At 47.2% G+C, this 280,743-nt stretch overlaps 8 protein-coding genes and 1 pseudogene across 33 annotated transcripts; 4 read left to right on the top strand and 5 right to left on the bottom strand.

Moving 5' to 3' along the window:
* Positions 1–15,785: 15,785 nt before the first annotated feature.
* Positions 15,786–26,612, bottom strand: SLC4A1 (solute carrier family 4 member 1 (Diego blood group)). The gene is made up of 18 exons (XM_080680032.1): positions 26,549–26,612; positions 25,950–26,014; positions 24,992–25,172; positions 24,758–24,893; positions 24,199–24,322; positions 24,005–24,089; positions 23,671–23,855; positions 22,953–23,163; positions 22,496–22,708; positions 22,148–22,296; positions 21,844–22,038; positions 20,624–20,797; positions 20,206–20,295; positions 19,563–19,729; positions 18,784–19,037; positions 17,305–17,474; positions 17,038–17,214; positions 15,786–16,376 (listed from the first exon to the last, which is right to left on the bottom strand). Exons 3-18 carry the CDS (start codon positions 25,143–25,145, stop codon positions 16,296–16,298), a joined length of 2,565 nt encoding a protein of 854 aa, XP_080536158.1. The 5' UTR covers positions 25,146–25,172; positions 25,950–26,014; positions 26,549–26,612; the 3' UTR covers positions 15,786–16,295.
* A 27,786-nt stretch (positions 26,613–54,398) lies between these two features.
* RUNDC3A (RUN domain containing 3A) lies at positions 54,399–63,580 on the top strand. Of its 7 annotated transcripts, none has more exons than XM_080679042.1 (12): positions 54,403–54,777; positions 58,400–58,515; positions 58,859–58,992; positions 59,166–59,251; positions 60,028–60,117; positions 60,234–60,314; positions 60,465–60,630; positions 60,737–60,894; positions 61,663–61,800; positions 61,912–62,018; positions 62,978–63,075; positions 63,267–63,580. In XM_080679042.1, exons 1-12 carry the CDS (start codon positions 54,671–54,673, stop codon positions 63,540–63,542), a joined length of 1,557 nt encoding a protein of 518 aa, XP_080535168.1. In that variant the 5' UTR covers positions 54,403–54,670; the 3' UTR covers positions 63,543–63,580. The 7 variants fall into 7 exon arrangements, with proteins under 7 accessions (XP_080535174.1, XP_080535168.1, XP_080535171.1 ...); XM_080679043.1 differs by having other exon boundaries at positions 54,405–54,777; positions 58,844–58,992; XM_080679048.1 differs by lacking the exons at positions 62,978–63,075; positions 63,267–63,580 and adding an exon at positions 62,431–62,777 and having other exon boundaries at positions 54,399–54,777.
* A 650-nt stretch (positions 63,581–64,230) lies between these two features.
* SLC25A39 (solute carrier family 25 member 39) lies at positions 64,231–69,446 on the bottom strand. 5 transcript variants are annotated; one of them, XM_080677290.1, is made up of 12 exons: positions 68,687–69,446; positions 67,694–67,793; positions 67,513–67,572; positions 67,349–67,393; positions 66,748–66,878; positions 66,321–66,388; positions 66,062–66,186; positions 65,710–65,883; positions 65,261–65,370; positions 64,991–65,072; positions 64,830–64,910; positions 64,231–64,746 (listed from the first exon to the last, which is right to left on the bottom strand). In XM_080677290.1, exons 2-12 carry the CDS (start codon positions 67,776–67,778, stop codon positions 64,631–64,633), a joined length of 1,077 nt encoding a protein of 358 aa, XP_080533416.1. In that variant the 5' UTR covers positions 67,779–67,793; positions 68,687–69,446; the 3' UTR covers positions 64,231–64,630. The 5 variants fall into 5 exon arrangements, with proteins under 5 accessions (XP_080533416.1, XP_080533419.1, XP_080533417.1 ...); XM_080677293.1 differs by having other exon boundaries at positions 66,748–66,857; positions 68,949–69,446; XM_080677291.1 differs by having other exon boundaries at positions 68,949–69,436.
* A 17,814-nt stretch (positions 69,447–87,260) lies between these two features.
* Positions 87,261–93,892, top strand: GRN (granulin precursor). 2 transcript variants are annotated; one of them, XM_080680819.1, is made up of 13 exons: positions 87,261–87,359; positions 89,670–89,811; positions 89,932–90,057; positions 90,172–90,256; positions 90,929–91,041; positions 91,136–91,271; positions 91,391–91,485; positions 91,720–91,843; positions 92,126–92,223; positions 92,314–92,559; positions 92,803–93,036; positions 93,122–93,340; positions 93,424–93,892. In XM_080680819.1, exons 2-13 carry the CDS (start codon positions 89,677–89,679, stop codon positions 93,559–93,561), a joined length of 1,749 nt encoding a protein of 582 aa, XP_080536945.1. In that variant the 5' UTR covers positions 87,261–87,359; positions 89,670–89,676; the 3' UTR covers positions 93,562–93,892. The 2 variants fall into 2 exon arrangements, with proteins under 2 accessions (XP_080536945.1, XP_080536946.1); XM_080680820.1 differs by having other exon boundaries at positions 87,284–87,359; positions 89,670–89,830.
* A 414-nt stretch (positions 93,893–94,306) lies between these two features.
* Positions 94,307–105,194, bottom strand: FAM171A2 (family with sequence similarity 171 member A2). Of its 2 annotated transcripts, none has more exons than XM_080678758.1 (8): positions 104,949–105,194; positions 101,407–101,634; positions 101,087–101,179; positions 97,257–97,415; positions 96,998–97,177; positions 96,788–96,904; positions 96,541–96,667; positions 94,307–95,997 (listed from the first exon to the last, which is right to left on the bottom strand). In XM_080678758.1, the coding sequence occupies exons 1-8, from the start codon at positions 105,064–105,066 to the stop codon at positions 94,527–94,529; spliced, it is 2,493 nt and encodes an 830-aa protein (XP_080534884.1). In that variant the 5' UTR covers positions 105,067–105,194; the 3' UTR covers positions 94,307–94,526. The 2 variants fall into 2 exon arrangements, with proteins under 2 accessions (XP_080534884.1, XP_080534885.1); XM_080678759.1 differs by having other exon boundaries at positions 96,541–96,646.
* Positions 105,195–107,594: 2,400 nt separating this feature from the next.
* On the bottom strand, positions 107,595–123,977 carry ITGA2B (integrin subunit alpha 2b). Its single transcript, XM_080680031.1, has 30 exons — positions 123,761–123,977; positions 121,439–121,560; positions 121,264–121,361; positions 120,985–121,150; positions 120,338–120,387; positions 120,211–120,256; positions 119,968–120,096; positions 119,680–119,727; positions 119,482–119,525; positions 119,274–119,327; positions 119,087–119,139; positions 118,662–118,873; positions 115,777–115,959; positions 115,482–115,527; positions 115,300–115,404; positions 115,162–115,217; positions 114,924–115,069; positions 114,655–114,780; positions 114,235–114,302; positions 113,934–114,081; positions 112,440–112,532; positions 112,117–112,196; positions 111,740–111,820; positions 111,523–111,619; positions 111,288–111,440; positions 111,043–111,168; positions 110,430–110,543; positions 109,813–109,914; positions 109,483–109,599; positions 107,595–108,478 (listed from the first exon to the last, which is right to left on the bottom strand). Exons 1-30 carry the CDS (start codon positions 123,946–123,948, stop codon positions 108,419–108,421), a joined length of 3,111 nt encoding a protein of 1,036 aa, XP_080536157.1. The 5' UTR covers positions 123,949–123,977; the 3' UTR covers positions 107,595–108,418.
* Positions 123,978–130,295: 6,318 nt separating this feature from the next.
* On the bottom strand, positions 130,296–207,271 carry GPATCH8 (G-patch domain containing 8). 13 transcript variants are annotated; one of them, XM_080682068.1, is made up of 11 exons: positions 206,984–207,069; positions 181,164–181,238; positions 180,138–180,172; positions 172,270–172,342; positions 162,082–162,147; positions 160,840–160,884; positions 158,770–158,837; positions 158,046–158,132; positions 155,517–155,660; positions 138,635–138,765; positions 130,296–134,548 (listed from the first exon to the last, which is right to left on the bottom strand). In XM_080682068.1, the coding sequence occupies exons 7-11, from the start codon at positions 158,794–158,796 to the stop codon at positions 130,657–130,659; spliced, it is 4,281 nt and encodes a 1,426-aa protein (XP_080538194.1). In that variant the 5' UTR covers positions 158,797–158,837; positions 160,840–160,884; positions 162,082–162,147; positions 172,270–172,342; positions 180,138–180,172; positions 181,164–181,238; positions 206,984–207,069; the 3' UTR covers positions 130,296–130,656. The 13 variants fall into 13 exon arrangements, with proteins under 13 accessions (XP_080538194.1, XP_080538192.1, XP_080538195.1 ...); XM_080682066.1 differs by lacking the exon at positions 162,082–162,147 and adding an exon at positions 174,995–175,012 and having other exon boundaries at positions 206,984–207,042; XM_080682069.1 differs by lacking the exons at positions 160,840–160,884; positions 162,082–162,147 and adding an exon at positions 174,995–175,012 and having other exon boundaries at positions 206,984–207,271.
* LOC308255121 (deoxyuridine 5'-triphosphate nucleotidohydrolase-like) lies at positions 137,164–137,881 on the top strand (annotated as a pseudogene). The gene has a single exon. The product of its transcript is annotated as a deoxyuridine 5'-triphosphate nucleotidohydrolase-like (transcript).
* Positions 207,272–240,603: 33,332 nt separating the features above from the next.
* On the top strand, positions 240,604–242,408 carry FZD2 (frizzled class receptor 2; the record flags this gene model as incomplete). Its single annotated transcript, XM_080679602.1, has 1 exon — positions 240,604–242,408. The coding sequence occupies one exon, from the start codon at positions 240,604–240,606 to the stop codon at positions 242,299–242,301; it is 1,698 nt and encodes a 565-aa protein (XP_080535728.1). The 3' UTR covers positions 242,302–242,408.
* Between the last annotated feature and the right edge of the window lie 38,335 nt (positions 242,409–280,743).

Below are 280,743 nucleotides of genomic sequence, written 5' to 3'. Positions count from 1 at the left end.
TTTAGATCGAGCCTCTCGTCGTTCTCAATACCCCTCACCTCCGCCGGGTTTAGGATCCGAGGAGTCCGAGCAAAAAGTTCTCCCCCTCAGCCATATCAAGGGGTGTCTGGTTGGGAGTTGTGGGGATTTCTCAAGAAGCGGTAGCCATTCCTTGCACCCAGGCTTCGTTAGCTGGGCCGGGGTGGGGGTGGAGAGCAAAATCCCGGTGGGTTTTCGGAAGGGCTTCCCTTCCCGGGCGAAGTCGGAGCCAGGAGACCAGGCTTCGCACATCTCCCCTTCGGTCTCTGCCTCCAGTCCCCTGCCAGCTCCCCCTTTAATTTTTTTTCTCTCCTTTAATCTAATTTCTTCCAACTCCACCTTTGTTGTTAATCGGCGTCACGCCGGGACCAGCCAATCCTCGCCACGCAATCAGCTTGTCAAAAAGACTGGGCCAGCCCTGGGAAAGCAGGCCACGGGCGCTGCCCCCACTCCCGTCCTCTCCCTCTACCCCACCGTCAGCCAGGAGCCCAGAGGGGAGCCTGGCACCCCGGCCTCTCCGCCCGAGCCGCAGCGGGGCAGCCTTCGCGTAGGCCTCCCGCACTCCAGCATCCTGCGGCCTGGAGATCGAAAAGCCTGGGCGGAGGCCACGATCTACCCTCCCACTGCAGTCGGCTGTGGTTGTCTGTCTCAGCCTTGCCTCCTCAGAGGAAGGTTTATTAGGACGCAGGGAGCCAGAAGATGGAAGAACGCCTGATTGTAACAGGCGTGCCTACGGTTTGGGCCATAGCTTTGGAGGCAGCCATTGCTCCTGCTCCCAGGCCGCCAGTCTCCCACACCAACACTGCTCCAGCCCACATCTCCGCCAGCTGGGTCACCAGCCCCTCTGGACGCTCCCCTGGCACACAGCCTTCTCCATCCTCACAAAAAGGCCTCGCTGCTGTTGTAATTCCTCTTGTCTCCTGGGAGAAATGAGATTCCTTTCCCAGGACTTCACAGCCCTCATCTGCCACGTTTCACAAACAGGGAGGAAACCCCTGTCAAGATCTGGTGTGTCCAGATTTTTTAGTGGACAGGGCCTGTAAGAGAGGCGCATCTACCTTAATGCTAACGCAGCTGAAGTCTCAGGGCCCCTCGTTTGTAGGATTGTCTAAGACACTGTGCTTAATTTTGACTCATCATTCGATATTTTTGTTAATGAGTTACCCCCCTCACCCCCTTCCAGAAAAAAAATTATTTTTAAACAAGTTTCAGCCCCAGAAATCCAGTTCTGCCCTTGGAACATACACAGGACATTTTGTGTAGGATCAAGCCATCTCACAGGAACTGACTTTCTTGTTTTGACTGGGAAACAGCAAAGGATTTGGAAAGAGAGGTCCCAGCTTCCCAGCATCTCAGCTTCCCCACCATGTTAATAGTGTGAGTTTGACCCAGTCACCTGATCCCATTTTCCTTATCTATAAAATTAGAATAACAATCCTATGTTCTCTGCTTTCCTCACCAGGGTTGGAGGGTTAAGCGAAAGGATATATGTAAAATTCTTCACAATGTTACTTGCCACAATTACAGTGGGAGAAACTTAAACCCCAAGGAATTTCCTAGTCTTCCATGCACAGATCTGGAGCCCAGGTGTCCTGCCTCCTGGCCCTGAACATATTGGCCGGGCGAAAGGACCTTTCGGTAAAGTGTTTTGGAATAAAACAGGATGAACATGAATCATAGAATGATTATTATTGACTTTTCATTCCTTGGGCAGCAAAAATCATGGCTGGCACCCTTCCCACTTGGAAACCGATTGGCTTGTTTTACATCTATTGCGTCCCTGGTGAGGTCAGAAGTCTAGGACTTGGGCTCTGGGCCAGAGCATGAGGGAATCTGCCCTTGGTCCTTTTTCTTTGCCTCCTCTCCCAATTTATCCATCCCTCCCATCCAGTTTTCTGCCCTGTGACTTGGAGTGGAGCCTCAGCATTCCACAACCCCAGCCCAGGCTGGTGACAAGGCATAATCATAACTACAAGCTCTCTACTTGGCCCCAGCCTTTTCCCAGCTTGCCAGTATTTCAGCAGCAGCTCCTATAAAACCCCTAGTGTGCCTGGAATGCTTAACCAAAACGTGGTACTTGAACTCCTAGTGTTTGTGGAGTAATTTCAGACAGTGTATAGATGAACATATTATTTTCAAAGTTATATATTTTAATGTGTTTTGAAAATGTCCTGTTTTTTAAAAAAATATATTTTTTTGTTGATTTCAGAGAGGATGGAAGAGGGAAAGAGAGAAACATCAAGATGAGAATCATTGATCAGCTGCCTTCTGCATGCCCCCTACTGGGAATTGAGACCACAACTCAGGCATGTACCCTTGACTGGAATCGAACCCAGGACCCTTCTGGCTGCAGGCTGATGCTTTATCCGCTGAGCCAAACCAGCTAGGGCGAAATGTTCTGTTTTTAGATTTTTATTTAAGACTAGAGGCCCAGTGTACAAAATTCATGTGTGTGTGTGTGTGGGGGGGGGGGTGTCCCTCAGCCTGGCCTGCACCCTCTCCAATTCGGGACTCCTTGAGGGATGTCCGACTGCCTCTAGCAATCCGGGACCGCTGGCTCCTAACCACTCACCTGCCTGCCTGATCCCCCCTAACCACCTCTGCCTGCCTGCCTGATGGCCCCTAATTGCTCCCCTGCTGGCCGCAGCTGCAGGTGCTCGGAACAATGGGGCGGGCGGCTTGTCCCTCTCCTGGGCCACAGGTGCAGATGCAGCAGCTGGCGCCTGGGACCTCAGGGCGGGAAGCTTGTCCCTCTCCCAGGCCGCAGCCTGGCTGGTCCCCATTCCTCTCTCATGAGCTCATTGGTGCCTGGCTGGTCCCCATTCCTCTCTCCCCAGTGTTGAGTGTCTGAGGCGTGACAATTTGCATATTAGCTCTTTATTGTATAGGACTAGAGGCCCGGTGCATGAAATTTGTGCACAGGGGGCGGGTGTCCCTCAGCCCAGCCTGCACCCTCTCCAATCTGGGACCCCTCAAGGGTTGTCCAACTGCCCGTTTAGGCCTGATCCAGGTAGGATCGGGCCTAAACGGGCCGTCGGACATCCCTCTCACAATCCAGGACTGCTGGCTCCCAACTGCTAGCCTGCTTGCCTTCCTGATTGCCCCTAACTGCTTCTGCCTGCCAGCCTGATCACCCCCTAACCACTCCCCTGACAGCCTGATTGATGCCTAACTGCTCCCCTGCCAGCCTGATTGCCCCAACTGTCCTCCCCTACAGGCCTGGTCACCCCTAACTGCCCTCCCCTGCAGGCCTGGGTCCCAACAACTGCCCTTCCCTGCAGGCCTGGTCGCCCCCAACTTCCCTCCTCTGCCGGCCTGGTCACCCCTAACTGCCTTCACCTGCAGGCTTGGTCCCTCCCAACTGCCCTCCCCTGCTGGCCATCTTGTGGCGGCCATCTTTGACCACATGGGGGCAGCCATCTTGTATGTTGAAGTGATGGTCTATTTGCATATTATTATTTTATTAGATAAATATAGAGGCCTGGTGCACGGGTGGGGGCCAGCTGGTTTGCCCTGAAGGGTGTCCCAGATCAGGGTGGGGGTTCCCTTGGGGTGTGGGGCAGCCTGGGCTAGGGGCCTGTGGTGGCTTGTAGGCCGGCCACGCCCCCCAGCGGCCCAAGTGGAGGCCCTGGTATATGGGGTTTATTTATCTTCTAAAATTGAAACTTTGTAGCCTTGAGTAGAGCCAAGCCTCCTGTTCACTCTGTGGGCGCAGCCATTTTTGTTGGGATTTATTTATCTTTTATAATTGAAACTTTGTAGTGGAGGCCAAGGCAGGCCAGGGCTGCGGGAGCTTGGCTTCCTCCATCGCCGGGGGCAACTCAAGCCTCCTGCTCTTTCCAGCTCCGTGGCTGCCGCCATTTTTGTTGGGATTTATTTATCTTCTATAATTGAAACTTTGTAGCCTTAAGTGTAGGCCTGGGCTGGCCAGGTCGGCAGGGAAGCTTGGCTTCCTTCATCTCTGGGGAAACCCAAGCCTCCTGCTTGCTGCAGCTCCGTGGCCACAGCGATTTTGGTTGGGTTAATTTGCATACTCACTCCTGATTGGATGGTGGGCGTGGCTTGTTTGTGTGGTGGAGGTGTGGTCAATTTGCATATTACTCTTTTATTAGATAGGATAGTGACATAAAGACTTCTCCTTGTCTCTTTCTTTTTGCGGGGGCGGGGGGCTACTGTCCCTTATTTATTTTTATTGTTTCAAATTGAGGTAGAACTTACAGATCAATAAGTATACACATCTTAAGTGTACAGCTTGATGAATTAGTATACATGTCATATGTTTGTGTGTGTGTGTGTATGTGTTTGTGTAATGTAACCACCACCCAGATCAAGATATTGAATATTTCTAGCATCTAGCAAGCTCACTCAAAGTCCACATTCATCTCCAAATGTCACCAGTATTCTGAACTCTATTGCCATAAAGAAGTTTAGCCAGTTTTTGGAGTTCATGTACATAGAATCATACAGTGTGTGCTCTTTTACATCTGACCTCTCATTCAACATTATGTCTGAGACTATATATGTAGTTTGTTCCTTTTCATTGCTATATAGTATTCCATTGCATAAATATACCACAATTCTTTCTATTTCTAATGGTCATTTCAGTTGTTTCCAGTTTTTTTATTGTTATAAATAAAGCTGCTCCAAACATTCTTGTGCATTCCTTTCAGTAGACATATGGCATTCATTCCTCTTAGGTATATTTCCAGGGGAGGAATTTCTGGATTAGGATATAAATATATGAACATTAATTGCCAAATGGTGTTGCCAGTGTTTTTGGATTTTTGGACATGTGAATGTGTGTAGTGATATCTCATTGCTTTAATTTGCAATTCCTTAATGGCATATGATGTTGAATATCTTTTCACATGCTTAGTTGCCATCTGTTTCTGCTTTCTGGTGAGATGTCTGTTCAGATCTTTGTCCCATTTGTCAATCAAGTTGTTTGTTTTCTTGTTGTTGAGTTTTAAGAGCTCTTTGTATGTTTTAGGTGATAGTCCTTTACCAGACATGTCTTTTGCAAATATCTTCTCCCAGTCTGCAGCTTGTCGTCTCATTCTCTTGATATTATCTTTTGCAAAGCAGAAGTTTTTTTATTTTAAAATTGAACTGTGACCTCCTGGTTCATGGGTCTATGCTCAACCACTGAGCCACACCAGCCGGCGTAAGATTTTGTTGTTGTTCATTTGCTTATTTGTTTGGAGTTCTCTGAGTTTCTTGGATCTGTGATTTGGTATCTGACATTAATTTGGGAAATTCTCAGTCATTATTGCTTCAAATACTGCTTCTGTTTTTCTTTCTTCTCCCTCTGGCATTTCCATTATGTGTCTGCTATATCTTTTGTAGTTGTTCCACAGTCCTTGGATGCTCTGTCTGCTTTGTTTTGTGTTTTTTTCCTCTCTCTTTCAGTCATTATTCTCTTTGCTTTTCAGGTTTGGAAATTTTTATTGTCATAACCTCAAGCTCACAGATTTTTTCTCAGCCATGTTGTCTGTTAATGAGCCCATCAAAGGCATTCTTTATTTGTTACAGTGTTGTTGTTGTTTTTTATCTCTAGCACTTCTTTTTTATTCTTTTCTAGAATTTCCATATTTCTGCTTAGATTATCTATCTGATCTTTCATGTCACCTACTTTTTTCTATTGCTTGGCATATTAATTATAACTTTAAAAACTCCTAGTTTATTAATTCCAACATTCGCGATCATATCTGACTTAGTTCTGATGTTTATTCTGCCTTTCCAAACGGTGTTTTTGCCTTTTAGTATGCCTTATAATTATTTGCTGAAAGGCAGATATGAGGTACTGGGTGAGGCAGCATTCTCTAGTCCTATGATTAGGTCTCATCTTTTGGTGAGCCTTTCTCCTAGACTGTGAACTTCACCAGCACTTCTGTCCCCTATCCCCATCACCTCCCTGTTAGGTGGGACAAGATGGGTACAAGCAAGGGCCTGGAACTGGGTATTTCCTTTTCCATTTCAGTTAGGATCTGATAAAACCCCAGCAGGTTAGGCTCTGATAAAATAGTTTCTCCTGAGGGCAAGCCTTCTTAAGAACAGAATTCTCTGCCATATTTCAAAAATAGTTCCTCTTCCCTTGTGCTTGCCAGAAGCATGAAGGGAATTTTTCTTTGATATTCACAGTGAGGACCTGGTAGAGCTCCTGGAGAGAAAACTTACAAATGACTGTGTCCTCCTGGAGTTTTTAAGTCTTTAGACATAAGCCTCCAGCAATTTGTCAATTACAGTTCAGGTTTTTCTACCCCAGCATTGGTTCTAGTGGAGGTTTCTGCTCAGGGAAGTTGTGATACTCTGTATCTGGCTGTTTCTCCAGTTTAAGGGGCAGCAGGTTGTCCTGTGACCTCACTTTTCTGGTAGATCTAAGAAGAGTAGATTTTTCCATTTGTTCAGCTTTTTGTTAAAAAATTTAAAAAATTGATTTCAGAGAGGAAGAGAGAAAGAAACATTAATGATGAGAGAGAATCATTGATCAGCTGCCTCCTACACGCCCCACACCGGGGATGGAGCCTGCAACTGAGTCATGTGCTGTGACCAGGATTGAACCAGGACCTCCTGGTTCATACGTCCACACTCAACTACAGAGCAACATCAGCTGGGCACATCTCACAAATTTTGATGTTTTCATCTTCATTCAGTTCAAAATATTTTCTAATTTCCCTTATGACTTCATCTTTGATCTATGTGTTATTTAGAAGTCCTTTGCTTAGTTTCCAATAGGGGTTTTCCAAATGTCTTTCTGTTATTGATTTCTAATTTAATTCTCTGTGAACATAGATTATACTTAATATTATTTCGTGTTTTTTACAATTGCTAAGGTTTGTTTTATGGCCCACAGTATGGTCAATTTTGGTGAGTGATCCATGTGCAATTGAAGAGGATGGGTATTTTGCTATTTATTGTTGGTTGAAATGTTCTATGAATATAAATTAGACCAAGTAGGTTGATAATTCTCTTCAGGTGTTCTATAGCCTTAATAATTTTCTGTCTACTTGTTCTGTGGATTATTGAGAGTGGTTGTAGTTTCCTACTATGATTGTGGATTTATCTGTAATTCCTTTCAGTTCCATCAGTTTTTGCTTTATATACTTGAAACTCTGTTAAAAATTATATATGTCCTATTAAAAATATATGTAGCCTGGCTGGTGTGGCTCAGTGGTTAAGTGTTGACCTGTGAATCAGGAGGTCACGGTTCAATTCCCAGTTAAAGCACATGCCTGGGTTGTGGGCTCGATCCCCAGTGTGAGGCTTGCAGGAGGCAGCCAATCAATGATTCTCTCTCATCACTAATGTTTCTATTTCTCTCTCTCTCTCTCTCTCTTTTTTTAAATATATATTTTATTGATTTGTTACAGAGAGGAAGGGAGAGGGATAGAGAGCCAGAAACATCGATGAGAGAGAAACATCGATCAGCTGCCTCCTGCACACCCCCTACTGGGGATGTGCCCGCAACCAAGGTACATGCCCTTGACCGGAATCGAACCTGGGACCCTTCAGTCCGCAGGCCAACGCTCTATCCACTGAGCCAAACCAGTTAGGGCATGATGTTTCTATTTCTCTCTCCCTCTCCCTTCCTCTCTGAAATCAGTAAAAATATTTTTTAAAATATGTAAATTAGTGTTACATAGAAATAAATCTGGAGAAATATACTCTAAATTATTAACAGTGCTTACTGGGGATGGTTATTGGAGGCTTTTATTCTCGGTGTTAAATAGTTCCATAATCCTGTTTTATAATATACATACATCCTTTTTGAAAGTTGAACATATAAAGATATGTTTAAGAAGAGAGATAGGAGAGACCAAGATGGCGGCATAGGTAAACACCTGAACTTGCTGCCGCACACAACCACTTCAAAACTACAACTAAAAGACAAAACGGACATCATCCAGAACCACAGGAAGGCTGGCTGAGTGGAAATTCTACAACTAGAAGGGAAGAGAAAAGCACACTGAGACTCAGAGGAGCTGCGGAAGTAAAGTGCAGAGGTACGGAGGCGCGCTCATGCGGAGAGGGCTGGCAACTGAGTACGCGGCTGGCTTTTTCAATCCACAGGGAGACACAAGCTCCTGACTGCTCTGAACTCCAGTTCCGGGTGAGACTCTGGGGACCCAGACTCATACGGGGAGAAACTGGACTGTCTGGCAGCGGGCAGAACTCGAGGGCAGCTTTCTCTCAGAGGTGCTTGCAGCGACTTCCAAGGGACACTGAGACCCAGGGGCCTCTTAGGGCAGGGCTGACAGGAAGCCATTGCTGTTTGCTCTGCCCTGAGACTCCACCCCATCCAAGCTCTGTGCAGAGGCTTTTGCATATGAATGGCCTGGTCCTTTGAAATCTAAACTTACCTAACAAACTGCAGCTGAGTCAGAAAGACCCAGAACATCCAAAAGAAGGCCCAAGGCCCCACAGCAGCTTCCATTGCTTTACAGCTGGGCCTCATCTGGGCACCTCCAAAACCCAAACAAAGAAGAGGAATCTGCAGATCTCTCTGTAGCTCCTGCTGGGTGGCCTCAGGCAGAGGCTAAATTAGCACCTCCTTGGAGATCCAAGAGCCAGTGTACCCAGGGGTCAGAGTAGGACCATCCAGATTACAACTCCTCAAATCCATAAGGAACACACTCAGGACAGACTCAGTGAGCACCAAAGCCCCACTGAAGCAAGTCTTGCCCCATAAGGGTGTCTCCAGCACAGAACTTCTCCCATCATAGACACAGCTGATCCCCACAACCAATTGGCCTGGAGGTCAATTCCTCCCAGTGATACCAACAACAATCAAGGCTTAACTACAACAAGACTGTGCACACAGCCCACAAAGGTAACTGGGGAGGCTGAGCCACTGGGCCCTATAGGACACCTAGCACACAAAGCCACTCTATCAACTCAGAGAAGCAGCCAAAATGCAGAGACAAAGAAACAGATCACAAATGAAAGAAATGGAGGAAAGCAAACGACTGGATATAGAGTTCAAAACCACGGTTATAAGGTTTTTCAATAATTTTCTAGAAAAGGCCGATAAATTTATGAGACCCTCAAGGATATAAAAAAGAACCAACTAGAAATTAAGCATACACTGACTGAAATTAAAAATAATATACAGAGATCCAACAGCAGACTAGAGGATCGCAAGAATCAAGTCAAAGATTTGAAATACAAAGAAGCAAAAAACACCCAACCAGAAAAGCAAAAAGCAAAAAGAATCCAAAAATATGAAGATAGTGTAAGGAGCCTCTGGGACAACTTCAAGCGTGCCAACATCTGAATTATGGGGGTGCCAGAAGAAGAGAGAGAGCAAGATAATGAAAACCTATTGGAAGAAATAATGACCAAAAACTTCCCCCACCTGGTGAAAGAAATAGACTTACAAGTCCAGGAAGCACAGAGAACCCCAAACAAAAGGAATCCAAAGAGGACCACACCAAGACACATCATAATTAAAATGCCAAGAGCAAAAGACAAAGTATTAAAAGCAGCAAGAGAAAAACAGTTAGTTACCTACAAGGGAGCACCCATACAATTGTCAGCTGATTTCTCAACAGAAACTATGCGGGCCAGAGAGAGTGGCAAGAAATATTCAAAGTGATGAAAAGCAAGAACCTAGAACCAAGATTACTCTACCCAGCAAAGCTATCATTCAGAATTGAAGGTCAGATAAAGAGCTTCACAGATAAGAAAAAGCTAAAGGAGTTCATCACTGCCAAACCAGTATTATATGAGATGCTGAAACGTATTCTTTAAGAAGAGGAAGAAGAAAAAGTTAAAGATAAAAATTATGAACAACAAATACATATCTATCAACAAGTGAATCTAAAAATCAAGTGAATAAAAAATCCGATGAACAGAATAAACTGGTGAATATAATAGAATCAGGGGCATAAAAAGGGAGTGGACTGATAATTCTCGGGGGGAAAGGGGTGTGGGGGTGCGGGAAGAGACTGGACAAAAATCATACACCTATGGATGAGGACAATGCGGGGAGGGAAGGGCATGGGGTGGGTGGGGTGGGAACCGGGTGGAGGGGAGCTATGGGGGGGAAAAAGAGGAACAATTGTAATAATCTGAACAATAAAGATTATATATATATATATAGATCAGAAATAAAATAGTGAATAGTAAAAAAAAAAAAGAAGAGAGATAGCTGCATGCCTATGAAAGGTGTCCTCTCAGCCTGCAAAGCATTCTTTTGTTCATCTTGGAAAAAGGTCAGCTGGACGCTTTCTGTCTGTCCTGTTCTTGCCAAGCTCCCAGACCGTGGTCCACACCTCCTGCTTCTGCTTCCTTACCAGCCCTTCCTTCCTCACCGCCTGTCATCTGGCTTTGGGCCAGATGGGAAAGAAACAACTCTCTGAGGTCACCATGTGGCCTGTCAACCCCATAAGGCTTTCCACCATGCCATTTGACTTTGCTGAGCAATTTCACCCACTTTGCCTTTAGTATATTTCTTGGATGTTTTCCATTTTCTAAACCAAACCATTATTCCCTCAAGACATTCCCCCTCTCTCATCACTGGGCCAGCCCTTACTTTACCTCAGCAGTCAAAGCTAATGCCTCTGTCTCCAGGAACTCTTGCCTAACCCTGGCCCCCTTCTGTTCTCACTACTCCCTGCAGAATACGCATCACCGTTGTTGAATACCTGGCTCCCATGTGACTGGAGGTCCTATGAGGATAGGGGCTCTCTCCACCTGCCTGCTATTGACCCACATGCAGATTCCCAGTTTGCCTCCTTGCAGCCAATCCCTCCTGTAGATAGCTCCCAAGTGAATCACTTCATATTGCTCCCCAATTCAAGAACCTGCACTGACTTCCTCGTGCCTGCTGAATCAAGCCGAAACTCTCAAGGGCTGGTAAGTGGGTGAAATTACTGAGCAAAATCCAAGAATTTGGACCAACAGAGCAAAGCCTACAACACAGTGCATATAATATATAGACACACACACACACACACACACACACACACATACACACACCCCACAAACCAACTGCAAAGAGACATTCTGAGAAATAGGATTATATTTAATTACACCAAAAGGAAAGGTTTCTGTTCAGTGAGGTGGACAATGTTTTAAGAGCAAGATGACAAGATGAGAGAATATTTTTACAAGGTCTAAAATAAACAAAGGGTAGAATCTTCCAGAATCTTTTGCAAATCAACATCCAAAATATTCCATTACAATATGACCAAGTGATATGAAAAGACAATTTTTAAAAATATATATTTTATTGATTTTTTTTACAGAGAGGAAGGGAGAGAGATATAGAGTTAGAAATATCGATGAGAGAGAAACATCAATCAGCTGCCTCCTGCACATCCCCTACTGGGGATGTGCCCGCAACCAAGGTACATGCCCTTGACCGGAATCGAACCTAGGACCCTTGAGTCCGCAGGCCGACGCTCTATCCACTGAGCCAAACCGGTTAGGGCTGAAAAGACAATTTATAGAAGAGGAAATCTTAAAGAATAATCAGCAATGCAGAGATGCTCAAACTCTTCAGAGATCAGAGAAATGCAAGTATAAAAATAATAAGATTGATACTCCAGGCAGATTAGCAAAAATCAGACGGCTGGACAATGTCAATCACCTGGGAATATAGAAACCTCCTGCAATGCCTGTGGTAGCATGAACTGATGCAGACCTTTTAGAGAAAAATATGGCTGTATCTAGTCAAATTGAGACAAATATATTTATACCCTATGACCTAGTAAATCTGCTCCTGGCTCCTACATATATAACCCAAAGAAATTCTCCATAAGATCCCTAAGAGGATAAGGCTGAGCATCCTTTGTGAGGGCAGTTGGGTGCAGTGGGGTGTCCCTCCCTGGAGGAGTGGAGAGGCTAAAGGTGGGGGATGCCCACGGAGCACCATGCAGCAGTTAAAGCAACTCCATGTTCACTGAGCAACCTGGCTGGTTAAAAGGATAGAGCTGGGTGCAAAGAGGACCAAGGCCTACAACACAATGCTGATAAGATATAGAAATTCACACACACACACCCCACACAAACCAAGTACAAAGAGACATTTTGAGAAATTTGATTATAAATTGGATATTAGGTATTACAGCTAATTTTGTTGGGTGTGCAGTCAGGTAAGAAAATGTTCAGTGTTGGAGGGGATGCACAGCTAAAAAATATAGGGGTGAAATGGCATGATGTCCGGGATGAACTTTAAAGTGTTTAGTTTAGTGAAGGGGAAAATGAGAAAGATGAAACAAAGATTTAAGCAAAACTTCAAGGCAAAATCTTGATAATTATTTGAGTTTAGGAGACAAGTATATGGGAATTTGTTGTACTATTGTTTATATTTGGTATATGTATTACAACTTTTACTAGTATAATAAAGTAAAAAATATCGATGATACATATTTTCAAGACTATGTTCACACAAAAAGATACACATTAAACATGTTTGAGTCATTGTCTATGGAGGGGAAAGAAAATAGGAGTAGGAAGTGAGGACAAAAGGGAAGGAAGGAAGGAAGGAAGGAAGGAAGGAAGGAAGGAAGGAAGGGGAGGAAGAAAACATTAATGTTCAATGATACTTTGCCATGAACTGGGGAGGATGATTAACTTAACCCTCTGCACCTAAAGTCCAAAAGAAGAGGAGGAAATGATATCCTCTATAATTCTCCCACCATGGCGCTTTAATTTTTTCTGTCTAGCCGCCTAACCTTCATTCTTCATTCATGTGCCTACTACACTTTCCTGCACAGCTGTCACCAGGGCAGTTAAATCACTTCGTGCCTTGCTTAACAGGAATGACTTTTTGTTCACCAAACGCCAGTCCTGGGCTGGGACCTCTAGGTCTGTGCTCTCATTATCTCCATCTTACAGATGAGGAAAACTGAGCTCAGAGAGGAGGTTCTGTGTCCAGCTCCTAAGTCACAACGCTGGGACTCCAATCCCCTTGGCCTCAGACACCCAGGATTATGTGATTGCACCAAGCTGATCCAACAGCTTCTTCGTTATTATTTGGAAGGCCTGCCTGTGGTGCCTTTATATTGATGTAGGGTAATTTACTAACTGCTCTCCTATTTCCGAGAATTGGGGTTCTTTCTAGTGTTTTGCTTTCATAGACAGTCCTGCAAAGAATATCTTCAGGTTTAGGGCTTTTGGCTTCTGTTGATCCATTTCCTTACCAGGAGTGGGGTTACTTTGTGTTCACCTAAAAGGGTGGATCTCACTGTGGCCATTAATTCACTTTGAGGGAATTTCCATGAAAGGAAATGCAAGGGGTGGGGGTGCACAGGGCATCTGTGCAGGGGCAGGAAATGCAGGGGGAATGAGGCCTCAGGCCAGGCAGGAAGTCAGATCCTGATTGATTTCTGTGGTCTTCACATTTTCCTACTGTCTTCCTGGCTCAAGGTGGTGAATGGGGTTCTGGCAAGCTCAGGGCAGGGCCAAGGCAGTGGGACATGACGCTGCTGTGTGTGGGAGGTGGGTGGCTGGGTTGCCTCGGGCTCCTGTAGCTCCCTAGTCCTTTGGCTGCTGCGCTGGCCAGCCTGGGAGGGGTCAGCTGGGGATAGGCAGCAAGTAAATATAGATCCAGGGAAGGAAGCCAGGCGGACCAACCCGCACTGACCTCTGGCTGGAAGGCTGGGGAGGGTGGAGGGGGAGTAGGTGCTGGCATCTTCCTTTCCATCTTGGGTGACACCCTGACCCAGCAGCTCCCTAGAATTGCTGAAAGCGGCTGGGGGCAGGGTGGGGGTTGGGGAGACAGAGTCTCCAGGGAGATCAGAGTGGGGGTTAGTGGGAAGCTGGTCAAGAGATGCTGTTCCTCTGAGACTGACAGCCAACTGCATTTCCTCTCTGCTGATCCCTCTCAGAGACGTGGCCCAGCTTGAAGAGGCCAGGCTAAGGGACTGACTGTTTCAAAGGGATGTGGGGTCCACGGTCCTAGAGGCAGGGCCAGGCCCCTTTACAGCCCCCCTCACCACCCCATGGCTCTTGCTTATTCTGGAGAGGAATGATGTCCTACGTGTAAACTTGCTTCCCTTGCTCTCTGCCCCTCACAGTGTGCGGTCCTCTCAGCCCCTAAAGCTTGGGGGCGGGGCGGGGGGGCACCAGCCTTGCCCCGCCCCAGCCTGGCTCTCCTTGTACTCAGAGCTGCAGCCCTGCACCAGCTCCACACCACACACACCATGTCTGCCTGGCCCAGCCAAGACCCCTGGGACCCCTGACTCTGGGAGGGGCATTCCAGCAAGGCAGTCACTCCACCACACATACATTTATTGGCAAAACCTATTCCCAGGCACTGAGGGGAAGGGCACTAGCAGAACGGTGGCCTTCTTTCCAGTGTTCGAGGAGCAGAGGGAAGGAGGGGCAGGGACATCTCAGCCACGAGAACAAAACCAGCAGCTAACATTTATTGAGCTCTTCCTCGGAGGCCTGTGTTGAGCAAGCCTGTACATGCACTGTCTCACTCAGTCCTTATAACAAGCCTAGAGATTGATACCATTATCGTTCCCGTTTTACAGAAAGTGAAGTGGTGGGCCCTAGCCAGTTTGGCTCAGTGGATAGACTGTCGGCCTGCGGACTGAAGGGTCCCAGGTTCGATTCTGACCAAGGGTACATGCCTGGGTTGTGGGCTCTATCCCCAGTAGGAGGCGTGCAGGAGACAGCCGATCAACAATACTCTCTCATCATTGATGTTTCTATCTCTCTCTCCGTCTTCCTTCCTCTCTGAAATCAATAAAGAAATATATTTTTTAAAAAAGAAAAAGAAAGTGAAGTGGTGGGAGGCAGCTGTCAGCCTTCAGGGGTGGACCCAAGGGCCTTCCAGCAGGAGTCCAACGCCCCCTTTCCTTTCTGTCACACCATGATTCTCAGTTTCAACCATCTCTTACCATTTCTAGTTCTTTTGACTCTTTTTATATTTTTGTTTTTTAAAAAAAATAGATTTGCCCTAACCGGTTTGGCTCAGTGGATAGAGCGTCGGCCTGCGGACCGAAGGGTCCCAGGTTCGATTCCGGTCAAGGGCATGTACCTTGGTTGCGGGCACATCCCCAGTAGGGGGTGTGCAGGAGGCAGCTGATGGATGTTTCTCTCTCATCGATGTTTCTAACTCTCTATCCCTCTCCCTTCCTCTCTGTAAAAATCAATAAAATATATTTAAAAAAAATAGATTTGCCCATATTCTGCAGAACCCACTGTCTCCTACTTCAACTGGTCAAATCTGGGTTCTCCCCAAGATTCAGCTTGGGTGGGGTTGGGGGCAGTGGGTCTCTAATGGGAGTCTGGGCATGGGTGAGGCCAAAGTACAGTGACAGCTCTGAGAAAATACACAACCAATAAATTACAAACTTCCCTCGCCTCCCCATTCCCTCCCTCCCCACCCATCCAAATCTAGAACAGTCCGTGAGTTCCCCATCACGCCCCATCCCTCTGTATCCACAGGGCCCAGGGGCTCAGTAAATGCTTGTGGGATGAATGAATGAGTGAATGAACGAGAGCATGGGGGAAGGGAACAAGCACTTAGGAGTCCTGAGTCCCAGCCCTGATTGCCTCCTTACCCACACCTTGCCCTCACCAAGACACCTCTCTCTGCTCCAGCAAAAAGGGTCCCCAAGTAGGGGGTTGGAGTAGAGAATGGAGGGAGGCATCAGCAGGGGCATCGCTAAGCATGGGAAGGTGAATGGCTGAAGTAGAGCACAGGGCTCTGGCCTCAGAATCAGGAGACCGGGTCCAAATCCCAGCTGTATGGTTCAGGAGCTGTGTGACCTTGGGGAGGCTTGAAGAAGAATGACTACAGCATAATAGTCCTTTCAGAGTTTACAAAGCCCTTTGTTCACATTTATCTTTGGTCCTCAGTAACCATCCTGTAACGGGTGGGTATTATTATCCATATACCCATTTTACAGAAGAAAAAGCAGACGCTGGAGAGGTTAAGGACTTGCTCAAGGTCACATAGCAAGCTGAAACTTGAACCCACCCTCCCCACTCCCTCCCTCACTATTGCCCCAGTCTGTGCCCGATCTAAGTCTCCCAGCAGGGTATCCCCATGCGGCAGTGCGGCAGCAGGAGGAGCTGCACAGTGGATGCCCTAATGTGGGCTCCACTGGCCATTTCCAGCCAAAAAAAAAAAAAAGTCAGTCTGGCCATTGTGGAAGGTTTTCTAGACACCCCTTCCTTCCCCCACCCACAGCCTCGGGGCCTCCGCTGCTGCCCCAGGAGGGACCTGGGAGTCCATAAGGTGCCCTTGAACTTCTGCTTTTCCTGAGAAAGTAGAGCAGTGGAATGGGGGAGAGGTCTGGGGCCTGGGCCTCCTCTCACACAGGCATGGGCACCTCGTCATATTCATCCCGACCTTCCTCCTCATCAAAGCTTGGCTTGGCATCATCAGCATCCAGCTGGAGGGTGGGGTAGGAAGGAGAGAGGGTGAGTGGCCCAGGGGCCAGATGAGCCCTCCCCCAGCACCAAGAGGCACCCCTGGAGTTAGAAGAGGGCCTGGCTCTCTGAACCTTGGACGAGTCCTGCCCCCAGGGTTGGTCCACATGAAAAATTCCCAAAGGGTAGGGAGCCCCTGGGCGTCTGATGCCCTTTGCAGGAGGCAGACCTCTAGAGGGCAGGCAGGGGACTCCTGCACCAGGGCACCCCACGGTGACCTGTGTCACACCTTAGAAAAATTCTGCTGGAGGAGCAGGCGCTTCCAAGATGATCTAGAAGACCGCAGGACCGGCCGCCCAATGGTCAGGACAGCTCACGTGGATCACATCCTGTGTGCCTCTTAACCCTCTCACCCACCCTGCCAGCGCTCCTCCTTTCACAGGCGCGCAAACCCAAGGCACAGAACAATGAGGCCACTTGGATGTGCAGTGTCAGGATTTGAATGCAGGCCGCAGATCCAGACCTTCGCCACACCGCTCTCTGCCTTCCGTAATTCTGTGACCCACCCTCTCTCCCGAGCCCTCCCGGAGCCAGCTCTGGGATCCTGCCCTCCAGCTCCTGCTCTCTCCCACCCTCCCTCCTGCCCCAGGCCTTGAGAGGTGGGGCTGGGGAGCTGCCACTCACACACTGGAGCTCCAGGTTCCTGAAGATAAGGGGCAGCAAGAGGCGCCGCAGGGGCACTGTGAGGATCAGGATGAAGGGCAGGGCCAGCGAGGTGGCCTGGAAGGATTTCACTGCCCACAGCCCTGCCAGGCAGATGATCTGGATGCCGGTGAACAGGTGCATGCGCCAGGTCTTTACCTGCGGGCAGAGCCTGGGGTCATCGCCTGCCCCGCCCAGCACCAAGCACTCCCACCCCACCCTGGGCTGGGCAGCCGGAGGGCCCTGTACCCGCTTGACGTAGGGCACATCTGGGTGGTACTTGGGCGGCTTGAAGAGAAGCAAGATGCGGTCAAAGAGCTGGATGCCGCTGAGGGATGTCACCCCCATGTAGAGGAAGATGCCAAACAGCACAGCCAGGGGGATGTGGGACAGGATGGGCCCCATGAGGATGGACAGGCCTGCAGGGGGAACCACAAACTTTCAGCCTCACATGCCCTGGAGGACCGGCACCAGGTCGGGGAATTTATCCTCATCCGAGGATATGTTTTTTCATTAGTTCTAGAGAGGAAGGGAGAGGGCGGGGAGAAGAGAAAGAGAAAGAGAGAGAGAGATGAATGTGAGAGAGGAACATGATCTGTTGCCTCCCGTACACGCCCAGACCGGGATTGAACCCGTGACCCTTTGGGCATTGGGATGATGCTCTAGCCACTGAGCCACCTAGGCCAGGGCTCTGTGGATCCTTTTAATAGGTATTACCCGCCTTTTAGAGATGAGGAAACACACTGAGAGAGGTAAAGCAACTTGCCTAAGGCCACACAGCTAGCAACTGGCAGAGCAGGGAGGCAAGTTCCGTCCTGCCTGACTTCAAAACCTACTCTTTTAACCTAGGGAGGTCACAGAGTCAGAAAAGCCCGCCTTTTTCCTCACCCCAGCCCAGAATGCCTCCATCACCCTCCACCTATCCAAATCCTAACCCTCCTCTAGCTAACACCAACTTCACCTTCTTTTTTTTTTTTTTTTTAAATATATTTTATAGATATTTTTACAGAGAGGAAGGGAGAGGGATAGAGAGCTAGAAACATCGATGAGAGAGAAACATCGATCAGCTGCCTCCTGCACACCTCCCACTGGGGATGTGCCCGCAACCAAGGTACATGCCCTTGACCGGATTCGAACCCGGGACCCTTCAGTCCGCAAGCCGACGCTCTATCCACTGAGCCAAACCGGTTTCGGCAACTTCACCTTCTTTAAGAAACTTCCCTGGCCTCGCCATCAGCGATCACAGTGAGGCCCACACCAAGTCCAGCTGGACTCACAGCTACTCCAGACTCAGATCAACCGCAGTGACCCTCTGTCTTCTCCTCCCCCTCCCCCTCCCCCTCCCCCCTAGATTATGCCCTGGAGCACTACCCTTTGTGTCAGTCATAGAGCAGCTGAGCTAGAGAGACCTCAGGGGCATCTAAGAAACCCTGTAATGGTGCAAAAAGGGAAACTGAGGCCCATCGGGCAGGGCTGGAACTCACAGTTAGTGAACTTCTGTCTAGAGAAGGCTTTAGTAATGGAGGCCCTCCTTCCTCCCCTGCTCAGATGCCCATCTCAACGCCTTGGTAATTTCCTCCAGAATTCCATCATGTGAATAACACACTGGGGAGATGTGGGCAGCAGGTGTGTGGGGAGGGCTGGAGGGGGCTGGATCCTAAGGGGCAGGGGCTGGAGGCCAGGGGCAGGGCCAGAGGGTGGTAGAGAGTGTGGCCAGCCCTCACTCACCCACAAGCACAGAGACCAGGAGCCCGCTGATCCGCTGCTCCTTGACTTCCTGGATCTGGGCTGCAGCCCCTGGGGCACTGGCCTTGCCCATGACGGTGAGGGCATTGGCATGGGTGACAGAACGCACGGTGGTGGCACTGAGCCAGGGCATCCCGAAGAGAGTGGCCAACCCGCCCATGCCAATGACCAGCAGCAGGTCCAGGTGGAAGCCGGAGCCCTTGACCAACTTGCGCTCTGGTTTGCTGATAATCAGCCTGGAGGGTGGGAGGTTGGGGATAAGCAGGGCTCTCCCTCCCGCACCCGCTCGGCCCCTCCTTCCTTCCCCATACTTGAGTTCCTATGTGCCTCCGTTTACCCTTCTGTGCCCATCCCCCTTGGAGTTCTTTGCCCCCCTCCCTCCCACCCCATCTTGAGAATCCAGACTCTAAGAGCAGAAATGTCTTCAGACATCACCTAGACGTCCACAGGCAGGTTTACTCTGAAGCTAATGAAGCGTAGGCTCCAGCGAGCGTCACTGGCACAGGTCCTTTCCAAGACCTGGCACCTTGTTTTGTAGTTCTCATTTTGTGTTCTTTTTCTTACAAAGTGCTCCCTAAATTACACCTTGCTGGGTCCTACACAACCTGGCCCTGCCCCTGCCCCTGCCTATCCCTGTGAGGAGGGAGGGCCACCCATTCCATTGAGTCTAACTAGATCAGTGCTGGGTGTCTGGCCCACCTGCAACCTGTCCCTTTCTCTGCCTCCAACTCTCCCAGGCCCAGCCCCACCCTGGCTCTTACGTGGTGATCTGGGACTCAAGGAAGATGAGGATGAAGACCAGCAGGGCAGGCAGAGCGGAGGCAAACATCATCCAGATGGGGAAACGAGAATACAAGCCCAGTGGATGGATGATCCAGCCCCGGGCTGAGGAGTTGGAGACTTTGAGGCCTGAAGGCACGCTGAGTTTCTGTGGGAGGGGATGCAGTTGAGAACACTGGGGCAGGGGATGGGGAGGGGTGGAGACAGGGGCAGATCGGGTCCTGGACACTTGGGAGCTCACTTTTATTGCACATCTACTGTGTACCCAGTCCCTACATGGATGTACGACTTTTACATACATCTCATCCCAAACTTTACAGATAAGGAGACAGGGTCAGAGAGGTTATAGAGCTTGCCTTACGTCACACAACTATTTGGGGGCAGATCTGCCTGGCTCCAAAGCAGATTCTTTCCTGCTGCCCTGGGTTAAAGAGTAAAGGGAACAACCTGACCCAGGCCCTTGCTTCAGCCACAGGGGTTCTGTAAGGCTGTGGGAGGGACGTGGGGCTCCCCCGGAGCCAGGGATGAGGTAGGTGTAGTTCTAGCTGACTCCAGGTTTGGGAAAGTCATTCTGGGGAGAGAGCAAGCTGGGGAAATGAAATGAGGGTAGAAGGAAAGGATCACCTGGGTGTAGGTATCCTGGATGAGAGAATCCACCATGACCATGATCAGGATGGAGATGGGAACCCCAAAGTCCCCGATGACCCGTCGCAGCTGAGGGCAGGTGGGAGAACCAGCGGTTAGTGCCCAGTTGGTCCCCTTCTGCCCCCTCGTCACCCAGGGGCCCTGCTCTTCCCAGTTCACCACCCGCTTCCACACCCTGTCCCTGCCTCCCCACTGGGTTCTCAGCCTGGGCATGCTGAGAAAGGGGATGGGCTTCCCTGAAGAGTGGGATCTTGATGAAGAGGGGCCCAGGGAGGCTTGGGATTGGGAATGAGAATCTAAGGAAAGAAGGGGAGCTAATGGCACTGGGGAAGCTAGGCGGGTGCTTTGGACTGGGATAGGGCAGGGTAGGCAAGGGCAGGTGGAGACGAATGCTGACCTTGCCAGGGAAGTAGGAGCTGTTCTTGAACTTGCGCAGCGTCATGGCTAAGAAGAAGGTGCCGGCCATGAGCACAAGGGAGAGGAGGGCTGTGTTGGGCAGGGGGTCCTGAGGTTTAGGGTCTATCGTCACATTGTGTTTATAATGCTTCTGCAATGGGTGGCTCTGGAAGATCTGCAGCAGAAAACCAAGGCATCCTGTTCCCTCCCATCCATCCATCAATCCATCCATCCATCCATCCTCTGTCCATCATCCATCTATCCATCCATCATCCGTCCACCTATCTTCTTCCACAGCTGATATGGTAACAGAGGGGCAATGAAATTCTACAGCTTGGTTTTCAGGAGTGCGGACCAGGCTAGGCTTGGGTGAGGTAGGCCATGAAGGCAATACGTGTGTGTGTGGTGTGGTGTGATCTGTGATCACCCAGGGCCTGGGAGACATGAGGAGACTGGGAGACTGGAGTGCAGGGCTTTAAAGACTTGGAAAGACCCACCAACCTACAGAATCAGGGACAGACATATGGTGTTCACCCTTCCTATAAAATGCAGACACAGCCCTAGCTGGTTTGGCTCCGTGGATAGACACAGCCCTAGCTGGTCTGGCTTCAGGACTGCAGACTGAAGGGTCCTGGGCTCGATTCTGGTCAAGGGCACATGCCTGGGTTGTGGGCTCGATCCTCAGTGGGGGGGCGTGCAGGAGGCAGCTGATCAATGATTCTCTCTCATCATTGATGTTTCTCTCTCTTTCTCTCCCTTGCTCTCTGAAATCAATAAAAATATATATTTTAAAAACACAGACACAGAGGCAGGCATAGTTTGAGGTGACAGAGCTGAGGGGTCAAGGTGCTCCATCCACAGGACCTGTGGTTCTTGAGGGCAAGTGCAGGAGAGGGAGGGGGGACATCAGAGCCTCAACACCCCTCCACCCTCACTGTCCCCACCACGCATGCAATTCCCATTTCAGTCTCACACACATGCCCACCCATTAGTCATCTGTGTGGTTATAAACATGGACATGTGCACATAGAGGTGCCCTCTCCTTGTCACAGTCATGGCAAGAATACCAGCAGCAGGTGTCAACATGTATGTGGTCACAGTCACACACCATGAAAACACAGCCCCACAAGTGCCAGACAGACATGCGTGCAGTGACACGGAGTCACCTAGTTTATGCTCAGTCTCACACACGCATGCCTCCAGGCTCGTTCACCCTCCCACCTTGATCAGTTTGGTGAACGTCTCATAGATGAAGATGAGGGAGATGAGGAAGGAGAAGATCTCCTGGGTGTAGCGGGAGATGAAGCGGACCAGGAAGCTGCCCTCGAAGGCCACCACCAGCACCACCAGCAGGATGAGCCAGAAGCCGATCCACACACGACCCACGATGTACTCCAGGCCATTCCTGTCGCAGAACTGCAGGGTGGTCAGAGGGAACTGGGGTCAGACAGGCCGGCCCAGCGCTGTGCGTCAGGCGGGGCGCCAGAGGCCAGGCACAGGGTCACAGGGGGCAGAACAGAGCTACCGAGAAGAAGGCTTCCTCGAACACGAGCAGGGGCCCTGAGAAGCCAACCACAAGCAAGGGCTGAGCCGCCAGCAGGGCGAAGAGAATGCCCTGCGCTGCAGTGGAGATGAGCAGCTCCGACACCCCCATCTGGTTCTGGGTCTTCTCTCCTGTGGGCAGAAGTGACAGTGGGGTCAAGGTCAGGAGACCATTTCCAGGGACCAGTGGAGCATTTCATCGGCAGGCTGATGCAGGCAGGGGTCCAGAGTGTCAGATTGGGGCAGAAGTCAGAGCCCACAGTGGCCAGAGGATGAGAAGAAAGGGCTGTGGGGGGGGCGGGGGAGGGCGGGGGCACACAGAGGAACTGACCCAGGAGGCCGCCAAAGGTGATGGCAGGTGACAGGGCGGCAAAGTAAATGAAGATGACGGCAGCCAGGACCTGGGGGCTGAATGCATCTGTGATGTCACTCAAGTAGCGAGGGTAGCGGCGCTTTAAGTCACGCACCAGGCCCCCGAAGAGCATGCCTGTTCGTTGCAGAGGGTCATCCGGGCCACCAGGGACCCCTGGACCTCCATTTAAATCTGTAGTGAAGAATAGGACCATGGTCATAGGGGGCAGCAGGGGGAGGTGTGGGGAGAGGGGAGGGGAGGGGGGTATTGTCTGATGGGAATGGGGTAGCCAAAGGAGGCTGGGTGGCAAGAGAATAGGGAGAAGGGACACCAGGGTGTTTGATGGGAAGAGGGGAGGTAGGGGCTCACAGGGCTGTGCTGGGGTGTCTGAGGGTCTGTGGGGCCCAGAAAGCCTTGGGCTGGGCAGGGCAGGTACCTAGGCCTTTGTAGAATCTGGGGTCTGGCTTGGCAGGGCTGGGCAGGTAGCGTCTTCGCAGCAGCTCTCTCTGCACGGGCACCAGACTGAGCAGGGCCTGCTCTGAGGGGGCGTCTGAGGGAGGCAGCACCAGGCTGCAGTCCAGGAAGCCCTCCAGGGAGTGCACCAGCTCTTGCCGACTCTGGGCCAGGTACGCATCCATTCGGAACACCTGGGGGCCAGAGAGAGGGTCAGGGCTGCCTGGCCCTGCTGGTTGAAAGGGCCCAGGAGTCCACAGCCAGGGCCCCCAAGAACAGAACCCTCTCGTCCAGCTCCTCCTTGCTAGGAACTGCTTTCCCTGCCCACCTCCTTTACCAGCCCCCCTGCACCCCCTCCTCCCACACACACACTATGAAAGGGTTGGGGGGAAGCAGACCTGGTCCTAAATGAAGAAAAGAGAGAGAACTAAGCAAACCAGAGGAAGCCAGAGCAGACTAGGCCATTCCAGGCCAGACGTGACCAGGGAGAAGCAGGTCAGAGTGGGCCAGATCAGGTCATGCCAGGCCAATCAGGCAGGGCCGGGCCAGATTACTCTGGCCAGACACGTCAGAAACAGCTGGATTAGACTGAATGGGCCAAACCAGTGACGCTAACGTGACCCAGGCCAGTCCAGTGGGGAATGGGCCTCAACCGCCACCCAGCTGCCCGGCTCCCCCAGCCCTCGCCGGCCCCTCCTTACTCTCTCGGACATGAGGATGGCAGCAGCCCGGCCAAGCTGGGTGTAGTCGATGTGAGAGGCCTCGGGTCCCAGCACCACAAGGAGGAAGCGCACGGGCACGCGCAGCTCCACCGCGTCCTCCAGCTCGGTGGCCTCCTGCAGCCGCACGAAGCCCAGCACTGGCCGCTCCAGGAAGGAGGCTCGGCCTGTGGGACGGGGTGGGGGACATGAGGTGGCCTGGCCAAGCTGAGGGGGCACAGCTGGGGTCCAGGCTTAGGGAGAGGCAGGCTGGGCCAGGACAGAAGGTGGAAGCAGGGGTGTAGAGGGGCGAGTAGGTAGGAGCACCAGTGCTTACCCACTAGCACCAGGGTGGCCTCCGAATCCGGGGGGATCTTTTCCAAAATTCCAGATGGTGAGTGGCCCTCTGTGCGCCCCTCTCTCTGTTGGAAGGAAGGGGGTAAGGAAAGCATCCGGCCGCCTCCTCCCCTCGCTACTCTCATTTCTAACCACGCTGCCGGCTCTCCCCATGCACCCCTGGTACAGCCTCACCTGTTCACAGAATAGCTGAGTCTCCAGCGAGGGGTGTTGGGGGAGCAGAGGCTGTGAGGGCTCCCCGGAACGTGTCAGGACCGTGGGCTTCACGCCCCCCAGGCCCTCTAGGTCTCCAGCATGGCTGCGGGACACAAAGGGGGCATGGGCTGAGTAAGCTGCTCAGGTTGGGCTATCTGCAGAGCACTGGTGGTGGGAGGGGTCAACTAGGACTCCCAGTGGCCAGACTAGAGAGACCCCGGCGCAGAAGGAGAACCGGCCTCTTCTGAAGGGTGTCGGCTGTAAGCAGGTGGCCTCTTTCTGGAATGACTAGGTAGAGCCAGAAGAACGAATGGAGGGAAGGGCCTTGAGAGTCTGCCCTCCTGGGGACCAGTGGTCCCCAAATCTGAGCATGGAGAAATGGCCACCTGTCAAGAGCTGTCAGAGGCAGAAGCCATTCTGGAAGAAAAATGTGTGTGTGTGGGCGGGGGGCCTTTGGATTTCAGGGAGCGCCCGGGGCAGATGGACGGGGGAGGCAGCTCTTTGGGAGTGGGGTCCAGGTGTGGGCAGGCAGGGGCACCTGTGTTTGAGTAGCAGGACCCGGAGCAGCTCGTCTCGGTCCTGAGGCCGGATCTGCTCCTCGTAGATAAACTGGTCCAGCAGCTGGTTGGCCACTCCAGCCAGGGAGGTCTCTGGCAGATTCAGGAGGACAGTCCCTGCAGGGAATGGAGGGTGAGCTAGACAGCTGAACCGTGGCCCTCCTTCCCACCAAGCCTCGCACGCAGGGATCATGGAGGGGTCCGTCAGGGCTCACCCTTGGCGAAGGCTCTCTGCAGCTCCAGGAGGCTCCAGAAGGTGAGGTAAGACAGGTGTGGGCGGCCCCAGGCCCCGTCCTCCCCCAGGTTCTCCTCCAGCCGCACCCAGCGCGCTGCCTCCATCCATTGCAGCTCCTGGTTCTTCCCATCCATCACGAGTTCGTGCAGCTCCACGTAGACCTGCGGCCCCACAGACCTGAATTAGCCCATCAGGCTCAGGGCGGGTCGTGGGGAGATGGCAGCCCAGGGCATGCGGACACTGGACACTAGGCAGGCTCTGAGAGATGGTAGGAGGCCCAGAGCCCTGGAGCATTTGGGGGCAGATCCTGAGCTCAGAGGGACGGCCAGCGGGGAACTCCAGCCTGGAGTGTGAGTGAGATGGGAAGTGTGGGGGGATGCTTGAGGGTCCCGCAGATACGGCCCACACTCTGGCTCTATTCCTCAGCTTCCTGACCGGCCCCAGACTTCATTTCAAAGGCATTTGAAGAACCTCAGGACCAAAAGGGGTGCTAGAGTGGGTACTTAGAAGGGAAAGGAGGGGGAGTCCTGGGGTCATTGGGTCATCTCCTGCCTCAGAGGCTGTTGAGTGGGTGTGTTGCTTGGCTTGTCCCTGGGTGTCTTTGGGGCCAGGTGGCCACTCTTGAGGGTCTAGCTGAGAACAGAACCAATTTATTAGCCAGCTAGACAGTCTGGGGACCTACAGGGATGTAGGGGGCCCGGCAGAGGAGAGCGTTATTTCTTCTCGCCTCCCCAGGGAGCACCTGGCAGCGCAGCCAGGGCCGCAGGGCGAAAGGGGAGCTGTCCTCTTTCCTTCCACCAGTTTCCCAGGATCCGTCCCCCAGCCTGTCTGTGGCCTGTTTGAAGCTGTGCCTGTCCCTCCGCTCCTCCCTTCCCCTGATATGATGGTGGGCCCAGGGCAGGACAGGAAAAAGAGTTGGGGGAGGCTGGGGTCCTTACCTCGTGGGTGCCTGGTTGTGATGTGGTTTGGTGGTAGTCTGTGGCTGTTGGCTCGGTGAGGTGAGCTGAAAACCGGGAGGCTGGTTAGCGCTACCACCAGACAATCCTGCGCCACCGCCATCAGCCCCAGACACCAGTGCAGGAGGATGTCCCGCTGTGCCCCACCCCTCCCCTGGGCTCCCCATGCCTGGTTCTTGGCCCAGCCTGGCTCTGCCACGCCACGTCTGAGCACTGTGGAGGCCCCTGGGACTCATCCTCAGTGATGAGCAGGAGGGTCATCTCCCAGGCCAGTGGTCGGCAAACTGCGACTCTCGAGCCACATGCGGCTCTTTGGCCCCTTGAGTGTGGCTCTCCCACAAAATACCACGTGCGGGCCGCACGTACAGTGCGATTGAAACTTCGAGGCCCACGCGCCGAAGTCGGTTTTCGGCTCTCAAAAGAAATTTCAATCGTTGTACTGTTGATATGTGGCTCTGTTGACTAATGAGTTTGCCGACCACTGTCCCAGGCTATTGGAGACACCTGAACGTCAATGTTCAGGATTTTAGGATCTCCTCGCCCTCATGCCACCTCCTGGGACCAATTCCCTTCCTTCTCACCTGCCTCAAGAATCCTGCCAGTCCATAGCTTCTCCCTGCTTCCAAGCTGAGCTCTGGGCACCTTTATATTGCCCCCTCAGCCCCCCCACCCCAGCCCTCAATTCCCAGGGGGGCCTCTTATCATCAATGCTAATTGCCTGCACTTAAGTCCTGTTGACAGTAAATAAGCACCTGCCTGGGGCTCCCCACTAAGACCTTGGGCGACCAAGGAAGGGTTCCTGTTGTCCCTCTGCCTTGGGGGTGCCCAAGGCCCCAATTTTTCAGGACCCCTGGACCCCCAAAGGGAACAATGTTTCCAGAACAGCGCCAGTGCCTGGCCTAGAGGCCAGTGTTGGATGGGCATGGGTGGCATGTGGCTCCTGCCATTGTCCCAGACAGGCCTGGCTGCCCTCTCACACATCTAAGGGACACGGTGATGGTGACGGGTGACTGGTCCTGCCCACCCCCCAGTCCCCTCCTGTGATCATTTCAAACAAAACTCTGTTTATCCTTCAATCAGCCAGGATTGTGGGAGAACTGGCCCTGGGGCTGGGACTGGGCGGGCGGAGGGGGTGGGCGGGGAGGGAGTTCAGAGAAGAGGGGAGGACAAGTCCCCCAAATGTCCCTGTCTGGGGCTAGCAGCTCACCCCAGCAGAGAAAGGGAGATGGGCTTACCTTCTGGCTCCTCCACCTGGGGTACAGGGACACCTGGATCTTCATACTCCTCCTGCTCTAGAATCTCTTCCAGCCCCTCTTCATACTCCTCCTATAGGAAGTGGCCATTAGGACTGGGCTGTGAGGGGCTTCTTGAGTCCCCATGAAGGTAGGAATGCAGGGCCAGGTTCCCAGAGGCCCCAGGTAGGAGCCGAAAGACTCACCTGAAAATCCCCCATGGCGCTGTCCTGATTGTCCGATTATCCGCAGGGATCTGAGCCCCCAGCATAACCCGCACTGCGGGTCCCTGCAGGGGAGAGGCACAGGCTGAGTGAGGCACAGGGGATCCTGTGGTCTCCTTGCCCTGCCCCAGAGCGGGCTGCATTTGAGTGGACAGTGTTGGGAGACGGTGGTGTCAGAGGAAGAAGGGGTGGGTGGAGGCTTGGAGGAAGGAGCTGGATTTACAGATGTGAGGGCCAACGTGCGGGGCCAGGAGAGGTGGGGCCGTGCAGGGAAGGGGAAGCCTGGCTGGTAAGGGTGTTTGGGGAGGATAGGTGTATCCTGCAAAACTGACTCCTTTCTCCACTTGCCAGTCCTCACCTGGCTTATTTTCTTGCCCATCCCTGAGACACAGCCAAGCCCAGGGCAACATGACCTCTCCCCGACTTAGCTCCTCCGAGAGTCTCCACCACACTCTCACCCATGCTTTGCGCTGGGCATGGGGCTGCAGCATCCTTGGGAGTGGCCCACAGGTCCTGGATGAGGTGGCCCTGCTTCTCTCTCCCACCTCACCTAGAACTCTGCCTCTTTTTATCTCTCCCCACTTATCCCCTGGGCCTCCTTACCAACCCTTATCTGCCCCATGTGCAGTTGCCCACATCCTGGATCCCCTCCCCCCACACCTCAGCCCTTCTCACATCTCAGCTCAAATGTCACCGCTTCAGATTCCTTCCCTGACCACCCTAAGACGCACTAACTAAATTTGTCATTTTCTGGTTTCTGGACTCATTTGTGCACATATTGTCGGATGATCCCTCTAGAAGGGAAGGCACAGGAGGGCAAAGACCCTGCATGTCTCAGTCCCTATTGAATTCCCCCCTCCTAGCAGAATGGTTACACGTAGTAACCATTCGTAAATACATGTAGAACGCATGTAAGAATGTGTCCCCCTTGCAGGCATGGGGCTCTGGGCCTGGGGAATTAGTCTGACTAGGACCCAGCCAGGAGACCACTGAGTCCTGCGCCTCCATTTCCCAGCTGTGTCTCTAGCAGAGAGGAAGGCATGTCCACCCCAGGAATGTGAGGACAAGTCCAAGGGGTGGGGGGTGGCGGAGGTTCCCTAGGGTGGCCCCAGGCTGGGTATGGAGAGACGTCCTTTGCCCCCTCGCCCACTGCAGCACAGGGCATTGTGGAGAGAGGTTGGGCCAGGCTGGCAAATGTGCCCACTCCGTGCCTGCGGGTGCTGAGCAGTGGGATGCTGAGATGAACAAGACACTGCCCCTACTCTCAAGAGGCTCCCGCCCTGACTGGGGAGACAAGCCCTGAATACGTGACAGGCTCAGTGGCTCAGGAGATAACAGGTCCCGCAGACAAACGAGCTATGAGCGGAATGTGCTGGGTGCCAAGGATCTGTGCGGCAGGGTTCGTTGGTGGGGCTGGGATGGAATGTCTCTGGAGGAGGAGACGCTGGTGCTCGGCCTGGAAGCACCGGGAGGGTTTGGAAGGCTGGGAGGTGGAGAGGGAAGGCCCAGGTGTGAGCAATGGTATGCAAAGGGCCGAGCTAGGACCATGCAAGGCAGGAGTGTGCACAGAAAAGACTGCACAAAGAACTTTCTCTCTGAGGAGTGGGTGGCTCTGCAGTCCTTAGAGACAGGGAGAGGGGCATGACCCACCAAACTGAGAAAGGGGGTGGTCCCTGGCTTGGGGTGGTGATGGGGCAAGTGATGGCCATGGGAGTGTCCCAGAGCCTGAGATGGGACCGTCCGTACTGCACAGCACCTGTCCCTTGATGATCCTGATCACATATCTTTTCTCTCCCTCCCTGTCCCTCCCTGTCCCCTTCTCCCCACGTTTCTCTACCTGCCTCTTGTCTCATTTCGATTCTCTTTCTTATCCCTTCTCTGGCCTTGCCTCTGCCTCAGCCTCAGATCCCAGGAATTCTCACCCATGGCACAGGGGCTCTGGCCTGTGTCCCACCTGAGAGGTGGAGTGGTCGGAGGGGCCCTCCAGGATCAGAGAACCCAGAAACGCAGGCTGCCTCTCTGCCACTGACCGGCCGCACGGCCTTGGGCAGCTCCCAGCTTCTCTCTAGGTGTTGGTCATTCTGTCTCTATAATAGGGGGCCTTCCCGCCGGGGTTCGGACACATCCGTGAGAGAGAAGAGGGGAGAAGAGGTGCTCCCCAGGGCCTGAGAGGGTGCACCCATAACCCAGATTGCTGCCACCGCCAGGCCCAGCCACCTGCCAGCTGCAGCCTTGCTCTGCCTGACACTGATAAGAACCGGGCCCTGATCACTGCCCTGCATCTGGAAGCATACCAAACACCTGGCCGGCCGGCCGCCGCCCGGGGAAGGCCAGATAAGGAGAGTGGGGCGTCTGGAGCCCAGGAGGGGGAGCACACACAGCTGGAAGAGGCGTGGGGGGCAGGCTGTGACCAGATGACAGGGAGGGCTCCCTGGTGGCGTAGCACCACCTTTGCGTAATCGCCCCAGCATTGCGCCAAGCCGTACTGCCTTGTTTCTCATAATCCCAAACCCCTCTGAGAAGTGGGTAATGTCACTAGCGGTCTTACAGATGAGAGAGCTGAGGTTCAGAGAGGTTTACCTGCTTTGGTCCCCTGGTGGGCATCACAGACAGGATTAAACCCTGCCTACCTGACTAGCTACATCTCGAACCATCAGACTGAGTTGCCCCCCAGGAGAGAAAACAGCTATTAGCCGGTTTAGTGATAGTGATTTAGAGCATGGACTCTGCCGTCAGACTGCCCGGGTTCAAATCCCAGCCCCGCCATTTGCTAACTGTGTGACTTGTGTGACCTAAGGCAAGTGACTCAACCTCTCTGTGCTTCCGTTTTCGCGTCTGTAAAATGGGGTAATAATAATAATATCTACCTCAGTGGCTCAGTGGTTGAGTGGTATATATTTTTAAAACTTTGAAAAAAAATATATCTACCTCATAGACTTGTTATAGCCCTAAGTTCATGTGTATAAAGCATTTTTAAAAGTGCCTGGCGCATAAGGAGCTCTAGGTGAACGTTTGCCATCATTATCATTGCGACTGGGTTCACTATCCTCATCCCCCTCTAATTCCCCAGTTCCCGTAGAATTAGCCTAAGTGCTTTGAGGTGCTCAGGTGGTAGGGGACTCCCCCTTCCCCTCCAAACAGTCCCTAGAGCGGGGACAGTGCCAGGCCCCCCTCACAGACCCCCTGAAATATCCCAAATGGGAAGAGCTGACAACTTTTCTCCTAAGAGGAGAGTGAGGTGGCCTAGGGACCCCGCTACATGGGAGAAAGAAGGGGCTGGAGTGGGACCTGAGTCTGTGGGATCTGAGGGGCCTGCCAGGGACCCACACACACATTTACACACCAGCCACACACACCTCTGTTGCCACGTGCGAGCCTCTTTTTCCTAACACCGGCCGGTTTTCTTAACATTGGCTGCCCCGCTCACCCCAGCTGCAGGTGCCAATGGGCTTGTGCCCTGAGGGGTAACAACACACATTGCAATGTTCTCACCCCACCCACCAGCACCCCACTGGAAGGTTAGGGCACCTGTGCCCACTTAGGCAAAGATTTAGGATGGGCACCTGCAGAAATCCTCACCACAGGTACCCCAAGACCAACCCTAACCCCTCCTGGCCCTGCTCACCTGCTCACGAGTCTTGGGGTCCCTCCAGGAACTCCTGCAGTCACCGGTGCCCTCTGCGAACCAGCTGAGCTCACACCCGCTCTAACAGCGCCAGGTTCTCGCTCCTTCGCCCCAGGGGCAGCTTGCAAACCCCTGACTCATGCCCCCGCCTCCTAATCTGCCCGCCCATGGGCCACAGGAGCCCCTTCTCACCCCTCCGCCCCACTTACACTGGGTGCCCAGTAAACAGAGTTATCTCTCACACACATCTGGACAGCTGTGAGTCTGGCCCACCCCGCCCGGCCGGCCGGCCCCCAACACCTCCCTCCTGGCCCCTAGGGTTCTCCTGGTCTTCCTTTGTGGGCTACGGTTTGATGGCTGGGTTCTCAGAGCTCCCAGCCTCCTGGCAGGGCTGGCCCAGCCTGTGGACGCCCCTGTCCTGACTCGATCCATCCTCACGCGGGCCAGGCCCCTCTGCTCTGGCCCAAGATGCACAGGCGCCTTCTCCTCTCTCCTCTCTCCTCTCTCAGTGTCCTCCCTCAGGACTTCCTCTTCCTCTGCAGCCTTGCTGGTGGGAACCTGCTCAGTGCTCACAGGGCCCAGGCAGCCCCCTCCCCCTCTTGCTCCAGGTGAGGGGGCCCTGGCTGTCATCTCCCCAAGACCCTGCTTTGGCTCCAAGAGCTCGCCCCTGGGTGCTAAGATGCTGCCACTCAGTCAACCTGAAACAATGTCAGGTCAACAAAACAACCTTCCCCACACAGGAGCTCAGCGCTCACAAAGCCCCAATGTCTGGGCACACTGGCTCCTCTGTCGGCAGCCTGGCCCAGAGCAGCCGGCATTCTCGGCCCACGCTGGGCCCCTCCCCACACTCCCCCAGTGGGGCAGTCTCTGCTCCTGGGGGTACTGGGGTTGGCCTCCTAATCCTGGGCTCTGCTTGCTAAAAAGGCAGAGACTGAAAGATGAGTTTAGATCGACAAGAAAGAAGAGAGGTTTGAAAGCAGACAGCAAGAGGTTTTTGTGGCCACTGCTCCGGGCAGTGGAGACAGGAAAACATCCCAGCCCAGCTCTGCCACTGACTGGCTGTGGAACCGGGCAAGTGCCTGCCCTCTCTGTTCTTTTTTTTTTAATTTTTTTATTTTTATTGATTTCAGAGAGGAAGGGAGAGGGAGAGAGAGAGAGCTAGAAACATCAATGATGATAGGGAATCATTGATTGGCTGCCTCTTGCACGTCCCCCACTGGGGATTGAGCCCGCAACCTGGGCATGTGCCCTTGACCGGAATCGAACCCGGGACCCTTCAGTCCACAGGCCAATGCTCTATCCACTGAGCCAAACCAGCTAGGGCCCCTCTCTGTTCTTTATTTATTTATTTATTTATTTATTTATTTAAATATATTTTATTGATTTTTTACAGAGAGGAAGGGAGGGGGTTAGAGAGTTAGAAACATCGATGAGAGAGAAACATCGATCAGCTGCCTCCTGCACACTCCCTACTGGGGATGTGCCCGCAACCAGAGTACATGCCCTTGACCGGAATCGAACCCGGGACCCTTCAGTCCGCAGGCCGACGCTCTATCCACTGAGCCAAACCGGTTAAGGCCCTCTCTGTTCTTTAGTACCCTCATCCATAAAGTGAAAGTGCCGGTTCTATGACTGCCAGCTTGGGAGATTCTTCGTTTTATTTTTTTGTTAATCTTCATCCGAGGATATTTCCCCATTGGTTTTTAGAGAGAGTGGAAGGGACGGGGAGAGACAGAGAAAGAGAAAAACATGGACATGAGAGAGACACTTTGATTGGTTGCCTCCTGCATGTGCCCTGACCGGGGCCTGGGATGGACATGCCTGCAACTGAGGCATGTGCCCTTGACTGGAATCGAACCCGGGACCCTTCAGTCTGTGGGCTGACATTCTATCCACTGAGCCAAACCAGCTAGGGCAGGATTCTCTGTTTTAGATCCCAAGCATAGAAACAGGGACAGGGACGATGAGATGGGTATATCCAGCAACTCTACAATCATTTCCTGGGTCTCCAGCACCAGCCTGCACTGCCGAGCCCCGGCAGAGAGGACAGGGCAGGGGCTGATGGAGCTGGAACCCTCCTGTTTATGGGGCTTCCGTGCCAGGCACTGTGCTGGGGGCTTCACTTGGTGGTCACACTTAATCCTTCTAGCACCCCCATTTTACAGAGGAAACTAACACAGCAGAGAGGTGAAGGGGCTTCCCGGTGAAAAAAGTGACTGGTGAACTGGTACTAGCTCGGAGTTCTCCAAGCGTCTCCGAGACAGGCGCTGTTTATTGTCATTTCCCTCTCACAGGCGAGGACACACAGCGCGGAGGGGGAGGCGACTCGCCCCAGGCCCCTGGGCTGGCGCAGCCTGAGCTGGAACTCGGAACTCGGGGCTTCGTTCTGCCTCATGCAAAGCACTGTGCTCCCTGCAGTCACGCCGTGGCCAAAGGGGCTCAGGATGCTCCTCCTCCTCCTCCTCCTCCTCCTCCTCCTCCAGGTTGGTGCTCACTGTCCCGGCTGGTGGAATCTGTCCCAAGCCCTGGCTCAGACGGGGCTGGGCTGCTTCCTGTGGCCTTTGGCAGTGAATGCCAAGGGACAGCCCTGCCTTCCCACCAGAGCCCAGAAGGCCCAGGCACATGGCCCCCCTGCCTGGCCCAGGAGCCAAGGGATAGCTGAGCGCAGGAGGCAGAATGAGCACCTCTTCCAGGTCCCAGAAAGGACGGGCAGCTGCCCTTCGGGGGTGGGGGATGGCAAATGGGAAGATCTGGATTAGAGCAGAATCTGCCCTGCTGTTCTGCAGGCACCACTCCTGCAGCCCAGAGCCGGCTGGCACCTGGTCCTTTCTACTCACACCGTGTGTTCTAGATCATTCTTGTGGCCCTGACTGGATGAGGATGTTTCCCCCAATCTGCCCAACATCACATTTACCGTGTTTGTGCTTCTCCAGGAAGAAGCCATGGCTCCTGTCCCTCATTTTATTCCACTTTGGAGTTGGGTCAGTTCATTTCAGCTGAAGGCCCCGGGTGCCTGGCACAGGGCTGGGCACTGGAGAAACAAGATGAGAGAGGCTTGCCCCCACCTTAGCCATGGCCCTGGGTAGGATGGAGATGGTCAGAAACCCTGACATGCCGGGGAATTCAGCAGGGACCCAGGACACCTTGAGAGTGTATCCTGATTGGCTCCCCAGGGCCTCATGCTCTATCATCCTCTTCCCTGACAGGCCCTCTTGCCACCCCTACCCTGCCATTGCCTAAAGCTCTAAGGGAGGAGCCTACCAGGACCCCTCCTCAAGGTCCATGGGTGTGTTGGTCCAAGTCTGTGCTCACAGAAGTTGGGGAACCAAGGCCAAAGGGGATGAGGTAAGCCCAGGGTGGACCCCCAGACTGGGCTGGCAGAAACCCACCCCGAACAGTGATTTGGTTGCAGCCCCATAGACCACACAGGGAGACACTGTGGGCAGGGAGCGACTAGGGAGTGAAGTTCTCCTGAAGGGACGAGACTCTCTCACCTTCCATCATCCTGGAATGCAGGGGGTCCTCGGGGAGAAGTGAAGACTTGGCGGTGGGCGGGCGTTGGAAGGGGAGGCTGCTTTCTCTCCCTTGCAATGGGCTTGGCAATGAGGTGTTAGGAGAAGCAATGTGGGCCTGTGACCGCTGGCTTCATTTGGACCCCCTAGGGCAGTGGTTCTCAACCTTTCTAATGCCGCGACCCTTTAATACAGTTCCTCATGTTGTGGTGACCCCCAACCATAAAATTATTTTCGTTGCTACTTCATAACTGTAATTTTGCTACTGTTATGAATCGTAATGTAAATATCTGTGTTTTCTGATGGTCTTAGGCGACCCTGCTAGCGGTTCTCAACCTGTGGGAACCTAAGACCATGTAGAGCCTAAGACCATCGGAAAACACAGATATGTACATTACAATTCATAACAGTAGCAAAATTACAGTTATGAAGTAGCAACGAAAATAATTTTATGGTTGGGGGTCACCACAACATGAGGAACTGTATTAAAGGGTCGCGGCATTAGAAAGGTTGAGAACCACTGCCCTAGAGGAAGGGAGAGGGAGAGAGAGAAACATCAATGATGAGAGAGAATTATTGGTCGACTGCCTCCTGCACGCCCCACACTGGAGATCAAGCCCACCACCCAGGCATGTGCCTGCCCTGGAATCGAACCATGACCTTCTGGTTCATAGGTCGATGCTCAACCACTGAGCCACGCCAGCCGGGCTCAGAGTGATCTTTTAGAAACAGAAATCAGGAGACATCACTGCCCTGTATAAAATCCTTCATGACTCCCCCCACATGTGGAGTAACGCCCATTCCCTATTCTGGGTTACTCCTGCCCTCTGCTCACCTCCCGCCTTCTGTTCCACCAAGGCACCAGTGCCATTCCTGCTTGTCTCTCCCTAGGGGCTCCTCCCCAATTTCGCCCAGCTGGGTCATTCTCACTGTGCAGTCTCAGATAAAATGCTACCCCAGGAAAACACACGCTTTCTTTGACTATCCATTTAGAGATAACCCCAGCCACTCTATCACTGGAAAATCAGGGAGGAATGTGTGTGAGAGAAAACCCAAAGGCTTAGTGGCTTAAGTAAGACCGAAGTTTATTTCTCTTCGATGTAGAAGTCTGGAGATAGGAGGTCCCAGGCTGGCAGTGGGACTCTGCGGTGTCAGGGACCGTACCCAAGTACCTTCTGTCTTGTGGCTTCTTTAGCAGGTGGCTTTCTCTTCGTGGTCCCATATGGCTGCCTGAGCTTCAGCCATCACCTCTGCATTCCAGTCAGCAGGAAGGAGAAACGGTTAAAGAAAGCTGTGCCCTCTCTCTTTAAGAATACTTCTCGAAGGCAGCGAGGGGAGGGGGCGAAGAGATCAACCAAAGGACTTGTATGCATGCACAGACATTAGGGGGGTGAGGGCATGTGCTGGGGGGTAGGAGTGGCCAGGGAGAGGTCAATGGGAGAAAAAGGAGACACATGTAATGCTATATGTAATACTTTAAACAATAAAGATTTAAAAATATGTATTTCTCAAAGGTTGCCTCTGTGTATATCCTACTAGTCAGAACCTAGTCACATGGCTACACTTAGCTTCAAGGGAGCCTGGGAAATGTAGTCTTTATTCTGGGAAGTCATGTGTCCAGAGTTCTAGTACATAGGAAGAAGAGGAGAATGGAAATGAGAGGACACCCAGTCATCTCAGCCAGAATCATATCACCAATTCTCTTCTTCTTCCTACCAGAGATAGTTTCCTGTTTGTTTGTTTATTTATTTATTTATTATGATCTTTCTCCACTAAATGGAAACTTTACAAGGGCAAGCTCTTTGCTAGCCTTGTCCATCACTGTATCTCCAGAGCCTTCCGCAGTGCCTGGCATAAGGTAGGTTTTTTAACTTTTACTAAATGAATGATCGAATGATCCCCCATAATAATTACTTGAGGGATGCATTCTCATTCCCATGTTACAGACTGGGGAAATGAGGCTCAGGTCTCACCTGAGGTCACCCAGTAGGCAGTAGGGCTGATATTTGATCCTTACTCTTTGTGGCACCAATGCTCTTTCAACTCTTTCCGCCTCCCATGCTGGCTCTTCCGATCTCTCAGCTCCTCCACAGATCAAGTTAGAAGCCAGGAAACTATCACCTGGGGTTTATTCCTGCCATTTCCCTGGGAAACTCACCTCAAGTTTTCACTTACGTTAGCCTTTAGCTTCTAATGGGATCAACATAAGAAATGGTTGTTTTGGACAAGTTTCTGTAACCTTTCGGCAAGCCACGAGGTAAAGACGTTACATAGAATCCATGAAGTAAATTCCTCCTGGAATTAAGCACTAGGATAAAGTCTGGAACTTCAGATGAACTGATAGGTTCTTTGTTTCAGACGAGGGAGGACTACCCACCGCATCAGGTTTTCCTTTTTACCTTCGCTGCCAGGAAGCTTGGAGTTGGAATTTAAGTGCCCAGAGGCAGCCCCACCCAAGCTCTGGAGAAGCATTCTAGTGGACAGACTGTGTGTGATTTGGAACCAGGTAGCCTGACCTTGAGTTTCAGCCAATGCTCTGTGAGCAAGACATACAAACTTCCCTGAACCTTAGAACCGTGGTAGGAAACTCAAAGCTGTTAGAAGGATTAAAAGAGCTAATACATGGAAAAACTCTCTAGTAGTGACTAGATGATGAAGAGATGGTCGGGGAACACTCAGCTAGCCAAGGCTAAGCTGCAGCTTCTCAGGCCCCAGGAATTCTCCCATAAGAGAATGAAGTAGTCAGGGAAGGCTTCAAGGAGGAGGTGTCTTGAAAGATAGATGGAATCCTCGGGTGTAGAGCATTCGACTGTATTATCCCGGTTGCCTGCAGTGATAACCCCTGAGGTCACTTTCAGTTTTCAGCCGAGCCCTGCCTCCATCTTTCCACCCTTTTTGGTACTATCTCATCCATCACTAATCCCACTGTCTACCTGCTGTCTCCAGGGATAAAATACAGCGCACAGGTGGAGAGAGCAGTTCACAAGTCTCCAGGGAGAGCAAGGTTTCAAAGTGAGGAAGAGTTTAGTCTTGGAAGGAGCCCCAGCCCAGGGCAGGAGGCTGAAATCTAGGCCTCATCTCTTGCCCATTAACTAGCCACCTCTGACCCTCTGCTTCCTCATCCATACAAAAAGGCTTAATCAACATATACAAAGACCACCCGCAATGAGGTAAACTGTCTTCACTTACAGACTGCTCTTGGTTAATCCTCACAATACTGGAAGAAAGGGGGACACAATACATGATGTGACCTCCCAGAGGTCACGCAACTCATAAGCAAGGGAGCTGGAACGGGATTCCCATGCTAGTAGCCAGGGTACAAAGCTTGGGATGGGGCAGGGAGGGAAAACTTTCCAGGAAATGACTCTTCCCGGGTCAGTGACAATTGGAGGTCAAATTGGTCTGAGCGAGCCAGGCACACGTGGGACTCTCAGCTGGGGCTCAAGAGGCCTGCAGCAGACCGGAAAACCACAGCCCGCTAGAACGCCAGAGGCCTGGGGCCTGGGATGGACAGGCTGGGACAGCCCCCATGTTCCCCACCACTCACTGCCCGATGCAGCTCAGGTCTGCCCACCTAGACCCAGGTGCCCTGGACACAGGTCAGCACGAGAGAGCTCTTCACCTGAAAGGACCTGTGGGGAGGGCAGAGAACCTTTGGGGGTGGAGAGATGAACCCTGGAGGGTGGGACTTCAGGACAAGGACCCACACCTGGGGGCCTCTGTGGGGGGGGGGGGGGAGGGGGCGGGGGGGACCTGTGGTGAGAGTCCCATGTCCCACTGTCGGTAGGAACCCACTGATTCTGCACTCCCTACCCCACCCCCAGCTGCTCCTGGCTGCCTCTAGGTAAAGTCCAAATTCCTCCTTCTGACCTAGTTTCTGCCATCCCCTCGTCCTGGCCTCCTGGCTGTGAACTTGATCCCAGGCCCTGACCTACTGGTCCTGATGTCCATGCTCTCCCTTCACCTGGTTAAATGTTTGAAATTGAGCCCAGTCCCTTCTCTAGTCCAGCCACCTCCCTTCCTGTTGACTTGCCACCCAACACAGAGAGAAATGCTCCTCTCCTCCCCTCTCCCCTCCCCTCCCCTCTCCCCTCCCCTCCCCTCCCCCCTCCCCTCCCCTCCCCTCCTCTCCCCTCCCTCCCCTTCCCTCCTCTCCTTGTCCTCCTCCTTTCCAGGTCCTCCTCCACCACATATTCCTCCCTTCCTGAGGCCCCATCTGTGACCCCGGCACCCTCTGCTTTCAGGGTGAGCCTGCACCCAGTAGGAGCTAGAACGAGGCATAGCAGGGGCTGACCTTGGATTCTCCAAGCTGTCAGCCACCCCCTGGAAGCTGGCTCTATGTCCCTTCTCTCCCTTCCATGCTTGACCCTTTGAACCCTGGAGCGATCTCCTTTGCTGGGGGCTGAGTGGGGGTCAGCCCCAGGCAGGATCCGTCTGGGCTCGGAGGGCTCATGATGCCAGGAGCCATGGTGGTGGTGTAGGTTGTGTCTAGAAGGGTGCACTCTGAACCTCCTGGCAACAGGCACTGTGTGAGGGGAGCCCCAGCTTAAGGAGGGATCTCCCCTAGCCACCCTCTCCTGTGCACTTTATTTAAAGCCACTAAGTGCTGATAAAATATGTACCACTGCAACTGTGACTCCACATCACACCTTAACAGTAATACAATGGACCTTTGGAAAATGTGTGGGGGGGGGCAGGTTAGGGGCTCTGAGCCCCCACACAGTCAGAAATCCTTGTGTGACTTTTGGTTCCCCAAAACTTAACTATGGTTGTCCCTCAGCATCAACAGGGATTAGTTCCAGGACCCTCTCAGATACCAAAATTTGTGGATGCTCAAGTCCCTTATCCTCCTATATAATAAAGAGCTAATATGCAAATGGTCATCATGCCCTCACTGCAGGAACCGCTCAGACACTCAGCACTGGGGAGAGAGGGATGGGGACCAGCCAAGCACAAATGAGCTCGCGAAAGAGGAATGGGGACCAGCCAGGTTGCTGCCTGGGAGAGGGATAAGCCGCCTGCCCTGAGGTCCCAGGCTCCTGCGGCTGTGGCCCAGGCAAAGCCACCCACCACGATCCCCTGCTGCTGTGGCCGGCCTGGGCGAAGCCGGCCTGGGTTCTGGGTGCCTGCGGCTGGCCAGAGGGAGAAGAGCCCGGGTCCTGGGTGCCTGCAACCGGCCAGAGGAGAGAATCCTGGGTCCCGGTGCAGGGTGAGGCAGAGGCAGTTTGGGGCGATCAGGCCAGCAAGGGAGCAGTTAGGGGCAATTAGGCAGGCAGGCAGAGGTGGTTAGGGGCAATCAGGCAGGCAGAGGTGGTTAGGGGCAATCAGGCAGGCAGGCAGAGGGGTTAGGAGTGGTCAGGCAGGCAGGCAGGTGAGCAGTTAGGAGCCAGCGGTCCAGGATTGTGAGAGGCAGTTGGACATCCCCCGAGGGGTCCCAGATTGGAGAGGGTGCAGGCTGGGCTGAGGGGCCCTCTCCCCCCCAACCACGTGCATGAATTTTGTGCACTGGGCCTCTAGTATAAAATAACACAGAGCAATGCATTCAGTCGGCCCTCCGCATTCACAGATTCCCAGTTGGGGATCCAAAATACAGTTTTCCCCAGTGAATTGAATTAGCAGATGCAAAACCCAAGGATACAGGTGGCTGGATGGCCAAATACATATTTATTAGAAAAAATCCATGTATAAGTGGGTCCATGTAGCTCAAACCTGTGTTGTTGGAGAGTTAACTACAATTGACTGGAGCACCAACTCCCTGGGCTGGGCCTGGGCGGTGATTAAAGGAGAAGGAGGAGGGGAGGGGTAAAGGGAATTGGAGCCTGATGTGTCTGTGTGGCCAGACAGCTGTTGGTGTGCCCCAGGGAGAGGAAGGATGGGATGATCTGCTTCCCTGGTCCCTCCGTCTTGCCCCTGGCTTGCCTCTCTCATGCACCCCCTGAGACTTCTCTCTGACCTCTACTCAGGGACAGTGAGTCTCCCTGTTAGTCTGGGCCTCCCCTCACAGCCCACGAAGGCCCCTTCTCTCTCCATCCCTCCTGAATGAGGGTACAAATGGTTCCCCCAGGAAAGGGCCAGGCCTCAAGTCTGGGGACAGCTCCATCCCTCCTATCTGCTGAGCCAGATGTTTGGGGCCTCTGCCTGACAGCTGATGTCAGGATCTGTCTCAGGGCCTGGGCCTATGGGTGTGTTCCCCGCTGTGCACTGTGAGTGTGTGTGTGTGTGTGTGTGTGTGTGTGTGTGTGTGTGTGTGAAGGAGAGTTGTGGTTAAGCCAATGGCTTTGGAATCAAACCAATTGGGTCTGGCCTCTTACTGGCTGTGTGACCTTGAGTAAGTTTCCTGATGTCTTTAAAGTTGCAGATTCTTCATCATAAGATCCAGCCTCCGAGAGGTACTGCCTGTGGAATGAGATATTGTACAGGAAGTCCTTAGCACAGCTCCAGGCACACAGTAAAGTTTGGTAAATAGTAGCCATTGCCACAGTTAGGAGAAAACCCCAATCAGCATGCGGTCTCTTGAGGGGGTACTCCATATGCTGGACCCTGAGATTCTGATGCTCCCAACACGTGGGGGTAGAGACCCAAAGGCCTGGCTGATGGGAAAGAGAAGGAGCAAGGCCTCTGGGGCCCCAAACCCCTGAGCTTTCCCTCCTTTGTGGACTATCCCAATTGGGGACCTTGAGCTGTTCACACCCAATCCCAGCAGGAAAGTTGAGGTCTGAGGAGACCTCTATCCCTCCCATGTGCCTCTGCTCCCTGAGGGGGAGGCCAACCAGACTCCAGCTGACTCAGCTCAGTAACTCCTCTGCCTCTCTAAGAGCCTGGGGGAGGGAAGGGAGTCCCCAAGCCCAGGCTCCCCTCTCTACCACTCCGTGTTTCCTTTTGAATAGACCTGGTGCAGCCAATCAGGACCCCGGAGCCTCAGCTCTGCCCCAGGACTGGTTCGTTTCAACTAGTGCCTGGCCAGTGGTGCCGAAGGGGCCCTTGGGTGGGGTGGGGTGGGAAGTAGGGAGTGGTTTCTGCAGGGCCCAGGCCCCTATCTCAGGTTCCAGTGCTGTCAGCTGGGAGACATGGGAGGAGACAACATTAACCCATCTCACTTTGCAGAAAAAAAACACTGGGTCTGATATCTTTTGGGTAACTGGAGGAAATGGGGTTTCCCAAGGCTCAGCTTTTAGAAGATGGGGGCGTTAGTTCATTTATTCATTCAAGCATGTCCACAGCATTTCTTTTGCACCTGCTAAGGTGTCAGGCAGGCGCTGTGCTCGGTGGTTGGGGAGACAGAAGCCTGAAACCCAGGCTGAGGGGCCTGGAGCCTCCCAGTCCGGGAGAGTAAACACCGGAGCTCTGGGACTGCAGGGAAAGGCAGCAGCCCATGCCCCACGGGGGCCTCCCGTGCACCAAGTCACAATCATTTTGGCCAGTGAGCCCCAGCGTGAGCAGGGATTCTCTCCCGTGATTTAGCCCAAAGGTGAACGGACGCACTCAGAGTGCTGTAGCAGGTGTGTCCGTGAAGGATGGAGCCGGCAACTTGGTGGATCCTGCCATCCCTCCTCCATCTTGGATGGAAAGGCCTGGAGGGTGGATGCCAAGAAGGATTGCCAGGACCTATCATACATAGGCACCCTCATCCTTCGGCCTCATCGGCGCAGCAAACCCCCAAACCTTGCATGCCCTCACCATGAGCGTGTCCTCTCACACCCGGGACTCTCCAGCTGGATCAAATGTGGCACTTTGGGAAATAAGTGCACTTATTCCAAAGAGAAACAACTCCACTCCAAGGAATTCAGATTCCCAGGATCGTAGCGGCTTCCGTGTCCTGGGGTAGCAAAACCTTTCAAAGAGCCAAAACCGGTTTGGCTCAGTGGATAGAGTGTCAGCCTGCGGACTGAAAGGTCCCAGGTTCGATTCCGGTCAAGGGCATGTACCTTGGTTGCGGGCACATCCCCAGTAGGAGGTGTGCAGGAGGCAGCTGATCGATGTTTCTCTCTCATCGATGTTTCTAACTCTCTATCCCTCTCCCTTCCTCTCTGTAAAATATCAATAAAATATATATTTTTTTTAAAAAAAAACCTTTCAAAGATGTCAGGGGCAGGGCTCCTGGCTTCCTGTCTGAGCATCAGGAAGAGAAGGATAATTAGGCAAACCTGCGATTAGACAGGTGTAAAAAGCAGCAGGAGACACAGCAGGATGTCCAGGGTCACAGATGCTTCTGACCATGGGCAGGCCTCTGCATGAGAACCTAGACATCCTTGCTCTGGCCGGTTTGGCTCAGTGGATAGAGTGTCAGCCTCTGGACTGAAGGGTCCCAGGTTCAATTCCGGTCAAGGGCACATGTCCGGGTTGCGGGCTCAGTCTCCAGTGTGGGGCGTGCAGGAGGCAGCCACTCAATGATTCTCTCTCATCATTGATGTTTCTCTGTCTCCCTCTCCCTTCCTCTCTGAAGTCAATAAGAATATATATTTTTAAAAAAAAGTGAGGACACGAGAGATACTTCTACATGGTGGCTTTAAGTTCGCTCTCCTCATTGTAAAGAAGCTCCAGTTTGCCTAATAACCAGACATAATATATTCGGAAATACTTTTACTTGTGTGTGTTTTGCCAGTTGCTTGAGGGGTTTTAAGTGTTCAGAAAAATCAGCCCTGTTTTCATCACAGTGTATCTCTGTGGTAGTCTTCATGGCCCAGGTGACTGAGTGACCCAGGTGACCTTGGGCAAGGCGCTTCCCCCCTCTGGGCCTCAGTCTCCTCGGGTGTAATATGGGAACCAGGTAATAATAACAGTAGCTTCCGCCCAACTGGTGTGGCTCAGTGGTTGAGTGTCGACCTATGAACCAGGAGGTCGAGGTTCGATTCCCGGTCCGGGTTGTGGGATCATCACTGATGTTTCTGTCTCTCTCTCCCTCTCCTTTTTTCTCTCTGAAAATCAATAAAAACATATTTTTTAAAAAAAACCACAATAGTAGCTTCCTCTTGGGGCTGTTGTGAGGGTAAGTGAAGTAATGCTTGTAAGGCACATCAAACAGTGCTCGGCGCAGAGTAAATCACTACTGAGTGTTACCGATTGCCATCGTTTTGGTAACTCAGGTTTAAAGAGTTTGGAGGAATTTAATTTGCCGATTTCCAAAGTGTTCACTTTTACTTGGGTGAATATTAGAGAGATGTTGATTGTGTAAAGTAATAGAACTTATTCAATAGATTCAGAAGCTTAATAAACTGAACATGAAACCAACTTCAGGTAGGAGAGGATTTTTCTCTATCAGTAAAGGCCCTTGGACTGAAAATTTTAATAAATAACCTCTCCTCCCCCAACTCCTGTAAAGTTGTCTGTAGTGACACCACCCGTCCTCCAGGGGGCCCAGGCTGTTCAGTGTGACTCCTACCTCTCTTCAACACCCTGCCCCCACCATCACCATACACCACTTCCGGTCTTCCTCCTTCAGTCTTCCCAAAACTCTCTCCCTCTTCTTGCTCTTTCCCTACTGCTCTGATGAGCACAAGCCTACCCCATTAAAATAACCAATCTTCCCTAAACCTTATAGCAATTGCTCTGCTCTCCTCACAGCTCAACTCCTCAACGAATAGTACGCTCTCCTCTTTCTCGCTTCTCATTCCCTCCTCTACTGAAGGCAGCCTAGCTTTCCCCCTACCTCCCCTTTCCACTAATAGCGTATTAGTTGCCAAATCTATTGGACACTCCCCAGCTCCTCAGCTGGAGTTCACACATGCAGCCTCTCTCTTCTTGGAAATGTCTGCTCTCAGTTCCCCTCCTAACTCTCTGATGGTTTCTTCTCTATCTTCTTGGCTAGCTCATCTTTCTCCTATCGCTTCTGGCCATGTTGGTGCTCCCCTAAGTTTGTCTTTTCTGAGCTATCTTCTCTCTCCACTCTGCAGACTCTTGTAACTTGGCCCTCTTCCAAGGTGCTCTATCTCAGCCAATGACACCCCGGTCCACCCATTGCTCAAGTCATAAACCCGAGGGTGACTGAAAAACTTCCACCTTATCTGGCCAGTCACCAAGGAGCCGTCCATTCACTTCCCTGTAATTGACAACTTTTTTAAACCCCAAATCAGAACCTGTCACTCCTTGCTTATATTCAAATGCTAATGTTCCAATCCCATAGCTCTAATTTTGAGTTTCATTCGTTCTCTTTATTCCCTCCATTTATAGACTAACCTAGTAGCCTATTAAATATGCATATACATGCAGTTCTTATATGATTTGCACAGGACATGGCACCTAGTAGGTGCTCAATAAATGTTTGCTGACTGTGCATACTAAGAGGTAAAGTAAGAAGATGAGGAAATATATTACATGCAGTTCCCAATGGCCAAAGCAAAGTGGAATACCAGGTAGAAAAAGAGCTCCAGAAATATGTATCAGAGTATCCTGGAGACTTGTTTTATACTAAGCCATGTGTGTGAAGGTGAAGCTCAACACATCTGAGTCAGTGGTGTTCTGTAAACTAACCAATTCCCAGAGCTTACAGAAGGCTAGTACACAGTCAAGCTTTGACCACACAGAATGGACAATCTTTGTTAAGAGCGTTGGTTAGAGCGTTGCCTGCACACCAAAGGGTTTTGGTTTCGATTCCTGGTCAGAGGCACGTGCCTGGGTTGTAGGTTTGACCCCGGACTCTGGTTGGGGCACAGGTGGGAGGCAACCAATCGATGGGTTACATTGATGTTTCTCTCTTTCCTCTCACTCTCTTTCCCTCTCCCCTCCCTTCTCCCTTCCACTTTCTCTAAATATCAATGGAAAATTGTCCTCAGGTGAGGATTAACAACAAAAATACCCAGGGCACTCAGTAGAGACAAGTAACATGTTAGTAGTAGGGCTATTTTAGCCTTAGAGTAAATGCAAATTTAGACCTTCCTTGACACCTAAAAAAAAATAAACCTCAAATGAATTGTTTATTACGAATAAGCTGACTAATTGCCTGTTAGAACAAAGTCCAGCATTTTGGAAAACAACAAAATCCAGTACCTTGATCCTTATGGCAAGTCACAGTTTATTTTTTTATTTTATTTTTAATATATTTTTATTGATTTTTTTTTTTACAGAGAGGAAGGGAGAGGGAGAGGGATAGAGAGTTAGAAATATCGATGAGAGAGAAACATCGATCAGCTGCCTCCTGCACACTCCCCATTGGGGATGTGCCTGCAACCAAGGTACATGCCCTTGACCGGAATCAAACCTGGGACCCCTCAGTCCGCAGATCAACGCTCTATCCACTGGGCCAAACCAGTCAGGGCGCAAGTCACAGTTTAGAAGAAAAAGTTTGCAATGCACACAATCCAAAAAATGTTTTATTCTGCTATCTATACTAATAAAAGGGTAATATGCTAATTAGACCGGGTGACCGGACATCTTCCAGACATTCAACTTCCTTCTGGACAGTTAGGGGGTGACCAGGCCGGCAGGGGGGCAGTTGAGGGGCGACCAGGCCAGCAGGGGAGCAGTTAGGGGGCAATTAGGCAGGCAGGCAGTCAGGCAAGTGGTTAGGAGCCAGCTGTCCCGGATTGCGAGAGAGATGTCTGACTGCTGGTTTAGGCCCGATCCCACCACAGGGATCGGGCCGAAACCGGCAGTTGGACATCCCCTGAGGGGTTCCTGATTGGAGAGGGTGCGGGCTGGGCTGAGGAACCCCCTCCCCTACACGAATTTCATGCACCAGGCCTCTAGTATTTAATAAAAGACCTGTATCTAGAATATATAAAGAACTCGTGCAACTAAATGATGAAAAAGACAATCAACTCAATAAAAAATTTGCCAAAAGACATGAACACCACTTTACAGAAGAAAATATACAAGTGGTTAATAAGCTCAGGAAAAAGGTCAACATTATTAGTCCACAGTGAGATTTCATCACATACTTATCAAATGGCTAAAATGCAAAAAGAGTGAAAACTCCAAGTGTTGGAAAGGAGATGAGCACTGGAAATCTGACACATTTGTACATTGAACAAATGGTACAAGCACTTTGGAAAACAGGGAGTTTCTTAAAAAGTTAAGCATATACTTACACTATGATTCCTTTGTTCATTCTTAGATATTTACCCAAGGGAAAATTAAATATATGTCCACAAAAACATTGAATGAAAATGTTTATGGGAAATTTTAAAAATTGATTGATTGATTGAGAGAGAGAGAAAAACATCTATGTGAGAATGCAACATCGATTGGCTGCCTCCTGCCAATCTCACTCATGAACATAAATTTTAAAATCCTAAATAAACAAAACATTAGCAAACTGAAACCAGTAACATATAAAAAGGGTAATACATCATTGCCCAATTGAGTTATTCCAGAAATGAAGGTTGATAACATTAGAAAAATCAATTCATGTAATCATCCACGTGAATATGAGTAAAAAATAAAAACCATATATTGATCTCAAAAACAGAAAAAGCATCTGATAAAATTTACCATCATTAATAATTAATACTTTGAACAAACTAAGAATAGAAGAGAACTTCTATAACCTGATAAGGGATATCTATAAAAAACCTCTAGCAAACATCATACTTAATATTGAGGTTTTTCCTTCTGAGATCAGAAACAGGACAAGGATGCTTGATTTGGTGAGGAAGAAACAAACCTGTTATTTGCAAATGAACTAATTTTGTAGCAAGAAAATTCAAAAAGAGCTACAGATAAATTATTTCAATTTATAGAAATGTTTAACACATTAGCCAAATCAACTTAAAAGTTAATTGCACAAAGACAAACAATCCAATTGAAAAATGGTCAAAGGATTTGAATAGACATTGCTCCAAAGAAGATATACAAATGGCCAATAAATACATGAAAAATGCTCATCATTAGTCATTAGGAAATTGCAAATCAAAACCACAAAGAGAAACCCCTTTGCATGTAGTAGCATGGCTATTATAAAACAACGGAAAATAGCAAGTGTCAAAGAGGCTGTGGAGAAACTGGAACACTTGTACATTACTGATGAGAATGCAAAGTGGTTCAGCCACTGTAGAAACAGTTTTACATTCCCTAAAATGTGAAGCAAAGAATTCCCATGTGACACAACAATTCAAAAGAATTGAAAACATAGATTTAAGCAGATATTTGTACACAAATGTTCATAACAGTATGATGAAGGGTGATGAAAATGTTTTGGAAATGAACAGTGGTGATGGCTGTACAACACTGTGAATGTAATTAATGCCACTGAATTGTACACTTAAAAATGGTTAAAATGGCAAATTTCATGTTATATAAATTTTAACACACTAAGCAATCAATTGCTTATCTGTATCAGCAATGGTTAGAAAATAAATTTTTAACAAGGTACCTTTAAAATAGCACAAAACATATAAATAACCTAGGATAAATCTAACAAAATATGAATAAGATTTCTTTGGAGAAACTGATATAATTCTGATAAATTTTAAAGACAAGGTAAATGAAAAGAGAGGTATATGTACTGTTCTGATAGATTGGAAGACTCAGGATTATAAAGATGTCAATTCCATCCTAATTGAACTCTAAATTCAATGCAATCATAATTCCAATATAAATCCTAATAAGGTTAATTTGGTTTTGTTGCACTTGTAAAGTTAATTTTAACATTATTATAGAAATGCAGGGGGCCAAGAAAAAAACAAGACACTCTTGAAGAATATAAGATGGGAAGACTTGCCTTACCAGTCACCAAGACATAAAGGTTTTTTTTCATATATTTTATTGATTTTTTACAGAGAGGAAGGGAGAGGGAGAGGGAGTTAGAAACATCAATGAGAGAGAAACATCAATCAGCTACTTTCTGCACACCCTTTACTGGGGATGTGCCCGCAACCAAGGTACATGCCCTTGACCGGAATCGAACCTGGGACCCTTGAGTCCGCAAGTTGATGCTCTATCCACTGAGCCCAACGGGTTAGGGCTAGAACAGATTTCTTAAAAGGAGACAAAAACATCTATCATAAAAAAATGATACATTTCATTACATTAAAATTAAGAATTTTTGTTCATGAAAAGATACAATAAACAGAACCAAATGGCAAGTCACAGAATGTGAGGAGATATTTGTAGTACATATACGTGACAAAAGATACAAAGCAGTTAAAAACAGTCCAAGAGAAAATGAGCAAAATGCTTTGAATAGGAACTTCATACTAGAGAAAACCCAAATGACTAATAAGCATGTGAGAAAAATACTCATTCATTAACAAACATGGAAATGCCAACTAAAATACAATGTACACATAACAACAGTATTCAGTCAGAGAGCGAGGAAATGGAAGTGTACTTTTGTAAGATCCTTTTTTCTTCACCAAATGAATAGCCACATAGCAAATGTCAGGGGTAAAATTGTCGATCTGTTTTAGGAAAACTGTCACATCATCTGGCGCAGCAGTTAAATTGGGGCTACCTGGGGCTACCACTTTGTTATGTCCACCATTATCTGGTTGTTGTCAAGGGCCAGATTGATGAGTTAAATGGAGACGTAACAGGGACCAGCACTCCTGCATCCTTTGTGGTCTATAATCACTATCATTCTACCTGGTGTGGGGCATTCCTTCTGAGGTACTATCCAGGCAAGGGTAGGGGCTGTTTCCGCTGAACTTCTGCTAGCTGTTAAGTACTATACTCTATTCCAGTTATGGATTTGGGGACCAGGGAAGTAATCACCAGGTGAATAAGTGGAGCTATTACACCCACTGTGGCATGAACTTGCCCAGGTCTCCTTTCATCGCCTGGCCTGTGTATGTCCTATTCTAATACAGTATGTGTTCTTTTTCAAAATTGTAAAAAATTGATTTGAGAGGTAGGTAGATAGAAATGTCGATTTGTTGTTCCACTTATTTATGCATTCATTGGTTGGTTCTTGTAGGCGCCCTGACTGAGGATCAAACCTGCTTCCTTGGTGCATTGGGATGACATAATCAATTGAGCTACCTGTCCAGGGCTCTACTATGTGTTCTTTTTTTTTTTTTTTTAATATATTTTATTGATTTTTCACAGAGAGGAAGAGAGAGGGATAGAGAGCTAGAAACATCGACGAGAGAGAGACATCGATCAGCTGCCTCCTGCACACCCCCCACTGGGGATGTGCCCGCAACCAAGGTACATGCCCTTGACCAGAATCGAACCCGGGACCCCTCAGTCCCCAGGCCGACGCTCTAGCCACTGAGCCAAACCGGTCAGGGCTCTACTATGTGTTCTTAATAGCACTTTGGTCCCCTAGTATCAGAGTCAGCTCAGACCCTGTATCCAAAGTCTTGAAAGATCTGAGTATTCCCCTTTCCTCAGGGTACAGTTGCTCTGAAAAATGGCTGTGAGCACCTTTGGGAGAAGAGTGAGATAATTATTATGATATAAGCTTCTGTGGCATTGCAAGATTTTTCCTGAAGAAAACTGGCCTCCCCTTCGATCAATGGGCTCTGCAGCCAAAAATGCTTTGGGTCTGGAAACTGGGGAGGGATCATGATTTTCCTTTGCATTGGTTGACATCAGCCTTCTGCTAACTCATTCGTGCTCATTTTTGGCTATGTAAGTCATGAAATACCATTATTGGATGTCCACCTGCCTAGAAAGACCATGGTCTATCGGCCATCACACTACATCCCAGCTTGCCATTTGGCCCTTCTGCCCATTACAGTAATTATGTCCACCTTGACTCTGATGACTAAGTTCTGTAACCTGGCCTCATTCTGAGCCCCTGTCATACCCACTGACTCTAGGAAGCCCAGTTCCATAGCAGCTTTTGCTACCATCAACAAAGAAGGAAGTTACCGTCTGAGGTGGCTGATCTCAAATACGAAGGACAAACTGGGTGCTACACCATGAAGTTAGGGAGCACTATGTCTGGGACCCATGGAATTCCCCAATGTGCCTCTTCCTGCTTCCATGTCCAGTAGTAAAAGTTAAAGAAAAATGGTAGCGACTCAATTCTGAGGATCTAGATTCTTCAAGAATGAAGGTTTGGCCCTGGCTGGTGTGGGTCAGTGGTTGGAGCATTGGCCCACGCACTGAAGGGTCACGGGTTTGGTTCCTGATCAAGGACACATGCCTGGGTGGCAGGTTCAATCCCCAGCTCTGGTTGGGGTGCATGCAGGAGGCAACCAATTTATGTGTCTCTCTCCCATCGATGTTTCTCTCTCCCTCCCTTCCTCTTTCCCTCCCTTCCTCCCTCCCTTCTTCCTTTCTAGTCTCTCTCTCTCTCTCTCTAAAAAAAAATAAATAAAAAAGAATGAAGGTTTGGTCACCTGGCCTGGTTAAAAAACAAACTGAAGTGCCCTTTTAGGGAAAAGTGAAAATAAAATGAGTAATGGAAGAGGAAAGTTATAAATATCAACTTCTGACAAGTTTCAGAAATAATTATTGTAGAAGCTATGTGTATTTTCTTTCTTGCTTGTTTTGTACCATAAACTCTATATATTAATTTCCCCATCCTTTCTTTCCCTTATTATTTTATATAAGGATTTTTGTTGGTAGTGAACTTTATAATTTAGTCTTTATGTTTACAGAATCCTCTAGAGGAAATGTGGCTGAACTACTAGATGTACCGGTTAATAATGCGGATTTTTTTCACTAGATGGAGTTACACATATGTTGATATATATGCAATTTGATATGTATGCTATTTTGTTGTATTGACAACAAGCTTCAAAACTTCATATGTCAAATTTTCTGAAGGTGTTAACATCATAGATATTTTTAAGCTTAAAAATGTTGAATTTTGTGCCAAAAAAAGAGCATTTGCAAGAAGTTTTAATTATTAACCAGTAAAGGGTCAATCCGCATTTTTAATGGGTATTCGCATTTTTAACCGGTAAACTGACAATCCACATTTTTAACCAGTACCGATTAATAATGAGGATACAGGTTAAAAATTCGGCTTTTGTAATCAAAGAAAACACATTAATTTCAAGAGAAACATCAAAAGTGCTTTATTCAAAGTAATGTCCATCGCTAGCTACACATTTCCCCATCTTTCAGGTAATTTGTGGATACCGTCCCAATAGAACTTTCCCTGTTTTGAGGCAGACGATTCAGAGACCCAATTCTCCACTTCTTCGTATGTTTTGAAGTGCTGCTCAGAAAGTGCGTGCGCCATCGATTGGAACAAGTGGTAATCTGAAGGAGCAAGGTCTGGTGAATACAGCCAGTGGGTTAATACTTCCCAAGCAAGATCTTTTAACATGTCTTTAACTGGTTTTGAATTACTTTGCCCTGTCTTCTGGCCCATTCTAGTGGTTTTACGATCAAAGCGTGGTTCAAATTGATTATTTGTTGTTGGTAGCGATCAGTATTAATGATTTCACCTGGTTTTAGAAGCTCATAATACACCACACCTGATCCCACCAAATGCAGAGCATTGTCTTCTTTCCGAAGCAATTTGGCCTTGCAGTCGATGTTGATGGTTGACCTGGATCAACCCACGATTTTGTGCATTTGGGATTCTCAAAATAAATCCATTTTTCATCGCCAGTCACAATTCGATGCAAAAAAGATTTTCTTTGTGCCGTTGAAGCAGCATTTTACTGATGACTTTTCAGTTTTCCATTTGTCTTTCATTCAGTTGATGTGGCACCCGTTTTCCTTCCTTTAAAATCTTTCCCATTGCTTATAAATGATCAGAAATTGCTGAGCAACGTTTAATCTTTCTGCAAGTTGTTTTTGAGTTTGACACACATCTTCATCCAATAATGCTTGTAATTGTTGGTCTTCAAACGTTTTCGGTTGACCTGGACATTCTTTGTCTTTCACATCGAAATCATCACCTTTAAAGTGTTTAAACCAGTGTTCACAAGTATCTTGAGATGGAGCATATTCACCATAAGCTTCCCGAAGTATATGATAACTTTCAGCAGCACTTTTCTTCAAAATAAAGTAATGAATTAAAACCTCCCGCAAATGCTCTTTTTTTTGGCACAAAATTCAACATTTTTAAGCGTAAAAATATCTATGATGTTAACACCTTCAGAAAATTTGACATATGAAGTTTTGAAGCTTGTTGTCAACACAACAAAATAGCATACATATCAAATTGCATATATGTCAACATATGCGTAACTCCATCTATTGAAAAAAATCCGCATTATTAACTGGTACACCTAGTAGGAGAGGTATTAACATCACCCAGAGATGACTGACTACTGTTACTGGAGAGACAGCATCTCCATTTTATTTTATTTTATTAATATTTTTATTGATTTCAGAGAGAAAGGGAGAGAGAGAGAGAGACATCAATGATGAGAGAAAATCATTGACTGACTGCCTCCTGCACACCCCACACTGGGGACTGAGCCCACAACCTGGGCACGTGCCTTGACCGGGATTCAAACCATGACCTCCTGGTTCATAGACCTACGCACAACCGCTGAGCCACAACGGGTAGGGCTGTCAATATTCCTTAAACTGCACATTAGTGATTTGTATGCTCTTTTGTGCATAACATTTATCTTGAATTGAAAAACAAAAGAACATCAATATTGCCAATGGCTATGAGTCTGAAGGCAGGAGGAGGCTGGAAAGAGTTTCTAGAGATGAGGCAAGAGGGAAAAGGGAAAAGAGGAACAGAAAAGACCAAGCCTGAGGTCCCAGAAGCCAAGAATTGAGGCTGAGGCTGAGACTGAGTGAACGTCAGCTCTGAGTCAGCAGGCAGGACCTTCTCCCCAGCTCCAAGGAAGCCAGACCTGCATTGGGAACGTCTCCTCTCCTCCTGTTGCGCTAACAGAGGACACCTGCTTGCTGGTCATATTCAGATATGGGTGCACGTCTGAATCAATGTGGAGATGTTGATCATCTATTAGCAGAGTAGAATAAATCCAGTAATTAGGTAGAGTTGGTGAATACATATGAACTGAACCCTGGGACAGACATTCCTGAGGCCAGATGGAGAAGTTGAGTGGAACGCCTTTAATCAGCATAGAAAGGCTTTCTGTGGAGCTGGAGATTCAGTGGGTGAAAAAGAACAGGTTGAGCTGGGGAATGAAGCAGGTGGGAGGAGGGATGTAAGAGAACAACTGAGAGGTAAAGGGCAGCGGGGAAGCCAGACTGTGCCTCCATTTCCCCCACCTTCCTGTAAAAGATGCAACCAGCTTTGCGGGGACCTCCTCAGCTTTGCAGAGAGGGTTGATGGCACCATGCAACAATGTTGGCAGCCAAGAGGTTAACCCGAAGCCAGATGCCCCTAGGGTGGTGTGAGGGGCTAAGACTTCGAGGGGAAGCGGTGCCTTGAGACCACTGTGGGCACCAGCTCTGCTGCTGGGAATCCCCACAAAACCCAGGCCCCTAGCTGTCAGTCTACTCTCCACTCAGTCCTGAAAGGTTCCAGGCTCTGGGCTCCTGCGGCTGATGGTGAATTCCCATCCCCCACCCCAGGAGCAGTAGACTCCGCGGGCCGGCGCGGCCAAGGGGAGCCTGGACTCAGACAGATACGTAGTCTCTCTAACTGCTCCTTGGCCTCCTGAGTCAGCAGTGTAGGGCCACCTGCGCTCTCTGGACACAGACCTGGCCCTGGTCTTGTTAAGATACTGAAGGGAAGGGAGGTGCTGGGGTGAGGAGGGTACAGGAGGTGAGGACCTCCATTACCCAGAGGGAAATCTGAGGTAGACACCACTGACCACAGGTCAGAAAGTGGAGAGTAGAGGAGTTGGAGCTCAGAGACGTAAGACTAGGGGTCCCCGGGCTCTGGATAGGGGGTGGAGGACAGGCCAGATACCCCTTCTTACTCCCTCCAATCGCTGCCTCTTCCAGGGACGCCCTCCGCCCTCCCGGAGGTCCTGGTCCTCTCCCCTCCCCCACGAAATCCTGCATCCTCTGCGGATTGGTCCCTGGCCTGCCGGGGGGCGGAGTCCAAGGGCCGTGACGTCACTGGCCGAGGTGGGGGGGCAGACGGCTAGAGGAGGGGGTGACGGGCCCCGGCTCAGCACCTCGGAGAGCTCCCTCCCCGGCCTTGTTTTGCTCCCGAATCGCCGCCTGGGGAGGGAGCCTAGGGGCCGGGCACCCGCGCAGTAGCAGGGGGATGGCCATAGAGGGGTCGAGGGGCCCCGATGGGCAGAAGGCCCAGCCGTGATCCGGCGGGGAGGCCGGGGTGCCGGGCGGGGTAAGAGGCGGCTGGCAGCGGCAGCAGGGGCTGCACATCTGGATGGAAGCGAGCTTTGTCCTGACCACCATGGCTCTGGGGCTGTCCTCCAAGAAAGCGTCTTCCCGCAACGTGGCCGTGGAGCGTAGGAACCTGATTACCGTGTGCAGGTGGGCTCTGCTGGCGGGCGGGGTGGTGTGGTCCGGGAGAAGGGTCGGGACGGCTTTGGAAGCCGGGATGAGCCTGCCTGCGGGAGGATGCACAGCAGCCGCGGAGAAAAGGAAGGTGGCACAGGGTTAAGAGGAGCGAGTCCACTGTCCTCTGAGGCCCAGACCGGGGACGGGGTTTGGAAGTCTGGTTCCTACCCTTCTAGGCCAAGCCAGGCCTATGCCCAGCCCGAGGCCTGGAGGGTGGGGGGTGTTTAATTGGTACTGCAGCTTCCTGTGAGAACCAGGAAGTGACACTGTGCGTGAGGGGGAGGGGTGGTGATGGTTGGCTCCCTTGCTGAGGACAGGGAGGCTGCCCTCCATGCATACCCTCCTTCCTGCCAATAGCCTCGCCTCTCTGGAGTGGGGCTTTTCTGGGAGATTTTCCAGTGTTCAAATCCTGAAGCAGAAATGGTGCCCTCCTTCTCTGGGCAGCTTCAACCTGTGGCAGAGTCAACAGGGCCTGGGGGCAAAGACCCTGAATTCATCCAGTGAAGGATGAGGGGTGCTGCCCTTGCCATGGGAAGGACTGAGGGCCCCCGCAGAAACCTGGGTCTCCTTGGTTCAAGGGGAGGAGATTGGAAGGGCAGGCCCACTGGTCCCTGAGGGTGGGGCTGTTGCAGTGTTGAGAAGATTCCCCTGCTTTCTTGGGGCCCACGAAGTGAACCTTCCCACTTCAGCCCTGCAGAGACTCACCCTCCCTGGCCTGCCCTGAAGCCAGGAATGCCATTAGCTCAGCCTCTCTACCTCAGCCCTCACCTATACTCATCTCTCCTTCTAGGATCCCCATGTCAGCTGCCTTCACCTGCAATCTCCCTGCTCCCCCCAGCCCCGTGCCACCTCTGAAGGCAGGGAGCTTCCAGCGCACATCTCAGCTGGTTTCCCTTGCCGGCTCCACCTGCCCGTACACAGGAATCATGCCCACCTGATGCCCTGGCTACTGTGTCCTCTAGCTCCTCCCAGGTTCCTGGGCACACACCCAACCACACTGCGCCTGTCTCACACCACTAGATCCCTAGTGCCTCGCACAGTGCCCAGCACATCAGGCCTCTGACAAGATGTCTGAAATGTTATAGAAGGGATGAGTACAAAGTGTAGACCTCTGCCTCCACCCTCACACCTCAACTTCTGCCAGTGTGGTGTAAACTAGATTTCTGCCTTTGGGGCCAAATGGTCCTACGTTCAAGCTCTTGCTCCATCAGTTATTAGCTGTGCAACTTTGGTGAAGTCTTCTACTCATTCCGGGTCTTGGGTGCCTCATCACCCCTATTATAGGTGTAACAGCCATGCCAAGGAATGGTAACGACATAATCCATGTAGGAGTCTAGCCCAATGCCTGGCACACAACAGCCCTGTCCTGATGACACCCTTCCTGTCCCTCTCCTCCCTCGTGACTTCCTAGGTTCCTCTTCTTTCTCTTGCCAGCCAGCACAGCTGGGTCTCTTGAGTGTGTGGGGAAGGGGGACCTCTCCTTGGCCTAGGCTGCAGAAGCAGAGGTTCTGGTGGATTGAAAGTGGGCTGAGAGCTGCAGTGTGAGAGATAGAGTTTGGGGAGAATCAGGGGCATGACAAAGGCTAAGAAAGCCCTCGGGCCTCTGCTGCCTCATCACTGTCACATGGTTTGCCTCCAGCTCCCAGAACAGGTCCCTTTAGCAAGCTGAGGTCTCCCCTGGGCCCTGGCCTCCCTGTCTCCATGGCAACCTGCAGCAGCCACGGCACCTCCTAACAGGGAGCACACCATGGAGCTCCCGGGGGTGGTGGCCATCCCTGCAGTACCCCTGCGGACACATGCTGCAGTGCTGAAACCAGCCCCGGGCCCCCACTGTGGTCTGACCCAGATGATCAAAATCGTCAGGGTGTGGGGGCTGCATAGTGAAGCCCAGATAACACCCTAAACACGGGCTCCTTCTGCAGGCCCAACCTTCCCATTAATGGCCCAGCCTCTCACCACCTCAGGATTACACACACTCACCTTCTAGTCCTGTCTGGGATCTGAACCAAAATTTAATGCGTCAGGTAATACTGTTCCTGTTTGCACCTGAGACTATGGGCCTCTGAGAGAGGAAATGACTTGTCCAAAGCCACATGGGTATCACAAGGAAACAGGACTTGAGTCCACCAGGCTGCCTCCCCCTAGTGCAACCCCAACACAGTCCTGGCTCTGATCTCATGCCAGACCAACTCTAAGTGCAAAGGGAAGGAAGGAAGGCCCGTGGACTCAGCTGGGCCATTGGCCTGAGAGCCAAGGAGGCCAGTGCCCCAGGGCTGGAGCACAGAGCGGAGGACAGAGGGCAGAGGAGGCAGGAGCTGCTTAGGTCCTTGGGAATTTGACAGCCACCAGGGGACCAAGATATAGCAGAAAGAGCAAGGGCTTTGGAATCAGACATACTTACTTGAATCCTCAGAAGCTGGGTGATGTGACTCTGAATAGATCAGTCGACACTTGGACCCTCAGTTACCTTATATGTGAACTGGGGATGATGTTGATGATAAGAGGAACTATTTCCCAGGACTGTTATAGTGATGGATGAGATGCCACTGCAAAGTATAGTGCTTGGCCAATTACAGGCCTTGATAAGCTTAGGGGGGAAAGGACAGTTTCAAGCAACCCCTGTATCTGCTCTGCCACCCACAACAGGGCAATAAGGGGATGTTGGGACCCGTGCCCTCAGCCCTGCCCCACACATGGCAGCATGGCGGGTGGAGATTGCAGGGGTTAGGAGTAGGGATTGCAGAGGGAGCTGGGGCTTCAAGCAGGACTGCAGGGAGGGATGGGGGCTGCTGGGCTCCAGTCCCTCAGCTCCACTGGCTTCCCCTGACTCCCTTCTCTGAGAAGCCAGGTGTCAGGGCCCCCAAGGCCCCTTCCACAGATCTGCAGCCAATGCTCCCTCCCACCCAGCCTGTCTGCCAGGCCCACACTCTGCACCTCCCCCAGCCCAGCTCTGCACCTCCTGGTTCTGGGCAGCTGGCGTGTGGGCGGCTAAGCTGGGAAGGAAAGGGGGACAGGGGGGCCTTGGTGTGCTGAGAACCCACCTGGTCACCATGCATACCCACACCCCATGTTTTCAGTGTCAACTCACAAGCCCTGGCACAGGTGACCCCCCCACTCCAGAAGGTACTAAAGGTAAAAAGCAGAAGACAGCACAGTGCAGGGGTACAAACCAGCTTCTAACTCCTAGCTGACCCCAACACACATACATAGAGAATGCCACTCCAAAGGGTGGGCAAGGAGGGGCTCCGGGACAGCCTCCGGCTCTAGGTGCCTGGACTTGCTACCTATTGTTTCATCCCCTCTCATACCTTGTTCCCAAAGCTCCCTTTCTCTGGCTGTCACCCTTCCTGTCACCCACTATGTCAATCAGCCTCCCACCTGCTGCCCTAGCACTCCCATGTCACAGCACCTCTATGGTCACTCTATTCTCACCTGTCTCCCACCCTCTTTCCCTCTGCCACCCGCTACATCCATGCTCTTCACGACCTCTTCTCTGCCCTTTGTCCCTCTCTTTTGCCTGATGCCCTTTCCCCGCCACCATCATTCTGTCTTCTCACCCGACACCCCCTGCCCCTTCTCCCTACCCTCCACCCAGGTTCTCTGTGAAAACACTGCTGGAGAAGTACACAGCAGAGCCCATCGATGACTCATCCGAGGAGTTTGTGAATTTTGCAGCCATCTTAGAGCAGATCCTCAGCCACCGTTTCAAAGGTGGGCCCAGGTTCCTGTTCCTCATTGCCCAGCCCTCCCAACCTCCACTCAGATCTACTCTGTGGCTTTCTGAACCCCATCACTGACCCTGGTCCCGATTCTGGTCTATGTACAGCAACTCATGCACAGAGTTAGGAAGAGGGGAAGGGGTCTTCTGGACATGCAGTTATATGGATGTGCCCTTTGTGTACATGCATGTGTGTGCACATATGTTTGGGGCAGGCACTATGTATGTGCGTGACTTGCACTTATGCATGTATGTGACCCATTACATGGGCCCTCTCTAAACTCCCTTGTCTCGCTGAGCCCCCTCCCTGCCCTGGCTCAGCCTGTGCCCCAGCAGGTCCAGTGAGCTGGTTCAGCTCAGATGGGCAGCGGGGCTTCTGGGACTATATCCGGCTGGCCTGCAGCAAAGTGCCCAACAACTGTGTGAGCAGCATCGAGAACATGGAGAACATCAGCACAGCCCGAGCCAAGGTGAGCGGCTTGCAATGGGCAGGACCAGAGCAGCTTCTCCAAGCTCTGGATATTGGGGAACTGCCTGCTCCTTGGTCCTCACCCTGCCATGGATAATGGGGAGAACAGCCACAGAAGGTCCAGGCCCAATGGTGCACACGAGTCCCTTCAGTAAAGGTGAGCATGCTTTCCAGGGCCGGGCATGGATCCGAGTAGCACTGATGGAGAAGCGCATGTCGGAATACATCACCACAGCCCTGCGGGACACCCGGACCACCAGGTCAGACCCTCTCAGTCAGCCAGACCACAGGTCCCAGTGTGTATGTCCATTACCTAAACACACTTTATCCTTAACTTCCTGCAGCAACCTTTCATATCTGGACTACAACTCCCGGCATGCACCTAGTTTCCCTCTCTCCCCGTCTGTCCACAGGTCAGCCTAGCCTGCAGTTAGGATACACACCTTTGGCGCCATCATCACCTCTTCCAAATAAAATTCATTATCTCCCATCACTTCCCAGCACCAGACTCACACATCTCTACCTTTAGACACACATCTGGACAAGTCTCAACTATGTGTCATTTTACTTGGCCTTGTTCCATGTCCTACAACACAGCCCTACCTATTGGGACTGCAGAGTCCCAGCATGCGGAGCTTCATTCTCTGCACTGTCACCCTTCCTGTCACCCACTATGTCAATCAGTCACCCAAGGCAGGGGCAGGATCACAGGCAGGTTGTGCCAGTGGGGAATGGTGTGTTTCCTCCTTTTAAGGATCTGGTGACTCAGTACTTGGTGGGAAACGGGTAGCTCAGGAGATTGAGGAGAGTCTATTCTCAGGGGACACACATTCTAATAGGTGGGAGACAGGTGATATTCCCAGTGGGCCCCAATCTGAGGGAGACACAAGACCCACACCTGAGGGATGAGCAGGAAGCAGATACCTCCTTCCTCTAAGAAAGGTTTGTAGCAAACCAACAAAAGAGATCCTGAGAGATGTGGGCTCCAGGGAGGGTGCTGCACCATAAGTCCCTCCACCACCACCACTCTCCACAGACGGTTCTATGACTCAGGAGCCATCATGCTGAGGGAGGAAGCCACGGTCCTCACTGGGATGCTGATAGGACTGAGCGCCATAGACTTCAGGTGGGGCCTAGGTGTCGGTGCCAGTGTGGTGGTGGTTGTGGTGGGGTGTCCCCACTCACGAATGTACACCCCCTCACCCCCTTATACCCCCTTCCCTGTGGGTTCTCTGTTCTCAGCTTCTGCCTAAAGGGTGAAGTGCTGGATGGGAAGACCCCCGTGGTCATCGACTACACGCCCTACCTAAAGTTCACCCAGAGGTGAGAAGCTGGATTGCTGCGGTGGGTACGGGCAGATCCCGGCCCGGAGGGACGGGGATGGGGCAGGGGGCAGGCACCGCGGCCCCCAGTCCAAGGGGCAGTGAGGGATGCACGGGCGAGCCTGCGGTGCCCACTGCTCCCTCCCGCAAGTTACGACTACCTGACGGATGAGGAGGAGCGGCACAGCGCCGAGAGCAGCACCAGCGAGGACAACTCTCCCGAGCACCCGTACCTGCCGCTCGTCACGGACGAGGACAGCTGGTACAGCAAGTGGCACAAGATGGAACAGAAGTTTCGCATCGTCTACGCGCAGAAGGTGTGCGCTGCGCTGCGCGGTGACAGGCAGCTGGGAGGGAGTGGGGTGGGCCGGGCGGTGCTGGGACCCTCCTCTCCGCCCGCCCGGGCTCACCGGCGCTCCGCAGGGCTACCTGGAGGAGCTGGTGCGTCTGCGCGAGTCGCAGCTGAAGGACCTGGAGGCGGAGAACCGGCGGCTACAGCTGCAGCTGGAGGAGGCGGCAGCGCAGAACCAACGCGAAAAGCGGGAGCTGGAAGGCGTGATCCTGGAGCTGCAGGAGCAGCTGTGAGCGTCGCCGCCCTGACCCCTGACCCGGCCCCCCCAACACATCACCCCAGGGAACCCCCCACATCGCCCCTACTGACTCCAGCCTCACCTTTCCTGATACCTGCATCCAACTCAACCAATCACCAGCATCAAACCACTGACCCCATCACTCTACCTGAAATCTCCCCAGGAACCTTTTACGTTATCCTTAACTAAGATCCTGGGACCCTTCCAAAAACCCGTCCCCACTTCATTTCAATTACCCGACATCAGCTAGAATGGCCATCCATCCAACATTATTCCAGGGGCCCCAACATTACTCACAAGGACCTGTTACTCAGCGACCTTCAACATCATTGAATTATTCTCTCTGATGTGCTACATACACCCACTGACTGTCATCACCCATGGTGACCCCTGACCTCCTACCCATCCCTGATATTTACCCATTAAACCTTCCATCATCTTATGACCTCCCAGCATGATTCCCAAGCTCGCGCCCCGCCCCCAACCACTAATTACATTTCAGGATTCCTACACCATTCTCCTGACTCCCACGACACCCTTTTCTCCCTCCAGCCCCCAACCTGAGGGCACTAATCCTTGTCACTTCTCTGACCCCCAGTACTCTCCACTGGCTTCTAGAATCTGCCCCGCTGATCCTCAACATTCGGTCCCCATTTCTGCTACCCAGGTTTCAACCCTAACCCCTCCCCCTTGCTGAGACTCCCTTCCCTACTTCTGTTCCCTCTCCCAGCCAGCCTGACCCCCACCTCCCCATCCCAGGACAGGTCTCATCCCTGGCGACCACGCTCCCCTAGTCCAGGGTTCCAAGGAGCTCACCACGTCCCTGGTCAACCAATGGCCATCACTGGGAACGCTCAATGGGGCTGAGGGTGTCAGCAACCCCAGGCTGTACCGGAGGTAAGCACAGCTAGGCTCAGCTTGGGCCTGAGTGCCGGTGCCTCCGAGGGAAGAGGGGCATGGGGGGGCGGTAAGCCTCTGCCCATACACCAGCTCTCTACTCTGTCACAGACACAGTTTCATGAGCACGGAGCGGCTGTCAGCTGAAGCCAGTCTGAGCTCGGACTCCCAGCGCCTGGGAGAGGGCAAGCAGGATGAGGAGCCCTGGGGCCCCATCGGTGAGCCCCTCCATGCAGACCCAGCATGCCTCCAGGAAGGGCTCAGGCCAGGCCTTGGGGCTTGTAGTCAGGCCCTGGTCAATTCCCTTGAACTCAGCCCTTCCAGAGAGGTTAGCACAGCGATTAAGAGCTTGGTTTGGGGTGTAGGGCAGCCCCTAGTGCAAACCCCAGCTGCGCCTCCTCTGGTGGTGGAGCTTGGTCAGTTATTCACATTGCTGAGCCTTCTCATCTGTAAAGTGGGGATGCTGATCAGTGATCACGTTTGGCATGTGGTGAGGGCTTAATGGCTTTTTGTTAAGACATCCTCAAGGGGTTCAAATGCTCGGGAGGTCTTTGCCTAATTAGCTCATATCTCATGCACTCTGTGAACCACGTGCCTGACCCTTGTCTCCCCCTTTTCTTTGGCTGCCAGGAAGCTCTGAGCCAAATTAGTGGCTCCCTTCAAGCGAATGCCCAGGACTTCAACGCATGCATTTTGTGTTGCCCTCCCCATGGCTTCATCTTGGTTTCCCACCCTAGTTTTCCTGGTGCCTGGATGTCATGTCTTTTCTAAAAACCACTGTACTGGATGACCCTAGATCTCGAGACGAGGCAGGCTATGAACATGTGACCCTGCCACACTGTTTGATTGTCCATGTGTCTGTCTCCCCACCAGACTGTGAGCTCCTTGAGGGCAGGGACTGTGTCCAGTCTGTTCTCTGTATCCCCAGTGCTTGGAACAGAACTGTGTGTTTAATAAATGGACAGAGAGCGGATGAACCTCGGGGAGACAGAAACATAAACTGACGATTACCATAGTGTTCCTTGTGCTGCGTATGGCACAGGCAGGTGCTTAACAAGGTTCATGGAAATGGCAGATGCTGCAGAAATGAGGCGTCTCCTGGTGGGGGGTGGTCTGATCCCAAGGCCCTGACCCATGCAGACTGGTTGGCCTGGCCTCACCCACCCTCTCTCCCCAGGGAAGGACCCCACGCCCTCCATGCTGGGCCTCTGCGGCTCCCTGGCTTCCATCCCCAGCTGCAAGTCCCTGGCGAGCTTCAAATCCAACGAGTGCCTGGTGAGCGACAGTCCTGAGGGCAGCCCAGCACTGAGCCCCAGCTGAACAGTGTGGGTTGTGCCAGCCCCACTTGCCAGGGCATAGACACCCACCGCCTTTCCCGAGTCCCCCAATCCAGGCCACCTGCCAGAGAACGCTGCCCACCCAGCCAGAGGTCTCTTGGGATCGAAACCCTTTGCTTCTGGTTTTAGCTTCCTGCCCAAGGAAGCAGGGTGACCAAGAGAAGCCGGTTGGGTAGGAAGGTGGGATCGCCAAGGCCACAGCAAGTCCTTGGGGAAGCTTGTTCCATTCTTCTGGTGACCGATGCCTGGCTGCTCCCTCCTGGGACTCTTCTTCACCATCTTCCCCACCCTCCTCAGGAGCTGGTGGCCCAGCCTCAGCACCTTCATCTCCCGCACCTCTCCTGTCTGTCCTGTATTCATTCCCTGGAGTCACTTCTTCCTCGGCCCCCAGCGCAGGGGCTCTGAGGGAGGGAATCAGGCAAATAAAAACCAGAGGACTGAGGGAAGCCTTGTCTGTGGGGGCTGGGACAGGACCCTGTCCTGAGGTCGGCAGGATATGGCAGAGCCAGTGCTGGGCCCACATGATGCTGCACCACAGAATCAGTGTGCGCCCCGAGGGAGCAGGCGGGTCTGAATAGTTCAGGAGTGGGTGACTTGTGTATGAAGCACCTGAGTATTAGTCCACCCAGAGCAGGACCAAGACACATAAATACCCCTTCAACCTGACACTCTAAGAATTTGCTCAACTCCAGGCAGAGAAGAGAATGAACGTCGTGGGGGGTGGGCAGGATGGAGGCAAGGCCAGGGAGGAAGGACCCTTCTCCATCATCCTGCACAATTCAGCTTTGGCCCAAAGGTGCAGACCCTCCCATTAGGCCAAAGCCTGGCAGTGAAGCAACCCTCCCTCCTGTCATATATAAGTGTGCCCTTGGGGATGCCTCACCATCCTCTACCCTGGCCCTAACACTATCAAGGTTGCTTTTTGACCCCAACTCTGGGTCCTCACTAAACTGGGGGGTCCTTTACATGAGCACCACCCAGGCAGCCAAAGCCTATACCCACCAAGATCCCTTCCAGGCCTCCTCCATGCAAATCACTCACCAAGTCCTGCTTCCCCCAACCCCAATGCCCCCTGCCCCTGCAGTCACAGACACTGGAGAAAAATTCATCATCTTTACACTCAATGAATTAACAGCAGTAGGTTCAGACTGGCCAGGTCCAGGGTTCTGTGGGCCTTGGGGGCAGGCCCAGCTACAACAAACACAGGAAAATGGGCGAGAGGGCAGAGGGAGGAAAGTGTGAACAGATTTGGTCTTGAACTTGGGGGGTGGGGTGGAAAAGTGATTATCCTTGGGGCTTGGGATGAGGACCAGCAGGAAGAAAGCTGTCTGACAGGGGCCTGGGCAGGCCCAACGGATGGGCTGGTACCCTTGGGGCTGAGCTGAGAGGAAAAAAATGAGGCCCCTTCCCCTGAGGACAAGGCACTTGGCTCAGACTCCTCCTGCCCCACACCATCCAAGGAAGAGATGGGGCCCTCATTCCCCTCGTTCCTCTCACTGGCTCAGAGGCTGTTCCAGGTTGAGCCTCTGAAAGAAGCTTTTGCCCAACTCATATGTGCTGATCATGATGGCACAGGAGGGGGCGGCCTTGATGATCCTTGGGAGGAAGCCTGCAGTGAGAGGGCAAGGCTGGGGTCAGAGGCTGGGTCCCAGAGGGCCCCAACCTCACCAGGGCCTGGACACAGACACTCACCTGCAAAGAGTCCCCTGGTGCCAGACTCGGCCCGGATCCTCCGCAGCAGCAGCCAGGTGGAGTCGGCGTGCACAGGTGACACTGCAGGCACAAGGCATAACCCAGTAAAACCCCACTTGGACCCCCACCTGCCCCCACACCATGCCAGCCAAACCCCTCACCTCTCACAGCCTCCACGGCTCCCAGCGCAACCTGGCGTTGCGTCTTCACCACATCGAAGGGTAGAGTCAGGATGGCAGCCACCTGGGGGCGGGGGTCGGGGGTGGGGGTGGGGAGGCTTCATCTCCATTCCCAGGACCCCCATCCCTTGCACCCAGCCAGAGTCTGCCAGCCTTAGCACCAGGGAGGGTGAGCTTGCTTCTCAACAGGCAGCTCCTGCACTGCCATCAAGGACACCTCTGCCAGCCTCACCCCCAGCCCAGTCAACTCACCGTTCCTGAGATGCCACCAGCCACAAAGCTGATGCCCACTGATGTCTGGTCCTTTGGCCTGCACCCACTCAGCCAGCTCTTTACCAGCTCATAGTTGAACCAATACAGGGCTTGGGGGCACAAGATACACTCATTAGATGTGGGGAAGGCAGAAGGGTGGGCCCCATACCACCCTCTTCCACTGACCTATCCCATGACAACCACTCCCTCCCAGTTAAGAGGCCTGTTTGCTACACTACAGTTTCTGTAACAGGTTCTCTGCAGGAATTATCTCGTGAAAACCTGGGCAAATACCCTGTACATTGAGCCCATTTCACAGATGAGATAGGGCTCAGAAAAGTTATGTGACTTCAAGGTCAGTAGTATCAAAGGTGGAACTTGGCTGTAGACCTCCCGTGCATCATCCAAGGGTCCCCTTACCCCATATCCCCTGCGCCCCTGGTGCCTACCTGAAAAGGGCACATCCCGAAGAGCAGTGGGGCCCCAGCCCAGCCACAGCGAGCGCCAGCCGCCCTGAGCTACGGAGGTTCGAACACAGGCACCCAACTCCCGGTATGACACATGCTGAGCCTGCAGCTTTGTCCGTACCAGTTCAAGGGGGCTTATCACAGTCACGGTGCCCACTGTGGGGAACAATGGGGAGGGATCAGCTCACAGGTCCTAATGGCAGTGTGCCCCAGGGTCTGGGAGCCCAAGACATCTCCCCACCCCTAAGTGGGCAGAGAGTGAAGCTGGGAGCTAGGACTGAGCTCAGGCAGAGCTGGGGCCAAAGGGAGATCAAGGGCCCAGGGCTGTGCTCACAGCGGGCCAATGCACCAGCCACCATGGGTGCATAGAAGTCAGAGGTCAGAGCTCGACCACACAGGAAGGCCTTGAGTTGGTCATAGGCCGTGAAGTAGATGGCGGTTGCTGGCACAGTCATCACCCTGGGGGTGTGAAGAGACATTAGCTGGGACTTCCAACCCCCCCAGGCCTTCCCTGCCCCAGCCAGCCAGCCAATAGGGGAGCAAGAGATCAGCAGGGCATAAGGGAAGACAGCATGCAGGCCTGGGGGACTCACAGGGTGGCTGGGAGGCCACTCCACAGGGTCCTGGTGCCCTCGTGTCTCACAATCTTCACAAAGGCATCCTGGCCAAGAGGACATCAGCCCGAGCAGGAGGGATGAACATGAAAGAGGCCTGTGAAGGGGCTGGCCCCGGCTGGGCCCTAACCCGATGCCCTCGCCTCTGCCCACAGCCCTGGGTCCTGCTGGGAGGCAGCAGCCCCTCAGGTCTTCACACATGCCAGTCCCCATTTGGCTCCAGGTGGACTCCTGTTCACCCTTCAAAACCACACGGAGGGCACTACCTCCTCAGGGGAGCCTTTCCCAAACCGAACTGGCTGCCCCAACATGCTTTGTTATAGTCCTTCTTTCCTGGGCCTGCTGCCCAGCCATCTATCCCTCAGGAATTCTGACAGACCCAGCTGAGGGCACAGCTGCTCCTCACCATAGTGCCAGTGAAGCGAGTGGGGTCCTGAAACCAGGTGGCACAGCGGGCACCATTCGGGCACAGGTACAGGGGTTCCAGAACACCATTGCAGTAGAGGAGGCACTTCCCTGTGGGTCGGAGAGAGGGCACTGGGGAAGGGGAGGGGACAATGAAGGCCATGGCCCTGGAACCCTGCAGGGAGGTGGTGAGCCCCGTCCCGGGAGGGCCAGCAGAGGCTGGGGTCCTCAGGTGGGTATTCATGTGCAGGACAGAGGGCTGGCTGGGAGGACCTGGGAGCATGTGCTAGTCCCGTGGTCAGCAAACTGCGGCTCGCGAGCCACATGTGGCTCTTTGGCCCCTTGAGTGTGGCTCTTCCACAAAATACCACGGCCTGGGCGAGTCTATTTTGAAGAAGTGGCGTTAGAAGAAGTTTAAGTTTAAAAAATTTGGCTCTCAAAAGAAATTTCAATCGTTGTACTGTTGATATTTGGCTCTGTTGACTAATGAGTTTGCTGACCACTGTGCTAGTCCATAGCTGCCAAGGCTCACAGGTGCCCTGGGGAGACTGGGGCACTCCCTCCCCTGACCCTCACGGCTCCCTGTGGCTAGGGGCACTCACATTTGGTGTAAGAGAGACTCCAGAGTCTGGAGGGAGGCATCAGTTCTAAAATACAAGGTAGCCCCTCAAGTCAGGAGAGCGCCCCCCTCCCCCAGGGATCCCATCTCTAGGAGATCCTTTTGCGCAGACACCACCCCCTACTGGTTCCAGGGCTGGACACTCACCGCTGGTCACTGAGGGACGCTGAGACTGCAGGCGGACCTTCACCACGTCCAGGGGGGTCACTAGGGGAGAGGGCAGGGCTGAAGACTCCTTTCAAGGCCCCACTCCTGACACCTCCTCCAGGACCAAGACACTTTCAGTCTCTGGCCTGCCCCCCCGCTCCCCCACCTCCCCAGGTCTTACTGAAGATGGAGGTGACCACAGCCCCGGCACCCGAGGCCACCATCTGTTGGAGGGGGCTGATGCCCCCAGGGTCCTGATCAGCCATCTTGTAGCTTCAATTCTGAAAAACAAAGCTCCAGGAGTTCCAGCTCACAAAACAGAAATCAGTGGCTGAGAAAACGGAGGCAGGGCGCTTCCGGACTTTACTCTCACCGCTCACCCCATTCCGGCCTGGGATGGGGTGCGGGGAAGGGCCGTGAGTATGAGTTCCAGGGATCATCACAAGAGCCTTTTAAAGCCCTTACTGCCATCTCCACTTTGCCTATGGGGAGACTGAGGCTCCGGGAGGTGAGGCGACCTGCTCAAGGTCACTCTGGGAGTAATTAGGAAACCGGGATAGTCACCGGTTAGTTAATGGGCAACAGTGGCCCGCTGCCAAGTCCTCACTCGCCCTCACCACGCAGGCTTACTGGGCACCTCCTCAGCCAGGGTGCTGGTTTGGCCCCAGCGTCCCCAAGATCAAAACGCCGTAGCCAACACCCCCGCCTCCCCGCGCCCCTCTATTACAGCCCTCAGCCCCGAGGCCGGCACATGCAAGCCACGGGTCACCGAGCGTGGAGAGGTGGGACCCGGCAGTGCAGGGCATGTGTAAGCAAATCTGCTCTCTTCCGACTGCAGGCTGGGCGCCCGGCCCTTCCCCGCACCCCATCCCAGGCCGGAAAGGCTCGGCTTGGGGCGAGGTTGAGGACAATCTCTCTGCTCTCTCTCCCCAAAATTACAGGCCGGGAGACTCGACCGAGAGAGCGAGAAGCAGGAAGGGGGAGACAGGATCTGTTCCCGCCCCTCGGCGACACTCCCGGACCCCACTCCCGGTGAAGCCAACTTGGTTGACGCAACGGACCGCGACTCCGCGCCCCCAGCCCAGCCCCGGTTCAGGCTCCTGGGGACCCCGAGAGACCCCACTCCGGCCTCCATCCCTAGCCGGGCCCTCAGTCCCGGTCCTGCCCCGCCCACCTGGCTTTAGGATGGTACTCGCGCGGCGCGGAGCCCGGGGTCGGGCGGGCCCATGGCGGGTCCGCGACCGGTGCGGGGTCCGCGCGCGTTCACCTCGCTCCAAGGCCGACGAGGAAGGCCGCCGAGCCCGCCCCGCCCCCGTACCACGCCGCGAGGCCCCGCCTCCACGGGCCGACCGGTTGCACACCCGGAGTGACGCCGGCCCCGCCCACTCGAGGCCTCCTGGGAACCAGCGGAGCCCTTTTCCCCAAGCAGCTAGTACCCTGCCGGGTCCGCGAGCCAAGGTCGCGGGTCTCCACGTCGCGCGCGACCTATCGGCAGCACCGCATTGACAGCGTATTCTCACAACCCGCACGCCCCACAGCTAGTCCTCCGGCCGCCGCTGCACGTGGAACCCCACACCCTCAATAACTCGCCGGACAGCGTGAATGCACTCTCCCCCTCCTCCTCAGTGGCTTAGTCTGCGTGGCGGGGGGAGGGGGGGCGGTGTTGAATCCGTTCCAAAGCCGCGGACAATCGGAGAGTGATGGCAAGCATTTGCCCGCAGGGCTGGGTTTTTACAACTTCACGGGGACCGCTTCAGACGGGAATCAGCTGGCATCATCCCATTTGACAGACTGAGACTCAGCTCCAAAACCGCTTGACAAAGTGGAGGGTTCCGTGCGCTTGTGCGCAGTGAGGTTAGACGAGCTGGCAGGCTGGACAGAGAGAAAAGGCTGGTCCGGAAGCGGGGAGTCCCTGCTTCAACCTGGGCTCTGTCCCACCTCCGCGTGACCTTGGGCATTTCAACCCCCAGCCGCTCTGGGCCTCGGACAAGAGAGGATGAGTAAGGTAGAAGAGGACCGACATTGGTTACTCGCACACCGTTGTTGTTGTTTTTTTAATATATTTTTATTGATTTCAGAGAGGAAACGAGAGGGAGAGAGAGAGAGAAACATCAATGATGAGAGAGAATCATTGATCTGCTGCCTCCTGCACGCCCCCCTCTGGGAATCGAGCCGGCAACCCAGGCATGTGCCCTTGACTGGAATCGAACCTGGGACCCTTCCAGTCCGCAGGCCAACGCTCTACCCACTGAGCCAAACCAGCCTGGGCTCACACCGTTTTATCTTCTACGTCTCAAATCTTTTAGAGGTCGGTTATTATTCACCCCATTTTACAGCTGGTGAAACTGAGGCTCCAAGTTAAGAGCTCGGGATTGGAATCGGCCAGGTTACCCTGCCTCGCGGGGTGGCAGATGGGCTTAAATCTTACGCCTACGTCTCAGATCCCACTTCTCAGGGAGACACATTTCTCTCCCCGGCCAACTCCACCACCTGCCTCGTCTTTAAAACTTTTGTGCAGCCTGATAGTTTGTTCTAACAAAAAAACAAACCCCAAAAAAAAAAAAAAAACTACACACTGGGTGAGAGACTGTACCTTTAAGAAGGGTTGGCCGTGACTTTAACGTAAATTGCCTCCCAGAAAGGGTCGGGTCAAGACCTAGAAGCTGCGCAGCCAGCCGGCGCACGCGAGGTTAGCACGTGGATCCCAAAGGGCCAACCATGAGCTTTCCCTGAGAAAAGGCTTTGCGCTTTCCCACTGCTGGGAAGCCCGAATCTGTGGGCGTGGAGAATGCAATCTGTGACTGGTGAAGTGGGCGCTCGTCTAAAGGGCCGGAGGGGGAAAATATATATAAATAAACAAAATATAAAATAAATAAAGTAAAATAAAATAAAATAAAATAAAGGACCGTAGGGAGGGGAGGGCACCCTTTCCGTTTCCTTCCCAAACCAAGCTGAGGTCTGAAATAATACAAAATCATTTTATAAACTGTTGGTTCAGGTGAAAACCCAGCTTTTACTAAGGTCCTTTACAGCCTCAAAGTTACGGTTTACCCCTACAGTTAGTTACACAACCATCAGCCCAGAGATTACTCTCCCCATTTTACAGAGGAGGAAACTGAGGTTCTTTCGTGTAATGAATCTAGTGTGAAGCAGAACCCAGGTTTCTCTCATGCAATTTCTCATTTTACAAATGAAAAACCCCAGAGACCCCAGAGGTCAAATCGCACCAAAGCCACTCAAGTGAAAGAGCCAGAATTCAAACCGCCACCTACCTGAGTCCAGAGCAGCTTGCACCCCACCTCATTCTCAACCCAGTGACCTGTTCATCTGTTTCATCTACTTAGGCCTCAGGCCCCAAGAACGCCAAGAAATACCAGGTGAACTGGTTAATAATGCGGCTTTTGTAATCAAAGAAAACACGATAATTTCAAGAGAAACATCAAAAGTGCTTTATTCAAAGTAATGTCCATCGCTAGCTATACATTTCCCCATCTTTCAGGTAGTTTGTGGATACCGTCCCAATAGAACTTTTCTTGTTTTGAGGCAGACCATTCAGAGACCCAATTCTCCACCTCTTCGTACGTTTTGAAGTGCTGCTCTGAAAGTGCGTGTGCCATCGACCGGAACAAGTAGTAATCTGAAGGAACAAGGTCTGGTGAATACAGCGGGTGGGTTAGTACTTCCCAGGCAAGATATTTTAACGTGTCTTTAACTGGTTTTGAAGTGGGTGATGGTGTGTCATCATGAAACAAAATTACTTTGCTGTGTCTTCTGGCCCATTCTGGTCATTTTATAGTCAAAGCATGGTTCAAATTGACCTGGACGTTCTTTGTCTTTCAGATCAAAATCATCACCTTTAAAGCATTTAAACCAGCGTTCACAAGTATCTTGAGATGGAGCATGTTCACCATAAGCTTCCCGAAGTATACGATAACTTTCAGCAGCACTTTTCTTCAAAATAAAGTAATGAATTAAAACTTCCCGCAAATGCTCCTTTTTTGGCACGAAATTCAAAATTTTTATTTATTTACTTATTTATTATTTTTTATTGATTTTTTTACAGAGAGGAAGGGAGAGGGAGAGAGAGAGTTAGAAACATCGATGAGAGAGAAACATCGATCAGCTGCCTCCTGCACACTCCCTACTGGGGATGTGCCCACAACCAAGGTACAAGCCTTCGACTGGAATCGAACCAGGGGACCCTTCAGTCCACAGGCTGCTGCTCTATCCATTGATCCAAACCGGTTAGGGCAAAATTCAAAAATTTTAACCGTAAAAATACCTACTGGTATGATGTTAACACCTTCAGAAAATTTGACATATGAAGTTTTGAAGCTTGTTGTCAATACAACAAAATAGCATACATATCAAATCACATATACGGTATATCAACATATGTGTAACTCCATCCATTGAAAAAAATCCTCATTATTCACCGGTACACCTGGTCCAGCGTGTGTCTGGCAGCACCACTTGTCTGCTTCAAGATCAGAGCACCGGGGAGGCAAGAACCTGGCTCCAATTTCCTCCTGCAGCAGCTGGGTGACCTCTGGCAAGTACCTTAACGCCTCTAAGCCTCACTTTCCCCATTTACAAAACGAGCTGGTGGGGATAATAATGCACCTACCTCACAGCAATTATGTGAGGATTTAACGGATTAATAGCTGTAAAATGTAAGAGCATTGTCTCGCAGGTGGCAAGCACTCAATGACTATTATTTTTATTATTATTGATTGCTTCCCAGAACCTGTGGCACAGAAAGTTCAGGAAAGGGTCTTTAGAGCAACCAGGTTCTGTTTCTGGTCCTACTTCTACCTCCAAATGCAGGTACAGACAGTTATCACTCCTTATACCCCTTCCTTCCCAGATTCAAGTTCACACAGCTATGAAGTAGCAGAGCCAGGAATCAAACCTAGTGACCTCTGAGCCTGCCTCCCCCAGAGTAGAATGAGGGACTTGCACTTCATTTCTGCGTTTCTTCTTGCAATAGCATGCCTTTGAGATTTTGTTGCTACATCTCAGTTTCCTCATCTGAAAATAGAAATGATGTCCCCGGTCCTGCCTAACTTACACAGTCTTGGCTAAAGTCATGTCTGTAAAAGCCATGTGAAGACTCAACAAACAGTTCTGTGGCCCCTGTCAGGGGCCCAGAGCTGAGCAGATCACGTCCCTGCCTTCCCCCACAGGTAAATGCTTTGGGGCTGAGAAACCTTGGGAAGTCATTGGTGTGACGAAAGCACAGTGCGGTGACAGTAGTCTGGGCAGACGGGAGAGGTTACTGAGCCCAAGAGGAAAAATCCAAACCCGTGCTCACAGCTAAAGGCCAAGTGGCACCTTCGATTGAGCCCTGAGTTCAGGGAGGGGGAGGAGTTACAGGAGACATCACCAGCCAGTGGAGGCATTTCCCAGGGATGATCATGGTGGCTGCAGGGTGCAGCTGGAGCCTTGAGACGCCCGTGAACCTCAGCCTTGGCTAGACTTGCCGCCCACAGGAGCAAGCCTGGAGCCCCGAGGAGGAGGCAGCCAGTGTCCTGGCTGACTTGGCTGCAGGTCACACCCAGTGGTCCTTCCAGAGTTATCATGTGACCTCACGTGGCCATCACTGGCTTCCTCATCAGATGGAAAAACAGAAACTCCTTTCAACTGCCAAAAGGGAGAAAATGGTAGCAGCCCCAGGGGTTCTAGTGGGGACGGATGGACAGTCCTTGCCTAGCACTGGGAGAGCAACATAAACAGAAAGTAGTTTATTGTGAGGCTGAATTCTTCCAGGGCAGCCCTGGGGCAGGGGCAATATCCCCCCGCTCCCCCCGCCCCCCGCCTCCCCAGGTTGCATCTTCAAGGCCTAGGAAAATGTTTATAGGGCTGAAGTAAGGCTCAGGTCCCTCCTAGGGATCCCACCAACACCTCTGAGCTCAGGGCCAGCACTGTCTCCCCCTACTGCTGCCTTCCTGGGGACAGGGCCAAGGGTTTGGGGACCACTGAGCCCAAGAGGAGAAATCCAAACCCAGGCTCACAGCTAAATGCCACCTCAGGTCTTTGATTGAACCCTGAGGTCAGGGAGGAGGAGGAGTTATAGAAGACTTTATTGGGACAACTAGAGAAAACTGAATGAGGCCTGTACAGTAGTCATTGCTTTATCAATGTTTTATTTCTTATCACCATGCTGTGGTTTTGTAGAACATCCTTGTTCTTAGGAAGTGCACACTGAAATGTTTCGGGCTGAGTGTCAGCAACTTAGTCCCAAATGGTTCAGAAAAAAGCACACGAGATAACGCCAATGTAGCAACATGTGAACTGGGAGTCAGGGTGAAGGGGTACATAGACGCTTACTGTGCCATTCTTGCACACTTTTTCTGAAGTTGTTAAGGTTTTCAAAATAAAAAGTTGGTGGGAAGAAGGATTTCCTCCACTGAAATACATACATACAGGGTGTGGCAAAAGTAGGTTTAAAAGTCGTTCATATGGCCCTAGCTAGCTTGGCTCAGTGGATGGAGTGTCAGCCTGTGGACTGAAGGGTCACGAGTTCAATTCCGGTGAAGAGCACATGCCTGGGTTGTGGGTGTGCAAGAGGCAGCTGATCAATGATTCTCTCTCAGCATTGATGTTTCTATCTCTCTCTCCCTCTCCCTTCCCCTCTGAAATCAATAAAAAATATATTAAAAAATAAGAATAAACTGTTTCTTGTACTCATTACTGTAAGCTTACTTTTGCCCCACCCTGTATAGCTTACAGAATCAGAAGAGCAAGGACCTGTCTTTTTTTGAAGGTGAAAGAAAAGAAATAATATAATAGCCAGGATCAGCCTGTCTAGGGGAAGGCCCTCCTCCTTCCCCTTCGCCCGTGGTCTGAGAAGGTGAGTTAGGGAGTTTCTGGACACCCAAGGCTTTACTAGGGGGACCCTGGTTGTGGTCTGAGGAAGTGACCCTCAGAGGGGAAGGATTCCTGGCTAAGATTTTCTGGAATTGACATCCCACCCCCATTCCAGGCTGACTCCCAGAGCTCTGGACCAGCTCTCTCACTACCTACCTCCGTGGGAGGCAGTTTCTGGTCACAACTATCAAAACTCGCACTGCCCAAATGCTATGGCCCAGCCAGGCCACTTCTCAGAATTCCTCCACCCCTCGGCTTCCGCATGTGCGAAATGACCTTTATGGTGTAGCCTGGTTTGTAACAGCAGAATGCTATGGAATTCCACGCAGTCTGAAAAGGGATGCAGATCTCCACATCATGATGTAAAACAATCTCAAAGGTAGAGTTAAGTTAAAAAGCAGAGCGCCAGAGAAGGTGCCAGGCAGCTGTTCTCGACCGGGGCGCTACCGCCCCCTAGGGGACATTTTGAACATTGATGAGGTTGTTTGTAGTGGTCAAGAGATTGGGGCTCCCGAATTTTGACAGATGGCAGGATAGGTGTGCTAAATACCCTATAACGGGTAGGACAGTCTGACACATCAAGGAATTGTCCCGCACACCTCTCAACTTTCCCCTGTCTTTCTGGACAATTACACAGGTGAGAAACCTGTTCATTACCTGACCTGGAAGCTAGGTCTATTTCACCCACATCTTTTTTTTGGGTTTTCGTATGTTCTTATTGATTTTAAAGACAGGGTTAGGGAGAGGGAGAGAGAGATAGAAACATCAATGATGAGAGAGAATCATTAATTGGCTGTCTTCCTCAGGGGATCGAACCAGGAATCAAATTGTGACGCCCTGGTTCAGGGGTTAATGCTCAACCACTGAGCCACATTGGCCAGGCCACCCACATCTTTTTATTTTTTTTTATTTTTATTGATTTTTTTACAGAGAGGAAGGGAGAAGGATATAGAGTTAGAGACATCGATGAGAGAGAAACATCGACCAGCCGCCTCCTGCACACCCCCTACTGGGAATGTGCCCGCAACCAAGGTACATGCCCTTGACCGGAATCGAACCTGGGACCCTTGAGTCCGCAGGCCGACACTATCCACTGAGCCAAACCGGTTAGGGCTACCCACATCTTTTTTGAATGTTTTTAAAGTACACTGAATTTTCCAGGAATAAAACTACCATGCAACCCTAGGGAAGATCTGACTTTGTGTCCATTAAAACTTTATCAAGGCTCATTCACAATTTTAGAAAATGGTGTCCCTGGGACCACCTGGCCCTGCACCAGCTGAGTTGCTAACATGACACTCCAGCACGAGTCTCCATTTATGGCTCTGGTTTTCCAACACCAGTGATCCGTGTGCATTCGCAAGCTTCTGTTCTCTCACTGAGCGGAGCCTGAACTTTCACATACAGAAATACATCTTATTTTAGTCTAAATTACTTTCTAGCCAAAACCGGTTTGGCTCAGTGGATAGAGCGTCGGCCTGCGGACTGAAAGGTCCCGGGTTCGATTCCGGTCAAGAGCATGTACCTTGGTTGCGGGCACATCCCCAGTGGGAGGTGTGCAGGAGGCAGCTGATCGATGTTTCTCTCTCATCGATGTTTCTAGCTCTCTATCCCTCTCCCTTCCTCTCTGTGAAATATCAATAAAATATATTTTAAAAAAATAAATTACTTTCTATTTTCCTCTATATTACTTTATACAGTATATTATGTGAAAAATACTTTATACAGTATTTTATATGTATACATATTACACACTATCTGAAGTTTATAAGATGTCTAGAGCATTGTCCATATGAAAAATATATTCTTTGAATTTAATTTCTGAAAATGTATCGAAGGAGAGCATATAAGATCCTCAAAAAGGACTGTGAGCTCACACAGCACTCCCAGGGGTCCTCAAACTTTTTAAACAGGGGGCCAGTTCACTGTCCCTCAGACCGTTGGAGGGCCGGACTATAGTTTAAAAAAAAACTATGAACAAATTCCTGTGCGCACTGCGGGCCTGGGACGAGTCAGCTGCTAAGCAGGACAGGCAGCGGCACCCGGCGGGCCGGATGAATGTCCTGGGCGGACCGTGGCCCGCGGGCCGTAGTTTGAGGACCCCTGCGTCCCATGTCATGTCCTTGCCTCTGGGGGATGCAGTTTCTGCTTGTTAGTTTGACCAAGGCTGCCTGGAGTATGCTGGCCACAGTGTGACCATGCCAAAGCTGAGCCCCGGTCACCGTGATCCCAACGGAGCAGGAGCTATCCCAGCTGGGCCTGGACCAAAGGCTTGGCCATCCCTCTCTCTGCCCTGCGCGCTCCCTTTTGATTTATTGAGCATTTCTCTCTCTCTCTCTTCTCTTTTTAATTTTCAAGTGTTTGATGGTGTGCCAGATACTGTTGTAGAAACTTGGCGACAGCAGAGAAGAAGCCACACAGGTCCCTGCTCACACTTTCTAGTGCAGGAGACACCAGCAAATGAGTAAATAAGGCCATCGTAGACGGCAGTGACACCTGTGAGGGCAGCAGGACAGGTCAGTGATAGAGAAGGCCTGAGATGGCCTAAAACAAGGGAGACCTAGGGGTCAGGGGACACTGCTGGAGATTAACCCAAGGTGAAGGCCAAGGGAGGGGGAGCAGACTGGGAGGAAAGGAAGTGCTCAGCTGAGGGGCCGGATGTCACAGTAATTTACGTGGAAAAAATATTGTGGTGGTTGCAAACACAGAGCTGGATTCTGTTCCTGGCTTCATGTCTTTTTAACCACATGACCTCAGTGAAGTTGCTTAACTTCTCTGAATCTGAGTTCTTTGACTGTAAGACAGGGATAATAACTGCACTTACCTGGCAAGGTTGGTTAGAGATTACAGGAGAACTTAGTACAGAACCTGGCACAGTGTGAATCTTAGACATTAGCAGGACCCGCTTTTTAAAAACACAGATATCAAGTAAACCAGCAAGTAGCTCATCCTAAGATAAGAGACTGAGTTAAAGTCTCCTGAAGTGCATGTGAGTGCAGATTTCCCTGCTGACTCATTGGAGGAACTGGTCTCCTTTCTGGGCCTTGGTTTCATCATCTTTAAAATAAAAAATAATAGCCGAAACCAGTTTGGCTCAGTGGATAGAGCGTCGGCCTGTGGACTCAGGGGTCCCAGGTTCGATTCCGGTCAAGGGCATGTACCTTGGTTGCAGGCACATCCCCAGTGGGGAGTGTGCAGGAGGCAGCTGATCGATGTTTCTCTCTCATCGATGTTTCTAACTCTCCATCCCTCTCCCTTCCTCTCTGTATAAAAATCAATAAAATATATTAAAAAATAAATAAATAAAAATAAAAAATAATAATATTTCTGGTCCTACTTCCCTCCCAGGACTGCTGAGAGCTTTAGGTTTAGACCAGGAGTGGGGAACCTTTTTTCTGCCAAGGGCCATTTGGATATTTATTTATTTATTTATAATATATTTTATTGATTTTTTACAGAGAGGAAGGGAGAGGGATAGAGAGTTAGAAACATCGATGAGAGAGAAACATCGATCAGCTGCCTCCTGCAACACTCCCTGCTGGGTAGGTGCCCGCAACTAAGGTACATGCCCTTGACCGGAATCGAACCTGGGACCTTTGAGTCCGCAGGCCGATGCACTGAGCCAAACCGGTTAGGGCCCATTTGGATATTTATATTATCCAACATCATTCGGGGGGCCATACAAAATTATCAACTTAAAAATTAGCCTGCTATGTGTCAAACATTTAATTAACTCACCCCTAATGCCTTGGCAGGGCCAGACCAAATGATTTCACAGGCCACACCCTATGGAGGGCCTCACACGGCCCAAGAGCCGGACATTCCCCGCCCCTGGTTTAGACAGATGAGATGTGTGAAGGGAAAGGGCGCTCCAGTGGGTGGTTCCCTCCTCTCCACCCTCCTTGCAGCTGCTTCTCCTCCGGCCCCAGGAGGTGACTCTGACTTGACCTCTCAGAGCTGGGTGGGGAGAGCTGCCTCCTCACCTCAGCCCTGGTCCAGTGCTCCAGAGACAAATTATCAGATTAGCAAGAGAAACCCCTTTAATGTCCTAAAAAAAACTCCTCCCTTTTTTCTTTCTTTTTTGTTAATCCTCACCCGAGGATATTTTCCCATTGATTTTTAGAGGGAGTGGAAGGGAGGGGGAGAGACAGAGAAACATCTTTTGGTTGCCTCCCGCACACACCCAGACCGGGGCTGAGGATGAGCCTGCAACCGAGGTATGTGCCCTTGACCGGAATCGAACTCGGGACCCGTCAGTCCTCAGGCTAACACTATCCCCTAAGCCAAACCGGCTAGGGCTCCTCCCTTTTTTAATGTGTCAGCTCACACGGTCTCTTCACTTTCATCATCCCATTTGAATCTCACATGACCATGTAGAGGGCATGTGGGAGTTACTTTGTACCCATTTTACCGATGAGGAAACTGAATCTTGGAGCAGATTTCTCCTGACCTGTGCGGAGCCTGCATGGAGAAGGGCCAGGAAAGCTCAAGGTGGGCTGGGAGGGAGGCTCGAACTGAGCTGTTGTCAGTATTCAGTGGGGGCTGGTGTTGTGGGCAAAAGCTCTGGGGTCTGACCCACTTGGGCTCAGTTACCAACACTACTGCTTAGTAGCTGGGAGAGAAGACCCTCAGTGTCTCCTACATCTGTGAAATGGAGGTAACATTGAGCAGTATTTTGTCCACTGGTATTCAGAAGAGAGAGGGAAAGGCAGAGAGAAATGTCAATGTGAGAGAAATACATCGATTGGTTGCCTTTTGCATAGGCCTGACCAGGGGCTGGGCCAGGAAGGAGCCTACAACCGAAGTACAAGCCCTTGACTGGAATCGAACCCGGGACCCTTTGGTCTGTAGACCAAAGCTCTATCCACTGAGCCAAACCGGCTAGGCCTGCGGTGTTGTTCTAAGAACTCAGTGATGTGACAGAGCAGGCGTGCAAAACATCGTCCTGATTCAGCTCATTCAAGTCCGAGCTCCAAGGATCAACTAGTAGTGCCCACAACCCAAGCTGTCCTTCCCCTTCTAAGGCCCACCCGCTCGGCTGCTGCCCTTGACAAGAGCTGGGCTCCAACTTCTGGAGCTGACCAGCAATGTAGTACCATTCAGGGGCATAGCTGCCCTCAGGGGATTCTCAAATTCAGAAAAGGACACAGGGTGGGTACTCCCTGTACCCACCAGGAGGCATGACACTGGCTGGACCATCCACAGCCACCCCCCACTCCCCCAAGCCTTCCAGGACCAGAGGCCACCCCTTCCAGGGGAGGGACACGGGAGGGCCCAGGGCCTGCACCCTGGAGGAGCTGGGAAGTGTTTGTCAGACCTGAGCCCCTGTGATGGGCTTGGCTGAATTTTCTTTTTTTCACTCTAGTGGGGTCTGATTTTAGATCATTGATTTTGTCAATTTTAATAGAAAAATGAGTTCCTTAGCTCTGAGTAAATGCAATTTGGTTGCCAAAATTCCTTCAAATATAGGAGTGATGGAGAAGGAAATGACAGTTTGTTGAGGGATGACGGTGTGCCTGACATTTTACATAGATGTGTTAGCACAGTCCATGCTCCTGAACACCCTGGTAGGTCACTACGGTTAGTTCATTTCACAGAGGAAGGCATTTAGGGTCAAAGAATAAGCCAACGTCACCCAGCTGGTAAGAGGCAGCGCTGGAATTTGAGACCAGCAGGCAATGATGCGGGCCTGCTGCTCAGCTCCCAGCCCATTGTCCAGGTTTCCAGGAAAGAGCTGACTCTCATCCCCCGCCATCTGCTGCCACCTGCCACCTGCCTGTCCTGGAGGCCACTCTGGCTTCCTGGAGACTCCCTGGGATCAGTCTTTGCCCACACTGGGAAGTTCTTCAGATCACCCACTGCTCTCAGAATATAAGAAACTGAAACTTTAACCAGGCAAAATGCTGTCTCTCTCCTGTGGGAGGCAGCTGCTCCCACATCTGGATGGGAGAAGAGAAGTCCGCCAGACCCATCCCACCCTGTGTCTCCCCCCACCTGACCCCATCGCTAAGGGACTGAGTCTCCTTCTGCCACCTCTGCCCTTGTCTGGCTAAGGGAGCCTGAGGGTCCAGTGTGAGGGGTACCTGCATAGGAGTCTGAAATGGACTGGGTGCAAATAGCCCCAGGCGACATCAGGTCAGCAGAATGGAAAGGGCCACATGCGGGACCCAGGTGGGTTTCTAGGAGGAGGGACATGTATGGCAGGGCTAGGGAGGAGAGGGCAAAGTGGGCCCAGGGACAGGTGGCAGGTGGGCAATCTACCAGGTGTGTGTGGGGGGAAGGGAGGAAAAGGGGTTTCTGGGAGGGCCCAAGGGGAGGAATCACCGCAATGATGGCAGCTTCATTACTGAGTGCTGTAGGAGAGCTCAGAGATGCAATATGTCTCCAGCAGCAAAGGCATCTGAGAAATATTGGACTCTGTTTAACCTGTGACTGTTTATCTTTTTAACATATTTTATTAATTTCAGAGAGGAAGGGAGAGGGAGAGGGAGATAGAAACATCAATGAGGAGGAGGAGGAAGCTGGTCTTGCAAGGCGTGTCAGGCCATAAAAACTGTGAACAATGCACTGCCCTGGGGGCGGGAGGGTCGTTATCACTGGCCCCAGGACAGATCATCGGATATGGCCTCGGGACCCCCAACACCTGGGGGCCTTCCTATAAGCCCATGAAAGGGCAAAGACCCCAGAAGGTTATAAAAAGTGAAGCCCTCTGTATGTTTCTTCACTCTGATTTGAAAATTATTCCCGGAGTCCACTAGTGTTAATAAACGGGGTCCCTCCCTTTCTCCAGGAAGCGTGCTTGGTATTTCTTTGGTCTTCTGCAACAATGAGAGAGAACCATTGATCGGCTGCCTCAGCCCCCTACTGGGGATCAAGCCCACAACCTGGGCATGTGCCTTGACCGGAATCGAACCTGAGACCCTTCAGTCCACAGGCTGACGCTCTATCCATGAAGCCAAACCAGCTAGGGCTTAGCCTTAGCCTGTGACTGTTTAACTCTCTGGAGCCTCAGGTTTGGCTGACAACCCAGAAGGCTGCACAAAGATAAATGTCAGGCCCAAGGGGTTAATGAATGCATATAGTGTGTGGAAAACTGCCTGGTATTATCTGTTAATTCAGAAATGCATTGTTCCTACTGGTGGTCTCTGTGACTACCCACCGTGTGCTTTTAACCCCCTATGAAAAAGAGACCCTGTCCTGGGAGGGGGTGGATTTATGCACAGCCTGCCACCACTGGCAGCAAGCAGCGGTTTTGCCCCTGTGTGTAAGTTCCTCCTATTAAAGCTCTTATGAATTTGAATAAAACTACACGTCAGTTCTTTGAAATCAATCCTGCATTTAGACTTTTGGGACTTTCCCCTCCACAAACATGTACTTGTCACCGATCCTGTGCTAGGGCCGTGGAGGGGAGGGCCTCACGGTCAGGGCCCTCAATGTACAGATGGGGAAATGAGGCAGAGACTCAAGTCAAATCACATCGCTGTAAGAGGAAGAGGGGCCAAGAGGAGTTTCCTCACTAGCACCAGGCTCCCGTTGCAAAGCGGGGGTCGTTCAGCTAGAGGAGGGGCCCGAAGACCTGCACACCAGATCCTCTGCGGCTACAAATGCTCCCCAGTGCTTCCAGTGAGCATCTGGGGCGGAGAACCCTGGGCCAGAGGATCCCTGAAGGCCCTCCAGCCAGGCCTGGGTAGAGCCAAGTAAACTACTCCCCTCCCAGGCTTCTCCCACCTGCCTTCCCCTTCCTCACCCACCCCTCCCCTTTCCCTCCACCCCCACCCTGCATTCCATACCCCACAACTGGAGTTAAAGATAACCATCCAGTATCACTCTTCAAGCAGAGAGATATGGGCCTACCCCCAGGGCTGGGTGGAGTGGCTGCAGCTTGCGGTAGACTCTGAATCTCCCAGCTGGCACAGAGCGGTAGCTAACACTCACTCACTGCCCAGAGGAACACACCGAGGCCAGAGGCCCGTCAAGAATTCTCACCCGCACACTGATTTACAGATGCAAGGGAAACTCACAGAAGAAAACTGTTAAAAAGTTGGAAAGTGGGTGTCTAGAGCAGGAAATGAAAGAGGACCAGAGTGCTACTTCGTGTTATAATTGGACTAAAATCTTATTTGCATGTCAGACTTTGGTAAAAATAATACTTGATGAAAAAACAGCAACAAGGAAGGAGGCCTGCCCAATGGCACTGGAAAAGCTCACCGTCTGTTCTGGGGCAGGAACCCAGGTCTCCTGACTTTATCCAGGACCGCTGTTGCCAAATACCCCTCCACAGCCTCTAGCCAGGACACTGGCCTGTTTCAGACTCCCCTCCTCCACACCCACCAGACAGACAGGAGGGCCGAGCCCAGCCCCACAGGCAGCAGTCAGGCGCCTGAGCCTCAGGAACTGGGGCAACAGTTGCTCATCCCCAGGTGACTCAGGCAGGAAGGGGAAGGAGTAGGAATATGGAAGGGAGAGGCTGTTTCCGTGCCCCCACTCCAACCTTAGTCTTCAGGGCTGTCGGATTTAGCAAATAAAAATTCAAGCTGTCCAGTTAAATTTGAATTTGAGACACACAATGAGTAATTTTTAAGTGTAAGTATGTTTCCAATATTGCATGAGACATTCTTATACTAAAAAAAAAGAGTTTCTAATCTGAAAGTCAAATTTAACTGGGCATCCTATGTTTTATCTGACAACCCAAGATCTCAGGGGGAAAGGCCCCTGCTCTGGGACAGCTGTGACTCTGGGGGCAGAACAGTAGTAACTGAATGAAGAAAACCCTGAAGGGGTGATTGGAAGACACAGGGAGAGGCTGAGAGAAGTGGAACAAGGAAGTGAGAGGGGAGCTGCCCAACCCTTTATCCAGACCACTACCCTAGAGGAACCGCTTAGCCAGAGGGACACATCCAGGGGCTCCTGAGTGGGACCTCCTGTCACTGGTGGTGCCTCAATCAGGCCAGGGCTGGCATCTGAGGTCCAGTTCAGCTGGGGCTACAGCAGGAACAGAAATAGACCAGGAAGCACATATCTGTAAATTCTTAAGTGGGGGGTGGATGAGGGAGTGGGAGGATGGGGGGGAAGCAGAAGTCACAAAGGAAAAGATTGATTGCTAGATTTCAGATGACATAACAAAGTTATCATAAACAAAGATAAAAGACAAATGACATCTGTAACATATATAATATCCAGAGTGTATAAAGAACTTCCACAGTTCAATAAGAAAAAAGACAAACTGTAGAAAAATGAACAAAGGATAATGAGATCGTTTTATCTGTTAACTTTCAGGGGTTTTTTTTGGATGAGATGAATATTTAAATAGATAAATTTTGTCCGAAGCAAATTGCCCACCATAATGTGGGCCATCTCCAATTAGTTGAAGGCCTGAATAGAACAAAAAAACTGGCTTCTCTAAGCAAGGGGAAATTTTTCAGAGACTGCCTTTGGACTTCATCTGCACCATCTGCTCCCCTGAGTCTCTAGCCTGCTGGTTTACCCCGAAGATTTTGGACCTGCTAGCTTCCATAATCATGTGAGTCAATTCCTTTTAATAATTCTCTTTCTACGTACAAGCAATTAGTTCTGTTTCTCTGGAGAACCCTGACTAATGCAGATAAGAACAGGCAATTCACAGAAGACACACATAAACCAAATAAGTATATGCACAAATACTCAGCTTCCCTAGAGATCAAGGAGATGCAAATAAAACAACCAGGAAATATCTTCGACAGATTGGCTCAAAAATAATTAATTAATTAATTAATTAATTAATTAAACTGGCATATCCGATGTTGGTGAGTAAATGGGAGATAAGTGCCCCCAAACACCATGACTGGGTGTGTAAATTGGAAAAATTTTAAGTCAATTTGTCATAAACATTTCAAATATGCAGACCCTTTACCCAGCATATGTTACATTTAGGAATTTAACACCACCATGTGCACTCAGACACATGTTCACAAATATTCATTGCATAATTATTGGTAACTTTAAAAAAGTAACCTATGAACCAGGAGGTCACAGTTCAATTCCCAGTCAGGGCACATGTCCAGGTTGCAGGTTCAATCCCCCAGTGTGGGATGTGTAGTAGGCAGTTGATCAATGATTCTCTCTCATCATTGATGTTTCTATCTCTCCCTCTCCCTTCCTCTCTGAAATCAATAAAAATATATTTAAGAAAAAATAAAAACTTTAAAAAAATTAGAAACACATAAAAGCTCATTACATGATACTGATTAAGTAAACTATATAATATTTATAGCATGAAATACTTCACAACTGTCAAAAAGAAACTAATAAATAAATGGAAAGACATCCCATATTCATGGATAGGGAGACTTAATATTGTTAAGATGGCAATACACCCCAAATTGACCTATAGATTCAGTACATTCCCTATTAAAATCTCAACTGTCTTCTTTGCAGGAACTGATCCTAAAATTCACATAGAATTTCGAGGGACTCAGAATTATTAACAAAAAAATATTGAAAAAAAAGAAGTTGGAGGACTCCCACTTCTCCCAATTTCAAAACTTGCTACAAAGCTATGGTAATCAAGACAGTGTAGTACTGACATAAGGACAGACACCTGGTTCAGTGGAATAGAACTGAGAGTCAGAAATAAGCCCTCACGTTTATAGTCAATTGATTTTGTCAACATTAAAAATCACAAGACCTGGTCAAAGGGGGCTGGGAGGGCTCAGCGAATAGGGCAAATCTTTGTGTGACTTTGGAAGTTTGCTTTTTTTGGTTCTGTTTTGTTTTTGTTTTTCTTCCCTGATCACAAAATGATTCTCCCTCCTTAAAAGCAAAAAGAAGAGAGATTCCTGCCCTAACTGGTTTGGCTCAGTGGATAGAGCATCAGCCTGCGGACTGGGGGGTCTCAGGTTCGATTCCGGTCGGGGGCATGTACCTTGGTTGCGGGCACATCCCCAGTGGGGGGTGTGCAGGAGGCAGCTGATCGGTGTTTCTCTCTCATCGATGTTTCTAACTCTCTGTCCCTCTCCTTTCCTCTCTGTGAAGAATCAATAAAATATATTAAAAAAAAAAAAAAAGAAGAGAGATTCCTGAATTAGAGGGCTTAAGGATACTGTAGTGTTTCTTTTTAAAAAATATATTTTATTGATTTTAGAGAGGAAGGGAGAGGGAGAGATAGCAACATCAATGATGAGAGAGAATCATTGACTGGCTGCCTCCTGCACGACCCCTAATGGGGATCGAGCATGCAACCCACCCAGCATGTGCCCTTGGCCACGAACCTGGGACCCTTCAGTCCGCAGGCCGACGCCCTATCCATTGAGCCAAACCAGCCAGGGCTGTAGTGTTTCTTGAGGAATAGGGGGAGGTCCTGCAGTCTTCAGGGGCCCTATACACTCTCCAAGGAAGTGGAGGTTCACTGCATCCATATATATATATATATATATATATATATATATATATATATATATATATTGATTTCAGAGAGGAAGGGAGAAGGAGAGAGATAGAAACATCGATGATGAGCAATGCTGGCTGAGCAGATAAGAGGCAGTTCTTGAATGAGAATGGACCGCATTCCAAGGTTGACTCAGGTCCAAGGTTGACACCTGAGTCCCAGGGGCGTACAACTTCCAGCCAGGTTAGAATGTCCTTTCTTTTATCAGAACAAGGCAATCACGGTTAACAGAAGAGCATGATTAATATTTCTTATACTTATAGCTAGTCACCAATATTCTATTTTTGCCCCTAATGTCACCAGTGTGCAGAATAGTCCCAGTTCTCAGCAGGAGCTTTATCCACTGTCTGGTCCCTCACTAGCCACTGCCACACAATTCCTCAACCCTGCCACTCCTTCCCTACCCAGACTTGGATTTGTCCCCTACCCCAGTCTCACCCTCAGCTCCAGCTCTTCGCTTAGCCTACAGCACTCTTCATTCCTTCCTCCAAGGCTCAGCACCAGGCTTCCTCTGGGCCTCTCCTCTCTCCTGGTGTGTCTCCCCATCACCAGCCTGTCTGGGCTAGGTCCTTTGGCACTGAACAGTCTGGGTCCTACTGTTGGCTAACCTGTTCTGTGTAGTACATTTTTCTCTCCTCACCAGCCATGCCAATTCCTGGAAGGCAGCGCTACCTGAAACTACAAAGCCACGCCCACTCTGCATCCATCCCCTGGCTGGCCTTGTACCAGGCACCCAGCAACTCTTCAAGCCCCACTACATTGAACTTGGCATTCAATCCTTGCCCAAGGCTGCCCTTTCCATCTCGTTTCTTAATGCTCTTTCCAACAACCCCAGTCCAACCACTTCTCCAACTTCTCCCATCTGCGTTAAAACCTTCTCAGACTCAGCTCAAAAAGGTGCCCCGGAGATGGAATTAAATCTCTTCTTCCCGCTTACTAGTAGAGCTAACCTACTACTGTTTCCCTACACACATCGTGCACTTGGCACACGACCACGTGCCTTAAATTAGATAGAATCTGAGTCTGTCTCCCTCCGACACCCATGCCCTCTGTGAGCACCTTGAGGAAAGGGCCCGAGTGCTGTTTATCCTTGCCCTCACAGCTCTTTCAGCCCGAAGTTCAATCTGAGCTTGTTGAATAGACTAGAAACAGGATGGACAAGTGTCCCAAATCCAGAAGCGAACATCCCGCAAACGCCCTTAAACGCACACTCTAAGGGGCAGCTCCTTTGTCTGTCAATGTCTACAGACGGGCGCTGCCCCACCTCGGGCAAACTACCCGGCGCCCGCACAAGGCAAAGAGCAAGCCAGGGCATCCATCACATGATTCTCCAATCACATGATCCCTAGAAAAGGGGGCGGGGAGTGAATTGAGTAGAAAAGAAGCACGGCATTCTAGGATGGCCCCGCCTCTACGTCGACGAGTAGCCAACGGGAGCTCGACAGCCCGGACACCTGGCCAATGGAAACTGAGGTGGGCGGGCCATCGCGCTGCAAGGCCCAGGTCGGTGAGCAGCGGGGTTGCTGCTGCCCAGCGAGCGCGGAGCCGGACGCAGGTAAGGAGATGGGCAGCGCAGACCTCTCGCTCACTCTTTCCCAAGGCCTGGGCCACAGGGACGTGGGGGCTTGAGTTTATTTCGGGAGGCAAGAGAAGACGCTTAGAGTATCGTCTTTGGGGGGGGGGTGGTTGCGGTGCACTGGAGGGAGTTTTTTGAAAGGTGGCAATCTAAGCAGAATGGCAGTGACCCCCATTAGAAGGGACGCTCTTTACCTTCTAGCATTCCCGCAAGCCGCAGCCCCTTCCCCCAAAGCAGGGAACACTCTGTTTTTGAGCCGGCTCCGCCTCCCCCGTCTGGTTGCGGTGGTGGTAGATAGGTAGGTAGATAGTCTCCTACGGCTGGGAACGGGAGAGGCGCCCTCCCTAGTCCCGGAGCGCAGAGGACTGGAAGTGAGTCTTGAGACCCTGGCCTTCTCCAAGGACTTGGGAGTGCTTACGTCTGGCTCTCTCTTACTTCCTTTCTTGTGGGGTGGGACAAGCTAACTTCCGCCTCTCTCAGCCACTTTTTTCCTTGCTCACGCGCCTCGCTGTTGGGTTGGTTCACATGTTGGGAATCTCGTACTTCTGACACTCAGAGTTGGTGGGTGCCACCTAGTGGAAGATGACAGAGATGGGGGCTTGAAGAGGCTCCGGTTTTCCCTCTCTGTTTTGGCAGTGTGGATGGGGTGGGGTGAGAGAGGCCGCCACTCAAAACCGACCTTCGAGGAATTGGGCTCCCACCTCCCCCATCTCTGGTCCTAAGTGTGTGTGCTTGCATGTGTATTCAGTAGACACATACACTATAATTCCTAACCTCAGGATACCCAGGAAGGAAAAGAAATCATTAGGGACCTGAATACTCTGACATCTGTACAGGCACGCCTAAGCCAAGAAGTGGGTGGGGCGAGCTGTAGATCCCTTGCCTCAGAGCTATGGGTGTGGAGGAGAGACTGCAAGGGGCTGAGGTCTAGGACCAGTCGTCTTCATCCTTACCTGGCCAGGAGCTGTGGAGGGGGCAACTTTGGAGGCTCTCATAATCAGTGGTGGCAATTCTAGGACTAGGACCAGTGCTATATCCTGGCAGCTTCTGCTCTCCCTGTTTCTGCCCTGCCTGCTCAGATGCTTCTGTCCCCTTCCTCTGCTTGGACCCTAGGCCTCTACCCTCCTGGGGTTTGTGATTCATTCCCAGGCACTGTGCATGGTGCCACGAGAAATGAACCCAGGTCCCATATGCTCTGGAGCCATCAAAGCCTGTCACCTCTATATGACATGGGCACGTTACTTAGCATCTCTGAGTCTCGGGTTTCCTCCTTTGAAAGTAAAGGCGATAATTACTACTTTGGATGGTGGTTACAAAGAAGAAAGAAAATGTAGATTGCTTAAACTGGCTCCCAAGAGGCTCAACAAAACATTGTTTTTGCCCCTCGAGGCAGGGCCCACCCTTGAACTAGTGGGGCTGGCTGAGCTTGGAGGAAAGTTGTTTAGGAAATGAGAGGCCGTGCCCCATCCCTGGACTGAAGCTGGTTCCTTCTGCCGACTCCAGAGTGGGCTCTCGTGGGCTCTCTTCATGTGCAGCTGAGTTTTGGCTCCAGGATATTGGCAAGGGTGGGGAGCGTATGTTTGGAGAGTCTGAAAGTCCTGGTGGTGTTGAGGGCCGTTTGAACACAGTGTCTCAAAGGCTGACGCAGCCTGTGTATCCCTTTCCCTTGGTGAGGAGGGGATGGTCAGTGAGCAGGCCGTGACTGGCCTCTGGGGAGGGCAGCCCAGATTCCACTTCCCTTTTCTCGTTTCTCAACCCCGTGGTTTCCCACGTTGTCATGTGATATCCCCTCTGCCACCAACAGGCCTTGGCAGGGTGCAGGTGTGAACACAGTATCAGGCAAGGAGACATTCAGAGGGGCTAGCTGGGGAAGTGAAACCTGGCTTTTCTTCAGAGGGAACGCAGTCCTTGCACCAGTGCCTCCCCTACACCCCAGAGGCAGTCCAGTCCCACAGGTCAGACCCACAAAACCCACAAATCTTCCTGACTCTTACATGACCACATTTCTACACATTCACCCGTGATAGGCCACATGTTGCGGACACAGATTCACACATACTCATGTCAGCATTTATGTTCATGGGTGTACACGCACTCCGGCATGTGTGATACACACACACAGGACACATGTAGGAAGTGGAATCTCAGGCCCCACATCTTCCTCCCCGAATAAGGAGTTGTGGAGGAGGCTCGGTAGTCCCAGGCCTGGGCCTAGGGGGAGACTGGCTCCAGAATCAAGGGTGGCGTGGCCTTAAGCTAGTTGCCAAATGCCTCTTGGTATTTTTGCAGGTGGATCATGTGGATCCTGGTGAGCTTGGTGGCCTTAGTGACAGGGCTGGTGGCTGGAACGCAGTGTCCAGATGGTCAACTCTGCCCTGTGGCCTGCTGCTTGGACCCAGGAGGAGCCAGCTACAGCTGCTGCAATCCCCTGGTGGGTGTCCTCAGCCCAGGCAAGAGCTGGCAGCTGGGATTTTCCAAAAGGTCATGTTGGGTGGGCCAGAGGAAGGGGCCAAACTCTGGTCCCTTGGTTTATCCTCTCCTCTCTTCCCAGGACAAGTGGCCCACAGCGCTTAGCAGGCGTCTGGGCAGACCTTGCCAGATTGATGCCCATTGCTCTCCTGGCTACTCCTGCCTCCTCACTGTCTTGGGGACCTCCAGCTGCTGCCCCTTCCCAGAGGTGAGGGTACCACCAGCTCGATGGAGGGGCTCAGTTCTGTGTTTACATGTTCCCTACACTCTTCCACCCTGGGTAGAAGGGCCTCGTCAATGCAGGCGTCTCTGTGTCCCACAGGCCGTGTCATGCGGGGATGGCCGTCACTGCTGCCCAAGGGGCTTCCACTGCAGTGCTGATGGGCAGTCCTGCTCCCGAAGATCAGGTGCAGTAGGGGTGGAGGTGGAGGGCAGGCAGATGGGCAGCATGTAGAGCTGGAGCACCCAGGAGCCCCGCTGGCTGGGTGACCCTGATTTCTGCTCTCATGTCCTCTTTCATGTGGCATCGGTACTAAGCACGCTCCGTGCTCTGGATAGAGGGGCAGCACTGGGGCTAAGAGGGGAAGGAGGGAACTCGAGACCACAGGCCTAGAGCCAGGCATTGCAGGGGTGGGGAGAGGCCAAACTGGGCTGGTTTAATGCCAACCCAGTCAATGGATGCCCCTGTCCTGTGCCATATTTCTGAAGCAAGGCCTGGCTTGTGTGAGAGTGGTTTAAGTGCCTGGGATCCTGGCCGGGTGGCTCAGTTGGTTGGATCATCGTCCCGTAGTACACCCATATTGCAGGTTTGATTCCCAGTCAGGGCACATACCTAAGTTGTTGGTTCGACCCCCGTGTATGGGAGGTAACTGATTGATGTTTCTCTCTCACCGTTCTCTCTAAAATCAGTAAAAACATATCTGGGTGAGGATTTTAAAAAAAGTGCCTGAGCCCTAGTGCCAGTCCCCCGAACCCCTGTAGTTGGGAGTGTAGGCCCTGCCGCCTGAAGCTCCTACAGTGATGGAGGCAATGATCTTCACTGACTGGGTTGGTGGAATCCTGGGTCATCCTATCCACAGATACCAACCCCTTGGGTGCTGTCCAGTGCCCCGGTAGCCAGTTCGAGTGCCCCAACTCCTCCACGTGCTGCATTATGCTTGACGGCTCCTGGGGATGCTGCCCCATACCCGAGGTACAGGTTTGGGAAGATAAGGATGGGGGTGGGGGCAGGAGCAAAGCGAGGGGCTGGAGGGGGCAAAGACAGAGTCAGCACCATCTCTTCTCAGGCTTCTTGCTGCGAAGACAAGGTGCACTGCTGCCCCCGTGGCACCACCTGTGACCTGGTTCATACGCGCTGCCTCACCGCCACGGGCACCCTCCCCCTGGCACGGAAGATCCCAGCACAAAGGACTAATAGAGCAGGTGAAGAGATGGGTGAACTTCGGGTTGGGGGTTGGGAGTGAGGAGAGGCCCTGCCTGGCTTCTAGCTGAGGAAGTTCCCCTCTACCCTGGCTGCCCCTCACACCTTTCTCCCCTTCCAGGGATCATGTGCCCAGATGGACAGTCCCAGTGCCCTGACGGCTCTACCTGCTGTGAGCTGCCTAATGGGAAGTATGGCTGCTGCCCAATCCCTAATGTGAGTGAGGGGCTATCACCAGTTGGGCTATGTGCCCACAGCCACTTGGCCTGGACACCTACCTTGCAGGGATCCCAGGGGTCTGAGGTTGGCTGACAGGTTGCTGGGAGCCTGGCTGCTCAGGACATATGCTACCCCCTAGTGGGGGGTTGGGGCAGTGCCAGCTGTCAGCCTGACTTCCTTGTGCTCAAGTAAGACTGGAAGCCACAAAGACCCTCCCTTGCCTTCACCCAGGCCATCTGCTGCTCCGACCACCTGCACTGCTGCCCCCAGGACACTGTGTGTGACCTGGTCCAGAGTAAGTGTCTCTCCAAGGAGAACACTATGGACCTCCTCACCAAGCTGCCAGCGCACACAGGTACCAGAAGCAGGCCACAGACTCTTCCACCTGCACCAGGAGGAGGAGAGTTGCACCAGGCTATTCCAGGAACAGATATGGGGGCGGGCACTGGTGGCTGCATGGAGGGGCCCAGGCAGGTACAGCCCCCCCTTTCTCCGCATTGGGCTTCGCCTTAGGATCCCTGCCAGGGGTGGCCTTCCATCCTCAACATCTGGTTCCAGCTGTGGAGCCCACAAAGGGTATGACCTCCAGACGGTCCCCAGTGCCACTGCTGACTTATCCTCCTTGCCCAACTCACAGTGCAGGAGGTGAAGTGTGACACGAAGGTGAGCTGCCCTCTTGACTACACCTGCTGCCTCCTACCGACAGGAGCCTGGGGCTGCTGCCCATTTGTCCAGGTACCCAGGAGTGGTGGGTGGGCTGGGCTGAGCAGAGGGGGGCAGCAAGCTAGGCCCCTGTGCCTACTGCCCCTTCTCTATCCATCCTAGGCTGTGTGCTGTGAAGACCACTTGCATTGCTGCCCAACCGGCTTTAAGTGTGACTTAGAGAAGGGTACCTGTGAAGGGGAAGGCCACCAGCTGCCCTGGATGGAGCAGGCCCCAGCCCACCTCAGCCTGCCAGACCCCCAAGCCATGGAGAGTGATGTCCCCTGTGATAATGTCACCAGCTGCCCTTCCTCCACTACCTGCTGCCGACTCGCGTCTGGAGAGTGGGGCTGCTGTCCTGCCCCAGAGGTGCATGGGTACTGGGGTAGCATTGGGGGGGGCCATTGTCTTGACCTGGGCAGGTGGCCAGATTCCTGTTACCTTGCTCTTCTGCTCTCTGCCTGGCTCACAGAGGCGGACCAGCTCTTAGATTTCATTCCCAGCTGGAAGAACCGAGCAGAAGAGGCAGAATGGGGTAGGGGCTCAGTGTTTCATCCCACATAGTATATAGCTTCCTAGATCACTCTTTCTGCCCCTTTCTCCCCTCGCCAGGCTGTCTGCTGCTCGGACCACCAGCACTGTTGCCCTCAGGGCTACACGTGCTTGGCTGGGGGTCAGTGTCAGAGGGGGAACCAGATTGGGGCAGGACTGGAGAAGGTGCCTGCCTACCGGGCTTCCTTGTCCCAACCCAAAGACATGGACTGTGACCAGCACACCAGCTGCCCAGTGGGGCAGACCTGCTGCCCAAGCCTGAGTAAGAGCTGGGCCTGCTGCCAGCTGCCCCACGTGAGTGTCCACCTGCCTGCCCCTGGAGAGGGGAGCCGAGTCCTGGGGGTGAAGGAGACAGCATAATGCCACTCTGTCCCCCCAGGCTGTGTGCTGTGAGGATCACCAGCATTGCTGCCCCAATGGGTACACCTGCAATGTGAAGGCCCGAACCTGTGAGAAGGAGGTGGATGCTGCCCACCTGCCCCTTGGCCTTCATGTGGGTGTGGGGAATGTGGAGTGTGGAGAGGGGCACTTCTGCCATGATAACCAGACCTGCTGCCGAGATAGCCGCGGGAGCTGGGCCTGCTGTCCCTATCGCCAGGTCAGTGTCACTCCCTCCCCTGGGTCTGGTATGGACCTGGCCAGGTCCTGCTCTAACCCTCGTACCCTCCTCTGATCATCCAGGGCATCTGTTGTGCCGATCAGCGTCACTGCTGTCCTGCTGGCTTCCGCTGTGGGGCCAAGGGCACCAAGTGTCTACGCAGGGAGACACTGCGCTGGGACACTCATTTGAGGGATCCAGTCCCAAGACAGCTGCTGTGAGGAGAGACTGGGCACCAAAGACACTCCATAGCCCCCGGGACCCTGTTCAGAGGGTGCCCTCTGCTCAGGCCTCCTTATCACCTCTCCCCCACCAAATTCTCCTGGACTCTCCATTCTGAGTCCCCCATCATTGAGGTGGGGGTCTCCATCTAAGGCTTTCCCTGTCACATGGGGAGCTGTGGCAAAAGCCACGTTACAAGCTGCCATCCCCTCTCCCAGTTTCTACGGACCCTGTGGCCAGGTGCTCTTCCCTATCCACAGGTGTGTGTATATGTGTGTGTGTGTGTGTGTGTATGTGCTCCAATAAAGTTTGTACACTTTCTTAATAGTGTTTGATTTGGCCACCCTGCCTGCTCTCCCCAGAAATCCCCAAGGGTCCCCATCCAGCACCCACATTTCCCCAACCCCACAGACACACACAGAGTTAATCTCACCAGTTTTATATTTGCTGCTGCCCACAGCGGTCCTATCACATTATCCCGTTCCCCAGAGCCTCCCAGCCTCTAAGCCTCTAGCCCTGTGACTTGGTGGCCCAGAGGCGGGCTCCTCAGCAAGCAGCACCCCCCCCCCCTTCCCAGGGGTCCACAGAGAATTCCCCCTCCCTTCCCAGCCCTCATACTAGCAGCTAAGGCCTGGCTGCCCCTCCTGCTTTCTCACAATAGAACTTTCTATGTACAGCCACGTTTATACAGGCACTGCTTGCCCCCCACCCCACCCTCCTCCCCAGCACCTCCCAATGGGGGTCTGGACCCCTCCCACCGCCTTCGTGGAGACAGACATGGGGTCCCTCCCAAGCCATTACCCAGCACATACCACTGAACAGCTCTGCAGGCCTCTGGGCACCTTTCAAAGCCCAGCGCTAACAGCGAGTGCCCCTCAACTCCCTGGAGTGCGCACCCTGGCGACAGGCCCAGGCGGCCAGGGCGGAGCCAAACCCGCAGGCGGTGCCAGATCCGGAGGAGGCGCTATTTGACGTTGAACACCATCAGCGGCCGCTCCTCCCGCCGCTGCCAAGGGCTCTTCTTGTCGCCCGCCTCGTCGCCCACCTCCGCCCCCAGCTCGTCCTCCGGGCTGGTGAGCGAGTCGCGCCGTAGCTCGCTGGCGCTGCTGCGGGAACTGTCCCCGCGGCTGCGGCCCCGACCCCGGGGTACCGTGGCCGCTCGGCCCTCGGGAGCCGCCACCTCGTCCAGCAGCGGTGTCAGCGAGTTGTCCTCCGGAGAGCAGAGGCCCGTGCGGCTCTCGCTGCTGCTGGGCTCCGTGTCCTCGCTGAGCGCCAGGCGCGGGGGTGCGGGCGGGGGCGGTGGCGGCGGCGGTGGGGCGGCAGTCGGGGCGCGCTCCCGCTCCTCGCGCAGGGGCCGCCGGCGCGCAGGCCGCGCCTCGTGCACGTCGACGCCCGAGTCCAGGCTGGCATCCGTGCTCCGGCCGCCGCCCGCCTGCAGGTCGATGTAGGAGTGACGCACCTGCGAATTGGAGCGCCCGTCGAGGGACACAAACCAGGCGCGTGGGTGCGGCTTCACGCCCAGTTCGAGCAGCTTCTTCTCGGTCAGCGCCTGCAGCTCCCCGTTGAGCTGTGCCATGGTTGACTCGTTGAACAGCACCGGGATGGTGACCGAGCCGCTGACCGGCGCCGAGCGCCCGCCTCCCCAGCCCTCGCCGCCGCCACCCCCGCTGCCCTCGCCTCCCGCGCCCGAGTGACCCTGCATCAGCGGGCGCTGGGAGTCGGGCTGGGGAAAAGGGCGTGCTGGGCCGGGGGCCGTGCCCTCGGGTGGGATGGGCTCGTCGCCCGCCCCCGCGACTCCCGCCTCGCCGCCCAGGCGCACGTAATGCGCGGGGATCACCAGGGTGGGCATGACGTTGCGGTAGACACTGTCCTTGAGGTGGTCGATGGAGCCGCAGAAGATGAGCTGCCCCGCCTGGCTGAGCGACGGCGGCCGCGCCAGCTGGTCCACTGACTGCGACAGCAGGAAGTCGGGGGCCTTGCTCTCGGCCGCCCCCTTGTGGCCCAGGTAGTGCTCGAAGGGCGGCGGCGGTGAGGGCGGCTCTGGCAGGAAGGCCGTGGCCCCGGAGGGCCCCCGCCGGTACTCCTCTAGGCCTGGCTCCAGCCCTCCAGGACCCTCGACAGAGCGGGCGCCCTTCTGCCCAGCGCCCTCACCCCCGCGGGCACCTGCAGGCTCGGCGGCCGGACGACAGACTGAGCGTGGCTTGGCGCGGAAGAAGTCGTCCCGGGAGCTGGCCAAGTCGCGGGAGCTGGAGAAGGCAGAGTGGAGGGGGCCTGGAGGAGGCGCCTCGGGGTCCCCCGACGGGGTGGGCTCCAGGGGCCCCCCACAGATGAGATGGAGCTGGGACATCGAGGTGGCTTGGTCTCGTTTGTTGCTCTCAGAGGGCCCAGAGAGCTGCAGCTTGCGGTGCTGTTGCCTGGGCTTTAGGCAGCGCCTCCTGGAGAGAAGAAGGCAGACGGGTCCCCAGGAAAGGGTCATGCCAGAGCAGCTCCCTAACCCACAGCTGCAAGATTGAGGGATTGAAATAGTTGGGAGGATCGGGACAATGCCTGGGACTAAAACATCCAAACAAACAAAAACTCCTGGGGGAAGTTTGTGGAAAGAGCTTGTATGCCTGTGGGAAGTCCAGCTAGCAGCCGTGCCCATTTGGGTCCCTTTCGGGTAAATTGCATGCCTGCGCAGTAGGAGATGCATGAGAACCTGGGAGGATGTCCGAGCCCGGGGTCCCATGGAGGTGAGAGCGGGGCAGGGTGTCTCTGGTGGGGCCTGCCCTGCAGGTCCTGCCTCCTCTCCCACTTCTCTCAAGCCACCAGCTTTTCAGTCTTTGCATGTGCATATGCCCTGCTTTCCAGTCAGTGCCTGGAAGATCAGGCTGTGCTTTTATGCATTTTGGAGGCCTGAGCACCCAACACAAGGCCAGGCATAGGTAGGCCTCCGTCTGCATGGGAGGAGAGAAGGTGGGGGTCTGGGTATCACTCACCGGCAATAGTAGATGAGCAGACACAGCAGAATGAGCACCAGCAGGGCCAGGGCTGCCAGGATGGTGAGCAGGAAGATGGTATGGTAGGTGCCGATGTCCTGGATGCCTGTTGTGATGGTGACCAGCCCTGTGCCAGGCAAGGGCTTAGCGTTCCAGGTGTGGATGCCCTTCCTGCCTTTCAGAAGGAATCCACTCGCCCAGCCTCCCCTTCCCCCACTGTCCCCTGCCCCCCCTACCACACTCTCACCAGTCATGGGGGAGGCCATGGCAGCCGCCCAGTACCCCAGCTGGGGGGAGACAAAGGTCCAGTAGAGCTGCCGGCCTTCCTTCCGGATCACGCCAGTGCCATTACGTACCCACAGCCCTGGGAGAGGCAGGGGTTGCATCAGATTCAATGTCCTCCCATCTAAGTCTCTATCCCCAAACTCCAGCCTCGGCAACTCCCTGAGGCACTCACCACTCTTGGGGTCAAACCTCCAGGCTGGAATGCTGGTGCCCACAGCAAGGGCACGAGGCTCTGAGGGCACAGGCAGAGACAGGTGAATGGGGCCTGAGAGTGGTACTTCTGTTCCATTGCCTGTCAGCAGGTGCACGCTCACGGCAGCCAGGGGCATCAGCTCTAGCCAGGAGCCATTGCCTAAGGGAAGGGGACACGGAGCTGAGGGATAAACCCTCAAAGTGGGGGACATCCCCTCCATGCCTGGCACCCAGCATACCTGAGCTGGAGGCCTCGGTGCCCAGGAAGGCAGGGAAAGCCCGCATTTCCTGCTGGGTGCTGGCAGGTGTGAGTGAGGCCCAGAGCTGGCTGTAGGTGGAGCTGATAGGCAGGCGGGCAGCCCGCCTTTGGAACTGCACCCAGGGCTGGGAGCGGGCACCTGATGGAGAGAGGAGGGGCTGCAGTGGCCTGGCCAGGGACAAGGTTGCCCAGAGACCAGAGCAGAAAGCAAGTATCTAAGGAGAGGGGGAGCCAGCAGGTCAGGCCACTTGGGAGGCCATGGAGGGTGGTGACTTGGGAGAAAACTGGGCAGTCCTAGAACGTTAATTTGGAAGGGATGTGGACCAGAATCCTAGTCCTGGCTGTATGACCTGGAGCAAGTTACTTGCTCTCTGAACCAGTTTCCTTATCCTATCTAATAAAGAGGGAATATGCTAATTGAACATCACGCCCTCACAAAGATGGTGGCACCCACAGCCAATAAGGAGGGAATATGCTAATTGACTGCCATGCCCTCAAAGATGGCAGCACCCACAGCCACAAGATGGCGGCGCCCAGTCCCTTCAGCCCTGCCGGGACGGCAGGTGCGCGGCATGGTTGGGCTCGCCTCCAGGTGGGTCTGGCGGCTCCGTGCACCTGCCTCCGGAGTCCTCCAGTCACCTCAGCCCCCCAGCTGCCCAGAGCCGGCCCAAGGCACAGGCAAGCCTCGGATGGTGGCTGCCCAACCACCCAGGGCCACCCAAGGCTCAGGTAACCAGGGCCAGCTGAGGCTTGCGCAGCCGGCAGTGGCAGCAACAGAGGTGTGATGGGGGCGTCACCTTCCCCTGATCGCCAGGTCCCCTCCCACCCCTGAGGGCTCCCGGACTGTGAGAGGGGTTAGGCCGGGCTGAGGGATCCCCCCCTCCAGTGCATGAATTTTCAGGCACTGGGCCTCTATAATAATAAAAGCACAATATGCTAATTAGACCAGACAGCCAAACGACCTTCTGGACGTCCTTCCGAACGAAGCTGGGGCTGCGAGGGCCAAGCCCCTTGCACGAATTTTGTGCATCAGGCCTCTAGTTAACCTATAAAGTGATGAGGTTCAGGTCCTCAAACAATTACTGTCTACAGTGTGGCAGGCACTGTGTTAAGTGCCGGGGATACAAAAAATGAATAAGATACAAGTAAAAATTCCCAGCCTTCAAGTTCACAGTCCAGTGTGGTGTGGTCTGTTAGGGTGCTCATTTCTGCTGTGGTAGATGGAAATGTTCCACATCTGTGGTGCCCATTACAGCGCCCACAGACACACATGGCTACTAAGCACTTGAAATATGGCCAGTGTAGTGTGACTCAGGAACTGGATTTTTCACTTTTAAAAATTTAATGAACTTTTAATTCATTTAAATTTAAATAGCTACGTGTGGCTAGTAGCTACTGCATTAGACAGCTTAGGCTCTGCCTGTTGTCCACCTGCCTTGGGGTGGAGAGGACGTGAAACAGAATTCTGATACAATAAGGTAATAGTAACTTTTATTAAGCTTTGATATGCTGGGTACTGTTCTAAGCAGGTTAATATCTATATTAAAACCCCTGTAATTAGCACAACAGGCCCTGACGTAGGTACCTTTATCATCGGCCCTATTTTACAGGGCAGAAATGGAGACGGGAGGTCAGTAACTTGCTCAGGTCACAATCCTGGAGCCTGACGGAAGCCCACGGAGCCTGGTGCCAGGACACATTGTCACCACTGTTCTATCCTGCCTCACTATTACAATAACGGGGTGCGGGGTGCAAGCGGAGTTCGGCCCGCCCAGCTCCGAAGGCCCTGTGGCACCTGGCAGGATAAGACAGCCAGGGATGAAAGTGGAAAGGAACCCCCAGGACTGCCAGGAGAAAGGCCCCCTGGCTCCAAGCAGCATGTTGGTCAGGGGCCTCCAGGTGACTGGAGTGGGGGGTGGGGGGAGGCAGTGGCAGGTCAGGTTCCAGTGGGCATGGTCAGGATGTGAAAGAGTCTAGGCGTTATACTGAAGCAGTGGGATCTGTGGGAGGCTTTAAGCTAGGAAGCAATAAAGGGTTCCTTTGGCATTTTATTTTGATTTTTTAAACGTTTTTATTGATTTTTAGAGAGAGGAAGAGAGAGGGATAGAAACATCAATGAGAAACTTCCATGAGAAATAACAACATTGATCAGCTGTCTCCTGCACGCCCCCTACTGGGGATTGAGCCCAAAACTAGGGCATGTGCCCTGACCAGGAATCGAACCATCACCTCTTGATTCCTGGGTAGACACTCAACCACTGAGCCACACCGGCTGGGCTCCTTTGGCATTTTAGAAACTTCCCGCCCGGCCAGTGTGGCTCAGTGGTTGAATGTTGACCCTATGAACCAGGAAGTCAGGGTTTGATTCCCAGTCAGGGCATTATGCCCTGGTTGTGGGCTTGATCCCCAGTGTGGGGCGTGTAGGAGGTAGCCGATCAAAGATTCTTTCTCATCATTGATGTTTCTATCTCTCTTTCCCCTCTTCCTTCCTCTTTGAAGTCAATAAAAGAAATACATTTTTAAAAAGAAACCTCCAAAGAAATTTTAGAAGCCTCTGATTCAGGATCAGAGAAATGATGATGAACAAATGAGTAATTTGGGGGATAAGGATATAAATTGAGGAGGGGCTTCTCTCACTCCAAAACCCAGAGTGGCTCCCTAGTACTAGCTAGACGGAGTCTCCCCTCTGCCAGGCTTCATCAACCAGCCTGCACTAGGTGCCCCTTCTGCATAGCCAGACCAGAGCATACCCTTCTTTTTTTAAAGAGGAAGAGAGAGAAACATCAATGATGAGAGAGAATCATTGACGGCTGCCTCCTGCACGCTCCACACCAGGGATCCAGCCGGCAACCCGGGCATATGCCCTGACCGGGAATCCAACCATGACCTCCTGGTTCCTAGGTCAATGCTCAACCACTATCCCTCTCCCTTCTCCTGGTTCCTAGGTCAATGCTCAACCACTATCCCTCTCCCTTCTGCTGGGCCAGAGCATTCCCTTCTGCCCCTGCATCTGGAAGATTCCCCCAGGCCTTCCTCTCTAGTGAAGGTGCCTTTGCTCCGTCTTCAACTCCCAAGTCCATTCAGTCCCACAGCTCCCTTCACTAAATGCTCTCATCCTGCAACACTCACAGGCTAGGGTGTTCTCAATATTGAATGCAGCTACCCTCTACTCCACTGTCCTGCCTGCTCTGTCACTATTTCAGGGATAACCTGTTTGTGTGTTTTCCTACTTGTCTGTGAACTCCACGAGGCAGGGAATGGGTTTGTTCTTCTTTACCATTGATCCCCAGCACCAGACACAGGGCCTGGCACAGCCTAGGTGCTGCAGTCAGTCTTAGCTGAATGAGACTGAAAGCTTGTAGGTACACCAGGGCCACTGCAGGATTGCTCCAGGCCTTGCACTCCATCAGTGTTCAATGCCCTGGAATGACCCTCTCATGGTCTTCTAACATGGCCATGCACCCAGTAGGTGCACAACAAGGACGCGGTGACCCGCTGAAGATATGGCAGGGAATGGGCATTCTATTGGTAGGAGTAGAGGGAGAATAGAAGCCACGAGAAGCCCCAAGAACAATAAACATTTATTGGCCACCTTCTGTGCTGTTTTTTGCATGCTTGATAATATTCAGTCCTTACCTCAATTTGAAGATGCATATACTATCAATATCCACATCTCAGAGAGGAACAAACTGAGGTTCAGAGGTCAAGGGACTTGCCCAGGGGCACCCAGCTAGAATGGAAGAGCAGAGCTCTCTGTACTCGGGTCAGGGGGCAGGAAGAGGAGCTGGGGGTGGTCGGAGGGAGCCTTACCAGGAGAACCCAAGAGGATGTGCACCAGGTCCTCATAGAGGATGAGAGTGGCCGGCCGCTCGGGGAGCAGGTAGAGGCTGACTGACGCATACACTGCGGGAGGGGTGGCCTGTGAGCTCCAGAGAAAGCCCCTGCCCACACCCAGGCAGGGAACTCCCTCCATCCGAATCCCAGTGACTTCATCCCCCCTCAGCCCCTCTGCATCCCCCAGGCCAGGCAGCAGCTGCTGGAAAGCCTACCCCCTCCGCCCCCAAGGACTATTTTGGGAAGGGGTTGATGGGGTCAGCTGCTGCCCCCCCTCCACCTGCCCCTGCACTCACAGGGCAGCTTGTCAACGCGCCAGGGCACGGAGTTGGTGAGGAAGCCAGGGCGGGCAGCAGTGACTAGCACCCAGGTGCCCAGGCGGTAACTGAGGGGCAGTGTGGCCACACCCTCTGAGTCCGTGGTGCCAGCAGCCAGCAGCATCCGATTCCCAAACACATCCACTGAGGCCTGGGCCAAAGGCACCAGCTCCCCGCTCACATACACCTGAACCTTGATCAGAATCTCTGTGGACAAGATGAGGTGAGGAGAGTAAGGAGGAGGAAGGGAGGAAGAGAGAACTGGGGGAGCCTCAAGATCAGAGGAGGGGGCTGTGGGTGGGGAGCAGCTTTGGGGCCAAGGCTACATAAGACATTATAAAAGCTAGCATTTACAGAGCCCTCAAACTTCACATCAGCCTGTGAGGCAGTTGGCACTATTTCATCAAGTCTAGTCTAACACATGCACTTATCCACATTTTAACATTTCTGAATTCAGACTATGCCTATGGTTGATTTTGTCATAATTATAATTGGCAGCATTTTTTCCCCTTTCTTACTGGCACATGAAATAATGGTGCATCTCCCAGTCAATGATGTATTAGACTCAATAAGACATGCTCTTAGCCCATTTTGCAGATAAAGAAACTGAGGCTCAAAGAATTTATATATTTGTACTACAGTTCAGTGGGAGGTCCAAACCTGGGTATTGACTCCTAGACCTAAATTCTTAACCGCCCAGACCCTATGGGGCTGGTGTCAGGGAGAGGAGAGGAAAGGGAGGGCTGAGAAAGAATGGTTAAGTAGAGAACCAGAGGCTACAAGTGGAGAGGAGAGAGGTCAGGACTCAGCCATTTGGGAGAGGATGGGGTGCTAGGTCAGAGTCTGGGTTCTTAGGAAGAAACTGAGAAGGGGACTCTAGGGAATTGGTCATTCCCATCATTCATCCACCTCCTAGAACCCTTTGCACAAACCTGTTTCTCTTCAGATTTAGGGACTCACTCCAACCGAAACCCAGACAAGTACCTCCTGACCCCTCCTCCTCAGCGTACTGCTGGCCCCCTCCCAGCTGGTCAGCTACAGTCAGTCACCACGGTAACTCCTTCATTCCTCCCAGAAGATGGGCAGGGAGCTGGGGCCCTGGCAAGGGAAAGAGACTGGGGGGAGGGGAGAAGAGACCCAGGCCCAAGGGAAACTGGTATGGAGGGGGCCGGGAAGAGAAGTCCAAGTCCTTTGCTTTCCAGCCAACTCTGCCCCTAGCCCATGGATGGTCTAGCTGGCATGGCCCTGTAGGTGTCCTGCTCTCAGATGGGGTGATGGCGGGGGGCGGGGGAGAACCAGGCCTAGATTTGCTCTCCGGATTGTCCAGGCAGCCTCTCTGATCCAGAGCACCATCGACCCTTTCTCACTCAGTGCAGCCCCTTCTTCAAGAGCATGCCTCACCCCTACCTTGCTGCTAATAATGAGAGGAGGTGTCATGCTTGGAAAAGTACAGAGACGCAAGTATGAGCCCCAGGAGGCAGGTGGGAGTGGGTTGGGTTCTGGACACAAAGCTAGGGGAGTCCAGGTCCAAAGGGAAGAGCTGCTAGGAGATGTGGAGGCTGAGGGCCACAGGGCACGGAAGGTCAGGGGGCCTCATGGGTGGAGCTTAATACTCAACAGTGACAGGTGTCTTATCTCAGGCTTCCCACCCCAGGGCCAGTGCCGTGCCTGCCCCTGGCATCCCATCCAGCTGTTCTGAACCCACCACCCTGTCCTCTCCCGGGCCAAAGCCCAGTTCTGCAGGGTGGGTGCACACGCTCGACCCTTTCCTTTCTGGTTCCCCTGGGAACTGGCAGCCTCCCCTCCACCTCCGAGTAGGAATTCTGAGAAGCTAGAGGGCCTGGCTATTCCCTACCCCCACCCCAGCCTAGGAGCAGCTGGATGGAGCAGCTGGGAAAAGGGAACCCAGGATTAGGGACTATGGTCATTTGACGGAATGCCTTGGGTTCAAGAAAAGGGGAGAGAGCCCAGGGAACAAAACAGGGGTGGGTAGGTAAGGTCTGAAGAAGGCATCAGCGCCAAACTGGGGGGTGAGGGGGTAGATGCCTAGTAGATTTCCTCCCCCCTACCCCTCAACTGGGCTTCCAGACAGCATTCTGGGAGAGCCCTGATCCTGGCTCTATTCCAGACAATTCCCTGGGCCCCTCCCCTGGGGTGCAGGGCTTGAGAAAAGCTTTCTGAGAAACTAGGGCCCATTCCTAGCCTTCAAAGCTCTTCTTGTCTCCCAGGAAGACTGAGGCCAGAGGCGAACCTTCCCCATTCCTCAATGCCTGACATTCCATACAGTATCCGTTTCTCCTGGCTTCAGCCCTGCCTCATTCCAGGAGGAAATCCGACCCCCTCCCTTCATCCGGACCCCACTTCCCTCATGGAGACTCCCCCACCCTGCTTTTCCTGCCAGCTCCTTGGTGGGGAAGTGAGGAGTGGAGAGCACCAGTTCAGGTTCAGACAGGGATGGGGCCCAGAGGCAGGAGAGGGGAGAGCAGTAGCTGGGTGGTGGGGCAGGAGGCTAGGTGGGGGTGCAGGGCTGGAGTGGGTGGAGTACCCTGAGAGCCCAAGCTAGGGAGGAAGTAATCGGCTAGCTCTCCCACCCTTTCCCGCTGCAGAAGCCGACCCCACCCCCACCTCACACACCCACCTGGGCCCGGAGAGGCGCTGGGGGGGTCTCCTCCACTGCGATGGAGAGGTGAGATGAAGAGGGGGTGAGATGAGGAGGGGGTGATCTGGGAGCGGACTGGGGACAGGAGTGGCCGGAGGCCTGCTGGACGGGACCCAGGCACCTGCCCTCCCAGCCGGCACTGCCCACAGTCAGCTAGCCAGCTCAGCAGGCTCCGCCACCACAGCCCTGCCATGCGCTTTGAGCTAGGAATCACAATGTACCCTTTTTCAGAGCCCCCCAACTTCAGCCCCTTCTCTTTCATGGGCTAAGCAGCATTTCTTTGGTGCACCCCAAAATCTAAACCTGGGGGGCTGACTGGGGCTGTCAGGCTCCAAGGCGAAGAACCCTATTCGAACAGTCAATCCACCAGCAGCCTCACCCCTTTTTCCCCTCCCCTCACCCCCGTCAAACTGGCTCTAGACGCCCAGCCCCCGTCTAGGCCCAGGGTGGCAGCCGAAGCCTGAGCCCCCACCCAGCCGGGGTCTGGAGCGAGGAACCCGCAGGGGGCTGCGGAGCAGGCGCCCGCCCCAGCCCGCCCCTGGGCGGGTGTCTTCGGTAGACAATGGCTCAGGCAGCAGCGCCTCGCGGACCAGGAGGGAGAAAAACAAGGCAGGAGGTGGGCGGTGGCGCAGAGCCTGGGGACCCCCGCCCTCCCCATTGTGTCTCCCCGAGACCCCCTCCCTGGAGGTCCTCCTCTCCCCCGTAAGCTCCGAACCCAGGTTGCCTATCTACCCCACCCAAATCCAGGGAACAGAATAGCCCCCCAATTCACGAGCGCCGCCAAGAAGGGGCTGGCGGGCGGGGCCCAATGGGGGTGGGGGGCGCAGGCTGGCGATCGCTGCCCTTCCTGGCCGAGACTCACCCTGCGGGCTGGGGGGCTCCGGCGGCGACTTGCCGGGAGCCCGGGAGGCGCCGCCGAGCAGCAGCCCCAGCAGCGGTAGTAGCCGCGTGAGGACGCTGGGGCCACTCGGCGGCGGCATCGCGGGGCTCGGCCCGGCCCTAGCGGCCCATGGCTCCTGCCCGGCCCCGCTCGGCCGGCCCCGCTCAGCCCCAGCTCTGCGCGGCTCGGGCTCCCGCTCTGGCTGCAGCGGCCGCTCAGCGCGATTGTCTCCGCCCGGAGCCACCGCCAGCGCCCCCTGCAGGCGGCGCCCCACCCGATGGTCCTCCCGGCACCACCCCCTCGCGCCCTGCTCCGCCCGCCTCCTGCCTGAGCTCAGCCCACCCGGCAGCTACCATCCTGTGCTCCAGACCCAGAGCTGCAAGGGAGTGTATCGAATGGGGTCCAATCGCCAGGGTGCTTGAAGTTCCAGAGTTCCTGATATTTGGTGCATATTTTGGGAGGGGGGAAATGGCTACTGCTTGCAACACACTCAAATAGGTGGGTACCATGGTCATGAGCGTCTCCAAAAAGTGTAAGAACTGCCCTGTTTTACTGCTCCCCCTCTCCGCACAAACATTCCCTCAGCGCAGGGGAGATAGGGCGCAGCCCCCTGGGAATCCGTCCCGGTTCTGGTCTGGCTCTTGCCTCTTAAGCCGTTAGCAAGTTACTTAGCCTTCCTTTAAAGTGAGAATGGTAATCTCTACCTCGCGGGGTTGCTGTAAAGATTAAATGAGATGATGTAAAGGGTCTAGCACATGTCTGACCGACCAGGTGCTACTGTTGGCCCCGGTAATAAGATCTATCCATGGGCTGTCTTGACGGTTAGGAAGTGCTAGAGGTGGAGACAGCCTGCCTGTGCCACTGAGAATCACCAGTTGGTCTCACTGGTTGTGCTTCATGAATGACAATCTGAGTCTTTTCCTTCTTCCTCAGCCATTGAACCCCACCTTTGAAGAGAGCTATTGGCCGGCCCTCTTGCCCCAGCCAAGCTCTCTTTCCTTCCAGTTTCTGATGGTCATCATCACTCAGTTTCTGGATGGCCAAATCCTCATCTAATCTGGCATCCCTCTCCCGGTTCTCTCTGGCTTGTTACCTTTTCTTTCTCAAAATATATTGCCCTGCAAGGGATTGGAGACCTAGAGCAAGGACCGCAGGAACATGGGCTTCGCTTCTGGTGCTTCTCTCCTGGTTGGGCCTTCTGAAATAAGGGGACCTTGTTTTGAGACTGTGGACAAAAACAACCAACTTTCCTTTTCTTCCCTTCCTTCCTTTCTTCCATCTTGTCTTTCTTCCCTTCCCTTCCCTTCCTTTCCCTTCCCTTCCCTTCCCCCCTCTCATAAATTTCCATCTAACCAGATTTCCCAGTTCCCATTCTTATGTAACCAAATTGTTGGAACCTTAGCACAGGATTTAGCACTCCTCCCTAGTGAATTTCATCTTGTTGGTTACAACCCAACTTTACAATCTGTCAGGGCTGCCTGAATCTGCTTCAGTCACCCATTGTATTGGAGCTCCCTCTCAGCCAGCAGCCATCTGCAGGGTGAAGGGCCTCGTGACAGTACCAAGCAGCCCAGGGCTAGGATGGAGCTTTGGGACACCCCTATAGAGACACCCTTCAGCTTTATCAAAATTGTTCAGTTTTCAATCCAAGTCTCTATCGTCCAGCTCACATTTCTGTCTTGTATATTTAAAGACAAATGCCAAATGCTTTGCTGGATCAAGATAAATTGTCTGGGGCCATCCAATTGCAATGGCAGAGGGACTGGAACTTGGCTGGTGTTCAAGGACCTTGGCTTAATCTTTTCCTAAATATTCAGTCACCCAACTAGAAACCTGTTCTGGAACTTGCCATGCATGGATGTCAAATTGCTCTGTTCTGTTCAGAATCTACCTTTTCCCCGTTGGGAGCAGCTCTTGTGAGGTAAGCCTGTCCGTTAATGGCTTCCCCCGACACTTAGCATCAAGTCCAAAGTTCTTTCCTTAGTCACAGGTGCTTCCTGCCTGCCCCCACCACTGACCTCATCCCCTGGATTCCTCACCTGCCTCCAGCCCGTGGGCCTCCTTGTTTTTACTTGAACACATCAAGCCTGCTCCAATTTCCGGGCCTTTTCACTGGCTGCTCTTTCTGTCCAGAGCCCTTCATTTCCCTGCAGCCGCTTGGCTCATTCATTCATTTCTCTGCTCACCTCATGAGAGGGGCCTTTCCTGACGCTCTGCCTAAAAAGTCAGCCTGCTCCCAGCACCCACATAATTCTATCACTAGCTCCCTCTCTTTGTTTTTATTCCTATCACTAACCACCACTGACTATACATTTATTTATTTATTTATTTATTTATTTATTTATTTATTTATTTATTTACTAGAGGCCCAGTGCATAAAATTCCTGCAGGGGGAGGGTCCCTAGCAGCTGCCGGCTGCCGGCCCAGGGGGAGGGGCCACAGGCAGTTGGCTGGCCAGCCCTGCCCCCTGGTGGAACTTCCCGGTCACGGGGACAATTTGCATATTAGGCTTTTATTATATAGGATTTCTTTCTCTTTGCCCCTGATTGGATGTAAGTTCCATGAGGGCAGGGACTTTTTTTGTTGTTCCCTGTTCCATCCCAGCACTAGAATGGTGCCAGGCACATAGTAGGTGCTCAGTAAATATTTATTGAACACATGAACCCACAAGTCTCTCAGGACTCCAAGTGGATCCCCCACCACTATTTCCTGACTCCAATCTCAGAGTCTTCCACTCCTAGCCCTCCTGGGTCTTCCTGCCTGGTGCCCTATTTCCTAACTTAAGACCCTTCTCCTTGGTGGGGAAGAAGGAATAGTCACACCTCCGACACTGCCTTCCTCAGGATGAGGGCTTAGTCAGCCTTCCTCTCTGCCCCTTCTCACTCTGAACACAGCTTTAAAGGCCAATTTAAAAAATGGGAGTAGGGGAGAACATGTTCTTTTCTTGATGTTTATCTCTTCAAAATCATAAAAAAAAAAATGTTTAAAGCTGTCCACCAGGGACCCTGCCTGCTGACTTTGCCATCCTCCCAGCCATCCTCAAACACCTCCATCCCCTCCAGTCTCACCTGGAGGCTCTGCCACCCTTTCTCCCTTGTTCCACCCCCACTTTCTACTCCCTGACACTCCTCAAACACAGTAATTTGCAACCTTTCCCCTGACAGATGCTGTCTGCTCACATTTCTAGCAGCCCCAGATCCCCACTCCAAATATCACCTCCCTCTCCTCCCCTAACTCCAAGAGGAAGCAGCACACTGGGGTTGGGGCTCAGCCTCTTTATCTGGCAGCAAGAAAGGAGATGACCCAGCTCTGATGGGAGGGGGAAGACATCAGGAGCCTCCATGGAACAGCTCCAACCTGTGGGTGAGCAGAGCTGGGGGGCACTCGGAGAAGAAGGGGCAGAGCAGGTTTCGCATCCAGCCTTCCTGCAGGGCAGAGCCTGGGCTGCACCATCACTCCTCCTCTTCATCGTCTTCCTCCAGGGGAGGCCGATTCCGCTTGAAGAAGCCAACCTGGGTGTGCACAGGGCCAGGGCCAGGTTATAGAGATGATCCTTAGGCCCCAAGCAGCACTGGAAGAAGCAATTATGCTAGCAACCAGCCAGCCATGAGGTCCTCTCCGGGACCAGCACAAAATATGGACCCCACTGTTCGCACAAATGAAGGCCTTTCCCCATTTAGGGATAATAGATGTAACAATTTAAAAATAGGTTTTGCTTTTTCTTCCCTGAATTTTTCTTAAATACTGATGATGGTGTCTCTATATGACTCAAGTGCATGAAGATATATATTTAATTTATTGTAAGTCTAAAGTGTGGTTTTCCCAAAAGCACCATGTTTCCCAGGGCTTGGCACCTGAGTGAGCTTGATACCAGCCCACTTGTTCTCCAGGCCCAGAGGAGAGAGGGACCCGCCAGGGCCTCATAAGGTGTGAGGAGCAGGGAGCAGGGAGCAGGGTCTGGATCAGACCTGACAAAAGGCAGGGAGGAGGCGAACCCTGTCCTCCACAGCAGCCAGGGAGTTCCTGGAGGCAGGACTCATTCCCCGTGACTTCCTTGCAGGGGTGATGGGTCTAAAGGACTTAGAACCCCAGGTGCCACCTCCTCCAGGAGTCTGTCCCGGGAAGAGGTCCTCTGGAGAATGACAGTCTAATAATGGAGATGCAGCCCTAGCCAGTTTGGCTCAGTGGATAGAGCGTTGGCCTGTGGACTGAAGGGTCCTGGATTTGATTCCCGACAAGGACACATGCCCGGGTTGTGGGCTTAGTCCCTAGTAGGGGGCGTGCAGGAGGCAGCTGATCAATGATGATCTCTCATCATTGATGTTTCTATCTCCCTCTCCCCTCTCCCTTCCTCTCTGAAATCAATAAAAATATATTTAAAAATAATAATGGAGATGTACATCAGTTGGGCTCTGGGGTCACCCACTTGGACCACTGCCTCTCTCTGCCTCCCTGTGAGGGTGGGCAGGGCCAAGTCTGTGCCCACTAGGGACCCTCCCCTCCCTTTATGCCTCACCTTCCACATGGCCAGGACCAGGAGTGTGAGCAACAGCAGGCCACTCAGCACGCCTACCAGCACCCACCAAAGGGGAATGTCCCGCTCCTCCAAGGCCCGAAGCAACTGCGTCTGGACCTGAGGACAAACCGGCGCGTGTCCTCTGTCACCTGGACACCTGGCTTTTCCAAAAACTCAAACCCGTGGGGTGGAGACACCTAGCCCAGCCATCTACCAGTCTCACCCTTCAGACCCAGGGAGGCCCCGCCCTCATCCTGCGGGACAGGACACAGGGGATGACCAATGGGTCCTGCAGGACTCACCTCCTTGACAACATTCTTCCATACTTACCAGAGCTTCTCCTCTGGGCAGGCCGAGGGCGGGCACGGTGTAGGGAAGGGAGGAGACATTGAACCAAGCCTGCGACTGCAGCACAAATTGCTCCAGTGGCCTCTGGATGGGGTGGGGAAGCCATTCACACAGGCCTATTGGTTGCAGGAGTCCCAGCTCCTGACCTCCCCCCCCCCCCCCGCCACCCCGGGGGAGCCTGCCCCTGTCCTAATCTCATCCCCTTCAAAGTAAACTGCCCCCCCCGCCCCAATGAACAATTAATTTTTTTAAAATATATTTTATTGATATTTCACAGAGAGGAAGGGAGAGGGATAGAGAGCTAGAAACATCGATGAGAGAGAAACATCGATCAGCTGCCTCCTGCACACCTCCTACTGGGGATGTGCCCGCAACCAAGGTACATGCCCTTGACCGGAATCAAACCCGGGACCTTTCAGTCCGCAGGCCGACGCTCTATCCACTGAGCCAAACCGGTTTCGGCAACAATTAATTTTTTTACAAAAGAAAACAAAGTAAACCTGGTCTTTACTCTCTTCCCGCTCCCCAAAGCCCCGCCTCTCCCCCCAAATCACTCAGTCCCCGCCTCCAGAAGGCCCCGCCCACAACGTCATGCCCACCTGGCGGAGGATGGGCAGCCACAGGAAGGCGTGCACCGTGACCATGGCCCGCTGCCCGCGCTCCATCTCCTGCAGCTCACACTGCACCACAGTACAGGGCGCCGAGTCGCAGCTCTGCGGGGATGGGTAATTAATTAGTCCCCAGCCCCTCCTGACCTGGCACCCCTCATCCCAAGAACCCAACATAGAGGGGGTGAGGGAAGCGGAGTGTGTGTGTGTGTGAGGGGCAGTCCGGGAGCTTGGGCCTCCCCTCAGGAAGGGCCTCAGATCAGAACTTCAGACGTTGTCTCTAGATGGAGTTGTTCACACAGTCCCCGAGATCCAGGGAGAGGGCGGGAAGAGGTGGGCCATCAGACAGTGTTCAATACCCAGGATTTTTGAACCTGCTTTTGCAGGTATTCATTCGTTTGAATGTACTGGGAATCTTAAAAAAATGCTAGTGTCCCCCACCCCTGCCCCGCCCTGGACAGAGACAAGCACAAACGGACTGTAGCAGCCAACCAGAGGCCCACATCACTCTCAGGCCCCTCTGTCTCCCCCCCCCCCCCCCCCCCCCCCCCCCCCGGGCTCCAGGGAGAAGAGGCCCCATTTGCAGACCACAGAGCCTGCTCACCACAAGAACTGGATCCTGAAGCCTGGATGGCTGCTTGGATCCTGACAGGAATGCCTGCCTGCGATCCCGCTTGTGGTGGCCCCGGTAAGTGGGGGAAGGAATTGGGGTGGGCACCCCTGAGTCCAGCTGAGGAGGCAAAGAAGCTGTCAGGTCCCACACTTTGCCCGTCTCCCGGCGCTCCCAGAAGAACCCTGGTTGATGGGCTGGGACTCCCCCACAGCTCCTTCTTCCACCCAGGCTCTCACCTTGAGGGGGTTGGGAGAGGGCTGTGGGGAGCACTGAAGCCCCCCCTGAAGCTGTATATCCAGGATGTAGAGCAGGTCAGAGGACTGGGACTGGCCAGGGAGATGGATGCTGAGGTGGAGGCCGCTGACAGTACTAGGGCCATTGTTGTGGAGCTGGTGAGGGTGGTAGAATATTAGGTGGCTCAGTGCCCTGGGACCCTCCCACCCCAGCCTGGGGCCCAGGGCTCCTCCCTACCTCATAGGTGTGCTCCACTTTGGGGCCCCAGCTGTCTGAGATGTTCTCCCTGTTGCCTTCTTCTGCCGCCACCACCAGGAAGGCTGGAAAGGAGCTCCTGCAGGGGCCCAAGCTCCCAGTGTAAGCTTGATCCCCGACTTGCTGTGGGAGTCCCCCCAGGACCCCTCGAACCTTAGGACTCTGCCTGCCTCTCCCTTATCCTTCCCAGGCCTCTCACCCTCGAAGCTCCACATGGGCCTCCGCACGGACTGGCACATCCAGCAGCACAATCTCACTGTTTGGATTCTGGCTGTTCTTGCTGGAGGGGAGGGGACGAGGAGAAGCAGGTCAGGGACACCAGCCCAGTGAACAGAACTCTCTGGGGGCGGGGCCCGAATTTCAGAGGGCTCAGGAAGACCTAACTCTCTCTTTTTTTTTTTTTTGCCACACAAAGGTTTGACCTGGGAAAGAACTTCTTTTTGGGCTCCAAGACTCAGAAACAAGTCTCGGAGGAAGAAAGGGAATAGGAAAGTCTGAAGAGCCGGCAACCCAGAAGACCCTTCTGCACGGAGGTCACCTGAGTGTCACCGCATCAGGCGCTCCCCAGTCCAGTACCTCCTCATCTGCAGCCAGAAGGACACATGCTCCCCAGCCTCTTCCAGGTTCTCCACACTCACCAACATGGTGATTCCTATCTGAGAGACCGGAAGGGCCAAAGTCACTGCCCAAACGCCCCCTCTGAACATGGAACGTGGCCTCCAGTCCTCATCCTCCAAGGTCACCATTATTATCTCGGTTTTACTTAGAAGCCCACTCATCCAAGATCGCACAGCCAGGGAGTGTGAGGACCAGGATCCCGGCCCAGGGCTGACTCCAAACCCAGCTGTCTTGGAGGCCCTGGTGGAGGAGACCCAGCGCCCAAGACTCAGCGGCCTCACCCGGACATTCCTCTTCATGGGGTTGCCCAGCTCACACAGCACCACCTTGGTCTCGTTCTCCTTCTTCTGGTTACAGACCAGCCTCTCAAAGCCCTGTCAGTGGGTAGTTTCAAGAAGGAGGTTGGCTACAGAGCAGCCCATACATACTGAAACTCCTGGAAAGACTGGGAAAGGCTTCTGTGCCAGGGTGGGAGGAGGGCTTCTAGGGGTGGGGACACGAGGGACTGTTACATTCTACTTTATGTCTTACTCTAGCACTTTACCATTTTTTATGATTTTTTTGGTAGTAAAAACCACAAAACACTACATAGACTATCATCCCATTGTTATAAACTACCTCAACAAAATAAAAGAAATATGTGGCTCTGGCCAGGTAGCTCAGTTGGTTAGAGCGTCCTCATGATACACCAAGGTTTTGGGTGTGATCCCTGGTCAGGTCACATACAAGAATCAACCAATGGCCCTAGCCGGTTTTGCTCAGGGGACGGAGGGTCAGCCTGCAGACTAAAGGGTCCCGGGTTGACTTCAGGTCAAAGGCACATGCCCGGGTTGGAGGCTCTATCCCCAGTAGGGGGTGTGCAGAAGGCAGCCAATCAATGATTCTCATCACTGATGTTTCTATCTCTCTCTTCCTCTTATTATTATTACTAAATAATAATAATAAAGCCCTAACCGGTTTGGCTCAGTGGATAGAGCGTCGGCCTGTGGACTGAAGGGTCCCGGGTTCGATTCCGGTCAAGGGCACGTGCCTTGGTTGCGGGCACGTCCCCAGTGTGGGGTGTGCAGGAGGCAGCTGATCGATGTTTCTCTCTCATTGACGTTTCTAGCTCTCTGTCCCTCTCCCTTCCTCTCTGTAAAAATCAATAAAATATTTAAAAAAAAATAATAATAATAATAAAGATATTTCTTGTTTTTTTAAAGAATCTACCAATGAATGCATAAAAAAGTAGAACAATAAATTGATGTGTCTCTCTCCCTCTCTAAAACAAACAAATAAATGTATGTCTGTCAATGTTGAGAAAAAAGACTAGAAGAAAGAGGTTCCTGTTAACATTTAGTTCCTGAGCCTTTTTTTTGTTGTTTCTTAATCCTCACTGGAGGACACACATAATTGATTTTAGAGACAGGGGAAGAGAGAGAAAGAGAGACAGAAACATCGATGGGTCGCCTTCCATACATGCCCCAACTGGGGGTCAAACCTGCAACCTAGCTATGTGCCCTGACGGGGAATCGAGCCCACAACCTTTTGGTGTACAGGGCGACGCTCCAACCAACTGAGCCTCACTGGCCAGGGCTTCCGGAACCATTTTGACTTGGGTTTTATAATCAAGTCCTTGAATTTTGGACTATTAGCAAGTAATCCTCTTCCAAGTAAAAAAATAAAATTAAAAGATCACAGCTCTTACAGCAAAGCATGAGACGTGGGAGCTCTCAGGGTGGGGAAGGCCTATACCTCTCAGGTCCCAGTAATCCCCCGGGGGGGGGGGGGCCCACCTGGACGTTGCTGACAGCCCGCATGTAGTGGGCGCCTTGGGGCAGGTGCACAGCCAGCTCAGCCTCATAGGCCCCTTCCCCCTCGTTGGCTGCATCCATCTTTAGCTCCAACACATTATCGGCTCCAATTAGGAGCGGGGCGCCCTCCCTGGGGGGAGAAAGGAGTAAGAGGCTGTGTCCAGGCCCAGGGTCTGGGAGGAGGAGGGGGTGAGGACAGCGTATTGGTGTATGACACCCCAGGTGGGGAGGAGGTGTCATCGGCAGGCGGGCCAGGGGAGGGTAGAGTGGGAGGTCTCCTCACACGCTGGCGGCGAGCTGAAGCTGGGGCACACACAGGTCATCTTCCCCACAGTCCAGGATGATGCGGGTCTACAGGGGGCAAATCAGGGAATGTGGGTAAGTTGGGGGCAGGTGAAGTTAGGGGATTAGAAGATCTGAGAATGAAGGAGTGTTGAGATGACATCAGGGCTTTGGGGTTTGGGACAATGTCAGGGTTTAGGTGGCAACATGAGGGTTTATATCAGAGTTTTGAGGTGACATCAACCCTTGGGGTATAGGAGACATTGAAGTTTTGGGGTTTTCATTAGGGTTTAGAACGATAGTAGAGATTAGAGGTGACATCAAGGTTTTGGGTTCATATTACAACTTGGACACTAACCCTAACCCTGACTGTCTGGCAGGGGTCCTTCACCTCCCTGGCCTGTCCCTGCCCCCCGCTCACCTGCTCCTGGACATGGGTGTCTCCATGCAGCACAAGGGCAGGCGCTAGTCCATCCTTCTCGGGCTGCAGGGATACATTGACGCTGAGCACAATGGGGCTCAGCTTGTCCCGGAAGTCGGCCTCGTCCTAGGGAGGGGACAAGAATCAGGCCATCTTGCTACCGTGTTCCCTACCATTACCACCCCTGGACCCACAGCGCCCAGCCCATACCCCAGGGCTGGATGAACAAGCTTGCACACCCAGCCCTGCCCATCCCCCGCCCAGCGTACCCGGAGGAAGGCCGTGGTGGTGACGCAGGTGTGCTTCCCCCCCAGGTCTAGCTGCAGGGTGGTGCCCGCCTGTTGAGAGTTCAGCAGTAGCACCCTCCGGCCCTGGCGGGGCTTCTGCCGGTCCAGCTGCAGCTCGGCATTTAGGCCTGACAGGGCCAGCAGGGAGGGTCAAGGTCTCCCTGGCCAGCCTCCAGGGGAGCCCAGGCCACCTCCCTCCTGTGCCCACCCTGCCACTCACGCAGCTTCTGAGGAACATTGTGTCCAGTGGCTCCTACACACACCTGGATGTTAAAGCTGCAAAGATGTGAGTGGGGCTCAGGGGTTATGGCCCCTGAGGTCCCAGATCCTGCCTGGCCCATGCCCTCCGTCGCCTCACCAGCTCACTGGTGTCGTGGTCTGGGGCAGGACACAGTCCTTCACAGCAGGATTCAGCGAACCTTGTACCAGCAGCTGGACAGTGGCCATCACCACCGGCTGAGCTCTGGTGGGATGGGGTAGGCTTGCTATTGTGGCCCTTCCTGACTTCCTCCCCACTCCATCCCTGGAGTCAGTGCTCACCTGTACACAGCCACCTTGTCAGCCCCGTATGCTCCCACCAATAGGTCTGTAGATATTGGAAGGAGGTCAGAATTGGTCATTGGAGAGGGCATGAAGTCCCCATCTTCCCAGAGGTTCCCAAACCACTTCCCCCATTGGAGATTTGACCTGGCCCTCCCTGGCATCTCAGCCCCACAGACGGGCCAGAGGTCTCAGTGGGGCACCGGGTCAGGCACAGGCCCCTGGCTGTGTCTCCTAGCATCTCCAGCTAATGCTCAAGGGCCCTTTTTGTTTAGCTGGAGGCAGTCCCGGGCACCTGGGTATCCATTGTCATCGATGTCTGTGGCACCTCGCAGGGAGAAGCCGAAGCCAGAGCCCGTGGAAAAGGGGCTGTCCAGGACCTGGGAGGGGCGTGAGCTAAGCCCCTCACTCTGACCCAGGAACACCTGCACTTGGCCCCGACCACTGGGACCCCCGTAGGGGGCGGCAATGGCAACATCTGGAAGGAACGACAGAAAGAGAGTGGCTGTTTGTTTTCCAATCTCGCCATATGGCCCTGTACACTTTCAGGAGCTCTTACTCTGGGCAGACCCCAGGGGACCAGGAGAGAGATACAAAGATCTGGGTCAAGAAGGCAGCTGCCCTGCCTTCCAGGAGTTTATAATTGGGTCAGAGAGAGACCCATCAAATAGAATTATTATAAAAACAGTAACAGCTCTCACTATCTATTCAGAAAAACATATTGCCATGATTTCATTTGATACTGAAAATGAGGCATTGTTACTCCTCTTTCAGGTGACAAAACTGAGTCCCAGAAGATTCAGTAACCAAACCTATTAAATTCTCCTCCCTTCTTCCCTAGGGACCTCTACCCCATTCCACTTATGCCCTTAGACCATGTATGCCCAGAGTCACACCGTGGGCTTGTCATTACTAATAACTTAAAAACAATTTTTTTTTTGCCCTGTCCAGTGTGGCTCAGTTGGTTGAATGTTGTCCTGTGTACCAGAAAGTTGCTGGTTCTATTTCTGGTCAGGGCACATACCCAGGATTCAGGCTCCATCCCCCATCAGGCTGTGCGTGGGAAGCAAACATTTAATGTTTCTTTTTTACGTCGATGTCTCTCTCTCTCAAAAATCAATAAAACATATATATATATATTTTAAATATATTTTATTGATATTTTACAGAGAGGAAGGGAGAGGGATAGAGAGTTAGAAACATCGATGAGAGAGAAACATCGATCAGCTGCCTCCTGCACACCTCCCACTGGGGATGTGCCCGCAACCAAGGTACATGCCCTTGACCGGAATCGAACCTGGGACCTTTCAGTCCGCAGGCTGACGCTCTATCCACTGAGCCAAACCGGTTTTGGCAATAAAACATATTTTTAAAAATATTTTTTATTGATTTTAGAGAGGGAAGAAGAGGGGATGGGGGGAGAGTGCACGCGAAACATTGATGTGAAAGAGAAACATCCTTGGGTTGCCTCCCATATTCAGCCTGACGGGGGGTCAAACTCAAAACCTAGGTGTGTGCTCTGATCGGAATTGAACCCACAACCTTCGGGTGCACCAGTTGATGCTCCAACCAACTGAGCCCACTGACCAGGGCATCACTAATAACTTTGAAGACCACTCTTGGAAATGTATTTGTTATTCAGCATAATCTTATTAATTTGTGTTTTTTTTGCATGTGATAGGACTCAAAATCTTTGATCCATATGTTGTAGCTGTCTTTGCTTTATCTTCTGTGCAGTTTTTTTTTCTTTTAAAAACCTTTATTGATTTTTCTGATCAAGTTACCCAGACTTTACCTAAATCAACCACTCTGACCACAGTTGAGTCCCCAGGCCCTGGGCCTCCACGCTCTCCTGATCTTTGGCTTCCTCATCTCTTCACTTATTTCCTGACCATATCCTCTGCCATCTTGCCCCATTGCCAGTTTGGGGCAAGCCTGGCCAGACCCCCACCAAAGCAGAGCACAGGAATTGAATTCCTGACTTGCGGTCTTCACTAGGGACTGCCCAGCAGTCAGCCAAGGTGGGGGTGGGGGTCTGCTCAGCTTTTTCTCCCAGTTTGCTCAGCACCTATTTCAAACATGCTCTATTCTGTCAAGCTCCCAGCCCCCTACTTCCTTCATAAAGAGAAGCAGCCCAACTGTTATGTTATAACTCCACACGCACTTCTCCCCCGCCCCCGCCACCCTTTCCCATCTGACCTTGGACTAGTTGTCCCTCCTTTACCCTGCTGCTGGGCTTAGCATCCCACCCTGCATCCCCAGGCGTTAAAGGGACCCTCCTCCAGCTCACTCTTCCATCCCTCCATTTCCCCACAGATCATTTTCCTTTACATTCAACTTACTCCATATTCTTTGAAATTAAAATAGCCTTCCCTTGACCCTCCTCTTCTTTCAGTAATTGTTTTTTTCTCTTTCACAAACTGGTTGAAAGAACTGTTTGCACTGGCTGCCTCCAATTCTTCATTTCCATTCATATGTTGCCTCATGGCATTTTGGTTTCTGTCCCTACCCAGCCCTGAATCAGTTCTTGTCGCTGCCGTCAATGACCTTCTTGTTAAAGACCGTGGATACTTCTCCAGCCCCATCTAATTGCACCTTTTAGAAACATCTGGAACCTTTGACCTCCTTCCTTCTGCTTAGAGGACTCTCTTCCTTTGCGTTTTGGGCCATCAGATCTCATTTTCTCTCCTACCCCTCTGGACAGTCCTCTGTCTTCTTTCCAGACTCACTTCCGTTGGGAGTCCCCTAAATGCTCTTGCTTCCCAGGGCTCTGTCCTGGGCCTCTCCTCACTTCTCAGGCTCCCAGGACCTCCCCACTCCCTACCGCCCCTATTTCCCACTCAGACCTCTCTGGTGGAAGTGGGGGAAGCTACACTCACCTGTTCCTGGATATGTTTGCCTAATGTGGGCAAGTCCTTCAGGATCAAACAGGTCCAGATTGAACTGCTGACACCCTCCCATATCACCTCCCCAGATTTGCTGCCTAGCTGAGTTCCAGGCAGTGAAGGATCCCCCCACAGCCCGCCCCCCCAACTCCTTTGCCTGGACTATTGCGAACAAATCCGAATTGGTTTGCTTAAAGCTCTCCCTGGCTCCTGCGGCCTTCAGGTCAAATCCATGGTCTAAATTTACTGTGGCTGTTAACCCCTGGGCACCAGTGGGGCCCCTCTCCTCTCTCACCATTGTAGCCATCCCGGTTGAGGTCGCCCAGAGGCGCGATGGCTGAGCCAAATCGCCCATAGAGCTGGGTGCCAGTCAGAAGGAGGCTGGGGGTGCCCAGCGCGTGGGAGCCCCGAGGCTGCAGGAACAAATACACACGCCCCACCTCGGCCAGCTTGCGGTCAGCGCGTCTGTCCATGTACAGTGGCGCGCCCACCAGCAGGTCGTGCCTCCTGCGGGACAGGTGCGCGGTTACGTGGGCGTGGGGGTGGGGTGGGGGTGGCTAGGGGATGCTCAGGGCCAGAGCCACATGTCGTCCACCCGCGCCCTCCCGCTCCCCTCTGCGGTCGCCAGGAGTGAGGGCTAGTAGAGGAGGAGACCTAGGGCAGTTCACGACTCTGGTAACTGGGGACTCAACTGGGTAGGGTTGGGGTGCCCCTCCTCACCCGTCCCCGTTGACGTCAGTGACGGCCACCGAGTGCCCGAAATACGAAGCCACCTGCAGGAAAACAAGGCGCACCTTAATTCCCGCCCACAGACCCACTCCAACCCCCTCCCTTAGTCATCGCCCCCACACCCCGCGGAATATTCTACGCCCCTGCTTCGGGCACCCCATCAGGAAGCGGCCCTCACCTGCTCTCCATGCACTCGGTGCAGCGTCCGGTAGTTCCCGCGCAAAATTTCCACCTGCGCAGACCACGCACATGAGGGCGCCATTCTCCCCCAAGGCAGCCTCCCGCTCCGGGTGAAAAAGGGCAGAGGTTGCGGGGGGTGGGGGTGGGGATCTAGGAGCAGGGTCAGGGGCTTCGGGATGCCGAATGGCGGGGTAGGTGGCACTCACGGCTCCCAGCGTCCAGCTCCAGGTGGGGGCGCCAAAGACATATTCTGGGGAGAGCCGGGCCCAGCGAATGAGGTTTCGGACCCTACCTGCCTCCCGCCCATCATTTCATCATTTCATCATTTCCCACCCGGCGGAGATTTCGGTGCGGGGTTGGAGGTGCCCCTCCCTGGGCTGGGCTCCCCTAAATGGATTTCTTGCCTGTTGTGTTGAGATCCCCGTCGAACTCGCCGACAGCCACCGAATACCCTGAAGACACAATGCGAATTAGCTTTTCTGCGAGGGCAAAGCGGGGCGGGGGCGGGGGAGGAGGACGGAGGAGACTCAGACATCACCAGTTTAAACCCGCTTTATGGATACGGCAACACGAAGGCCATGGAGAGGCCAAGACCTGCGGGGAAGGCCGGGGGCGCGTGTGGGAGTTGGGCGGTCTGCGGGGCGGGGAGACACTGAGTGCTGGGAAGCCTCTAAGGGAGGTGCCAGGGTTACCCCGGTAGCCGTCGAAGTACTCTGGATTGCTGGAGTCGAAGGTGAGGCTTTGGGTGCTCACGTGCCACAAGAGGGTGCCCGGGCGGTAACTCCGGAAGATATCTGCTATTGGAACCCGCGCCAGGAGACCTGGGGTGCGAGAGGTAGGGGATGTGAACTTCTGGGGTCTCCCTAGGCCGAGAGAGAGAGAGAGAGAGAGAGAGAGAGAGAGAGAGAGAGAGAGAGAGAGAGAGAGACATGTACCTAAGAAAAAAAAGCCGCCAGGGGCCCCAAGCACCAGCTCTCCGGCCTGAAAAGGAAGCCGTGGAGGTGAGAGGGGCCCTGTTTGGGAGCCGCCCCTCACGACCCTCACGAGAGGCTCGCTACTTGCCTGAGTGACAACGGCGCTGAAGCCCGCTTCGCAGTAGCGCTTGTCTTCCCCTGGAGGGGCAAGGAGGAGGGTCAGCCAGGGGCGGGGGCGGGCCAGCCGGGGGCGGGGGAGGGCCAGCCAGGGGCGGGGGAGGGCCAGCCAGGGGCCGGGGCGGGTCAGCCAGGGGCGGGGGAGGGCCAGCCAGGGGCGGGGGCGGGTCAGCCAGGGGCGGGGGCGGGTCAGCCAGGGGCGGCTGATGAAGCTGTACTGGCCCTAGCGGGGTAGCTTAGTTGGTTAGAGCATCCTCCCCATTCGCCAAGATTTCCGGTTGGATCCCCGTCAGGGCACATACAAGAATCAACCAATGAATGCATAACTAAGTGGAACAGCACACCATGATTGTCTCCCTTTCTTTAAAATCAATCAATAAAAAAACAAAAAGTAAAAGCGTGCACTGAACCTGGGGCAGGGCGGGGCCACGGGGTAATACAGGGGCGTGGCCGTGAATCTGCAGGTAGCGGGGTGGGGGTGGAAGGCGTTGCTCGGAGCTGGGCAGTACGGCGGGCCGCGGAAAGCAAGGCCAGCGGGTGCTGGGAGAAGGTTGGGGAATAAGGGCTGGGCTAAGTGGCCGGGAGTTGCGCGGAGCCCAAATGGAGAGCGGAGCTCACAAAATTTTTGTTGCGCGTGAACCCGGCTCATGGTGTTGTCCCGACAAGGCGAGAACTCCGCGCGGCCGGCGTTCTGGAGCTGAGCCACGAAGCAGCCACCTACGGGCGTCTTCTCAGCCTCCTCCGTCTTTTCTACGACGTTCCAGTGCTGCCAGGGGGCGCAGGCCTGGGGCAGGGCCACAGGAGAGTGGGAAAGAGGCGGGACTCCGGCTTCCACGCCCCTCCCCCAACATGTCCCTGCCCCCGACTACTCTGGGTGTCCCGTCCCGCGTTGCCCACCACAATGTTGTCGTTCCAGCTGACAACCGATGCCCCTAGTCCTTGCCGGGCCTTGAAGGTTTGGAAAGTTTGGGAGCCTACTTTTCGGGTCTCATCATCTGGAGGGCACAAGAAGGGATGGGGTGTTGAAGCCCGGCTGCCCACGCTCCCTCTTCCCCTCCTTGCCTGGACTCACTAAGGTCGAAGGGCAGAGAAGAGCACTGGCCGCCCTCGGCCCGCCAGGGGCACAGGAACACGCCGCCAGTCTCCTCTTGACTGCGGCCCTGGATCCGCGGGGCGCCCACCACGATGGCCACGCTGTGTAGGAAAGCTGCTTGAGCACGGAGCGCATTCGGGGGTACCCCTTGTCCCACTGCCCGCGCAGGAAGCACTACCCTGAAGGGGGGTGTCCCTTGGGGGACACTGGATCACATTTCCTTAAAGAGATTTCACAGACCATAGAGGCCACTCTTTTCATTTTACGGTCCATGAAATCGACTCCCAGAGGGTAAATGACATGCCCCCTCCTCCCAAACCCAGAGAATTAAGGGGAAAGCTGAACTATAACCGTTTGATTTGGTATGAATACAAGGGGTTTGATATCCTTGCTGAAAAAGATATCCTAAGCTCTGTATCCTCCAAATCTCCCCCCCCCCCCCCCCCCGCCAAAAGCCAGGGGGTTTACATGAGTCTTAGAACCTTAAACTGTTACCAGATGCCTTTTTGAGAGCTAGGGTTTTTGTTTTGTTTTGTTTTGTTTTGTGTTTGTTTGTTAATCTTCACCTGAGGATATTTTTCCATTGATTTTTATTTTTATTTTTTTTAATTTTTAATATATTTTTTATTGATATTTTACAGAGAGGAAGGGAGAGGGATAGAGAGTTAGAAACATCGATGAGAGAGAAACATCGATCAGCTGCCTCCTGCACACCTCCCACTGGGGATGTGCCCGCAACCAAGGTACATGCCCTTGACCGGAATCGAACCCGGGACCCTTCAGTCTGCAGGCCGATGCTCTATCCACTGAGCCAAACCGGTTTCGGCTTCATTGATTTTTAGAGAGAGTGGAAGGGAGGGGGAGAAAGAAACATTGATGTGAGAGATACACTTCAACTGGTTGCCTTCCAACAGGGCCTGGGATGGAGCCTGCAACCCAAGGTACCTGCTCTTGACCTGAATTGAAGGTCAAGGGAAGCTAGTGGGCATCTCTAAAGGGGGCGGGGGGTAGGGTGCTGATATTGCTGAGGACCCTAGTAGATCTAGGTTCAAAGCACAGCTCTGCCATATGAAAATTGGGGACAATACCAACCAATCAATGCTGCCAGGAGAAGTAAATGAAGTAAATGTATGAGGGACATTCAGCATGGTACCAGCCAAATAACTCATAACTACTGCTCAAAAAATATGCTGAATAATGAGGGATGTTTGTTAAGTAGTGCCCATGAGACCACTATCTGTGGATAGAAGGGGAAAAGAGGAATGAGTTAGGTTGAGATTCAAGCCCAATGACAGCCAAGGGCCACACAAATACCCTGGGAGTTCTGGTACTGGAAGGACCCTTCAGAACTCTTCCCAGTTGAGGTGAAAGGGTTGGACCCTTACACCTCTCACCTCCCTCCATATTCCTCATTGATCAGTCATTAGTTGCAGGTCACATTGGGAAGGGGACTTCGCGGGAGGTAGCTCTCTTCAGCAGAGGAAATTCACCAAGGGGCTGACACTTGAATGCTGTCTGCCATTGCCACTCCCCAAAGCTGGGTCGCACAGTGTCCACCACAATAAGGAACTAGCTCAGGGTAGTTATTATAAAGAGGAGGAACCAGGACTCTAATCTTGGCGATCTGATTAATCCCAAGCATAATATTCTATTGCTTCTTTTCACAGATCTATAATTTTTATGGGATGAGGAAAATGGAGTAGAAAAGCAAGGTGAGCCCTAACCGGTTTGGCTCAGTGGATAGAGCGTCGGCCTGCGGACTGAAGGGTCCCGGGTTCGATTCCGGTCAAGGGCATGTACCTTGGTTGCGGGCACATCCCCAGTGGGAGGTGTGCAGGAGGCAGCTGATAGATGTTTCTCATCGATGATTCTGACTCTCTCTCTCTCCCTTCCTCTCTGTAAGAAATCAAGAAAATATATTAAAAAAAAAAAAAAAAAGAAAAGCAAGGTGAGTAGATCATTTTACAGTTTTGTGAGTCCATTTAAGACATGCACACTCCTCTCTGTATTTTGAGGGGATGACAGTGGAGTGGGTCATACAACTGACACCTGGAGGAAAAAATAAGGTATCAACCTTTGTTTCGCCTTTGTTTTTGCTGTAGTTTCAGTGTCTAACTCCTCTTTGGTGCCCTCACCTGAGCAGGTTCCTCCCCGCTATTCCTAACAAGAACTCTGACCAAATAGACCCTAGAAGTCACTTTGCCCAACCTCTATCACAAATGGGGGACTTGAGGTCCACAGAGCAGTAATGGTGGGAGAATCTCTCTCTCTCCCAACACCCAAACTTCCCCCACGGCTTACCTCCCAAGGTTGTCCTTGTAGAAGTCCAGTGAAAACCCAAAGTGGCTGCCATTGGGGCCTGTGTAGAAGGTGAGCCGCACTGGGTCCAGGTTCAAGGCCCAGGCTGGAGGGGCAGCCCCGGGTCCCAAGAGTATCTGCACCCACTCCAGAAGCCAGAGGGTATGAAGTGGACACAAAGCTCTGGCCATCTTCCTTCTCCCACAACCTTCTTGGAAGGAATGGACTAACTCCTTCCTCTTCCTTTCAGTTTCCACCACAAGAAATCTTATCAAACTTACTGAACAGGGCTGTTGGCCCTGGACCTATTTGGTTTCTAGGATTGCCAGGAAGGGAAGTGGGTGAGGCTGGGGGTGGATGCTGATGGCTGAAAGCCATGACTCCTCCCTTTTCCTGAGAGTAGTTTATCACCAAGTCTTGTTGGTTCTGCCTCTCAACTATGTCTCTTGAATCTTCATGCCATTTCTACTACCACCATGCAAGTCTAAGCCATCATGGCTTTCTGCTTGGGATAGTAAAACCATGAACGAGCAGCTGGTCTGTACACCTCCACTCTAGCCCAGTTCTATGGCCCCTCTTCCTCCCACACAGCTGCCTGCACTACTGTGGCACATAATGACTTGGTTAGCGGTGCGGGTAAGAGTAAGGAAGCTGCTGGCTCCTGATAAGACCTGGGCTGCTGTATCCTCTTGGATAAGGCACCTATCCACTTCCTTTTAGGGCCTTGGGCAGCTTCCATCAGTCATATTGGTGCAGCAGCTTCCTCACTCTTCCTCCATTTCAGGTCAAGTCTTAATGTGGTCAAGCAGTGCAGCCAGGGCTGGGGAAGGGATGGGTGAATGGATCTTGGTCGAAGGGGTAAGGGAGACGGGGATAAAGTGGAGTCAGATCAGGGTATTCTGGCTCATAGGTTTTGTTATTCACCAGTTGTTCAGTTGAAAGCAGGCTCCTTCACTCTTTCTGGTGACAGAGCTCTTGTCCAATCATCAAGAACTGATTCTAGTGGGGTCATTGCCAATGGGAAGCCTCCTCCACTCTTCAGGCTGGCACCTGGTATTAACCCACAGTTTATCAGGGCCTATTCACTGTGTTGTGTCCATGAATCCCTGGAGAGCAAGGTTCTTTACTGCAGCCTGGGGCCTAGCCGAGCGCCCAACTTGTAATAGGTATTGCTGAAAGAGACTGGATGGAAGCGTGCACTGAGCATGGAAGATGCAAACGTGTAAAGAGAAGGAATAGTTTTGAGTAGAAAGGCAAGGCCATTTTCTGTGGATGTGAGCAAGAGGAGTGCCAAGTCTTATTGACACTACATGTCTCCCCCAAAAACAGGTTCTCAGGAAGGAAATTCAAGATCTGCCAGGGCACAGGAACATGGCCACATTCTCCTTTTGCTCTATATTTTCTGATCAAATGCAATAATCTTATCTTGCAATCTCCTAATTCACCACCTCAGCACACAGCTCAAAATCCTGCCCCTTACTGGAAGTTCCTTAAACTTCAGTCCAGGCCTTCTTCACTGCCGATTTCTGTCCCAGGACCATAGTAGGCATGTAATGCATCTATTAGAATGAATACTTAACTCAGTTTTATACTTACCTACCACCTTCCCACTGTCCTCAATTGAGCGGTACTGTAATTACTGGTGTATACTGTGTAGCCCCAAATTAAGTCACATTTCACTAATGTTTTTTAATAAGTATTTATTCTGTTCAAGGCACTGAGTAGCAAGGGATACGAAGGTCCCTTACCAAGGATCTTTAAAGAGGGATTTAAGACATGAACACACAACTGCAGCAGAGGAAGAGTAAAGCATGCCTTGAAAAGGGTGACTATGTCCAGCTGAAATCATTGTATCATATGCTCCTCATAACAACTCCTATGAAATAGGTACTATTATGCCAATTTCATAAATGCCAAAACTGTGGCATAGAGTTTTAGGCAAATTGCCCAAGTTTACACGGCCAATGTGTGGATTCAAACACGTTTGTGCTTAAATTCATGTTTGTTTCTAAAGGATTTTATTTATTTCTTGGTCAATCCTCACCCGAGGATATTTTTCCGATTGATTTTCAGAGTTGGAAGGGAGGGGGCGAGACAGAGAGAAATATTGATGTGAGACATATTGATTGGTTGCTTCCCGAAAGTGCCCTGGAGATCAAGCCTGCAACCGAGGTATGTGCCCTTGCCCGGAATTGAAACCAGGACTCTTCAGTCTGACGTTCTATCCACTGAACCAAACAGGCCAGGGCTAAAATCATGTTTTTTAAAAAAATATTTTATTGATTTCAAAGAGGGAGAGGGAGAGAGAAACATCTATGAGAATCATTGACCAGCTGCCTACTGCATGCCCTCTACTGGGGATCTAGCCTGCAACCCAGGCATGTGCCCTTGACCGGAATCAAACTGGAAAGCCTCAGTCCTCAGGCTGACATATCCACTGAGCCAAACCGGCTAGGGCTAAAATCATGTTCTTATTCATTACACGCTTGTCAGAGAATGGAGTTTTAGAAACTCTCTTTAAGAGTGGCAGGACATAAAGGTCAATTATAGGGAAGGGCAAGTAGTTGACTTAGGGTGGACTGGGGCATGAGGACAGAGTGGGCATTAGGGTGGAATGGAAGGCTGGGGTCAAATAACTCAAGGTCCTTGAATGCCTTATAAAGGAATTTGAATTTTAATCTGGAGAAGATGGAGAATCATAAAGATTTTTCAAGTCTGACAGTAAGAGATATACTAATTGTGCTCTGATTTGGACGATTACACTGACTGGATAGAAGGAACTGGAAAAGGCAGAACTTACTGGGAAGATCAGATGGAGAGCAACTTGCAATCCTCTTGGTTAAAGGTGATGGATGAGGCTTAAACCCAGGTACAGATGGCAGGAACGAGACAGCAGAGATTACACAATCAGTAACAGGATGTGGTGGGGAAGTGTCAAGTAACTCGAAGCTTTGGTGCCTTGTTGGCTGGTAGGACAATGGTACCAGTAACTAAAATTGGAAACAGGTGGAGCATCAGATTTGGGAAGGGAGAGGAGTGTGGTATTCTATAAGAATTCTGTTCCTCTGGGTTCAGAGCTGGGTTAATCTCCTTTCTGAGATAGTAGGCAGGAGTGCTGCTGACACACTGCTCCACACTTTTCCATCCCATCAGCCACCAGAGAGCTAGAATCCCTCAATGAACTCAAAATTCCGTTAAGACTTCATTTAGTCCACAATTATTGAACTTCTACTTTGTGCCTGGCACTGAGCTATGTGATGTGGACATAAAGAAAAACATTTTGTTATCTTTGGTTTCCTTTCTAAACCCTGATGCATAATCCTCAGTTAGTAGTATTTTACTTTGCTCAAATCTTCCTTGGACATATAATCAAAATGTTTACTATGTGCTCAACTCTGTAAAACACTCTAAGGAATTAAGAAAAAAAAGGAAGTATAAGAATCAAGCCCCGTCCTCCCAGAACTTACAATTGTATTGCGAAGCAGTGAACACAAAATGAACTGCACTCAGATTCCGAAAAGCCAGTAAGCTTATGTGGGACAGGGAATTATATCCTGAGTCAGGGAGGTCAGCCAGGAAATGTGGCAAACATTCAGATATGAGCTGATAAAGGGGAAGTGAAGGTGTCTCTGGTAAATAAGAATGGAAATGGCTGACAGGCCTGGATTTGTCACTGAGGGTAGAGAAGAGGCATGTCCATGTTGCAAGCCCAGGTGGCTGAGGCAGGCAGCTGCACATAGCACTCTGTCTACAAGCCAGTCTGCTTCTTTCACTGACACCTTGCCTGCTCACATTACTTTTCATTTTTTAGCATCCTTTCTTTCTGGGCAGGAATTTTGCTATTTTAGGAAAATAGGCAGATCTGAGCATCCAACGCAAGGTTCATGTTGAATAGCTTCTCCTCAGTCAAGGGGAGAACACAGCTGTTATGAGAGTAGGAAAGAAATAGACACTGTACTCCTCCTTCCTGGAAGACTGAGGAAACTAATTTATCCCTGCAAATCTATGGTTAGCTTTGATGCTAAACTTTCCCTTTTGTGATTTTTAGATACAGCAGAGGCTTTTATCAGCTCAGTAACAAGGCCTATTTCCTTTCACCAGGTAGCTCTCAAATACTGTACTGGCATTAAAGGGTTGAGGAGAATAATTCAAGACTGGTTCTGGTATACAGAACTACATCTGGAGGGCAAAGGCCAGGCAGATGACTCTTGTAATTCCATTGCCCTGAAGTTTATCCAAAATCCTAAAAATCAAACTCAGAAATTCCAAAACCACTTACTTAGTGAGCACCTACATGCCATACATTGTATTACACACAGATTACATACCTAAGAGGAGGTAAGGCAGAAATAAAAGATTCTTGTGGGAAAGAGTGGAAAAGAGGTGCACATTCCAAAGCACCTACCTAAGACTGAGAAACTTCACTATACGCCCTCCCACATCACCATTTTCTCTCTCTACTTGGGCAGCCTGAGCTTGGAGAAGCACAATTCCAAACATCATAAAAAATGGGTTCTCAAGAGTCTATCCCTTGATCACTTCAAACAAGATGTTATTTGTAACCCTTAACTCCATCCCTTCCCAACTTGAATGGATGGGGCAACAATCACAACAGACTCTGCTAAGTTTCCACAAATCATTGGTTTATTAGAAAGTTCCTTTCCCTAATTTTACAGCATATATATCTCTATCATATGCGATAAAGTTAAATACAATCTGTTATGCTTGTAAGGAAGGACAGGCTATTTTGTTTTTCTTTACTTTTTTTTTAAAGTTTTAAAATCACTATTCTGAAAGTTAAAGAAAACTGCCCCCAGGAAGGTAGAGGCAGCCAGAGTATGGCTCAATCTACAAGCTAATGGGAAGGGAAATAGCACAAAAATGTTAATACTGTATTATTTAAATTATTTACATGGGCTGAAAGCAAAGAAAAATGAGTCCCTTCACATCAAAGACATTTCATTTTTCCAGTGCTAGTTATCAAAAAAGTGATGCTTCTGAACCATGTGAGGAGCACTGAACAGGTAGGGGGCTCAGTCAAGAGCCTTGTTTGCCCAGCACTTGCTTCTCATAAACTCAAAACCTTATTCATTTGGGAATCCGAGAAGAAAGGCAGAACACAGAGCCTTGGCCCAGGTAAGTAGGGTTTGTTTTTCCTGTCAGATGACCACCCAACCAATTCTAGCCACAGGAATAGGCAGGGAAATGTCAAACAGGGATCTGCTAATTACACAAAAGAAGGTGAGAACTGCAATATAAATACTTTTGGGTCAGTGTGTTAATTAGGGCTCAAAACCTAGGTGAAAAGCAAGACAACGAAGAGGAACTGAGGTGATATTTCCTCTGGTAGGTACCATGGTGTCACAGAAGAGAAAAGGAATCTTTACTGCTTAAGCTAAACTGGGCTGAAGGTATGGAAACTATGAAGCAAAAGAATTTGCAGTATCTATAAATGTGCTCATGTCCCAACAAGAGGAGGAAGAAAACGGAACTCTACCATCCCCCAGTCTACTTCTACTTGTTTCTAGCTAACCAAAAAGGCACATTAAAAAAAAAAAAAGATTATCAGAGGAGGCTAAGTACTAGGAAGGCAAATGGACTGCCTAGAACAAGGCATCAGAAACCCCCAATCACTCTGAATCTCACTGCTTTCAAATAAAGCTCTTGAAGGTTTTCCTCCTCTGTGGGCCCACCTGTTTCTCTGTAAAAAACAACAACAAAACAAAGCATATGAAGGAGACTGCCATAAATGAGTATTCCTCTGAACCCCCCCGCTGAGTGATGCCCATTACTTCAAAAATCCCAGTGCTGGGGCACCACTTAATGCAAATTACTGAATATTTTGTCCCAGCAAAAATGTTAAACAATGTTCCTTTTTTGCTCTAACATTTTTATAGTTCATAACTTCAAAAAATACATGAGTTTGATAAAATATACATGCTTAGTCATTTTTGCATCTAGCAGAAAACAAATACTTTATTTTTTGCTTTCATCTTATAACCTTTAGTTTCTTAATTCAACTAGGCAAACATATTTACACAAAGCCACCAGAACAAGGATCACTTAAAGAGCTAGATGTAAAAAATATTATTGCAGTATACTACAAATATGGAACCTTTTTTATGAGCTACAAAAAGCAGCATTTGCGTTTATAGAGTTCAGTGCAATTTTTTTACGTTAAAAAAATCCTATAAATTAAGAAGGAAACATCAACATGACAGAAGAAAATACACCCTTCAGACATACAAGCTCCTCTCTGGGGAAGCACATGAGAAACTCTGTGTTCCGCATAGCTTGTAATCATGATGGGATCTTCTTTTCTGGGATAGTCCGATGTCTCTTCTGGGATGAGGGACACGAGGACATCAGTGCCAAACGTGTGGCTCTTTATGTGGGAAGTGGATCCCAAAACAGAGTAGCATCTGATTCCAGGTCTGACTCCCTTTCCACCTCACCCAGGATAACACAAGGTCACCAAGATATGGACAGACACTGAGAAGGCAGGATCAGATGGACAACCCGCCGGCCAGAGAGGAGGAAAATGTTTTAAAATTTATAGAAGGGAAGAGCAGAGGTTAAACAGTAGAGGGAGAAGGGGTGTACATAAACGTGACCATCTGGAAATGTTGCTGCAGAGGGGTGGGTAGCACTTACTGGTGTTTCCTAGCCTAGAAATACAGGAGGGGGGGGATATAAGGAAAGGGGGGGGGGAAATCCCTGATAGTGAACCCAAAGCAAACCTCAAATCTAAAACCACCCCTGCAAGCCAAAACTCAATTCTTTGGCTATCAGACACTGCCCATCCCAGCTTCTACTTGCTGGTATTAATGGCTCAACACCCCCAAGGGAAGACTTATGGGTCACCTTCCCTGGTCCTACCTGGGCTCTCCTCCCCCAACTCATGTGCCATGGCCAGGGGGGTGCTGCAGGTCCTGACCTGAGAAGATGGGGTGAAGAAGTGGGTGAAGGTGGAGGGCAGTGGCAGCTGCTGCAGCAGGCCGTGGGGCAAGTAGGGTAGGATAGAGGGCAGCATGTGGGACAGGGTGGAAGGTGAAGGGTCCAGGATGGATGGCTGAGGCAGGAATGATGTGAATGGGATGGCTAGCAAGAAAGGTGGCAGGGTGGCCAGGGATGATTGAGTGAGTGAGGTGGGACAAGGAAATGGGTGTCAGGTGGGGCTGGGGAATATGATGTACTTGGGCAAGTGGCTGGGGATGAGGGTGGGGGTGAATGCCAATGGCAGCAGCAGCTGCTGCGGCATGATGCTGTAGGATGGCATGCTGAACAGTTGTGATGGAGGTGGCAGAGGCTGTGGCCGGCTGCTGAATATGGATGGGCTGCAGGGCTGGAGTGGCTGGGGCCAGGGCAGCAGAGGCTGGAAAGGCTTTTACTTGCTTGGCTAGAAGCTGCTGCTGGATGTGCTGCTGTGCAGCCTGCTGGAGTTTGCTGTACTTCTCCATCTCCTCGGGGGTGAAGGTGATGGGCTGGCTTTCCAGGGGGGCCAGGGAAGCATCCTCTGCCCCATCGGCTGACTCAATACTAGGCTCCCCACTGGGAGGTGCATAACTGGAGAAGTGCTCAAGTTCTGGCACTATTGGCAGCAAGCTAGATTCCACAGGGCCTGGTTGACTGCCACTATCCAAGGATTCTAGGGTGTCCCCATCGCTGGGGTCAGGGAGGTAGTTATGGGAGATGGTTGGGTCCCCAGGATAGCAATCAGAGTGCACTGGGGTGCCTAGTGGAGCCACAGGGTGATTAGCAGTAGTAGCTTCTTCAGATTTTGGCTCTTCTGGAGGTGGGTCTGATAAGGAGCCAGCTGTTTCCGCTGAGGGGTACTGATGTCCAAATGGGGCATCACTATTCCCTGGAGGCCCTTCTTCTGTCTCTGACTGTTCTTGCTCTTCCCCTCTTTCTAAGCCAGACTCTTCACATTTCTTGGTGTTGGGCTTTCGGGTAGCTGGGAGTTTCCCTATCAGTGGAAGGACAGGCTTATTGCCAAGAGAGGGGGGGAGCTTGGGCCCAAAGTAACCTTGTGGCGGGTCCTTGAGCTTGAGCCCAGCTTTATTTGGGGTGGCCAGCACCTCCTCACTTACACTGGGTTTCCTCTCCACTTTCCTTGACTGGATCTTCTCCAGAAGAAGTTTGGCAGTGAGAGAGTTCTTATCTTCAGGGCTGCAGTCACTCTCTGATCCCCTTCCTGTGCCAACATTGCTGTTCTGAGAGGGTAGGCCTGTCCCTTTACTATCATCTCCTCTGCCATCTTCCTTTTTCTCATGGCCTTCTCCCCGACCTGATCGGAAATAATGAGGAGACTGGGAGCGGTAGATTTTAGAGCGAATGAAGTCTCGACGACCAGAACGCCTCTCCTCAGGGCTCTCGTGACCCCATGATCCTTTCCTAGAACCTGATCTCTGGGAAGGGCTTCTGGTGCTGCGGCTGCGGTCCCGGCTATAGCTCCGGCTTCGCTGCCAACTATGGGCTGTGGTACTACGGCTTCTCCGTTTGCTCCGGCTGCGGCTGCAACTACTGCTGCGGCTGCGGCCCCGGGATCTTGAGCGGTCTCTGGTATGACTCCGAGACCGGCTTCGGGACTGGCTGCAACTGAGGCTATAGTCATCAGAAGATGAGTATTTGTGCCGTTTGGACCGGTGCTTGGAGCTGGTGTAGTCTGAGTCATCAGAGTCATGGGAGCGCTTTGAGTGCCTTCGTGACCGGTCACTATAGTCACTGTAGCTGTCATCAGAATAACTGTGCTGCCTACTATAGCAGCTCTGGTCTGAAGAAGCCTCTGAGCTACTTGAGTAAGAACGCTGGGAGGAACGGTGTGAGGAATGGCGCCGGCCAGACCGTGAGCGGCTATGGGAATGCTCACTGCCTGAGTCTTCCTCCTCCTCCTCCTCCTCCTCCTCACTGTACTGGGATGGAGACTTCTGGTGCAGCCGGCGTGATGAAACATCATCACTATCCTCATCTCCACTGCTGGGTCGACTCCGATGGCTGGACCGGCTGCTCCGTTTGGTGCTAGCTCTTCGCTGGCAGGATGAAGTTGGAGGTTCACCTTTATGTTTCCTCCCACCATGATCCTGAGAGCTGCCACCACCTCCACCTTCATCCTTCTTGCCACTGCTCCCTTCTTCACCTGGGAGGGATCTCCGCTGGGAATCATCTTGGGCTCGCCGCCGTCTTCTTGGTGGTGCAGGGCTACCACTCCCAGGGGGTTCTGGTTTGGGTCCCCGTTCAGAATCTGCCGGGGCTGACTTATTCTTCTTTCGTTTCCGTTTCTTGCGCTTCTTAGACTTCTCCCCAGATTCCACCTTAGAGCTTTTGTCTTCTGGGTCAGCCTTGTGTTTCCGTTTGTGTTTGCTGGATTTTTTGTGTTTCTTTTTCTTTTTGTGTCGGTGGGACTTCCCAGGTCGTTCTTTCTTGCTAGGAAGGCTTCTCCCTGTGTCTTCTGTTTCTGATCCATGGTTGCCACCAGGCTCCTGCTTATTCAGGCCACGACAGGAAGATCCTGAAGCAGGTGTATCCATTCTATCTCCTGAGGAATGTTCTGCTTTCTCTCCTCCTTCCTTCCTTTTATTTGGCTCACCAGGATCAAGGCTGTGGAGATGGTCCTTTGAGGAGCCTCCTATGTCCTTTGGTTTTTCTGTCCCTTTAGCTCTGGCATCTTTGTTCCTTGAAAGTTTAAAGTCAAAGTATAAAGGGTTACAACTGTATGAAATGGAGGGTTCTGCCTTGGTGAAAATTAATAGTTCTGATGGCCACTGTAGGGCAGTGCTTTCGTCTTTGCTCAAAACTGGGAAGAAGGGACCAGTAGGATGTTTGGGTCCCTCACGGCTTTCTTTCCCTGGTGGGGTGGTCTGAGAGGTTTCTTTAGAAGGGTTAGACTCACAAATCTGGATACCTGAAGACTTCTGACTCTGATTCTCTAAACTCTGCTCACTTATGTCCCCTCCTGAAGCCTTCTTTGTTTCAGCTTTGCTTCCAGGTTCTGAGGGCTCAGCCACACTGGTTTCCGCCTGCTGCTCCGAGATTTCACTAACAGTCTTTTCTGCTCCTTGGCTTGCTGCCACCTTGCTGAAGCGTTTAGGCTTGGGAGAATTGCTTTTTTTGCTCTCTAGGGCATTCTTTGTGTGTGTATTATTATCACCTTCCATTTGTTCACTAGCTCTCATAAAGAGGAGGAAGGGAAAATTAGGTTTTACTTTGCAGTGTGCTGGGGGGATGTAGTGGTAATACTCTGGCTCTGTTGCCCCAGCTCCTTCTTCTCGCTTCATTCTTTTTAACTTAGATAATGTTGAGGCAAGGGACCCTCCATCCTGAGGGTCTTCGTCCTCTTTTTTGCCATCAAGATTACTACTAGCATCAGAGTCTCCCACCTTCTGCAGTCCTTGGTCAGAACCCTTCTCATCAGCTTTTGTTCCATCTTCAGAGGTCCCTTCCTCTGCGTGGTCCTTAAAAACTGATGCTATTGATTCGAGTTTGACAGGAGCTTTCTTGGCAAAAGAAAATGACACTCCCAATTTTTGCAGTGGGGTACCCAGATTATTCTTAATGCCAAAGCTGACACCTTGGGAGACTAACCCAGGAGCCTGTGCCAGTCCAGTGGTATTAGTGATTTGTACTGCAGTGAAAGGGCCTCCTTTATCTGTGGAGAATTCAGATCCTAGTCCACAAGTGGCAGAGACACTTATGCCACTATTTGTAGCTGATTCATCTTTATCATCATCTCCACCTTCTTCATCTACAGCCACTGTGGTTGGTCTGAACATAGGACCACTTCCAGGTGCACTACATATTGGTTTAAAAAAATAAAAAACAAACGAACAACAATAAAAAAAAACACAGGTTGAGGAGTACATTTCATACGTCTTCTAAAATACTTACCTCATGGTCTATCATTCTTCACAGGTGGGTCTAAAAGACACTGAGTGGTGATCATTCCCTAGCCTTATGCTAATGAAGAGAACTCTCTCAGTGAGGTTAGGCAAAGTCTCATACTGTTAATCTATCAAGCTACATTTCTAAAACTAGACAGTTACTACTATTTCTTCCTAAGGTATCTAAAATTAAAATATTTTATCATTATCTTCTGATAAAATCTACCCATCCTGTATCCATGCTCATTTCTTATTGTATCATCCTACCCATCAGTATGTTACCAAATGTATGGCTGAACCTTTATCCATAAGGTTTTATTCAGCTAAAAAAACAACACCCTAATTTTCTTTGCTTTCAAATTTCATTTTTTAAAATGTGCATGTTCTCTGAGTTAAATATAATCAGAAACCTCCAAAGTGCTACTACTCTATCATAGTCTGTGGCTAGTATGTCTGTTTTAGAAACTAAGGGTCTGTGCCTATTTCCTGGGCCCCACATCTAAGCATACTTATAAAAAAAAATATTTTTTTAAAAATTGATTTCAGAGGAAGGGAGAGGGAGAGAGAGCTAGAAACATCAATGATAGGAATCATTGATCAGCTGCCTACTGCACGCCCCCCATTGCGGACTGACCCCACAATCTGGGCATGTGCCTTGACTGGGAACTGAACCATAACCTCCTGGTTCATAGGTATATGCTCAACCACTGAGCTACACCGGCCAGCTGCTTTGGTTTTGATTCTTTCTGGCCATTACATACAATGATCACGATACTACTAAGGACTTCCTTAGGTTTGAAAACAGGAACACTGAGCCGCCTCAAAGCCACCATTTTAAACCCCTGTATGCCTGAAATTTTTATAGTATGTGAACTATAAAGGCATCTCTCAAGCTAAATTGAAGAATGAAGAGCATTAGATATCTATTTGAAGTCCGCGTTATCTGAACTCTACCTACTAGCTGTCTTAAACTCAGGAATCAAATATATTTGGATAATGTGGTATCCCTTGCTATCGGAAGATAGGAACCCAACAGATTTGGATAGCAATAGATACTTACACTGTGTTACAAAACCTACCACACAGCAAAGAAAACCTCAAACTGAATAAAAAGGGGACTTATTTTGATATTTGCTTAGTCTTTGCCACGTTACTTCAGTAATGCTTACTATGGGATCATGCATTACTCCTAGGATAATTAAATACCTGATGAGGGTTCAAAACTTTGTTTTATTCTCCGAGATTACTCAGTCATCTTTTAGCTGTTTGTTTGTAAAACAGAACTAAAAGCCACCTTTGAGGAAGAACATGTATTAAAAAATGTCCTGAACTAGAAAGTGGTCTGTTACATACTTTTTTTTTTTTTTTTAAATATATATTTTATTGATTTTTTACAGAGTGGAAGGGAGAGGGATAGAGAGTTAGAAACATCGATGAGAGAGAAACATCGATCAGCTGCCTCCTGCACACCTCCTACTGGGGACGTGCCGCAACCAAGGTACATGCCCTTGACCGGAATCGAACCCGGGACCTTTCAGTCCGCAGGCCGACGCTCAAACCGGTTTTGGCTGTTACATACTTTTTAAGGAGGTACCCTTGCAACATGTCCAAGAGGAATGTGTTTTACTACATAAAGAGCTGCCAAAGAAGCAATCTATAGACAGTTTAACTCAACATTAGGTTAATTCTGTTTCAAAACTTACACTAATGTGTGTTTTCTCCCTTCCTTCTGCCTCCAAAACATAAGAGAAGCAAATAAGTAAAAAAGGATCCAGACACAAAAATAAACCTAGTAAGTCAAGGAACTAGGCTGTAAACTTTTAATAGGAACAACCAGTTTATCTTTTAACTGTAACCAGTTCCTTCCTTTGGTCCTGGTCAGCCATTAAAAATAAACATGGGGCCCTAGTTGGTTTGGCTCAGTGGACAGAGTGTCGGTCTGCAGACTGAAGGGTCCTGGGTTCAATTCCGGTGAAGGGCACACATGCCCGGGTTGTGGGCTCAATCCCTAGTGGCAGGAGGCAGCCAATCAATGATTCAATGATTCTCTCCATCACTGATGTTTTTATCTTTCTCTCTCTCCCTCCCTCTCTGAAATCAATAAAAATATATTTAAAAAAACAAACAAATATGGGGCCCAGCCAGTGTGGCTCAGTGGTTGAGTGTTGATCCATGAACCAGGAGGACACAGTTTTAGTTTTCTATCTCTCTCTCCCTCTCCCTTCCTCTTTCTGAAATCAATTAAAAATAAATAAATAAAACCAAAACAAGCACGGATGAGAGGGGGGTAGAAGAGGTTATATGGGGGACAAATGGTGATGAAAAAAAATAACAAAATAAAGGGAGAAAACATCAACTTAACCCAAACCAAACAAACAAACAAACATGGGGGGCCTAGACCTTCTAACTGAGCATATACCTTATGAATCCTCAGATGCTTAAAGACTGGGTCCCCAAAGTCTAATTGCTTAGAAATTCAGCCTTAAGTGGAAAAAATTTCACCCAAGGCAAAATACCAACCCCAAACTGTTAAGCAGGAACCTTAGAGCATTCCCTAGGTTTCACAGTGTTTAGTATTAACTTATAGTACTTAAAAGGCAGTTAGGCTGCCTCCGCCCGCGGTCTGCCTTGCCATGCCGTGCTCTGAAGACACACTGGCTGTCTCCCCCAGCAAGCAGCCCCGGCCCGCGGAGGAGGGCGGCTTGCGGCTCCGCTTCGTGCGGCTCTCGGAGCACGCCACCGCCCCGACCAAGGGGTCCGCGCTTGTGCTGTGGGCTACGACCTGTACAGTGCCTATGATTACACAATTCCACCCATGGAGAAAACCCTTGTGAAAGCCGACATTCAGATAGCTCTTCCTTCTGGGTGCTATGGAAGTGTAGCTCCATGTTCCGGCTTAGCTGCAAAACACTTTACAGACATAGGAGCTGGTGTTATAGATGAAGATTATAGAGGAAATCTTGGTGTTGTACTGTTTAATTTGGGCAAAGAAAAATTTGAAGTAAAAAAGGGTGACCGAATTGCACAGCTCATTTGTGAATGCATTTTTTATCCAGAAATAGAGGAAGTTCAAGTTTTGGGTGATACTGAAAGGGGCTCAGGAGGTTTTGGTTCTACTGGAAAAAATTAAAATTTATGCCAAGAATAGAAAATGAGAAATAAAGAGTTTTTGTTTGGTGTTTTGCACTTCTGTAAACTTAACAGCTTTAGATTCTAAAAATATTTGGTTCTCTCATGATCAAGGAAAAAGGTATTCTGTTGGGATCACATTGAACTTCTTTGTGTTTTTCTACATTTGTTGTTGTATAAATACTCATGGTAACTTAATAGTTTTGTTTTCAATCAAATGTACAGCAATTATAGATCCCCAGAACTGTATTATTTAATTCACTAAATGCTACCCATTCAACAACTTATTCTTCGGTTTGCTTTATAAATCATAAGCAAAGCCTTTTATTCAATAAATTTGAATTCTTTCACAGATACAAATTATGTAAAATGAACTAAAAGATAATAAAAAAAGTTATTCCTTGTTCTCTTAAAAAAAAAGGCAGTTACTACACTTGAATCTGTGCTGCAGTACTTTTTAGTTATAAAATAATAATGTAACAAATGTGTTTTTCATAAGAATGAATGTTGGAGATAGGAACAATAATAGTTGCATAATTTACTGAGCATAATTTATATGTACTAAACACTCTTATAAGCACTTTTAATGTAGTAACTTAATCACTCTTCACAACTATAGAGATTAGACTGTTGTTACCATCTCCATCTTATAGATAAGGAAACTGAGGCATAGAGGTTAGATAATTTAAGGTCACAAAGATTGTAGAATATGGCCTCAGGTGAGCATCTTCTTAGTCAGTATATCATACTCTAAGTATAGATATGCTTTTAGGTTGAAAGAGGGATCTATTAAAAACTTAAGCATTTTAATTCTTAAATCTTAAGGATTATAATTATCCATAGACCCTCTGAGGGAAAATGTCCTCACCATTCAGCTTGTTTTCTTTGCTCTGCCAACTCATGGAGACGCCGAAGGGCTTTTTCCTGTTTCTTCTCATCCTTGCGGGATCTTGAAGAAACATTTCGAGCAAACTCTCTCTGCTTGAGATCTTTCAATCTCTGGGTTAACAAAAGAAGGGAACAGAGGGAGGGTGATTTAGAGTAACTTGGGATCCTGAAAGCAAGGCCTTTAAAATTTACCCTCAATCAACGGTTATAGTGCTAGTGTAGAATACACTGTTATACTCTCTTCTGGTAATAGAAAACACAATGGCTGATTATTTTGGGTAACACACTTGTAGTATCTGCATTTCTAATTACAACAGCATACCATTTGCTTTATTGGGAAAACTTAAATGATGTCAGAAGCAATGAGCAAATTTTAGAACACTAGGAAGAAAGAAAAGGGACTATTTAATCACCTGCTCTTCCAGGATGCAAAACCAGACAAATAGAACATGAGATAAATTGTAATAACACAAGCCAAAGAAAACAGAAAGGGGTTAAACTAGTACAGAAAGTTACCCAGGTGTAAGATCTTAAAAAAAGCAATGTACAGCTTACATGGGGAGGTTATTTGAATCAGAACTAACAAAGAGAAAGCATACGTTTATTTCACCATAAAAAGGTGCTATTATTTCCTTTTAGCATGAACAGTTTTCCTGTGACTTTCAAACAAACCATTTTCCAATGCTACTAGCATGTTCGGAGCTCACCAGTTCGACCCTGTTTCATCCGGTCAGGCTGGTGAAATTAGACAGTAATATGTATAGCTTTTCATTGCTTCATGGCCCTGAGAGGAACATCCAGGGGATGAGAAGGGAGAATAGAGATAAATCAAATAATTTATTACTTAAAATCCTAATAAAAGAATGGATCTTTTATTCTCAGAAGCTATTATATATTTTTCCTTAAAACAAAAGAACAAGAACCAAAAAAGAACAGTGCTATGACACACTGGTAACAGAGTCCAGACATATCTATCTGCAATGAAGACAGAATTAAAATTATTTTTAACACACTAGATAATATTAAAACCAAAAGAAACCAAAACACATACAATAGCCTATGTTTTTACAACAGCATTGGGAAAAAGAATTTGACCCAATATAAAGTGGACATTGCTTTGTGGAAAGTCATGATGTTCAACAGACAGAGGAATTTTCTTAGCTAGTATTTATGAAATGTGTTTTGAATATTTTTGAATTGGGAAGGGAAAAGGGTGGAAAGACACACACAAAGAAAGATATACAGCTAAAGACACTAGTAGAAAAACTCACTCTTGTGATCTGGGCTCCCAAATTAGAAGGATTTGCTTTCAATACATCAGCTGAAAATGTCACATCACAAAGAAAAAAAAAGTAAAATAAAACAAGAGTGGAAGAGAAAAAAAAATAAAGCAAGCATTACTACACAAGCTCTCTTAGTGAATCTGCAAACTATTATACTGAACAATCAGGGACAAAGCCATCAACTCTAAAAGGGGTGGGAAGAAAGGAAGCACCTGTACAACACATATATGTGTACATTTACACAGACTTGACATAGTAACAATCCCTCTTACATAAATGGAAGCACTGTATTTTTTTCAGGAAAAAATAGTTATAGAACTCAAGGAAAGGCCACTGATGTCTAAAAGCAGTTAGTATTATTTTCATTTACCTTTATTTTGAGGACGCTCAAGTAACCAACAGCTGGCAAAATTGTTTTACTGAGGCTAGTTGCCCAGAATTATGATTTTTATAAAAAACCACTTTAAGACGGATGATCACCTATTTTAAATAAACATGGATTCCAATTTCCTCTTTCTGAAGAAAATGAAGCATAGAGAAAGAGCCTGTCAGAACTATTATATGATTACTAGAGCCTGTCAGATCTAGTTGTTTTTTTTCCTTCCCCAAACACTTAACAGGCTCTTAAGATTTAAAAAGAATGTATGCTTTTTTCATATCTGCTATTTTCTCTCAGCCACCCAATAAGCCTGGAAAATCTACGGGTGTCTATTCATTTCCTTTTCTCTTACAAACATTTCATCACTTTTTAGGAGTTATTTCAAACTATAGGACACTGTCTAAAAGAATGAGCATTTTGCCCTGGCCAGGTAGCTCAGTTGGTTAGAGCGTTGTCCCAATACGCCAAGATTGAGGGTTTGATCCCCGGTCAGGGCACATACAAGAATCAACCAATAAATGCATAAATAAGTGGAAAAACAAATCGATGTTTCTCTCTAAAGTAAAAATAAATAAAAGAATGAGCATTTTTATCCAAGCCTGGAGTCTCCAGGATAAGTCAGATAGTACATGGAGCCAAGTGTTTAGGAAGCCACTTCACGTGACTTTGAAGCTGATGGGGACAGGACTATGTCCACATCATCCTGACGATATTCTACCTCAAATTCCTACCACGACGTAATTGGAGGTAGGAAGGGAAGAAAATGAGATGCTGTCAATAAAACAAATCCAAATTGCATAACCTTTTATGCAAAGCTATCCTGGTACTATATAGGGTGCTGCAAATACTCCTATCACCTTTACTAACTTTATAGTCAAGTCTGGGGTCTCAAAAGTAGAATTGGGAACCCTAGGATTCTAACCCAAACCTTAGAGACAGGGCTTAGAAACTGCTTCAAACCCAAAATATATTTGAGGTCTCTTTCAGATAAGGGCATTCTGATAATAAAAATGAATTCCTAACCCAGTTTTTCCTTTCTATTCAAGGTCTAACTAAATGATCCCTCCCAAAGTCTCTACTGATCGCTCATAAGACTGGATTTTTCTTCTTTCTGAACTGTCTTATTAGCACTTTGTGCTAACACTCATCTAGCAACCAACATACCTTGCTCTGACTATACTTATGCCTACCTTTCAGAAAGGTGGTATGTAAGTTTCAGAGTCGAAAAGTTAGGTTCAAATCCATTAATTACTAGCCAAGTGGTTTCACCTTTTTTGAACTCTAGTTCCCTCATTAGAAAAAGAGGGCTATCTAGCAGATTTATGAGATTGTCGAAGTAAGTGTAAAGCACAATATTGACTCTCCCCCTCATCTTTATTTGGGCAAGGACTAGGGTTATCTTTATAATCAACCTTGAAGTACACAGAACAATACTAAGTCTACAAAAGGTGTAAGTAGTTGGCGAATAATTTGGCTTAAACATTGGATCCTTGTCTTTTCCCCATATAATTTTTTACCATATGTAGGAAATTTTTATTATGAAATGTTTTCATATCTCTAGTAGGGACATGATTCAGGTTATATATAAGGTTTTCCTAGTTATTACTCTCATATCATAAGGAGTTTCATTCTTTAGAGAATCAAAAAGTCTAAAATTTTAAGTCCTTTTCCTTCTGAACAGAACTGGGCCAAATGCCAAAAAAGATCCTAACCAGAAACTTCTCAATTTCCTAAGTAAAAAGTATTTTTTATAAAAAGATACAAAACCTATTTTATTCAGTTTCTTCTTAAGGTGAAGAAAACTCTTTGTAAATGCCCTAAAGAAATATAGTCACTTTCTGTTCCTCCTTTGCAAGTAGAAAGGGTGGATTGTTCCACTATTGACAAAAGAGAGAGAGAGAGAGAGAAAGAGAGAGAGAGAGAGAGAGAGAGAGAGAGAGAGAGAGAGAGAGAGAGAGACCCTAATTTAGAGTCAGGTTTTTCAAAGATGCCTGTTTTATTCCAAAAGGCTACCAAGCCTGGCTTACTTGCCACTGAATTTCCATATGAAATTCTCTCTGTGATTGTACTTTTACTTTCCTCTTAAGTTTTAAAGAGAATTACAACTTCATATAACTTCTTCAAGGTGTGACTAGAAAAGCAACTCATCTATTAAAGAGAAAGAGCTCATGTAAAGAGAACAAAACTATAGATGTACCATCAATCCAAAACTCTTTTCAAAGGCTGAACAAATTCTATATCTTAAACAAAAGTTCAAGTTAGACTCCAAACTGGGATACAGTCTAATCTGAATGGTATAATTAATCATTTAAGCATATTACAAAGCCAATATATGCCCTTATCTCTAAAATTATAAAGTATACTTCCTGAAGAACTGCTGATAAATTTGCTTATTTCTTTAACTATTAATGATTATTTATAACAAGTTAAGCCAAATAACATATTTTTAGCTGGAAAATATTTGATTCAAGAAAAGGAGACTGGACCCCATTCAAATGAAAAGTTTTGAAGATCCTGTTTTCCTGAAAAAACAAACAAACAAAACAAAAAAACAATAGCATGTTTCTAAGTATACCTTTGTGGCATAGAGGACAAAGGGAAGAAACATTTCTCATGGATTCTCAATCACATGGTAGCAGGGGTTTCCACTAAATTTCTCAAAAGACCAGTAGAGGGAAGACCTTAACAACCAACCAGTGCTTGGAATACCCATCTACCTAATAATTATGGTTATTTGGGCTAAAGACCACTTCAAATGTAAATAACATTTCTGTTCTTTAAACACAGCTAAATAGCACTGTGTTGGCAGAAAAAAAAAAGTCTATTTCAGAAACAAACTCCTGCTCCACTACCCAAGTATAAACAAATTAAAAGGGGAAATTCGAATCTGGTAAATCGTATCAGGTTTTTAATGTGGGTGATAAATTTGCCCACATCATCAATAATGTAGAATGTCAATAGCAAGGAATGGCACTGTGTTTAAGTGGGGAATGAATGAGATAAAGATACTTCTATACAGCTTTCCCTAACAAAATATAAAGGTCTGAGTCTAATAAAATATTTTTTGTTATCTTTTGATGCTACTCTTCTTTCCTCTATCAAAACAAAATTTGATGCTACAAGTTTATTGAGTATACTTTACTAGGAATAAATCTTTCACAAGTATTTTACACCTGTTATCTCAATTTAAAAAATAAAAACAATTGTTTCCATCTGAAAAAAATTGCAGGCATCAAAAAATAGGTAGAGAGTATTTCCTATTGCCACTTAAATTCCTATGTTCTAATATTTACTCAACTTTAAAGAGAAAACCTGATTTTGTCTCTTAAGGGTCAAAGGATTATCTTTCTCTTACTAGAAAGCAACCCTACTGTCCCAGAACAGGGACTTCCTTTTTTACTAACTCTGCAATACACACACCATTGTCTATGGCACAAGAAATGCTCAATAAACATTTATCAAATGTTCAGTTTTAAAATGAGTTGGGAGAGGAAACATATACATATACTTTTATGTATTATTTTTTGGTTATAAACAGAAATGGGAAACAGTGAGTAAAGAAGGGGTGGTTGTATGAAGCACCTCAATCTTTTTCTGGCTAAGCATAATCTGGCCTTTTCTGAACCTCAACCACTTCCTTTCCTTTACGTTAACAATCCTGCATATCCCAAATCCATGTCCTCATCTCCCCACTGTTTCCTGCTTCACTCTCATAACATAATATTAATGTGATTTCCTCTCCCAAACTGGAGTAATCATACTGTAGTTGTTACTTGGCCAGGTTATTCTGATTCAAGTCTGTGTTTGATGCCTCTGGATGAGACCATCCAGAACATCACTATGTGGCGAGAGAGGGAAAACACCAGGAGAGAACACAAAGTTTCAGCATTCAAGTATTCAGAGAAGGAAGAATATATATAGTTCAATGATCAAGAAGTCCAAATTACTAGATAGATGTAAATTCTTTCTTTTAGCCCATGCATATCAGTAAGTGGTGAAAATGAATTTTATTCAGTAACACAGAAAACGGAATGTTTGGTAACAAAAAAAAAACACGAAACACTAATGTTGATTACAGATACTGAAAAAAATCAGAGGGAAAAAGTATACATTCTTTTAAGAGTAGTACTAATTAGTCATTTAGGGCAATACTTACATTTTATGTCCAGTTATTTTGTAACACTATGACTCTTAATATTATTTGGTGAATATCAAATTGTCACAAAAATCACTGTGTAATGCTTGCTTTGTTACGCTCAGGAGTTCAGCAAAAGGCCTTAAATGTATGGCATATTCTTTAATACCAGGTGTGCCTGCTTTATTTTACACACACACATTTAAGCTGGAAAAATGAGGTTTTAAAGATAATTTTATTGGAATATAATCCACATACCATAAAATTCACCCATTTAAAGTGTAAAATTTGGTGGGAATAGTACATAGTTGTGCAATCACCACCACTATCTAATTTTAGAACATTCCCATTACCTCAAAAGAAACCCCATACTCATTAGCAGTCATTCCCCGTTGTCTCTTTCCACCCAGGCCCTGGAAACCTAACCTACATTCCATATAGATTTGCTTATTCTAGACATTTCATACAGATTAAATAATACAATATGAGCATCTTTATGACTGGCTTCTTTTACTTAGCATAATATTTTCAAGGTTTGTGCATCATGGACTTATCAGTAAGTCATTCTTTTTAAGTGCTGAATAATATTCCATTGCAGGGGAATATCACTTTGTTTATCCATTCATCAGTTGATGGATGGATTGTTTCCACTTTTTGGCTATTATGAATAAAGCAGCTATGGACAATCTTGTTACAAGTTTTTGTGTGGAAATATATTTTCATTTCTACTGGGTATATACTGGCCATATGGTAACTTTATATTTAACATTTTGAGGAATTGCCAAACTATTTTCCAACCCCATTAACAATGTAGGAGAGTTCCAATTTTCCCATATCCTCTCCAACACTTAGACATCCTAGTACATGTGAAATGGTATGCCATTGTGTTTTTGTGGATAACAAGGTTTTTATTTAAGATATATTTTTATTGATTTCAGAGAGGAAGGGAGAGGGAGAGATAGAAATTTCAATGATGAGAGAGAATCATTGATCAGCCACCTCCTGCATGCCTCCTACTGGGAATCAAGCCACAACCTGGGCATGTGCCCTTGCAGGAATCAAACCTGGGACCCTTCACTCCACAGGCTGACTCTCTATCCACTGAGCCAAACAAGCCAGGGCTGTGGATAATGAGTTTTAAGTATATCTACATAGCCCTCTAGGTCCTATCTGGAGGCAAATATTTGCCCTCTATGTAAAATTTGAAGGATTATAATTCATAAGAGCTGCTTGAGCTCAAAGCAAATGGGGCAGCAGCATGCCAGTTCAAAGCTCTTTTCAGCATTGTCATTCATAAACTTCTCATTATTCCTTAAGTTGATTTAACTTTTCTGACAATACAACATACAGCCTTAGCCTAGAATCTCCACCACTGTGCAACACTGATAAATATAAGCAGGTCCTTGAATATTGTAGTTTCATTATAAAGTTAATGAGAGGGGGGAAAAAAAGAAAAGAAAAATTAATTCCCAGCATGGGCTACTGTCTGTAGTTTGCACATTCTCCCCATGTCTACATGTTTTGTTTTGTTTTTCTTTCTGGATACTCGTTTCCTCCCACACTAGAAGATGAATTTGTGTGTCTATACAGTCCCTATCTGAGTGAGTGTGAGGGTGTTGTATGGGTGCACGCTACAATGGAAGGATATCCTGGCCTTGGGAGAGACTCTGATTACCTTCAAACCAGGGTGAAAAACAATTATCTCACTTGTTTTTATTAATCTTTCTTAAATGTATGTATAACTCTTACATTTATTTCCATGTTTAAGTTTGGTGATGTTTTTGTGACAAGAAATATGCTATAGAAACTTAGCTTGTTTATATTATAGCCTCTGGTAAAATTGGTTTAATGTTGTTTTGCTTAAGGACTCGATTTCCAAGAACCTAAATAAGGTAAAATCATTTTTACTCAAATCTGGATTGTGTGCCAAGATGGACAGAGTGAGACATACATAGTGAGAGAATACAGGATTTTACCAGCAACCTTAGCTCTTAAGAAGGTCTGTTTTAGGGTTATTTCGGCTCACAAAAGCAGAGAGCTTCCCTAAACAGATGCAGAGTTTTCCAAGGCTGTGATAACTGGGTGTAAGACGTGTATTCCCAACAAAAGCAGAGGTGGTAAGATTGAACAGGTGAAAAGCCTAAATATGCTCAATTTTTAGAAGACAGGCCAAAGGACGTAAATTCTTTTATTAAGCAAAACATTCCCAAAGAAATGGCATCCAGAGTGGTACAAAGTATCACCGAACGTAAAACTTTAATCTCTCCGCTATAGGTTATTAAAACTAAAACATGCTTACCCACCCAGCGTGGCTCAGCAGTTGAGCACCAACCTATTAACCAGGAGGTAACGGTTTGATTCTCAGTCAGGGCACATGCCTGGGTTGCAGGCTCGATCCCCAGTGTGGGGTATGCAGGAGGCAGCCGATTAATGATTCTCTCTCATCATTGATGTCTCTCTCTCCCTCTCCCTCCCCCTCTGAAATAAAAACATATTAAAAACAACAACACAACTTACAAGATGCTGAAGTTTTAAGATGTATACTTCTCTTCACAATTGCTTTGCTTTTCAAAGTATAATCTCGAGAGGTAAATTGTGCTGTTTAAGTCAACTTTTATGAAGCTTTGGGATTCATAAATACTATACAATTTTCTTAACCTATTTCACATCTTTATAGTAATTTATGGTTTTCTAAGGATAAACTTTCTATAAAGACCCAAAATATAGAGTATCTATGGAATATCTTCATTGGCATATGATCTTAGTGGTTTGGCTACTTTCTATTTCAGCTTTAAAATTTTCTCTTGCCTTGGTGTTTTGTGTTGTTCCCTTCCACCCCCAATTGAATATCAAAGTACCACTGAAAGAGGAACACAGTCCGTGTATTTATTTAGAGCTGCAGTGGCTTGCCAGAGGTAAAACTGGTTTTGATGTGCTTTTGTTCCTGATGCCATATGTGCCAAGCACACAGAGGACTGAATGCAGTAAAATACCTTGCAAGGCAAAAATCCAACTAGTAAACAATGAGACTTCAAGTGGAAAGTGACCCCTCCAAAACTGAATGAAATCCATGTGATCATTCCTTTCTTGATCACCATGAAATTTCTCCGAAAATATTTAAAGTCAGAACTTATTTCATTTTTGAGTAATGAGAAAAACTCTAAAATTTCTGTTCCTTGATAATACACATTACTGGGTAGTGAAGTAGTCAACTAAAAGTATGCAATGTTTTAAAACTGTTATTGTAACAGTTTCGACAAAGTTAACTAAATCATACAGTTGTATGTTCATCCTATACAATTTGGAATCGAGAAGTTACTGATGATTGCTATAGGCTTAATTTGTTTTAGTTCAGCTATTTAAAGCTCAGAAAACCACTGCTTTCCAGGGGTCCTCAAACTTTTTAAACAGGGGGCCAGTTCACTATCCCTCAGACCGTTGGAGGGCCGGACTATAGTTTTAAAAAAAACTATGAACAAATTCCTATGCGCACTGCAGGCCCGGGATGAGTTGGCTGCTAAGCAGGACAGGCAGCGGCACCCGGCGGGCCAGATAAATGTCCTCGGCGGGCCGCATGTGGCCCGTGGGCCGTAGTTTGAGGACCCCTGGAACAGACCTTGGTATTAAATAAAATTTCAGTCTTTTCAAAAAAGTGTAAAAAATTATCAGGGTTTTCACAATGAAGTTATTTAGCTGAAATCACTCTTTCCTCTGACCGAGATATTGATTCTACAAGTTAAAGGAATATTCTCAAAGCTGCTTTATAATACCAGATTTTGATAACTGGATGAGACTACCCTAGATGGTTATGAAAATGCAAGAAAGTTAGAGCCAACGCTAAGGCAGCTTTTCAGTGTGCTACTTTCCCAGTGTCAATTAGAAACTGTGGGAGCCTGTGTGTTGACCAGGAGGGAAAGATGTACGGTTGGGTCACAAACTCAAATGTTTAGAGTAGTTTGGCAAGTAATATAATGAGTCACACAGGATGACATAAGAGGAAAGATGAAGTGGAAACCAGAGTTAATTGGAGAGTTTGTGCATATGCATGCCTTTTTGACGATAGCAGCTACTAGTTTTAGCCAACTGTTATATTGAAATGTATAACGAATGTTCTCAGATATCTTAATTTTTCAAAATAAGCCAAAGCCTGAATTATATAAAGTCTCATTTGTTATTTATTTTTACTTTTAAAATATGTTTCTTATTGATTTCAGAGAGGAAGGGAGAGGGAGAGAGAGTTAGAAACATCAATGATGAGAGAGAATCATTGATTGGCCACCTCCTGCATGAACCCCTCAAGGAATTGAGCCCGCAACCCGGGCATGTGCCCTGACCAGGAATCAATCTGTGACCTCCTGGAACATAGGTCGACGCTCAACCATTGAGCCACACTGGCTGGGCTATAAAATCTCACTTTTAAAAATTGAGAACCAACTGAAATTAAAGGGGAAAAAACTACCACTACAAAGGCCACACAAATACATCTGTGGGATAATTTATGGTCTCTGGTTTATCTACTGCTAGTGAGGAAATCCTTAGTGGCACAAATAGAGAGTAAGATTGGAAAAATCCCGAGTAGGTAACAAGGCACCAAGAAAGAAAAGCAAAACAACAACAAAAATAAGGCACTGACTGTTGCTGTGCTGCTGTAAATTTACCTCTGGGGGAAAAAAATGTTCTTTGGAGTTTGAAATTTAAGCCCTTTGAAAACTAAAGAAAATGGTTTCCATTGTCATATCAACTAGCATACGTTTGTTTATTTATTTATTAAGTCTTTTTTTAAAAAATATTTTTTATTGATTTCAGAGAGGAAGGTAGAGGGAGAGAGAGATAGAAACATCAATGATGAGAGAGAATCATTCATTGGCTGCCTCCTGCATGCTTCCTACTGGAGATCAAGCCCACAACCCAGGCATGTGCCCTTGACTGGAATTGAACCTGGGACCCTCCAGTCCGCAGGCGGATGCTCTATCCACTGAGCAAAATGGGCTAGGGCCAGACGTGATTTTTAAAAAAGATATGCAAAATAATTAAAGGGGCAGGGAGATAGAGATGGAAAAATGTTTAGTTTCAAAGTCAACTTTAACATAACTCAATCAACAAAGGTAGAAGATATCTTCTAATGCTTACTGAGCACTCAGGCGTATCAGAATGAACTTACAATATAAAAAGAAATCACTGGGTTATCTCTTGAAGAATGGAAAGGCATATCATTTAAGACCTCAAAATGTATTGAAATGATTACTTTAAAATAAGGGTTAAACTGCTGAAAAGAGCCAAAATATCCAATTAGCTTTTTCACCTTTGAAGATCAAGCTGGTTCTTGTTATTTGTGTATTAATGACTTCCTTCACAAAATGCCTTAGAAAATTTGATGAAAAACTAGTGAATAGTGAGAGGCAAAACAAAACAAAAACCCCACAAATGAGGGTGACTCCGTAGCCCCCTTTTGAGAGATTATTTGTGCTTAATGAAGATATGGGCACATTCAGAATCCTGCCCATCCTAAAAATATTTAATGGTGAAAATTTGATGGAAGATGCAAACTAGGGATTACTAGCATAGGGTTGAATGTACTTACCTGTTATCTCAGATTCATAATAATCCTGTGTGCCTTCCTGGAAGACAAGACAGGGTGTCTTTATGATTTTAAAGCATAAGTTTGGAAAATGGTAGGTCCATTTTTATGGTAGGGTCATGTCCATCAAAGAGGAATAATAAATAGGACCTACCTCCCATAGGGGTTATTTAACTGTGTTGTATCACAGTCAATTAAAGGCTCCTTAGAAATTTTATATTATATACTAGAGGCCCGGTGCACGAAATTTGTGCATGGGGGGGGGGTGTCCCTCAGCCCAGCCTGCACCCTCTCCATTCTGGGACCCCTTGAGGGATGTCCGACTGCCCATTTAGGCCCGATCCGGTCGGGCCTAAACAGGCAGTCGGACATCCCTCTTACAATCCAGGACTGCTGGCTCCCAACTGCTCGCCTGCCTTACTTCCTGATTGCCCCTGACCGCTTCTGCCTGCCAGCCTGATCACCCCCTAACCACTCCCCTGCCAGCCTGATTGATGCCTAACTGCTCCCCTGCCAGCCTGATTGCCCCTAACTGCCCTCACCTGCAGGCCTGGTCCCCCCCAACTGCCCTTCCCTGCAGGCCTGGTCCTCCCCAACTTCCCTCCTCTGCCAGTCTGGTCACCCCTAACTGCCCTCCCCTGAAGGCTTGATCGCCCCCAACTGCCCTCCCTTGCAGGCCTGATCACCCACAACTGCCCTCCCCTGCCGGCCTGATCCCTCCCAACTCCCCTCCCCTGCTGGCCATCTTGTGACGGCCATCTTGTGTCCACATGGGGGCATCCATCTTTGATCACATGGGTGCAGCCATCTTGTGTTGGAGCAATGGTCAATTTGCATATTACTCTTTTATTAGATAGGATAGAGAGGCCTGCTGCACTGGTGGGGGCCAGCTGGTTTGCCCTGAAGGGTGTCCTGGATCAGGGTGGGGGTTCCCTTGGGGCGTGGGGCGGCCTGGGCAAGGGGCCTGTGGTGGTTTGCAGGCCGGCCACACCCCCCAGCGACCCAAGCGGAGGCCCTGGTATCTGGGATTTATTTATTTTCTATAATTGAAACTTTGTAGCCTTGAGTGGAGGCCTGGGCCGGCCAGGGTGTGCAGGAAGCTTGGCTTCCTCCATTGCCAGGGAAACCCAAGCCACCTGTTTGCTCTGTGGCCGCAGCCATCTTGGTTGGGTTAATTTGCATGCTCGCTCCTGACTGGCTGGTGGGCGTGGCTTGTGGGTGTAGCAGAGGCACAGTCAATTTGCATATTGCTCTTTTATTAGATAGGATTTTATTGATTTCAGAGAGGAAGGGAGAGGGAGAAATAGGAGAGACAGAAACATCAATGTTTAAAGAGAGAGAATCATTGATTGGCTGCCTCCTGCACAGCCCCTACTGGGGATCGAGCCCACAACCCAGTTCAGTGTCCTTGAACTGAATTGAATCCAGGACCCTTCAGTCCACAGGCCTACACTCTATGCACAGAGCCAAACCAGCTAGGGCTCCTTTGAAATTTTAAGTGCAGGGAAGAGTGTAACTATATAAAAATTTAGTGCCATGTGTTTTTCTGTTTACATATTTACTAGAGGACCAGCACATGAAATCGTGCACATGTAGGGTCCCCAGGCCTAGCTTGTGATCAGAGCCATGTCCGCTGCTCTGTGATACTGCTCACCGCCACCCTGGGACACTCCGTGATGCTGCTGCTGCCCCACAACCCTCCGCGACACTACTCACCACCACCCCGCGATGCCTCGTGACACTGCTTGACTCCACGTTCCACGAAGCTGCTCACCGCCGCCCCACGACCCTCCGCTATGCTGCTGCTGCCCCACGAGTCCAGTCCCCAGTCCCACTCCACTGCCACCCAACCTGGTTCCTGTGGTTCCCTGTTGGCCATCCAGCAATGGGAGCCTGTGGGCTGGGGGGAGGAACTGAGAGGTGGTCAATGCACCTCATAGCAACTGGTCGATTGGTTGTTCTGGTCATGACGCCTGGCCTTTTGTTATTATAGGTAGTATTCTGTTTCAAGATTCTACCACTTCCAATAAGACAGCAGTATAAAGAAAGATGAAAAAGCCTATATTTCAACCAAATTAAAGAATATGCCATCAAGCCCTGACCGGTTTGGCTCAGTGGATAGAGCATCGGCCTGCGGACTCAAGGGTCCCAGGTTCGATTCCGATCAAAGGCATGTACCTTGGTAGTGGGCACATCCCCAGTAGGGGGTGTGCAGGAGGCAGCTGATTGATGTTTCTCTCTCATCAATGTTTCTAACTCTCTCTCCCTCTCGCTTCCTCTCTGTAAAAAATCAATAAAATATATTTAAAAAAATGAATATGCCATCAAAAATAAACAAAATTAACAAAATCATACTACATCTTTTTTTTTTTTAAACTTTTCTTTTTTTAAAATATATTTTTATTGATTTCAGAGAGGAAGGGAGAAGGAGAGAGAGAGAAACATCATTGATGAGAGAGAATCATGGATCGGCTGCCTTCTGCACGTCCCGAGTGGGGATCAAGCCTGCGACCCAGGCATGTGCCCCCGACCGGAATTGAACCCGGGACCCCTCAGTCCGCAGGCTGACACTCTATCCACCGAGCCAAACCAGCCAGGGCTCTAGGTACCCTACCCGTGCACAAATTTCATGTACTGGGCCTCTAGTACTCTATATTAATGGATAAGGTAGTCCATAAATTCTCTATAAGAAATCCTTAATTTTGTATTTTCATTTTGATGGTAAAAAAAAAAAAAAAAAAAAAAAGAGAGAGAGAGAAATAAATGAATATTTGAGATAATCTAAATGAGCACTTTATAAATGTTGACAACTGGGAAGTTAAAATGATAGTGATTTGTTTGTACCAAGCAAAGGTCAAATGATATCACAAAACCATATATATTTGAAAGTTTTCAGTTGTCCTAATAGAACGGGTTTCTCAACCATTTTGGGCCAGGTAATTCTTGGTTGCAAGGAACTTTTTTGTGCATTGCAGGATGTTTAACAGCACCCTTGGTCTCCACCACCAGATGCCAGTAACCCTGTACCCCTAGTTGTGATAATAAAGAATGTCTCCAGACATTGCCAAGTATATCTGAGGGACAAAATCTTCCCCTGTGGAGAACTAATGCAATAGGAAAAGTGGTGAGAGAATTGAGTCAAACCAAAGTGCACAGGAGAATAAACAGGTCAAATTCAAATGAACCAGAGCTGTAGCAATCTCTACTTCTCTCAAGTTGAAAGAAATATCACTAAAACATTATCATCCATCATATTAATGTTGTCAATGTGAATTTTATTAGTACTACATTTAATTGTAAAACCGTTTGTTTTGCTTTTGCTTTGATGGATTTCCCCCTTAAAAGGCATTATACACATTATTCAAATTTGAATTACATTTTTTCTGGTTTATTCTCTTATAATTAAAACTTTACTCAAGAGACTTCTCATCAATTAAAATGTAACTTTTCTAAATGTCCACTTGGTCCCTAAAGGTTCTTCTGGAATGTTTTTAACTAATCACAGAGACTACTTAATTGAAGAAATTCTCAAGAGCCCAAAAAGGTAAATATGTACTTAGGTATAAAATGTCTTTCTTAAAATACATAAAAAATAACCCCAAAGTTTGAATTATATATATACTAAAAAGCTGCAAAAAATTACTGAATAAGTATTATTCACTGTTGCATTATTCTTTCTTGGAAGATCATTCTTTAAAGGAGTAAGGTAACTGCCAATATATCTTGTCCATATACAGGTTGGGGCAAAAGTAGGTTTACAGTTGTTCATATGGGAAATAATGATAAATAACACAAGAATAAATTCTGGCCCTAGCTGGTTTGGTTCAATGGATGGAGCATCGGCCTGCAGATTGAAGGGTCCCAGGTTCAATTCCGGCCAAGGGCACATGCCTGTGTTGTGGGCTCAATCCCCAGTGGGGGGCCTGCAAGAGGCAGCCAATCAATGATTCTCATCACTGATGTTTCTCTCTCTCTCTCCCTCTCCCTTCCTCTCTGAAATCAATAAAATATATTAAAAAAAAGAATAAATTCTGTGTTTTGTACACACACAACTATAAACCCACTTTTGCCACATCCTGTCTAAGCTCTCTCAATTTCTCTTCTTCAAATCAGGCAGAGCTAACAATATATTAAAATAATGTCCAAAGGTGTATAAAATGTTGAAAATCTGTCTTAAATAAAACTCTATCAGTAAAATAATCTTCTATTGGTTAGGTGTGGTTAAATGTGGAAGAGATTGTTGCATAAAGTATAATACTTCAACCAGCTTGAAAAGTACCCCTGTGGTAGTAAAAGTAAAGCTTAGTCAAAGCCTGCCTTTTACCTGTGCTCTGAAATCTTTGGTTGGTTGAAAAATAAAGCAAAAGTTTAAAATAATGTTGGTTTAATAGGTTCAGCTTAAGAGAGCATTCCAGAAAAGCCCATAAATCTTACAAACTTAACAAATACAACTATGTATCCCCAAAAAACTGAACAAGTTATGCTAAAGTCACCTAAGATCAAATAGCTCAAAATTCTTTAATAAGCCAGAACTGTGCTGTAGATATAAAGATTCATTTCCTCCTTCTAAAACCCCTCGGGAGTACTGCTGCCTTCTTTATGCCAGTAATTCATTAGGTACTAGTTTGGTTTTTTTCCCCTAAATAAATTTTTAAAAAAAGAATGCAAAGAAAGTGTAATTTATTTTTCAGCAAGCTTTTCAACATGTAGTATCAGTTTTTTTGTTTTGTTTTTTGGTTAATCCTCACCCGAGGATATTTTCCCATTGATTTTTAGAGAGTTTGGAAAGAAGTGGGAGAGACAGAGAGAGAGAGAAAAACATCAACTGAGAGAGACACATCGATTGGTTGCCTCCTGCAGAGGCCCGGACCGGGGCTGGGGACTGAGCCCGCAACCGAGGTACATGTGGCCCTTGACCGGAATCAAACCTATGATCTTTCAGTCCGAGGGCCGACGCTCTAGCCACTGAGCCAAACCGCCTAGGAGCAGCATCAGTTTTTTGTTGAAGTTAAGATAGCATCTAATTTTATTTTCCTTCTCAAGATTTACCTACCTTCCAAGAGTATAACAAAATGACTTACTGATAGGAAAGAGTAGCTAATATAGCAAGAACTCTTCTATACAGAAGATGAAACAACCAGCCTGGGATAACTGTTCAAAGTTTCACAAGTTCATAAAGAGGGAGAAAGAAAAACAAAGCTCTCAGCGATCCTTACTTGAATTACCAAATCAAATACAAATTTAGGAACCACTCAAACAAAATATTTTATCCAAGATTTATGAAGTTCACAATTCTTCACTCTACGTAAGCTGGAAGGGGGAGGTCTATGTCAGAACTTCTGTCATGGAAATAAAAAGTCAAATGACTTCATATTAAGACTGGCAGATATAAGAAACCATAGTCTCCAAGTTTTTTGGGTCCACTCAAAATTCAATAGTTATAACAAAAAATATATTTTTCTTTGTAAGCAAATAACTATTCCTCACCTGTTTGTGTGCATGATCATAGGAATTGATATGGTTGTCAAACTCCTGATGTTTCTGATATTGCTTATCACAGAGTTCACAGTAAAAGTTGGCTCTGAGGTCTTCCAATGCTTTAGCAATTGCCTTCTCTTTGTCAACATAATCCTGTAAGAACCACAAAATACAAACAAAAAATGAACTTGGTAGAATTTTAAAGTGAATGTTGTAAAGAAGTAGTCTTACCTGAAGAGAAAAAAAAGGGCTTTTCATAAATTTAGTGGTACAAGTAAAAGCTGAATGAAACATAAGGGGTAAGTTGGTGGGGCAATTTGTGAGTGGTTGTACTAACAGTTGTCTTCAAATAAGCAAATGTTCAAATGAGTTTACTGTGGCATCCCCTATTCTTACCCCTGGCTTAAAAAAACCAACCAATCGCTCTAGCCAGTTTGGCTCAGTGGATAGAGCGTCGGCCTGAGGACAGAAGGGTCCCAGGTTTGATTCCGGTCAAGGGCACATGCCCAGGCTGTGGGCTCGATCCCCAGTAGAAGGCAGCCAATCAACAACAACTCTCTTGCATCATTGATGTTTCTCTCTCTCTCTCTCTGAAATAAAAATATATTTAAAAAACAAAAACTAAAAAAACAACCAATCAGATATAACAAACAATTTTTATTGCATTGAAGGGAACATAGAGAAGTAAATCCCCGAGAAAGGCAATGGAAGAAGAAAAACAACAAAACAAAACAAAAAAATCAACTATGACCTAAAGCTGAAATCAGAGCTGTGATAGCCAAGGGCTCTCCATAGGACATATGGGTGACAGTGGTGCTTGGGGTCTAAGAGTAACGTGGGGGAGCTAAACCTGAGAAGCCTCATGTAATAAGCAAAAGAACCTACAAGAGGGCTGGAGAGGTCCCAGGATCTGAGTCTTGGCAGAGAGAATCAAAAATACTCTCAAAGCCCTGGCCAGTGTAGCTCAGTTGGTTGCAGTGTCAGTTTGTACACCAAAAGGTCATGGGTTCAATTCCTGGTTGGGGCACATACCCAGGTTTTGGGTTCGATCCCAGGTTGGGGTGTGTATGGAAGGCAACTGTCTCTTTCTCCCTCCCTCTCTCCCTAAAATCAATAAAAACATATCCTTGGGTGAGATATATATATACATACACATACACATACACATATACATATATATATATCCTCCTATATAATAAAGAGCTAATATGCAAATGGTGTCACGCCCTCGCCAGGGAACCTGAGGCCGTGCCCCTTGCCCTGCGGGGCTTGATGGAGGTGGGGCAGGTAGGGTCTGGGTCTCGTGTGATTTCAAGGCTCATGCGGGTAAGGCAGGGACTTGACTCTGGGTCCTGCGGTGTGCCCCAGACTCTGACAGGAGGGAGATTTTCATATACATTTTACTAATTTTCTTTCATCTCTGATACTTGTATTATAGAAAAAGGGCAAATAGCAATATTAAAATATTTCCTCTAATTAATTCCCTTTTAATGTGCATAAACTTTGTACACCGGGCCACTAGTATATCTATATATTCCTCACACGAGGATATTTTCCATTTTTTTTTTTAATATACCTTTATTGATTTCAGAAAAGGGAGAGATAGAAACATCAGTGATGAGAGAGAACCACTGACTGTCTGCCTTCTGGCATGCCCCCTACTGGGGATGCAGCCCACAACCCAGGCATGTGCCCCTGACCTTAATTGAACCTGGGACCCTTCAGTCTGCAGGCCGACGTTCTATCCACTGCACCAAACCAGCTAGGGCTCCATTTTGTGTGTATGTGTGTGTGTTTTAAAGAGAGTGGAAGGGAGGGGGAGAGACAGAGAGACAAACATTGATGAGAGACAATCACTGATTGGCTGCCTTCTGCATGCCCCTTACTGGGGACCTAGCCCACAACCCAGGCAAGTATCCTGACTGGGAATCAAACCATGGTCTCCTGGTTCATAGGTCAATCCTCAACCTAGCTGGGCACCAAACCAGTTTTTATATGATAACCTTAGCTAAACCTGCTTATTTACAAATTTACCTATTTTGTGGTAGAGACTGGGCATACTAGAACATCTTGAAAAATATGTTTCCTGGTCAGTCTTTTTGAAAGCTAAATTATAACATGTTCTAAGATGCAGTTTTCTTATAATTTAGTCCCTTAAAAAGAAAAATACTGAAGTTCTCAAACTGTTTGTTACTCTTGAAACACCTCATCCATTAAAAAAGGCTCAAAAAAAAGAAAACAAGTATCAAGCTCTCAAAGGACTCATCCCTCTCCAAAGACTCTTAATAATTTTTACTGCTATTACGGAGCACTGTGTTTTCAAACACAAATGAAATCAATCTTCCCAACAAACACAGGAAGTGGGTATTATTAACTCTGTAGTTTTTACAAAGGCAATAAATAGGAAAATTTAGAAACTTGAGATCTACTACTAATCACCACCAAATGTCAAACAAATGCTGTCAACAGAGATCCTTTTCACTGAAAATATCTTTCAGTGTGAACACCCCACATGCAAGAAAAGCTTCATTTAAGTACCTTGTACTTCTGTCTTAATTCTTCCGTGTCTTCTTTTTCCACTTCTAGGACACGGCGCCGTTCGGTAGCATCTTCGGCATAATCGAGCTTAACAAAATAAGATATAATTAGTCTTAATTCCTAAAGTATCCCCAATTAGCAATTTAAAAAGTCATCTGCACAAACTACAGTACTGGATGAAAATAAAAAACTCTGTATTTTGCTCAGTAACCTCTTGCTTTATTGTCACCCACAGAGAAAATAGCTTGCAGAAAATTTCATTAATCCTTTCATGCTGTTGGTTCCCAACAGGCACATTTTTTTTTTAAACAATAACAGACTTTATGTCAAAGAATTAGGAGTAAATGGAGAAAATATTTTAGCCAATGAAGATACCATAGATGACAGCTGTACACATCTCTAAGGGACAAATCTTCTACCATAGCAAATATTTTAAGAGTTAAGCAACACTGCCTATTGAAATGAGTACCAGGGTCTGTGGCATAATCCTGGGCAAACCACTGAATTTATTTATGCCTCAATTAAAACAGAGTTATTACTTGCCACCTACCTACCTCAATGGCAGCACTAAGTAAAAATGTAAAATATAATTTTAAATTTCCGAAGAAAAATATTAAAATCACATTCTATCTAATAAATGTATTCTTGCACTGGCATCTGAATTTGGAATTAATATCAATTTTAAATATTCCATAAAACAAGTGAGCTGATGAGATCAGTTTACCTCCATTTCCATGCGACCCATGCCCATGACATCATACTTGAAAACAATCGGGATGGGATCTGTTCTCCCTGTAACAGGAACACATAATCAAGGTAAGATGCAAAGCTAAGCCAAGCCAAAAGCTCACTTTACACATTGGGTTTGGGTGGTTAGAGATCTTGCCTTGGAGTGCAGAGACCAGAAAGCTACAGTGAACCAAACACAAGCCATTCTCACAGCTTACAACCAAACCTACCTCTCCCAGTTCAAGCCCAATTAACCACCTTGATTGTCCTTCCAGTGAGAATAATTCCAGATTACTATGACAAAATTAAGTAATTCAAAGCACTTCTAAGCAATGGCCCCAGGAGGTTTAAAATAAGTTTTCATCAAGAATCACTTCACTCTTACTGTTCACTGACATCCTCCCATACACACTTTTAAAACTGGAATAAATATTTCAACTGACATGCTTAAATCAAAAAAGCACAGTTTCAAACATGATACAGGAAAACTCTGTCATTACAACTCAGTATGTTTAATATTTTTTGTTTTGTTTTCCAAAGATGCTTTACAGTTCAGTGGGGCTATGAAAAATTTAAATAAGCAACAACAGTTAGTTGCCCTTAGAAACAAGAACAGTGTTTCTTTTGAACTGGTGCGTTGAGGTCCCATTTTCCAAAGTGGACTTAACACTGCCTGTGGTAATCGGTAAGCTGTGAAAAGGACTAGTTGCGAAGAAAATTGACTTTAATCTAGTCGATCTATGCTGAAGATTTTTAAAAATGTATATTTAATCCACTCATAACCAGCCAAACAAAGCAAAATGGGGCAGACAAGCACTTTACTACCACAGCTGTTTTACATCACAACTTGCGCTGTTTATTGTGATGTAAGCCCACTGATAAGAGGACTTACCTTATCCGTTGTACACCTTTAGTGAAAAAACACAATGTTTACTTCCCTCATCATTTCACTCAGCCTGGTGTAAACAATTGTCTTTTTTTTTTAATTTTTTTGTTTTTGTTATACACACATGTATATTATACCTTTGGGCTAAAAGTTAAGTTTTGTCAGGCTAAATTTGAGCTATTACCAAAATCAAATTAAAAAATAATAACAGATGCCATGATCATGACTAGGTTTGGTCCTGGACAAAAAAGAAGAAACTGTTTTCAAAGGGACCAGCAACTGCTTGCACCTAGTTGCTCTATAACTGTGGAATTAGTTTTTATTAAAAATAGTAATAAAAACAAATTCAGAAGTTTACTTATCACTAATATCCCATTACGTTTTAAACAATAAGGAGATAATTAGGAATAATTATTATAGTGAAAAAAAAGTTTAAGTAAATAAAGAGCCTCTAATGCCAGGAAAAAAGTTCTAAAATACAGCCTTCTTTTAGATACTTTCAAAGACTGCCAGTTAAACAAAATGAAAATGCGTTATTACCTTATGCCCAATGGTATAATAAATAAGCAGTGACTGCAATCTTTAGCAAAAGGACCAAATTAAGACAGGTTATAAAAATGACTTCCTAGGTGCAATATCACTTTCATAACGTCTCAATCAGGGATTTACTGGTAAAAACAAATGGTCCAATGAAAGAATTGAAAACAACAACAACAAAGGAATTTACTTTTTTTGTTGTTTTGGTATCTTTTTTGGTCTGTCAGAATTTGTTATGCAAGAATCAAGAAAGTTTTGGTATAAATTCATTACCTCTGTAAACCCCTGTTTATAAGCTCTGCATTAGTACTTTTGCCTTCTAAGGCAGTCAAAGTTTGTTTTAATTTATTTATAAATTGCAGTAGCAAGTGCTAGTGCCCATTACATTGTGGGGAAATCAAGTTTTTGACAATATTAAAATTTAATGTTTTAACTGATTTTTTTTTCACTTCTAACACAAACAGATACATCCCTTCTTAACATTACCCTTTAATGAACGAGGATCAGACAAGTTGCATAAGGAAAGGAAAGGAAAATGAAAAAGACCAAGCAGAAGGATGAAGGCTACAACAGAGAAAGTAAGCCTAACATATTGGTGCACTGATGACAAAAGGAGTATTCAGTCTGAAAATAAAAAATTACCACTGCTAAGTTTACCATCACCACAACAAGTCCAGGATCATAATGCTGTAAAAAAGAAACACCATTTGTTAGGCAGAAACCAATTAGGGTAGGAAACAGGCCTTCTAGCAGGCAGATGGGATGGGGTAAAGTAACAATTGGGCTTTGTCCCTCCCCCAATTTCAGCTGGGGACAGAGGAAGGGCACTTTGTGCTACAGCAGTTATTTTCATACTGGACCAGGGTGTGAGATTTTTGTGCTGCTACGTGAGAACATAAACAACCTCCTCTTTAATTATGCAGGGGGTGCAAGAAGGTGTTCGTTCAAAGTGAGAGAACTAGCTCTAGCTTCCAATTTCTCATTTAACTACTCATTTTGCTAAATCAGTATTCAGGGCCCAAGGCGGGTCTTTTCTTTAAAGAAATAATATCAAAGAGATCAGCTGGACAGTGATGAAGTCATCTGCTTCACTAAAAGAACGCTAAGAGGATTTGAGGGGTAGGAGGGGAGTCATCAAGACCTTCCTAAAAATATATATATCTATATCTAGATATCTAGATACCTAGATATCTAGATATAGATATGAGTAAAGGTCTGGAAAATAACCTTAGATCTTCAGTGCCTGGAAAACTATGTGCATTTTGAGTTCTGCTATGAATGAGTAAAACTCCTGAATTAGTTTTCCTTAGAATTTTTTGTCTTTTAATTAAGTCTTCTTCCCAGGCCTGCCAACATCTTTCTGCATAAAACAAAGTCAAGCTTTGAATGAGACAAGGAACTCCAGAGAAAGTGGCATCAAAAGGGCTCTCAAATTTCAGTTAGTCCACTCAGAGGTGACTCAAAGAAAAGAAAAAGGTTGGCTTTAAAAACAATCTGAAAGTGACATTACTGCCCAGGCCAAGTAGTAATGTCTTTCCATTAAGAGGTTCCAGACATACAGGAAGAAGTTATAGCATTAAAAAAAAAAAATCCCCTCAATTTATTCAATTTGTGATCAATGATAAATCCTATCTTAAAGAACACCATGGTGGAACACATGAATAACAACTTAGTGATGAATTTCAAAAAGTAGGTAGCAACAGAATGTTTGCTAATATGATATTCTCTAGAAAATTCAACTTCTTTTTAAAATAAATTGAACTCTCTATCCAGGTTCCCTATTTCTTGGTTTCTTTTGAAGGGGGCAAATATTTCTTAAAATCTTTAAGAACATTTTGCTTATTTCACTCCAAAGAAGGGAACTTCAATCAAAATACTAAATACTTTCCTACAAAGAAATTGTCTTCCTCAGCCAAAGATCTATAGATGCTATGACTTTGATCTGGCCAACTAGAGAAGGGAAAGAAAAAAAGAAAGCATATCAAATCTAGAATGTGCCAATACTGAATTCATGTGATGAGGGAAAAACTGATACTCATATTTTTAAAAACTTTAAATATATATACACATATCAAATTATATTGTACACCTAAGAACTAATATAATATTGTATCTCAATAAAAAATTTTTGAAGAGAAAAAACTGTAAATGATGTTTTATTGACCAACTAGAATTGTACTTTCTATATTTTAAAAGGCAGTTTTACTTCTACAATGACAAAAATGCTAAATGTTCATATACACATCTCTTGCTAAAATATCAAGGCATTATGATTTATAACTACAGAGTAAAGCCAAAAATAAAAATCCATTGATTGCCTCTCTGTTTCGGAGAACAATTCCCTCATGAATTAGTTTTGATTTTAAAAGTTAAAGATATACCGATCTTCAAAATTGGCCCCAAAGACCTGGGATGTAGAGAAATACTATTTTTTTTTCTTTTGAGAAACATGACTCTTAAATAAATCCAGGAGTAGAACAATTGGGAAAAACATATTAAAGGACAACCAAAATCTGGTAATTATCTATACTGAAGGCACATGGCTTCTTATAGAAATAAATTAGAAATGAAGAAGCTTCCAAAGTGATTAAAAACTGGTTGGATAGTCAACAGATTTAAGAATGTAATTTATCTCTACTGCCTTTCCACTTAGTAAGATTCATTCAACAACAAATATTTATTAGATATTTAATCTTACCACTTTAAACTTCTGGCATGAGGGGTGGGGGCGAGACACAGAACATTTGTGGAGCCAATGCATATACGATTCGAAGGCTTAAAAATGTCTGAAATTGTCCTTTAAAGATGTCTAAAATTGTTTTTAAAGACTAATCCTAATAAAGCATTAAATTGATAAACCTGAGCTAACATCTTTAAATCTATTTTTTTCTTACTTTAAGCGACTTAAATACATATGTGAAAATCAAGAATAATACAAAACTAGGATGATGACTATTCTCTGCAATACTTGCAAAACTATCCAAAATAGGTCTCTATAGTAAGCTATATGTTAGTGCATTTAAATATAATTTCATTTATTAAAATAGTAATTACATACAATTTTGAGAAACACTGAGTAAAAAATGGTACATCTATTTCCAAAACAAAGCTTCATTCACTTTTGCAAACTTCTCCTGAAACCGATAGTCTTCATAGCATAAAAACAATGATTACTTTTAGCATCACTGAGATATTTTTCTTAGCAACTGTAACATAATATATGCTACCTCTCAATAAACATTAACTGAAAACACCAGGCATATTAATTATTCCCTACTTTTTAAAAAAAAGGAAGAAAAAGAGACAGAAAAAATAAAGACTTCTTACTCAAAACAGAATTCAAATTTTCCAGTACTAAAAAACTAATTATATTCTTGCCATATCCTGTTTGGTGATCTATACAACAACCAGATTAATTTGATTTTCAAATATAGATGTTTTCTTTTTTTTTTCTTTTTTATTGATTTCAGAGAGAGGAAGGGAAAGGGAGATAGAGATAGAAATATCAATGATGAGAATCATCGATCGGCTGCCTCTTGCATGCTCCCTACTGGGGATTGAGCCCAAAATCCAGGCATGTGTCCTGTCCGAGAATCAAACCCTGAGCTCCTGGTTCATGGGTTGATGCTCAACCACTGAGCCACGCTTGCTGGGCAAATATAGATGCTTTCTAAGGGCACACAGTTTAACTATGACCTAAAGGAATCTCCATCCTTTCATCTTTCCAAAGTATCAGAGCTGCTTACTAGGATAAGGTAACTCAATTTTAATCATATAATCTAATATGTCAATGAACAGGGACAGAGAAGGGGCAAAAAGACTTTAGTAAAGTATTATGGAATCAGAATGTTAATTAAGCCAGGAAAGATATCTCCATCCAGTGGTGACAAAAGATAATCAAACCTTGGGAGAGGTAATAAAGGGAATTCAGGAGCACTTTCAATTAAAAAAATAAAAACCACCTAAAGGAAATATACTTTTACTCCAGGTAAGACTGTTTTGGCGAAAAATTATATCAACTCACTGAAGGATGTCTCATGCTAACCATTATGCTAAGATCAATTTCTTTCTTAAATGGAAAAATCAATTTAATAAATAGACTTTCCGAGTAAATAATCCAAAACATGACTTAGGGGAGAGGGAAAAACAATGTTAGGTCCTTAGTTTAAAAAAAAAAAAAAAAAAAAGTTGGGAAACACTTTTGTGCCCTCCGTTTTACTTATGTTTGTATCCTAAATGACACAGTATCTAGGACAGAGGAGCATTTAATTAAAAAATATTTGTTGACTCAAGAGAATGAACATGTTCATAATGGGTCTCAAACTCATTCAGGTATAAATACATGGTGGGGCAAAAGTAGCTTTACAGTTGTTAGTATGGAAAATAATACAATAATTAATAAATAATAATACAAGGATAAACTTTCACAACTGTTCAGTGATCTATACATGGTCTCTAGACTCAAGAAATCTTCAAAGGTGTACAGTAATTAAAAACAAGACTTGGGCCCTAACTGGTTTGGCTCAGTGGATAGAGCGTCGGCCTCTGGACTGAAAGGTCCCAGGTTCGATTCCGGTCAAGGGTATGTACCTTGGTTGCGGGCATATCCCCAGTGGGAGGCAGCTGATGGATGTTTCTCTCTCATCGATGTTTCTAGCTCTCTATCCCTCTCCCTTCCTCTCTGTAAAAAAGCAATGAAATATATTTAAAATAAATAAATAAATAAAAACAAGACTTGGCCCCGGCCTGTGTGGCTCCACAGTTATAGTATCGGCCCGAGCACTGCAGGGTCTTGGGTTTGATTCCTGGTCAAGGGCACATACCTGGTGGGTTGCAGGTTCAATACCAGCCCGGGGCAGGTGAGTACAGGAGGCAACCAATGGATGTCTCTCTCTCACACTGATGTTTCTCTCTCTCTCTTCTCTGCTCTCTCTCTACCTCTTCCTCCCACTCTCTCTAAATATCAATGGAAAAAAATATCCTCAGGTGAGGATTAACAACAAGAAAAATCACAAGACTTGCCCTGGCCAGGTAGCTCAGTTGGTTAGCGTGTTGTCCTGATATGCCAAGGTTGAGGGTTTAATAAAAATCACCTAAAGGAAATATACTTTTCCTCCAGACAGGGCACATATAAGAATCAACTAATGAATGCATTAATAGGTGGAACAACAAACAGATGTCTTTCTGTCTGTGTCTCTCCCCCTTTCTCTAAAATTAAAGGAATAAAAATAAAAAGCAAAGTAACCCTGAGGGCAAGAATGATGTCTGACCTACTCTATCCATGGCTTATGATAGTAATAGCTGATATAGCTAAAATATATTATTAGCTCAATAAATATTTGTTGGTTGTCTTATTGATTGAACCTTGTAAACAGGATGCGATATAAAATAATACCAGACCCCATTCTTACTTTTTTAACTTTTGAAATATTTTAATAAACAAAAAGGAAGAACAAAAGCTGAATAATAAGGGAAATTCAAGTAAAAAAATAAACCCACTTTATAAAATACAATTTTCTATCTTGCCACAGGTAATTACATTCCTGAGTCAGCATGCTCTATTCCCCAATCTATCTAGTGACAAGATATCTGCACTGTAGTCCCAAGAACTGACACTCTTTGCCAAAACCCTGCCTGGGTCAAAATAATTTTAAACATTACCAAAATATCCTGAAGATATCAAGTTTAAATGTTAAAGATGTTAGAGCCCTAAAATCAAATAAAAAGAACTGAAAGTTAACAGTAAACTAGTAAACACAAAGAACTTAAAAAGTCACGAGTCTAGAAATTCTATGCATTGACTAGTCTGTGCAAAACTAAGGTGGCATTATCATTTTCACTAGGACAACAAGATTTTCTTCAGTGGTTATAGCAAAGGATTTGTTCAATGAAAAAAAATCTGTAATGAGTTATCTCAATATGCCATAAATGTGGCTATATTCTAGGTCAAATCATGTGGTTATTACAGAAAGAATTATGTAAGAGAAACCAGCACAATGTCTGTACACTGTAGAATATGACACTAAAAAAAATAAAGAGCCATTTATAAGACAATTAAAATCAGCCCTTATTGTTGCAACAGAATAAGGGTACCATTCATCTTGAAGGGTGAAGACACTGTACTAGCCATTCAAAACAGATGGGCTTTGCACAACAATGTGAATTTAAAAATGGTTAAGATGGCCCTAGCTGGTTTGGCTCAGTGGATAGAGCATCAGCCTGTGGACTGAAGGGTCCCAGGTTCGATTCCGGTCAAGGGCACATGCCCGGGGTTGCCAGCTCGATCCCCAGGAGGGGATGTGCAGGAGGCAGCCCATCAGTGATTCTCTTTCATCATTGATGTATCTCTCTCTCCCTCTCCCTTCCTCTCTAAAATCAATAAAAATATATTTTTAAAAAATGGTTAAGATGGCCCTGGCCCATGTGGCTCAGTTAGTTGGACATCATCCATGCACCAGGAGGTTGCCGATTCCATTCCTAGGTCAAGGGTACATGACTGGGTTGTGGGCTCGATCCCTGATTCCCCCTGGTGGGGAATGTGCAGAAGGTAGCCAATTGATGTTCTCTCTCTCCCTCTCCCTTCCTCCCTCTCTAAAAATCAATAAACTAGTCTTTAAAAAAATAAAAACATATGGTTAAGATGGTAATTTTACTTTTTTTTTAACCACAACTAAAAAGAAAAATTCTGTTGTATTTTATAATTATTACTTTTTATTGATTTTAGAGGAGGGAGGGGTGGCGGCAGTGGAGGGAAGGGTGGGGAAGGAAAGAGAGAGAGAGACACTGATGTGAGAAACATCTATTGGTTGCCTCCTGTACTCGCCCTGACTGGAAATTGAACCCATGACCTTTCTGTGTACAGGACCATGCTCCAACCAACCGAGCCACACAGGTCAGGGCTCTCTTGTATTTAAATGAATAATGGATTTATGAGTTATTGCGTGTTTATTCTATACCTGTTACCATGGAGATGGAGGTAAATGATGAATAAAACCTAATTCCTCTTTTCAAAGAGCTCAACGTTTAAAGAGAACCAAAATTCTAAAGTATTCTTAAAATATTAATAATAACTTTCTATCACTTCTGTCTTTCTCCAGGTTCTAGCTGTACTTTAAAGTCTTTGGTGCTTACAATGAAAAATTCTGGGATTCAAACAGATTAGCTAGCCCCTAAGAAATGCCTCCAAATTTTAATTCCTGTGTGCCTGAACTAACAGAGTAACATCAACAATGCTCCCAGGCATCTCTGTATGGGAAAAAGATGTTTCAAATAGCAGAGAAAGATCAAATCCAGTCTTCAGACTTTCTTATGAGCAATCATCTCCATTCAATTCAACCCAACACTTAAAACTATGCAAACCAAAGGAGCAAATTCTATCAAGAAGTTATTTCTATTTCTATCCCCCCCAAAATAGGCTAATGCTTACTAATAAATATTAATTTGAAATATACACATTAAACATCTCATTTGTGTCACTACTGTATAGAATTTGTATAATTCAAAAAGCAGCCCTGACTAGTTTGGCTCAGTGGATAGAGCGTCGGCCTGTGGACTGAAGGGTCCCGGGTTCGATTCCGATCAAGGGCATGTACCTGGGTTGCAGGCACATCCCCAGTGGGAGGTGTGCAGGAGGCAGCTGATCGATGTTTCTCTCTCATCGATGTTTCTAACTATCTATCCTCTCCCTTTCCTCTCTGTAAGAAATCAATAAAATATACATTAAAAAAAAAAAAAAAAAAAAAAGGCAAAGGTTTTGTAGAATGAAATGTCCTGCTTCACGCCCTGTCTTCTTTTCTAAATATATAACTTGTTTTTCGTATTTTGGTAGCCATTCTAATGAAAATACTTTGTCTTTTTCTTTAATAAATTTCTTATAAAACACACTTTTTACTTTGAATTCTTTTGATGTTTACATTTGATCCTACTTTAAAACATCAGTGCTTCTATATGGAAGAATGAGGAGATTCCATGTATCTACTAACAAAGTTGTGATGTAGTTGCTTGCTTCCTTGTTCTCACATTCTGAGATTTTTTCACTTGTTAAATCATTCAAGAAATAAATTGAAATTTCACATGTTCAATCTGCTCTGCAGCCCCCACTATACCTTTAACTTCACAATTATACTGCATTCCATTTATTTGATACATTTGTCTCCCTATTAGACATGAGCCTCTGGAGGGCAGAGGCTATATATTAATCCTTGAACTCTAAGAATTAGTACGGATCTGGAACATTCTAAGGATTCGAGAAGTGTATGCAGAATAAAAAACATGAAAAGCAACAACAGATACATGTAAATGCGTAACAATTATTAGCACTTAGGAGTTTATAGTCTAGTGAAGGTTAAGAGATACATAAAACATAAATTATACAAGGTAGAGCATAAAAATGCCACAAGAAAGAAATATCCTATATAATAAAAGCCTAATATGCAAATCGACCAACCGACGGAACAACCGGTCACTATGTTGTGCACTGGCCACCAGGGGGCAGACACTCAACACAGGAGCTGCCCCCAGCCCTCAGGCCCCAGGACAGCCAAGGTGGGTGCAAGCGGGGGTCCCCCGATTGCCCTGCCAGTCGCCCTACAGATCAGCCCTGATGGCTGGCCAGCCCTAGGGACCTTAACCATGCACAAATTTTGCGCACCGAGCCTCTAGTAAAGTATAAGAAAAAAGTAAGCGATGAAATGAAAGTATTTTCTTTTTCCCTAGAGACCAATTACCAACTATCCCTAAAAATGAGGCAAGGTTCTTACTGCTCAATCTAGCCTCAAGTTTCTAATGAATATATACAAATTTATATTAATCATGAAGAATATAAATGACTGCTTCAAGTGCCCTAAGGTAAAAATATCATATTCAAAGCTATCTCCAATGTTTTGGGCCAGAATTAACTACTGTATATTTCAGTTCTGTAGTACCTGCATTTCTCACCACCATCACATCTTTCTAGGAGACAGAATTTATATCCATTAGAGCATGTTAATTATAGTATAGAGCAGGGGTGGGCAAACTTTTTGACTCGAGGGCCACAATGGGTTCTTAAACTGGACCGGAGGGCCGGAACAAAAGCATGGATGGAGTGTTTGTGTGAACTAATATAAATTCAAAGTAAAGGAGCGGAGGGGAGAGCAAGAGAACCCTCCGCTCTTTCGGCTCCGCGGGCCGGATAGAACAGCCGAACGGGCCGAATCCGGCCCGCGGGCCGTAGTTTGCCCATGGCTGGGATAGAGTGTCAGCCTGCAGACTGAAAGGTCCCAGGTTCAATTCCGGTCAAGGGCATGTACCTTGGTTGCGGGCACATCCCCAGTAGGAGGTGTGCAGGAGGCAGCTGATTGATGTTTCTTTCTCATCGATGTTTCTAACTCTCTATTCCTCTCCCTTCCTCTCTGTAAAAAAATCAATAAGATATATTAAAAAAATATATATATATATTTTTAAAAAATTGCCCTTGGTTTACAAAATAAAGCTCCAAATTGTAGAGGCCTTAAAGGCTTCCACATTCAGTGTACTAGTTAACAGTGTGGGTTATGGAGTCAGAAAGACCAAAATTTGAATTCTGATACTGTCATTTACTGATTGCTTATTCCTTTTTTTAAATTTAATTTTTTTATTTCTTTATTGATTAAGGTGTTATATATGTGTCCTTATCACCCCATTATTCCCCCACCCCACCCCCACTCATGCCATCATCCCCATGTTGTCTGTGTCCATTGGTTAGGCTTATATGCATGTATACAAGTCCTTTGGTTGATCTCTCCCCCTTAACCCCCTTCCCTTCCCCCTAAGGCAGTGGTTCTCAACCTTTCTAATGCCGAGACCCTTTAATACAGTTCCTCATGTTGTGGTGACCCCAACCATAAAATTGTTTTCGTTGCTACTTCATAACTGTAATTTTGCTACTGTTATGAATCGTAATGTAAACATCTGTGTTTTCTGATGGTCTTAGGCAACCCTGCTAGCGGTTCTCAACCTATGGGTTGCGACCCACAGGTTGAGAACCGCTGCTGTAGAACCTAAGACCATCGGAAAACACAGATATTTACATTATGATTCATAACAGTAGCAAAATTACAGTTATGAAGCAGCAACGAAAATAATTTTATGGTTGGGGGTCACCACAACATGAGGAACTGTATTAAAGGGTCTCGGCATTAGAAAGGTTGAGAACCACTGCTCTAAGGTTTGACGGTCTGATCAATACTTCTCTGTCTCTGGATCTGTTTTTGTTCATCAGTTTATGTTGTTCATTATATTCCATAAATGAGTGAGATCATGTGATATTTATCTTTCTCTGACTGGCTTATTTCACTTAGCATAACGCTCTCCAGTTCCATCCATGCTGTTGCAAATGGTAAGAACTCCTTTTTTTATTGCAGCGTAGTATTCCATTGTGTAGATGTACCACAGTTTTTTAATCCACTCATCTGCTTATGGGCACTTAGGCTGTTTCCAAATTTTAGCTATGGTGAATTGTGCTGCTATGACCATAGGAATGCATATGTCCTTTCTAATTGGTGTTTCTAGTTTCTTAGGATATATTCCTAGAAGTAGGGTCACTGGGTCAAATGATTGCTTATTCTTTGGCAACTTACTAAACTTCTCTAAACCTGTTTCTTGTTCTGCAAAATGGGAACAACAGTAATTATCTCACAGACTTGTTGTAAGAATTAAATGAGATATCTGTTAAGTGCTTAGCACATAGTAAACACTCAACAAGTACTAGATTTGTGCCTATTCGAACAAATTTCCCATTACTGTCCTCTAGTTATGGTTTCCAAACTAGTCCTGGCAACCTAGATCTTTACTTCAACCAAAACAACTGTAGTTTCTCCTCCTCCTCCCCTTTATATATTAAGGTTCAACATTTAAAAAAATTTTGGAGATTCTTATGCTAAAAAAATAAAGTATAAAATCCACTGTCCCATGGGCATTCTCTGATCCCGCCAGCCATATCTACTCTTTGCCAAATATAATCATCTTATATTTGGTAATAGCTATTATCCTCCCTCCTTAAGACTTCACTATGAAGTCTTCTTCCCTAGTCATCATTCCTCTGAGTCCTTTACACACACACACACACACACACACACACACACACACACACACACACACACACACGAGTTGATTAAGACTTCCCATTCAAATTACGGAAATCCATTTCCAAAATGCAAATAATTTGTCAACAGTAGCACACCTCTCCCCAAATATCCCTTTCTACAATGAGATCCTTCATGACCAGATGTAGAAGTACGATTCCCCATCATTTCTGAAGTAGTGTTCACATGTGCAAAGAATAAACAATAAAACAAAAACAAAGAATAAGCAATAACTCTTGAATGTCAGAGAGCAAAAAAAGATGAATGAAGTTGGCTGGTTTCCAACTAGCAAAAACTCGGAAGTAGAAACATTAAGTATTTCGTTTTTATCCAAATGATTAGTATAGTTAAAATAAAAAATAAATGCAATGGAAACTTTAAGCCATACATTTTCTACAGTCTGATTGGAACCTGAGAAATGGCCTCTCTGCTCAGAGAACCATAAGAAACCTCTATTTCCATTTATGTTTCATATAAAATGGGTTAATTTTCTCTCTACTATACACAGAGTATGACTGCAGAGAAAAAAGAGCCAAGGCAATAACCAGCTACGGGGAGAAGGGGGGAGGGGCAGGGTAGCGCAAAAATTAAAACCTGCTATTGAATGGTTCTCTTTAAAATATTGAAGCCACAATACAACATCACTAAACGACACAAATACCCTGCTGCTATGTATTCCTTTTATTCCATTCACTGACTACTTCCACCAAAAAAAAACCTTAAAAACAGGTGGAGCCATACACAATATTTTTGACAAGAAAGTATTCACGACATAGCAGCTTACTCTTATAAATTATTAGCTTAATAGTGACTTAAAATACAGTTATAGGAAAAAAAGACTATTCTAGGGGGGGGAGTAGGGAGATGGGGGAGAAACAAAGTTTTTTAAAAAGGACAACAAATATATTCAGGCACAAGATCTGCATCAGAAGCACTGTTTTCTTTCTTTTTGTATATTTAAAAAACTTACCCTGAAGAGATTTTCCCAATCCCTGGCCCAGCTTCCACCCATGTTTCTGGAGTAAGCGATGTCCAATATTATCCTGACAGACAGAACAGAAAGACAAACCAAAAATATTCCAATAATATATTCTTCCCTTCCTAGTGACATTTAAACAGGTGATGAGCAAGAGATAAGTCTACATATATGCATGCAAAAAGGTGCTAATAATAGGGGGTAAATGTGCCCAATAAAGGGACATTAATGTAAAAAGAAATGCTGGCTGGTATTTCATATGAAAATAATATAGGGGGTAAGGTCCTTTCTGATGGTGTGCTGGGCAACTTTTGTACATAACGTTTTAAAAAGGAGAAAAACGGGAAGGGGTAAAGAGGGAAGAATACATTTATGAAGTTTAAAACTAACATTAAAAAAGCATAAAATCAAGGTACTTATACAATCATATCCACCACCTAGACAGCACCACTTTAAGATTTTTTTTAAAGAAAATCTATGTTGTGTTTAGTTATTTTGTTTGTGTGTCAGGCTTTCATGGTACAAAGTAAGTTGTAAGTGTAAGACTGCCCCACCACTAGAAATGAAAACACAATCAGAGCAAAATCCAGGCTAGACTTGATTGGTTTTTATATTTATATATAAAATGTAAATATTTAACTAGCATGCAGCCAATATTAAACCGAAAAAACAGTGAGGTTAGTAAAACAAGAAATTAAATTGATTAAACAGAAAAATAAAATGAGCTCAAGCACAGACTGAGTGATGCATTTCAACATGTAATCTAACAAAAATGCTAAAATGTTAGAATGAAACAGGCCTAGCAATAAGTTAACAGTAAAGAACCATTAGTGCATGTAGGGGGGAGAAAAACCAATATACATAATGTCTCATCTTCCTAAAAGCACACCAGAAAAGGTATTTCAATATAAATTGTATGAAAAGACACCAGAAACAACAATTAAATGTCAGCTTTTGTGTAAGGAGTCAAGATCTTAGAAACCTCTGCATACCTTTGTCCAATTCTTTGCTTTTTACAAATACTGTCCAGTATAGAGACAAAGCTAAAATAACCATTAACTGTGTCAGATAAAATGATGCTGCTTATCCAGAGGAAGACACTTAAAAGTTATTTTAAATGTGTTCTATATCTACTAAAATTAATTTATAGTACTAATCTGGTATCACCATTTAAAAATAATCTCATTATTTCCTGACATCAATTTATAAAGCTAACAAAACCATAAATCTCTATATACAAATCAAACATCTCATATGAAACTGCTTTTTATCTTTAGCTCCATATCAATGATAAAATGCTCTTTGGAGTTATAGAGGAAAGAAAAAATTATTGTATGGTTACCTTCTCTGACAGAAAGTTAGAAGAGGAAGGTTAAGGCTCCCCAATGTTTGTTTTTTTTAAAGGACAATTTCCTTCTACAAGTTTATGACAGCATACTAACTGGAAACTGGGCTGAGCAGCTGATTACTTCACTGATGGGGGAAAAGAGATCAGGAGAGCCCTGGCCTGTGCAGCTCAGTTGGTTGGACATCATCCCATGCACTGAAAGTTGCTGGTTCCAGTCCCAAGTCAGGGCACATACCGGGCTCAATCCCCAGTAGGAGGCAGCTGATTGATGTTTTGCTATCATATCGATGTTTCTCTCTCTCTAAAAAATCAATTAAAAAATCTAAAAAAGAGAGAGAGAGAGAGAGAGAGAGAGATCAGGAGACTTTTATAAAAACAAAAATGAAGCAAAAGATAATGAGCCTGGCTGGCATGGCTCAGTGGTTTAGCATCGACCTATGAACAAGGAAGTCATGGTTCTATTCCCAGTTGGGGCACATGCCCAAGTTGTGGGCTCAATCCCCAGAGTGGGGCATACAGGAGGCAGCTGATCAATGAATCTCTCTCATCGTTGATGTTTCTTTCTCTCCCTCTCACTTCCTCTCTGAAATCAATAAAAATATATATATTTTAAAAAGCAATGAAAAACTTGTTTCTAAAACAAAGGATACTACTGCTTTAAAACACACACACACATTCACACTCAATTATTATGGTACACAAAAGGTCACTAGAAATTTTTTTGCTAGGAACTGAAAGAATTAGAAAATGCTATTGTTATGTGTTATCCAAGGTGATAACTTCCATGTTATTAAACATCACAAACATTTAATCTAACACTGCTGCCTCTTCTTCCCTTCTCTCCTCACAAATGAAATGTCAGGAAAAGCATCCACTTAACAAGTACTGAGTGCTTAAGTATTTATAAATAATCTCATTGTAAAGAAAATAAGTAACAATTAAAAGTCTTAGTACAAGCAGTGTTAGCAAAACATGAAAAGTTAGAGACCTTTATTACACGATTATGAAAATAAACTTACCTGTACATAAAATCTTTATTTTATATCCTAACTCCTACAACTAAATAACTACAGAAAGGACAAAGAAAGCAGAATGACTCTAAGATTAAGTAGTTGATTAAATTATTGTTTAATCTTTTAACAGGCTAAAGTTAGAATTGTACTTGGCACAGAGATTTAGGGTATTAAACCATGCTGACAAAAATTGCTGCCCCCTTTTTTTTATTTAAAAAAACTCAATCTTTGGCTAAGTGGAGATGAGACATTATGCTGACTGTGTTATATTATGAATGCACTAAAATAAACAGACAGATGAAGCAGTATGCTATTTCCAAAAGCAGTGCAAGTGGAGTGAAAGCATTTCCATACGAACCTGGCTTTAAAAACTGGGCTGTCAAAAGAACAGTTAAATGTAACACAAAGTAAGAAACTGTCCATTCACTAATGGTCGTTTTTTTTTTTTTTGTCTTGTTTTCAATTCACTGCTTGCAATTAATGTATATACTAAAGAGTGAAAGCATAAGTAAATTCACGAGTCAAGACCAGCTGAGAGGTTCAAGAGCAGCGTGTTGTGACTGACAACAGTGAAAGGAAAAGCAAATGTTAAAGGGAGAAAAAAGAAAAATTTAGGGTTATACACATTAGCACCACTTTTACAAAACCACTCAAGATGGCTGTCACCTTCTCAAAAAAGCTACTGATACAAAATGGTAGTGGCCATTCTCTTCTAAAACTTTAAGTGAAAACTTTTCTTTAATTAAATCTACTTTCCTAAGTATGACTAGGGAATGAAATGTCAGGAACTATATTAAAATTATTAATATGCTATTTTATGTCCTTGTGATTATAACAAAGGCAACAGAAACAACAGACATATATCCAAGAACCTCTTAGGTCCACCAACCTCCTAAATTTAGTGAATGACTAATAGTGAAAATCTGGACCCTTCCTATCATTTCAGACTACCTGCTTTTGGAGGAAAATAGGAAGCTCTATGACTGCAGAAAGGGCCAGTATTCAGTATGGTCTCTTTTTCTACCAAAAAAAGAAAAAAGAAAAAGAAAAAAAGTTTTATAAACACTTTGGTCAAAAAATCAATAGGTTTAGGATGATGGGTAACACAGGAAGGCACACCAAGAAGCCTTATACAAAGTAGAACAAAGCAGACTTATCTACATCTGAAATGATAAAAATGTTCATGGAACTTTCACTGTAGAAGAACAAGGGATTCAATCACCAGCCTGTGAAAATAATTAATCTACTTTCTCTGTTTAAGGCTGTGATTTTGCCAATTATTCTCATGGATGTTATTTATAGCCCAAACAGGTAATCTAGACATAACAAAAGCAATGAGCACTAAATTTAACTTCTAAAATAGTAACAATTACTATTTCAGTCACTAACAGTGACTAAGTATCTTTCAGTTTTTTATTTTTAAATAAAATATATAATGTGGCCCTGGCTGACGTGGCTCAGTTTGGTTGGTTGTCACCTTAGGCACCAAAAGTTTGCTGGTTCCATTCCCAGTCAGGGCACATGTCAGGATTGCAGGCTCAATCCCCAGTAGGGGGAATGCAGAGGTAGCCAGTCGATATTTTGCTCTCATATACCATGTTTCCCTCTCTCTCTACCTCACCCTTTCTTTCGCTCTAAAAATAAATTTTAAAAATCTTAAAAATATATTTTTTAAAGAATATATAATTGGGAATTTAATTATAATCTCATAGAACGAAAAATAAATGGAAATTTTTTCATTTTTTAACACAGCTGGCTTATGACTAACAAGGGGGCATGACAGCCTAATTTCAATGCACATGGAAGAACTACAGGGAAATACTAATTTAAAAATAATTAATAAAGCAACTGAATTTTGTTCAAGGGTGGTAGACAAAAAGCTGGTTTTCCATAACCTATTAGTTACTCTGTATGCACAAGACTCCCAAATGGTGGCAGGGTGGCATTTTCTTTGATTAGGCATGAACAGTTCTTCTTAATTCTAGTTAAAAGGTCTGAAGCTGAGCTGAAAACCCAAACTATTTTTACCTTAGTTAGCTTTTATAACTTTTTTTTCTAGTTCAAAACTTAAATGTATATAATTGCCCAACCTGTGTGGCTCAGTGGTTGAATGTCAACCTATGAACCAGTAGGTCACAGTTCGATTCCCAGTCAGGGCACATGCCCAGGTTGTGGGCTTGATCCCCAGTGGGGGGCGTGCAGGACGCAGCCAATCAATAATTCTCTCACATCACTGATGTTTCTATCTCTCTCTCTCCCTCTCTGAGACCATATAAAAAAAGGGGGGGAGGGGGAAGGAGGGACACACAAACGTAAATGTATAATTAAAACGCTACATTTTCATCCTTTGTTCCCCTCCAATATATGTGTGAGGATATAATTTTTAAATAAGATCTTTGAAAGAAAAATGTATTATAAACAACTACCAATATGCTGAAAATACAACAAATAAACAAACAAAACACCCATTATTAATTGTTTCAGTCATTCCTCAACATTTCTGTTTATTAACTATCAGGTAGAAAATTTTCCCAGGAAACTGCTCTGCTTCATAAAGCTATATACCACTCAAAGTAACAATAATTATTTTGGCAATAGTGACCACCAATCTGTATAATAGGAGTTTGCCAAAACACATAAAAATTTACTTTTTTGTATGGGGCTCATTCAAAATTTTTATAGCAAGAAATAGAATATTAAATCATGTTTCAAGAGAAATTATATAATTATGCCAATGACTGGATGAATATTAATTTCACATTGAATTTTCTTTTAGTTGACAGCCACATTCAATTTATAACATTTAGTCTATATTAAACAGTGACAAAAATGGTTAAGTTTCTTGAGTGGATTGTAAGCTTTGCTGATTGTGTATTAAAGACTCTATAAGCAAAAACCAAATGCTACTAGGTGAACCCATGCAAACAAGTTGTAAAAATTCCCAAAACAAAAAATCTATAGCTCACTACAGATGACACAATGAAGACTGGAGAGAAAAGCCATATAGTAATGCTACACCATTCAGCTCCAAGAAGCACATTATTTATAGTGCAGTCCACATATGGTCACTGCTAAATGTCAAATCAGCAGTCTTACAGAGTTACAGTTTGGAACTAGTGGAGTCCACAGATCTAAACAGATATTTAACAGGACAAAACCAATTATACATAGACTTCTAAAACCCTAGTGAGCAAAATGAACATCAGCAACTGAAGTTTAAAAACTTACATTAATTTTTAAATCTTGCTTGGTCAACCTGACAACTATAAAGATAGGATTTTAATCAGTCAGGTAGAAAAAAAACCAACTAACGGTTGATGGGTAGTTTTACTTCCAACTGCAACAATGACAACGTATCTTAAGTCTATGATGCAGGCATTTTGCCTTATGAATAGCTTATTATCAGTCTCCCTTCTGATCTGTCATCGTCTTTCTATGGTAAAGGTCATAAAGGACCATATATCCTAAATCACACCGATAAATTCTTGGAACTATGGTAAAATCCTAGACTGGGCTATCTATGGTTTTAGATTAAGTTTTATTTGTTTTCTAAATATTTTATCTTTAAGTATGTGACGGTCATTATTATTATGGCTGGGACCTAAAACTTTCATTAAGCAATAACTTAAAATTCAAGCTTTAAGAAGTTTTTGTAATAAGGGTAAAATGTTAATACTTTCCACCTTCTCTCTAATTCATACTAGTATAATCAAGTTGTCTAGTGGTTCTTTCATAATTTTCTTAGAACGGTATTTTATTCTTGACTAGAAATTTTATTCAAAAATATTTAGTTGGTTGAAATATAACTTTATAATAAAGATTATGAAATACTTTACCAATGTTAGATTTTAAAGTGTTTTCAACATTTCCTGATTGAAATGAAAATTCCTGTATCATTTCATTGACAAATCTAAGCTTCACAAGTTTACTGAAAGCATAATGCATTATTGCATCTTTGTGTTTCATTTCCCATCTTGCTGGTTTGCAACAAATTTACCCTATTACAAAACAAAAAAAGCTTTAATCCTATACTCACAATAACCCTTCAAACAGGCATATTCTTGGCACAAACCTGTGCAGACTTCCATGGTTACCAGCTGCTGCAGATTACCTTTGTTAAATAAAAAAAAATGACTAGACCTTTAGCTCCTGCAATGATCTGTAGACTCCCAAAGCTGCATATTTCCAGCCACTTTTGAGTTGCATGCTGTAGCAAAACAGTCAGCACCTCTCAATAGATATTGCTGCAGAGAAAGATTTTAATTCAGCAGATAGATACTCTTTCTGTGTGTTAAAAGCAACCATTTCCCCCCTAAGAATAAGACAACTCAATATACTCAGCCAGTCATAAAACTAATATATACGTACTTGGTGGGGATTCCTTAGGTTAGAGGGCACTTCTTTGTTGGGGAGTGAGGGGAGACACACCACACTTAATGCCAATCATTTTGAGTGTCTTTAAGAACTTAAAATTTATCTCCAAATGATTTGAGAGCAGAAATAAAATTCCCCTATCTTATGTGTCCCGCCTTTATCTAGCATAATGTAGGCTATGAAGCGCCTCTTCCTCCTATCTAAATACCACGGCACAAATAATGCATATATTTATATATTTATGTATTTTGGGAGTAAATTTATATTAGAAGTATAATTTATTAATATATATCTCTGATCATACACCTATTTATTAAAAAATTAAATATCCAGTCTGAGTGCTATATCATTTACTATTTTAAGTGGAGAAGACACTATTATTTAATAAATAAGGCATATATTAATTCCACTGCTACTCACTGACATTACTCAACAATGATTATTCAGTCAGACTGTCTTCTGATAGTGTTATCCCTATGACATGTGCTAGAAAAAATCCTGGACAGTGTGAGAGGAAAAAGATCATTAGTCTCACATGCCAAAGGAATGAATGTCCCAAAACCCTTAAAATTAGCCCTAAAAGAAGGCTTTACAAATGTCATATATCATTTAATTTATTGCTTTTAAAAAATCTTTGTTGAGTAAAGTGATAATAAATACTAGGCTGCAAATTTAGTCTAAATGTCCTGCTACTATTAAGTCAGAGTACCCACAGAATTATATTAATCAACCATGTAGAATATGGTACTTGGGCCTGCTTCTGACAGTTCTCTGTTCTTAAACTTTGACCCAAAGAAACATTTAAATTAAAATAGAAAACTGATACAGAACAAGGCAAAAACTTCAGGGATTATTTAAACTGAGCAAAATGGGCTTGGCATTTTATCCTAAGTCAAAACACAAGACTGGGCTTTTAGTACAACATCAGATGTGAATTCTCCCTCTGCAGCATTATCACATGCGTCATCATTTACTGCCATGCCTAAGTCTAGCATCATGCCAGCACGTTAAGACAGAAGGTACTATATGCAGTGTTCACTGGACCAGAAGAACAGAAATAAGGGGAAGTGGGGGAGAAAGAAACCCTAGAGAAGAAATTAAAAAAAGGCAGACCGTGCAATACAAACCAGATCATGGCTGCTTAGCTAATATGGGCCAACTGCTGTGGAAGAAAAATGTCGAACACCCCAAGTTGTGTAAATTTCTGTAAACATCTAAACACACACAAACACACAACACCAACCTAATTTAGGAACATAAATATATGTTGATCCTTTACTATGTTATAGTAGTGAAAATAAAAGCTAAAGTTACAATATCTGCGCTCTCTAAATTGCCTCCTTTTCCTGAAGGAGGTGAAAAAGCTAGTGTTTTTTAAAGGGAGAGAGGGGATGTCTTGACTGTTGTTATTAAGATTCCCTCTTTGATTATTTTTCATTCAAGCTGAACTCACCGAACCCTTATTAAATATGTATACTTAAGCAGAAATATTAAATAATGACAAGTTTAGACATTTTAACAATGGACTGTGTATTTTGAAAATAAAGGGCTTCTCAAAATGGAAATAATGTTCAAAAATCAAGGTTTTAAAAAATTTAAGAGTCAAAAAGAGAAATCTCCTTGTTGTATTGCTTTGTTACCAATCTCCAAAACTAAACTGTGTAAAGAGATAGGAATAATCAACTTTTGACAAAAACCAGACATCTCTTAAGCTACAGAAACCAAATTTACAATGTTTTACAAGAGTCTGTCTGGTAAATAAATGTGTTAAGTCTTTAACTATTCCTAACAGAACATTATATGATTGCGTTGCCCAGGAAAGGTGAAGTTTTTAAAGGATCAAAATACATTTTACTCCTTTATTCAATTTATCAAAACACTAAACTTTTAACTTGCTATCTTTAACAGAATATCAGTATGGGCCAAATGATATTTTTTCATCAAAATTATAAATTACTTATAGATTTCAGACTGATAACCCAACATATTAAATTATATCCCAAATTCTCTTTGATTACTGTCAGACATGCAAGAAAACAACTCTAGACTGTACTATAAATTATTAATAAGTTTAACTTCATTCACATCAAGTGTCACACGAACACTACCTAACTAACTAGCTTTGACCCAAAATTAAGCACTGATCATCTTACCGATTCAATAGGCTTGTCAAGTGATGCTTGTTCAATTTCCAAATGTCCTTCTTCATACTGATCAAAGTGATTACCCTGAAAAGAAAAAAAAAGGACTAGTTATTTTTCCAAAAGCAATCAAATGAGGGGTTATTTTTAACTTTTCATTCTTTTGTAGTAGACAATCAAAACTGTGGCACAAATTCAGACTTTTAAAACATTTAACAATTTATTAGGAGTATAGTAATATGAACTCTTCTTCCAATGGTAAGCATTGAAATTGTTAACTAAAACACTACTAACCAACCCCTGGGATATCGGCTTTCTTAGACTGACCATATTAGGAAGATTACAGAATCTTAAAAACAAAGGGCCATATTATGTTTTACTTTTCATAAACAATCTTGTACTAAAGAAAATATATCATAGTAATAGAATGCAAATAAAACCGATATTATAATACTGCTTAATGTTGATAACATTGCTTTTTACTGAAACTGTTAAAACATTCCATTTTCAACCACCAAACTAAACTCCCAAGATTCAAGGGATTAAAAAACACAATCTCTTGATAAAGTATCTCAAATGCAGCTATTCCTCAAATGATTTGCCAAGAGATAAACAAGCCTGTATAATGCCGTATTTGACCATAATCAGGCAAGTTATCATTGCAACTAGAATAAACCAAAACAGCTGAATTGAAGATGAAGATAGGTTCAGACAGCTTGAGGTTCTCTCTCATCAGAAAGGAAGAACTAGTAATTTGGCTTTAAATCAGAATATCAATTTTCTGGTTCCCTTCTTGTTACAAAGTAAAGGGCATTAGGATCTGTGAGTCCTGAATTGACCAAAGTCAAAAGACTACACTTCAGTCTAGCCTAAATTAATTCAGTGTGGAATGGTATGACAATATGAATATTAACCTAACAAAAAGATACTTTGCTTTTTCAAGGCTAACTTTTAGTTGAATAAATACTTTAACCTGTAAAATAATTTGCCACATTGTATCATAAATATATGCTTACGTATTTCTCTCATCAGACTGTGAAGTCTTTTAGGACAAGAACTGAGTCTTGTTTACCTTTTCCAACCTCCAAAATTCAACATAATGGCTAAACGTTAGAGAATAATTAGGTGCTAAAATGTATGGTAGTGAAGAAAAAGTTCTGGAACTAAAACATTTTTTCAAAATCTTTTTTTTTAAATTTCTTTATTGATTAAGGTGTTCCCCCATTATCTTATATATCAAACATAACAGGCCACAAACTAAGCTCACTTTTTGCCAGTCTTCTCAATAAATGACACTAGAGTCACTCTTTTGGCACTGAAAAGTTAGCTATACATATATATTTAAAAGGCAGCTACCAATCATTCACAATGTAACTTCAACTGTAATAAATTTTAACTTAAAAAAACTGATCAATTCTGATGGGAAAAATAATAAAGACAATGAACCATCTGGATTCAAAAATTTTAATCAAATGATCATTTCAATCAAACCAACACCTTTTACAAATTAAAAAGTAAAAATACCCTCCTGGTATTTTCACTAATTCAGTCTACAACAGAGATTTGTTTAGAAAAGAAGTTAAGAGAGAAACTCAACTTTAACAATTTATTCCTATGATCTTGCTGAACAGTACATTTGTAAAGCTATCTTTTGAGTACCTGTTAATAGGTATCATCAGGCACTGTGTCCTTCACAGGCTTCATCTCAATTAATGCCCACAATGACCAAACAAGGTAGGTAGATCATTCATTATTTCCATTTTCAGATGTAGAATTCAGAGGGTGTAAGAAATTTGCTCAGTTACTTAAATAGTAAATAAAGAAGCCCAAATTCCAAATTCAAATTGCTATAACTTCATACTTCATGCTCTTTCTTTCTCTTATGCTACTTTGTGACTTTTTTTTTCCAGGGGGAAAAATGGCCAGGGGAAGGAACACTGGGAGACAAATGTCACATTTTACACAGCGATTACAAATTTAGAATGCAGACGAGATTCACCACAGCATTTCTCTAACATATAAAAGAAATAGGAACAAATGTCCAATAGGGGGAGAGTTTAATACTATTCTATTTGTGCCACAATTAGGGAGCCATAAAAGTTTTTAAGCTATATAAAAATGTTAATTTTAAGTTAAATACAAAGGGGGGAAAATAAAAAATATAACAAAGTAATCCTGTTATTTGCAGATTTTTAATATTTCCTACAACTTTTGTGATATTATACTATGTTAGTACAGTTTTGGTAATCCTATATAATAAAAGGCTAATATACAAATAGACCGAACGGCAGAACAATCAAACAACTGATCACTATGACGTGTGCTGACCACGAGGGGGTGCGCGCGGAATGTGACAGGTGTCAGCCATGGCGGGATGGTGGAGCAGGTGTGTGGGGCGAGACCAAGGTGGGACGCGGGTCGCTGTCATCGGGGCGAGCCTCTGGTGGTTACTGAAAATTCTTTGCTCCCGCACGTTGCAGTCCCACCCGGTGCTTGCACCTGCTGCCGGTGCCAGCCCCTCACACCCGCTGCCAGCACTGGAGCCGCTGCTCACACCCGCTGCCAGCACCGGAGCCACTGCTTGCACCCGCTGCCGGCGCCATCCCAGCTTGCACCCACAGCCGGCGCCAGAGCTGCCGTTCGTACTCACTGCCAGCACCCGGTGCCAGTCCCAATCGCTCAGTGCTGTCAGTGGGTGCAAGCGGCAGCTGCTGGCCCCGATGGCCCCTGAGGGCTTCTCCACCTCTCCCTGCTTCTGAGGGGTGATCGGGGCAGCAGCCACCACTTGCTCCCACTGGTGGCGCCAGCCCCAATCACTCTGCGCCATCAGCGGGCACAAGTGGGACCGGCGCCGTCAATGCATGGGAGCGGCGTCAACGCATGGGAGCAGCGGCGGCAGGAGCGGGGCTGCTGGCAGACAGGACCAGGGCCATGGTGGGAGGGGCTGGGTGGGGGTGCGGAGGATGGGCCAAGACCTGTCCCTGTGCCCACTGCAGCCACAAGGCCCACAGTTCCTTTTCAAGGTGCACGAATTTGTGCACTGGGCCTCTAGTATTATTATATTTAAAATCTTTTATTGAAATATTAACGTTTACTGCATGTAACATTATATTTAAAATTGTTTTCTTGAAATATTGTTTGTTCCATGTAAAAAAACAAAAAACTTTGCAACACCATTAAAAATAAAATTGGAGAAAAGATCTAAACTGACACCTCACCAAAGAAGATATACAGATGGCAAATCAGTATATGCAAAGATGATCACATCATATATTATTAAGGAATTGCAAATTAAAACGAAATACCACTACATATTAGGATGGCTAAAATCCATAACACTAACAACATCAAATGCTGACAAGGATGTGGGAGCAATATTAATTCTCATTCCTTGCTTGTGAGAAGGCAAAATAGTATAGCGACTTTGGAAGACAGTTTGAGAGTTTCTTACAAAACTAAACATACTCTTACCACATGATCCAGCAACTGCATTTCTTGTATTTACCCAAATAGTTAAAAACTTATGTCTACACAAATGTTCACAGCAGCTTTATTCATAATTGCTAAAATTTGGAAGCAACCAAGATATGTTTCGGGCCCTAACCCGTTTGGCTCAGTGGATAGAGCGTCGGCCTGTGGACTCAAGGGTCCCGGGTTCAATTCCGGTCAAGGGCATGTACCTTGGTTGCGGGCACATCCCCAGTAGGGGGTGTGCAGGAGGCAGCTGGTTGATGTTTCTCTCTCATCAATGTTTCTAACTCTCTCTCCCTCTCCCTTCCTCTCTGTAAAAAATCAATAAAATATATATATATATTTTTTTAAAAAAGATATGTTTCGGTAAAGAGATGAATTAACTGTGGTACATCCAAACAATGGAATATTATTCAGTGCTAAAAAGAAATGAGCTATCAAGCCACAAAAAGACATGGAGGAAACCTGATTACTTACTAAGGTGTAAGAAAGAAACCAATCTGAAATGGTTATATACTGTATGATTCCAAATATAGGGATGGACAAGTAGGTTTACAGTTGCAATACAAATAAATAATGATACAAGAATAACTCTATTTTGAGTACTCACAACTGTAAACCTACTTTGCCCACCCCTGAATATAACATTTGGAAAAATATAAAACTGGAGTGGGGTGGGGGCAGTGAAACTATTCTGTACTAGAGGCCTGATGCACAAAATTTGTGCAAGGGGCTTGGCCCCTGCTGCTGCGGCTTTGTCCGGAAGGTTGTCCAGAAGGACATCCGGTCTAATTAGCACATTATGCTTTTATTATTATAGATGATACTATAATGGTGGATACGTGTAATTATACTGCATTTGTAAAAACTCACAGATCCACAATCAAGAGTGAACCTTAATGTAAACTAGAACCTTGGTTGATAACAAACGCACCCATCTGGTGCAAAAATGTTAATGGTGGGGGGAGGCTATGTATATGAAGAGGAAAATGGATATATGGAAACTATACTTTCAGCTTAACTTTGCTGTGTATCTAAAACTATTTTAAAAAATAAAGTCTATTTTTAAAAAGTAAACAACAAAAAGATAAAGTTAATAATTTGTACAAACCCATAGTCAATATTTCTAAAGTATTTCTTCCAAAGAATATGTCCATTTTAAAACTTTATTACAAAATTGTAAAACTGATAACAGTGATTATCTCTAAGAAATAAAATAGAAAAAATAGGGCTTTAACTTTTGACTTTGTTATGATATCTCCTGAACTTTTAACAATATCCACTTTTATATTTGGTTCTTTGTTTTTATTGATTTTTTTTTTAGAAAGAAGGGGAGAAGGATAGAGATAAAAACATGGATGAGAAACATTATCGAAAGGCTGCCTTCTGCAAGCCCCCTACTGGGGATCGAGCCTGAAACCCTGGCATGTGCCCTGACCAGAATTGAACTATGACCTCTTTCTTGGTGACTGGGTCAACACTCAACCACTGAACCACACTGGCTGGGCTATATTTGTTTTTAATAATACATTTTAATAAAGGAAGGCACAATGTTCTAAAAAATTAAAGACATTGCCAGCACAAAGTTTCCTCTCCTGTAATAACAGGCAATTGAACTAGATAACATATCTAGGTATAAGATTAAAGTTCTACTTACAAGTTCAGTCTAACAAAATATCTGGAGAAAAGTATTTTACAAAAACACCCTTAATGGGCATAATTTATGAACAGTGCAAATAACCTTTAAAAAGAATGAAAAAAAATAAGGGGCAAGAGCAAGGCTGTGGAAGTACTGAGTTTTTACAGTGGTTAACTTAATAAAAAGATCATCTTATATGAACCAGTCTCTTCTTTTTTTATTTATATAAAAGAACATGTTAGTCTAACCTAGTGGTCGGCAAACTCATTAGTCAACAGAGCCAAATATCAACAGTACAACGATTGAAATTTCTTTTGAGAGCCGAAAACCGACTTCTGCGCATGGGCCACGAAGTTTCAATCGCACTGTACGTGCATGCCCGCACGTGGTATTTTGTGGAAGAGCCACACTCAAGGGGCCAAAGAGCCGCATGTGGCTCGCGAGCCGCAGTTTGCCGACCACTGGTCTAACTCAACACATAATATTCACTAATTTTCTGCCATCTACTAGGAACTGTTCTGGCATAGGACATATAGATGAAGAAAGAGTGCTTGTAAGGGACCCTATAAGACTTGCAACCAGGGGAGAAATGGTCCTTTTGTTTCCCTGTCATAAGTATGTTTTTGCTGCAGTCAATAAATTGTTTGCTTTTCTAAAAAAAAAAAAGATTCAAGGAATATGCCTCGTGGAGGAGACACGTTAAACAGTAATCATAACAATAAAAGGCCAAGAGGTGTCACGACAAAAACGACCGGTCACCATGAGGTGCATGGAGCACCTCTCGGGCCCTCCCCTGCAGCCCACAGGCTCCGAGCGCAGCAAGGCTGATGGCCGGCGAGCGAGCAGTTGGGTGCAGTGAGGCTGGCACTGCTGCGAGTGCGGCGGGTGGGTGGACAGGGCACGAGCAAGGCAGGGCGGCAGGTGGGTAGCGCGCCGGGGTGTGTAGGTGGGCAGGGCCACATGATTTCTTGCGCTGGGCCTCTAGTTACAATATAAGAGCCATGACAGAGGTGTAAATAAAAAGCTAGGGGAGCATAGACCAGAAGTGTCAGGCAAGACTTTAAAGTGGACGTGAGCTGGATCTTAGCCAGGGAGGAGTGTGGGTGGAAGGGTACAAGGCTGGTTTTATAAGGCACAGGATTTACTCTCTGATTTATCATATACTCTGCAGCTAGTAGAGTGGTGTTAAGATTTGTTTTAAAAAACTGTTTATTAGGATTTTTGAAAACGTAGGGGTTACTGAATTATACAGAAAACAAAGGGAAAATTCATGGAGAAGATAAAAGATAATGGAAATTCGGAGGGAATTGCCTTAAAGATTAGATAGCTTCTTTCTCAAAGAAAGGTTAAATTAAGAAAGACTATATTTGTTGGCCATTAAGGTGGTCAAAAAAATTCTGTCTCTTTAACCATAAGAATTAAGCATCTTGCCCTAGTTGGTTTGGCTCAGTGGATAGAGTGTCAGCCTGAGGACTGAAGGGTCTAGGGTTCTATTCCAGTCAAGGGCACATGCCTGGGTTGTGGGCTCGATCCCCAGTTGGGGGCGTGCAGGAGGCAGACAATCAATGATTCTCTCTCATCATTGATGTTTCCATCTCTCTCTCTCTCCCTCTACCTTCCTCTTTGAAATAAATAAAAATATATTAAGGAAAATAAAAGAATTAAGAATCTTTGGTTTTCCCTGAACCAGATCATTTAAAGCAAATCTTTTTTTCCTATAGGAACAATGTTAAATTTTAGATCCATGCTCCGAATTAAGGCTTTTATATAAAAAAAAAAATAAGTGTACCTAACAAACACAAAGTGTTTGCTTTAAAAGATTAAATATACAATAAAAACTATAAACAGAGTTCTACTGTGCTATAGAGTATATACAGGCGCTTATGGTAAATAAACTTTAGAAGTTTTAGAAACTGTCAGAGCTAAGAAGAGTCTAAAGAGACCTAACAACTAAATTTAATGTAGTATCCTGTATGAAATCCTGGAATAGAAAAAGAACATTCAGGGAATACTAAGACTATCTGAATAAAGGCATCTATATAATAAAAGCCCAGCAACCATTATGGTGGACCAACCAGAACGACTGGTCACTATGATGCACACTGACCACCAGGGGGCAGACGTTCAACGCAGGAGCTGCCCCTTGGTGGTCAGTGCACTCCCACAACTGGAATGCCGCTCAGCCAGAAGCCGGGCTCACGGCTGGCGAGCGCAGGGTGGTGGCGGGAGCCTCTTCCGCCTCTGCGGCAGCACTAAGAAGCGAGCAGTCCGGATTGTGAGAGGGCACAGGCTGGGCTGAGGGACTCTCTCCCCCCCACCATGAATTTCATGCATTGGGCCTCTAGTGGAAGAATAATAATACTGGTATATTAGTATGGTAACAAATGTGCCATACTAATTCAAGATGTTAGTAACAGGGAAAACTGGATACAGAGTATATGAGGTATATGTATACAGAAACTCTGTACTATTTTAGCAATCTTTCTGTAAATCTAAAACTATCCTAAAATAAAAGGTTTATTAAAAAAATAAAAAGTTTCAGGAAGGGTAAATACCACTCCATATACATGTACAGCTTCGTTTAGCTTTATAAAATACTTTCAGAAACCTTATCCCAACAAGCTTGCGAGATAACTCAATACATCAGGTCCTCAAAAAATATCATTTTGTTCAAAGTCATTTCATTATAACATAGATGAGATGCCATAAGAACTTAACTCTTGTTCATATCAATTAGCCTATGGCAGCGATTTCAACCCTTTTCCTCTCAAGGCACACACAAATTACTAAAATGCCATGGCACACCAAAAAATATACTATTATGTTTTTTTGCTTATCTGACAAAATCTATAATAATGAAAGTGTAATATGCTAATTGGACTCGCCATCCTTCCGGGCAAAGCCAGGGCTGCAAGGGAAGCCCAGGTCCCAGGTGCCTCCCAGCGGCTGGAGGGAAGCCTGGGTCCCGGGTGTCAGAGGGAAGCCGGTGCCGGCAGCTGGGGCAAGGAAGGCCTACTCTTGCATGAATTTCATGCATCGGGCCTCTAGTAAATAAATAAAAAAGTATAATTTTGATTCATTCATACCAGATGGCCACGGTTGTGCTGGCTGTTGTCATTTTTTAATTTGACAATCTAAGGGAAAAGAGATCAGTGCCCCTAACTAAATAGTCAGGTACTGCATGTTTTAAATTTTTTTTGTGGCACATCAATGTGCCTCGTGGCACACCAGCATGCCTCAGCACACTGGTTGAATATCACTGTGGTTTCTTCATAGGTTATTTTGCTTAACATCCCAGAACCTGTAGATGGCGTTCAGCGAGGACTCACTGTACAGAGTTTAGGGACTCTTTTTATCATTGCTATTTTACAAATAAGCAACACAGAGATTGTCACTAATTCACAAAAGCTTTTGATTCTTAGCAAAACCCAAAGATTAAAAAAAAAAAATAGTAACCTTCTATACAAAACCCAAAGATTAAAAAAAAAAAAATAGTAACCTTGCTTCCATGATTCTGAAACAATATTCTCTATAGAAAGCAGAGTTAGTAAAAACCTAGTTATCACAAAAGACTTGGACAGCCTGGCCGGCATGGCTCATTCAGTGTTTGAGGTTGACCTGTGAACATGGAGGTCACCGTTTGATTCCTTGTCATGCTCGGGTAGCGGGCTCTATCCCCAGTGGGGGACGTGCAGGAGGCATAGGATCTTAGAACACAAAAGGGGCATTAGAGGAAAAAGTGGTAAAATTAAAAATAAGATCTATGGTTTAGTTCAGCCGTGGGCAAACTACGGCCCGCGGGCCGGATCCGGCTCGTTCAACTGTTCTATCTGGCCCGCGGAGCCGAAAGAGCGGAGGGTTCTCTTGCTCTCCCCTCCGCTCCTTCACCAGCAGCAGTGTTAACATGGCAACATCGGGAAACACGGCCGTAGCTCCTTCTTCTGAGTGGGCGGATTTATATCCGCCCATTCAGTAGAAGGAACAACCTCTCAATCTTCCAGAGGCTCCTTGTAATGCCCGCGGACGCGTCCCCCGACATCACCCTGGGAATGCGGAGACACGTTATCGTGGTGATGTAGGGAGACACGCCCCTGGAGAGCACAGTATCAGAGCCTTTCTGAGGTAAGATTAAGAGCTCTACTCAGCGGCTGCATTTTTTTGCTGATACGGATGCGGTATCAGTAACGCTACCGTGGCCACTAACCGCATGTGTTAGCGGCAAAACAAATGCATTTTGCGCTGCGTTTGCTTCTCCCCCTTGCGCCTTGTGTTAACATGCACCACTGCACATTAGCATCAACGCTGGTGTTAAAATGTTTGAAATGAATAAAACTATTGAAATAAAAAAAAAAGACCGTACCCTTTTATGTAATGATGTTTACTTTGAATTTATATTAGTTGACACAAACACTCCATCCATGCTTTTGTTCCGGCCCTCTTAAGAACCCATTGTGGCCCTCGAGTCAAAAAGTTTGCCCACCCCTGGTTTAGTTAATATTATTGTACCAAACTCAATTTCTTTGTTTTGATAATTATATTATGATTATTGTATAGATACTGCTGTAGGGGAAGTTGGGTGAGTGGTAAACCAAAACTCTATACTATTTTTGCAACTATGCTATAAATCTACAATGAGTTTAAAATAAAAACAAAAGACTTTTTGTTATGGGATAATCTCCACTCATATTATTCAGAGAAAAATCAAAGTGCTGAAAAAAACGTTTGCATATATCTCTGAAAAAACAAACATGTAATTAGAAACAGTGGTTGTTTTTTAGAAGGTTAAGTAGTTTACTTTTCGCTCTGAATCCTTTTATTCATCTGTCCCTTTTAAATGCTGTACTGGAAAAGCAAAACATAAAATTTGAAAGAGAGGATAAAAAATAAATATAAAATGTGATTTCAATCCCAAGCGCACAAGTATAGAAGTAGTGGTGGTAGTGATAAATACTTCGTTTTTTGCCTTTCTCCTTTCCTCACAAATTTTTTTCAAGTCATTCTAATCAACTAAAGCTTATTAAGATCATTCCTTCCAAAAATAGTCAGTACTGCATCTGATCTAAAGGCCTCAACAGGGATTTGATTTTTTTTTATTTTTATTTTTTGCTTTACCCTGCTTTCAAAACCTCATTTAGATCTCTCAACTTCCATTTAGAGCTAGGATGATCATATAGATAATGTATCGGACAAACCAGGGCACTTTGAGAGTAAAAGGGAGTGTTAGTAGTAATTATACCAGGACAAAAGGCATAAATTGGAACATTCTAGTGAAAATTCACAGATCCTATGTTAGAGCACTCATAAAATTTAGTTTTAATGATGATTCCTTGGAACACTTTTTCCATTTCTAAATGAACTCTTCCTTTCTAAACACTACCTGCTTTCAGAATTGAAATAGCTTTTCATTGCCCTGACCCGTTTGGCTCAGTGGATAGAGCGTCGGCCTGCGGACTGAAGGGTCCCGGGTTCGATTCCGGTCAAGGGCATGTACCTGGGTTGCAGGCACATCCCCAGTGGGAGGTGTGCAGGAGGCAGCTGATCGATATTTCTCTCATCGATGTTTCTAACTATCTATCCTCTCCCTTTCCTCTCTGTAAGAAATCAATAAAATATATTTTTTAAAAAAAGAAATAGCTTTTCATTTATGCTGATCAGAAATTTAAAGGGGTCAAACAAGAAGTAAATTCACTTTTCTAAAAAAAATGCATTAAAGATTTAAAATGCACACACTTATACATACAGCCAGCTGAATTCCCTTCAACTGCCTCGTCTTAAAAAGGAAAAAAAAAAAAAAAAAAAAAAAGCTTCAATTCCTAGCAGGCCAAATTACAAATGAATAGAACCTAGCTGACATGCACATCATTAAAATACACTGTAGCTCTAGTTTCTTACAGGTCAAGGATTCTGCTTCCAAGTACAGGACAAATGTGGAAACTTCTGTACTACAAATTTAGCTTAGTGATGATTTAAATATAGAGACAAAAGAGTCAGAGACTGCCCTAAATTTATCCATGTATGTGCTGATTTGGGAATCCATATAAGCTGGACCTTTTCTATCGATTAACTACATGGTAACTAGCAGGGAAAATTAAAGCTAGAGAAGAGGAAATTATCGGCACAATTCTTTAAAAATCACAATCAACAGCCCACTACCTCAAATAGCAAAACACAATTATTTAAGACCATAAAAGAGGTGATAATCTCTTCCATCTTCCTATGGCCATTAAAATTGAATACAATTTCTTTTAAAATTTTAATGAAAAATATTACTCATAGTCAAAATCAGTGGATCCAAAGTTTCTGATGAATAAATCAATTATTAACACAAGGCTTATACAGACTAAGGTTTTAAATCCTGTCTGATTTTTTCCATTAGACTAGGTATCAGCGATGCTTAAAGTAGTTGTATTTTTGGCAGTACACACACACACACACACACTTTAATTGATTTTAGAAAGAGAGAGAGAAACAATGATTTGTTGTTCCACTTGTTTATGCACTTGTTGCTTCTTGTATGTGCCCTGAACAGGGATCGAACCTGAAACTTTGGTGTATTGGAACAATGCTCTAACCAACTAGGTTCTTTGGCAGTATATTTTACTACTCATTCTAACCCTATTTTTTCGCACCTGGCTCTATTAAACTGCATCTTATAGACGTTCCTGTCTCTCTCTGCTCCAAATCTCTCCACCAACATTTACCAGTTGTACTGTATTTACCATTATTCCTTTAGACACGGTCTAATGTCACTAAGTGGATCTATTTTTTAAAATATGTTTTTACTGCCCTGACCGGTTTGGCTCAGTGGATAGAGCGTCGGCCTGCGGACTGAAGGGTCCCAGGTTCGATTCTGGTCAAGGGCATGTACCTTGGTTGCAGGCACATCCCCAATAGGAGGTGTACAAGAGGCAGCTGATCGATGTTTCTCTCTCATCGATGTTTTTAACTCTCTCTCCCTCTCCCTTCCTCTCTGTAAAAAATCAATAAAATATATGAAAAAAATTTTCTTTAAAATATGTTTTTACTGAATTTAATGAGAGGGAAAAGGAGAGGGATCGAAAGATAGAAACATCGATTGGCTGCCTCCTGCACGCCCCCTACTAGGGATAGAGCACACAACATGGGCATATGTCCTGACCAGGAATTGAACTGGTGACCTCTTGGTTCTTGGGTCGATGCTCAACCACTGAGCCATCCTGGATGGGCACAAGGTGGATCTATTAATCATAGCCCTACCTCACAATTCAAGTAACATACTTGCTTATAATCTGGACTTTCTAAATTCCAAATATATGATGTTGATCTCATCTGGCATGGACACACAAAAAAAGGTGTATTTTGCAGATAGAGCTAAAATGGATAGCTTCCATCTATGAACAAAACCAATCCTCCCCTGACATCAAATAAATGAGAGACTCCATCTCTGTCCCCCTCTCCCTTACTCATTCCAAATAAACTAATTATTCTATTATCCTAAACAATTCAGAAAAATGTCTCTGGAGGAAAAACCTATCCAAAAAGAAATGGTCATTCTAGTGGATTATTGGTATTTTATTTGTATAGTTAAAATTTATTTCAATTTAGAAAGTGGACAGAACACCACTGTGGTCAATTCCTCAAAAACCCCAATTCTTCACTACTGTTTTCATAACCAAATAGTCTGATTTACAACAACTTCCAGTATATTATTATAGAAACTGAAGATCTCTGAAGCTAAAGACACAAGAAATCATAATTACTGTCATCTGTATAACCTTGGGCAAATTACCAAACCTCTCTCTAGGTCTAGGCGGGTCCACAGCCACTCGGCTGACCCGGATGAGCGGTGCTCCCACAGCAGGGCCAATCCCCACTGGCCATGCCCCCCACCAGTGCACAAATCCCATGCACCAGGCCTCTAGTTATATATAAAACATAATACAGTGAGATTGTAACTACTGATAACACAACCTCCATACCTGAAATATCCCTCAATTGGTTTTATAGGATATCACAGAAATAATCCGCAGCACAGCAGGAAGCTGCTTCCCCTGCTGTAAAATCCAGATAATTACACTACAGTTTTACTGCATAGGCCGTGAGGTTTAAAGGGGTACAAAGTAATGAATTATTATTTCATCTTACTTTTGAATTATTTATTTTAAAACACTATTGAGACCAGTCAATAACCCGGAATAAATTCAGTCATGAAATTTAATTATAATTGGTAGGAAAAATAATTGGCTAGCAATCTCAGCAAATAACTTTAGAACTTGAAAACATATTACATTGGAACCCTGGCCTGGTAGCTCAGTTGGTTAGAGCAGTGGTCGGCAAACTGCGGCTCACGAGCCACATGCGGCTCTTTGGCCCCTTGAGTGTGGCTCTTCCACAAAATACCACGTGCGGGCGCGCACGTACAGTGCGATTGAAACTTTGTGGCCCATGCGCAAAAGTCGGTTTTCGGCTCTCAAAAGAAATTTCAATCGTTGTACTGTTGATATTTGGCTCTGTTGACTAATGAGTTTGCTGACCACTGGGTTAGAGCATTGTCCTGTTAAGCCAAGGTTGCGGGTCTAATGCCCCACCAGGGTATATACAAGAAGCAACCAATGAATGCATAAATAAGTGGAATAACAAATTGATGTTTCTCTCCTCCCCCCCCATCCTCTCTAAAACAAACAAACAAACAAGCCAGCCAGCCAGCCCTGGCCAATGTGGCTCAGTTGGTTGGGCATCACCCCATATATCGAAAAGTTGCGCCCTGACTGGTTTGGCTCAGTGGATAGAGAGTCGGCCTGCGGACTCAAGGGTCCCAGGTTCGATTCTGGTCAAGGGCATATACCTTGGTTGCAGGCACATACCCAGTGGGGAGTGTGCAGGAGGCAGCTGATTGGTGTTTCTCTCTCATCAATGTTTCTGAGTCTCTATCCCTCTCCCTTCCTCTCTGTAAAACATCAATAAAATATATTTAAAAAAAGAAAAAAGAAAAAAAAAGAAAAGTTGCTGATTCATCAGGGCACATGCCCAGGTTGCAGACTCCATCCCTGGTAGAGGGCGTGCAGGAGGTTTCATCAATGTATCTCTCTCTCTCTAAAAATCAATAAACTAGTCTTTAAAAAAAGAAAAAGAAAACATATTACATTGGATCATGGGTATGAGCATATCACACATTTCTATTAAAATATATATACATCTATTTGACATGGATAATTTGACTAGAAGAAAGAACTGGTTTCCAAAAGAGCACTAGATTTCTTTTAAAAAAATATATTTTATTGATTTTTGCAGAGAGGAAGGGTGAGGGATAGAGAGTTAGAAACATCGATGAGAGAGAGACATTGATCAGCTGCCTCCTGCACGCCCCCTACTGGGGATGTGCCCGCAACCAAGTTACATGCCCTTGACCGGGATCGAACCCGGGACCCTTCAGTCCACAGGCCAATGCTCTATCCACTGAGCCACACCAGTTAGGGCACTAGATTTAAAAATTAGTAATTTTTAAAAACACCAAAGGAGAAATCAACCTTTTTCAGAAATGCATGCAAGATAGAGCAAACAATTCCTGAGGCATTAAAAAAGGTAGGGAGACAACAGTCAGGAATTCCTCTGGGACCCATAGTAATGCATATTATTTCTTTTACCACTGGCTGAGATGATAGATCTCTATGCAGAGGTTTAACAAACTTTTCACAGAAAAGCAAATGTATATACAATGTAACACACAGAAATAATATCACAGAAATAATCCACAACACAGCAGGAAGCTGAGTCTCCAATCTGGACATTGTTCTCAGCCTCTACTAAGCCTACATATATACTTGCCTTTACTTAACCATTAATATTCAAATGTCCGAGCAACTTCTAGGCGCCAGACCCCAACCCAATGCTGGAAAAAATGAAACAAACAAACAAAAAAACAAAAAAACAAGAAAGCTTCTCATTCGAGAAGTTTTAAGTTCAGTGAGATGAGATAAATTATAAGAAAGTATATAGTAGAAAAGTTAAAACATCACAGTGGTTAAAGGCTGAGACCAGTCCAAACTACCTGAAAGCTATCTCTTCAACTAACTATGGGGATATGTTTTTTATTTGTAAAACGGGAACAATAGAAGTTAACTTACTGGGGGATTATATGAGAAAATGGTACATAACATAGTTCCTAATAGAGTAAGCACTCTCTGTATTGTTTACTAATAAAAGTGTTGTTACTGAAATATGGCCAAAGTGCTGTGCAAGCACAGAAAATGAAACAACTAACTCTGCCTAGGAAAGATGTCAGCGATAACATCAAATTGAGTCTTGAAGAATGAATAGTAGGAATTCCAGACAGGTAAGAACATACGCAAAAACAAGAATAATGAAAGAGCCTAGCTGATCCAGATAATAGAAACTGTTGGATGGCAGGATGAGGGGAAAAGAGATATACCTATTACAAGGGATTCAGGATGCTTAAAAGTCTTAGAAACCAAGTTAGTGAGTTTGGATCTTATTCTTTTTTTTTTTTTTTAATATATTTTTATTGATTTTTTTACAGAGAGGAAGGGAGAGGGATAGAGAGTTAGAAACATCGGATGAAAGGATGAGAGAGAAACTGATCAGCTTGCCTCCTGCACACCCCCTACTGGGGATGTGCCTGCCAACCAAGGTACATGCCCTTGACCGGAATCGAACCTGGGACCCTTCAGTCCTCAGGCCGACGTTCTATCCACTGAGCCAAACTGGTTAGGGCTGGATCTTATTCTTGAAACAATCAGGAACCACAGGAAAAGTCACAGCTTATGAGAGATCAAAGTTCAAATCTGAGTTTACTAACTGTGTGGCCTCAATTTTTCTAAGCCTATTTTCTCATCTCTAAAATGACACCACCTGGTTTGGATGGTTACTTGGGTTAAATATATCCAAAATGCCATGGCACAGAGCCTAGCATGTAATATATACTCAACAAATAGTAGCTGATGTTATCATCACTAGATATCACAGCAGTTAACTTTTGATTCTGATATTGGTCAAGGATAAATTTATAGTACCCTAATTTGACAGTCTCCAGGAAGTACCATTCTCCTCTCCTGACTACTTTGTACTGGAACAAATGAACAAAATTGACTGATTTCAACAATCAATTAAACTTATAACACTGAGATGTTTCTGGAAAAACTATGTAATATTTAATGATAAGCATACCAACTATGTCCTACCAGTTAGTTAACTGGTAGAAAATACTGCTATGTATTAAAGAGAAACAATGCTTTATATTCTGTAGACAATACCAGCACTCACCTCCTTGAAAAGAGGCCAATGTATATATCAAATCAGAAAGAACACTACAAAAGAAATCAGAAAATTAAAGTACAAAACCCAGCTCTATAGTAGGCAAAATAACTTATCTGAACCTCAACTTCATCTATAAAATAAGAGTTACTTCTATTCCATTTACCTCACTGAGTTACTGGAAGAATTAGATAAGAATGTATATAAGGGCACTTAGTAAACCATAACAGTAAACTATACAATACAGTGGAACCTCGTTTCTCGAACATCTTCCATCTCGAACAATTTACTTCTCAACCTGTCAACTCTTCATGCTATTACCTGTATGATGAGCCATGCATCTCTCAGGTGACAAAAGAGAGAATGCGCAAATATGAGTCAGTTTACCACTGTTAAAATATCAGGATATTGTGCTGTGAATACTTTCATGTTTTGTTTTGCTTTTGTTGCTGTTTGTAATTATTGTAACATTTTCATTTTTGTTAAATTTTCATTTATATTTGTCCTTTTTGTTTTTAAAGTGTCCGTTTATAGATTAAACAGTACAACAGACGTGTATATAAGAAAAGTTAAAATAGGGAATCATTTGGGGGTCTGGAATAATTTAATTTACATGATTTCTAATAAGAAAAAATGATTCGGTTTTTGAACAGCCTTCCAGAACGAATTAGGTTTGAGAAACGAGGTTCTACTGCATTACCATTCTAATATCCAGGTTACATGATTTTACAATATCCTGGTGCTTCAGTTCCTTAATTTCCTTTCCTATAATGAAAAATCCTGTTGTCCATTCTAATGTAGCCTTTCACTCTCATTGTCATTACCAATATTCTCAACCTTTCCATAACCTCCATTTCAAACATTGTGCTCTCCAACCACAACCTTCCACCTTTCCAGATCGTTTCCTCTAATACCTCCACTCCAGTTCTTAAACCCCATCAGAACCTACAATCCTTTCATCCAACTTTTCACTCTGCCCCTACCCCTCAACACTAAAGTCCTCACCTATCTCCCTGCCAAGCTTAAAATCAGAGAGTTCATTATTATAATCACTAACTTGTATACACCCTCTCTTCCCTTGCCCTTACTCTAATGGAAACTGGTTATCACAGCTATAACTGTATGTATAGCACATCTAACACAATTATACCTGAATTAATATTCCTAAAGAAAAATTGCTTTGAAGTCTATGCCCGTTTAAATACCTTAATAGCTAGTACATTCCTGCTTAAAGCATTAAAATAAAACTTACTTTTGTAGCCCTAACTTTCACTTTCCCCTATGTCCAATGGGAAAAAAAACCCAATTCTGCTTGTTCCACTTCTGTACTTTTGCCCTGGCTATTTTCTCCAACTGAATGCCTCCCATTCTTTTCCTTTGCAAGGATACACTCCCATCACATTTCAAACCAGCTTAAATGTTAATTTCTTCATAAAGGCATGCCCAATCATCTGACTTTAAGGGTTCTCTCCATTCCTTGGAGTTTTGCATTACACTATTCATCTGATAATCATGTTGGTCTTACTAAACTAAATATTGTTATTTTTGTTCTCTCTCCATTTATAACAAAAGCTCCTTGAAAAATACCATTTAATGAACTTCCCCCAGACATATTCACACATATTCTCTGTACAACTACTATTAAAATAGTTTTAACAATCTTTTCAAAAATTATTTTATATTCTAGAAAATAATCTCGAGGTAAATATATCCCTTGGTATTTCTTGTGCAGATGATACCCTAAAGTAGTATTAAACCAACTAAATTTTCGACCACTTTCATTCTTTCTGTCAAGATATCTCATATTACTCATAGCAACAAGGGAAATTACTGATAGTACAGGATATAATCCATAAGCATCAGCCTCAATTTCATCTCTAGTCAAGACCTAGAGTATGAAATTCATTTCTTGGTTTTTGATCAGTACTGCCTACAAAAAAAGGTGAAAAATGAGGCTTCTGTTCCCTCATCAACTCTGGAAAAATAATGTTACATGAGATATGAGTACTGGCTTTTCTAACAATCATTATTTAAAATGTCAGCCACAAAACATGATCAATGACTTTTTTCCTTTTCAACTTTAAAAACTGTTTTGGCCGAAACCGGTTTGGCTCAGTGGATAGAGCGTCGGCCTGCAGACTGAAAGGTCCCGGGTTCGATTCCGGTCAAGGGCATGTATCTTGGTTGCGGGCACATCCTCAGTGGGAGGTGTGCAGGAGGCAGCTGATCGATGTTTCTCTCTCATCGATGTTTCTGGCTCTCTATCCCTCTCCCTTCCTCTCTGTGAAATATCAATAAAATATATTTAAAAAAAAAAAAAAACTGTTTTGTATTTCACTTCTCTAAAGCACAGAGATAAATTGAAATCCTTCTTTGAAATCAATGCAATTGCCAAAAGCAAGGATGACAATAAATAATTGATACCTTGTGAGATGAGACCAAATGTACTATTACAACGATAGTTTCTGGTTGCTTGAGTGACACACAGTGCAAGATTTATTTGACCTCAACATTGTCAGTTAAAAAAAAAAAGAAAGAAAGAATTAAAGCAAATTAACAGGAAACTCGTGTTTTGGCCCTAACTATAATTTCTTCCTATCTATAGCACTTACTAAAACATTATGTGCTATTAACCTATGTACAATGCCAAAGAAATTTTATCTACCTTTTCTTCAATACATTCCTAAATTAGGTATAAAATACTAAATGTATTTGTTAAATCCCAAGGGAATTATTTTATATAAGCAAGATAATACAGTATTTTGTCTTTCAGCCTGAGCATATTTAAATTTTTGCAATGACTAATATAATATGCATTAAGCACATCTGATTAGGCTTCCTTAGTTAAATAGACAATTCACTTTTTATAACTGGGAAATCATTACAACATCTTCTGGTATTCACTGCAATAGCAAATCAATGACTTCTTTCAGTATTTGTGGTGGTCATTTGTAATTCCTTTGGTAATTACCATGAGTCAGCTTTCACTTAATACTAAATGGCAATGTTAATATGAAAAGAGAATTAATGCCAGACATACAAACAATCAAAAGTACCAAGTTGTTTCAGGGAAGGAATTTTAATAGAATTCAAGAACTGGATGTCTACCTCAAGCTGGAATCAATTTTCATTAATAAAATATTAGAAACTTATTAAATCACAAGAACAAAGATGAAACCTCTACATGGATTTCAAATCCATAATCAAAATCTCATGAACTTCTGCTATTCCTTTTCAGAAAATTGTAATTTTGACCACCTCCAGAAAACTCTTTTTATTTCATTTTATAATGTACCCAAATGGAGAGAAATTATATGGAAATGTATCTCAGCCATGAAGCAGCAAAATCAGGATAATTATATATGTGTTGTTTTTATAAATGTAAGTCACAAATTTTAGTTCTGGTTATGTAACTTCTAAAGACATAAGAAAATGTGATTTTAAAAAAGTATCTCTGCAGTACTCTAATGAGAATTGTGTGACAAATAGAGAATGCAAGTAAAGAATACAACATGACAGCTCTTTTTTCTATAATGTTGAGGCATTAGGACAGCCCCTGTAATAATCAGCCTAATAATAGTAAGTATATCTGTCTAGATCTGTTACTTCCTGGTCTCTCATGCCTACCTTGAAAACAAGCAAGCATACCATCACATGAAGCCCTATAAGCACAGTTCTTGTCAACCCCATTCTCCCAACAGCGCAACTTATATCTTTCTCTCTGATGTTATTCCTTGATATGTCCCATGTTTTTAAGTGCCTTCTATCTTAAACGTATGTATCCTTTACCCTTCAAATCACCACCAGGGAGCCTTTCCTTATGCCGAACTTATTTGGTCACTATTGATCCCCTGAGAATATAGTAACCAATAATTCTGAATTTGTTTATAATCATGCTGATTCATCATCATGAATCAAGGCCATACAGATTTGAAATCTGTATGGCCTTTGTTCCAATTCTTTCCACCTACCATGCATGATAAAGAGAATAGTAATGATTTTGCATCAGTTGTAGTACCTCAAGCAAAGCTAACATTGATTTTCATTGCTAGTGGTATCTCTTTCAGATGATGGGAGACCCAGAAAACAGAGATTAGAGCATTTGCCCATGTGTCATCTCTAGGATGCCTACATTAATCAGAGTGCCAACTCTATAGTACCACAAAGAAAATATTCTGATACACTTTTGTGGCGTTAAGTATTGTTAAACTGTAAACACCCTCATTTAATGGTCTCAAATAAGAATTATCTGAAGGTCACATCCTGGTATCATATATGAAACACAAGGAGGAATCCTACAAACTTTTACATAAAATACATGACTTACTTATTGCTATTTATCACCATGATTACTTACACAGATTATATAAAGTTCTTGGGTAATTTTTATAGTTTTATTATGACCTTTAAGATAATATGTATTTCTCTCATTACTTTACCATTCACTATTATCATAGCTCCTTTTCAGTAAAAATCTAGTGCAGCCTGGCCCGTGTTGTGCAGTGGTTGAGCATCGACCCATGAACCAGGAGGTCACAGTTGGATTCCTGGTCAGGGCACATGCCCCAGTTATGGGCTGAATCCCCAGTAGAGGGTGGGCAGGAGGCAGCAGATCAATGATTCTCTCATCACTGAAGTTTCTATCTCTTTCTCCCTCTCCAGGAAGGAAGGAAGAAAGGAAGAAAGGGAGAGAGGGAGAGAGGGAAAGAGGGAGGGAGAGAGGGAAAGAGGGAGGGAGAGAGGGAGGGAGGGAGGGAGGGACCTAATGCAGAATACAGTCAGAACACGATGGAGCCCTAACTGGTTTGGCTCAGTGGATAGAGTGTTGGCCTGTAGACTGAAGGGCCCCAGGTTCGATTCCAGTCAAGGGCATGTACCTTGGTTGCGGGCACATCCCCAGTAGGGGGTGTGCAGGAGGCAGCTGATTGATGTTTCTAACTCTCTATCCCTCTCCCTTCCTCTCTGTAAAAAAATCAATAAATTAAAAAAAAAAAAAAAAAACACGATGGAATGAGAAGCTCCTTTAAATCATCAGTCTGCTGAAGGTATACAAACTGAAGAACATTTCCTCACTAGTACTGAGCTGCATTACCATTAATAACTGTGCAACCACTAAATGCTAAGCTGTGTATTTAACATGTTACTGTTGTAAGCCACTGTACAAATAAAACTTTCTTTAGTGAACCTATTAGTCAAAGTGTTGAATACATCTATATCCTAAATTTTAGTATTTATTTTCCACTAGTTTGCATAACATTTCAATCTGTAAATAAACATGCCTTAATCTGATAAATGTAGGCAGAAGTCATGTCTCATTCAGAAACAGGACAGATTCTTAAAGTAGATAAAACTCTTAAAGCATTAAAAAAATAACAAAAAAACAACAACATCAGCATAGATCATAAAAACTTCCAAAGATAAAATACCACTCAAAAAGGCTACACAGCCGAAACCGGTTTGGCTCAGTGGATAGAGCGTCGGCCTGCGGACTGAAGGGTCCCGGATTCGATTCCGGTCAAGGGCATGTACCTTGGTTGCGGGCACATCCCCAGTAGGAGTGTGCAGGAGGCAGCTGATCGATGTTTCTCTCTCATCGATGTTTCTAGCTCTCTATCCCTCTCCCTTCCTCTCTGTAAAATATCAATAAAATATATTTAAAAAAAAAAAAAGGCTACACAGAAGAATGACTAAACTAAAACAGTTAATATATCCTCTATAACAGAGTAACAGAAGTCTCCCTAGAAGTCCTTGGGAGATCAACAACAGATCTGAACAAACTAGAACAGAGTAAAAACTAATTGAATCACCTCTAAAAGCTCATTTATTCTTTGTGACCTAAAAATTTATCCTCCACAATTGATGACTCAATTAAGTTATATAAAACATACTAGAGGCCCAGTGCACGGATTCACGCACTGGTGGGTTCCCTTGGCATGGCCTGCGGGGATCGGGCCAAAACTGGCTCTCTGATATCCCCTGTGGGGTCCCAGATTGCAAGAGGGTGGTTCTCAGGTGATGCATCCCAGAATCAGGCTCCCTACTCTCTGGTTCCGGGGTGCGTCACCTGAGAATCACAGCTGCCAAGTCACTGCAGCTCGGCAGCTCCTGTGTTGAGCGTCTGCCCTCTGGTGGTCAGTGCACGTCATACCTACTGCTCGGACGGTCAAACAGTCGCCTAGGCTTTTATACATACATATATATAGACATAGATATTGATATAGATATATAGATATAGATAGGTAATTAGCAGTAGAGATAATGGTCCTGAGTACAGGTTCAAGAGTTAAAAAGCCAGAGTCTGAATCCAGAGTCTGCCAAACCAGCTGTGTACTTGGCCAAAGTATTTAAAACTCTGTGCCTCACCTGCCTCATTTGAAAATGTAATAGTAGCTATCTCATAGGGTTATTGTGGAGATTGAGGTAATACACGCAGTCTGTAGAGTAGTACCTGTTTATTATTATAAAGTTATTAAAGCCTTTTAAAATCACTATAATCTTATGTCACCCCAATAAATTTAATTTTAAAAACCTTTAAATGTAGATCCCTAATAATAATTACTCTTTATATTCATAAGTACTTCAAGTGGCATATCACAGTTATGCTCCTCACTATACTTTACACACCTTTGAAACTTTACATGTTCACAAAATCTAATGGTGAACCCACCTCGGACTCCATACTACTAGTAAGTTCAAAAGACAACTTGATGTTGTCTTCAAAGTTTGCACTTGATGGTAAATTGGCAAAGAAAATGATAGCCATCTAGAACTTACCAGAGAAGATGCACGGAAAAATTTCCAGTACTATAAGATCTGTTTAAAGCAACAGGATCTGTGTACTGTGTTTGGAAACCTACTTTGGATTTGTTTTCAAGTGTATTCAGTGGCTTCACCTTGTTTATCACTTAAAATCTTAAAAGGAGGCCACATTTAATTTTGAATAACCTGACCTTGAAAAATGTTTGGTATACTATATTATATGCAGGAGTGTCCTATTACATTTTCTCTCCAATAACTTAAATCAAAGGACATCATTAATGAAAATCAATCTATACTTTTCCTTTTAGTAAAAAATACTACTTTATTTTTAAATGAATGTTTTGGAATGTTAGCACAATAACTTACAAAATTTTTAACATCTTGCAATTGTCTAAAAGATTTCATTCCCAATGCCCTACTTACCCATCCATAATACTAGGATATCTGACTTTTAAAAAAACCCAACCCCTGCCCAGTGTTACTCAGTGGTTAGAGAGTCGGCCCCTACAGGAAGAGTCCCATGTTTGATTCCCAGTCAAGGGCACATACCTCAGTTAGATACCTGCCCGGGTCAGGGGACACGCAGGTAGGGGTGGGGGGTGCCATTCTATGTGTCTCTCTCACATCGATGTTTCTCTCACTCCTTCCCCCTTCATCCCTCCTTTCCCCTCTCTAAAAAGCAATGGAACAACTATCCTTGGGCGAGGATTAAAAAAACACACCAACATTTCCCTGGCTGACTCAATACAGCAGGAATTGGTTATTCCGACATAAGAGGAAATATACTTAAAAAGAAAGTCATCTTGCCAAAACCGGTTTGGCTCAATGGATAGAGCGTCGGCCTGCGGACTGAAGGGTCCCAGGTTCGATTCCGGTCAAGGGCATGTAACTTGGTTGCCGGCACATCCCCAGTGGGAGGTGTGCAGGAGGCAGCTGATCGATGTTTCTCTCTCATCGATGTTTCTAACTCTCTGTCCCTCTTCCTTCCTCTCTGTAAAAAATCAATAAAATATATATATATATATATAAAAATACGTTTAAAAAAAAAGAAAGTCATCTCACTTGAAAAGGTATTTTTTTCAGGTGACAGCATTCATACTCTATCCAGTTTCCAAAATCTTTCAAGGCCCTGGAAATCCTGTTTTGGTTTAAGTCTGCTGAAATTATGTGGTTGACAGACATTTTCCCTCAAAACTTAATTGTTCATGTTATCTATTTAAAATTTTATTAGGTCACCTTGAAATTCTCTCCTCTGAAAAGCACTTGAGAGTTTTCGTTATCAACATGTCCCTTGAAAAATTACTAATAAAGCCCACACATCTTGCAGCCCACTCATGTTTCATGGTGCTTGCTAAAGAACAATCTTTCTCAGGGATCACACGGCTAATATGAACTGCTTCAAACTTCCCTGGACCAGCACAATACAGGATCTCAGGGTGTAAGGATACATATATGTCCTTAAACACCCTGAGATCCTGTATTGTGCTGCAGCTGGCTGTACAGCAGGCGCATGATCACAAGGCTTTTCAACTGCCCCCAGATCCCTTACTGCTGCAAAACTTAAGCGTTCTATGCACTAAACTGTCCAGTGTTGGTTTAACCTGTTTATTTACCAACCCAATCACCTCAGGGAATCTAAACCCTTCAAACTGCCTTCTGAAACATATCTGGAATATTCCCTTATTACTGAGGAAGATTTGCAGCAGGAAAAAAACTTGAATTCAGAGGTTCATCCCCTGACTCAAATTGCTGTTGCCAGGATATGCGGTAGTAATGCAGTGGTTTCTTTGAGACTCTGAGGATGTATTTTATCCTAGAAATAGCCAATCTCTACTAAATCCTTTTTAACTGCCGAGATTTCTGTGGTAACAATTCTCACCAGGAAGGTATTTTAAACAGCCGAAAGATGAGTTATTCTAATTTGCCTTTATTTTTTCCTCAATAATGCTTGCCAACACAAGGGCATTTTTCTATACGGTATTTCCAACTGAAAAAAAAATCAAGCTTTTGGCACTAGTTATCACACGTTTCGACGGTCCATTATCATTTTGCTTCTTATGAATCTTCTTTCGAGGTAAAATTTGGGGCGAAACTCACGTCCTATAACTTACTGTTTTTCAGGCCCAATTAACGGCCTAATAATAACAACAAAACATTTAGGCCCGGGAAATCTCAATTTTTTACTAAGAAAGCGTCTAATAACTAAAGCACCCTTTTGCAGGTGAGGGGTGAGGAATTGGAAAGACAATGAAAGTAATTTATTTATTAAAGAGAGGAAGTAATTTATTAAAAAAAAAAAAAAAAAAAAAAAGCCGTGCAAGCAAAACCCAGGGGTTCCGAAGCTCTGGTCTAGTAATATTCTCCCAAACCCTCCCGACCCAACCCTCTTTTCCCCGGGGAGCCAGCCCAGTGCCTGCACAGGCAGGGGAGACGCAGAGAAGCACAGACCCCCAGCGGTCAGGCCGGGGTTTCGAAGCCCAAATAGGCCAAAGCCGCAAACACGGCGACCTGAGTTTAAGAGGCGACAGAATACGGAGTTAGATGCGGCCTCGACTCAAGCTGGGAGGCCCCCCCCGGAGGAATCAGAGGCGGAGAAGAGCGAGCCGGTTGGCAAGCCGGAGCAGAACCTGGACGGAAAGAGAGCCAGGAGCAGAGGAGAAGGTTTCAGCTGAGCCAGCACCTTCCCCGGATCTTCGGTGACACCCGTGTTTACCTGAAAGTCTCGGTCCTCGTTGAAGCGGGAGAAGCGGTCCGCCATTTTGCCGCCTTCACTGCTCTCAGAACGACGCTCTCCGGTTCGCTCCTTCTCTCCCGCGACACCCGCCCCCTCGCTCCCCTCCCCAGTTCCCCGCCTCCTCCCACGCCCACCCAGCGCGCGCCGGCTAGGGAGGGAGGAAGCGAGAAGGTGGGTCCTAATCGGAGCCCCCGAGACGCATGCGCCCTTCAGCCCGAGAGGCGGAACCTTCCCCTTTCGTGGCTCGCTCGGCGCACCTCCCAGGGCGACCCGGGTACAACGCGTGCGCACTCGCGGCGGGGAGGGCAAGTGCTTCCGGAGAGAAAGGTCACAGGGGGCGCGGTACGCACGCCTCCGGATGTTTTCCACCTGCTGATTTTCTTGTGTGTATCTTTCATTAACCTCCTGCTTCCCTGTGTTTGCAGAAGCTCCGCCTCTGCTTTCTTCATCAAATAGTAGCATAATATAGTGGCTGAAAGCGCGGATTTTGGAGCCAGACTTCTTAGTTTCAAATCCCAGTTCTCCCTGAGGATTAAACTGTGAACGAAACAGGAACGATAACTTCTTTCATAGGGCTTACATTCCAGTGAGGAATATCAGATAAATAATAAAATAATTACATAATTTCAGGTATTAACGAGTGCTACATGAAGTAAAACTAGGTACAGTGAGGAGAGGGACGACCTCTGAAACGACCTTTTCCCCTGAGGAACAGCTAAGGGTCCACGCCTTAGGGCAGAGGAAACTAAAGACCCAATGACTGCTAAGAACTTGGCATTTTTCAAGCGATCATTTGAGAGGCGTTAATTCTCGAATGACCAAAGTTGATCCAAATGAACTAAAGCTGTCTGGGCTTCAGTTTTCTTTTTATGAAGGAAATTGGATTTGGTAATCTCTACTGCCCATGCCCAGCACTAATTTTGTATGGGTTATGAATCAACTTTTCCTATTTTATGACCTTCCTGAGGACCCCACCCAGCCCTCTTGCTCTCTTAGCCAAAATACATAAAACACAGGATGGGTAGCAGGACTTCCCTACTTTTCAAAAAAGTAGTTGAGAGAAATCACACAATGGAAAAATGGCCCTTACCTACCCTGAGAGAGTCAAATGAAATGTAATTTTTTGGAGGAAGGGTATGTATCTTATTTTGTTACCCTATGCCTCATCCTACCCCAGTCCAAACAGAATACAGTTCTAAGTAGTGAAAAGAACTCCCTACCAAGGAGAGGCAGAACACACAATTTATATATTGTAAAGAGACTTGAGGGTAAAGGTGGCAGATTGATGCGGCATGACACAATTACCCATTTCCCTCTACCAACTCCACTAAAATGACAGTAAAAGGATGAAAAGAGCATAAATTCACATAGACAGAGACCTGAAGAAGGGACAATAGCAGACAAGAAATGTCAACATTTTGGAAGCTGAAAAGCATAGGTAAATGGAAATGGCTTTAATAGAATACAGAAAGCGAAGTTCTGGAGTGGGGAAACCAGGAAACAAGTTGATTAATGCTGAGGTGTACTAGAAATGCCCAGGAATTGGAATCACCAGGTACCTTGAGGGTGTAGAAGGGGCTGAAAACATGATTAGTTACAAGGCAGTTTGGAGAGCAGTTAGAATCTAAATCCCTTGCCCAGCAAACTGGAGGGTTCTCCTTTGCTGGGAAAAGCTAAACCAGAGAGACTTTAACATTTCCAGCACAGCTAAGGAAGGAGATACCATGCTGAAAATGGAAAGATTCGGTAACAGCCAACATTATGGTCAGAGAGTGGTGTTTCTCCCAACAAGAGGCCACAGGATCCCTCTCTAGGAAATTGGCTTACGGAGAAAAAACATGTACCAAAAAAATGGAGTGAGAAGTAGGGTCTCCCCAACATAAAGGTCATGTTCCTGCCCTAAATAGTCCACAGAAGAGTCCATATTCAAGAAGCCCCATTTACACAGAGCTTCCACTCAGTTGTTTGTTATGTAAGAATGGATAGCCACGCCCTGGCTGGTTTTGCTCAGTGGATAGAGCATCCGCCTGCGGACTGAAGGGTCCCAGGTTCAATTCTGGTCAAGGTCACATGCCTGGGGTTGCTGGCTTGATCCCCAGTAGGGGGCGTGCAGGAGGCAGTTGATCAATGATTTTCATCATTGATGTTTCTGTCTCTCCCTTTCCCTTTCTCTCTGAAATCGATAAAAATATATTAAACAAATAAAAAATAAAAAGAATGGCCCTGACCGGTTTGGCTCAGTGGATAGAGCGTAGGCCTGCGGACTGAAGGGTCCCAGGTTCGATTCCGGTCAAGGGCATGTACCTTGGTTGCGGGCACATCCCCAGTGGGAGGTGTGCAGGAGGCGGCTGATCGATGTTTCTCTCCCATCGATGTTTCTAACTCTCTATCCCTCTCCCTTCCTCTCTGTAAAAAATCAATAAAATATATTTTAAAAAAAAAAAAGGAATGGATAGCCAAGGATTATCAGACATTTGAAGGAAACCTGTAACAAGAAAGATAAAGACACCCCACCCCAAAACCAAACAGGAAAAGGAATTCAGAGGAGTCAGAGATAATGGAAGCATAGAAAGAAACCATAAAAAAATTATGATCAGCCCTGGCCAATGTGGCTCAGTCGGTTGCATATCCTCCCATGCACGTCAGTCCCATTTCCAGCCAGGGAACATGCCAATGCCTGGGTTGTGGGCTCGATCCCCAGGAGTGGGCATGCAGGAGATAGCTGATAGATGTTTTGCTCTCACGTGAATGTTTTTCTCTCTCTCCTTCCTCTCTAAATAAATAAATAAATAAATGAAAGATCTTTTTTTAAATAATTATAATCAGTATTCTCAAAACTATAAGAGCACATCAGGGGAACAAGGGATGCAAAAAAAGAATAAATAACTTTGGGGCCCTGGGTGGTGTGGCTCAGTTGGTTGGAGCATCATCCACTACACCAAAAGATTGCGGGTTTTATTCCTGGTCAGGGCACATACCCAGGTTGAGGATTCAATCCCTAGTGAGGGTGCATGGAGGAGGCAACTGATCAATGTTTCTCACATCAATGTTTCTCTTTCTCTCTCTCCCTCTCCCTCTCCCAAATCAATAAAAACATCCTTGGGTGAGGATTAAAAGGAAGGATAGAGCAAAAGAGAAAAAAAAACTCACGGACACAGACAACAGTGTGTTGATTGCCCAGAAATGGTGGTGGGGAGTGGAGGAGGTTATAGGGGGGTAAATGGTGATGGATGGATGGAGACTTGGCTTGGGGTGGTGAACACACAATACAGTGTACAGGTTATGTGTTGTAGAATTGTGCACTTGAAACCTGTATAATTTTGTTAACCAGTGTCACCCCAATAAATTCAATAAGAAGGAAAAAAAGTAAGTTTTGGAAGTTCAAGTTTCTCAAGCAGAAATAAAAAATTCAATAGAAGAATAGAAATAAATTTGTGGAGCCGAAACCAGTTTGGCTCAGTGGATAGAGCGTCAGCCTGCGGACTGAAGGGTCCCAGGTTCGATTTCAGTCAAGGGCATGTACTTTGGTTGCGGGCACATCCCCAGTAGGGGGTGTGCAGGAGGCAGCTGATCGATGTTTCTCTCTCATTGATATTTCTAACTCTCTATCCCTTTCCCTTCCTCTCTGTAAAAAAATCAATAAAATATATTTTAAAAAACAAGAAATAAAGTTGTAGAAATCTCCCAGAAAACAGTAAAAAGATGACCAAGTCATCTTTACTTTCTCGTTATTGCAATAGCTGCTTCCACCCTGACCTCCTACACTCAACAAAGGAGCTATAATGATCCTGTAAAAAGGTCAGTCAGATCACATCAGTCCCCTGCTCCAAACCTCCAGGGGCTTTCCCTATCATTCACAGTGTAAAGTCCACCTACCACCACCTCACCTTTCAGACCTCATTTTCCTCTCTGCATCCTGCTTCCCACCTCTCTGGACTCACTGACCTCCAGGCTTTACCTTCATCCCATGGGCCTGTTCCTGCATCAACCTGCTCCACTTACTGGTTTATGTATATGCTGTTCTTTCTGCCTATCATTCCCTAATTTTATTTTTTAATATGTTCTTATTGATTTTAGAGGAAGAGGAAGGAAGAGGGATAGAGAGATAGAGAGAAATAAAGATAGACCGAGAGAGAGAGAGAGAGAGAGAGAGAGGTAGGGAGAAAGAGAGAGAGAGAGAGAGAGGAAAAGAGAGATAGAAACATCATTCAGTTGCCTCCTGCATGCTCCCTAGTGGGTATCCAGCCTGCAACCTAGGCATGTGCCACCTGACCTGGAATCGAACCAGTGACCTCTTGGTTCATGGGTTGACATTCAACCACTGAGCCACACGAGCTTGGCTTTCCCTAATTTTATTTTTCTCCATAATACTTATTGCTTTCTAAAATGTAATTTAGACTCCATGAGAGCAGGGTTTTTTCTCAGTTTTGTCCCCTTTTATATCCCCAGCACTTAGAATAATGAACAGCACATAGTTGTCACTAAATAAGGATAAGAGGGGAAATGGGAAATAACAGATAAGAAAATGTGAGGATTGATTCAATATCTGAATAATAGAATTTCCAGAATGAAAAGGGGAAATGGAAGGAAGAGAATATTAAAGAAATAACATATAGGGGGTGGAAGTGGCAGGGGGGTCAATCGGGGGAAAAGGAGACATATGTAATACTTTAAACAATTAAAAAATACATACATACACACACACACACACACATATATATATAAATATATAAATCTATGTATATAAATGGCTAATATGCTAAGTGTCCGACCGTCCAACCCATTGCTATGACACACACTGACCACCAGCGGGCAGACGCTCAATGCAGGAGCTGCCGAGCTGCAGTGACTCGGCAGTGGCGGTTCTCGGGTGATGCATCCCGAAACCAGAGAGGAAGGAGCCCCATTCCTTGCAGGGCCACACGATTCCACCCAGCTGTGGGTTATGTTGTTGCTGGGGCATTGTCGGCCCTGAATCTGGTTTACTGCACAGTTGCATTTGTGTTCCACACCCTGTACAACAGCAACTTTGCAGAGTGCACTCTCGCACTCTGGGACCCCTCAGGGGATGTAGGAGAGCCAATTTTGGCCCGATCCAAGCCAGGCTGAGGGACCCCACCTGCTGGAAGTACCCCGCTCACTCCGCAGGTGCCTTTTGAGCCACTGTGCCACCCCAGCTGTGGTCAGCAGGGGAGGGACTGGGGGAGGTTGGCTTCAGGGTGTGTTCAGTCCATCTCGCCCAGTCCCATCCCGCTAGCCACCTTCTAATTAATTTCCTTTCAATGTGCAGGAATCTGTGCACCGGGTCACTAGTATATCCTATCTAATAAAGAGGTAATATGCCAATTAACCATCACTCCATCACAAAGATGGCTGCACCCACAGATGAGGCCAAGTTCCCATAAGGAGCCTTAACGAGCAATCAGCAGAGACCTGAGGCTACGCCCTCCCCCACCCCCATGGGGCTTGACAGGGGACCTTAGGCTGTGTCCCCCACCCGGCAGGGCTTGACAGGGGATCTCAGGCCGTGCCCCCCACCCAGCGGGGCTTGACAGGGGATCTCAGGCCATGTCCCACACCTGGCGAGGCTTGACAGGGGACCTTAAGGCACACCCCCTGCCCCAGTCTGGGCTGGGGGACCTCAGGCCATGCCCCCCGTCCTGATGCCTGGCCAGGGGACCTGAGGCTACATCCCCTGCCCAGCAGGGTTTGACAAGGGTGGGACTGGCTGGGTCTGGATCTAGCCCAATGAGGGGGGGGCGGCCGGGTCTGGGTCTCACGCAATTTTGAGGTGCATGTGGGTGGGCAGGGACTTGACCAGTGGTGGGCAAACTTTTTGACTCAAGGGCCACAATGGGTTCTTAAACTGGACCGGAGGGCCGGAACAAAAGCATGGATGGAGTGTTTGTGTGAACTAATATAAATTCAAAGTAAAGGAGCGGAGGGGAGAGCAAAAGAACCCTCCACTCTTTCAGCTCCGCGAGCCGGATAGAACAGCCGAACGGGCCGGATCCGGCCCGTGGGCCGTAGTTTGCCCATGGCTGGACTTGACTCTGGGTCCCGTGGTGTGCCCTAGACTCTGACAGAAGGAAGGTTTTCAAATACATTTTACTAATTTTCTTTCATCTCTGACACTTCTATTATAGAGAAAGGGCAAATAGCAATATTAAATTATTTCCTCTAATTAATCTCCTTTTAATGTGCACGAATTTTGTGCACTCAGCCAGTAGTATATATATATAAAGAAATAACATATAAACATTTTCTAGTACTAAGGGCCTGAGTTTCCAAATTGAGAAGGCCCAACACAATGAATTAAAAATAACTTGCTGCTAGGTACAGTGTTGTGAAATTTCAGGACACGTGGATCAAAGAGAAGCCCCTGAAGGTTTCCAAACAGGAAAAATAGGTCACAAATAAAGGACTGGGAGTTGAAATGATGTTGGACGTCTCTAAAACACCAGAGGGAAGGAGAGTAAGGAGTAATGTCCTAAAAATTCTAAGAGGGGATGGTTTCCAACCTAGAAATCTATATCCAGTCAACTATTCATAAACTTGAAAGAGAAAAACGATATTTTTGACCTGCAAGCACTCAAAAAGAACATTTCCCACGTATTCATTCTTTGGAAGCCACTAGAGAATGTTCTACAGCAAAACAAAGGAGTAAGATAAGAAAAGGGGAGACTTGAGATCCAGAAAGCAGAGATAGAACCTGACAGAAAGGCAAAGAGAATTCCCAGGGTGACAGTGTAGAGACCTGCAGGATAACAACTGTACAGTAGGCCTAAAAAAAAAAAAAAAATCCATTCCGGATGAGAACAGGAGGACACGGGAGGACAAAAGCCCCAGGAAGAGTGTTGGCAAGACAAAAAGAAATCTGATGGAATATCTAGTTTGAAAGAGAGATTTATACCTCTCTAGAATGTGTGTGTTGGGGGGAAAGAGAGGAATCAGTGATAAGAATATAGAAAACTTGCTCAGCTGGTGTGGCTCCAGTGGTTGAGTGTGGACCTAAGAACCAGGAGGTCACAGTTCTATTCCTGGTCAGGGTACATGCCAGGGTTTCGAGCTCGATCCCCAGTGTGGGGCATGCAGGAGGCAGTGGATCGGTGATTCTCTCTCATCATTGATGTTTCCAACACTCTCTCCCTCTCCCTTCCTCTCTGAAATAAATAAAAATATATTTTTAAAAAAGAATATAGAAAACTAAGCAAATGGGGGGGGGCCATTAAGTTCATGAGTGGAAATTATACAAAAAAAATGTGATCATAGTAAGCCTACTATACAACATGATTTAACTGTGAATAATATTTACAATCACAATAATATAAGAACTAAATATTGATCTAATAGAAATGTTTGATAAAAGTATATTGTGGGGGTGTGGCAAAGGAATGATAATTTGAGAGATCTAAATCTTCCATAATAGGAATTCAATAGATAATGTCTACATTTTTAAAAAATCAAGAAATATTGGTATGAGCCTATTATTTAGAAACTAGAGGCCCGGTGCACAAAATTTGTGCATGGAGGGTGGGGGGGTTCCCTCAGCCCAGCCTGCACCCTCTCCAATTGGGGACACCTTGGGGGATGTCCGACTGCTGGTTTAGGCCCAATCCCAGTCCTGACTGCAGGACTGACTTCCGGTTGGTCAAGCCTTGGTTGTTACTGGTCGTTACGACCCAAGGTTTTTATATATTAGGATAAGAAATATCTGGAAATAAGCATGATTAAAATAAGGAAGAAAGAGCTAAAAAAGTTAAAAGTGTTTGGCTCCAAATAACAAGAATCGGTGGTAAGTAGAACAAAGGAAAGAATATAGAATTGCCATTTTTTTTCCAGACATTCCCACTCCTCACCCTCACCCAAAGTCAGACTCTTGGCAGCCAAATGGCAAGAGTGGGACTGACTCTATGAACCTCCAGCCTACAAAAGTGTAGGATCAGTAAGTGTGGATAGAGGGCTGTGCCAGAGATAAAAACTATATTTTTCCTCCACCCTTTAAATTCTTGACTGGGACCCCTGTAACAAAAGGCAGATGAACAAGAGAAAAGCACACACATTTACATAACATAAGTTTTAAGGGATATGGGAGCCTTCAAAAGGAAATGAGAACCTAAAGAAATGGTTAAACCTGAGTGGTTTTAAGCTAGGTTGGATAAAGAATGGAAAGTTGTGGAAAGATATGACAGGACAAAGAGTATGAGGTAAGTATAGTAAACTGGGAGAAAGTTAGCAAGCAAGATCTGTTCATTCAGATTGCTCTCTGTGTCTCTTAGTTTTCAGAATAAGGGTGCTCCTTTCTTCCTGGTATAGGGAAGGCACCTCTCACGTGAAGGTTTTACAACCTGCATCAGGGGAAGGTTATAAAGTCCTGCACATGCCATTTCTTAAATTCCTTCAGCTTGAAATATGCAGTATGTCACACTGCCATATTTGGAGATAACATGTTCTGAACCCCATCAGCTGCACATCCTGGAAGGCACAAAGGGTAGCTTTAAAACACACGTGGTGGGGGGCGGGGGGAGGTAACTTGCTTATCTGTGAAATCAGACTTTTGTTCCTTTCTCATTACGGAGAGAGGCAGTTTAGATGGTAAAACCAAAAGCTGTCTCTGTTTGGGCCCTGTGGAACTAGCTCTGTCTCCTGGGGAGTCCGGGATACAATGCAAAGGAGAACAGGCCCCTAGTGACCACATGCCACATGTGGGGCTGTCCCTGGGCTCTTACTATGTTCCCCTCCCCATGCTCCGTCAGGGAAAAGTAAGAACACCTCATATTTTCATCTCAAACTTTCTCTGATAATCCCAACAATACTGTGAAATAGCCGTCACTGTTATCACAACCATTTTGTGGAAAAGGACAGGGAGTGTCAGGCTGGTAGAGTCACTTGGCCAAGGTCACACAGATAACATGTGAAGAGCTGGAACCAGAACCCTGTATCCTTCCCATTCATCACTGCCTCTCTTAAACTAGTAATAATGACATTTCATAAACATTTTAGCATTTACATGCAGTTTGTGGGTGTTGTTTTACTTAATCTGAAAATAATCCAAATAGCTGGTAGCATAATTATCCTCATGGAGCAGATGAAGCAGCAAGGCTCAGAGAGGTCTAATAAATTGTTTATGGTCACACAGCTAATCAGATTCTAACGTGGCCTGTCCATCCCTGCTCACCCAGAGGAAAGACAGGAACTTAAGTGTGTGAATTGGGATCGAATTAAGGCAGTGGGAATAAAGGAGCCTATGGTATTCAGGATGTCCAACGGCATTAAAATACAATTCAGAGGGGAAAACTTGCTGGTCATGTGGTAGGTGTCCAATATGCTAGACCAGCTTCCTGGAGTGCATTCTTCAGCATATTCATTTCTTTATTCATAAAATATTTATTATGTGCCCAACCTGAAACAGCCCTGCTCTGAATGCTGGAGATACTGAAGTGAGCATGACAGGAAAGGTCCTTCATGTATTGTCTGGGGGAGGACAGACAATACACAAATGAATGAGATTATTTCAGATACAGCCAGATACTGGGAAGATGATGTGATAGAAAGTGATGCAATAGAGAGGAACTGGGTGAGGCTACTTTAAATTCAGCAACAATCATGTGACACCTCTAAAAGAGGTGACATTTGAGCTGAGAGCAGGGTATTGTAAACTGGGGCAGACAGTTCCAGGCAGAGGCACAGGTCGGTCGAACAGGGCTCTGAACTCAGAATTCTACCCTTGTTTTTCTTTTGTTGTTGTTGTTAATCCTCACCAGAGGATATTTTTTCCATGGATTTTTTAGAGAGAATGGGAGGGAGGGAGAGAGACACAGAGAGAGAAACATCAATGTGAGAGAGACACATCCACTGATTGCCTCCCATACACGCCCGACCAGAACTGAACCCGTAACTCTTTAGTATGCAGGCCTATGCACTAACCATTGAGCAAACCTGGCTAAGGCTATGCTTGTGTTAATGCTCACTTTCTTCTTTTTCATACTTTTCTTTTTTAAAAAATATATTTTATTGATTTTTTACAGAGAGGGAGAGAGAGTTAGAAACATTGATGAGAGAGAAACATCAATCAGCTGCCTCTTGCACACCCCCTACCAGGGATGTGCCCGCAACCAAGGTACATGCCCTTGACCGGAATCGAACCTGGGACCCTTGAGTCAGAAGGCCGGTGCTCTATCCACCAAGCCAAACCGGTTAGGACTGTCATACTTTTCTTGGCACTCATTATCATATATAAAGTTTAAGATCATGGTAATCAATTCAAAAAGCAACAACAACAACAAAAATTTTGAGCTGAGAATGGTTAGGAGAGTGGAATGAAAGGGAGAGCTTTTCAACAGGTGGTACAGAAAGGGCAAAGATTAAGAAGGCAAGAAAGCAGTAGTGGACCTGAAACTGGAATTTGTTGGGGATTGCCTAGCACTATGCCCAGAAGAAGAGGGACAGGGAGAGGGCTGGAGGGGAGGTTGTTTACCGTACTCTATTTCGGGCACTGGGGACTAAAAGGAGGTCCAATCGGAGGCAACCACATTCCTTTGTGCCTTGTTAGGTCCTGGCCCAACCCGGAAGTGCGCGCACAGCTCCAAGGGCTGCAATGGGAATGTGTGTGCTGCCACCTACCGTCGTACCGAGGCAATGCAAAGGCCTTGGGGACTCCTCACCTGCCCCCAGGATAATATCTCAGAAATGGGGTTTCCAGACTGGAAGCGCCCTCTCCCAACAGCTTCCAGCTCTGGGAAGGAGGTCCTTTGGGGTTAGTAGGGGTTTCATGCAGCAGCGGCAAAGGGGATGGGATATCACTCGCAACTCTAGAGTGAGTTGCTGGCTTGGTGATGCAAGCACTATGTTAGGTGTTTATGTGTCAACTTGGCTCGTCCATAGTACCCAATTATTTAATCACACCCTTACTTAGGTGTTGCTGTGGAGATATTTTATAGATGTGGTTAATATCTACAATCAGTTAACTTTAAGTAAAGGAGATTATTCTTGGTAATGTGGATGGACTTCATACTTGCCAGCCCCCAAAGCCAATTCCTTGGAATAAATATCTTTACACACACACACCCCCTACTGGTGCTTATTCTCCAGGTAGAAAGGAACTGCCTTCAGCTGACAGCCAGCAAGAAGCCAGGATCCTCAGTCCTATGCCCTGGAGGAAAAATTCCACCAATAATCTGGAAACAGATTAAATTTGGAAACATTTCTTCTCCTGTCAAACTTTTATTTTATTTTTTTTAATTTTATTGATTTTTTACAGAGAGGAAGGGAGAGGGACAGAGAGTTAGAAACATCGATGAGAGAGAAACATCAATCAGCTGTCTCCTGCACCACCCCCCCCCCACTGGGGATGTGCCCGCAACCAAGGTACATGCCCTTGACCGGAATCGAACCCGGGACCCTTCAGTCCACAGGCCGACGCTCTATCCACTGAGCCAAACTGGTCAGGGCTCCTGTCAAACTTTTAGATAAGAACACCTAGATTGCACCTGTGAGACCTTGAGCAGAGGACCCGCTAAGCCATGCCTGGACTTCCTTTTTCTTTCCCAGTTTTATTGAGAAATAATTGACATACATAAATGCATAAGTTTAAGCCATACACCATGATGGTTTGATTTACATATATTGTGAAATGATTACCACAAGAGTTTCAGCTATCATCCATCTTCTCAATATGAAAAGATACAATATGAAAAATGAAAGAAAAAAATGAAAAAAAATTCCCCTTGTGATGAGAATGTCTGGACTTCTAAACCATAGAAACTATGAGGTAATAGCCTCAGCTGGTTTGGCTCAGTGGATAGAGCGTCAGCCTACGGACTGACCCTTCAGGGTCCTGGGTTCGATTCCAGTCAAGGGCACATGCCCGGGTTTCGGGCTCTATCTCCAGTAGGGGGCGTGCAGGAGGCAGCCAATCAATGATTCTCTCTCATCATTGATATTTCCATCTCTCTCTCTCCCTCTCCCTTCCTCTTTGAAATCTATTAGGAAAAAAAAAAAAAGAAACTATGAGATAATAAATGTGTGTTGCTTTAAGCCTTTGAATCTGTGGTCACTTGTTATGTAGCTATAGAAAACAAATACAGCCCTAACCGGTTTGGCTCAGTGGATAGAGCGTCGGCCTGCAGACTGAAAGGTCCCCGGTTCGATTCTGGTCAAGGGCATGTACCTTGGTTGCGGGCACATCCCCAGTAGGAGGTGTGCAGGAGGCAGCTGATCGATGTTTCTAACTCTCTATCCCTCTCCCTACCTCTCTGTAAAAAATCAATAAAATATATTTAAAAAAGAAAAATACACCTGCCCATCTGTAAGAGACAATCATCTCATAGGGCCATTATGGAGCTTCAATGGGATCACCCAATAGCGTGCTTAGCACAGTGCCTGGCATGTATTTAGTGCACACAAAAATCAACAAATGTTAACCCTGATTTTAAAAAAACACTATTGAGCAGTGTTCAGAGAATCAGAATCAGAACTAGAAAGGTCTAGAATTCTAGATTCATGGAGCACCTAAACCAGTGGTCAGCAAACCGCGGCTCGCGAGCCACATGCGGCTCACAAGCCGTGGTTTGCCGCTCTGTTGACTAATGAGTTTGCCGACCACTGACCTAGACGCACCATCTCTCACGTAAGGGAGGAAATGGTCTTGATTATCTCAGAGGAGCAGTAGGTAGCATGGTGTTTCAGTGCACACACTCCGGAGCCAGAGTGTGCAGTCTGGCTTGGCCATCTGTCAGCTGTGTCACATTAGGCAGGTGATGTAAACCTCTCTGTGCCTTAGTACATCATCTATAAAATAATAAAAGCATAGTACCTGGCACATAGTAGGGCTATATAAGCATTTGCTACTATTATTGTTGTTATTATTATTACTATTATTATTATTTGCCTCTAACTCATAGCACTATAACTCCAAAGGATTATGAGGTAAAATTAATATAGTACACATTTATCTTCAACAACTGAGCAAATAATGATGATCCAATAGGCAATTACCTTCAGGGACTGCTCATTTTGCATAAGTTTCCCACATTTTTATTAAGGGATTTTGATTGTGTGAACTTCCCAGGACTGTCTGGCGATGAGGAAGGTCTGTATCTGACACAGAATTTTCCCTGCACAGAATTTTGTCACCCACTCCCCTAAACTACAGCACCTCTCATTTTTGCTGCTGCCCCAGGTCTCCAAATCCAGCAGAGGGCGCTGTAGCCTCAAAATGCAGCCCTAGACCCTTCCCTCGAGGAAATCCTCTTCTAAGGGAGGGAGGAAGGGTACTGGCAAGGGGGTGGGCCTGACTCCAGTCAAACCGTTTGTCTCAACTAGTCCCTTTCTCCACGCACTCTGCAAACTCCTATCACCCGCTGCCGGCTGGTTTTCCAAACTTCACCCTGTTCTATGAGCCCTTTTGTGAAGGCTCCAGGGCTCCAGACCTCCCTACTTTGAACCCCAGAAGCTTCATTTCAGCAATGAATCATCCCAGCCTTATGTTGCTCTGTTACTGTTTCCAAATTCCATGGCAGCACATCTGTAAACCTGGCCCTCTAAGGAGCTCTCTGCCAGCCACCCACAGCCTTTTCCTTCTCAGTCCTGTTCCAACTTCTCCAGACAAATCTCACTCCACCCAGCTTACTTTGCCTCAATCTGTTGCAGAGCAAAGGACTAATTGTTTCATTTAGTCTTTCAGTTAATTGTTTGGGGCCGATGTTAGCAGCATACAGAGATGAAGACAACGCAACCTTTATTAAGTACCTATTATGTGCCAGCTGTTGTTTCATGCACATACCCTTCACAACAACTCTATGGGGCTTGTTAGACCTATTTTATAGACGAGGCAGTTAAGGCACAGAGTGGTTAAGGAACCTATCTAAGGTCACACAGTGGTTGAACTAGTAGTACTCAAGCTCAAACTATCGTGTTCCAACAACTGGGCTTTTTAAACAGATGCTTCCTGGACTTTTAGTGTAGACCTGGGCCTCCATTCCTGATCTCAATACAGTGGTAACTTACTGGTCACATGACTGTTGAGCACAGGACTAAGCCAAACTGAGTTGTGCTTATAAGTGTAAAATACACACTAAATTCCAAAGTCTTAATTTGAATATAAGATTTTGGCTATATTGGTTTAATAGCGTATGTTATTAGAATTAATTTTACCTGCTTCTTTTTTACTTTTTAAAATGTGGCTACTAGAATGTTTTAAATGGCCTAAGTGGCTCACCTTCTATTTCTGTGGGGTGGAGTTCTAGGAGCCCTCAGCGCAGTGGAAAGACAGACAGGATCTCAAATAATTCTAAAGCAAGGGGAAGTGTGTCCTGAGAAGTGAGGACAAAGTGGCGTAGGAAACCAGGGAAGTTTCACCATGGAGGCCGCTTTCAAAGGTCTGTAGGATTTGGCCCTGGAGAGAAAAGCTACGGGGACAGCAGAGGCCAAAGCTGCAAAGAGGGAACCCCCAAGTCAACCAGGGAGGATGGGGCATCTAGTGCTCCCAGGATAAGTAGAGGGAGCCAAGGGGGTAGACCTCTGATGTGGGGGGACTTTGACTGTGGGGTCAAAGGCTCTTGGCAGGATGGAACTTCAGACACCCAAGATTGGGAAGGGCCTGGAGGGACAGGGGAAATTGCCAGCAAGAGGCTTAGTAGGGATGGGAGGGGAGTGGGGCAGTGAGTGGCAGGCCCTGCTTCCTTCTTCCTCCACCCCAGTTTCTTTCCCCTTCCCAGGTCCTCCCTCCTCGCTGCTCCAGGAGGGGAGTGCAGTGAACAAACTACTCAAAGGCGGCTGGCTGTGGGAGGATGGCTCTTGAGGAGCATTTCCTGCCTTTGGCTCACAACTGCTTCCTGCTCGGAGCTCCAGCACTTGACCCCCATTAAATTCTTTCCTCCCAGGGGAGGTAGGTGCCACGAGGGCCTCACAAGCTTTGCAGGTCTAGAGACCCAAGCATTTCAGCAGCTGAAGAAGACAGGATCCCAGGTGTCCAGACACCTAGCCTCCCCCAGCCCTTCCGAGGACCAGGAATCCAGGCGGGACAGTGAAACTCCTCTTGGACAGATTTTGGAGGGGAGAGGAGTCCAACTCCACCTCTCTCCCCCGGGGCAAGGACCTCACTTTCCTTTTGGCCTGTTTACGCCCTGGGTGGGAACTCACATCCCTTCTTCATTTGGGAGGCACTTTTTCTTTCCAGAGATTGGGGCGTTTCTGAAGGAAAAGGGGAGCTATGTGCAAATTCCACAGGAAACAAAACTAAGTGATTCCTTCCCTAGAACCCCCTGGGGCCTCCATCTAATCTCAGTTTCCTCCCTGGTTCTGAGGTGAGGGTCTAAGGATGTGAGTTTTGAGAGCCCACTGAAGGTTGATAAAGGGGCCAGATATTTCTTTCTTACTCCCCAAGCTTAAACTATACCCCCCTCCACGTTTACCTAGGTAGTGTAATATCAATACTGAAAATGGGGAGAGGACCACCCGAAACAACCCAGCTCATCTCAACTCAACCATGAACCTCCTGCTCTGCCTCTAAGTCACCCTTGTCCTATTCCTTTCGTAAATCCCGAAGACCCCTAGGAGATGCCACCCCCCCCAATTCCAACCAGGAATCCCCAACTCTTCCCAAAAGAGCCCCACAGGGAAGGGGGTACTAAGGTGATTCCAGGGGAGTCTTAGTCCCTTAACTTTGCCTTGTTCCTTGATCACCAGCCGAACCACATGTTGGACATCTCATCTCACCCCCACGTACCCTTTAAAGCTGGGACAGGATCCCCTTAGAGCACGGGCTCTTCTCAGCCAGGGATGCTCACTCTCCTACATGGGGAAAGGAAGTCCACTGGGGGTAGGGAAGTGTGCAAACCCAGCAGGATATCCCCACTCCACCTGAGAACCCCCTCTGTACCTAGGACTCCCCCTGGTGGTAACAGAAAAAGCCCACCAGAAACTTTGGAAACTACTAATGGGGATGGTGGGCCTTGGTTTGCGGCGGGGGGGGGGGGGGTGTTAATTGGGGGAAAAAGGAGACATATATAAACTTTAAACAATAAAAAAGGGGAATAAAGGGTTTGGAGACCTCTCCCCTCTCATTCCCTCACTTGTACCCCCACCCCTTCTCTGTGGAGACCAGACACCAAGGAGTGGATTTGTGGGAGCCTAAAAGGGGCCCTGGGATTCTATCTCTACTTTCCAATTTTCCAAGCTGCCTGGCTGCTGTTGAATCAAGGCTCCAGGCCCCCAGCCCTACTCTAAGGCCCCCTGAATAAAGGGGGAGCCCCAATTGCAGTATCAAGGGTCAGACCAGCCAGGGAAGAAGAAAAAGAGGTGAGTCCTGACTTTATGTGAGACAAAGTCTCCTCCCCTCCCTCACCCCCCATGACCTATACCACCAGCTCACCCTCTTGTCCTCAGATCTCTAAAAACTTCTCTTCTTTCCATCTGTCCCCTCCACTAAGCCTGATTTTGAGAGAGGGTGGCAAGTGGGAAGAGCAGAGGGAAAGGGCAGTGTGGGTTGAAGAGGGGGTCCCGCAGCCTAGGCAGCTCAGCATCACCCCACCCCCACCGTTGGTTTGGCCCCTCCGGGTGCTTCGATCTTTGGGCAACTCCAAGGAAGCCAACATACCAGTCCAAGAGCTGGGGGTGGGGCAGTGAAAAGGGGCTGAAGGGAGGGAGGAGAGAGGAGGGGGATAGGGAGCTGAGGCCCAGAGGCCAGGTTTGGGAGGTGAGGGAGCTTGTCCCCCTCAGCCCCGTGGGTTGCAAAGAATTGCTAATTGCAACTAAATGAGGCCTCGGTGTGGGGGAAGGGGCAGTCTCTGGCTGTCAGGGGCTCCCGCCTCTTTGAGTGCCCGGGTAAGGCCAGGCCAGCCTGCTCTTCTCATGTAAAGCAGCTTTTTGTCTGGGGGAGCCAGGGCTGGGGCCAGGGGCTGGAGAAGGGGCCCAACCCATTAGCAAGCTTCTTGTTCCCCAGAAAGGGAGAAGGGTGCCGAGGCCTCCTCGGAGTGAGACAACCCCCTTCTCCTCCACTCACAAGCTTTTTATGGTGGGGCTTGATGGGGTGCTTCCCAGCAGGAGGGGGTGGGCCTGGGATCCCAGCACCCCCCTTGCCAGGCTGTGGGAAAAAGCTGAGCACAAAGAAGGGGGCTGGCTCAGCTGAGTTGGGAGACAGGGCAGCTCTGACCCAGTGATGCCCAGAGCTACAAGTACCCATCGCAGAGTCCTTGCCCCCAGAGAACGGCCGCAGTGGCCACGTGTACCTTATCTGGTCAGCTAGGCCCCCTTCAGTCTTCCTCATCCACCCTGCCAACCCTTAGAACATTTGTGCTATGGGGAGTGGGAAGGGTCTTGGGGATCCACGTCAAGTCAGCTTCCTGCCTGAGCCCAGCCAGAGAGGAGAAGAAATCAAACTTCAGGAGAAATCCTCTAAACGTAGGAATAATGCATCCAGAGCCTGTGGCTACCTAACCTTTAAAGACCAGAGAGTTTTGCCTTCTTTTTTTATTGATTTCAGAGAAGAAGGGAGAGGGGGAGAGAGAGAAATAGAAACATCAGGGATGAAAGAGAATCATTAATTGGTTGCCTCCTGCACGCCCCCTATTGGGGATTGAGCCCACAACCGGGGAATGTGCCCTTCACTGGAATCGAACCCAGGGCCCTTGAGTCCACAGGCTGACGCTCTATCCACTGAGCCAAACTGGTTAGGGCCAGAGAGTCTTGCTTCTAATTTGGATGCCCCATTTTATGAGTTTCTATAAACTTGGGCAAGAAATTACACAATCTATTGCATCTTAGTTTTCTCATCTATAAAATGGGGCGGGGGGGCAATGATACCATGCTCTCAAAGTCCTTGTCAAGATATAAAGAAATGGAAAGCACCCCACATAGCAGTCCCTGATTCTCAGTGTGTTCTCTCCCTTTCTGAGAACATTCTCTCTCTCTCTCTCTCTCTCTCTCTCTCTCTCTCTCTCTCTCTCTCTCTCTCTCTCTCTCTCTCCCTGTCCAGGGATAATGACATCTTGGTACTTCACATTCCTATAGCGCTTTACAGTTTCCAGAATGCACGTCAGCTCTTGACAATCCGCTACATGGAATAGATTTTTTTCTTTTTGGTGACATCAAAATTTAGAGGGGAAGTCAGATCCCATGGCTTCTCCCCCAGTGCTCATCCCACTCCACCATGTGGCCTCAGAGATCCCATCTCTCAGATAAAACAATGGAGCCCAAGGCCAGAGTGAAACCAGCCCTGGCTGTCACAGTCCAGACGCCACTCAGCGTTTCTCAGTTGCACGGTTTATCTTGGCTCCCCCTCATTCTGTTCCACATCGGGGTCCCTGAGAAGCAGAGGGCTGGCTGGAGAGTAGGAAGGGTCGTCCACTCCCTGCCCACCCCGGGAACCTCAGAGATGAAACCTTCTCTCTGGGAGGCAGCAGGGAGGAAGACCCAGGTGAAACAGCTGGGTTAGTTAGTTCGCTCCGTTTCCTCCTCCTTTTCCTACTAGCAGTTTGCTAGTTTATCCAGGAGTGTCTCCTCCCCTTCCTACTCCCTTCTATTTTGGGGACTCCATAGTATCTCCTCATTCCAGTATGTCACCCTGGCTGGGCTCCTTGGCCAGGTGGAGAGTCCTAACCGCCCCCCCCCCACCTGCCACCCCGCCAGACACCCAGGGGCTCCTGATCCCAGAGGGCCTTCGGCCAAGGGGCTCTGGCTTTGGGCCAGTGCCTTTCTCCCTGCTTGGCTTTCTCCCCACTGGCCCCTAATCCATCTCACCCAGCAGGAAGCCAGTAAGCTGCCTTTTCAGCGGCCTTCCCCAGCCCGCTGAGGGCTCTGTGCCTTTCTATACCACCCTTGGCAGGAGCTGTGTTATACAAGCTGAAGAGAGCGGCCCCCGAAAGGAGGTCATCCTGCCTCAGGCAGCTTCCAGCTCCAGCGGCCTCTCCTCCCCGGTCACCTCCCCAGGGTTTCCCCTCGACTACACTGCCTGGCCTTCTGTGGGCACGAACAGCCCTGGCTTACTCAGATCAAAGCCCCAGGCTGGGTCCAGGTGGGCGGATAGCAGGGGGACAGCGGGCATGAGGCCAGGGTCTGGGGAAGTGTGGCAGGCAGGAGGGGGCCCCTCTGGCTCTGTGCCTTCAGTCCTTTTGGCTGGTCTCTCCATCTTTCCTCTGATTCCAGCCCCTGCCCCCAACTCCTCAGAGCTCATTCACAGCCTTCTCAGACTCACTGATGCAGCCCAGACGGAGGACCAGAGGAGCCTGGCTCCTGCAGGGACTAGCAGCCCCTCCCTGGCCCACCACCACTGACTGTTTCAGAGAGGCAGAGAGAAGCCAAGCGGAGAGGCCCAAGAGGGGCTGAGAGGCGGAGGGAACTGATTGGGTTTCCTCTCCTCCTGGGTTATATTTGGGTGACTGCTTGTCACTCCTAGGGTGGGAAACACAGTTTAGATTATCCTAGGACAGGCTTGACTTCATCCCCCAAAACCCATGGTCCCAGCAAGTACACTTTTACTGGTTCTGATTTTTGGCTTAGAAAATACGGTCCTTGTATGGCCTAGTTCCTTTCTTTCTTTTCTTTCCCTTTTAAAAAATATTTTTATTGATTTCAGAGAGGAAGGGAAAGGGAGAGAGAGATAGAAACATCAATGATGAGAGAATCATTGATCAGCTGCCTCCTGCACGCCCCTCACTGGGGACCAAGCCCGCAACCCAGGCATGAGTCCTTGACTGGAATCAAACCCGGGACCCTTCAGTCTGCAAGCCGACGCTCTATCCACTGAGCCAAACCAGCTAGGGCCTCAGTCCTTTCTTTCCTCCCCTCCCTCTCCAGGAAAGGAGTACCCCCACCTAGGCCCCTTCTCCACAGCCCAAACCCCAGCCCTGCCTCTTAGTCTCCGCTCCAGGAAGCCAGCCTTTTGCTGGCTTGGAGTGGTTAGAGGAGAGTTGGGGGTGCCTCTGGGAGGTCTGTTTGTAGTTCAGATTCTTCTCATTCCAGGCTCAGCAGGCTCTCTCTAAGGAAAGGGCTTGGGATGGAGGGGGGTGTGGGGGGAATCCTTGGGGCACCAGCTGCAGGGAAGGAAAGCTTCCTAGAGAGAGGAGAGAAGTGTGTTTTCTCCTCTCATTGACTCCCGTCCACAAGGTAGGACCTGCTTCTCCCAATTCTGTCCTCAACATTAAGTTCCCTCCCAACAAAAGCAGATATTCAGAGGGATCAGCTAAGGTTTTTATTTTATTTTATTTTTTTACAGAGAGGAAGGGAGAGGGAGAGAGTGTTAGAAACATCGATAAGAGAGAAACATCAATCAGCTGCCTCCTGCACACCTCCCACTGAGGATGTGCCCGCAACTAAGGCACATGCCCTTGACCGGAATCGAACCCAGGACCCTTCAGTCCGCAGGCCGACGCTCTATCCACTGAGCCAAACCGGTTTCGGCTCAGCTAAGGTTTTTATCTCTTTCTTTGCTTCCTAATGAGTCAGCTTCTTTCCTTTAGGGGTGCTTAGAAAAGTTTGAAAGAGTTGGGGAAGGTGTCAAAAGAGATGCCTGGAGAGTGACTTGGGTCAGCCCCAGCTTCAAAGAGACCTTGTGTTGCTGTCCCCAGAACTGGATTCACCTGTCAATTTTGAATTTAACCAAATATTAGCATATTTATCCCTCTATTCTGCCAGCTCTCAGGCCACAGAATTCCTCAGGGGTTATCCAGAGTGACCAAGCCCTGGGGGGAAGCTTCCTGAAGCTCTCCGGTCTTAGAAGTCTGTCATCTGCCCCAGTTTCCCTGGAAAACCTCCTCTCCCGCTGCCTCTACCTGTTCTAGGGAGAGGAGGAAAAACAAATACAAAAGACTTGAGTGTCCATTAATCGAAGTCACTGCTCACTTACCACTTCATCTGATTTTCTGAACCCTTTGAGAGGGAAGGTTAACATTTGCAATTTAGAGATGAAACACCTGTGTGCACAGTCTTGTTGTAGTTAAGCCTTGACTGTTGTTGGTATCACTGGGAGGAATTGACCTCCAGGCCAATTGGCTGTGAGGATCAGCTGTGTCTAAGATGGGAGAACTTCTGTGCTGGAGACACCCTTATGAGCAAACACAGAGCATGGAGACATCCTTATGAGACAGGACTTGCAAAAGCCTCTGTGCTCAGCTTGGATGGGGCGGAGTCTCAGGGTGGATCAGACAGCATTGGTTTCCTGTCAGCCCTGCCCTAAGAGGCCCCTGGGTCTCAGTGTCCCGCAGTAATCACTGCAAGCACCTCTGAGAGAAAGCCGCCCTCGAGTTTCGCCCACTGCCAGACAGTCCAGTTTCTCCCTGAATGAGTCTGGGTCCCCAGAGTCTCTCCTGGAACTGGAGTTCAGCGCAGTTGGGAGCTTTTGCCTCCCTCCCGCTTGAGAAAGCCAGCCGCGTACTCAGTTGCCCGCCCTCTCCGCGCGCGCCTTGGTACCTCTGCCTCCTGCAGCTCCTCTGAGTCTCAGTGTGCTTTTCTCTTTCCTTCTAGTTGTAGAAATTCCACCTACCCAGCCTTCCTGTGGTTCTGGATAATGTCCATTTTGTCTTTTATTTTATTTTATTTTTTTTAATATTTTTTTATTGATTTCAGGAAGGAAGAGAGAGAAAGAGATGGAAACATCAATGATGAGAGGGAATCACTGATTGGCTGCCTCCTGCAGGACCCTTATTGGAGATTAAGCCTGTAACCCGGGCATGTGCCCTTGACTGGAATCGAACCCGGGACCCTTCAGTCTGCAGGCCGATACTCTATCTACTGAGCCAAACCAGCTAGGGCCATTTTGTCTTTTAGTTGTAGTTTTGAAATTGTTGTGCGAGGCAGCAGTTTAGGTGTTTACCTATGACGCCATCTTGGTTTCTCCTCTTAAATTTTTTTAAAATATATTTTTATTGATTTCAGAGAGGAACGGAGAGGGAGAGATAGAAATATCAATGATGAGAAAGAATCATTGATTGAGCTTGCAACCTGGGCATGTGCCCTTGACCAGAATTTAACCTGGGACCCTTCAGTCCACAGGCTGACGCTCTATCCACTGAGCCAAACCAGATAGGGCCCCATGATGTTAAATTTGATTTTTCCTTCACACCTTCTCAGATTGTCATTTAATATGGCTTTAAGGAACCGGATAATCTTGTCAAACTGGAGGCTTGAAACCTGAACCCTAGAAACGTGGATTGCTCATTTCTCCTCCTCAGAGCTTAGCTTCTCCCCTTCCTAAGTGTGGGTTCCAGAGGTGGACAAAGCAGTCATGGAGTCAGGCTGGGTGTCCAAGGCAGGATGTTTGAGTCTCTAGACTACCCAACGTAGGGAGTTCTTCAGGCCCTGCCCTACTTGTAGAGGACATTGATTCATTTAACAAATGTTTACTGAGCACCTACTATATATCACCTATTATAGACACTAGGGCAGTGGTTCTCAACCTTTCTAATGCTGCGACCCTTTAATATAGTTCCTCATGTTGTCGTGACCCCCAACCATATAATTATTTTCATTGCTACTTCATAACTGTAATTTTGCTACTGTTAATGAATTGTAATGTAAATATCTGTGTTTTCCAATGGTCTAAGGCTCTACAGCAGCGACCCACAGGTTGAGAACTGCTAGCAGGGTCGCCTTAGACCATTGGAAAACACAGATATTTACATTACAATTCATTAACAGTAGCAAAATTACAGTTATGAAGTAGCAACAAAAATAATTTTATGGTTGGGGGTCACCACAACATGAGGAACTGTATTAAAGGGTCGCAGCATTAGAAAGGTTGAGAACCACTACACTAGGGTGTGCACAAAAGCTAAGACATAGCTTCTGCCCTCAAGAGTATCTTGTTGAAAGTGGGGGGTTGCTAGACATACATACATAACAAATACCAAATGCTGAATGCCATAAACATGAACCCAGAGAAAGGAAAGAGGGTAGAGGGGGAGTGGGATCAGGTAAGCACCACAAAGAAGGAGCCTTAAAGGATTTACCATGGTAGAAGGGCATTCTAAAAACAGCCCATTGGGGCAAGGACATGGAGTATGAAAGTACCAAGTGTTCTGCTCTGTCTAGTTCATGGGTTAAGTCAAGTTTTGGTACAAGAAATAGAAACCATTCTAGGTGCTTTGTGCAGAAGGATATTTAATGCAGGTGCTAAGGACTAAACTGTGCACCTCTCAATTCATATGTTAAAGTTCTAGTCCTCAATTTGAATGTATTTGGACATATGGCTCCTAGGGGGTAATTAAGGTTAAGTGTGGCCATAAAGGTGGAGTCCTAATCCCAGTCTGGTGGCTTTATAAGAAGAAAAAGAGAAAGATATTTCTCTTGCTATACTCACACACCAAGGAAAGGCCATGTGAGCACACAGCAAGAAGGCTGCTTTCTCTAAGCCAGGAAGAAACCCTTCACCTTGATCGTGGACTTTCAGCCTCCAGAACCCAGGTGATAAATGTCTGTTGTGTAAGCCACTCAGCCTATGGTATTTTGTTGCAGTAGCCTGAATAGACTAAGCCAACAGGGAATTAGGTGCTTGCAAAAATGTTGGATGGGCCCTGACCGGTTTGGCTCAGTGGATAGAGTGTCGGCCTGCAGACTGAAGGGTCCTGGGTTCGATTCCAGTCAAGGGCATGTACCTTGGTTGCGGGCACATCCCCATTGCGGGGTGTGCAGGAGGCAGCTGATCGATGTTTCTCTCTCATTGATGTTTCTGACTCTCTATCCCTCTCCCTTTCTCTCTGTGGAGGATCAATGAAATATATTAGAAAAAAAAATTGGATGGACTGGAGGAGTAGACTTTATAATGAAGCCACAGAAATGATCTTCTAGTAGGAGCTACCACCTCTGCCACACTCAGGCAGGGAGAATCAGAAGGCTGCCACTGGCCCTGACTGGTTTGGCTCAGTGGATAGAGCGTTGGCCTGTGAACTGAAAGGTCCCAGGTTCAATTCCAGTCAAGGGCATGTACCTTGGTTGCGGGCACATCCCCAGTAGGAGGTGTGCAGGAGGCAGCTGATGGATATTTCTCTCTCATCAATGTTTCTAACTCTCTATTCCTCTCTCTTCCTTTCTGTAAAAAATCAATAAAATATATTAAAAAAAAAAAAAAAAAAAGAAGGCTGCCACTGGAACTAAGGTCAAGGATGTAACCCCATAGCCCCATAGGAATCAGTGCCATGCTGCTACTGCTGTCACGAAGACTGAACACTGGGTACTGCTGCCAGGAAAACCCCATTCCAGGACCTTCTCTCCCAGCAGAAATAGCCAGAACAGCAAGAACATGGCCTCATCTCCCCTCCACCTTCCAAGTCTCAAATGAATGCCTTTTGCATCTAGACCTCTAGCTGCTGGAGAGGCTGAGATGAGATTTTTGGCTGTCCAACTTCTGCTTTACAAGAATTTACCTAGAAGGAAGTGGGATGAATGCAGTTCATCTTGTCCACTACTGTATGGCGAGTGCGGAAGCTCATGCTGGGAAGATACATTGGGGTTTGATTTTGAAGGGTGGTTGAATGAGTTTGGAGTAGGGGGCAGAGCAGGACTGGGCAGCTGCCAGGATTAACCAGGGCTCTGAAAGTTAAATGTGTGGTCTGGAAAGCAGATAGTCATAGTGTATAAGAATCACTTGGGCCCTAACCGGTTTGGCTCAGTGGTTAGAGCTTCAGCTTGCAGACTGAAAGGTCCCAGGTTCGATTCCGGTCAGGGGCATGTACCTTGGTTGCGGGCACATCCCCAGTAGGGAGTGTGCAGGAGGCAGGTGATCGGTGTTTCTAACTCTCTATCCTTCTCCCTTCCTCTCTGTAAAAATTCAATAAAATATATTTAATTTTTAAAAAAAGAATCACTTGGGGATTATAAATTCAGATCATTGGGAGGACTCAGGAATCTGAATTCCTAATAGGCGAACCCTGCCCCAGCACCCCTTTCCCCATGATTCTAATGCATGGACCCTAAGCTCTCAAGCACATTGTCTTAGGGTAGGAGCTCACATAGAGCTGTGAGCTCTAAAAAGGTTTGATTTGTGGAGGGCACATGCCCAATTGATCCCTTCCTCTCCTTCCTCAAAGCTAGTCCTGAAGGTTGAATGCTTGAACCCTGAAAAATACCCAGTGAGGTGGGCGGGTGGGGGCTCTGCCTGGAACCCAAGAGTTCAGGGATTTAAACCATCACCCTTCCACTGAGGAGGACTAGGTGGTTAGTCAACAACATGCACAAGCATTGCCTTCAGTCATGGCCCACTTTCTTCTCTAGTCCAGCCCTGGCACTGACATTCAGGACCCTATTTTGATTGCAGAGTTCCCATTAGAGACCACCTTAAACCTTGGGGAGCTTAAGGATTTGATAGAGAAGGAGCAAGGCCAAACGGAAACGGGACAGTAGAGGAACGGAAGAGAGAGGTGGCACATCCAAAATGGCCTTAGTCCCCATTGGAACCCGGTGTTGTCCATAGCCCACACTGTGTTGCAACACAAAAGAATCTATGAAGCCCTGCCTGGGTGGCTGGGGGTTCAATTCCTGGTTGGGGCCCAATGTGTTTCTCTCTCACATCGATGTTCCTCTCTCTCTCTTTCTCTCTCTCTCTTCCTTCCTCCTCTCTGAAAAAAAAAAAAAAAAATCAATGAACATATCCTTGGGTGAGAATTTAAATTTAAAAAATAATCTTATTAAAATAGAATTTCATTATTTTTATCAGTCATTTTCTGTTCTTGGCTTTTTCTCTCTCTACTCATGGTCCCAACCCCCCAGTTCTGAGGGGAAGGCCATAGACAGATGAAGAAGTCCTGGTCTCCTCTGGATACCCCAGCCCCACATATCTGGGGAAGTGGGTCGCCTCAAGCCAGAGCAGGGCTGAGGCTGAGGGGCCAGGCTGCCTGGGCGGAGGGGCTTTCCTCCTCCCCAGGGGTCCCTTCCCACACCCAGCTCCTAAAACCCAGGGCCCCCTTTAGAAGCATCTGCAGCCCAGCTTAGCCAGGGTCCCCCAGGCCTTGCTTCTCGGGGCTGATTCTCCCAGGACAAAAACAGGCTTTCAGGCTGGGGGAGGGAGTCAGCGTCCCCCCACCCTCCTAAACCCCCGCCCAGTTAACACCACAAAGCAAAGTCCAGGGAAGAAGGGGAAGTGGGCAGGGCTGGGGGGTGGGGTGGGGGGATGATGGTGGTTAGAGAGCCAGGTCCTTGCTAGTAAATCAAAGTTGGTTTCCCAGATGGAGCTGCAGCCGCTTTGATTTCTCAAGTCGCCCCCCTCCCCCTCTGCCTTCCCTCACCCCCAGCTCCATGGTTTCAATTCCTCACTGAAAAGCAGTGGGGCCTCCTTTCAAACCAGCCCAGTTCCTCCAACTCCCAACAACAGCTTAAGTTACAGGAAAGAGAAAGGGGAGGGGGTGAGGTGGCCCAGCCTGGAGGAAAAGGAGAGAAATTCTGGGAGAAGCAAAGGGGACTAGGGAGAGAGAGAGAGAGAGGAGGGAAGAAAGGAAGGAAGGAAGGAAGGAAGGAAGGAAGGAAGGAAGGAAGGGAGGGAGGGAGGGAGGGAGGGAGGAAAAGGAAGGAAGGAAGGAAGGAAGGAAGGAAGGAAGGAAGGAAGGAAGGAAGGAAGAAGTTAAGTTAGGAGATGGGGTGCAGAGAGCCAGGAATGAAATTCTGTGCTGTGCTGGAGCAGGAGTGGGCCCCAACTGGAAAGCAAACCTGTCTCAGCCCTCCTTCCCCAGTGAGCACCCCCACACTCATCACACCTGAGTTTCTCTCCACATCTACAAGTCTAACATTCAAGCTCTCCCATGCCTCTTCTCTTGGCCATAGGTTCTAGAAGTTTCCATGACACAAAATATTTGACTCATACATTCCCAGAGATGCTTATTTTTTGGGCCAACAAGGCATAGTCACCCCTGAGAACCTCACTAACCAAACTCAGTACTCAGCTTTGTTTTCTCCAGTCTGCTCTGAGCAGCCCACGTTTTGCTTTTGCTTGACCTAGGCCTGGGCTAATTAAAGTCCTTAATTAAGAGATAATCTGTTCTATCAGTTTAATCCTTTTATGGCTCGTTTTGCCATCCAGAGACTTTGGGGAAGGGTGCTGAAGCGATAAAGGGGATAACAACTGCACTCTGCTAACTCCCCCTCCCCTTCTGTCCCCAGAACCTGGAGCAGCCTTGGAACTTGGCAGGGGGTGGGATGAGGGGCGCTGAAGGGCCTACAGTGAGCAGGAAGTAGCGGTTCCAAAATTCCTAGACCTGATTATTCTGTGGCCCATTCTAAGGGCCTGTTCCCTGAGAGCTAAAAGAAGGATGGCGTTCAGGGAGAGGGAATTTGGTGTCTCACCTGAAGGTAGATTCCAGCTCTTGGTGGCCAGGATCAGGGAGAGAGCAGGAAAGGGAAGATTCTCCCAGAGGAGAGGAATACCTTGTGGGTTGGGGAAGGTGTTAGCCAACTAGATTCTCAGAAGGCTCAAACCTATGTTCCACAATGTGTTTAGGACCTACCCCATTCAAAGTAGAGTATTTTGCTACTTGAAGAATAAAACACTTGAGGATCTCAAAATATCTGAAATTATGTTCTCTTCCTAACCTCTCCCCATCCTAAACAGATCTCACCCCCCTTGGCAAAGTGAAAGGCCAGAGACAAGAGGATTTTCGCATAAGAGTGGAGAGCCTTGGGCAGAGCTCCCAGATTTCCTTACTTGGGAGAAGTTCCCTGTGCTCTCTGAGCATGCCTGTGGTGTGCTGGGTATTACTGACAAGTTGTCATTTTATTCATCTATAACACACTAGCCTTTCACCTTGTTCAGGTGACATTAAGCAAGGACAGTTTCAATGGTCCGTATATATTATTTCCATAGCCCCCTACATCTGGCCCAAAGGTAAAACCAATGTTACAATGATTTTATACAGATGAGGAAGTGGAAGCTAAGGAAGGAAAAATGACTTGCCTAAGGCCACTCAGCAGGTATGGGGTGGAGCCAAGCCTGCAGCCTGGATATTCTGAGCCCCAGATCAGGTTTCCATTTGGTCTGCTCTCCTGTTAGGTTGATATTTCTGCTCCTGCAGACCCTCCCATGGAATGGAGTATGTAGCATCTTTGCTATGGGCACTCAACAATTATGCCAGATATGAGATTTGTAAGCCGAAATATGATTGACAGTAGTGCCCCAGGATTTGGGGGAGAAGTGGCATTGGCACTGTGTACTTGGAGACACCTAGGTTCCCAGCCCACAGCAGGAGCCCCGGACCCACCTGAAATGTTTCTCGGGGAAGAATAGTGGCCCAGATTTGCCAGCAAACTGTTGCTCTCCCTAGACTGTAAGCTTCCAGAAGCTGGAGCCTGGGTCTCTGCAAACTTTGTCTGCTTTGTATACAGTAGGTGCTCAATACTTTATTGGATAAAAATAATAGTTCTTATTTACCAAACTTTTAGCTTCGGATCAGATCAAGTGAGTGCTATACACTATATCATTTAATGCTCACAACTGAAACAAGGTAAATAAGAATTCTGATTTGAGGCTCCAGACCAGGAATAAACAAGCCTTGTGACATTCTCTTCTGGCCCTACCCCTCCTTTTCCGTCTCCCTCCTCAATAGTCTCATGGTCCTTAAATGTTGGCATCCCCAAAGCTTTGGTCTTTCCAACCAGTCCCTAGGTGATCTTAGCCATTCTGACAGCTCCAACCATAGGCTAAAGGTACCAGATCTAAATCTAGCTCAGAGCTCCCTCCTGGGCACTGGATTAGAAGAGCTATCTGTGTTCTGGACACCTGCCCTTGGACATACCATAGGTTTGGACTGGCTTGACTATGCTCACTATTCACCCTGTCCCTGTGTTTCCTAGCCTGGTTAATGATATCAGGTCATCTGGTCAGAAACCTTGTTGGGCTTCCTCCCTTCTCTCTCTCTTCTCCATGTACACTGCCACAGCTCAGTTCATGCCCTTGCCATCTCTTACCTGGAGTCTTGCAATCTATTCTTTCTTTTTTTTAAAAATATATTTTATTGATTTTCTACAGAGAGGAAGGGAGAGGGATAGTTAGAAACATCGATGAGAGAGAAACATCAATCAGCTGCCTCCTGCACAAACCCCACTGGGGATGTGACCGCAACCAAGGTACATGCCCTTGACCAGAATCGAACCCGGGACCCTTGAGTCTGCAGGCCGACGCTCTATCCACTGAGCCAAACTGGTTAGGGCTTGCAATCTATTCTTAACTGGTGTCTCTGACTCAGCCAAGTCATGCTCCTCACAGCTGCCCAAAGGGACTGTCTAAAACTTAAGTGTAACCAATTCCCTTCCCTAAACATTCTAGTGTATGTATCTCTATCTCCAGGAGTCCAGATTGTGAACATGGTTATTTAAAACCTGCTTATTTAAAACCTCCTCTGCCATCACTCTCCTGATGTACATAGGGCTCTAACAGGGCCAAAATACTTATATACTTGTGATCCCTTCTCATTCCATTTATTTTACCCACCATGCCCTTGCACATGCTGTTCCCTCTGTTTGGAATGCCTTTCCCTGCCTTGAGATGGTGGGTTCATATTTCTACACCTAGCACCTTACACATAAGGTCTGCAAGGCCCCATAGGGCTGATACCTGCTGGCCTTTCTTTCCCTCATCCTGCTTTACTCCTCATTCCAACCACACAGGCCTCCGCTGCCCTCCCCCACTCAGAGTCCCTCTCCCATTATGCTTTTCCAGCACCATGGACTTTCCCTTCATAGCACTGAAATCTGGGGCAATTTTACACCTATTTAAGTGACTGTATGATGAATGTCTCTTCCACTAAAATATAAGCTCCACAGAACAGGGGTGGGTCTGGCAGTCAACATATATTTGTTAAGTGCATAAAAGCACACAATTCTTATAGACATTAGGGGCTATGTGGTGTAGGAGACAGAACACAGCTATTTTAAAAAATTTTTAATTGATTTCAGAGAGAGGAAGGGATAGAAACATCAATGATGAGAGAAAATAATCGATCTGCTGCCTCCTGCTTGCCCCCTAATGAGGATCAAGCCCACAACCCGGGAATGTGCCCTGACTGGGAATTGAACCTCAATCTCCTGGTTCATGTGTCGATGCTCAATCTCTGAACCACATGGGCAGGGCAGAACATAGCTTTAAGACCAAACAGGTCTGGGTTTAAATCTTAGTTCTATTACTTACTATATGACCTTGAGAAAGTGGCCAAATTTCACTTAAGGTCAAATTCTTCATCCATAAACAAAATGTAACACCTACTTTGTAGGCATACACATAATGTATGTGCAGTGCTCAGTAGGAGTTCAGTAAATGGTAGCAATTACTTTACGTACCCAAGGAAATTTGCTGATTGAATAGTAATTTATGTAACTTCTTGTTTTGAAAAGTACTTTTTTATTATTATGACATTTATCTTTGTCATTCAGAAATTATTTTGGCTGTGTAGTTTCGTATTTTAAAAATCTGTTGGGCCCTGACCGGTTTGGCTCAGTGGATGGAGCGTAGGCCTGCGGACTCAGGGGTCCCAGGTTCGATTCCGGTCAGGGGCATGTGCCTTGGTTGCTGGCTCATACCCAGTGGGGAGTGCGCAGGAGGCAGCTGATCGATGTTTCTTTCTCATCGACGTTTCTAGCTCTCTATCCCTCTCCCTTCCTCTCTGTAAAAAATCAATAAAATATATTTTTTAAAAAATCTGTTGGGTTCAATTCCCAGTCAGGGCACAAACCTGGCTTTTGGGCTCAATTCTGGTTGGGGTGTGTGCAGGAGACAACCAATGTTTCTCTCTCTCAGAAAAACAATAAAAACGTATAAATGACATCATGAAATGTTTAAACAGAGAGTCTGTTAATTTCCTTTAGTTACAGACCTGCTTTAATCAAAAGGCAAGTTGGTGAAATGTAAAGTGCTGTGGGTAGGCCTGTAGTCTGAAGATGCAGGTTCTGGTCCTGTTCACGCTCAAATCCCTCACATGAAAGGCCAGAGTAATCATGAAATACCATGGCTTCTTATTGCATGTAAAAATGCTAGATAATTGGGAGATCTTCATAGGATCACTTTCTTTTGGGATGCCATAAACTCCTGAAGGGCAAGGATGCTGCCATTTTTCTCTACATTCCCCATAATCTACCACCGTGGTTTGAAGTCAGGAAACTCAATAAAAGTGTGCTGAAGGAATGAAAGGTAGACTGAGTGAATGAAATAATGTCTTTTATTTCTTTTTTCCAGCTCCAGCTCTCCCTCTGAGTTGGGGGTGGCTGGGGAAGGATAACTGTCACTCAAGCCTGGCCTTAGGGCAGGAAAACAAGTTTGTCATGGAAGGAAATTGAAGATGCTGCATTTCCATGGGAGATTTGTTCTCAGTTTCCTGGGTGGAGTATAGGAGCCTATCTTATTCATTCTTGTTTTCACTGCTCAGCTCTGAGTCTTGGCACCAGCTCTAAAGATGTCCTGGAGGAGGTAAGATAGAAGGGGAGAGCTGAAGGAACAGTTCCTCGGGCTTAGTTTGGGCCAGGTAGGGCAGGAAAGCATAACTTTCCTATTCCCAGATGGCTTGGAGACAAAAGTGAACTATCCTGGTTTTGAAAGAAAACATTTTTCTTAAAGTACCAAAAAGGCAACTTCTCAAGGATACAATAAGGATCATTGTCACGTTGTAAAGAACCTGGAAAATCTGTACTGTATATCAATCAATCAAGAAAAAAAATCAAATCCTGTCAAACCTGGATCCATTCTATGTATCCACTAAAATTTTCTTTCCTTCTCCTTACTCTTTTCTTCTTTCCTTACATTTCTTTTTGATGTTGTTTCATTTTGTTCTTTTGTTTTTAAAGCAACCATTTTCTTTAAAAACAAGAAATAGCTCACCAGGCTGGGAGGATTTGGCCCATACTAAGAAGCAAAGGGGTTTTCTAAACTCAATTTTCTTTCTTCTTTTTAAGTGACCCCCCTTCCCTCAGGAGAGACAATAGAAATAATTGATCCATCATCCAGTACCAGGCCCAGGAGATTTACATGCAAATCCTCCTCTCCTCCTCAGGCCCCCCCCCCCCCCGCCCCCTTTAAATTTAGAATCGTAGAAGGGAAAAAAGAAAACCCTTTTAAAATAGCAGGAACCCTGCTGGCCACCGTCACCCACCCCAAACCAGGTGAGGGTTAGGAGGGGGTGATAATCCACAACAACCCCAGCCTCCTCCCTCCCCACTCACACCACCCCTTTCTGGTGTGGAATCACTTAAGATTTGGGTAGAACTCTCTTCCCAGGAGACGATATCTGGAAGCTTTTAGGGGGCGGAGGCAGAGCGGGGAGAGAGGAGTAAAATTCCCCCAAACGGCCTAAGAAAGTCATCTCTTCACTTAAAACTGCCCGTCACCCTCCACCCCCCACCATTAACTTTCGATTAAGACCTCCTCGTTATGGCAACTAAACTTTACTTTGCATAATTAAGATTTGCCTCGGAAGAAGGGGGTGGGAGAAGCCGAAGCTCCCGGCCATTCTCTTTCACCTCACCTCCTCCCACCCCCGCCCGAACCCTCCAGCTCTGGGCCTCTAAGTTCCTGAGTTTTCTCACTTTGAGGTGCCACCGAACACAAAGAACCATAATGGGCTTCTTTGTGCTCGCTACGGGGCAATTACGCCCCGGAGTCCAGGCCCCTTTAAGAGCCTCTTAAAGAGACAGGCTCTCGTTTTTTCAGAGGGTTATTTAAGGGTGTGTGTAGGGGAGGGGCGAGGAAAACTCCTAGGGGTCTACTTATTAGGTGAAGTGAAACTTTTGTCTGGACTCCATGAGAAGGGGCTGAGAGTAAAGTCTTTATTAACTGTTAGCTTTTTAAAAGTCTCTCTTCTGAAACAAATCTTTAACTTGAAATTTTTTCACTTGATCTGTAAAATTGGACTGGAATAGGTGGGGTTGAGAAGCAGGGGCGGAGGCAAGGATTTAAAGAGGCCCTACCCTGGAGAGCTCCTTGGCCCCCTGGAAGAAAAAGTGATCCAAGCGTGAGTGGCTTGGGTCCGCGGCAGTGCTGGGGAAGCGTGTCCACGGATCTCGCCTCCGCGACTCAGGATAAATCCCATGCTGGGCAAACAGCCCTTAATATAATAATAGCATGTCTCTTTAAAAAGCAAAAGGAGGGGGGGAAAGTTTTGTTGGCATCTGGTTTCTGATCTCATTATGTTGTGGTCGACCAATCCAGCCCTCGGGGCTGGTCCTCGGGTTTAAATCTGATTGGCCAAGAGCACATTTTGGGATGGTGCTTAGAGCTCGACGGGGCGGTTTCAAGGTTCCCTTTTTTGGGGGGCTGAGGAGAGGGCGGGGCCACCGGCCGGGGACCCCTTGAAACCGACTAATTGGGATCCGAGAGGCCGAGGTGAGGGCCGGAGGAAGGCACAAAGGAGTCGCTGGGCGGAGAAGGGAGGGGAGAGGCGGAGAGGAGGAGGAAGAAGAGGAGAGAGCAAAGCAGCGCGCGGTGTCTCCAGCTGCTCAGTTAGACTGCGGCGAGCTAGCGGGCAGGCGCGCCGCCCCCTCCCCCGCCCGGCCTCCCCAACTCTGAGGCCCCGAGCAAAGTTTGTAAAGAGGCGCGGGAGGCGGCGGCTGGGGCGAGGCGGCGGCGGGGAAGGCGCGCGGTCTCCGGGCTAGGGGCGGGGGCGGGGGGCCGCCCCGGAGCCGGGTGGGGGGCGGCGGCCAGCATGCGGCCCCGCAGCGCCCTGCCCCGCCTGCTGCTGCCGCTGCTGCTGCTGCCCGCCGCGGGGCCAGCCCAGTTCCACGGAGAGAAGGGTATCTCCATCCCGGACCACGGCTTCTGCCAGCCCATCTCCATCCCGCTGTGCACGGACATCGCCTACAACCAGACCATCATGCCCAACCTTCTGGGCCATACGAACCAGGAGGACGCGGGTCTGGAGGTGCACCAGTTCTATCCGTTGGTGAAAGTGCAGTGTTCGCCCGAACTGCGCTTCTTCTTGTGCTCCATGTACGCACCCGTATGTACCGTGCTGGAGCAGGCCATACCGCCGTGCCGTTCCATTTGCGAGCGCGCACGTCAAGGCTGCGAGGCGCTGATGAACAAGTTTGGTTTCCAGTGGCCCGAGCGTCTGCGTTGCGAGCACTTCCCGCGCCACGGTGCGGAGCAGATCTGCGTGGGCCAGAACCACTCCGAAGACGGCGCGCCCGCGCTGCTCACCACTGCGCCGCCACCGGGCCTGCAGCCGGGTGCTGGGGGCACCCCAGGCGGCCCGGGCGGTGGCGGCTCGCCCCCGCGCTACGCCACGCTGGAACACCCGTTTCACTGCCCGCGTGTCCTCAAGGTGCCGTCCTATCTCAGCTACAAGTTCCTGGGCGAGCGCGACTGCGCGGCGCCCTGTGAGCCGGCGAGACCCGACGGCTCCATGTTCTTCTCGCAGGAGGAGACGCGTTTTGCGCGCCTCTGGATCCTCACCTGGTCGGTGCTGTGTTGTGCCTCCACTTTCTTCACCGTCACTACGTACCTGGTGGACATGCAGCGCTTCCGCTACCCCGAGCGGCCCATCATCTTTCTGTCCGGCTGCTACACTATGGTGTCGGTGGCCTATATCGCAGGTTTCGTGCTCCAGGAGCGCGTGGTGTGCAACGAGCGCTTCTCCGAGGACGGCTACCGCACGGTGGTGCAGGGCACCAAGAAGGAGGGCTGCACCATCCTCTTCATGATGCTCTACTTCTTCAGCATGGCCAGTTCCATCTGGTGGGTCATCCTGTCGCTCACCTGGTTCCTGGCGGCGGGCATGAAGTGGGGCCACGAGGCCATCGAGGCCAACTCGCAGTATTTTCACTTGGCCGCATGGGCCGTGCCGGCGGTCAAGACAATCACTATCCTGGCCATGGGCCAGATTGACGGCGACCTGCTGAGCGGCGTGTGCTTCGTGGGTCTCAATAGCCTGGACCCGCTGCGGGGTTTCGTGCTGGCGCCGCTCTTCGTGTACCTGTTCATAGGCACGTCCTTCCTCCTGGCCGGTTTCGTATCACTCTTCCGCATCCGTACCATCATGAAGCATGACGGCACCAAGACAGAGAAGCTGGAGCGGCTCATGGTGCGCATTGGTGTCTTCTCGGTGCTCTACACGGTGCCCGCCACCATCGTCATCGCCTGTTACTTCTACGAGCAGGCCTTCCGAGAGCACTGGGAGCGCTCTTGGGTGAGCCAGCACTGCAAGAGCCTGGCCATCCCGTGCCCAGCGCACTACACGCCGCGCATGTCGCCCGACTTCACCGTCTACATGATCAAATACCTCATGACGCTCATCGTGGGCATCACGTCGGGCTTCTGGATCTGGTCCGGCAAGACGCTGCACTCGTGGAGGAAGTTCTATACACGTCTCACCAACAGCCGGCACGGCGAGACCACCGTGTGAGGGGGTGTCCCAGGGGCCGGGGCCACACCGTGCTTTCCTCCTCTCCGGGGTGGGGGGGCGCGCTCCTACAGACTCCTTATTTTATTTTTTTTAAATAAAGAACAATCGAAACCATTTATTTTTTAGGTCGCTTTTTAAAGATAATTCTGCCCACCACCCCCACCAGGTTTGTAATTAAAATTGTAAATAGTCTTTGTAAATTTAATTATATATTTTCTATTTAAAAGAAAAAAAGAAAAAAAAAAAAAAGGAACAGCAATGGGCGCCAAGGCTGAGGACTGAGGGGAAGGGGAGTTCTCGCCTTTCAAACACTACGCCGCACTTTGGTTCAGAGTTTTTGGTGATTTGGCAGGGCTGAGCCTGCTGGAAGAGGTGTTGGCTAGTTTGTTACATTCAACTTCTAAAGCCAAATTGGTGGGCCTTCTCACTGAAGCTGGGTCTGGGGAAGCTGGTGGATTTTTTTTTTTTTTTTTTTTTAACAAGGCTTGGATTCTTCTTGTTTTATTTCCCTTCCCCCCTTTCTCTCCTCACTTGTCCTGTTTCCTTCACTAGATCTTTGGAACCCTCCCAACCGAGATGAAGACGTGGAAAAAAAACCAACGGGTGGGGTGGTGGGGAGAGGGCGGAGAGCGCGTGTGGAATGGCCTCCACCCCGCTGGCCCACTCCCCTGCAGGCAGGAAGATCTTTCTCCGTAACTTTTCTTCTTTTCAACTTGATGCCCCAAGCCCTTGGAGTGGGCCAAAAGTGCTTTGTGAAGTGTGTTTTGAAATAAAAACACCCCCCCACACACAGACACACACTACCTTGAGTACCCACCCTGAACCCTTACATTTTTAGGGGGAGCGTTAGCTCGCAAATGTTGGGGTTAGGTGATGTCCTTGCATCTCTCCCGTAATTTCCCCCGCAGACTGTGCCTCAACCCCACTCCCTCAACCGAATATCTTCTCTAGCTTCAGGTTTGTGGGGTGGTTTGTGTGTAATGTGTGGGTTTTTGTTGTTTAGGGTTATTTTTTTTCTAAAAGCAATAAAAAATGGGTTGGGTTGGAGGGAGGGGACAGATGGGCAGAGATGGGCTGGTGGGATTTTTAGTTTTCTTTTGACAAAAGACTGGTTTCTTTTCAAACTTGTCCAGAAAGGGGGGGAGGGAGGTGGGTATCTTTGCTTTGGAAGAAGGCTCTGGGCAGGCTCTTTGTGACTGTGGGGGTGGGGTTGAGTGTTTACATGACATTCTATATCACAAGATTGATAGAATGTTTATAACAGATGTTTCTTATCTTCCCTCTACCCCCCACAAATAAAAGTCAAGACTTTTTCTTAAAGTATCTTTGACACTGGTATGAGAATTGCAGTTTCCAATACACATCCTCTCCCTCAACTATTTGGAATATTTTAGAATTTTAATTCTAAAGGATTGATTTGAGGACCAAGCGGGTGGGTGGGACAAGTATGCCACAGAACTCAATTTTTCACCATCTCCTGTTTCTTGATAATAGTGCAAATTAAAAGCTAATAATCATAATAATAAAGTGCATTTAATTATCTTCTAGAGATCTAGCCCTTTAATTGTATTTAACAGGGTTGTAACATTTTATTAGTATAACCAAACCACACCTCCTCCTTCCCTCTACCCACAAGTACTCTGTTGGGGATGGGGTAGAGAAGAGGCTCCCTGCTTGGGATTTTGCTTTTTTAGCTAAATGCTGATGGGGAAAATGGTGCCTTACTACCCTTTGTTGAATGTTTGGGACATGGGAGAAAGTAAGTTAGAACCCCTACTTCCAAGTGTTAGTTTATGTTGGGGGAGGGGATCTGGAAATGTTTGGTGGTAATTGAAGTCGTATGTGGGGCTTTGTTTGGAATTGTATGAAGTCTGAGGATTTCAGCAGAGCCCCTTTCCCAAAATATATAACCTTCTCCCAAATCGTTTGTGCCGGTGACCAAAATCCTACATTAAAACTAGCTTTTCCCCTGATGGCATATGTGAAGTTCCAACATAAGATTCCCTCAGTTATCAAAGAAATAGGCGGGTAGGGTGTCACCGGGCTGTAGCTCCATTTGTTGCAGGGTTCTGAAGGAACCCCACAAGGCCTGCAGGAAAGAGTTAAATTACAAACAAATTGTTAGTGCCCCTCCTGGAAAGAATGGTGAAAGCCTGTGAATGGGTGTGTGTTGGGGGGGGGGGGGGTGTAGATTTTGCAGTGACTGGATGGAATCCAGTGGGAAGAGGAGCGCTGAAGATTGGGGGGGGGGGGGGAGGCGGTGAACCTCTCCCACTTCTAAGGCCTCAGCATCCCAGCTCTGTGTGCTTTGGGTACATTTGTCAGTAGACACCCATGCTATCAGCAGTAGGAATGGCAGATGAGCAACACTGACCTCTTCCTTCCCTGAGTAGGGGTGAGAGGGAGAGAATTTTGGTAAAGATTATTCTTCTCAACCCCAGAAGGAAAACATTTCACCTGAGGCCCCAGGCCTGGGACAGATCTCAGACCACAGCTGCTTTCTACCTGCCCTCCCATCCCACAAAGCAGCAAAGCTGCTCGTTCTCAAGATTCAGGGCATTTCGTCTCCAGACTCCTCCGTCATTGATCAGACTTTGGCTTTTTCTTCCCCCTCCCCAAACTCCCCTCCTGAAAAAATAGTTCCATTAGCTACAAACTCTTTGTCCTTTAAGAGCCAGCCCCAGAAAAGGACAGTAAAGTTTTCCAAAACAAAATTCTTCTGAATGTCCCCAAAGAATGAGGATCAGTAGGATCTGGATCTGCTGCCTTCTGGATTATTTCAAAAGCCTCTCCAAGAGGGTGTTGGGGACCTCAGATCTGGGGTGGGTTCTAGAAGTGGGGAGATGCTGTCCCAGGGTGCATGGGGCACATGTCTGGCTAGAGGAGCCCAGTCCAAACTCCTGCCTCTTCCTAGGCATTGTCCTTTGATAATTTCACTGCTCACTGTAGTAGGGTCCCTTCCTTTTCTAGACCTACCCTCCTCTCCTCTAAATGGATTTTAAACTGGAGTCCACTAACCCCTCTGAGAACCTGAAAAATCTTTGGGCCTCTGGGGATAAAATGGTCAGAGCTCCCCATGAACACACAAGTTTGCATTTAACTTTAGAGTGTTTATGGACCTTCTAGCTGTAAATCCCCCTCCCCCCTGCCCATACCCTGCCCCAAAGGTAGTTTTCCAATTTTTCCAATTCCTAGTTTAGACATTTCCTAGTCCTGATTACTGGGTATCTCCAGTTCTCCAAGGGGCAGCTTTTATCTTTTCAGACGCGTGTCCCCAGTCTCTAATCACCGCTGCTGTGGAAAGGGTATATAGCAGGGAAAACCATCAGGCCTACAAAACCAGGAACACCACAAACCAGATTATTCATCGATCCCATTTCTCTCTCAGGGAACAGGTTATCTAGATGCAGCAGTGGAATGAATGTATAATATGTGTAGAGAAAAGAAATAGGAGGAAGACAGAAACCCACAGACCAGCCATGTGTAGAGTACAGGCTTTGACATGAGAAAGTGCCTAGCTCTGAGTCCCAGCCCTCATCGGTAAAAAGGCCATAGTAACTGTCCCAGCAAGGTTGTTGCAAGGATTAGATCAGATGGTGCATTTATAGAAGCCAGTACATAGTAGAAGCTCAACAAATTGTAGCACTCTTCCAATCTAGGATAAACTGAAAATACAGGAGAATCCCTGGATCACAGGATGTGCATTTCCGGAGGACTTTTTAACCTATTTTGTTACTGGCAGTTTTAAAAGACTAGAATGATTTTCTGTGCTTCCAGTTTTTCTACTTGACTCAGGGTGCCAGCTCACAGTCTGGAGGCTCCTTGGGGTGGTAGTGGGCAGTGTTTTTCTCCCCCTCTCCTCTGATTAGGACAGAAATGTCTTACCCGCCTGAGTGAGCAGGGCACGAAGGTGGGCGGGCTCTCTCTCCAGCTGGCTTTGAAGCTGGCTAATTAGGGCTAGGGCTGTCACAGCTGGCTTCCCCGGTGCCTCCCCTCCCCCTGCTCTGCCCCATCCCCAGACTCACAGCCTGAGTGCCCCTCCCTGGGCTGCCTTGCCTTCCAATGCAGACGTGCTGCTCTTCCAGGATATATGGGAAAGGCCAAGATTTGAGGCCCGGAGAAAGGACAAGATGGGACTTGGGACATGGAACAAGCTCAGAGACCATTGACTGGGTTTAGAGAGGACCGCCTATGGCCCCAGGCCCCCTCCTTATTCCTAATGAAGCCTGGAGAGGAGCCGGCCTGGGCTGGGGGCTGAGCCCTGGGTCCTTTGTTTGAAAGCCAAGCTTTCTGAAGGCTCCAGCCTCCCAACCTGGCCCTTGTAATTAGCCCCAATCAGAATGTTTATGTCGGGGCCTCGTGCGGAACTCAGAGCCCCATGATTTCATTCCAAACCTGGGGGAAGAGGGGAGGGGAAGGGATTTGTGTGGGGACTTGCAAAAAGTAGGATGGGGATGGGAAAAACCTGGGGTGAGGGGAGGGGCAGAGGTCCTGGTGAGGGTGGGGCAAGACAACCACTCTCCATTTGACCATTGCAGGGGTCAGTACCCCTTCCAGAGTAGCTGGTGCCCTGGCATCCTGACCCTGGTCTGGGCTGCATGCCTTCTGGACAGGCTCTGTGGGTGGGTGGGCTTGTGCCAATCGGAAATGGCTTGGATGTAATTAACCCAGCTAATCACCAGCCTCAGCCTGGTGGAGGGGAGGGTAGAGCCCAGAGCCACAGCTCCCCCAGGAAGCTTCGGTGTCCCTATTCTTTTTCCGTTGACTGGGGCCTAGGATGTGCCAGGCTCTGAAGCTGATTAAGATGGTGGAGTCAGAGGGTGGGCAGGGAAGTAAAGATGCTTAATTCTCATCTCTGGCCTTACGCTCAGGAGAAATGTGAGAGGAGGGAGTGGGCCTGAAGTGGCCATGCTGGGATGGGGGTGGGAGGTGATAACAGGAATTGTGGGGGCGGGAGGGCAAGAGGATTCTCAGCCACTGCTCCCAGGTGGCACTGGGTGTGTCCCAGACTCAAAGTGAATTTCCCTCTAGGTCTAGGCCTCCCAGAGAACTCTCTGGGGACGAATGTGGCTTTTAGGGAATTCTGAGTATGAGTATTGGGTTTAGTGTCCTGTGGGTGGGGAGGGGGCAGACTGTGGGGTTTGAGCTTCTAACACTCTTGCTTAAAATCCTACAAGGCCTCCAAGAAGTGTTCCAACTCCCTCCCTCACTCAGCCCCTCCCTCACTCAGCACATAAAGCTTTCCAAGATCTGGATCTGGCTTCTACTTCTCTAGACTAATGTCTCATGTCTTTCCCTACACTTGTATGTGCCAGCCTCTGGAACTCTTATGTTCCCAGACCAACCATGCTCCATGACTTTGCACATACTGTTCCGGTGGCCTTAATGCCCTTCCCTTCCCCTAGCCTGGCTATTAGCTACTGGTGCCTCAGAACTTACATAAGGTCAAGTGGCCCCTCTATAGATAGCCATTCTCCTAGGTCAATCTTCTTTTTTTTTTTTCTTCAAATTTTTATTAAGGTATTATATGTGTACATATCTTACCATTGCCCCCCCCACCCCATCCTAGGTCAATCTTGTCCCCATATTGTGTTCTCACTTGTGACAACACATCCCATTATTGTTATTCATCTCCTTTCTTTTCCTTCTTTCTTTTTAAAAAGTATACTTTTATTGCTTTCAGAGAGGAAGGGAGAGGGAGAGAGAGACAGAAACATCAATGATGAGAGACAGAATCATTGATCGGCTGCCTCCTGCACGCCCCCTACTGGGGACTGAGCCCACAACCCAGGCATGTGCCCTTGATTGGAATCGAACCTGGGACCCTTCAGTCCCCAGGCCGATGCTCTATCCACTGAACCAAACCAGCTAGGGCTCATCTCCTTTCTTAACTGTGACCTCCTTGAGGGAGTCTGTGTTTGGTCTTTTATCTCTATTTCCCTAAGCCTACCAATATGCCTGGCACATAGTAGGTACGCAAGATCACAGGCTCTGGAGCCAGACTACCTGGGCTTGAATCTTGCTTCAGCCCCTTGCTAGCTATTGACTTTGGGCAAGTTAATTAACCTCTCTGTGCATTGTCTATAAACAGGGAAAGTAATTATACTTACTTGGCTAGGCTGTTTTGAGATTAAACAAATTCAAGTAAAATGTTTAAAGCAGTGCCTGGCACATAGTAAGTGCTTAATAATTGCTAGTTAAGCTTATGCATTTATGTGTTGGCTCTGTAGATGTTTATTTACTGCTTACCAAGAGTCAGGAACTTGCTAAGCTCTAGAGATGCACAAATTCAACCCCTGCCCACATGGAGACTGCCATCTAGTTTGTGGAATGAATGAATGGATAAGTATTAGGTGTGGTGCTTCTGAGTTTATTTGATATGTGTCTTTTGTTTGTTTGTTTAAGTTGTTGGTTTTTAATGTGCAAGCCTTCATTTGTACCCTTGCTCAGGGCCCATGTACGTTAGAGCCTTTTAAAAAAATGTTTTTATTAATTTTTAGAGAGAGAGGAAGGAAGAGGGAGAGGTAGAAACACCGATGAGAAACATCAATGACAGAGAAACAGGCTGCTTCCTGCACACGCCCTACTGGGGATCAAGCCCGAAACCCGGACATGTGCCCTGAATGGGAATTGAACCAATGACTTCTTGGTGCATGGGATGATGCTCAATCAACGGAGCCACACCGCCTGGCCAGGCTGTTTGTTTAAATTCTTAACATTTGCCCTGGCTGGTTGGGCTCAGTGGGTGGAGCATCGGCCTGCGGACTGAAGGGTCCCAGGTTCGATTCCGGTCAAGGGCATGTACCTTGGTTGCGGGCTCAGTCCCCAGTAGGGGGCGTGCAGGAGGCAGCCGATCAATGATTGCGGGCTCAGTCCCCAGTGGGAGGTGTGCAGGAGGCAGCTGATTGATGTTTCTCTCCCATCAATGTTTCTAACTCTCTATCCCTCTCTCTTCCTCTCTGTAAAAAATCAATTATATATATATATATATGTGTGTGTGTGTGTGTGTGTGTGTGTGTGTTAAAAAAATTCTTAGCATTTTTTTTTTTTTTTGAGAGAGGGAGAGGTAAGGAGAGAGAGAGTGAAACATCGATTTGTTGTTCCACTTATTTATGCATTCATTGGTTGATTCTTGTATGTGCCCTGACTGAGGATGGAACCCGCAACCTTGGCATATCAGGACGACACTCAACCAACTGAGCTAACCAGCTAACCGGCCAGAGCTGTTTGGTATGTATTTTGTTTTTAAAAAAGCTTGCGGTCTATGTAAGTGTTTGAAAGTATGTCCAGGCTCAAACATGGAATCGTGATGTATCTATTTGGATAGTGTAAAACAAAGAATGAAATTGAGGATGATCCCTTATAAACTTGACATGTGTAATCTAGTGTTTGGAGCATGTGGGGAAATTGTCCAGGACAGAGGGTCTGGAAGTCTTCTGTTTAATCTTCACTGCTAATGAGAATGTTAAAGACTTTTTTTTTCCTACAAGGCAGAATAATTACTCTCATACACTGGACACATCAAAATTTTTATTTAACTCATTCATTAATGAAGGAACCAGTAAGATGTTCAAAGGAGAACTCAAAGAACAGAAACATAGCTAGGCCATCAAGAATACTGAAATAAATTTGCTTAATGTAAAAACAGGTAATATTCACTGGGCAATAATCAATTGCATCTCCACCAGACACAATTTATATTTTTATGGACAAAAATCATTTTTCATTATCAATTGTCTGGGTTGTAAAATAACTGTACAATAATAAAACTCAGAGATAACCTGCAAGGACACAGTCTTCTCTCTGATCATTTTTAAGTTCTTTAACAGTTTTCCTTAATAAGAAGTTCTAAACTCAGATACCTGAAGGTGACAAGTGCTATGCACCCCTTCCAACCTATGAGCTTTAGTGTCAGTAGGAAGCTCCTTTCCATCCAGAGAGAGCTGGGTATCTTCCAGCCTTCCCCATGTTGGCACAGCCTTTGTCCAACATTCTTCCCAACCCTTGTTCCTCTCTCCTCTCTCCCTTGTCTTCCTCTTTTCCATCCCACCACTCACATCCTCTCTAATTGCACAGCCAATCCATTCACCCCCTATGCGGTAATTACTATTTATTTATTTAATCCTCACTTGAGAATATTTCTTTCCCCATTGATTATTAGAAAGAGTGGAAAGGAGGGGGAGAGAGAGAAACATCCATATGAGAGAGACATATTGATTGGTTGCCTCCTGCATCAAACCTACAATCAAGGTATGTGCCCTTGACCAGAATAGAACCCAGGACGCTTCAATCCAGTCTGAGGGCCGATGCTCTATCCACTGGGCCAAACAGGCTAGGGCCTAATTACCATTTATTGAATACTTTCTATGTGCTAGACACTGTGCTAAGCACTGTATATTCATAATAGCATTTAATGTTCAAAAGAATTATGAAATGAGTTCTATCTTTACCTCAAATTATAGCATATTAAAGTAACTGAAGTTCATGGAAGCAGCTGTTCCAAGGGCATCTAGCTAGCTAGTCAGAGCAGAGCAAAGGCGATCAGACTCTTAACCACAATACCGGGACTACAAATGGGGTCGGTTCACATGCCAACTGTAATAATTGGTAGTGGCTTCCTGGAGTATTGTGTTCAGTTGGATTCTGAGTTGGATTCAGTTCTGGTTTAGTGGGAGATAGTGCTGAAATCCACTAGTGATGTCTGTCATGGTCACAGAATCAAAAAGAATGTAAAGGTTGGCAAGCACACTAGATATTTGTCAGGCTGGCTTTATTTTATGTTGTCACCTGCATTATTTCCTGGACATTATTTTTTTACATTCCTGATAGCAGCCTCTCCCTTTAAGGCCTGAGTGAGCCCTGAGCCCTCAGTGTCTGGATCTTATTGCCAATTTTATAGAATTTTGCTATTCAAAGTGTGATTCCATCTGCTTTCTGCCCTGCCCTCCCCCACTCCCCAACAGTCCCATCCCTGTGCTTGTTAGAAAAGCAGAATCTTGAGTCTGACCTCATACCTACTGGATCAGAAGCTGCATTTTAACAAGATTCCCAGATCTGTTTGTACCTTCAAGTGTGAGTCAGAGGGTGGGCAGGGAAGTTAAGATGCTATGTGCTGTGCATCCAGGGGACTTCCGTCTCAACTGCACCTGCCCCCACCTCAGCAGCCAGAATCATCTTCTTCCAAGAAGGTGCTGGCTCAGGCCCAGATCTGAATATTCCCAATAGACCCTAACACTTAACCCAACAGGACCAGGTGGGTTTACAGACTATTTCAACTGAGGCATGAAGACTTTAAGACATCCTCCCCCACACTGATAAAACCTTGCAGGATTCTCTGACTTTTCCCACTAAGAGTATGAGTGCCTCTGGGGCTGCTGGCCACAGTGCTGTAACTCAACACCACGTCTTTTCCTGTTTTCTGAGTCTCCCTGGGGCCTCAGGAATCCAGCCCAAACCATCCACCCTAGCCTTTGGTACCTTTGCCCCTTCTCATAGGAGCTCAGGGAGTTTGGGTGGATTGGGGTGGAGTTGGACAGTGCAGAGATGTGAAGGGGAAATAGTTGTTGACTCTGAGAGCAATAGCTGCTCATTTAATCATTGGTTCAACCGGTAGTGTTGGGAACTATTCCGTGCCAGGCACTGGAGATACAGCAATGAATAGAGCATGGTCTATATTCTTGAAGAAAGTGGACATGTAAGCAGATAATTGCAGTATCATGTGATATAAGAGGCAGACACTGAGACTGTCAGGAAAAAAGACAAGGGCATTCTATGCAGAGGAAACAACATGGGCAAAGCCATGGAAGAACATAGCATGATCAGAGAACAGCGAGAAGGAGAGTGCGCGGACATAGAAGGAGTGTGAAGGAGAGTGGCAGGGCTGATCTAAGTGAGGATTTGGGCTGATCCCCAGCAAAAATTAAATCTCACGCTGGCTTGGCCCTGCAGCACATGTCTGAGCCAACCCTGCCTGCTTTCAACACCAGATCTCATTTCTTCGGTGACTTGAGCCGATCAGAATAAGGAGACATTTACACACACACACACACACACACACACACACACACACACACACACACCAAAGGACTTGTTAAAGCCAAACGTTAGTAGGTTTTGGATCTATGCCCTCTCTCCAATCAACAACTGACTAGATTCCATCCCTATCAACATCCCCTTCCCCTTCTCACACCAATAGGAATGGTCAGTGAAGTTTAACTTCTTGGGAAATAATTCTAGGGCAGGACTTTGGGTCTCCCTGATTTGAGACATGGCTAGAGATAAGAACAGGCTTGGCTATATGTATGTGCCAGATCTGACCATGTGACTGTGCCTCTGTGTGTTTGTATGAATGGATATACATGTGAGTGTACACATGCACACCTCCAGAAAAGTGTGTGAATTGGTTGCCTTGTAAATCTCAGGAAGTATAATCCCTGAGACTTGTCAGAGAAAGAGGGTAAACCATCTCATTTATACCCCTTTGGGATTCACATAAGAAACTTCCTGGAGGGTCAAAAGTAAGGTGGCTTTAATACATAATTTCAAATTCGTTTTTTAAGATATATTTTTATTTATTTTAGAGAGAGAAGGGAGTAAGATACTGAAATAGAAACATCGATGCAAGAAAAACATAGATCAGTTGCCTCCTGTAAACCCCCACTGGGGATCGAGCCTGCAACCTGGGCATGTGCCTTGACCAGGAATCGAACCGTGACCTCCTGGTCCAAAGGTCAACGCTCAAGCACTGAGCCACACCAGCGGGCATAACTTCAAATTCTTTGACACTTCCTGTTGAGAGGTGGGGTCTATGTCACCTCACCTAGAATCTGGGCTACTTTGACCAATTGAATATGGTGGAAGTGATGCTCTGTGACTTCCATGCCTGGGTCATGAAAGCCCATGCAACTTCAACGTTGTTCATTGGAACCCTTGCCATTTGAGCTGCCTGAGCGGCCAGGTAAGAAGTCAGACTGTCCTAGGCCACCATGCTAGAGAGGCCACATGAAAACACTCTGGTTAACAGTTTTAGCTCAGTCCAGCCTTTCAGCCGAGTCCAGCCTTTCAGCCATCTCTACTAACGCACCAGACATGTGGGTGAAACCATCCTGAATCCTCCAGACCAGGACATTCACCAGCTGAATATCTTCAAGTATCCTTAATCTCACCTGTGGAACAAGTAAGCCCTACCCAAATTCTTGACCCATAAAATTGTGAGGTATAATATGATGGTTGTTGTTTTAAGCTACTACGTTTTATTTATTTATTTTTATATTTTTACTAGAGGCTCGGTGCACAAAATTCGTGCACAGGGCGGGGGAGGGGGTCCCCTCAGCCCAGCCTGCACCCTCTCCAATCCGGGACCCCTTGGGGAATGTCCAACTGCTGTGGGATTTGGCCTAAACTGGCAGTCGGACATCCCTCTCACAATCCGGGACCGCTGGCTCCTAACTGCTCACCTGCCTGCCTGCCTGATTGCCCCTAACTCCCCCCCCCACCCCCGCTGGCTTGGTCGTCCCTCACTGGCCCCCTCTGCCGGCCTGTTCAGTCGTTTGGTCATCTCTCACTAACCCCCCTGCCGGCCTTGTCGCCCCATGCAGCCTGCTGTAGTATGGAAAACCAGTGGAGGGACAGGTAGATGAGTGATGACTATATGGGTAAAACTGTTCTCATTACTCTCCTACCATATTCCATGCACATTTGTGTATATAACCACACACACACACACACACACACACTCTTTTTTCTGCCCAGATCCTAATTCTATACCTGAGTCCTAGATTATAACTGATTTACCACTGTTACCAATTAGGCAATTTAACTGAATTTCTGATTACACATAATTCCTTCCTTCTTTCTTCCTCTCTTCCTTTCCTTTCTACTTTCTTTTTTTCTTCTTTGTACTTTCTTATTGAGATATAACATAGAATAAAATTCATTTTAATTTTAAGTACAGAGTAATGAGTTTTTACATGTGTCTACATTCATGTAAACACTACTTAAATCAAGGTATAAGACATTTTCTTTCTGCCATCTCCCAGTAAATACTGCCCTGCAGGTAACCACTATTCTGACTTCTATCATACCTATTTATTTTGCCTGTTATAAAACTTCTAGAAATAGAATAATACAATATGCTCTTTTGTATCTAATGTCTATGAGATCCATCCACATGGTTGAATCCTTACCACATCCTGAGCTGCTCCACTTTTAAACCAACTTACCTTCCTTCTCTTCCTCTCTCCCTTTCTTTCCTTCACCAGGCACAAGTGCTCGGCAAAGAGCAGTGAGCAAGGCAGGCTTGGCTCCTGCCCCATTGGAAGTGTGTGTTAGAGGGAGGAACAAGGTGAAGCACTGGGTAATTACAATAGAGCGTGATGAACACAGTGCTCGTCAAGCCCAGGGTGCTATGGGAATTCACAGAAGAAGCATCAAACCCCAACTTTATGGACTACTGAAGACTTCCTGGAGAAAACATCTAATCTGAGACCTGAACAATAGAGTGTTGTGAGCAGTCACCTGTGCAAAACCTGCAAGGCAAGAGAGAAAATGGTGCTTTCAAGGAACTGCAAGAAGTTCGAAGAAGTTCTGCTCTGCTGGAGCATAGATGCAAAGTGGGAAGAGATGAGCCTGCAGGGCCAGGCAGAGCAGGTGGTGAAGGACTCTGTAAGCTCCAGTAAGGTGTTCAAACTTTATCCTCGGAGCCATGGGCCATCATAGAGGGGTTTTCAGTAGAAAAGTGACTCAATGAGAATTTGGTTTATTTTACATACGATTAAATTTGATTTTAAAATATTGTTTTTATTTATTTCAGAGAGGAAGGAAGAGGAAGAGAGAGATAGAAACATCAAGATCAAGCCTGCAACCCAGGCATGTGTCCTGACCAGAAATCAAACCCTGACCTCCTGGTTCATAGGTCAATGCTCAACCACTGGGCCATGCTGGCCAGGCTAAATTTGATTATGAGTCCATATATATATATATATATATATATATATATATATATATATTGATTTCAGAGAGAGAAAGGGAGAGGGAGAGAGAGATAGAAACATCAATGATAGAAGGGAATCATTGATCAGCTGCCTCCTGCATGCCCAACACTGGGGATCGAACCCATAACCAGGCATGTGCCCTGAACGGGAATCGAACCCTGACCTCCTGGTTCATAGGTCGATGCTCAACCACTGAGCCACTCTGGCTGGGCTTGAGTCCAATATTAAGAGGTGTTTTAGTTTTAGGAAAGGTGTACATATGGTACAAAAGGGCACATAATGAATCGCCATCTCCCTGGCTCTCCTGTCCCTGCCCACCAGCTTCCCATAGGTGTGGCTTTTAGAATGATCACTCTGATGCTTCAGCAGCATATAGACTAAAAAAAGGAACATAGAATGATCACTATGGCTGCAGTGTGGAAAGCAACATGGTAATGAAGCAAGAGTGGAAACTGGAAACTTTTTAGGAAGCACTGAGCATTCCAGGTAAGAGAAGATGGTAGCAACTGTGGGGATGCTTTGAGAGTCATCAAGGGAGCAGAAACAGTAGAACTTGGGCACTGATTAGATGTGGAGTATGAAAGAGAAACGGGTTAAGGATGACACCCCAGGGAGGATAGTGCCCTTTGGTGAGCCAAGGGGAACCAAAGAGAAGCACAGTTGAAGGAATGTGGTGGATGGTTTGCAAAACTGGCCACCAATAATGCCTTCCCTGTACTTTCATCTGCTTTTTTCTCTTTTTGAATCTGGGTGGCCTTGTGACTTGCTTTAACCAATAGGATGCAACAAAATTGATACCCTGACACTTCAGGTCTGGGTCTTAAGAGGCCTGGCACAGCTTCCAGTTTTTGGCCTCTTGGAAGCTAGCCACAATGTAAAGAAGTCCAACCACCCTGCAGGAGAGGGAGAGGCTATATAGAAGGAGAGGAAGAGAGACAGCTTTGGAAGATGAGAGAGTCTGAAGGGAAAGAGAGACGCCCAGCCAGCCCCCGGCTCTCCTAGCCATGCCAGCAGAGGCGCCAGACACATTAGCAAATCATCTTGGATGCTCCAGGACCAGTGGAGCTGCCCAGGCTTCAGCCAACACCACAGGGAGTGGAGGCAAGCTGTCCACACCAAACCCTGCCCAAACTTCAGAATCATGAGCAAATAAAAGATTTTTCTTATTTTAGGCCACTCAGTTTGGGGTGGGTTGTTACTCAACAGATAACCGAAAGAGATAGGGAGGGGCAGGGGAGAGAGGCTACGAGTTCAGTTTCTTTCCCACCTCTACCTTAGAGTTCCATACCATGGGCTGCTGCTTTTCTATTTTTCTTTCATATATATATCTGCTAAACACCTGCAGCTTTATGATCCGGAACTTCTTCTGTCTAGGACAGTGGTCGGCAAACTGCAGCTCGCGAGCCACATGCGGCTCTTTGGCCCCTTGAGTGTGGCTCTTCCACAAAATAGCATGGCCTGGGCGAGTCTATTTTGAAGAAGTGGCATTAGAAGAAGTTTAAGTTTAAAAAATTTGGCTCTCAAAAGAAATTTCAATCATACTGTTGATATTTGGCTCTGTTGACTAATGAGTTTACCGACCACTGGTCTAGGAGGTTCAGGTATCCCTGTCTATTGTTTGCCCAGTACCTACATCAACTGCTCTGAAATCCAATTGCAGGTTAGTTACTATTTCCTTGGGTTAGCCTAGGGTTGGTTCCAATTCCACCTTCAGTCTTAGGAAGGAATTTTTTAAAAATATATATTTTATTGATTTTTTACAGAGAGGAAGGGAGAGGGATAGAGAGTTAGAAACATCAATGAGAGAAACATCGACCAGCTGCCTCCTGCACACCCCCTGCTGGGGATAATGCCTGCAACCAAGGTACATGCCCTTGACCGGAATCAAACCTGGGACCTCTCAGTCCGCAGGCCGACGCTCTACCCATTGAGCCAAACCAGTCAGGGCAGGAAGGAATTTTTTTAAAAAATTTCTGACCTCATACCCTTGGGGGAAATGTTATTTCTTTGAATTCCTTTATCTTTAAAGATAAAGTAGCTGTTTGCTAAGTGCTAAATGAATGACTAATGAGACTCATTTGGAGAGAATCCTAAATTGGGTCCAATTCCTGAGTTCCTGCCACTAACCACAACGCTTCAGTTTCTCCATTTATGCAAGGAGAAGGCCTCACTTCACCTTCTCTCTCAAGCTCACGAACTGGTCCTATAGCTTCGGGTAGAGATGTATGGTAATGATGAGTTAGAGGGCTCAGACACCATCAGTCAGCCATCCCCTCTGGACCTCCATGGAGAAATGGCAGGGCCCACGAGGAAGTGGATGATGTGACATGGGCAGGGGATTGATGGGGACAAAGACCAGAGAGGTCTGTCTGTATTCCTCAGCAGGGGCCTGGGGAGGGAGGGTGTGTCTTTGCCATGCGTACATGAAGGAAAGGGGGTGACTGAACCCATGCTTGCTGTCTCAGTGGCCCTCTTTTCCTCTAACACAGGACTGCCACCAAGAACTCGGTCAGTTGGGAATCTGCTGTTATGTGGCTCCATGTCTAGTGTACTCCGCCTACCCACAAATTGGGGTTCCCCAGGGCAGGGATCATCCCCCTTCCTCAGAATTGCCCCTCCAGGGCCAGGAGACCCAGGGACCCTCCTCGCAGTTCCTGCTGACTGCTCTTTGTGACTTGCCCAGAGCCCATTTCTCCCCTGTGCCCCCAAACCCAATTCTAGTCACAATGGAATCTAAGAAGGGACTCAGGGGAGACTAGTCTAGCCTTCTTATATTCAAGATAAAGAAAGCAAGGCCCACGTCAGAGAAGTCACTTGTCCAAAGTCCCCAGCTGGTTCATGAGGCCAGGACCCCCACATTTCTAAGCTCCCAAGTGGGTGCCCTCTGCTGCCTACACAGCCTATTACAGGGCTCACCCTCACCCACCTCCCTTTTCTATTCTTTTCTTTTTTTTAAATTGATTTTAGAGAGAGAGAGAAACATTGATTTTTTTTGTTCTACTTATTTATGCATTCATTGGTTGATCCCTGACCGGGGATCAAACTCGCAACCTTGGTGCTCTAACCAACTGAGGTACCTGGCCAGGGCCCTCTCTTTTCTTTTTCTTTTTCTTTTTTTTTTTTATATATATTTTTATTGATTTTTTACAGAGAGGAAGAGAGAGGGATAGAGAGTTAGAAACATCGATGAGAGAGAGACATCGATCAGCTGCCTCCTGCACGCCCCCTACTGGGGATGTGCCCGCAACCCAGGTACATGCCCTTGACCGGAATCGAACCCGGGACCCTTCAGTCCGCAGGCCGACGCTCTATCCACTGAGCCAAACCGGTTAGGGCCCTCTCTTTTCTTTTTACCATTCTTTCTCTTCTCACCTTCTCTCTAGCACACGCCCATGGTAGGGGCACTTCCAACTGGGGGTGGGGGTGGTCAGCAGGCAGCCTTTCCTAGTGAGTGTGGGACTTTCAGCATTTCTGAACACCAGAGGCAGATGTGCGTGTTTGCACACATGCTCATCCACTTCCAAACTTGACACAATTGCTGCTGCTTGGGAACCGAGGCACGTGCACACAGGGAAAGTCACACACACACCTTCCTTAGAGTCACCGATGCTATCCATTAGTCCCCCCACTCAGATGGACCCTGGCACAAACACAAACCACAGGACTCCTCGCCTGGCCAAAGCCCTCAGTGTCCTACAAACTAGCCTAACTGGTGGCAACTGGGCAAGGACAGCTGAATGACCCATCCTGGCCCTTGCTGCAGAGGTGGGAAAGAAAAGACAGGTTCAGAGCTGTCATCACCACAGCACATCTTTGTCCACTTAGGACTTCTGCCACCGGGTCCCTAAATGTCCCTCCCTGAGTGGATAATGGGAGGGTGAGGACCCCACTTACCTTTTTCCTGCCTATTGCCACCCCTTTCCCCCTTCTTGTATAAGAATCTGTATGAATGAAGCTCCTGCCAGGCCATGGATTCCATCTGAGACACAGCTGGATCTCTTAAAACACAGGGGTGATGTTTATCTTTCCTTCCAGTTCTGTCCTGTCACCTCCTCCTGGGCATTGCCAGCCAAGGGCACTGCCTAGTGAGACAAATTAGGTAAGACTGACTGGGCCCCTGGTACCTACTGCTAAGAGTGTGAGCAATGTTGGGGGAGGTTGGGCAGCAGAGCAGGAGGGGGAGGGGCAGGTAGGGCAGGAACTGAGATGTCCTGCCAGAGTTGCTTACCTTTTCCCTTCTAATCTCCTCCCCATCCCACACTACCTCCAGCCATTCTAATGTCCCCCACCTCTGGAAAAGCTGAATTGGGATTCGATCCCCAGCCAGTTGTCTGAGTTCCGGAGCAGCTGTCCCAGGATTGGGGAGGGAGGGGGGCGGGGAGGGGCCCAGGAATGCTGGGGCTGAGGCCTGGGCTGCCCCAGACAGAGCTGGCTCTGAATTCTGGGAATGTTTGTGCAGCTGGAGCCCATTAGGGGAGGGAGCCCGGCCGCTTATTAATCCCAGCCTTGTTCCCTGGGAGGGGCCAGGGCCCTGCACACGAGTGGAGGGGGACGGGGCTCCACTACAGGAGGCAAGCTCCCAGCCCTCAGCCCCCTGCTTGGTTGAATCTCAGACAGAAGCTTGGAGATCTTGGGGCCCTACACCTCGCTTGCATGGTGCACATGTGTGTGGGAAAGTGTGTGGAGAGTTGGGCATTTGGGCACATGTAAGGGGCCCATAGGGGACATAGTGAAATTTGACAGAAGTGCTCCTACCTGGGGAGGCAGGAGGCACACAGTGGATCTGGGAAGGGGTACTGTGTACTCCTCAGGGATCCTCACCGCGCCTCCCCGCCACACACACACACACACACACACACACACACACACACACACACACACATTCCCGCTGGCACCCTAGCTAGCAGGAAAAGAGGAGGAGGAGATGAGTTCCTATTGCCTCAAGTGTTTGAATATGTGCACAAAGAGGGCTGAGGAGTGAGTGTGGAGGCCACCACAGAGGTCATATCCTGCAGCGACAACAAGGGATGCCATTAACAGAGTCTCCAATGTGAGGAGACTCCAGTGTACAACCTGCTCAACCCACACATAGAGCCTTGGGTGTAGAGTCTGGGAGCCTGGGTTGGTTCCAAGCTAGCACTGCCATAGGATATGGTACAAAGAGTGGTACACTGAAACAAAAAAAATAAAGCCTGGCATGGTGTTCCAGCTCTACTGACTAGCTGTGGGGCCCTAGACACACTTCTTTTTTTCTTTTTTAAAAAAATATATTTTTATTGATTTATTTACAGAAAGGAAGGGAGAGGGAGAGGGAAAGAGAGTTAGAAATATCGATGAGAGAGGAACATCGATCAGCTGCCTTTTGCACACTCCCTACTGGAGATGTGCCCGCAACCAAGGTACATGCCCTTGACCGGAATCGAACCTAGGACCCTTCAGTCTGCAGGCAGACACCCCATCCACTGAGCCATACTGGTTAGGGCACTAGACACATTTCTTAACCTCTCTGAGCCTTCCTTTATCCACAACAGCCACAAATTGGGATAGGGTCTGTCCTATGCACCTTATAGTGTTATTGTACTGATTATGTTCCTTTATCTGTCTGTGTATCCATCCATCCACCCCACATACTTGAATGGCTACCATATGCCATAAACTCTGCTGGGTCCACAGAAGCAAATAAGGACCCTGGCCATTAGATTCATCCTTATTAGTATGGGGTGGGGTTAGCCACATGCACAAATATAGTATAAATGTGGAAAGTGCTCTCACTCTGTGTCACGGAGAGTGGAAGAGGAAGCCCTGCTGGCTATCCTGTTACATATGTGTTCTTAGGATGACACCTGTAAAGGTGCCCTGTATACGATAAGGTCCAGCACAGTGTGGGAAGAGGCTGTGGGAGGATCCTCTGGGACAGAGCTGAGGTCCCCTTGTTCTTAAGCATTCACTCAGACCTAGCTCAGGCTGGGGGATTGGGGCTGTTGAATGCTCAGTTCAATGACTTTGGTGGCTTGGGAGCTGTGACAACTATCCCAATGCCTTCTCTGAGGAACAGGGAGGGAGACTATGACCATTTCCTTAGAGAGGGATAGCTTTGATGCCTTTCCTTACATTCTCAACTCTTCAGGGACATGCTGAGGAGAGTAGGGCAAGTGGGAGAGGGAGGTCAGTGAGGGGCAGGGGCCTGAGGAGCCCTGGAGAGGGGTCATCTGCCTTAGCCATTCCCAGAGTTCTTGGCCTAGGGGAGGAAGAAGGGCCTCTCCTCTCATCCTCATTCCCTACAAGACTCTCTTCCTTCACAGGGTCTCCAGCTTAGGTATGGTGAGCTCCTTTCAACACTTCGGAGAATTTCCCAGGAAGACAGGAACCACAGAACACCAAGGCTGGTAATTACTGTGAGAAAAAAAGATTGGAATCTTGGGATGGGCAAGGAATGATAACAGCTGTCTGAGAATTCCCAAGTCATGTCCCAAAGTGCCACTAGACATTTCAGGCATAGTCTCTAAAAGGTACTCCTTGTCCAAGGGCCTCACTACTCTTAGGTCCTAGGCTACATGGCTCAGAGACTAACACCAGGGCTGTCTCTGTTAACAAGAATTGTGGAGCTGAGAAGGACAAAAGAATTCTGGAGGCTCAGTTTCTGCTTTTAGGGAACCCCAGTCTAATAAGGGAGATGGCCCCTGCCCTCAGGGAGCTTCTATTCTTATATGGAAGGGAGACATCATTTGTCCTCTAGAAACACCTAGTTTGATGGGAAAACCTCAGTCTGATGGTGGAGGCAGGACATGGAAACACACACACTCCTAAGACACACAAAAAATATAAGCATGGAGTGATTGTGAGATGACCTAATGACCTGAGTATCAATAGTAGAATGAGTGATAGGGGAGAAGAAATGCAGAGTTAATTAAAGAAAGCTCCTGGTCCTAGCCGGTTTGGCTCAGTGGATAGAGCATTGGCCTGTGGACTGAAGGGTCCCATGTTTGATTCTGGCCAAGGGCACATGCCTGGTTTTCGGGCTCGATCCCTAGTGTGGGGCATGCAGGAGGCAGCCAATCAATAATTCTCTCTCATCATTGATGTTTCTATCTCTCTCTCCTCCCTTCCTCTCTGAATTAATAAAAAATATATATATTTAAAAATAAATAAATAAATAAATAAACATTTAAAAAAATAAAAAGAAAGAAAGATCCTGAAGAAGACCCATAATGAAGGGGACTACAGTTGGTCGGGGAGAGCACTTTCCACAGATGCCCTGACTCTGTGGGGAGGGTTGTAAAATGTCCAGACTGCACTAGTTGATCACTAAGATCACTTCCAGCTCTAACTGCCTAGACTTCCTGGCCCCAGCCCTCTCACCCCTGCTTCCTCTCCCTCAGAGCCTCCCCCACCCCTGCCCTTCCTTTCAGCCTTCCATTTGGTCTCTCCTGAGGCAGGTGGTCCAGCCAGCTGCTTGGCCTCCATAGAGATGAGATCCCACCCACAGTGTGGGATGGTGTTCAGTGGGGATGGGCTGTGACCTGAGGAGCTGACAGCTGGGTTTGGGGCTCAGGCTGGGGGCAGAGGGGTGAGAACATGGCTTGTGGCAGCTTTCCCCAATACCCTCAAGACGGAGAGATTTGTGAGGAAGGACAGATGGGTTCAGTGGATGTCCTGGGTTCAGGCTGTGGTGGGTCTGGGTCCCTTGTGGAGGTCTGGGAGGAGCCATCAGGGAAGAACGGGTTGAACTCCACTTCCCCTGAGCTAGGGGATATTGGGGCTAGAGGTGGGCCAGGCTGGATGGTTCCTGCAGCTGCTGGGTGTGCTTGCTGTGAGAGAGCTGGGAGGCAGTGTGGATTGGAAAGGACAGCTGGGTCTGCCAGGAAGCCTTGCCTGACACCCCTCCTGAGACACTTCCCCTCCTCCACCCCACACACATGGGCTGAGATGGGGGAAGGGGGTACTCTCCACCCATCCAGAATAAGAGGCCAGACAGAGACTGGGAAGAGATCAGAGAGGGGGTTGGGCATAAGGAGCCATGTTATTTCATCAGAAAGGCTTACATGGAAAACACTTGGGTCATCCAGCAATAGATAACGGCTGGATGACTGAATAATTGGGTGAACAGAGGACTCAGTTCCTATTTTCACTGACTTACCCTAGAGTACTTCCCACTAACCTTTTGCCCTCCGTGCCACTGGTTCTGAAACTTTAGCAGTGCCTGAGAGTCACCTGGTGGGCTTGTTAAAACATATTGCCACAAAGGCCACCTCACTTCAGAGATTTTGACTCAGTAGGTCCAGGGTGGGGGCTGAGAACTTGAATTTCCAAGTTCCTACGTGATGCAGATGCTCCTGGTCCACAGGCCACACTTTGAGTAGCACCCTACCCATTCTTTTTTCTCTTCTTCTTCTTTTTTTCTTTCTTCTCTTCTTGCTCAGTTGTCTCACCCCTCTCCAAGCCCCTGCCTGTCCCCACAACCCACAGCACAAGCCACCCCAGCTGTTAGAGTCTGTGCGCATGGCTGGGGGCAGAGGGCCAGGGTCAGGGTCTCCAGGAGGAGAGGGCTGGGCTCAGCCTGGCTTCTTTTGTCTGACCCAAGCCCTGGCAACATACTGGGGTGATTCTCTATTTCCTCTTTTCCTTTCTTCCCCAGTGCAATGACCTTCAACCTGAGGGGGCCCTGGGAATTCATAAGTGGACCAAGCATCATCTGTAGAGTACACAGTTTCCAATGTCATCCAGGTTTATATGCTGTTGTTCTTCAAATATGTGTGGATGGTGTTGTGGTGAAAAAACATAAAATCCTTTAAACATCTTAATAAATTTATACTTTCTTTACATAAAAAATTATAAAATACATTGGCATTTTGTCAAGCTGACTTTTGTCTAGATGAATGATCCTTAACACAGACTATGAGAGTGTGATGACTTGGTCTAAGCTACTGCTCCAGCCTCATCTAGGCTCCTTCTCTGTCCTCACCACAGAGGCCTTATTTCAAGTACACAAATGGACCTCTGGCCTCAGGGCCTTTGCACATGCTGTTTTCTCTGCCTACAATAATGCAGTAATCTATTTCCCCTCTACTCCTTGGCCTGGTTAGCTCTTACTTTTCCCTCAAACCTGGGCTAATCACTACCTTAGGGAATCTTTCCTATCCCCTTGACCATGTTAATCCCCCCCCACTAGAAGCTCTCTGCAACCCTCAATGTTGTTTTAATTTTACATTATGTGTAAATTGATCAATTTCTGATTCCCCCATCAATTTGAAATTTCTGTGAGGCAGAGCCAATTTGTTTTTCCCACTTATTATCCACTTTCATAGCTCTAGAGCCAACCACAGTGCCTGGCACAGACCAGGTGTTTAATAAACATATGATAACCGATGCAGTCAATTAGCCAAAGGGCATATAAAAGATCCAGGGGCTTGCAGCCAATCTGGCACCAAAACACGTAAGTTAAAAACAACCTGTACACATAGACAGCTGCTTATTGGGATTTCTGACCGCCTGTTCTCGTGGCTTTGGCTCCTGCAGTGGAGGTGAGAGAGAAGCATAAGTGACTTTCAGGCAGCCAGAGTCATAGGAGTGGGAAGAAAGAGAGAAAATTGGAGGGAGAAAGGCAGATGAAAGAGAAAGGAGAGAGGAGATGGAGAGAAGAGAAAAGGATCTGAAGAGGAGAAAGAGGACAAAGTGAAAGGAAGAGAATTTCCAGAGATCAGTATGGGGTCATAGGGTGGGGTCAAAGGGTGTAATTTGACTGCCTTGCTTGTGACCTCCTCCAGCAGCTCAGCCACCTTCTTCTCTCTTTCCCCATCCCCAGCTCCCGCCCCCTCTGCCCCAGGAACTGGGCTAGTTTATTTTCCTTGGGCAGGCTTCCTGAAAGGGGAGCCTGGTTTTCCTGACACATGAAAAGTGTCTCAGACTGCCGTCTGACCTTTCCTGCAGAGCCCCAGCTCCAGGGAGTTTGTCTGACACGCAGTCACACACGTGGACACAAGCACATATTCTGGCACATGGCACACACATGCACCCTGGGGCCCCAGGGTGAGTCAGGGAGTTGTGTGACCACAAATGGGTCTATATACAGGCACCCCTCACATGTAGATAAGATGTAAGGCACATACACCCAAAGCATACATGAGCACCCATTTCCACTCTCCACTCTACCATTGGTGGCAAGAAGAGTTAGAATGATGGACATGTGTGGTGTGACGGGCAGTGTAAGTGGCTGGTGTGGCCCAGGGCCAGCTGAAGCTTCTCCTGAGTCAGAGGAGGAGCTGGCCAGAGAGACCACCCACTGTGTTGGGTTGGGTCCACCCCTGCCTGTGGGTGGGAGATTGGATGTCTGTGTCCCTCAGGGTGCCCCCCCGCCATCTGTACTTCCATAGAGGGCTCCTGGGAATTGGAAGGGAGTTCTCTTCTGTACACACACTTCCTCTGCCTACCCTCATTATCTGGTGTCCAATCCACTTTGCTGGGCCCAGGGTTCCTGCCCTCTGAGACCATCCTTGTCAAGCACTGGAAAGCTCAGGGACTGTTTTCCCCCCTCCCCAGTTATGGGACTGCAATATTCATGCTAGCCTCTATTACATACCATTTGCCAGGTATTTCATGCACATTATATTATTTAATACTTCTACCAAACCTCCGAAGAGCCTTATACCCTTCTCTTAGGGATGGGGAAATTGAGACTTCGGGGAGGTAAAGAAACTTGCTCCATTCATAGAGCTAATGACGTCAAGAACTGGAATTGGGTCCAAGGTCTAACTGCCGCCCAAGTCCATGGTCTTAAACACTGTGCCATACCACCCTAACTTTACTTGCTGTAAAAACACCCACCTCAAAAGCTTTCTGGGAAGAAATTGAGATGATTTTTGTAACATGGCCTAGCACAGTGCCTGGAACACAGGGAGCATTTGAAAACTCTTTTTTTTTTTCTTCTTTGGGTTCCTGTACGGAGAAAAGGGGGACATGCAGCACTCCCCTGACCAGTGTTTGGAGGCTTCAGCAGCAAGGAGTGAGGTGGGCAGGGTAAGCAAAGAGGCATTCCTCCCCCCTCTGCTCCAACCACCACCCTCTGCTCCAACCACCACCACTTCAACTTCTGGAGCCTGGTCCTAATGGGAAACCAAAGAAACAGTGATCATCATCCCAACCCCCAACACTCACCCACATCAACCTACCCACTATTGGGGTGATGAGGTTGGAGAGGACAAGGAAACTCCCTACCTACTGCTTGTCCTCCTCCTCTCTGACACCCCCGGAAAAAGGAGGCATTCCCAGACTCCCAGACAGAAGGAGGAAGGGGAGGGGCAGGGTAGAAGGGGAGGAGGGACCGCCACACACTGAAGCCTTTGTGGGACTCCCAAGCGTGGAGGTGGAAACACTTCATATATCAAGTGTGTTTGTCCCTCCCTGGGGAAGGTAGGGCAAGGGGGAGGGAGGACAGGGTGGAGGCTGGGCAATTGGCAAGGGCCTGAAATAGGAAACACCAGTGTGTAACTTGAGTCGGTGGAGAGGGGGCTGCTCAGAACCTTTCTTGAGGAACTGACCTGTTCTTGGCTTCTGGGATCCCCACTCAGAGGCTTTGACTCCCCTTCTCCAGGCCCCTATTCACTTTGCAGAAACACACACCCCCCCCTCCCGCCCCCGTCACTCCTTCCAGACGCTGTGCTCTTCCTGCCAGGCTCCACAGTTCCCTTCCCTGCTTCCCACTCCTGCTCATTCCTTAGCCTGCCCCTCAGTCCTCCTTCAGCCAGCTTTTCCCTCCCCCATCCTCAACTATAAGCCCTCGCCCCCTTCCAAACCCTGTCCTTTTTGAGCCTATGGGACTCCTAGCTGCCATCTCTCTGGTTCTCCTTCAACCTTGTCCTTGCCTCCTTCTCCCAAAAACATTCAGGATTCCAGCTCAGTCTCCTCTAAAGGTCTTGATAGGTTCCCTGCCTCTGTTCCTGACTCATGGCCCTGACACAGTCAACATGCTAACAGGGATTCTGGGGCTGCACTGAGGATCACTGTTCCAGCAACGCTGTAATGAATAGCACTGTGATGATTTTGGAAAAGTTAGTGCTCTTCATTTGCTTATCCAAGAGGTATTTACTGAGGGCCTACCAAATGCCAGATCCTCTGCTAGATGCTGGACGCCTTCCTGGAGCTCACAGTTCGTACGTATCACCCTTAGGCTCTAGGCAAGCGGGTCCCTGTTCTGGGAGTCTCCAGTAGCTCCCCACCCCACACAGCAAAGAGTTCATGGGATGTGCCTACCCAGTGAAGGTCCCCTCCACTCTCGCTTCTAATACCATGCTCTAGGTTTCTAGCCCAGGATGGTATGGATCATATTGAAAAAAGAAATCAGTGATACAAATCCTGTCTTTGTTTAAAAAAATTTGATATTTTCCTTATTATGGATCTTCTGCATTAATTTTTTTAAAATATTGCATTAAATATGATTTTTCTTTATTTCTGAGTTTCTTGGTATCCCGTAAGTTTTACACTTGAGCTGAGGGCCTCACTGATCTCCAGAATTGCCTATCTAAGTGACTCCACACTCTTTCCAGGGACTGCAGAGCTCTTCCCCCATCCATCTTCCCAAGGGCAGGCCAAGTGCAAGTGTGCATACCCTCAGGGCTGAGGGGTGGTCAAGTCCCCTATAAAGACCGTCTTTGGGGGTAGGCAGAGCTTTCACATATGGGCTAGGGAGCTGGCCTCACCTGAGCAGAGTAGAAAGGAACTGTTGGTGGCAAGAGAAGGTGGGTAGCCTGGCCGTCATGGCTCAGTGGTTGAGCATCCACCTATGAACCAGGAGGTCACCGTTTGATTCCAGGTCAGGGCACATGTCCGGGTTGTGGGCTCAATCCCCAGTGGGTGGTATGCAGGAGGCAGCTGATCAATGATTCTCTCTCATCATTGATGTTTCTATCTCTCTCTCCCTCTCCTTTCCTCTCTTAAATCAATAATAAAAATATATCTTAAAAAAGAGAGAGAGAGAGAAAGAAGTTAGGTAGGTGTGAGGATGGGGTAGCACCACCTCATTCTAGGGCAAAACTCTGAAGTCATTATGAAAGTAGATTTGTCAAGGTAAGAGGTTAGGATATATCTTATTTAACATTTTTTCACTTGATTTGTAACTTTTAAGTATTTAGAAATTTTGTTTGTGACCTTTTATTTGTATTCTTGCCTCAAGCCCCACAAATGTTAAGGGCAGGCCTGCTCACAGGGATGGCGAATGAAAGGACAGAAGTTATCAGAGGAAGTAGACCAGTCTGATCTACTCACTGCCACTGAATTCTCTACTGTGTACCTTTGCTCTGGCTCTTCCCATCACCAACTCCTACCTAACCTTTACATCCCTCTCCTCCCTGCATAAAGTCTTCAGTGATCCCTGCTGCCCTTGATGGCCTCTCCTTCCTCCAAACTGTGACATGTACTGCCAGTGCCACTCCCTAGGTCCTCACCCACATTGCCTGGCATCAGCCCTCCAAAAACTATTTTGTGCTGTTATCTAACTTGTGAGTGAGTGTGTGTGTGTGTGTGTGTGTGTGTGTATGCGCGCGCGTGTGCGTCACCATATCCAGGAAGCTGGATTATCAGTGTTTTAATAGCAGTGACGATGTATTATTTTATTCTTTAAGTTTCCTACAATGTTAGGCTTGGAAAAGAATGGGTTTGAAATTAGCCAGAGACCTAGGGTTTATGCTGGCCCCGCCCCTTATTAGTTATATGATCTTGAGCAAGCTAACCTCTCTGAGTCTCAGATTTCTCATATATAAAACAGGATAATAAGGCCTGCTTGGCAGGGTGTTATGAACATAAGAGGTAATATATATATAAAGGGCCTGACAAAGTAGGCAGTCAATAAAATGTTAACCATAATAATTATATTATTACACATAATATATTAATATGGAGTTTACATTTTTTTCTGTGCCTGCTATTATATTGTTAATATAACAGTTATAATTATGTATCATTAAAGGCATTACATAAATTAAACAATTGAATAGGACCATCAGGAGGCTCAAGAAACTTGAGGGAAAGGAAATGGAGCCCTTCTGATTCGAGGCTTTTCTGACTGGTAGAGACTGAGGAGGCCTGGAACTGGACTGCTTTGGTAAGGGGATCCTTGGAACCCATGGTTCCTCCCTGAGCATTTGGCACAGGAATGAGCAATACAGGGCTCAGATTTAATCCTTCCACGTGGCTAAAGCCTCTTGACCCTGAGCACTTCATTTAGCCATACTAGCCACACCCTTGGCACATCCCTGTCCCTGCCCCACTACCAGAAGCAGCTGTATACCAAGCACCACCTCCATCTGCTGCAGAGTTGGCCAGTCTTCCCTAGTAGTTCCCCTACCCCAACATACCCCACAGTGCCTGCCTAGGTGAAACCACGGGAATGGAGGGCTAGGAGAACAGGAGACACTGGATCCCAGCTCCCAAGACCACCCACCCTGACCTCCTCCCCTATGATTATTAAAAACATATTTCCAAGGGATTAGCAACTATGCCAGGGATGTTGATCACTAACCCTCATCCAACCAATGGTTTTAATCACTAGATGCAGCCACATTAACATTACTAACTAATGAGCAGTCTGCTAAGGCAGAGTGGACACTGGGTGAGGGGTTAGGGTGGAGAGGGAGGCACCTGCTATAGGACTGAGTCGAGGGGCTACCCTGGGAAAGAGTGACTTAAAACTACATCCCCCTTATTAGGAGACTAGCTTCTTAGGACATTGAAGACACTAGTTTGAAGATGGGGAGCCTGTGTCCAGGCATTCTGAATTAGCACATCTTGGGGAAACCTCAATTAAGCTCCCTTTGGGAGAGTCCACAGAGCAGGGAACTCACCTGTGCCTGGCGAAGTTTCTAGACTGAAGCCCCCTGTGAAGACCTAGCTCTTGGCTCCAAATGTGTGCAAAAGTGAAGGAGATTCTGATTCAGAGCTTGCCCATTGTCTCATGGAAGGGATGATATCTAAGTCCACTCCTAGTCTTACCTCCAACTCTTCCAGCTGGGGTCCCACTTTCAGCAAGCAGCTGTAAAGTATCATCCAATGACTCAGGCATTGGTGCCTTCAGGTGCCCTTTGTGTGGGAACATTGAGAGAGCATGGACAGTTAAGAAAGCAGAAGGGCATAGCCCAGGAAGATGATACGAGAGAAAAACAGCATCAGATGAGGTTGTGGAGGGAGATGAGAAAGGTTAAGGAAGGCGCGGAGACCCCTCAGGTTCCTAGGAACATCAGAGGAAAAAAGGTCTTGGGCCCAGAGAGGACTCTGTCTTTGTAGAGCATTGTTAGAACCTGTTGCTTTCAACAACTGATTACCAAAGATCTGGCTCTATTACTATGCTTACTCTTTCTCTTTGTTACTTATTTCTCTCTCTTTCTCCCCTTCCCTGTGTCTTTTTCCTTCCTTGTTTTATGTTTTAGCAAATGGCTAAGGCCTGGAGTTGGCTTTCTCTTCACCCAATGCAGATTTTTTCCCTGGGGAGACTCCTAGGAGCTCTGCCTCCACCCAGGCCACCAACTCTGCATCTGTATTATCTGCCCCCATCAAAGTAGCTTCTCCATCTGCCTCACCTGGACAGAGCAACCCTTCTCAGTACATACTCCATGCTAGGCACTGGAGAAGCGTCACAGGAAGAAGTGGACCTGCTAGAACCTGCAGGATCAGAACTAAGAAAAGTTCAAGTTCCAGAGCCAACTGGAGCCAAATATGAGTGCAAATAGTTGAGTACACATTCAGTGAATCAGATTTCAGAAAGCGGGGAAAGGCTCTCCTGAAGAAGGGACATGGGGGTGTAAAAGGATCTGGGATCCAGGCCCAGCACAGAGGGGCAAAGATTGGGAGCTGGAGAGTGGAGAGCTGTTTACCTAGAGTGAGCCCATGGCTCTAAGATGAGGGCTGGTGTGGGGGAAGGGAGATGTGGCAAAGGCTTGACCCCTGGAAGCCCAAACTAAAATGTCTGGTATAAATTTGAGGGGAATGGAGGCTCATCTGGGAGCCCTGGGCAAAGGAGAAAGCAGTCTCCTTTTTTGTGCCCCTATGTACCAGGTAGAGGGAGGCTTGGGGGAGACAATGTCCTGGGGGCAGCCGTCACGGAAATTGTCCCGTCACCTTCCCCCCCCCCAGGCCAACTTCATGTCTCTGAAACACAAGGGCCCCAGCAGCCCCTCTTGCCCCACCCCACACAGGCACAGCCGGTGACAGCAGAACGGTCTCTGAAATAAACACCATATAAGAACAACAACCCCCAGAAACTCCAAAAGGACTTTGATGTTGGGGCCAAGGGTTTTGACTAAACAAACTGGAAGCGATTTAGGCCAGAGAATGCTGGCGGCAGCACGCTGAGTCGGCTGCACTGGGGAATTGAGTCAGGCCGCCAGGAGCTAGTAGGGGACTCTATCCTCTCCACCCCTCAACCAGCCATCCTGGGACCACAGAGACCAGTCCAGAGAGGAGAGTGTGTGTGCATCTCCCTGCTTCCCTTCTTCCTCCTGCCAGAGGGACTGGGCCATCTAAGGACGCCATGTCCATCCAGGGAATGCTGGGCTATGAAGCAGATGGGTGGGCAGAGCACACATCCATTGCCCTCTACTTCTACCATGTCTTCCCCTCCCCGGCCAGTCCTTATTTTATTTTATTTTTTTTGTTTATTTATTTATTTTAAATATGTTTTATTGATTTTTATACAGAGAGGAAGGGAGAGGGATAGAGAGTCAGAAACATCGATGAGAGAGAAACATCGATCAGCTGCCTCCTGCACGCCCCCCACTGGGGATGTGCCCGCAACCAAGGTACATGCCCTTGACCGGAATCGAACCCGGGACCCTTGAGTCCGCAGGCCGACGCTCTATCCACTGAGCCAAACCGGTTTCGGCCAGTCCTTATTTTAAATGTCTTTATGAAGAACTAATCCTGGGAATAAATCTTGCCCCAGTCTGAAATGTTCTCAGCCCCACAACAACCACCTCTCTCTAGCGCTAAGAGTGAGAAGTTCAATCCTTGGAACATCATTAATTCCCTCCCTAGAGGGTGGCCTCTGTGAGGGCAGGAACTGTGTCTTGTTCATCTTTTTATCTAGCGTAGTGCCTGATGAAGATAGGTATCAGTATATGTTTGTTGAATGAACAAATGAATTATCACTTGGGGGAATCGTGGAGGGTTAAAGTCCTTACTTTATCATAAGCCTCAGTTTCCTCTGCAGAAAGCTAACAACAAGCTCATAAGTGGTTTTATATACACACATATACATACATACCTAAGTGCATATGTTGATACAAAATGTATGTAAAGTGAGTGACCAGCCCAGGATCAGACATGCAGCAGGTACACAATGTTGGGTTAAATGTTATGATTTAGGCTTCCCAATTGATCTGTATCTCATTTGTAGCAAAATAAGACACTACAGGCCCTGGCCAGGTAGCTCAGTTGTATAGAGCATCATCCAGATACACCAAGGTTACAGGTTCGATCCCCGGTCAGACCACATACAAGAAGCAAATAAAAAATTTTTTAATCTAGGTTTGGGGAGCTCTCTAGAGCATACTTTATAGAATTAATGTTATAATGTTTCTTAACTACTTAAAATAAACAGCAAAAAATATATATTTTTAAAGACCCTACATTTGTAAATGTGCACAGAGGAGCTTAGGAGAAAGGGGCCTGACCCTCCTTCCAGGGGAGCCATTCAGGCAGGAAGGCAATAGCAGGTCTCTCCCCTGCCCAACCTCAGGAGAGTGGAGAGAGCTGAACCCCCTGGAAGTGCATGGTGCCTTTGTCCATTAGAGAGTTGGGGGACCCCCTAAAGAGACCCTCTGCCCTATAAGAAGGTTCCTCTTTGCTCTTCCCTCTGACTGTACTCTGGCTGTTTCTATCCCTCATATCCTCTCCCTGAAGGCCATCTGTCTTCCTGCCTTTTACTTTGAATCTTAATTATTGTTTTACATTTAATCACCAAGGATCTTGAGTAATAAGATCCTGAAAGAGCTAGTGAGGTCTCCCCGGCTGGACTGACTCTCACAAAGGAACAAACCAAAAAACAAAACAAGGGAGCCACTCCCGGAGGCCCAGACACATGCTTACACATTTTCTTACACATACACACACACACACACACACACACACACACACACACACACACACACACACAGAGTCCTATATACTAACAAAGAAGTACGAAGTACAAGGAACATGGCGTGCCACACAAACACACACGCACACACTTAGATAGATGCACACACTGTTTCAAAACATAAGCATCTACACACACACACACACACACACACACACACACACACACACACACGCACATTCAGTATTAACAAAGAAAGCAGGCGCGCACGGACTCACAGGAGGCCCGATGACTGTACTTCAAGCTTCACCTCCCAACCCAAGCCCAAAAATCTGTCTCCAATTATCTGGCCCGTGTTGGGAGCAACAGGAAATCCAGAGCTGCCTCTGTCTTCTGGAGGAGATGCCAGGATTTCAGCCATTTCTCCATCACTGGAAAACAAAAGTCTTCTGGCCTTGCCTCCTTCTCCCCGCTTCCAAGTCAGCTGGGGCTAGGAGGGTGTGGGTGGGGGTGGGAGGCGGGTATAAAACCGAACCTAAGAACTGCTTGCTGAGCCTGGGAAAGGGGCCAGAGGTCTCTGCACCCTGAGCATGTGCTTTTCCAACTTTCCCCCATACACTGAACAGGACAGTTGCTTGGGTCAAGGACAAGGGCTTACACCGGGGACCTCAGAATCAATACTGACCCCAGACACCAGCCTCCTGGAGTGACAACACAGCATAGTGGAACAACCACCAGACTTACAATCAGAAGACCTGGGCTTGGGTCCCAAATCTGCAGTAAACCAGCTGCCAGTGATTTCACTTCTCAGAAAGAACCTTACTTAGAAAATGGGAGTAATAACAGCAACACGCCTTATAGGATGGTTGTGAGTAGTGAGCTTGTCCAAGTACTTATGTAACTGGGAGAAATAACCACACAGGTGTCATTATTGGCTATGGAATGGTATCCCAAGCTGTGTAAATGGCTGACCTCCCCACAAAATAGAAACCTCTCCTCCTCCAGATGCACCTGGCTATTCTCACAGAAGAGAAAATACTATTTTGAGAAACATGGATCTGCTCCTTCATCCCCCTTCCCTTATTAGATGGAGCAGGTCTCACGATCTTGTGGTTTTCCCACTTGACTGCACAGCCCACTCACCACCAAAACCACTCTCTCTGTTCCTCATGTTATCTGAAGACAGTGGAAATGGCTCGGGGTAGTGGAAAGACTACTGGATTTGGCCGTCTTTCTTATTTTCAAAGACACCTAACCCAGGGCAGCTTACCTTAACTCAGCCCAGCATTAACTTCCCTAGACAATGGGCACTCTCCTTTTGAGGGACTCTTGCCACCATCCCAATCAATTTCAAAGTGCTTCAGCACTTTGTAGGTTGTGCAGTTAGGAACATACTGCTCTGTGAAATAGTCTTTTGTTATGTTAATCTAAGTTCCTCCCCCAGACTGGGCGTTCCCAGAGACCAAACTCTGCCTCCCCCATCAGACAAGGAGTTCTGGGTCACCCTCTCAACACTCCAATCAGGCCCTGGCCCAAGCACGAAAGGCAAGCAGGACAGTGTGATGCGCTGGAGTTGCATGCACAAGGTAACATCCAACAGCCCCTCGGGCTTTTGGATTGAGACAATCTTGTCAGAGATCTGTACTTCAAGGAGGACTCAAAATAGAAGGAATCCAAAGACAACTGCGTAAGATGGAAAAGGAAGATTCAATCCCCATCCTACTTTCTTCCTTATATTATGAAAGATGGGCTGATGTGCTGAATGGGAAACAGAATGATGGAGAGAAACCAGAGGGGGTAGGAGGAGAGGGGAATGAGAATGTGAGTGTCGCAAAGTCAAGGAACAGCCTTGAACAGGGGAAGAAAATAATGAGAGGGTCTCTTGGAGGGGCCCTGCTTGATTGTCACTGACTCCAGAGCTGGGATCGGGGTCCCCACAGTTAGTCAGCAGAGCCCTGATCTCTGGCAGGGTCAGGAGCTGAGACACCTCCCTCTTCTCTCTTGGAAAGCACAAAGAGGATACCTTTTCTTCTCCCTTCAGGATCCCAACACATGGCCTTTTGACATGTGGGATTCTCATGTGGGGTCAAGGGGCATGAAACAGTCCAGCTCAGCAATTAAGAGGTCCCAACTCTGCTTGCCCAACCTGGCCCTTGGAGGATTGCTCAGAGGGTCCACCCACAGTCCAAGCGGCCCTCCTTTGAAGGCCAGGCTGAGAGGTTCAGCTTTCCAGACTGCAGAGGGGAGTGAGTCACGGTCTAACAATGTGATCTGTCAAGAATTGCAGCTCCCTGGGCTGGTCCTGCCCACAGCCTCCTGCTGCCTGGATTCTCACTGGGCGTTCCTCTACAAAATGTGGAGATCACACTGGTGGCTTTGCTGTGCATTCCCCACCGTCCCCAGCTCTAGTTATTACTTTCAGTGTAACTGATTTAATGGGGGCACCTAGCCAAAGAGATGGGTCAGATGTGGAAAATGCCAGAAATATGGGGCAACTTTTCCAGAATTTGAGTCCAGACTTTTAGGGAGTTAAGAATTGGAGTAGGGGGAGAGCAAAGAGGGTCTGTGTGGCAAAGTAGGTTGGATGGGTATGGTGTTCAGTACAAAAGATTAAGAGTATATACTAAAACCCATGAATGGTACACTTTAAAAGAGTGAACTTTATGGTATGGGTTATTCTACATAATAAAAGCCTAACATGCTAAGTGTCTGGTCGTCTGGTCGGCTGTTCAACCAATCAAAGCATAATATGCTAATGATATGCTAAGGCTGCTCAACTGCTCACTATGAGCCCTCCTGCAGTCCCTCCCCAGCTGGCCAACTTCCCACATCCCTCCCCGGCCCCGATGGTGCATCCGTGGGGTCCCTCAGCCTGGCCTGCACCCTCTTGCAATCCAGGACCCCTCAGGCTGTCAGAGAGCCAGTTTCGGCCTGATCCCGCAGGCCAGGCCAAGGGACCCTCCTGGTGCGTGAATTCGTGCACCAGCCTCTAGTATATAATAAAGCTGGTTTGTTGTTGTGTTTTAATGAGTGCCTGAGTGGGAGGTAGGTGAGTCCATCCCCAGAGAGAAGTAATGCTGGCTGTGTAGGGTGGGTGGGGGGATGGATAAGATGGTTAGAAGGACTTACTGCCTCCAATTCAAGTGGATCTGAATTTGTCAGTCCTACTATGAGCCTTCAATCTCTATGCTGGACACCCTGAAACACCACCACTCAAGTGACCCCTTTCACCAATTCAGATAACACTTTGCAGTGTTACCTGTAAACAACCTTGAGATCCTCCCATAGCAAACAGGATGTGCATTTAACCTCATTTTGGGCTCATTGTCTTCACTCTTTTTTTCTGCTGCTTTTACTCTCACTTTTAATTTATGCCATCTTACATCTTGTGTATCTTTTAAGTCTCTGTAAATCCATTGCACAACAGGCAGGATAAAAATAACATTTTAAAAATATAATTTGTAAAACACTCTCACATACATTTTTTCTTTTAGTGCTCAGAACAGCCCACGTGGAAGGTTGAAACAATGAAGCTATTTCTATTTTTAGGCTGAGAGATTAAGGGACTTGGTCAAGGTCATCTGGCTTTTGAATGGTGGAGTAAGAACTAAAACTCGGGTATTTGAACTCCAAGGCACCAATCTTGCCTCTGCAGAAGGCACAGAAGAAAGCCCTGGAGAAAGAGCAGGCTGTCTTCCTCCAGCCTTGCCAGTGCACACATCACCACCTAATAATGCAGACAGGCCTTTTAACAAATAAGTGTCTGTGCCCATCTGCTGGAGCGGGGGAGACCAGGAGCACAGGGAAGGAAAGAGTTGGCTTTCCATTTCTCCTTCCAAGAGCTCAAAGCTAACAAACACTCCTCCTTTCAGTCAGTTAGATACATTACCATGTTACCTTCACTCAGAAAAGGAGCAAACAGGACACTTTGCTCCCAAGCCTGAGGCCCAGGTTCCCACTGTTCTCTATAGGGTTTGTATAGGGGGATATAGGGTGCAGTACAGGTTGACATTATCTCCTGACTTTAGTGGGGTGGGGGCTCTGCGTTGAGAGAAGACCCCTCTTAGAGGAGGGTCTGAAGCCGTGGCAGTGACAAGTCCCAAACTTTTTCTCATACTCAAAGGCTCCTCTGACTTAAGAACGCCTCATCAATAAACATTGACCAACTGTAGGGGACACAAAAATGGGTCTCAGTTTTGTTTTGTTTTTTGTTTTTAAATATATTTTACTGCTTTTTTACAGAGAAGAAGGAGAGGGATAGAGAGTTAGAAACATCAATCAGCTGCCTCTTGCACACCTCCTACTGGGGATGTGCCCGCAACCAAGGTACATGTCCTTGACCGGAATAGAACCTGGGACCTGGGACCTTTCAGTCTGCAAGCGGACGCTCTATCCACTGAGCCAAACCGGTTAGGGCGGTCTCACCCAGTTTTACTTTACAGAGCTTGGTGTGGGAGGGGGATGGGAATGATAGAGCAAGATAGAGCAGACCCGTGTCAAGAGAGAAGCAAAAGCAAAGTCTGACTGGAGAGCTAAGCAAGGAAAGATTATATCCTGCTGGGGGGTCTGAACAGGAGTCTTTGGGGGCCATTTTATTTTAGAAGGATCCAGAAAAATACGTAAATTTTATCTTCTTTTTGAAAAACTGATTAGCCTAGTTTTTATTTTATTTTCTTAAATATGTTTTTATTAAAATTTTAATTCTTCTCTTTTTTTAGAGAGAGAGGAAGGGAGAGGGAAAGAGAAATAGAAACATCAATCAGCTGCCTCCTGCACCCCCTTTACCAGGAATTGAACCAGCGACCTCTTGTGCATGAAATGATGCTCAGTCCACTCAGCGGATTACCCCCGTTTTTAAACAAAGGATGAGGTGGGAAGAGAGAGAGAAGAAGGCATCAGTGATGGAAGGGGAGCAGAGAGGAAGGTGTTCTAGGCACAGGAGACCCAGCACGGACAAAGGCACAGGGTGGAGTGTGGGCACACTTGAGAAGGGTTCAGTAATTCAGAGCATGAGGTAGTGGAAGAAAGAACTGAAAAGGTAGATGGGAGCCATATCACCACAGAGGCCCTTAAATTCCAAGCTAAGGAATTTGCACTTCATTTAGTAGGCTACAGGGAACCTCCACAAGTGACTGGATTAGAAGTGTGCTTTAGGAGGAAAACTCCAGCAGCCGTGCACGGGATACACTGGAGGTCCCATTATAAGCTACTAAAGAATAATGCAGGCCTTCACATTGATGCTGTCTTGGGAACTATTAGGCAGGAAGATATTCAAAATTTCCATGTGTTAATCCCCCCTTTATTCTGAGGAGAGATACAAAGATGAACAAGGAGGAAAGACGTGAGCTTTAGACAAAATGATTCATAGCGTTGGGAGGAGGCAGGTGAAAAAGCTTTTACTCTGCAATGGAGCCAAGGACTCTGGGACACAAAAGAAGGGGCGTTTGAGAAACAGTTCAGAAGTCTCCTACATAGAAGAGAACATTGATCCTAACCTCATGCCTTCCCTACTTAATCTAAATAGTACTGCATTTTCCATTTAGCTGGCACCTCATCTGCGGAAGTTTCAACCAGCGCGTCATGAAGCAAACAACATCCACTGAACACAGACAAGTGCTCAGGTTCCTGCTCTTTGTCCACCTTCCTAACAACCTAGAGGGGTTAGGATGAGAAAACTGAAGCAACTAACTGACCCATTGGACTCGGTGTGTCTGAGAAGCCCAGAGACTTGGGGCTAATTCTGACCTCAAGGCACATGTCCCTAATTGGGTTACAGGAATTAGTCTTGAGAAACAGAGAAAAGGCAAGAAACTACATTCTCCTCACTCCTAAGCCTCTAAAGAAGAGGTCAAGCGAGGTCACCCCTGCCTGACCTGGTGAGGATGGCCAAGCAAGGAAAATGGCTTATTGGGGGTTATGGTAAGGCTAGTCCAGGGCAGGCAGGAAGACAGTGAAAGTCAGACCAGGAACAGCTGGAGGAGGATACCCCATCCTGGTGCCTGGCACCCAGGAGGCACCTGCTAATTACTTACAGATTGCATGAAAGAATCTCAGAGGTAAGGGGACACTCATTTTAAGAGAAATGCAATAAAAACTGTGACGAGGAAGCATCTTTCACCTATGAGATAGGCAAAGATGAAAAAGCTTGATAAGATTCTATGTCTGTGAGGGTGTAGGAAACAGACCCTTGAATGCCCTGCTGATATAGTCATAAGTGGGTAGCTTCTGTGCAAGGTCATTTAGCAATATTGATCAACATTACAAACCTGTGTAATTTGCAGGCAGATGATTTCACTTCTGAAAATTTATTTTGCAGAAATGCATATGTGCATAGTGGCCTATGTACAGTGTTTTAATTTGAAGATTTGTTCGTAACTGTACACTATAGAGAAGAATAGGGGACTAGTAAATTGACTATGAGCTATCCATTCAATTAAATATTATGCGTTATGATATGGACTGATCAGCAAGATAAATTACCTCAAAAAACTAGAAGAAAAAGAATAGCGTGTATAGTATGGTGCCATTTGTGTGAAAAATAAAAACAATGTGTGAGTGTTTGTATGCTACCATTTGTGTGTGTGTGTGTGGGGGGGAATACATATTTGTTTATATAAAGATAGAATATCTCTAGAATTAACATCAGAAAAATTTTGGGGTTGCCCTTAGGTTGGCAAACTGGGTAGTTTTAAACTCTTTTACCATGTACAAGTACTATTGACAGAGACTTTTTAATATAAAGAAATTAAAAAAGAAGAGAATGTCAGAGCGGCCTATGGCTGTTTCCTCCAAACGGGGCTCCTGAAGCAGGGCAGTGCCGTGCCGGAGTGGCGGTCTGCAGCATCCCCTGCTGTTTGTGAGCACGCACTGCACAAAGTGGGTGCTAGCTGACAAAGCAGGGATTCATTGACAGAACACTTAAAGAGAAGAAAGAATAGCGTATGGTGTTGGAGCTGGAGGAGACTTAGAAAGGACAGGATGTGGCCTGTGGCATCGGGAACAGGCAGTCCGGGATTTGAGTCCCCACTCTGCCATTGCTGGCTGTATTTCCTTGGACACGTGACCCTCTTAAGTCTCAGTTCTTGCCCCATAAATTGGACTAATAATGTGTACCCTTAGGGTTATGAAGATCAAATAGAATACAAAATGTGAACAGTACTTTACAGTTGAAAAAGTGCTATAAAAATGCTAGGGGATTATTTTTAACTAGCCCCCCCCCCTCATTTTATGAGGTAATAAGAGGTAGAATAGGGCAGTGGTTAAGCTAGGGACTCCACAGCCAGAACACCAAAGTTGGAAGCCCAGCTCCACCACCCACTGGCTGGGGTGACCTAGGGTAAATTACTTAATTGGGAGACCTCTGTTTTTTCATCTGTGAAATAGGTTAATGTT

Source organism: Plecotus auritus (assembly GCF_963455305.1).
Source record: "Plecotus auritus genome assembly, chromosome: 7".
NCBI lineage: Eukaryota > Metazoa > Chordata > Mammalia > Chiroptera > Vespertilionidae > Plecotus > Plecotus auritus.
Note: the sequence above shows the minus strand (reverse complement) of the source record. Positions and strands in the feature narration are given on the sequence as shown.

Excerpts from the sequence above, each read along its gene's own strand:
- ITGA2B (XM_080680031.1), bottom strand. The coding sequence starts at position 123,948 with ATGGCCAGAGCTTTGTGTCCACTTCATACCCTCTGGCTTCTGGAGTGG. Across the intron at positions 119,328-119,481 it reads GGAGCTGGACGCTGGGAGCC|GTGGAAATTTTGCGCGGGAA; the intron begins GTGAGTGCCACC and ends TGGTCTGCGCAG. Across the intron at positions 114,781-114,923 it reads CCACCACGGCCTTCCTCCGG|GACGAGGCCGACTTCCGGGA; the intron begins GTACGCTGGGCG and ends TCCCCTCCCTAG.
- RUNDC3A (XM_080679043.1), top strand. The coding sequence starts at position 54,671 with ATGGAAGCGAGCTTTGTCCTGACCACCATGGCTCTGGGGCTGTCCTCC. Across the intron at positions 58,516-58,843 it reads CCTCAGCCACCGTTTCAAAG|CCTGTGCCCCAGCAGGTCCA; the intron begins GTGGGCCCAGGT and ends GCCCTGGCTCAG. Across the intron at positions 60,118-60,233 it reads CTGAGCGCCATAGACTTCAG|CTTCTGCCTAAAGGGTGAAG; the intron begins GTGGGGCCTAGG and ends CTCTGTTCTCAG.
- SLC25A39 (XM_080677290.1), bottom strand. The coding sequence starts at position 67,778 with ATGGCTGATCAGGACCCTGGGGGCATCAGCCCCCTCCAACAGATGGTG. Across the intron at positions 65,884-66,061 it reads GGCTGGTGCATTGGCCCGCT|TGGGCACCGTGACTGTGATA; the intron begins GTGAGCACAGCC and ends TGTTCCCCACAG. Across the intron at positions 65,073-65,260 it reads CTGGTGGCATCTCAGGAACG|GTGGCTGCCATCCTGACTCT; the intron begins GTGAGTTGACTG and ends CCCCGCCCCCAG.
- GRN (XM_080680819.1), top strand. The coding sequence starts at position 89,677 with ATGTGGATCCTGGTGAGCTTGGTGGCCTTAGTGACAGGGCTGGTGGCT. Across the intron at positions 90,058-90,171 it reads GCTGCTGCCCCTTCCCAGAG|GCCGTGTCATGCGGGGATGG; the intron begins GTGAGGGTACCA and ends TGTGTCCCACAG. Across the intron at positions 91,844-92,125 it reads CAAGCTGCCAGCGCACACAG|TGCAGGAGGTGAAGTGTGAC; the intron begins GTACCAGAAGCA and ends CCCAACTCACAG.
- FAM171A2 (XM_080678758.1), bottom strand. The coding sequence starts at position 105,066 with ATGCCGCCGCCGAGTGGCCCCAGCGTCCTCACGCGGCTACTACCGCTG. Across the intron at positions 101,635-104,948 it reads GGAGCCCCCCAGCCCGCAGG|AGATTCTGATCAAGGTTCAG; the intron begins GTGAGTCTCGGC and ends TCTTGTCCACAG. Across the intron at positions 96,905-96,997 it reads GAGGTTTGACCCCAAGAGTG|GGCTGTGGGTACGTAATGGC; the intron begins GTGAGTGCCTCA and ends TGCCTCTCCCAG.
- GPATCH8 (XM_080682064.1), bottom strand. The coding sequence starts at position 207,028 with ATGGCGGACCGCTTCTCCCGCTTCAACGAGGACCGAGACTTTCAG. Across the intron at positions 181,239-206,983 it reads ACGAGGACCGAGACTTTCAG|GGTAATCACTTTGATCAGTA; the intron begins GTAAACACGGGT and ends TTTTCTTTTCAG. Across the intron at positions 134,549-138,634 it reads CAAAGAAAACAAGCTGAATG|TGCACCTGGAAGTGGTCCTA; the intron begins GTGAGGACATTT and ends ACCAATATGTAG.
- SLC4A1 (XM_080680032.1), bottom strand. The coding sequence starts at position 25,145 with ATGGATGGGAAGAACCAGGAGCTGCAATGGATGGAGGCAGCGCGCTGG. Across the intron at positions 24,090-24,198 it reads CTCAGCTATTCTGTGAACAG|AGAGAGGGGCGCACAGAGGG; the intron begins GTGAGGCTGTAC and ends TCCTTCCAACAG. Across the intron at positions 22,297-22,495 it reads CACCTTTGGCGGCCTCCTGG|GAGAGAAGACCCAGAACCAG; the intron begins GTCAGTTCCTCT and ends TTCTGCCCACAG.